Below are 288358 nucleotides of genomic sequence, written 5' to 3' on the forward strand. Positions count from 1 at the left end.
AGAATGAGTCTGGAAATTTTCCTTCGATTTCTATTTTTTTGAATAGCTTGAGAAGAATGGGTATTAATTCTGTTTTAAATGTCTGGTAGAATTCCCCAGGGAAGCCATCTGGCCCTGGGCTCTTATTTGTTGGGAGATTTTTGATAACTGATTCAATTTTTTCACTAGTTATGGGTCTGTTCAGATTTTCTATCTCTTCCCATGTGAATTTTGTTCCACCATACATACTTTGGCTTGTTTCTTGAGGTAGCCCTGGTATGGACAATAGACAGACAAACACACAGGGAACAAAGGCACGCAAACATACAGACAAATCCAACAAACAAGCAAACCAAAAGGGAAAAAGAAGAAGGGAAAAAAAAGACAAAGGACAGTCTAAAAGCATAAAACCAGAATTCCCAGCTACAAATAAAGACCAGGTGCATGCAGTGATGATAGAAGAGCATGTACAAAGAGAGAAATGACAGGGAGGGGAGAAAGTGATATTGGACAATGACCAGACAGAGAGACTAAGCGTCTTAATTCAGAGAGAAAGAGGAGAATATGGTATAAGGTGAGGAGAAAGAAATGAAGATAATGTTACTCAGAGAAACTATATAGTCTAATTACTCCAGAGAGAGAGAGATGGAAAGGTAGCAGTGGAGGTGTAGAATATACATCTAGAGAATGGATTAAATGTGACTGTTTAAGCAACCAATGACCAGAGTGCCCAGTCCAGCAGAAGAGAAGGATACGAATGAGACAAAGGAAAATATATCTGAATAGAAAGAATTGATTTAGAATTAATCACTGCACATCGCTGTTGGTCTTGCCCCGAGCTCTGGTAAAAAAAAAAAAAAAAAAAAAAAAAAAAAAAGCAGCTCCCTAGCTGGGATGTGCGCGGTTTGGTGTAGGCAGGTCTTAGCCTCCACTGAGGTCAGCAGGCCACTCCCTGAGGTCCCGCTTTGGTGGTTGTGGGGAGCAAAATGGCGGCACCACAGTCCCCTCTGTAACCAGCACAGCAAATCGCTTCCCTGGGTCCAATCTCCCCTGCCACAGGTGCAGCCAAGGTGTGCTGTGTTCTCTGTCCCAAGCCCTGCCTCATTTCCAGGTCCCATTCCGTGCGCTTTATTGATACAGCGGAAAATAATAATCCTGCAGGCCAGGACACTTCCCAGCCGAGAATCAAGCTGGGAGAGCAGAGGAGCACTTTCTCCTGGTGCCGCCTGGGACTGAGACACCCAGCACAAAGTCAGCACCACAGCTAGAAATAGGATCACTCTCCGTTCTGAGCTGAGGTTTTTCTCTTCTCCAGGGAGAGTTCTATGAGCAGCTTCAGCTACTCTTTCTCTTCCCCTCGACTCTCCACAGCTCCCCACGAGGGGGGATTCCCTCCCCTCCCTCTGTGTCTCCGGGTCCTGGCCCATTTTTATCTTCCCCAGTTTGCACTCACACACCTATGACATTGACTTCTTAGTGGACTCTGTCTCTTTTCCTCCCAGACTCCTGCGGTTCAGTGTCCTATGGCTTCAGTCTTTCTCTGAGAGATGTGGGCTAGCGAAATGTATGGAGCTCCCTACTTGCCTCCCCATAATGTTTTTTTAACAACTTTACTGGGAGGAAATTTACATACCTTAACATGTATGTGGAAATTTGTAAGATTTGCTCTTGTATTATCTTCTAAGTGTTTTATGTTTTAGCTCTTGCATTTTGTTCATTCATCCATCTTGAGCTTAAATTTCACAAATGGTGTGAGAACAGAGCTCAAATTCATTCTTCTTTATGTGGGTATCTATTTGTCCAGCACCATTTGTGGAAAAGAGTCTTCCCCCCTTGCCATTGAATTGTATTGGTACCTTGTTGAAAATCAATTGACTACTAAGGCAAGGGTTTATTCCTGAGGTCTCAATTATATTCTGATGATCTAGATGTTTATTTTATGGTACTACACTGTCTTGATTGTTGCAGCTCTGCAATATGTTTTGAAATCAGTAAAAGAAAGAAGATTTATACGATCTGAAGAAAAATCAGAAACTGTGAGTACTCCATATTTATTTTTTGTGAACATTTTTTGGCTATCTGGGGTTCCTTATATTTCTATATGAATTTTAGTATCAGTTTGCCAATTTCTGCAAAAAAACAGCATCAACTAGGATTTTGATAGGAATTTTATTGAATTGAATCTGTAAATCAACTTGAGAAATGTTGCTATTTTAACAATGTTAAGTCTTCCAATCTGTGACCATGATGCTTTACCATTTACTGAGATAGTCTTTAACTTTTTTCAGCTATATTTTATAGTTTTTAGTGTATTTCAAGTGTAGCCTTGAACTTTTTGTTGCTAAATTTATTCCCAAGTAGCTTTATTCTCTTTGACTCTATTGTAAGTGGAATTGCTTTCTTAATTTCATTTTCAGACTTTTCATCGATAATGTACAGAAATGCAATTGATTTTTATATACTGATCTTGCATCCTGCAATCTTGCTGAGTGCATTTATTAGGTCTAGCAGGTATTTAGTGGATGCATATTTTTAAAATTCCCCTTTTCACTTCCCAATCTATCAGTATGGATAGCTTTTCAAGTCAGTTAAAAATACCTCTTTAATTACCATTTTAAGAGTACTTGGCATTCCATTTTAACAAAATATGTTTATCCATCCCCCTACTGATAAGGATTTATATTGATTTGTCTATTTTGCTATCACAAAAAATGCCAAAATGAAAATTCTTGATATGTCTAACTACTCACACATGTTCATATTTTTATAGGTCAGAATGCTAAAAACAGAATTGACTAGTAATAACGTTTATTTATTTAAACTTTTAGCAAATATTGGAAAATTGTCCTTCAAAGGGAGTCCAAATTTTTCTATAATTAAAAGAAAAGATAGATTTATTAAGGATGACTATCAAAACAACTAAGAGTTACTGGTAATAGTCCTTTAACTTTGGTAGAAAGAAATCCTCTCCAATAAAGCTTCAAGATTCTTCCTGTGATAGTCAGTTTTAACCAGAAATAACAGAGAGGAACTAAGAGGATTTACTGTGGTTCAATCAATCAATCATATATGCTATGAAACTTTCTGACATTTTTGCTTACTGACTCCCAGAGGAAGGAACATGGTTCACTAGGTCTCAGAATAGGAAGCACATGTTTGGAATGCAGATACATGTGCACATCTGGTGTAGCTATATAGTCAACAAGCGTTTCTCCAAATCAATGATTCCTCAAGTTTGTATATACGTACACATTGATTCACACACACACACACACACACACACACACACACACACACGTATATATAGGCACAAAATGTTTAATCAGGAATCCCCTTGCTGCTGCTTAAGGGGCATATTATAATCATATTCCAAAGGAAGTGGGATGGTGGTTCTCCCTAACAGGAGGTCCTTCTTAGGTTACATCCCAACTTCTAACGAGAGTTTTTTGGGCGGTTTTATGTTTATTTATTTTATTTTAGATAAAGAGAGAGAGAGAATGAGCACATGAGTGAGGTAGGGGCAGAAAGAGAAGGAGACAGAGGATCTGAAGGGGGCTCTGCACTGACCGCAACAAGCCCAGTGTGGGGCTTTAAGTCATGAAGTGCAAGATCATGACCTGAGCCAATGTCAGGTGCTCAACCCTGAGCCACCCAAGAGCCCCTAAAGAGTGTGTTAAAGTGCAGGGGCCGTTGGCTGTACATGAAAAGATAAAGACCATAAACCAAATGCCCATACCTTGGAACATTCCAGCTTTATTCTCTTTATATTGCAAAACTCTCAACCAGCATTCTGCAGATAAAACAGAACAGAAGGAGAATCCTCACTAGAAGTGACTCAGCAAAAATGATTCTCTAAGTAAACATATCAGCAAAGACTAAAATCTTTCTACCTATTCTCAGAAGCAAGAAGTGCAGTGAATACATGAGCCCTGTGTAAGATGACCAACAGAACTTGCAAAATGAAAAAGGTGGGCTATCCTAGACCTTAAATTATAAGCTTAGCCACAAGATTAATGTTTATTAATGGTTTTTTTACAGAGAAAGAACCAGGGTATAGAATTTCTAGTTGATAGGTATGTGTTTGGAGCTAAGATAACACTAGAGTAAAATCTGAATTATTATTTGTCATGACTCCTTTGTTCTTAAATCAAAAAAAATTTTTTTTCAGTTTTGTCTCATCCCCAAAGCACATATCTATTAAGAAATTCCTATGTGAAAGCTCTGGGTAAAGTAGTGACAGTGGCTAATGCCTTAACGAAGAGAAATAGGCATCCATATACATAATCATAACTCAAAATCCTATAAAAGCCTACTGACAATGCTTTGCAGGAACTTTTTATACATTGTAAGTTTAGTAGTGTCAATATTCTACAAACAACATAAGGATGTAAGTAACCTTTTAAAGCTATTTGCCAAAGTAAGTTTAAGTAATTATATTGCTTTATTCTAATTTTTTAAATTTTATTTAAGTAATGTCAGCTCCCAATGTGGGGCTTGAACTCACAACACCGAGATTAAGAGTCACGTGCTCTATTGACTGAGCCAGCTGCAGCCCCCCTATTCTAATTTTTAAAATATTTATTTACTGTGAGAGAGAAAGAGAAAGTAGGGGAAGGGAAGAGAGACAGGGAAAGAGAGAGAATCCCAAGTAGGCTCTGTGCTTTCAAAGCAGAATTCAACATGGGGCTCAACCCCACAACTGTGAGATCATGACCTGAGCTAAAGTCAAGAGTCAGACACTTAACTGACTGAGCCACCCAGGCACCTCCCTGTTCTAATTTTTAAAGTGATAAAGAAAAACCCTCCAAAGGAAGAGGCTGTGTCTGTCTTGTGTACTGTATCCCTAGCATTTATCACAATTCTTGATAAATAGTAGACACTCAATAAAGATTAGTCGACATAATAAAGGAATTCAGTTTAATCCACAAAAACCTAAAAGGATGAAAAGAAAAACACAATCTGACCAATTTTATAAATACCACAGAAGTATATATTTTTGCTCAGTAATGTGACTGTCCTCTTAGAAAATTGCTATTAGTAGAATTGTGTTTAAAGGATGATCATGTTTTACATTGTAATGTACAATGACTTACCATCCTCCACGAAGCTTACATTATTTTATATTTCATAACTGGTATATGAGGTTCCCATTTCCCAAACACGCCTTAGCCCTTTGTCAATCCTTCCTCCTTGGTCAATCTGCTATGTGACAAATAATCTCCCAGTGCTATTTTCATTTGTATTGTTTCAATTACAGAAGAGAAAGGACATTTTTTGTTCATTTACCTTTAATTGTTCTTTAGGAATTGGTTTTGTTTCTTTCCCCAATGTTTTATGAAGTTGGAGGTTCTTTACATGACATTGTTATATAGTACTTTTATCTACCAAATATTGACATTTCCCCCCCTATTTTTATGTTTGTTTGTTAATGCCATCTACTCTAACCAAATCTACAAAAATTTCCCTTTAGTTTTCTGACTTTGGTGTCACACCAGAGGCCATTAGCAACCTAAGATCATGTAACTATTTAACTGTACTTCCTAGTTGCATTTTTTCATTTAAATTTCGATACATCAAGAAAGCGTTTTCATCTAAGCTGTGAGGTATAAACTTAAATTTGATTTTCCAATGAGCTAATCCTTCTAATATCATTTGACATGTAGACCAATAACCTTGAAATGCTACATTTGTAATACAAAATTTATTATGATTATCTCTCAATTTTTTTGGCTCCATGTCATTTATCTGTCTATTTTAATGGTGGTATTACCTTCTTAGAATTAAAATATCTTTATAATACCTTTTGTATTATAATACTTTTTGTATTTATATCTTATCAAGAAACTCCCCCTTTTTATGTAGATTATTCCAGTTCCTAGACCATTGTTTAATGTTATTTTTTTCTGATAAATTTAAAAATCCTTTAATCAGGCTTTTCTCCCAAAATATCATTGGAATTTGTTCTGGAATTCTCAGAGTATTGTTTGAAATTCTCCACAAGGTAGTTGTGTTGTATGTTTAACATAATTTCAAAAATGACAGAATCTTTTCAAGAAAACACTAATAAATGAAAAATAAATCTGATTGCTACCAGAATGGAGATGGGTGGGGGGTGGGTTAAATAGGTTATGGGAATTAAGGAGGGCACTTGTCATGAACACTGCAAGTTGTGTGGAAGTGTTGAATCACTATATTGTACACCTGAGCTAGCTGGAATTTAAATCAAAACTTTAAATAAATAAATAAGTCTTAATGAGAGAATTAAGAATGTCAAAAATCTCACTGTAAAGAAAAGACCCATGGGTCTTTCAGGGAACCTTGGGTAAACTGAAAATAAAAATGAAAATAATAGTAATACTAATGATACTCTACTTCAACCACCAGAGGGCAGTGCAATCTAAATAATGGACTTCAGTGGTCTTAAAGGAAAGCCCAGTTTCACTTGAAGATCAAATATATCTAAGAATAACAATGATTAGGGGTGCCTTTGTGGCTCAGTTGGTTACGTGGCCCACGTTGGCTGAGGTCATGATTATGCAGTTGGTGAGTTCAAGCCCCACGGTGGGCTCTGTGCTGACAGCTCAGAGGCTGGAGCCTGCTTTAGGTTCTGTGTCCCTCTTGCTCTCTGCCCCTCCCCCATACGTTCTGTCTCTGTCTCTCAAAAAATGAATACATATTTTAAAAAAAGAATACCAGTAGACTATAAATTTACTTTAACCTCTATAACAATTTAAAATTTTTTATTCTGATATTAGCAATAGGACACTTGTTTAGAATATTTATAGAAATAGAGTCATCACTAAATTATAAATATTACTATGTCAGTTGCTGCCTGCACAGCCCATTGCAGAAGACCTACATGAAAATAGATGGTACCCTCTATGAATGAGAACTCCCTGAGGGCAGGAACCGTGTCTTGTTCATCAGTTTTTTTCTTCAGTACATGTATGGGATCCAGTTTATACTAACAACTCAAATGTTTCATGAAGAAAAGAAATTAAATGATCTATAGTCTCAGCCCTGCCCAATTTCTGAATGAATTTACATGAAATCTGGTACCATTCTAGGAACTAGTACTGCCTTTAGGCAAGAGGTTCCCCTGTCCCAGGCCCTGCACTTCTGCAGGCTCCGCTTGCCCTCCTCAAGCTGCACCCCCTCTCCATTAGGCTAGAATACCAGCTCTTCTTTCGGTGGTCAACACAACATGGCCGCCTACCGTCTGTGATCACTCTTTTACATCACGTTTTGGATATCTCAGACACAGAATTAACTGGAATCCACATCCTGAGACTGTGTGAGCACATCTTAGCTGAGCAGATTGTGCTGTGAGTGTGGATACCATTAGACCCAAAGGCTAGCCAATGGGAAGCTGTTTCTTTGGAACATAGACAGAGTTTCATTGTGCAGGCTCAGATTTATGGACAAGAGAAATGGCAGGGGAATTTTCTCTTTTTATTCCTTATATTTCCAAGTTGCAACATTTTTAATAATAATGATGTATGAATTATATAATTTTTAAAATACATAGGAAAAGATACAGGGAGTAGAATCAATGTGTTTTGGTGACAGATTGGATGTAGAAGGTGACAGGGAATGAGTGGTCTGTCTCTACCTTGCAGGCTTGGGGACTAGTTGAATAACAGTATCAGCAAGTGAAATTAGAAATTCAAGAAGGGGAATAGGTTTGAGGATGTGGTAGAAGGATGATAAATTCTATGAAGAACGAGTTGTGTTGAGGACCTATATATTATTCATGTGTAAATATCTCAAAAACAGTCAGAAATCCCAAAAGAGCTCTCAGGAAGTAGGTTCAGACTAGACCATTCATTTAGAAGCATTTATGTATAGCTGAGAATATAAACAAAGAGGCCATCCAGGAAAGATATAGAGAGTACAAAGAGAATATGACCCGTCAGCACCTTGAGAAACAACAACATTTTAGCATAAGCAGAAAGAAAGTGACTGAACAAGAGTGACCACACAGGCAGGAGAAGAAAACAGGGCCCGAGACAGGAGAAACTTTCTCTACAGAGATGGCGTCTACATGTTCACACTTCACGGAGAAGATAAGGAGAGAAAGAGTGAAGTTACCTTAGGGCTGGATGGGAGAGGCTAATTCAAGGAAAAGCTATAGCTTCATAAGAGAAATCTGAAAATATATCCTCTGGAAGACTACCCCCATTGAAAACCCAAATGTGACCTCTACCTCTTGTCTTTTCCTGTTCCTTCTTGACTCCCAGCCAGCGAGATCCATCTTTGAGTGATGCCAGTTAGAAGCCAAACACTATACAAATGGACAATTTTCTGTCCATCAGTGTAGGTTCTCTCTAACATTAATACAAAGATTAATGTTAAAGTACCACTTTTACTTATCAGCGTTGATCATTTTCCTGGAATGCATATCCAGTAAATGAAGTCTCAATTTGGACAACTTCATGTTCTAAGCATGCGAATTTGGAAATGCCAAGTTGAAAGCTAATATAAGAATCCTTACAGAAGTCAAAAATGAATGTAGGCTGCACAAAGTTTCTTAATTCACTTGGCATGCTCATCTTGGCTTTAATCTCTATTCTTGATTAAAGAATATGATTAGGGGCACCTGGGTGGCTCAGTTGGTTGAGCGTCTGACTTTGGCTCAGGTCTTGATTTCACAGTTTCACAGTTCAGCCCTGGGTCAGGCTCTGTGCTGACAGCTCAGCACCTGAAACCTGCTTTGGATTCTGTGTCTCCTTCTCTCTCTCTGCCCCTCCCCCATTTGCACTCTGACTCTCTATCTCTCTCAAAAAATAAGTAAACATTAAAATTTTTTTAATTAAAAATAAAAGTTTAAAGAATATGATTAAAATAACAAATAATGAAGGCTGAGTGTGGATTTATGCCAATTTGGACTTTAACAGATTCATTATCGGTCTAATTCAAACATCATTTCCCTTCTCTTTGCAGAGTTACCTTCCATGGGCACCTACTGCAAACTCCCCCTGCCCTGCCCCTCATTGTTGTCTTCTTTCTCACACCCACCTCTAGCCATGAGCCACTGTTAGTTGAGCAGCTTACATCCTGGCACACTCCCTTAAGTAATCCTGCTATCTTTCTGTGGCCTCCAGGGAAACAAGACGTGAACTACATTCAGTTGTATGGATCAAGGGGAGAATTCTAAAAAATTAAGCCCTACTCTCTGTCTCATTTTTTTGTGCACTCTCCAAAACGACTCTCTCTTGGCTCCCCTATGAGACTCTCCAGCCTATTTTTTTTGAAACACCTAGTTTCCTGTTCACAATATCCAACCACTTTCCCTCCTCATTCGCAACCTACTAGCATGGCACCATACACCTGACTCATTCTACCTGTGTAATACTCAAAGAATGGCAGGGGCTTTCAGCAATATATTTGATAAGAGCATGGCCCTCCTTTCCCAAACATGGCTTTGTGTGAGTTGAAGACAAAAACCAGCTGGTGCCCCAAGTCCCATAAGGCTCTTATGATCTGGGCAGACTGGTGGACAAAGAACACTTCTCTCCAGGGCAAAGACAAATTACAAGACTTTTTTCAGATGGCTTGAATTCATAAAGTAGCACAGAAGTTTCCCAACTACCTTCTCCTGGCTGCTTTGTAATTTGGGTGGTACCTCTGCCTCCTCTGATACACTGAGTCACATCATTAAAAAGAGCAGAAACTGTACTTCTCAAGGGTGGATCCCTTAAAAAAAAAAAAAAAAAGGAGTTTGGAGATAATTATCTAATTCTGCAATAAACTTCTTGCCAAATACCCTTGTTCTCCATTTCCATCTGAGGGGAGAGGAAAAGGGTAGTTTATTCTCCAGCTTATTTCATTTTGGAAGAAGACTAAAAGCCATTGTAATACCAACTCCAGGATACCAACTGACCCATTCAATAGCCTCATGGACCTATTGATTTTTATAACCAAAATTGCCTCATCACAGCATCTCAAGATGAACAAGAAATGAGTTTTTAGAAGCTATTTCTGTGTATTTCTATAACATTGTGATTCAAAGTAGCCTAAAAGAATTAGCAACATTTATTCAGGTATTCATTCAGCAAAATTATTCTAGAGTGTCTTGCGGTAGATGCAAGCATTGTGATGGACATTGGGTATAGAAACATAAACATGAACCCCTCCGCTGAAGGAGCAGACAGACAGGTAAGTTGTTATCCCCAGTGTGATGTGACAAGTGCTGTAATCCATAGCATAAGTTGCTATGAGGGACAAGGGAACCCACTCCAGTCTGAGGAAATCACAGATTGCTTCCTGGAGGAATTATCACAAAAGCTGAGTCTTGAAGGATGAGTAGGAGTTACTGTGGCCCAGAAAAGACAGAAATATGTCCTGATAGAGGGAAGAACTGAGGAGAGTAAAAGTCTGAGCTAGCCCGGGACACAGAGAGAACTGAAAATGGTTTACCATGACTAGAACACAGTTTAGAGGAAGACATTTTAGTTGAGTTAATCAAAATGTATAGCAAAGAGGGGCACCTGGGTGGCTCAGTTAAGCGTCCGACTTCGGCTCAGGTCATGATTTCACGGTTCGTGGATTCGAGCCCTGTGTCGGGCTCTGTGCTGACAGCCAGCTCAGAGCCTGGAGCCTGTTTCAGATTCTGTGTCTCCCTCTCTCTCTGACCCTCCCTTGTTCACGCTGTCTCTCTCTCTCAGAAATAAATAAAACATTAAAATTTTTTTAAAAAATGTGTACCAAAGATATTAGTTTGTTCACATCTTTAATATAAATACATTTGTTATAATTAATGAACTGATATTGATACATTATTACGAACTAAAGTCTATGCTTTATTCACATTTCCTTAGTTTGTACCCAATGTCCTTTTTCTGTTCCAGGATCCCATCAAGGATATCGTTTTGCATTTATTTGTTATATCCCCTCAGACTCCTCTTGGCTCTGTCAGTTTCTCAGACTTCCCTTGTTTTTGATGACCTGTGATCGGCACAGTGATGGGTCACAGTTGTGAGGAATACTTCTTAGTTATTTTTAGAATGTCACTAAATTTGGGTTTGTCTGATGTTTTATCATGATTAGACCAAGTGTATGAAATTTTCGATAGAACATCTAATGGACATAAGGGCAAGGCTGACCTCAAATAAAATTCGCTGCTCCATCCACACATGTTTCCACCCCATGTCCCTAGGCCCAGTGCTCAGTGCTGTCTCTCATCCATTTCTCTGAGCCTCTCAGGTTCTTACTGATAGGAAGCTTCCTCTTCCTCTTTCTGTCTGCTCACTTTGCAATCCTAGTTCACGCCTCCATCACTCCTCAAAGCTACTGCACATACTATTCTCTCCCTGGAAATTTCTCCACACTTCCCTCAGCCCGTAATGCCCGCCTTACCTCATTCCACACTCCATCTACCCAATACCTCCCATCTGCACGTATGGGTCTCAGACAAATGACAGCTTCCACAGCAAGATCATCTGCTACCATTGGCCGGACTCTGCCTCTCAGAAGGTTAAATTCCTTCATGCTAAGAGAAGCTTGAGCTGTTCCTTCACAGCATATGTCCCCGACTGTGGTTGGATATTCGTGCGCATCTGTGATAAGTGCCTACTTCCTCCTATTATCTATAAGCTACATGAGGGCAGAAAATGCTTCTATTTTTCTCACCCAATATTGTCAGTGCATAGCACAAGGCCTGAAAGCCAGTGGATACAGAAGTTTCCAGAACAACATCCTCTCAAAATCTTAAGCTATTGCAAACACCATTAATTATCTAGCAGTGTTCATGGAAACCAAAATAGATGAAATATATTAAAGATGCCTATACACAAGTGTGTGGGGTCAAGGTGCAAAGGTATCTTTGAGGCAGATAATAGCTGCTGGAACCAGCATTAAAGCCTCCTTTAAAATCTAAAAGTATAGAAGTAAAAAATTAAATAATAGGAATTAAAATTCAGTTTTAATATTAAAATGTTAACAACCCATAGAATATAAACAAGCTTTCCCAGAAATGAATAGCATCCAAATGAATAGTGTATTCTAGGTGAAATGCTACAAGCATATATTCCATTATGGCTGCTATCAAGAATACATGCTAATCCAAAGACCACATCATTCTGTTTATATTTTCATATTTTTGGAACAAAATGCCTGAGCTGACCACCAAACCCACAGCCTCAAAAGCACCAACTTTTTCCTTACACGTGCACACCTCCCTAATTGCTGATTGACAAAGAGTATTTCCTGGAACTGAATCACTTAGCAATTCTTTGCTTGTTCACAACTGATACAAATTTGGAAAATGTGAGTGTTCTCCCAGAAGGGAAGCCCATTAATTAGCCATAAGGTACCAATTTAGGTCATTCCAGATATGTCATGAAAAATCTGGCAGTCAAGAGTCTTCTTTAAATTCATTTTTTAAAGTCCTATTTTCTCTCCCTTTTCCCCTCCCAACTTCAGCAGAATGTTAAATTGGCATCATTTTATCCTTCATTTTTCACTCAACAAACATTTGTTGAGAGCTTATTAGGTCCTGCTCATTATACTAGAACCAAAGAGAAAAATGAAGACATGTTTCCTGCTCTCAGGGAGCTTACACTTTTGAGGCATAAGATGGACAAAGAGAAAACAAATGTTCAAAAAGACACCACAAAAATTTCAAACAGGAAGGGCCCCTTTAAACTGGAAGTGATCTTCAATAATAATAGTATACAAAATCCAGCCTTGAAATAGTCTAAGGGAAACATATTCCAGGGGAGAAAATAGCAAGGACAAGAAGCCCTAAGTTTGCATGAAGCGAAGCTTGTTCAAGAAACAAGACAAAAGCCATGCAGCTTCCCTCCTGAGTAAAGGGAAGAATAGGAGATTATTAGGAGGAAGTCAGGACTCAGCTCTTACAGTGATTTTCAGACAGCAAAAAGGATATCCGATTTTATTCTAAGCGAGATAAGAAGCCATTGGAAATTTTTAAGTAAAAAAGTGGAACCAAGCTATGATTTACATTTTTAAAAATATCCTAGTACAATGTGGTGAATGGATTATAAGAGTAAAATTAGAATCAGAGGGATAATGGGGAAGCTGTTGCAGTAATCCAAATGAGAGGTGAAAATCACGTGAACTGGGATGTAAATAGTGGAAACAAAGAGAAATTGACAAATTTGAGATCTCACTGGGGAAGTCAGCTGGGGGTGGGAGGTGGGCATGGTGATGGGCCAGATAAGGAAGACAGGAATGAGTGCATGACACCTACTGCGCTTCCAGAGGATTGAAGGTGACACTGTTCACTAAGAGACAACAGCTGGGAGCACAGGGAAGAGAAGGGAGAAGGAATCGAATACTCCTAGTTCAGCATGTTAAGTTTGGAATGCCTAATCGAGTGAGAGTTTACACACAAGGAACCCAAAATCGATGTTTAGGTAACTTTCCCACGGTCATACACAGTGGGTATATGTTTTAGTATTTGAAATTCAGTCCTTCTTATTCCAAAGCGAATGCAAATTTGGAGGGGACTTCTGAAATTATGGTATTCATCTTGTACCCACAACTTAGAATCAGCCTACTTATTAGCCAAACACAGAGTCAATCTTTTCTGTATCATTCCAGACACTCACTGAGCAGTATTACAGACAGTAAAAACAAAAATAATGAAAGCCTTATCATAGGAAGTTCTTTCTCAAATTTGCTTAATGTTAAAAATCACTTGGCACTTAGTATGTTCATGAAGGACTTAGACAAGTGAAATTCGATTGCAAGAATTTGAAGAGCTTCAGAGAGAAATTCACTAACAAGGATAAATGGTCTAAATGTAACTTTGATTGGATCCTGGAACAGAAAAACAACATTAATGGAAAAACTGTTGAAATCCAAAAACAGTCTGTAATTTAGTTAATAGTACTGTACCAATGTTTATTTCTTAGTTCTGACAAATGCAGCATGATTTTGTGAGATGTTGATGTTAGGGAAAGAAGACTGAAGAGCATACGGGAACCCTCTGCAGTATCTTTGCAAGTTTTGTGCAAATATAAAATTATTCCAAAATAAAAGATTAAAACAAACAAAAGGATACTGATGTATCTCATGGGACCTAAGTGTTTGGAATGCCTCACAAGGAACTAGAATCATACAAACCTTAAACAGTGCTGATGATCATAAGCAAAATGTTCAACTTCACTAGCAGCTGAATAAAACACAAATCATCATGAGATATAATATGCTTCCTATGAAAGCAACCAATTTATAATGACAACCAATACTCAGTAGATTTGGGGAAAATTATCTCTTTTGATACTGTGAGGAATATGCATTGTATCCAGATACTTACATTTCAGCAAATAGCAAACTTACCTCACAGTGAGAAAGGAGGGAATTTTTCAGTTCAGGAAGCTAAAAATGTCCAAGTTAGGTCAAGCTTTGAGTGAGAACTAGCCCCAGTGTAGAAAAAATCCAGATTCTTTCTGCCTTGTCTTTGGTAGTGTTACCTTTGCCCTAAAGTTAACTCCAATACACAACAATTCCTAGAACTGTATCCTGTCTCCTTTCCATCAACGAGCCAAGAAATCATTTTCCCAATAGTCCTGAAAATGTATATATTTCTCACCTCAATGGCCAGAATTAAGTTTTATGTCCATTCCTGAGTCATTCACTATGGCCCAGAGAATGGCTTCAGAGATGAGGCCAACCCCTCCAATACCTTCAGCCTGAGAACATCAGAGGGAGGGTCCATCAAAGAAAATAGAAAATACTATTTCCGTGAAGGACGGTAGGAATCGATTTCTTATAGAAGCCTTTTTTTAAAATTTTTTTTATTTATTTCTGAGAGAGAGACAGTGTGAGCAGGGGAGGGTCAGAGGAGGGAGGCACAGAATCTGAAACAGGCTCCAGGCTCTGAGCTGTCAGCACAGAACCTGATGTGGGGCTCAAACTCACAAACCGTGAGATCATGACCTGACCCAAAGTCAGACGCTTACCTGACTGAGCCACCCAGGCGCCCCCATAGAAGCCTTTTTAAAAAGGAGAATTTCAAACAATTCTAGTTTTTTTAAATTTATTTCAAATAATCAAACTTGTACAATAAAAGGAATCATGAACAAAAGTTGTCCTGGAATTTTTTGCATCAAAAATTTGAAAGAATCTAAATTCCCAGCAATCATATGTTTACTACTTAAGTTATAATGCACTGTTATATAGCCATTAAATTTGATATATTCAAAAAGTACTTACTGATACATGAATAAAAGTCATACTTTACCAGTGAGCTCAACAAATAATTGTTGATCACTACTATGTGTCAGGCACTGGGATGTGTCAGTGAACAAGACAGACCAAGACACCCGGTCTCCTGTAATTGAGAAAAAATAATATTACAAAAAATATTAATCAATTTTTTAAATAGCAACACTCTCAAAGGCATGCACACAGAAATGTCTGCAAAGTATCAATGTTTTCATATGCTTTACACACAAATGTCTATAAAGTGATACATCACTATGTTAATAGTAATTCTCTCTGACTGGTAGTTTAAATGGGATATTTTTGTTCTTTCTTGGCCCCCTATTTGTCTGCCATACCATAAATATATGCTTCCTATTAAACCAGAAAATAAGCAACAAATTTGCTATTTTTAAAAGAGTGGATACTGGCTTCTGTTGATGTCTTGGCATTTGCAAAACACCTGTTAAGTGTTTAACGCATTTCCTTTAACGATGACATAGTTGAGGGCTGGGTCGTGAGAAAGAAAGAAAAAGGAGAATGTTGAACTTATTAGACATCTAATTCCATCTGATTTGCTAAACTTGAGCCCTTCTTGTATCAAATCTCTTTCATTTTAGTAAATGTTGATGCTGAATTTCTATCTCCCAAGATAGAATTATTATTTTTAGATCTGTGAAAATTCAAGATTGGATATTAGCAGTGGACATTACCTATTTTTATTATCTAAGATATGATTGCAGAGAGAATTATTACTTCACATTTCAGAATCCCCACAGCATGACATGTGTCATGTGTTAAAAATAATTCTAATACTGTCCAAGACATTCTGTATTAACTTTGGTGTGTGAATTCCAAAACCATTCCCAGAGCAGAGATGTTTTTAAAGAAGTTTCCTATGAGAAAATACAGCATCTGACTTTTGGTGATATGAACAAAATAAAATGTCCAAGCAACCAACGTTTCAGTTTTAACTACCTACAACCATATCATCAGTGGTAACAACCTCATTGGCAATTATGGGTTAAAGGTAAGTACTTTGAGGAAGTCTGTTCTATAGAACTAACTCCTATGGCATATGACATATGAAGCTGAATGTGCTCAACCTGGACATTTCAGGGTTGAACAATTGGTGAAACAAGACTATAAAGCTTTGTTGGAATTTGTTGAGTGAGAGATGAGTGAATTCAAATTGATTCTCAGAGGTGTCATAATTAAGTTACTAGTCATTCATGTATTGAACAAAAATCTCTGAAATCCCCATATAATTAGGAAAGTTTAAAGAGGTCTCATGCATGTGAGTTATTCTCTGAATGCTCACATCTTGGCCTGAAAAAGAAACGACTCCTTCCTAACTCCCCGAAGAGTCTCTGCAAAACTGATCGAAGATTTATCCCAGAAAGAAACAAGAACAATTTGCTCATTAGACCTTCGACATTTGTCCTTTCATCATTTTTTCAAATACCATTTAAAGCATCTTGATTCATCAGATATACTGTCTCAGATGTCAGTTAGTTTCATGACTAGGACCCCCAGTGAAGATATACAAGTATCAGATACTTTTCCTTTTAAAATGTCTTTGTCGATCTCTGGTAAAAAGATTTTTTGATATATAAAATATCTGTAACCAGCATGACTACAGGATGACTGCTCAAAATACATGGACTAAACCCATCATTTTCCAGAAAATTTATTCATTTATAACAAATAAAAGAAAGTCTGATTTTTCCATAAGACAATTAACTTCTTTTGGAGCGAGGAATTATTAAGTGACAGAAGCCAATGACAGGCCAATATCTGTTTGATATTTTCTGGAAAGAAAGAGATAAAAGAGGGAGGGAGGGAAGGAAAGAGAAAGGGAAGGGAAGGGAACAGAAGGGAAGGGAAGGAAAGAGTGTGGGAAAGAGGAAGGAAGCAATTAGAAATAATATCAGGCATTAACAGATTAAAATTATTCCTAGCCAGATTAATAGTTTATAAATTTTGTTAATATATTTTATGACTTCCTCCAAGATTTTAAACTTTTAATAAGCTATAGTCTCAATGAGATCTGAAAAACAAACTTAAAGACTCTTGAGCACTTTCCAAAATCAAAGTTCATAGAACAATAGCAGTAAAAGTCTTTTTTTTTAATTAAAAATTTTTAACATGTATTCATTTTTGAGAGACAGAGAGACAGTGTGCAAGTAGGAGTGGGGCAAAGAGAGAGGGATACACAGAATTCAAAGCACAATCCAGGCTCTGAGATGTCAGCACAGAGCCCAAAATGGGGCTCAAACTCAGGAACCATGAGATCATGACCAGAGAGAATCTGGACGCTCAACTGACCGAGCCACCCAAGCGCCCAGTAGTAAAAGTCTTAAATGTAGTTTTTAAATTATTCTGCAGAATATCTTAACAATACTGCTCAACTATCTACAGGCAAACATAGAAATATACAGTTGACATTCATGGCTCAGTACTAAGTAATTCATTCAGCAGAAAACCATGAAGAGTTTCTAATGCCTAATACAAATCACAATGCACAAACAAGAATTAAAACTGGAAAAAAATATGGGGCACCTGGGTGGCTCAGGTCATGATCTCTTATGAGTTTGAGCCCTGCAGTGGGCTCTGTGCTGACAGCTCAGAGCCTGGAGACTGCTTTAGATTCTGTGTCTCACTCTCTCTCTTTCTGCCCCTCCCCCACTCATGCTCTGTCTACTTCTGTCTCTCAAAAATAAATAAAAACACTAAAAAAATTTTTTATTGGAATAAAAGAGTCTACTCTGGAAGTCAAAAATCACAAATTCTCCTTTTGCTACTGTAATAGAGTATGCTACTTGACAACAAAATCTATAACTATTTGGCTTCAGGATCGAGAAACATAATAAAATAATTAAATTAATAATCTTAGGTAAATAATTGCTAAGTATCCACCAGAATGAGTATTGTACCTGTCACTGTGAAGGGCAGATTAAACCATCCTGGCCTTGATCTTCAGAAAATCACACTCTGGGGCAGTTCAAGTTAATCTGGATTTTTACTGGGAATTATCAAATTCTCCTATTTATAAAGTCTCCTACCCAAAAGTATATTTATTAGAACACTAGTAAAACTTGAACTTCAGGATCTTTAATGTGCATGGACCTCTTTCAAGGCCCCTGAAGAGACTCTAGCAATATATTCTCAGGCTATTTGTTGTAGATAATTTAACTGCAACCAGTTAAGGTCCCTGTTTCATTTTGCACAGACTCGTCTCCATCATATTTTTCCTCATACCAGGCAGTGTTGGAGTGGCCATTGGCATTTTGAGGGTCTGGCTAGGAGGATTTACCCGTGGAGATTCCTTTAGTTTTGGCTTGGTGGGCTATGTTTATGTAATTTGGAATTACTTGTTATTAACCATCTCAGTGTACAAATGATGTGTCTAGGAGCTACCTTCCTGCTCCAACTTACCCAACATCAAGGCACAAAGATATGAGACACAAAAGTAATGATAGAAAATGTCCTATGGCATCTGGCACTGGAAATATGCAAGTAAGGAAGGAGAAACAGAATTATTCCATATATCTGTGACCTGATAAATGGATTTCAGATAAATTTATGCATATCATCTAATCTAATAAAATGGTCACATGGTTTTAAATTATTCCTGCAAAAACAATCTTCAAAATATATAATCCTAATAATGCAAACCCAAGAGAAGAGGAAAGTTTATAGTTCTGTTCCTAGTATAAACTTATATTCGGCCACATGAAAAGGTAAAACAATGATGACCTAACAATATGTGCCAAGAAGCGATTGTAAGTTATTTTTACTATGCAAGACAATATTAAAATAAGGGTTTATAAATTCATCCTTAAGGGTATGTTGTACCTTCAGCTATTAAATACCATTAGTAAGGAGATATTCTCTTAAAAAAGCAATGCATTTAAAAGCAAACATGCAGAATAAGAAGATAAAACTCCTTTTCTAAAAGCACAAATGTTTTGATATCAGTAAATTTACAAATATTTTATAGTATCTGGAAATCTTACATTATATATTTACAAAGCACATAGTATGCTATTATTTGTAGCCAACATTTACATTATATCAGGCACTGTTCTAAGCACTTTTCATACATATATGAATTCTCAAAGCAAACCTATGGAGTAGTAATATTTTTATCTCATTTTATAGAAGAATCTGAGTAATTTACTTTCCCCAACATCACTTAACTATAGTACAATATGGAATTGAATTTGAAAACAACTCCTTTCTTGACTGGTATTCACCTTCCCCTTCCCTGTCCACCCTCCTCCCATTGCACTTCTCACTTTCCAGAATAAGAAATGAAAGAAATAAAGATAAGTCATGAAATCAGTAGAAAGTATTCTGACATTGAAAAGGATGGAGTTTTTTTAATGAATCAAATATATTTTATTTCTCAATGCCAATAATAATATAATCATAGAAACAGATTTAATGTAAAACATTTTAATTCCCCTTTTTATAAATTTTGGGATTTTTATTAAAAAAATTAGTATACATTATTGCAAAAAGAGAGTTTACATTTAAAAAATTAGATCACCTCAGGTCTACACTGATATAGACAAACTTCTTTGTCACCTTTGTCCCCCAGTGGGTCTAAGTCTTCTAGCTTTGCAAGGAACTTGGCTTACATTGAGATTTTAGTTTCAGCTCCACACTTGGCATGGCCGTGATCTCCTATTCCCATGCAGATATATGACTCAAATTAGGAAAAGCCAGAATGGCTGATAGGGAACATGAATTTGAGGAGAGAATAGTAAATAACCATAGATTTTAAAATGTTAAAATTGCATTCCTTGTGTTAGAGGCTGACTAGATGCTCTCTGATCTGTTGCTTCTTCCTAGGCGGTCAGGAAAATGACATTTCTGAGACATCCTTTGCATCAGGGTGAGACCCTATGAGTAGTTTCCAGTAAATGAGATGTGGAAAGGGGAGGACAAGTACACCCCAGGCCTGGCTCTTTAACGTCCAAGGACCTTTTTCATACACTCCCTCTCCTCTTTCTCAGAGGCTGGTGGCACTCAACGGAGGAAGGTTGGACTCCTGAACTACTGCATGAAGGAAACCAAGGAAAGTGCTGCTTGACCTTCATGAGATTAAATGTCAACAGGGAATAACTTTTGTTGTGTTAAGTTACCAAGTTTTGAGGGTTGCTGGCATTAATTATCCAGACAAATACATTCCCTTTATAGCTATTTGAAACAGAGTTTTAAGGAACATGCTCAAATATATAGTAAATCAAAAAAGTGAACTTCCTAGAGTAAAAATATGTTCATAATTAAGCTGAAAAATCATTTGTAGTTCTTATTTGCAAGTTTATATATCAATTTTTAATTACTGATTGTTTAAGACATCAAAATATTGATTATCATTATTCTGGAAGCTGTACATTTATTTGTGTAGTAGCCACCTGCAAAATATTCAAAATGTTCACTGATAAAAAATAATGACTTTTTTGAATCTGAAGTAAAAGTTGAAATCCTTGAGTCAATACCAGAGAATGCAGTGAAGTTGACTTGTCACCCATTTCCAACTGGATTTTTACACTGACCAAGTTTTGTGGAAATGTGGGCACTTCTCTTTATATTCTTTACAAAACAATTAATATAAATGCTGTCAAATGCCTACTATTATCTGACTAACATTTCTAACATTTATCATTGGGAATATACGTATATATGTATGTTTCTAACAAAAACAAAATGTTTAAAACTGAATGCCTCCTTCATTAGCACTTTTATACATTACAATATCTAGAATTTATAAACTCTGGAAATATTTATTTATTTATTTATTATTTATTTATGGAAACTTTATTTAAATCTGAATTCAAAATGAAAACTACAAATTTCTCATTTTGTTTTTCTCACATATCACTCTGATAGGGTAATTGTTTGAAAACTGCGTAACATTTTCACATTGTTGGCAATTATATTTTATTCTTTGGCAAGACTTTCTTAGGTTGTTTCATAATGGTACAGAATTTCCTAATTGGGAGAGTATTAAAAAATTACCATTTTAAGAATGCAGAAACAAAGGCAGAGCTAAATTAGTTGCCTTACTACAAGCATTAGAGACACCCAGTGACAAATCTGGGAAAAGAATCCAGAGTATCTTGCTTCCCCTCTTTTCTCTCCTGGTTGAAGTATCCTTATAGATAACTGCTTATTCTAAAAGGAATTTCAAAATAATTAAAATGATTTTGTATTTTTATTTGCTTTGAAACTTATATGTAATTGTCATGTTTGAGAGAGAAACTTTACAAGTTCAAAATGTTCTGCATATTTTCTTCTTTGGGGGATTTTTCTAAATAAAAATGCCTACTAAAAATTCCTTCAAGTGTATAATTGTAGAAAGCTAGGAGTATCGTTTCCTAATAGAATTCCAAAGTTATGAAATCTTTAATTTCAATGAAAGAGCTCCTAATTGTCCTTGCCCTCTTCACAGCAAAATTGTCATGATTTAATATTAGGATGAAATGTGAGTTTGCAAAAGCAATGCTCACTGTAACAAGAAACAAGCCAGATTTTGTAAGCCAAATCATGTGAAAGTTCTTTTACAAGAATTTCAAGTTAGAGTCCTCAAAGATCACTCATACTCAGAAGCTGTTTAATTGTCATCTGAATGTAATTTTTTCTACAGTTCAACGCACTGCATTTTTTTGGCTGCAGAATGAATGACTTCATCATTTTTATCATTAAATCAACATATGCTTAAACCACTTTCTAGTTTTTAGTGATGAGGTTACCCAAGAAATGTTAAAGAAAGAAAGGGGGGTTAAATTTATTATTTCATGGGCTAAACTAATTTGCAACTTCAAACAATAGTAGTTTAATAAATCAGTGGAACGATTTTTGTCAGGTAAGATGCACCTCATCTGTTTCCTGTCTCTTGGGATCACTGTCTTTTGTTGACTATTATCTAGGATCCTGAAAAGCTTGGTTTCATAGATTTTGTCTGTCTTATAGGAATAGTATCTGTCTTATTCCTTCAAAAAGAGGGTAAATATGGTCCCTATTACTTTTTCTACACTGGACACAAAGTGTTTGAGCTGATTTTAGCAAGAAAGGATTCATGAAAAGTCTTTGGAAGAGAGAAAGCACTGCTGAGGCAATTGTAGATGACAACAGTCCAGTCATTGTGGAATGGTGTGGAAAACGATGAATGAATATTTCATTGATTTACTGTTTAACCCAAGCACACGAAAATAATTTAGACTACTCCAAAAATTATGTGGAAATTGACCATCTTATTTTCAGTCAGCATAATTTTTCCTGCAGAAACAAAGATCTCCCTCAAAATGCTATGTATTGCTCCATCATAAGACCCAGGCTGGTGGAACAGCCTGCATCTGGAGTTTCTAGTTTGATAGGCAAGGTTAACCCAGAAAGTGCTGAAACTTCACAATGTTCTATTGCTTCTGCTCAGATACAGCACACATCACATTCATCCATATTTTATTGACAAAAGCTAGTCACATGCCTATTCTTTTCTGGATATAGGACCCTATAAGGAGGGGCTGTATATGTAAGGTCCCTGAATGTTTTCAACAGTAATAAAATCTACCAAGCTCAATAAAGATTATACATTAGTGGATGCTCAATAAAAATGAAAAATTAGTGGTTCTTAACCTCTTTTGAATTCTTAAATTCTTACAGAAAAATACAAATATGTAACAAATATGGATATTTTTCATACAGTAATATCCTAGGCCTTGTGAACTCCTGTAGTTTACCTAAGGACCAGAGGCCATAGACTCTAGGTTAAAAATCTATGGTTATATAGTTTTGATGTTTTACATGTTTGGGGCCAAGATAAATCTTAGGTTATTTTAAATATTACAGAATGGAGAGGTCAGATTTTGAGAAAACCAGAATGTACTCCAGTTTGATTGATTATAAATTCTAATCCATTTGTAAACGTATCAAAATAGCCTATGTGATAAATATAAATGAATATATTCAATATTTGTAATACATGTGAATTAAAAAGTCATCTAAATGGCCAACAGACACATGAAACGATGCTCAGCATCCCTCCTCATCAGGGAAATACAAATCAAAACCACACTGAGATACTACCTCACGCCAGTCAGAGTGGCTAAAATGAGCAAATCAGAAGACTCTAGACGCTGGCGAGGATGTGGAGAAACAGGCACCCGCCTACACTGTTGGTGGGAATGTAAACGGGTGAAGCTCCTCTGGAAAACAGTGTGGAGGTTCCTCAAAAAGTTAACAATAGAACTCCCCTATGACCCAGCAATAGCACTGCTAGGAATTTACCCAGGGGATACAGAAATGCTGAGGCATAGGAGCACATGGACCCCAATGTTCATAGCAGCACTCTCAACAATAGCAAAAACATGGAAAGAGCCTAAGTGACCATCAAAAGAAGAATGGATCAAGAAGATGTGGTTTATCTATACAATGGAATACTACATGGCAATGAGAAAAAATGAAATCTGGCCATGTGTAGCAACATGGATGGACCTTGAGGGTGTTATGCTGAGCAAAATAAGTCAGGCAGAGAAAGACAAATACCATATGTTTGCACGTATAGGAGGATTAGGAGGAACTTAATGGAGGACCATGGAGGAGAAGAAGGGGGGAAATAGTGGGGGGAAAGGGAGAGAGGCAAACCATGAAAGACACTTGAATACTGAGAACAAACTGAGGACTGATGGGTGTGGGGGGAGGGGGGAGATGGGCATGGAGGAGGGCACTTGTGGGGATGAGCACTGGGTGTTATATGGAAACCAACTTGACAATAAACAATTTGTAAAATAAATAAATAAATAAATAAAAATAAATTTTAAAAAAATAAATACAATAAAACATTCTAACAATTAAAAAAAGAAGAAGAAGAAGAAGAAGAAGAAGATCTGAAGTGGGATCTGCCCTGACAGCAGCAAGCCCATGGAGGGGCTCAAACTCACAAACTATGAGGTCGTGACCTGAGCCAATGTCGGAAAATATAAAAATAAAAAAAAAATAAAAAGTCATCTAAATACCAGGACTTATGCTTTATTTTCAGAAGTATTGGTCAAATCATCTTAACAAAAATATTCTTTAGGCTGAATAAAGTTTGCTAAACTACATTTGAACTTTTAACTCACTCGTTTGATTGGACCTGTGAGAATAACAAAACACCTGTTGGTCAAAGAGTGTTACTTCTGTTTCTTTTAAGAAATCTTGCCAGATTTGTCAGACTGTGAGACTACACATGCACCGTTAAAAGTCAGAGAATACTAACAACACTGAAATAAGAAATGAAAGAAGTATTGTTTCATTTCTGTTTTGAAGAATGGAAAAGAAACTAAATCAAGAACAAGAAATACCCCCCCAAAAAAAGACCAAAAAGCAAAATATTTCTGTTTAGAGCACAATTTTATCCATCTCATTTTGTATGTGAGATTTGTATGTTCATATTGTTATCCTTATAACATATCTGAAAATAGGTGAGAATAGACTTACTGGTCTAAGAAAATAGTATTATTATTATTTTCATTCTATTTAGATTTGGATTACTTGAAAATTATAATTTTGTATCTAAAAACAAACATGAACCACAAATAGTCTTAGGGTTTTTAAGAACAAAGTCAGAAAGCAAATTAATAAAGAAAACACAATAAGATGACTGAACACTGTAGTAATCAGAGTTCCAATACTCAAAAAGGAAAAATTCTAGGCACATTTATTTACAAAAGAACTATTTTCAAAGGCATAGGCAGAATGTCGGCTAAGCCACAGGAACACAGAAGCACTTAGAGTTAGTAACACTAAAGCTTATTATGTAGAAGCCCAAAAGACAGAGGTGAGAGCAGGTGGTGGAACCAAAAATCAGAGTCTTGCAGAAAAATGTGTCTAAGGAAGAGCAATGACTTTTGGTGGAAGGGCACCATCATCCCACGATGATCACCCAGGAAGGAAGGATACAATGCTGGGACTTCAGTGACCTTACTTTCCTGCCTTCTTGTGATCTGCTGGGGCTTCCCTTTGGTAAAATCCAGCTGGAAAAGCCCGAAATCAAGGAACTGGATTGTGAAGAGCAACTGGAAGGATTCTGGCCCAAATATTTAGGTAAATAGTTGGAGGATTTTATTTTATTCTGTTCTATCTTTATCTCTATTCTATTGTATTCTTTTAAATGTTTATTTATTTTTGAGAGAGAGAGAGCACAATTGGAGTAAGGGCAGAAAGAGGGATGCACAGAAGATGTGAAGCAGGCTCTGTGCTGACAGCAGCAATCTCGATGTGGGGCTAGAACTCACAAACTGTGAGTTCATGACCTGAGCTGAAGTCAGATGCTCAACTGACTGAGCCATCCAGGTGCCCCAAGAATTGGAGGATTTTGAAAATATGAAATAATATGATCATGAGTGAATTATGTTCCAGACACATCTTTTAATTGCAAAACAGCATGAAATTTTGCCTCCTCATTATTTTCCTCTACTCCTCCCATAGGGAAGAAGGAGGGGTGAAGAGGCAGAACAAGACTCCTTAGAGACTTCTAGTCTCAACATCTATAAATTCCTCGCAGCAGGATGCCACACTTATAAATCGTTTTATCCTAAATGCCTAGCATGTATTTAGCACACAATAAATACTTATTGAATTAATATAATGAATAAGTGAACGAATCATGTTTAAATGGGAAGGAACTGATGTAAGTAAATCCCAACAGTAAAAATGGAAATCTATATAACACAGATTGTTAATCCTAAATGTAACTCCAACTGTGGTTTCTCATAAATCTATGTGAAACCCAGATATTTTAATTCTCTAATACCTTGGCCTAGGTTTCAAAATTATTCCTTTAGGTAATCTCATACAAGTCTCTGTATATCTAAACATACAACAGACCCTATGTTTTCAATTTATTTTATGGTATGATGGTTCTTGAAATATATCATTACTAATTCCTCCAGTTTTCTCTGGGTGTTATATTATAACATATTAATCTCTAAATGAAAACAGGATGATTTGTTGGAATGAATCGGCACTCACTCAGGCCACCCCAGAGAAATAAATCTCAACGCTTTCAGGAGAAGCAGGGGAGCCTTGTTCTTTTGGCCTCAACTTGGCTCACCCAGAGAGTGATCATCTTTAAATAGCATAAGTAAAAATCAAAATCCCTTAGAGACCCAAAACGTGTAGCTAAATCTATTTCCAAGTCAGTTTTCACTTGACTGAAAACGCAGCCCCTATGTAATTTACACCCAGAAAGCCTATATCCTCAAGCTAATGATGAAGTCATTCTACTCTGTCCTTGACTTTTTCTTCTCTTTTCTTCTTCTATACCAGGTATAAAACATTCTCAAGTGACATAAACAATTATATGGAATAAGAAGTAGGGCCAAATTAAATGCATAATCTGTCAACTTCTGTATAGACTTTATGATAGAAACAGGTTTTTTGTTCAAATATTATGCATTCGTCCTTGAACATAGATATGACAAAAATGTCTCCTGTGTAATAAATGGTGAAGGAAAAAGGTAAGAAAAAGGAAAAGGGTAAAGGGAGGAAGGAAGGGAGGGAAAGAGAAAGAAAGAGAAGAAAAAATTTTCTTCTATTTACCTGTTTGTAATTCTTGAAACAGATGCTTCAGATAGAAGTAAGTAACAAAGAAAAAAAGGAAAAAAATGTTTAAGAGTAACAACACATGTCACCTCAAGTCTTCCAGAACCTTAAATAGATCATGGTCACAGTTTGATGGACTCTAAATTAGAAAGAAAATGTAGCTTTATAATGCAGAAAGATCTTATTGACTCAGATGAATTTTAGGACAAAGACAAAAGAATTCAGGGGAGATGTAAATTCCATGGAAAGAAAGACCATGGGCTTTTGAGTCAGAATAGGTGGGTTTCAGGGTAGCTATGACTTCAAATGTGTCTTTTGACAAAGAAAAAAAAAAGGATTCTGATCAGTAAGTGGCCACAATAACAGTAAAACAATTGCTAAGGAGTTTCTCTTGAAACCAAGAGAATTTCTGTGGTTGCTTGGTAAGAACACATTTTTTGATTCAGGAAACAAAAATAGTTAACACTAAATAAATAAGATTGGTGTACATAACCTATAAGGATCCTTCCAACTCTTCCACACTGTCCCAAGGACTCTGAGGTCTAGTTAAGCTACTTCTTTGAATCAAAACATTCATCTATGGAAAGCTGCGTTCAGCAATCAACCAGTGTACAGCTAACAGTCCCATAAAGCAATTCAGTACAGTTCATTATCAAAGGGTACATTTTGACAACTAGTTTATCTTAGTGGTCACAATATGAAATTATATTGTTTAAAGCTAAACATTCTTTGTATGATTGAGGTTTTAATGTTGGGAATTTAATGACATAATTTTTTAAGTTTTTTAAAAAATGTTTTCAAAGATATACATGTCCTAGGATTTGTCAGATGCTTAGATGGATAGAACATAGTAGAAAAGGGGAAGAAACACAAGATTAGAATGTCAAAGTAGTTGAGAACTAGATAATACAGGCCATACTGAGGACTGATAAGAAATTTTAGTCCCAGAGCAACATGAAGCAATTAAAAAGGTTTAAGGGGACGCCTGGGTGGCTTAGTCGGTTAAGCATCCGACTTTCGCTTAGGTCATGATCTCGCGGTTCGTGGGTTCGAGCCCCGCGTCGGGCTCTGTGCTGACTGCCAGCTCAGAGCCTGGAGCCTGTTTCAGAGTCTGTGACTCCCTCTCTCTCTGACCCTCCCCTGCTCACGCTGTCTCTCTCTCTCCTAGAAATAAATAAAACATTAAAAAAAATTAAAAAAAAAAAGGTTTAAGAAGAGGAATATATGGTCTGACCTATTACTTCTATATAATTTTGAGTCTATGGGCTAATGTGGTGGACTAGAAATTTTCTAAGGGCAATAGCAAAAATCTTGTCTTTTTTTTTTTTTTAACATAATACCTTATGTTAGATATATGGTACTTGCTGAACTAACTAAAATGTCTTTATGATTGAGTACTAGTGCTTATAGTAGGCATCACCCTTCAATGGTCCCTCCTAATATAATCCTCTTGTTATGAGTATAGACAGAACCTGTGACTTGTATCTAACCAACAAAATATGCCAAATGTAATGGAATATTATGTCCATGACTAAATTAGATAAGATTATAACTTCCATCTTGTTAGCAGACTCTCTGTGTTGCTTTCTTGACTTGCACACTGTGATGAAGCAAGATGCCATGTTGGAGACAGCCACATGGCAAATTGTAGCCAACAGCCAGCTAGAACTGAGAGTTTCAATCTAACAGCTCTTAAAAAAGTGAATTCTGTCAATTTTTCAATCTGGAAGTAAATCCTCATTCAGTCTCACGTTCAGATGAGACTTCAGCCCTGGCTGACATTTTGATTGCAGACTCATGAAAGACTTTAAAACAGAGAAGCCAGAGAAGCCATGCCCAGACTCTTAGGCCACAGAAGCTGTACAATAATAAATACGTTGCTTATGTCACTACATGTGTAGCTTTATTACATAGCAATAGATAAATAGTATTATGAAGAGGAAGTACTCAATTCATACTAACTCACTCTTTTCTGAGAATGATTTTTACACATATGTATAAGTGGTGTTAGGGCTAAGAGACCAGGTGCTCTGCCCACGCTATTAATTAATTAATGGGTAATTTCCTAACCTGAACTAGGCCACTTGGAATCTGTCTCCCAAGAATTTAACACTTGGAAAAGAGAGATAATGGGATGGAGGTAAGTCGTATTACTAGTGCCACTCTAGAAAAAAAGTTGAAGAACTTCTAACGCTGAGGATACACTTAGAAAAACCATATTTATGCCAATGGCAATGGCAAAGTAGGTGGCTTTCAAAAAAATCTCCTACAGATTTAAATTTAAAAACCAGAATTTATCTATACAGCTTTTAAGATCATAATATAAGTGTGAGAAAATAAGTTCAGAAATTTATAGTCCTATAGCCCTAGTCTTTCATTTTATATTAGGGGAAGAGTTGGGTTAAACTGTGGACAACAATTTTGTGTCAACTGTTTTCATTGTGGACGATGAGCTTTGGGAATACAGGACGTACATGCATGTACTAATCATGGTACTAGGATAAGAAAAGTAATCAGTGAAGGGCACATGGTGACACAGTCAGTTAAGTGTTCAACTCGTGATTTCAGCTCAGGTTGTGATCTCACTGTTCATGAGAATGAGCTCCACTTTGGGCTCTGCCCTGACACCCTAGAATTTAATTGGAATTCTCTCTCTCTCTCTCTCTCTCTCTCTCTCTCTCTCAATAAATTAATAAACTTTAAAAAAGCAGTCAGTGATAGGAATTTGAGCTGGAAGTAGAGAATAATTAAAATTATAATTTTGAGAGGATAGTATGCAAAATACAGAGGTACCTTTTTTTCTTTCAGAATATGGGAGATCTGGGAAGGATAAGATGTGATAAAAAGCCATCTCTCTATTCATAAAATAAATGCAGTAGACAGAATGTATCCTAACCTTCTTTGAAGTTATAACTTTTATAACCTACAAAGAACTTACTAGAAGGGGGGAGGGGAGGAAGGTGAGAAAATTCCCCTATCTATACTGCTGCCATTCCAACTTTTTCCAGAAGAGGGAAGCGCTAAGGAAGAGATGGAAGATGCAACACCTTACTTAAGCCTTTTTTTTTAACTCTTAGAAACTCAGTTACATTAAATATCGTAAATAAACCAATTTAAAAGAAATAGATGCTTTGATGAAAGAAAAACTCAGATAAGACATTTATAAATCTGGAGGGGGGTGGCGTACACACAGGTATAAGCTTGAATTATTATTTACTATGATTGATAAGTAATCCCACGTCATCCATCATCATATTTCCTAAAACACAAAAATTGCCAACAATCTAGTAGAGACAAATTAATATCACTTTCCTTTCTAAAAGAAGTGTTATTCTTGGTTCATATTTAGGCATAAAATGATAACTCAAAATGTCAACGCCAACTCAAGGCACCAAGAGGCAACAGTCATTCTGAATCTAGAAACTGTAATCTAATTAGCATGGCATTCCTCACTGGGTGGTGAGTCCATGGAAATTTGAATAGCTACCTTCCCTGTCTTAAATGTGTATACATGATCACAAGAGATGGAGAAACTGACTTGTAAAGTTTGAATAAGATGCAAGATTGTTTTTCTGTGTGGTCTCTCTTCTGGAAGTCTAATTTAAGCTATTCACAGAATCTACCAAAACATAGCAAGGGACAATGGTGGAACTCTGAATTATTCCAAACCCCTTCTTTTTTTCACCCCTCAAGCTGTACACAGACATAGCCACCAAGATCTAAATTGTGCCCTTAACTGCAGAGAGGGTGCATTACAGAAAGTCTCATGTGTGGATTTATGATAGAATTTGGTCCAATAAACTGTGTTAGACAGATCCAGTTTTTTTGTCACATTTATCTGGTTCAATAGCCACTTTCTGAACTGTCATTTGTTAGTGTGTCTACTAGCATACTCTGAAAAAGACTAAAGTTATGCAAAACATTTTGAAAAGAGGATATAATAAGAATTTATTCAGTTTGGGGATATTTTTCTATTGTGTATGAGTGTGTATGTACTTTAATCATCAGTATCTTCTGTTATGTAAATACATTTTACTGTGTGTAACTGTTTTAGGATATCCATGTATTTTAGGAATCCATTGCTAAAATGACCCAAGAAGAGGGAAAATAATTGAAGAACGAAAGAATGCAACTGTAATATAATTCAAATGTAAAAATTGTGAGACAGAATCTGAACTATACGACTACTACTTTATGACTACTCTTTATCAATAAATAGCTATGCCTTGGAAAAATGTGCATGGTTGGCTATATGGATATAACAAAAGTAGTTTGATTTATATAAAAAGTTCATTTGGGAGTGCCTGGGTGACTCAGTCAGTTAAGCATGCAACTTCTGATTTTGGCTCAGGTCATGATCTCATGGTTTGTGAGTTTGAGCCCTGCGGCAGGCTCTGTACTGACAGTGTGGGGCCTGCTTGGGATTCTCTCTCTCTCTGACTCTCTCTCTCTCTCTCTCTCTCTCCCTCTCTGACTCTCCCCAACTCATGCCCTCTTTCTCTTTCTCTTTCAAAATAAATAAAAAAACATTTTTAAAAAGTACATTTAGTCTACTCTAAAATAGAATAGCTAAATCATCTGTATAATAGCAAAAATTGCAGAGTGGTAAATATAAAGATACTGGACTAGAATTCAAGAGACAAGGCGTTAGACCAGGGCGGGCAAATAATTTCAACTCAGGCACCAGTTCCAAATTACATAACACCTACTTAAAACACTTTGGTGAGAATGAATTATGGACTACAGCTGGGTTCAGCGGGAAAAATAGTGCTTAGCAATTTTTATCATAGGTACATGTGGAAGGAAGTGTGTTTGGGGATGGAGGGAGTGGTGAAAGTGTGGAATCCCTCTCCTCAGCAAGATTGCTGAAATCAGGACTGCAATTTAAGCCCTGACTTACTTATAAAATGGGGGTTAGGGGAGAGATAGTTATTTTATCTATAGTTCTTTTATCTCTGAAAAGAGTGGAGTTTGTGGAAATAACCACATTTTTCTATTTAAAAACTGTTTTATTCAAAAATGGTTTTAATATCCAGAGGGATGACCACAAATATTGAAAGAGAAAATCTGTGCTGCCCAAACCATGCACAAACTAATTTGTAACACAGCTGGAATTCTGCTTCAGCAACCATGGCTTTTATTAAAGCATGGACAGGAACAAGGATTAGTTAGTTGGACAGAATAATAATTTAGACACACTGTTGCCGGGTAACCTTTCCCTACTTTGGAGACGATCTTCACAAGTTCTAACAAATACAAAGGAAATAATTTTCTCTTCACTTTCTGTTATGAGAAGACAAGTGAGAACATGTAATTGAAAGGTGAATTCAAAACCAAGCCAAACAAATAAGACCAAACAAAACCAAGCTGAACATCAGAGAAGGAGCTCTGCGCAGCAGATCCTCAAATTTACTTGGGGAGAGCTTCGGTCAATAATGGACAGATAATTTGGATTATCAGACAATAAGGGAGATCCAAGGAAAAGATAAAAATCATATGATCCTTTCGATAGATGAAGAAAAAGCATTTGACAAAATACAGCATCCCTTCTAAATAAAGACCTTCGAGAAAGTTAGGATAGAAGGAACTTACTTAAACTTACTAACATCATCCTCAATGTGGAAAAACTGAGAGCTTTCCCCCTGAGATCAGGAACATGACAGGGATGTCCACTCTCATCACTGTTGTTTAACATAGTGCTGGAAGTCCTAGCATCAGCCATCAAACAAAAGGAAATAAAAGGCATCAGAATTGGCAAAGAAGAAGTCAAACTTTCACTTTTCACATGATACTCTACATAGAAAACCCGACAGATTCCACCAGAAGCCTACTAGAACTGATCCATGAATTCAGCAGAGTTGCAGGGTACAAAATCAATGTATGGAAATCGGTTGCATTTTTATACACCAATAATGAAGCAACAGAAAGAGAAATCAAGAAACTGATCCCATTCACAATTGCACAAAAAGTCATTAAAAACCGAGGAAGAAACCTAACCAAAGATATAGGAGATCTGTATGATGAAAAATATACAAAACTTATGAAAGAAATTGAAGAAGACACATAGAAATGGAAAAACATTCCATGCTCATGGATCAGAAGAATTTTGTTAAAATGTCATAACTACCCAAAACAATTTACACATTCAATGCAATCCCAATCAAAATTGCACCAGTATTATTCTCAAAGCTAAAACAAACTATCCTAAAATTTGTATGGAACCACGAAAGACCCTGAACACCAAAGTAATATTGAAGAACAAAACCAAAATGGGAGGCATCACCATCCCAGACTTTAGCGTCTACTACAAAGTTGTAATCATCAAGATAGTATGGTACTGGCACAAAAACAGACACATAGAGCAATGGAATAGAATAGAGAAGTTGGAATAGGATCCACAAATGTATGGCCAGCTAATCTTTGACACAGTGGGAAAGAGTATCCAATGGAAAAAAGACAGTCTCTTTAACAGATGGTGCTGGGAGAACTGGACAGCAACATGCAGAAGATATATTATACACACATATAATAACACAGTGACCATCTCTGCACCCTTCACTCATGATAAATAAAACATTGTCAATATGATTATGATCTTGTGTGCTCTTTGCCCATCAAAATTCTATCTTTCCCCAACCTCTGAAGTAAATATCAAGTAATCTTGAATTTGATGCTTATTATTCCTCAACATGTTTTTATATTTTACTAAGTATGTATGCTTCTTAAACAATACCTGAATGTGTTATAACATTATATAAGTTTTATCTTTAGCAGCTGGGAATCTGAGTCACAAATACAAAAGAATCTACTTTGTTAGTTTAAACATAAAAGGGTTTTATTACAGAATATTAAATAATTCATAGAATCTCCAGGATTCGCAAAAGGCAGCCTGAAACTACACACTTCAACCACATCACAAATGTTTCTCTAATGAAAACTTCAAGGCTTCTAATCAGCAACTGTGAAGCTGTGGGATGTAAAGAAAATAGTTTTGTGTTTCTGTACTGTCTGGGCTTTCTGAATGAATTTTGCTAAAAACTTGGGATCCTGGGATAAGTAGTTAGAGAATTCCAGAGAGGTTTACCTAATTCTAGAGGTATGTGTGTACATTTCAAAAGAAAGTAAGGCCCAGGACCTTGGAGACATCTGTAGGTCATAAAAAGCCAGAGAGATACATGAGGCTTCTATGACTCCCAGAGACATATATGTATATTCCAAAAGGCACAAGTGAGAACCTAGAATCCTTTCCATCCCGTCTCCACAGAGCAAAGGTTTTTCTTCTTCCTTTCAGGAGAGGAAAGGGAAGGCAGCTCTCCTCTCTAAAAGGGAGGAATCCATTTTCCCCTGTCCCTCACCAATGGAATGTCCAGCTACATATGTAGGGAGTTTTTCTATCTGGCTGTCATCACATCACCTCAGGGGTAACACTTCAGATGAGGGGGAATCACATGCTTATTAATCATAAAGTAATAAATATGAAATCTGTTGATCAGATTACCTCATGTACACATTCAGAATAAAATTAATAAAGATTAATAGTAAATCCCAACAAATTCCTGGGACTAGGTACTAGAAATTCCAACACACCACATCCCCCCAAAACACTGTACATCACCGCTGTACTAACCAGATGTCTTGGTCAGGGTACTGGGGAAAAAGGCTCTGAGGCAGAGATTTCTGTGGAGCATATTTATTGGGGATTCTCTCAGGAACAGAGCTTATAAGAAAGTGAGGGAAGTAACATTAGACAGAGGGAGAAATTGAACTGTAATAAAATGGTAACAGAGGCCTCCATTCATGCCTTAGGGAACTCGACATTTAGAGTTGTCCTAAATTTAGATTGAGTTTATACCCCTAGAACTGACCAGTCATTGTTTACAAGCTGTCTCTGGAGAAGAGCTGCCCTCCAAGAACAATTCCTGGAGAAAGACTCAGCTGACATCTATCAGTAGCAACATTCTGGTAACTTCAAGATGGCTCCTTTATTCTTCAAGGGAAGGTCTGAGCAGTGTGCTCCTGCACCTAGCACTAGATCACTTCTTCCAAATGTAGCCATCTCTTAATCTCACTCACTTCTGAATCCAAGGCCTGCATGGATGTAGCTGATGGAAGGAAACTTTCAGACCTATGGTGGTTAGGAAAGACAAGCATGTGTTCCATTAAGGACAAAGTGCTTCCCTGTTCACGACAGAAGGTGTTCTTTCCACTCAGCCCGACATCAGTTGGCCGCTAGTCCATTATGGTATGCAATCTGCATTTAAAGGGCAGAGGTGGGGCGCAAGGAAGGGGTGGGGGCATTTATATTAGGGCCAGGCCCTGCTGCTAGAAACATAACCATTTAGCAGTAGCAATAGCCCGGTCACCTTTCATAAAGGGACATGCATGTTGAGTTATGAAATCACCATATTAGAAAATAGTCATTTCAGATAAAAGCTGACACAAGCATGGCAAAGGTATGTGAAATAAAATTGACTTTTCTAAGTAAGGTTTACTTCTCAGTATAGAAAGAACTCATTGCAATCAGAATACTGCAAATTAGAATGTAACAATCAGAATATTGCAACGATCAGCAACATTATTCATTCATAAATTTTCATATGAGTTACCACGTTCCCCAAAAAAGGGAAAAACTGCAGATGAAAAATCTTTTTGAGAGTTACGTCAATTCTCTGAAAGTTCAAATGCTCCTCCTCTATCCCAATGTCATATACTTAAACCTGGAAAAGTTCTTCAAACAGGCTCGTCTGGCTATATGCCAGAGACAACATCATACAAGGTGGGAGATATCATCAATCTAGGTACTATAAAATATAATAATAGAGTTTAGTTCAATCAGAGGGTCCATTACTAAGGGTTCATTTATCACCCCTGGCCTCCCTGGTTTAAGTGCTCTTCTGAAATGAGAGCTAAGAAATTGGAGCAATGAGAGGCGCTTGGGTGGCTCAGTCGGTTAAGCGTCTGACTTCGGCTAAAGTCATGATCTCACGGTTCATGGGTTCGAGCCCCACATCGGGCTCTGTGCTGACTGCCAGCTCAGAGCCTGAAGCCTGTTTCGGATTCTGTGTCTCCCTCTCTCTCTGACCCTCCTCTGGTCATGCTCTCTCTCTCTCTCTCTCTCTCTCCCGTTCTCTCTCTCTCTCTCTCTCAGAAATAAAAAATAAAAAGAAACTGGAGCAATGATTGTATCTGGGACTCATACTAACAGGTTCTATCCTTGTTGACCCTGAAGGTGCACTGACATCTCTCTGCATGGTAAAAGCCAACTCTTTAAGATACAATTATTGAAGTGAGGGGACAGGAGGTGTATTTTCCAGATCAATATCACCATATCAGGTACCAGTAAATTTGCTCTTTTAAAAAAAAACTACACCTTCAATGGAGGCATCACTTTATTAAGCTGACATTCATTAATAACCCTTATTCTCCAAAACCCAAGTACAACATGTGAAGTAAATGAGTCTGTAATAAAGATAATCACACCTGCATCTTTCAAGTTTTTGACAAAATTAATTTCTGATTTCTTAGGGATACAATACTTCTTTGACTTCTATTTTGGTAGAGAACTAATAGTCTGCTGTCCATCATTTGACTCTTCTTCCATGACAGTCTTCATACCATTTTGGAAACTGAGTGTGTCTAATTCAATGATACTTAGAAAATAGATCAAATAATGGGAATGCTGTGTTTTCACATCTCATAGGCCCACTGTGACATGTCTTGAACCAAAATTCCATATGTCACCTGACCTCAGCTCTCCTCAAGCCCACCATGACTAGTGAACCACAAAAATGTTCTGGGTGGCAGTATCAGTTTTTTCTTGGTGATATGACAAAATACCACATATTTAGAGGTTTAACAATGCCATTTATTATCTCACAATCAGTAGGTTAGAATTCTAAGGGTCTCACCAGGCTAAAATCAAGATGTTGCTTCAAGCATCAATCCAATTGCTGGCAGAATTTAGTTCCATGTACTTGTTGGACTGAGGTCCCCATTTCTTCACTGGCTTTCAATAAGGGGTCATTTTTATCTTGTAGAGGCTACCTGCACACTCTAGCTCATAACCTCCTTCACCTTAAAAGCCAGCAATGGCTGACGAATTCCTTATGTTTGAATCACTCTAATCGCCCCCTCTCCTTTCCGATACATCTCTCTCTGTCTTCCTTTTATGGTGGCATTGCAGTGTACTTTCTCAGGGATTCCCGATCTTTTTTCATTTAAGATGCTCTGGGTTTTTAAACAATAGGTTAGGAAATGGTAAGATGCCTTCTGTGGCCAAAAAGGAGTTCGACTATTGGAAAGTGGCTTCACATAAACTTGACTAAAGTTTAGAGCTAAAATAAATCTCTAATCCTAATGAAGTTTTCAAACACCAGTTTCTTGTAATAGAGTAACATCTCAAATAATGTTTATATTTGTAGTAATTTAATTGCACACTTCAATTGTCTTAAATAGACGTTACCTGATATTAAATAGAAATAAGACAATATATAGGCTATTCTACATTTTGATGCATATATGTGTGATAAGTCTATGATATGTATGTGTGAGAAAATATAGAAATAACAAGGCATAGGTATGATAGTGGACACAGAAAATGTGTTTAATGTCATATGCAAACTAAATAAAATAATGACCTATATTTAAAATATGCACATGATTTATTGCACTTCATGTAAAAAATAGTATAACACTAATGTTCTTTTAGTATAATTAGCACACTATATAAATAATTTTACTATAAATAATTACTATTATTTGTATATTGACAAAACAGAAACTTTGGTAGTTAATTTGATGTTACTAGATAGAATCTATTCTCAACTGAGTTAAAAATTTATTTCTATGTCTTCTAATAGTCTAGCCATGAATTGTCCAGACTTATAAAGAATTTGTTCCACCAAGTCATCTTATCTGACATCCCTAGCATATTGTCTTTCTCTACATGATCTAAAGACTTGTTACCATGTCCAGTTTCCAAGAGGCAAGATAGAGGAAGGAGACCAGAGAAGACAATTTTCCTCCTTTTACAACACAACCCATAAATACCCCCACCCACTTCTGACTGCATCTCTTGGGGCAGAACTTAGTCACATGGCCACATAGAGTTGCAAGACAGATGGAAAACATAATCAACACTGAGATAGATGGCATTTATTAAGCACCTACTTAGTTACTATACTAAGCCCTCAATGTAGTTTATTTTCACTTAATCTTGAAAACTAACAGCAGGCCTATATTACAAGTGACTTGTCTAAAGTCACAAATTTGGAAAATTAGGACCAGAACTCAAATTTTGCAATCCCTAGTTCTTTTCCCTTATCATTCTATCATGCGTTAGTGACAGCCTGATGACTTTGCAGCCTAGGGCAGAAGGGTTTATACTTGTAATATGATATAGTCTTAAGTACTTAAAGCCAAAAAGAAATTATGTCTTTTCCATCAAGCACTTTCAGTAGAACACCATGTTAGATACTTTTAGACTCTTCCTTGGAAAGGCTATCGAGAGGCCTTCCATAAACGATGCTCAGACAAAAAAATTTTGCAACTAAATTCCACCCAGAAGAATGAGCATCTCTAAATTTCATGACCCGATGTGGACATGGTGTCAACTGCAACTGTGCCTCTTCAGTCTCTGGTACTTCCTGTCCAGCACAAATCCCTGTGGTTCGTTCGTTCAGCAGGTTCCATTTATCCTGACAATTTCCCTCCTCAGTGCAAAACTAGCATCCATTTAAATTAGCTCCATTTCAATGGCTGGTTAGTGAAACATTTCACAACAACAACAACAACAAAATGCAAGTATATCATAATACAGAAAGATACATAATTTATGGGAAGAATAGTGTAGCTCAGGAGTTGAAACAAAGATGACAGTTTATAAAAATTATTGCAGATTCTAAATATCTAAACAAAACCGAAAAACAAACAGAAAACCCACCTTGAGCAACAGCACTTTGTCAAGTTTGTCTCTTTTATGATAAGAACAGAAAATTTAGCTAAACATCAAAAATTCACCAGGGAAAACTTGGCAAAATGGAACTGGAAAACTCATGGCTCTGTAGGAAAGCTGATGTTAGAAGTACATTAGAAAGTAAGTCCTCCTGGTAACAGAGCTATATCATCTTCGATGCCTTTGCTATAGAAATGATTCCAAGTTTCCTAGTGGCTCCTCCACTTGAAAAAAAGAAGACAGAAAGGAACAGGAAAGAGCTAAGAAGACAGAAAGGAACAGGAAAGAGCTATGCAAGCTGGGACATACTGAATCCAAATTATGTCCCACTTTGGTAGCCCTTAACTCTCATGACAGATGGGAACTTAACTCGAAGCAAAAACCAACTCTCTCCATCTGAAGCTATTCATAACTCCATTTCATAGGAGCAATTCCTTCTTTTACAACACCTTTACCCTCAAGTAGTAATTATCAAAAGTGGTGAATGGGGTTAAAAATTCATCCCAGGACACAAAGGGCTTGATCTGAGCATGAAAGCCTCCTAGGATGAAATGGAAGATGAAATATTTCATGTTCCTGGTTTCTCAGAGTGTATTGGCTTTTGTGTAAGAGGAAGAAATGGACTGAAGGGATTTTGGTCTCTAACACAAGCTCCAAAAGGATTTTTAAGAGATAAAGAAAAAAATGGATAATTTTGTCATGAGCAGAGCATGTTAGAAATCTTTAAATATGCGAAAGGCTACTCAAAAGTCTTGCATATTATAGCTTCACATTTTGAATTAAAATGTAAATTCAAAGTTCACCTTCAGAAGACTGACATAATTTTCATCCCATACATACTTCCATGCCAAATGCTCTTAAATGGAGAGCACTGCGTGGGCAAACGATGAAGTGGTAGAAATCAAGGAGCTGTGACATTATCATTATCTTATATCTGTACCTCCTGTCTTCTGAGGAAATAGGAGACCCTTTTGTCTCCATGAACCATTTCCTCTCTACAACAAACACAGAAGAAAAGGAGAGAGGGGTGGGGGAAAGGGGAGGGATGCCCCAGGGCAAACACACCAGTCTAGTCTCTGCAATTTTCCCCAGGTTGAGGTAGAGTGGCCAGTGGGCAGCTAGGGCCAGCCAGCCCCTCCTCTTGCCTTGAGGATTCTCTTGGCAACCTTATAGAGCTTAAGATCTTGGTTATTTTTGGAGGCAATGCTAATGAAGGCCGTAATGATGCCAATACTCACTTCAAATGAACCAGGTTGAGAGACCTCTGTGGTGGTTTGCAAACCTCTATCTTCCACTGCTGGAGGTCCTCTTGGCTCTGCCAGCCACACATGCACATCTGCACCTGTTTCTGCTTCCGTTCACACAAGCCAATTTGTTGCATTATCTCCTTGCACCCTATGAGCTGGTCATCTCCATATTCTATGTAATACGTGTAATGAGCAGGGTTAGCCTCTGAAAATCCATCCATGCGTTCATCCATCCGTCCATGCCTCCACCCTTCCTAACTTCTATCCTTCCTTCCTCTTCACCTTCCTTTCATTACTGTCTTGGCTGCACACTACATGAGGCTGGAGCATCTCCAATTAATCTGTGCTTTCGGGAGCACCAGGCTGTCTCAATCAGTGGAGCATGTGACTCTTGATCTCAGGGTCATGAGTTCAAGTTCCACATTGGGTATAGATTTTACTTATAAATAAAATCCCTTTTAAAAAGTTAACTTAAAAATAAAAATACTAATAATCCGTGCTCTCAGATTCTTTCTGGCAAACCTGAAACACATATATCTGCACTTAAACTCAAAGCTGTGGTTGCTGAAGCAGCTCCCAATGACCCCTTGTTGGCCGTGGTTGTTGCCAGAGAGAGAGGCTGGGATCACCCATAGGGCAAATCCTGCTGGTCATGCACCTGTCCCAGATGCCAAGCATGAACAAATTTCTATCTGTCCTATGTCGAAGTTGCTTCCATATGGGCCTCTATCATGGCTACTGATATTGCGGGTGGAAGAGGAGGCTATAGGACCACTCTAGGGACAGAAGCACCTCACGGTTTCTCTGTGCAGGTCACAGCCTAGAGGCCTCGCTGGGCCAATCAGGCTGACTTGGATTCCTGGTACAGGCGGACTGGGCCTGAGGGACTGTAGGTAAAACAGAAACCATGGAGACCTCAGATCCCGCACAGGTAGGTTCTCTTGCTGAGACTAAGAATGAGAAAGTTCTTGAAGTTTTAAGATTCTAAGGACATGTAAAATAGAATATGGCACTTTCTGTTCAGTACTGGCTCATGCAGCTTCTCACAATTTTGTTCATCAAAATAAATGGAATTGGGGGGTGCTTGGGTGGCTCAGTTAGTTGGGCATCCAACTTTGGCTCAGCTCATGATCTCCCAGTCTGTAAGTCTGAGCCCCATATGAGGCTCTGTGCTGACAGCTCAGAGCCTGGAGCCGGCTTCAGATTCTGTCTCCCTCTCTCTCTGCCCCTCCTTTGCTTGTGCTCTGACTCTCTCTCTCCTTCCCTCAAAAGTTAAAAAACATTAAAAAAAATTTTAACACAAGGAATTGTTAATCAGTGTAATATATGAACTCCCAAGCAACACATATTTACCAGGGCTACATCCTACTTTTGACTCTGGAAGAGTTCTGGGAAAGCACAGGAGGACTGCCACGGAAGGTGTTCAGCTTGTTGCCAACAGTGAATTTCTTGCTGAACACAAAGTCTGCAATCTTGATGTTAATGGAAGCATCCAAGAAAAGTTTTTTGGCTATTGAGTCTCTATAAACAATAAACTTCTGGTGACAGAACTGTACAGTAGTTGGTAGCTCATGGCATTTGGCTCACATCTCTTTCTTTGCTACTACCTGAGGCACCAGGTACTCAAATTCTCCTCCAATAGGACCCCCCATTGAAAAATAGAATATTTCTCAGTCTCTATCCATTCAAATAATTTCACTACATTGGGATGATTCAATGCTTTCACAATCTACTTCATGGAATCATGAAGGAATCTGTAGGCTGACTTCTATTGAGTTTAGTCAATGACCTTCACAGCTATCTCTTTCCCAGTCAAAATGTGCTGCGTCAATTTCACCTTGTCAAAGTTATGCTTGGTGAGGTTACCATTGACAATGTTCTTGAGAGACCAGTGGCTGCCAACATGGGCCTCCTGCTCAGCAGACAGAACTGGCTGAGAGGTGCTGCAATATGTTGGATTTACTGTTGGGGGTTGGAGTCAAGGTGTCCCAGAGGCAGCTTAAAATTTGGAAAAGCTGATTTGAGAAGCCTGATCCAAATCACCTTAGAAGAAAATCATTTCTCAAGCATACCTGAGGAGCTGATATTTATAACAGAATCAAAACCCAATTGCCAGACCAAAACAACAACAACAAAATAAACAAAAAACCCAGCAAGCTAAATTTTAAAAATAAGAAAATATTCTTATTGTCCATTTCCTTTCTGTAAAGTACCTGCTCAAGTTTTTGCCCATTTTTTTCTATTGGGTTGTCTGCCTTTTTTTTTTATTTTATTGGCTTAAAGGTATTCTAAAGGACAAAGGAAAATTGAGAAAAACAATAAAAGAAAAAACGAGACTAAAATTCAAGAGTAGAGAAAAAAAATAATAACTACCAAAAAGAGACAACAGACCCACAATGCCAAACAGCAAGCTATCTTTAATCAAAATCCCTTAGGTTACTGAAAAACAACTTCCTGAACTGGAAGGACCACAAACCTAGGCCTAACTAAGGATTTAAAAGCAGGCTTGGAATTCCATAACAATGAACTAACAATGAGCAAAGAATGAGGATTATCCATAGTGATTTTCTCAGGTTTGTCAAAAGGACCCTTTACTCTTTTGAAAAATTGTTGAGGACACCATGGGCACCTGACTGGCTCAGTAGTGAGAGCATGTGATTCTTGATCTCAGAGTTGGGAGTTCAAGCCCCAAGTTGAGCCTAGAGCTTACTTTAAAAATCAAAAAATTATTGAGGACCTCTAAGAGCTTTTTGTTTATGTGGGTTACAGCTATCAATATTTACTTGAGAATCAAAATTTTTAAAATGATCCTCTGGAATTTTTATGCCTAGTTTGAAAAGCTGTAATAATTTTTGACTTTCAAAGAGCTCATAACATCTACGCTTACATAGCAATTTCTTTTGTAAACTCTGAGTGATTGGTCTTAAAATGATGGCAATAGTTAACTGGCATCGTGATGCTATCCAAAATGTTCTGTTGCATAACACATAGTAAGATACATTATTATCATTCATAAAGTTGACAAGAAGATACCTCTCATCATACTTTCATTTCTTATTTACAGTTTTTCCCAGTTGCTTTGGAACAGATGTCTCCTTTACAAGAGCCAAAGAACTCACCATTTGTGTTTTAGTATCTTTGACTATAGAGGCTACAGCTGCAGGTTGAAAAAGCAAGCCTTGCACTCTCACTCTCTTTTTTCTTTTTAACCAACAAACCATCATGTTCTATCTCCTTTTTATTCAGCATAAATAGTGGTGTCTACATGGTGGATATGACAAGATGCTCCTACATGATTGAACTATTTATTGATATATTATCTAGACAAAGAAAAGTACACAAATCATCAGTGTACAACTTGGTGACTATATACAAACTGAACCCCCTATTAAACTAACATACAGACCAAGAAACAAAACATTACCAGCTCCCCACTGTTCGCCATCCTCCTTTGTAGGCACTTCCTCCTGAAGACTAGCCACTGTTCTAACAATATAGATTACTGTTGCTTGTTTGTGAACTTTACATAAATAGATTACTAAGTATTAAGTACTGTGTGTCCACATCTTGTGTTTAATACTTTTGTGGGGTTTATCTATACTGTTTACTTTGTTATTCTAAAAGTGATATAGTATACATTTTGTGATTGTACAGCAGTTTATCCACTTGTTGATGGGCATATGGGTAGTTCCGTTTTGGGATGTTAAGAATAGTGCTGCTCTAAGCATTTAGCTCTTTCAGTGAACGCATATATGATTTTTGTTGGAGATATACCTAGAAATAGAATTGCTAGCTTAAGACTCTCCCAAACATATCTATTATCTACCATGAATAATCATCAGTGTTCTTATAATTCATTTCATTTTATCCATAAGTATTTCAGCCTGCTCATCTTTAAATAAGCTCTCTTTTGAAAACATAGATGTATGGGCTCCTGGGTGGCTCAGCTGGTTAAGCATCTGACTTTGGCTGAGGTCATGATCTCACAGTTTGTGGGTTCGAGCCCTGTGTCTGGCTCTGTGCTGACAGCTAGCTCAGAGCCTGGAGTCTGTCTTTGGATTCTGTATCTCCCTCTTTCTCTGACCTTCCCCTGCTCATGCTGTCTGTCTGTCTGTCTCTCTCAAAAATAAATAAAACATTAAAAATTAAAAAAAACATAGAAGCCATACCATCATAAAAATTAACAAATTAACAATATTATATAATACCAATCCATATTCAAACTTCCTAGTTGCCTCAACGATATTTTGTTTCAGTTGATATGCTTGAACAAAGATCCAATGAAGGTCTGAAAAAGTAATAAATTATAATTGTTTTACCTCTTATTCTAGCTTTCAAGCTGTATTCATAATATCTTTTAATTTACTTAAAAATCCTATGAATTATAAGAATTTCAGAGCAGCTATGAATGCATGTGTTATGAAAGCAAAAGCTGGAGTAAAATTAGTTCCAAATATGATCTTCTTTCAATATCATGATTATTCAGACTATTTATTGGGATGCAGAACTACAGATAATGTGCCAACATTCTCATATCTTGGAATTCCAAGTAAAAAATATTTGTAATCCCCAGAGTGGAGAGCTTCACAGTTCATAACAATGTGCTTCATTATCAAAAATATACCAATAAAAATAAATATGCTCCAATCCTATTAAAAAAGAACAAAATAATGAAATCCAAAGTTGAGAAAGATGATTATTTTAATGAACTAACTTGCATACCAATCCATAAAAATAAATGATTAAATTCTTATTGTTCAAATCCAGTGTCTATAATATGTGATACAACCATTCAAAGGCTATTAAAACTAACCTGTTTATTGATACTTCTTTGGATTTCAATGTCCACATGGATTTAATATAAGCAGGATTTGTTGGTATTTTGCATGGGCACAAAGTGAGGCAGCAGAGTTGAAAAGAAAATATATTGTCCTGGAAATTAAGAGATAAATGTTCTATATTTTCCATTTTTGACTAGATACTTCAGATTAGAAAAGTCAATAATTATTTGCCTCAGTATCTTTCTCTAAAATGAGGTTAAAAAAAAATACTTGCTCTGCTTAATTCAGAGTGTTGTGAGCTTTCTTTGTAAACTGAGACTTCTCTGAAGGTACCAATAATATTTCCCTGCCAAACATACCATCCTTTTGACAGGCTGTTTTAAACAAATGTAGTTGTTTTACAACTTATTCCTCTCTTTTATTTTGCAAATATTATAGGCATACACATTTCATTTTGAATTTAAATAAAATGTATTCTGAAGCTCATATGGTCAAGTTTTCAATACATCATGAGTTTGGTGGCTATAAACATTGAGGGAACCATGGCCTTCTACAATGGACTAAGGTCATTCTTTCCAGTCACAACCACATCCAAGTGGATTTCACCACTCTCTCCACACACTGATTGAAATACAGTGGTGCAGCGCTTGCTGCTAATTTAGAGACACCCACTGTCCTCATTCCAAAGTTCAGCCAACTTCTCTGCTCCTTACCAAAGTCCACAAATAGGATGGTACTTGACTTTTGAAAGTACTTCCACATAAATGTTATTCCCTTCCCTTTTTCTTTCACAATCAACTCTTCTCTTCTCTTCTCTTCTCTTCTCTTCTCTTCTCTTCTCTTCTCTTCTCTTCTCTTCTCTCTCTTCTTATTTCTTCTCAAAATAACCATAAAAAACCAACAGGTGGCTCTTCTACAACTCTCTTAGAAGAGATCCTAAAGGACATTGTAAGATGAGAAGATAGTATCTGACAAATCCAGTTTCCCTTTACAAATCAATCTTTCTTTGAAATTTTGTTTTAAGAATCATCTGGGATAATAACTTTTGTAAATTTATAACCTGCCAAGTATGTGGTATTTCATTTGCCTTCATTCAGCTCAAAACCACCTCTTTTCAACATGATAAGATGAGATTTGCTAGAACTAAACATAGAGGCTATCAGAATGTAGCCAGGCTTTAATTTGGGGAAGCTGAACCAGAAGCTGGGCTAGAATAGGATGCAGATTCAAAGGAAGGCAGGCAGTTAAAAATTCAGCTTCCACACCTGGCTAATTTGGTGTGGGACTATAACCTGCTCATACAACTGCAGGGATCCTTTCAAAAGAAAATCTGAGAGCTTTCACATTGTTCAAAAAATCCGACTCAGTTGAGTCTCTCTGCTAGCTCCTTTGTATTCTTGACTTCGAGTTTACAAACATGATCACCAAAGAGTTTTACTGGGCTGGTTTCATGTTTCTCATTTTGATATGTATAGGTAAAGTTTTCATGATCCTTATGAAATCTCTTATCTAAGAGGATCTTCTTCCTCTTTCTTTAACTTAGGATAGCAACAGCCTTATGCTTTGTGGGCTTCTCTAGCTCATATTAATATAATCTGTTAGTCATTTCAACATTTTTCCATGGCTTTTTCTATGTTGCTTTGCTATGTATAAGATTTTATTTAAGATCAACTGTGTTTTCTAAATATTCAATAACATATTTTCAAATAGTCTATTAGCTTGCTGAAGGTTGGTTTTATTTTCTAATAGCTACTTTTTAAGTTTTCTAAAATCAAATAACTATAAAATAAATTCAGCCTTTTTTCTTACGTTATTTTTTAAATATTTTTATTTATTTTTGAGAGGGGGGAGGGGTAAGAAAGAAAAAGACACAGAATCTGAAGCAGGTTCCAGGCTCCGAGCTGTCAGCAAAGAACATAACATGGGGCTTGAACTCACAAACTGTGAGATCATGGCCAGAGCCAAAGTCAGATGCTTAACTGACTGAGGCATTTAGATGCCCCTTTTTTTATTTAAATAAGTCAAGAATATCAATTTTTTAAAAGAGGTAATGCATATACAGAACAAATACATTCCTTATGAAGTAAAGATGATATAGAACCTAGGCTCTTCTTTGGCTTAACAAAAGAGAACTAGAAATAAGCACATGTGCAAACCTTATAGGTAATACTACAATAATAAAGTATTTAATGAGTATAGCCAGTAACTCAATATTGAAGATACTATAGAACACCAAAATATACTAAATCCATTAGAAGATGAGAATAAAGAAAAATATAATAAAGAATAGATGGAAGAGAATGAAAGCAAATAGAAAATGGTAGCTATATACCCAACCAGATTAATAATTAAATGGTCAAAATCAGGGGTTAACAAACTAGGGCTTATGTGCCACATCCAGCCTGCCATCTCTTTTCATAAGCAAAGTTTTACTGGAACGCAGCCAGCCTCATGTGTTTATCCATTGTCTACGTATTCTTTTGCACTGCAATAATAAAGTTGACTAGATGAAAGGAGAGACCTGCAAAGTTTAAAATATTCACTATCTGGTTTGTTACAGCAAAAGTTTGCTGACCAGTAATCTAAACCTCTAACTGAAAATAGTCAGACTAGATACAAAGCAAAATCCAACTGTATGCTGCCTACAAGAGATCTTTACACTTTCGATGTAAAGATGTAGATGAAAGTCAAAGATGAAAAACATATTATTACGCAAATTGTTTTCCAAAGAATGCTGAGTGTCTATATTAATATCAAACTTATTTCATAATGGAGACTGTTACCATAGATAAAAAGGAGAATTTATAACCAAAAAAGAATCATCAAGAAAACATAACATCCCTAAATGTGTGTGCACTATGTAGGAGAGCTATAAAATACATAAAGCAAAAACTGACAGAATTACAAGGAAAGGAAACTCTGAAATTGTTGTTGGAAGTTTCCCTACTTCTCTTTTAACACTGAGAGAACAAAAGAAAGAAAATCATTAAGAATAGAGAAAACTTGAAAAATACTGTTAACTGATACCGTTTAATTTATGAAATACTCTATCTGAGGAGAGCAGAATACATATTATTTTCAGGATAGATGGCTTATTTCCAGAATAGACCATAGGTTCCTCTATAAAAGAAGTCTCATTACATTTAAAAGAATGAATAGTGTTTTTTCTGCCAATGAAATTAAGTTAGCAATCAGTAACAGAAAGAAATCTGAAAAATACCTAAATATGTGGAAAGTAAATAACACAGTTTTAAATAATCCATCTATCCGGGCGCCTGGGTGGCTTAGTCCGTTAAGCCTCCGACTTTCGCTTATGTCATGATCTCGCGGTTCGTGGGTTCAAGCCTAGCGTCGGGCTCTGTGCTGACTGCCAGCTCAGAACCTGGAGCCTGTTTCAGTCTTTGACTCCCTCTCTCTCTGACCCTCCCCTGCTCATGCTGTCTCTCTCTCTCTCTCTCCTAGAAATAAATAAAAAATATTAAAAAAAAATCCATCTATCGAAAAAGGAATCACAAGAGGAATTAGAAAATATTTTGAACTTAATGAAAATGAAAAAAAGCATATCAAAATTTTAGAATACAGCTAAAGCAATGCTTAGAGGAAAAACTGATAGCTTCAAATGTTTATATCAGAAAATAAGAAAGGTCTAAAATCAATTAAACAGTATCTACCTTAAGAAACTAGAAAACTTCGAGCAAAATGAGTCCAAAATAAGTCAGGGAAAGACACAATAAAGAGCTGAAATTAATGAAGCATAATGGAAAATATACATAAAATTTATGTAACCTACCTCTTTTTTTGAAAAAAATTTTGAAATGTACAAAAAAAATGAACAGTATTTATATAAACTATATTATCAAGGAACAAATAAAATTCAAGTTTAAAACAATGCATTACATTCACAAATTATGAATTACTTAAGGATAAATTTTTCTAAATAATGTGTACAAGTTCCTATATAATAAAAACTAGAGAATGTTTCTGAGAGAAAATAGAGAGGTAAATAAATGGAAATGGGATGCTCATGGATGGGAAGATGAAATATTTTTCAAATGTCAATTTTCCTTCAAATAATCAATAGATTCATTGTAATCCCAATAAAATATCCCAAAGAACTTCTGTTTTTTGTAGAAGTTGACAAATTGTTTCTAAAATATTATGGAAATGCAAAGGACTTAAAATAGCTATAACAACTTTGAAAAAGAAGAATAAAGTTGGAAGACTCACCCTACCTGATCTCAATCTCAAAAGTAATCAAGGTAGTGTGGTGTTGGCATAAAGAGAAAAGTATATATTGGTGGAACAGAAACATACCCAATATTTATAATCAATTAATTTTTGACAAAAGTGCCAAAGTAATTCATGGGGAAAATGACAGTCTTCAATAACCAGTGCTTCTAGCCCTTTTGGGGAAAATGTATATTGAATCTTACTTCCCACTTTATACAAAATTTAACTCAAAAGAGATTGTAGACCTGCCTGAACACCAAAGCTCAAACCATTAAACCTCTAGACCTGTGTTGCCCAGTATAGTAGCCACTAGAAACATGTGACTATTTAAATTTAAATAATTTCAAATTAAATAAAAAATTCAGTTCCTCAGCTGCACTTGGCACATTTCAAATGCTCAGTAGCCTTGTGTGGATAGTAGTGAGATACAGATATAGAAGTTTTCCAACAATGTAGAAATTTTTGTCAGACAGAACTATTCTAGCAGAAAACAAAGGAAAAAATCTTCATGATCTCAGGATACACAAAGATTTCTTAGATGAAGCACAAAAAGTATAAACTATCTAAGAAAAAAATTGTATGTCATAAAAATTTTAAAGTTCTACTCTTAAAAGGATTGTATTAAGAAAATAAAAATGCAAGCCATAGACTTGGAGAAAATACTTGCATTATAGAACAAAGGACTTGTATCCAGAAAATATAGTTGCTTACAAAGTTAAGATTATACTTACAATACAATTCAGTAACACTATTCCTAATACCAAAAGAAATGAAAATTATCTCCATATGGACTTGTAAATGAGTGTCCATTAAAGCGTTACTCACAACTGCCCCATACCAGAAATAACCCAACTTTCCATAAAGTAATCAAAATGAAATACAGTCACATGAAGGAATACTATGCAGCAACAAAAAGGACTAAATTATTGATAGACATAAAAGCAAAGATGAAACTCAAAAATATTATGCTGAATTAAAGAAGCCCCAAACCTAGGATTATATCATGTATGATACCATTTATTCAGAACTATAGAAAAGAAAATTCTAATCTTATATTGATAGAAAGCATATCAAGAGTTGCCTAGAACTGGAAGGGCATAAATTATCTGGGGAAAGGCACAAGAAAACTTTTCAGGGATGATAGAAATTCTATATCTTAACTATAGTGATAGTTTCATGGGCATATACATTTGTTGAAACCCATCAAAATACACACTTAAAAATGGATGCATTATATTATATGTAATTCACATTTGCTAGCCTATCTTTTGTGTAATCAGCAATACAAAACCATTCCAATTATTTTTGACCTCAGAATATTCTTTCCCTTGAGTAACATTATGTACAAATTTCATTTCACAGGCATTTATACAGATTTTCATGTAAATAACATTATTGAGAAAGAATGCTTTCTTGCCAATTTCCAATGCAGAAATTAGATAATTCTAGGCATAAAAAGTTAATGTGGTTGAATCCTTTTCTTTAATTTCCATGCCAAAAGACCAGAATCTCTAATATTCAACAAGCTCTTCTAATTTCATCGGCAGTTAGCCTTATGGAATGTAGAATCTGGCACCAGAAAACCACATTATTCCACTGACAATTGGACAATGTGGTCATGTCCTTAGAAAGCACCAATATTAAATTGGTGGAAAATCAGAAAAAAATGAAACTGAATTATGATTTTCCTTAGCAGCATATGTACTTTTTCCCATTGTCTGCTCCCCCATTTCTCCCCCAAACTGAACTAATTTTCTATCTTGTGTTCAATATTTTCAAGGCATTAGATTAGACTGAATGCTTAAAATTCTTCAAAGCCTCATTTTCCTATTGGTACAAAACAATATGGGATTTGGAGATGTTAAAAAAGACAACATAGTCCTTGTTTCCACATATTTTAAATGGAAAAAAATGTGCCTGAGTACATTGTTATTTAGATACAGTAAATTCCATTAAAATAATACAAAACAGTTTTTTCCAGAATCACAGAAGAAAGTAAATACTTTTATTTACTTCTAAGGAGTTATTTAATGATTGAATTAAATGAGTGAATAGATTAAATAGGAGAAAAAATTTACAAAATACATTTTAAAAAGTCCTGAAAATTCACAATTAGTTGTAATTCTCAGCAACAATTAGGCTTTATTCCACAGGATCTTAGTCAAGTCAGATGGATTTATTCAGGAAAAATGTCATCACATATTTCAGGAAGCAGAACTTTGTGACACAGCCTAATGGCACTGTCAATAGCCACCAGAGGGGCCACTATCTGGATGGCAGACTGCCAGTTTGGTTACTGTAAATAGAGAGCAGTTCTCTAGCTGAGCTAGGGACCTGGTGTTACTACCAGTGGTAATGAAGGAATTAAACCAGCAAGGGTGAAAAAATGAATTCTGTTTTACATATTCACAGTTAAGTGATCATAGGTATCCCACTGAAGAGGCTTCACTAATTCTGTTATATAGAAGATCAGAGAATTAGGATCAAGGTTCGAGGTAAGATCTGGTAAATGACTGCATAGGCTAAATTTGTCCTAATACTTGAGTGGTTAGCCACACATGGCAAGGTGGTAGCCAACCTGAGAAAATCAGCCCCACTGGTAATCATAGAAACTGCTCACCTCAAAGGGGTGCGTACTACATATCAGACATTTGTTCAATATTTTTAAATTAATGATCACATTTAAAAATAAAACTCTGATGGGGCACCTGGGTGACTCAGTTGAGTGTCTGAGTCTTGATTTCAGCTCAGGTCATGATCCCAGGGTCGTGGGATCAAGTCCCCAAGTTGGGCTCCATACTGAGCATAGGGCCTGCTAAAGATTCTCTCTCTCCCTCCCTTCCTTCCTCCCTCCCTCGCTTCCTCCCTCCTTCTCTCTCTCTCTCTCTCTCTCTCTCTGCCCTTCTCCCCCATTCCTGTGTGTGTGCATGCTCTCTCTCTCCCTCAAAAACAAAACAAAACAAAAATCCTGGAAAATGGCAATTCTGTCCAAAACCTGTGCTGCTAAAGAAATCCTTGGTTCCATTGGAATTTTCTTGTCATCATTGCAGAAGTTGACAAGAATAATCCTCAGAAAGTTGTAATAATGATAGCTAGTAGTTCTTGAGCACTAACTGTGTCCCAGATACTCTTCTAAGAATATTACTCAACTCACCAACATCCCAGGCTTCTGGCATTACCATTACCCCCTCTTATATGATCTTCATACTAACAAATATGGTTCAAAACAAATTTGAAACCATGCCTTGGCAAGAGGTGTACTTGAAAACATATTTGGAAACAGTTGGAGGAGGCTTGTCTTTAATGAGCTCACACACACATGGGGGAGGATAACAAAGAAAAGTAGAAAAACAGGGTTAAAAACAAAAATGCCAAGCCCAGGGAAATGCACAGAATGTTAGTGGAACTCTTGGGAGAGATCCCAAAATTGAACTGGGAGACTCACTCTGAAAGAAACCTGCAAATGACATTCCAAAGGACAAAATAAAAACAGTGCAGCATCCCCCAACTGAATGAGATAAATTGTAAGGCCGTGAAAAACTGTGCCAGACACAGTTGTAGAATGATTGGATGGCCTCCAGTCGCCAACTAAATATTGTATTGCAGCATGGGCTAGATAGAGAACACATTTTAGTGATACTCAGACTGAAAACATGAGCGTTGGAGCCTCGCAGGTCTGGATCGAATTTTGGATTCATCACTGTCTAGTCGTATGAAGCTCAGTGTTTTCATTTATAAAATGAAAATCATATTACCCAGTCCTAAGGAAGCTATAAATACTAAAGAAGGGACGTTTGAAGTCAATGAATCAATAATAGCTGTTGTTATTAATGTCTCTCTTCTGACTTCCTAATGTAACTGTCCTTGACAGAACCCAAGAACTCAGCAGATCTCTATTTCTTCCCCTTTTGGCTTTCAGGACCCTAAAACCTGCGCTGGGGCCATTAACATTTCATGGAGACAGACAGCAGCATTCATCTCCTACTCTCTGGGTGTTATTGGAGACAGTGATCGTTTCTTATGTGAGCTAATGCCTCTAAAATTTTAACTAGTTTGCCTTAAAATGAACAATGGAATCATGGTATGATGCGGCATAAAACTAATCAGAGCCAACTGTCTCCCCCTACCCCATGCAACTTTTTCCTATGTGGGTGCCTTATTCCTGAGCAGGCTTAAAAAGATCTTCCCCACTTCATATTTCTCCATAAGGTGTGAAGGAGTGTTTGTCAGTTAAAAGAAAGCCAGGACACATGCTGACACTTAAATTTAGGGAAGCTAAAAAGGAAAAGTTGTCATAAGTGGAGTTAAATATTTTAGTATGAAAGAGATCCCTGGGCAGGTAGATTTAAGAATCTTAGGTGTTTCTGAAATTTTAAGGAAAATAAATTTAGAAAATGTCTGCTTGGTGCTTAATAGTCTTTTCTTTTATCCTACAAACACCATCTTTAACCATAGTATTTATTTTTCTTCAGCATTACTCATTTGCATAAACAAGATGCTAATTAGCATTAACATTTTACATCTAAAAATGATAAGTTAACTCACACGATCTGTGATCAAAGCAGTCCTCCAGCATTATAGTCTGTTCCTTACCCTTCTCTATTTTCCCAGTCTTTTTTTTAACTAGACCTTTTGTGTCCCTGGACCCATACAGAAACACAACATGGGAGAATATTAGCTATATTTCAATATTTTCACTTAATGTGGAATAAGGAGGTTCATCCTTAGAATACATGTGCATCCACTGCTATGATGAAAGCCTATTCTCCATGGCAAGACCATCCCAGCCCCAATCACTAACAGTCTGTGTCCTCATTTTTCCTTTCTGAATATTTGAAGTGTACATTTCCCAACTATGGTTGATCTTTGCTCAAGTTACCCTTGAGATTGTGCTCTTTAAACTGAGCCATGTCCCACTCTTTCCATATTGCCTCTCAGTTGTAAAAGGAACGACCCTATTTTTCCAAAGCACTAAGCAATTCTCAAAGGCTCAACTGTCCAGTAAATTCATTCTAGTACAAAAGTTTAATGAGACTTGAGAAAAGGAAATACATTTCTGACAGTATTTTTGAATTACATTTAACATTCCTGAACTTCTTAGTTTCTCTCACTTCTTCATTTTTCATTGAGAATGAGTTATTAAATACATTTCTTAGTCTCTGGATCTGGAAATATTTGCTTGATTAAATTGCCAGAGAAAGAAATTTTCATTAAGAGCCTTACAGGGTAACCACTGTTAAATTAATTAAAGAGACCATTAGATTGATTCGGCTCTAATGCCTTTGTAGCCTGTATAAGCAAACCAAAACCAAAGACTAAAATGCCTCAAGATTAAGAAATTGAAATCTAGGAACAACCCATCACAAATAGCCAACTAGCCTTTCCCAAATAAGGCACCTATGTAAGCTATACCCAATCAAATATTTTTCTTGCTTTGCTTCCACCTCTTGTCTATAAGTCTTTCCTCAGCTCCCATCCAGTGGAATACCACTAACCACTTCCATTTTGGTGCTGCCTAATTACAATCTACTTTTGCTCAAGTCTTAAAATTTTTACCATGGCTCAGTTTATATTTCACACACCAGTAACTGACATGTGAATTAGACACTGTTGCCTGAGCTCCTCCTCTTTTTAATAATTCTTAAGGAAATTCAGAACTTATTTTTATTTTAAAGATTTCTGTTGGGGTGCCTGGGTGGCTCAGTTGGTTAAGCAGCCTGCTCTTGATTTTTGCTCAGGTCATTTCAGTTTGTGAGATGGAGCCCTGAGTCTGGCTCTCTGCTGACAGCTCTGAACGTGCTTGTGATTCTCTCTCCCTCTCCCTCTGCCCTAACCACACTCACATGCTTATATGCTCTCTCTCACACACAATAAACAAATAAAAACATTTTTAAAAAGATTTGTGTTATCAATAAATTCATCATGAGAGGAAATCAGTTAAAATAAACAGGGGAATAAAACACTTAAGACAACTTATTTAGCTTTTCTCATAGGAATGGACAACAGGATGGAGCATGGTCTCATCTTTGATGACAGATGGATTTAGGTTTCAATCCTTCCTGTTCCCCTAAATCCTCTATAGCTGTGAAAAATCTGCACCTGAGTTTAATATGTAAAATGTATAAAATTCATAGTTCATACAGTTAATTCTAAAGTTAATAATAGGTATTATTATTCAAGTTTACAGAATTTAAGTTTATTTCTGGAAAATCCCTAGGAGAGATCAAAAATGGAAAACACACACACACACAGTTTCAAATCAATTTTCCTGTAAATCCAACCCACATGCTTAGATACTCCTCTCTGTCTCCTCCCCAATTCCCTTAACCTCGCCACTTCAGCCGAAGACAAGGAAAATCACATCTAAATTAGATTTTGCTTTCCTCCAGGCAATCACAATTGCTGTGATTTGGCTCTAAAAACTTCCATTTCCCATTTCTGGTTTAAGGGCTTTTTCCTCTGGAAGGTGTTTCCTCCTAGAGTTTAGGCTGACTGCAGATGACCTGGGGAGATGGGAGTACATTCTTGAACATTTCCAGCCAAGATAACACCCGTAGACTTTCAGCTCCCCATCTAACAGTCTGCGTTACCTTAGCATCCACATGTTTCACTCTGGCATGGCAAATTCATGCTCAGAGTCTGAGTTTGTTTTTGCTAGCAATTTTTAAAACAGGTTCCCTGCAGAAATTTCACAACCTGTAGCATATAGTATAATATCATCTCAAAAGCCAATGAAGAAATAACCTACTTTATTGTGATTAACCAGTGATAGGTTAGTCACACTATTGTTGCAAGCAAGGGGAGGGGAAAATAATAAAGTTCACAGTTAGCTGAGGCGAACCTTTTTACTAGCTGGTGCTTGAGTCAGATGGCTTAGTCAACTCCTGAATACTTATCAACACATGAGCTGAGACATCCTGACATAGCTTAATTCACTCTCACATCAAAACTTTACTCCTAAAAACCACTTCATTTTGGGGTGCTTTGTCCTAAACAAGAGGATTTGAAATCATATCAAACCAATACATACCATGTCATATAAATAAAAAAGCTTACCCATCATTCTTTACACTCGTGCGATGACCAATGCCACAGCATTTATAGCATCAGATGTTCCTAATGGGCCCCAGCAGGAATAAAATAATATTCTCCTGCATCCTGAGGCATCAGAGACAAAAGAAAAGCAGATACAATTTACTGTTGTTATCCGTGAAAGGCTGGTGTAAGTAAGATCTAAGTGTGGAGACTTCTTGTCACAGTCAGGGCCAACATCAGAAACCAGCTGGCAAGCTTTGCCTCAGTGGAAGCCTGAAATGAATAGCTTTCCATTCACATTCCAGACCAGGGTTCTCATGCTGATCCTGCCAACATTTTCGGGAGAGGCCTCTAGAAGATGCAGCCTGAGCCCTTGAAACAAGCTCTTCCTAGGTCGACATCCAGGTGGAAGCCTAAAATGTTTGGTTCATGCCCTGTCTTGTGATACTCCAACAAGCCCTTACCTTCCTGATGTCACTGGGGTACATTCTGGAAGCTATCCATGATTTTAGTAGAATAAATTGATGGCTTTTTCTTTTCCAGTCCCTTCTGCTTCTGTCTTTTCCTCTTTTATCTACACCTCTATCCTCAGTGCCACTGTAATGAAATGTTTTTAACTATTTTTTAACTTTGAGAGAGAGAGAGAGAGAGAGAGAGAGCAGGGAGGTTAAAGAAAGGGAGGGAGACAGAGAAAATCCTAAGCAGGCTCTGCTCTGACAGCCTACATGCGGAGCTGGAACTCATGAACTGTGAGATCATGACCTGAGCCCAAATCAAGGGTCCGATGCTTAACAGACTTAGCCACTTAGGCACCCCTGTAATGAAATTTAATTAGCTTCTCCACCTCCAACTTGCCTGTTTACATCCACTGACACTGTAGTCAGAGTGATCTATCTGTCAGGCAAATGTCCTCAAAATCCTGGATGATTCTTTAATATCTTCGTCCCTCTCGATCCCTTTTCCTACTCCCAGTATCTCCACCCTTATCTTTTGCCACCTTCTACCACCAGCTTTCTAAAACCTAAAAATAGAGAATTACTTCCACTTCCACTGAGCTGTGTTCTCTGGCCCACGGCCTTTGTAATAGCTATTGCCTCTGCGTGGAAGGCAAATCCATTACACCAGAATCTCAGTAGAGCACAAGCAAGGGAATTTTTTTTAAAAGCCAGAGGCGGTTGTAACATTAACAGTCCAGCTTGAAAAATCACAGGGACTTAAACCCTTTGTTTCAGAGATAAAACAAATTCGAAGAAGTCAGCCAATTCATCCACTATCACATGTCACAGGACTCTACCTTTTTTTGCTGTTGTCAAAATGATTTCTTTTTTTAATGTTTATATTTGAGAGAGAGACAGAGCATGAATAGGGGAGGAGCAGAGAGAGAGACAGGCAGAAACCGAAGCAGGCTCTAGTCTCTGAGCTGTTAGCACAGAGCCTGATGTGGGGCTCAAACTTTATGAACTGTGAGATCATGACCTGAGCAGAAGTCAGACGCTTAACCGACTGAGCCACCCAGGTGCCCCAGAATGATTTATTTTAAAATGTCACTTGGGGAGAGGGAGCGAGGCAAACCATGAGAGACTCTTGAATGCTGAGAACAAACTGAGGACTGATGGGAGTGGGGTGGAGGGGAAGGGGATGATGGGCATGGGGGAGGGCACTTGTGGGATGAGCACTGGGTGTTATATGGAAACCAACTTGACAATAAAATATTAAAAAAAAATAAAATTTCACTTTGAATGTCATTCTATAAGAGCTATACATTTCCCAAATTATATTTTATTTTTAGAGACAGTGCATGCAAGTGTGTTGCACACAAGTAGGGGGTGGGCAGAGGGAGAGAATCTTAAACAGGCTCTACTCTCAACACAAAGCTGGACTTGGGGCTCAAACTCAAAACTGTGAGATCAACCTGAGCTGAAATCAAGGGTCAGATACTTAACCAACTGAGCCACCCAAGCACGCCTCCAATTAGATTTGTTAATGCTATTTTGAAATGGCAACTGAATTGGGGACATAATGGAAAAACACTGTCAGTGTGTCTCAGTTCTTCCTTATGCAGAATGATACTCCAGTCACCGATTTCAAAGGGTCATTTTCATCTAGGATACCAATGTGAGACTTTTAACATCTATCTATTTTAATATCTATCTATTTTAACATCTATCTATTCAAAGCAAAAACCTACATTTGGGAAGGCACAACCCAGAAATAATTTAGTGAGTAGAAACAGCAATGTTCCTTATTTCAAATGTGTTATTTGGAGCAAGATAAAAATTTTTATGTACCTTTTAAAGTAATGTTTTGTTAAGACATTCCAGAGAAGGCATTACAGCTCAATTTAACTGACTTGTGGGGTTATTTCTGGTCTTTTCTCTTAAAATTGCAGAGACTTTTAATCTGAGTTTCCCTCTGCGTTCGTCATGGTGCCCCACACGCCTCAGAGATTAGGCTGTCAATGCTTTCATCACAGAGCTGCTAATAATCTCTTGCGCTGACATTTTATACAATCTATTGTACCAGGATTATAGGACGTCTGGTTTACTCACTTGTAAACTTTAGATAATGACAAGGGCAGCTTTCTGCCTGCCCCGGGCATAACAAAACTAAAATACCAATCAACTGGTCAGAGCTGTAACTGAGGAATAGCAGGAGTGAGCTTCAAGCCTCTCCTTTGACCAAAGAGTTATCAGTCTGAAGATATAATGAAAGCTCCTAGACATAGCACTTTAATTAGATGAACTGAGTCCTACAAAGATAAAACAGTCAGGCAAGACATCAAAATATAAACAACCTCATTAGCTGTTCTTTAGGTGTTCAACTTACAAAAACCTTATGAGTTTTGTTTTTCTTTGGTATAATAAAGTTTTGAGGATACAAATCTAATCATGGTTGAAAAACTGAGAAAACGTTCACATTCAGTATATGTATAGTGATAGTTGATATAATTAATAACTACAATGAGAAAAAGATCACAGCTTGGTTCTGGATATGAGTGGATATATGTATTCTGCTGCCCTCTACTGGGGATCAAAGGATGATTTTCGGTTCCATCTCCATTAAAAATCTCTTCACAATGGAAATTAAATAATTACGTGGTGAAGTTCTAAGAGCCAAACATAAAATACAGCTAATAAAAAAAATACAGTTAATAAAATACAGAAAGAATATCTCTATAAACCCCAAGGGTTTGATGGTTTTTTCCGGTTAAATTGTTCCCACTTTACATTTTGGTCTAAGATGATCAAAAATCTGGCAGAGCTTTTATTGAGAATTATTTTTATCCTTTAAAATTTTTTTAATGTTTATTTATTTTTAAGAGACAAAGACAGAGACAGAGAAAGACAGAGAGAGTGAGAGAGCGCATGAGCAGGGTAGGGGGAGAGTGAGAGGGAGACCCAGGATCTGAAGCAGACTCCAGGCTCTGATCGGTCAACACAGAGTCCGATGTGGGATTTGAACCTACAAACCATGGGATCCCAAACCATGGGATCATGACCTGAGAAGTTGGATGCTTAACCAGCTGACCCACCCAGAGCCCCAGAATTATTTTTATCCTTAAGGACTGAGAGCTTCATTCTGAATTGAAATGAATCAGATTAATAAGTTTTATCAGTATAGTTACACAGATATAAAATGTTTTGAATAGTTAAGATTTCATCTCAAGATTTGCTAATCTCATACTGTATGGATCTGGTAAATTATCTGACTTTATTCCATGAAATATTTTTTTTGTTTCATCTAATCCTCATAATACTAGCTCTTGCTTTTAGGTAAGTACTATTAATATTTCCCATTTAATATACCAAGAAATCTAGGCACAAAGAAGTAAATACATTTTCTGAAGACTGATACTAGAAAAAACAAGTCGGGATTTGAACTCAGGCAAAACCACTACAGAAGCCATGATCCCGTGACTCTGTTAAAGGGTTTATATGTAAAATATCCTTGTAGGACAAAATCACTCATCTATTCATTTGTGAAAGTCCGTGTACCATGGTTAATCTCAAATTTGTCCAAGACAAAAATATGTTAGGACATAACATGTACCATGATACATTACAGAAACATATCATCTTGAGATATCAATTTTAAGAGTAGGGATACTAAAAGTCAATATGGTTTATATTCCACAGGTTTTGTTCTCAGAATTCTCCCTGCTTTTCTAGCCCCCCAGCTTTTGCTCATTTCCATTATCTTGACGTGACTTGGTTAGGTTAATGCCTCCTAGCCTTTCAAAAGTGCTTATAATCTTTGCTGTGGGGCAATTTTCACTACCCTCACATCTGTTTTATGAGCTTGGGCAGAAAACAACAAAATACTATTTTATATGGCAGTATAAGACCAGCTGGCTTATAATAGAAATTAATTTTCTCACAACACTACAGGCTGGAAATTCAGGATCAAGATGGGCTTCCTTCCTGGCTGTCGACAGTGGCCTGATCAGTACATCCTCACAGGACCTTTCCCGCATGCCTATAGAGAGAGAGACTGCCCTTTTCCTCTTCGCATAAGGCCACCAGTCCCACAGGATTAGTATCCTACCCTTATGACCTCATTTAACCTTCATTATCACCCATTACCTTCATTACCGCCCTGTCTCCAAATACTGTCATATGGGGGTTGGAGCTTCCACATATGAACTTGGGAGGGACCCAGCGTCATCCTGTACATTTCTATAGCACTTCTCCTTTCTGAGAATGAATGCATTGGAATCACCTGTTTACTTTACCTATGTCTTATTACACACAAGTTACCACAGGCTACATGATGCAGCTCTTCTGCCACTGTATCCTTGGCACAATACCTACCACTTACTGGCCACATGATCAGTGGTGGCTGAATGCACAGGTGACACTATCTATTCTGCTCCTTGAGCACGTCTTAACAGAAAATGCCACAATCACCTAGGAGTTAAGCCTGAACAGATACCTAGGGCTTGGCTGGAGATTGAAATCCAAACCAGCCTCATGCTGCGACTAGAATAAAAAAGACAAGAAAAAAAATGTGTTGGCAAAAATGTGGAAAACCGGGTGCCTTTGTGTACTGCTGGTAGCAGTGTATATTGGTGCGTCATTGTACAAAATAGTATGGAGGTTCCTCAAAAAATTAAAAACGGAAGTACCATATGACTCAGTAATTTCACTATTGGGCATTCACCCAAAGAAAACAACAACACTAATTCACAAAGATATACGCACCCCTATGCTTACTGCACCATTATTTACAATAGCCAAATTACGGAAGCAGCCCAAGTGTCCACTGATAGATGAATGGATAAAGAAAATATGGTATACATATATACAATGGCATATTGCCAAGGCATAAAAAAGAATGAAATCTTGCCATGTGCAGCAACATGGATGGACCTAGAGGATGTTGCACTGGGTGACATAAGTCCAAGAAAGACAAATAATACCATATGATTTCACTTATATGAGGAATCTAAAAAACAAAATGTTTCTATCTAGAAACACCCCGATAAATAAAGAGAATAAACTGATAGTTGCCAGAGGGGAGATGAATGGGAAGATGGGAAAAAGAAGTGAAAGGGAGTGGAAGATGTAGGCTTCCAGTTATGGAATGACGAAGTCACAGGGATCGAGGGCACAGCATAAAGAATACAGTCGATGGTACTGTAATAGCAATGTATGGTGACAGATGGTAGCTACGCCTGTGCTGAGCACAGCATAATGTACACACTTGTTGAATCAATATGTTGTACACCTGAAAGTAGTGTAACAGTATGTCAAGTATACTTGAATTAAAAAAACCAAAAATGACACAAAACAAGCCTTGTGCACTAACTCTGCTACTGAATGTTATGACTTCAGTCTCCCCCAACATTCTCTTCAAAGTGGTGGGATGACATGTCAGCTAAACTAAACACTGATCAACTGCCACTCCAGGGAGCAGGTGCTGCACCTATTTATGTGAGTAGTACACCAAATGAATTTCTAAGTTCTTACTTCCAATGAACAAGTTTTTCAAGAATAAGGTAAATAATTCCATAAAGTAAATCTACTGAAAAAATGATCATGTGATACGAATAGTATACTCAACAATCAGGTAAAATTATGTACTAAAAAAAACCACTGCAATCAGGCCTGTACAAAACTTTATTGTACTTTGAATAACAAGCATGTAACAAAATTGAGAGCATGATTAGGAAGAAATATCTCAAATACGTTCCTTACAAAGGCAGTAAGTACAGTACACAAAAATGGTTCATAATATTTTAAAGTCTGCTAAAAATATCAAGACATACTAGAATCTGTGGCGTTACCTTTCCTCTCAACTAGAGCATTTATTCCCATTAGCTTTGCTACAATGAAAGTTAACATATAGGAACATACACATATAATAAATGAAATGGAAAATGAAGGCATCCAACAAACATTCCAATTGGTAAGCAAGTATGAAGAATAGTCTTTTATTTCTGAACCAGCATTTCCTTTGAACATACCAGGTACAATGAAACTTTTTTCTAAATGTTTTTAATGTTACACAATTTGGACCATTCCCAATGGAAACAATACTCTTTCTTTGCATGCTCATTAATCAAATTTGAGAATTTGCAAATACACTTAAGAAACATACAGAGGTGACATTCAAAACACCGAACAACCAGCAGCCATTGTCCCTACCCACCAAGCACAGACATTGGAATAAATGACTGGTATGGCAGTATGGTCTGTCCTAGCTGAATATCAGCTCTGATGTTATTTCCAATGACCAGACACATGTTTTGGCTAATTTACAAGCATGTGGTATGAGATATGAAACATGAAATGCAAAAATGACATGAAATTGAACTCAAATATTCTGCTGCATGGAGGCTGAATGTGAAATATTTCACAGTGACTGAAATTGACTGGCTAACAGGAAATGGTGTTTTTTTTATTTATAATTCAACTTTGATTAAAATAAATGGACTCATAAGACACCCTTGAGTTTTAGTTAATACTACTAATCTAAAGGCTCTGATGTACTGAGGGACCTTTGAAATCAGTATATGTGATCCTTTATATATTTTTCCTTAAGAAAAAAATAATAATAAAAACACCGAGGTACTTTAGTTTCTTTTCAAGGGATTACTGTTATTATCTTCCTGAGATGCAAAAGACCATAAAAGAGAAGCACCACGCCTAGGTTGCTGAATGAGGCATCAGACATTAATAGTTTGGTCCTTTCCTAAATGGATCTCTTCCAACAATTACACTAAAACAAAGCGATGGATCGCAGATTCCGGGGGGGCCTGGTTGCCCTTGGGTTCCGGGTTTTCCATGATCTCCATCTTTGCCTGGGAGACCTGGGTCTCCTGGAGGACCTTCTTTGCTTATTCCAGGAGGGCCCTCTGGACCTAGGAAGGGACATGATCAATATATGAACAAAGGAGTTTGGCTTTTGACGATGAGATAGCTGATTCTGTAAGAAATGTAAATGGGAAAAAATCCTAAAAGTTTTACAGATTTGCACTACTGTGAAAAGAGGAGGTACTCTCTTGATAATTCTATATACCTTCCCGTTAGAAGAGAACTATCAAGAAATAATCAGTAATTTTTATAAAACCAGGCTAAGCTATATCAATATAGCAATCACCCTGCTAAGACACTGAGCTAATATTCTAATATTTTAATTGGTGGGTTGTCCAAACTTATTTTTTCCTTCCAGCCTATCTTCTGCCAATATTATTATAAATAAGCAAGAGATGAGAAAGCTAAAATTCTGCAACGTTATTGGAGTCACTTTTGTGCCATTTTTGCAGTAAAATAACTTTTCATTATACACATTTTTAGGTTTCCATATTTAAATACGATGCTATTACCGTGGCGTACTTGTGATCATTATACACACAAAGGTGTTACAGCATTAACTTGAGAACCACAGCTTAATTAGTTCAATTATCATGCTCAAAGGAAGGAGAGTTAACTTAGGATATTTGCCTACATTAACTTTGGATATTGTGTTAAAGGTGATGACTCAAAGTAACAAAAAGTACTCAGGTTGTGAAATGGAGCAGCGTGGGTTGAAGTACTTTCTACTACTAATAATTCCTGCTACTATCACTACACTAAGAAATGTTTATTCAGCATTTAACTACATCTGTAGATATTGTTCCAAGCATTTTACATGAAGACTGTTGAATCCTTTGATCCATGCAAAAGCCTCACGAAGTTGTAACATTTAAAATAATAGTAATAGCACCCATTTGCTGAAAACATGCTTGTTGCATACTGTTCCAAAATCACATGTATTAACTCATCATTTTCCAATAATTTCACAATATAGGCAACATATCGTTACCATTTCACCAATCAGGAAATGGAGGCATAACAAAGTTAAAATAACACAGCTAGGGGAGGTTGATTTAAGAGTCTACCATTGCAAGTATTCTGTGTCCCTGAGATAAGCTTGGGTGACTCAAACCATTCAAGGACCATTCCAAGGAGTAGCCTTCTAAGACACCCAAATGAAAACAGGAGAAAATCCGGAATGACTGATGAATACACTGGAGGAAGAAAATCTGGTAGTTAGAACTCAGTGTGTTTAATGTGAATCATTCAAAAAAGGAAACAACTGTCTTGATTTCAGTTTTTTGACATAGATTTATGCTGGTTTTCTTAAAGCCAAATGTGCAGCAACACATAGGAGCATGTAGCGATTCTTACCTGGGGGACCAGGAGGACCTTGCTCTCCAGGGTACCCAAACCCTTGATTTCCCTTTGCTCCATTTCTTCCTGGTAAGCCTGCAGAGTGTCAAAGATAGAAGTTAGCTTACTTTTCCTACGAAATCACTTCCTCCTAGATTATTTCTTTCAAAGCTGTTAATATATACATTGAAATAAAAGTAAATCTTGGGGCACCTGAGGGGCTCAGTCGGTTGAGAGCCCAACTCTTTATTTCAGCTCAGGTCATGATCATGAAGTCTGTGAGATCGAGCTCCACATCAGGCTCTGCACTGAGGCACAGAGCTGACTTGGGATTCTCTCTCTCTCAAAATCAATACAAACTTAAATTTTTTTAATAAAAAAATCTTTTTTTTAAAATGTTTTTTTATTTATTTCTAGGAGAGAGAGAGAGACAGTGTGAACAGGGGAAGGTCAGAGAGAGAGGGAGTCACAGACTGAAACAGGCTCCAGGCTCCGAGCTGACAGTCAGCACAGAGCCCGACGCAGGGCTCGAACCCACGAACTGGGAGATCATGACCTAAGCGAAAGTCGGACGCTTAACCGACTAAGCCACCCAGGCGCCCCTAAAAAAATCTTTTAAAAATAGCTTGCCACTTATTTATTATTACTAATGGGAAGCAGAATTTTAGAAGCAAAAATTTCTAAAATTATCAGTGATCTAGAAGGATTTATTGAGGATTAAATATTAAAAAGGAAAATGGTTTGGAATTATTAACCCTTTTTGTTAATCATAGTTGTTTATTAGTTTGATTAAACATCTAAATTATTCACATAATACTAAATAAAAAGGAAAGAATTATCAGCTGACATTTCACATAAACATTCAAAGACAAAGATAAGTAACTGTGGGCCCTTAGGAAGTTTGGTGGCAAAATATAATTTTTCCTATAATAGAAAAAACTTTTTCAATAAGGTAATAGAAGTTACTGAAGTCAAAATAAAGTGTCTGTGATTTTTCTATTTAAGACCTCATTATTAAAGACTCCAGCAAAATCTCCAAGTGCACTATCAACATTTTCTAATTTGTAATTTCACAATCTTCAAACTTTAACTTTTCTCTACTTTAGAATATTACTTTAAGAGAATTGCTTCTTAACTAGTTGAAAAACTTATTTTTTTTTTGTTTTTTAGAGATAGAGAACATGAGCAGGGGAGAGGCAGAGGGAGGAAGATGGAGGGAAGAGGGAAGAGACAGGGAGAGAGGGAGAAAGAAAAAAAGAGGAGGGGAGAGAGAATCTTCAGCAAGCTCCACATAAAGCATGCAGCCTGATGTGGGGCTCAATCCCACAACCCTGGGATCATGACCTGAGCCAAAATCAAGAGTCTGACGCTCAACAGACTGAGCCACACAGGCACCCTGACAAATTATTTAAAGACTTAGGGATACAAAAAGCTTTTTGGCATCATAAAACCAAAGATAAACCCTTGCCTACTAAATTAATACAGAGTTATGAACACAAAAATCACTCTTTTGTTGTTCATCTGCTTATGCACACAAGTTTAGTACCTTTTAGTCCTCTGGCCCCAGGACGTCCAGGAGCACCCACTACCCCGGGAGCACCATCTCTTCCTGGCAAACCAGGAAATCCTCGAGGGCCTTCTGGGCCTATAGGACCAGGTGGCCCAGGAATGCCAGGGGAACCACGTTGGGACTGGCAATGATCACAATTGTGAATTCTTCCACTCTGAAGTAAGACTGGTAGCTGAGCTTAAAAACAAAGAAACCCCACCCGTTAAATTTGAATGAGCATTAGTAACATCACTAATCATTTTGTTTCACAATTTATAGATGTCTCTCTCTTGACCAATAATCTCACTTCTAGGAACTTAACTGTGGAAGTACTTCTCTGTTCTAGACAATCATTTTATTGTTACAATTGCTTAAAATGGGGGGAGTGAAAGCACCCCCTCAAAAAGAAATTTTGTAAATTCTAGACTTCCATATTTATGAATTACATTATCAGAATTATGCCAGAAAAGAACATTTAATTCATGGTTAATAGTGATAAACTGCTTAATTAAAAAGATTACAAAAGAGTACATACGATGTTCATTTTTTAAATTATTTTTTTAAATGTTTTATTTATTTCTGAGAGAGAGAGAGAGAGAGAGCGTGAGCAGGGGAGGGTCAGAGAGAGGGAAACACAGAATCTGAAACAGGCTCCAGGCTCTGAGCTGGCAGTCAGCACAGAGCCCGACGCAGAGCTCGAACCCACACACTGTGTGATCATGATCTGAGCCGAAGTCAGACGCTTCACCGACTGAGCCACCCAGGAGCGCCCTATGTTCATTTTTTAAAAATTACTCATCTAGGGGGAAAAAACGGGAGTTTATAAATGTCCTTTATTTTCTTATCTTATTTATATCTTTTATAATTTCTACCAAGAATCAGTATTATTTTAGTAATTTGAAAAAGTTATTAAAATCTCTGTTTGAGACTTACCTCTTAATACATCAGTGCAAACTTGTCGAATAAACTGTTCTGAAAATTCTCTCCCCTGCATCAAATTATTAGGAGGTTGTAAGTGTACATATCAAGTAAAAAGCAATGAAAACAAAAGAACTAGGAAAGAAGCAGAATACATACAGGCTTCCCATCCAATCCTGGAGGTCCCTGAGGACCTGTTTCCCCCGGCTGCCCCTGGGGACCCATAGGCCCCATCAGGCCGTCCACCCCAGACTCTCCTTTCGGTCCGGTGGCACCTCTGATGCCAGGTTCTCCCTTTTCACCTCTCTAAAAACAGAAGAAATCTTCAGAAGTTCTGTTTCAATATTTCAGAAGGTGTAACTGCACCATAAAAGTCCTTAAGGATGTAGATATGAACATATGCATATGTATATATAATGTTCATTATGTAGAGAACAGCTGTGAAATGCTATTATTGATCAGAGAGGAAATTTCATATCATATTCAACTGTTATTTATCTATCCATCCACCCACCCATCCAACCCCACAAATCTCCTCTATTTTTTCAACATATTATATAGGCTATACTTATAGCATTAGAGAAACAACAAATGTGCCACAGTCTTGTTCCCAAAGAGTTTAAATTCTAGAGAGACAAATACAGAAACGCAATACTCTTTGTTAAATTTTTGCACAAAAAACTTAGCTCCTAATCTAGATGAAGGACCAATAATATTCACAAATATGCAACATTTCATACCTAATTCAACAAATCTACATATTCTGAAAATCATTATTTAATAACCACTGAAGAACATGAAAGGCATTTTCTGTCAATAGCTAGATTTATTCAGCATTGAAAATTCAGGCAATAAGGACTGTAAAGAGAGAGCGCATAATACATGAAGAAACATACCTCGCCTTTTGCACCATGATGGCCTTGAATTCCCTTGAAAATTAATAGGAGGAAAAAAAACATAATAAACGTGCAAGGTACAGTACTAGTAATGTGGCATGCACCTGTTACCACACATTTAATCAAACTTTAATTTTCAATTTGAAAAGTACTGACAGAATTAGTGAGAGAATTACACATGATACTCTCTCTGCCTTTTTAAAGGAGACTAATGACGAGGCCATATGCTAACTGGATAATGTAAAAATTTTAATTTATGGAACTGTTTCATTTTTAGATATTAATATTTTTATATGCCACAGGTCAAATATGTAGCTAAGAATGGGATTCTATTTGAATTCTATTTCAGTTCTATTCTGAATGTTAAATATGTTGCTATTTTAATGTAAATTAAACTCAGGTAATATAAGGTATGTTTATTATTTTATTTGGTGATTAAGGTAAGTATTGTATTGTCCCAATTTTATGTTCTTAGAATTAAATTTCAATTGAGTACTACTTATAAAAGATGGATTAAAGCAAAAGTGCCATTAAATGTGATTAATAGGGAAGAAAATACCTATTTGGCCTGTGCCTAAGCCACTCACTGCTGGTAACTCAGAGATTACAAAAGCAGTGTGATGCATAATATGGTATTCTTCCCAAGTGATATTATACACACTGAGGAGCTCACGCATGAAACTCATTCACCGTTAAAATCACTGAATATGTCTGGATGATGCTATTACATTATTTCCCACTCATCTCTCACATATTCATTACAATGACAAATTATAGATGATAAGAGCTTTCAGGAAAGGCATTGTAATTTCCCATTTTTGAAATTCATTATACCCTTGGGCTCTAAAATCACCCAATATCAGTTTTGTGAAAAGGGCAGAGCTTGCACGTACCCAGGTAGGATTTTATTATTTAACTTTCAGATTAAAAGTTGGAGTTCTGCAATTCTATATAAAGTTTAGTGTATAACATTTCACACAATGAACCTTGAATTTGAGTATTTATTTTGCTTTATTTCTAGGTCCCTTAAACATGGATACCCAGACTGGACAAAATGGAAGACAAATCAGGTAAAATCAGAGTATGTCACAGAGAAAGGTAGATTCCCAAATTTAAAAAAGAGCATAAAAATACTAGGTTTTCATATAAAAATATTTTAGTAAAACACTTTAAGATTGTTCTTTAAATATTCAAGTTTCTGCAGAAAGCTGGGGTTTCCCTCCCCGACATAACCTTACAACTGGAGCTCATTTAAGAGGAAAGATGGAATAGGAAGTTCTCAGGACTAGAACACTTAGAGCTGCAACTGAAAACACCCGTCATCTGAGAATCCACTGGGATGATTTCATGAGAGGAACCCAACACACAGGCTAAGAAATCACACACTTGCAGCCCATTGTGGGATGACATATAACTAATACTGTTTACTTAAAGAACTTGGGACAACTATTCAGCTGCTGAGAAGCAACAGTTACTCTGACCCCCAGGTACTCCATCAGGGCTCAGTTACCAGTGGTGAGAAACCCAGTGTCCAGCAAATCTTGGGCAGAAGCTTTCTAAGGAGCCCAAAACTGCCCTAAGGGAGCAGAGCACTATTCCTGTGAGAAGTGAGAAAAAAACAAAACAAAGCAAAACAAAACAAAACAAAACACATTAAGGGAAGTGAGAAGAGAGTGTTATCTGTAAGCCAGTGAGCTAGCTAAGTTGTGAGCTTAGATTCCACAAGAAATAGTCTTCTTCTCAGAGAGTTCCTGTAAAAATTTTTGGTGAAAGGCCTGGGTTGTGGAAGTTGAATGGATGAGGAAGTGAAGGTTGTCCTATGAGAAGAATGGTTTATAGACACTGTGTGGTTGGCTTAGGGAAACTTAGGGGTCATTCTGTGATGCCAGTGAGGAGAATGGGGTCATTGCTGGTCATGTCATCAAATGGATCTAGGTGGAGGAGCACTAAAATTTAAAAAAATGCATTTACTGAACATAGATGAATGTAGGCAAACTTAGTCTCTTTCTCCTCTTTTGCTCTTGTTGTTGGCTTCTAAATTCTCAACCCTTTTTAATATCTAGCACGCACCTTCCATCCTATATTACAGACAACCTTGTGACCATAGCTTTTAGCTCTTTCTCCCATGGTCTCTCAGAGATATCTCTAGGTGACAGACATAGAGACCCCTGTCCTTGAAGACATCACTCACTGTTTTATCCCCGTATCTCCAGAGCCAGTATAATTACTGAATCTGTCTTGAAGGTCACATTCAAAAAAGGTCTATCCCATGAGGGGATCATATGTACAGTTTGCCCTTTCAGCGTGGACCAAGTCGGATCCGAGCTTAACTGTCGGCAGTGAGGCAGCAAACAAACTACCTTTATATACAAATCACTTTTATGCTACTTTTAGTCAAATTTGGCTCTGACTGAACTTATGTGCCACATGACATTCTCACCGAAACACTACTTAATCAGGAGAGTCTAGTCAGGGAAAAAGCAAAACGATTTTTCTATGTCTCCATCCCATAACACAGTCCTTCAAGATGGCATTTTAAAAAATCTCTAGTGTAGTAAATTATATCTCTGAACACACAAAAGGGAAACAAGTATATTCCTCCACTACTTATAGGCTTCAACTACTCACATTTTAAGGGAAAAAAAAAAAAGAGTGAATAGTAAATATGGAGATACTGCCACTGTATGGCTGCCTTTGGCCATTAACTATTGCAGGAAAAAAGTGGAATTGTCTACCCTTAGCCATTTATTTGACCAGAAAAAAGCATGGAGAAGTAGGTTTCATGGTCAACAATTAGTATAGGAAAATGAAAATAGAAAATATATGATTATAGCAAATCATTATCACCACCACCATCTGGCATTTTCTTCCTCATATGCTTAGAATGAGCACTAGGTCTACACTTCTCCCCACTCGTTTCCATTTGCAAGTAATCTCCCAACACCATCCAGCTATGTGGTTCATTATTTCATATTCCATAAAAGAAAACAAAAATACCTGTGGCCCTGGAGTCCCTTGTCTTCCATTTTCTCCCTTTTGACCCTTTAAAATTGAATAAACACCATTGATTAGCTTGCACACATATAATACAATCACATATATGACACACACTATGTCTAATCCTGTCAAGAAGAAATGTCACAAAAGCAGTGATGCAAATGTGCAAAATGATGTAGGAGATAAGGAAGTTAGTCTCTTGGAGGAAGAAAAAAAATAAGAGAGTCACCCCTAACATTAACAACATGAAAATAATTTTTAAAAATCCAATGGCTGTGGATATTTTATTAATTTCAATGGCATGATTATGTTTAGTGTCAATTATACACACAAAAGGGCAAGAAGTCATCTTTAAAGGAATTTTTAAAAATTAAAAATACATTACAAAAGTGGAATACTACTCATACATTAAAGACTAAAAGGAATCTTTTTACAAATCTTGCCATTTGTAACAACATTGATGGAACTTGAGGACATTAAGCTAAGTTAAATAAGTCACAGAAAGACAAATACTGTATGATTTCACTTATATGTGGAGTCTAACAAAACAAAACAACCAAACCAAGCCAAAACAAAAAATTCAGTCTCACAGATATGCAGAACAGAACATGTTTGCCAGGAGGGAGGGGTGGGGTGAAGTAGGTGAAGGAGGTAAAAGATACAAAGTTCCTGCTACAAAATAAAGAACTCATGGGGATGAGTGCACAGCAAGGTTACTATAGTTAATAACACCATAATGTGTATGTGAAAGTTGCTAAGAGAGTAACTCTTTTCATTTATTTTCCATTCTGTCTGTAGCCATAGTTTCTTTGATGTCCCCTATGTTTTTTTCAAGCCCAGCTATTAATTTTACCATTATTATTCTAAAATCTTGTTCAGTGATGCTGCTGCTATCTGTTTTGAGCAGTTCATTAGCTGTCATTTCTTCTTGGAGTTTCTTTGGAGGAGAGATCTTTCATATAGTCATTTTAGTTAGCTTTCCGGCTCTTGTTGGTTTTAAAGACCTGTTATGCTCTCTGTTTCTATGAGCACTGCTATATCCAAGAAGGCTCTTTGACTTTCCAGGGCCTATCCTTTCAGAGAGTGTTTTTTGAATGGTATCCCCTGGTCTCTCTTGTTGGGACCTTGGTTATTTTATTTTCCTATTCGTAGTGATATTTGGGATTCTCCACCTTGTGTACTCTAGCTTGTTTCTTGAGGTAGCCGTTAGAAGGCTCTCTCAGTGGATTCTGTGTCTTTTTTCTCCCAATCTCTCAGGTTTTGTAAGGTTTCCAATGGCTTCAGATTTTTTCTGTGTGATGTATGGGCGCGAGTGCAAGTACGGAGCTCCTTACTTCTCCGCCATCTTGCCCTCTCTGCTAGAGAATTAAAAATTCTCGTCAAAAGAAGAAAATAAGTTGTCACTATGAATGGTGATAGAGGATAACTAGATGTATCATGATGATCATTTCACAGTATATACAAATCTTCAATCATGCTGAACACCTGCAATGCAGATGACCCTTGAACAATGGTTAGGTTACGGGTACCACCTCCCTCCAAGTCAAAAATCTGTGGATAACTTTGACTCCCCTCAAATTTAACTACCAATAGTCCACTGTAAACCAGAAGCCTTACTAATAATATAAATTAACATATTTTGCATATTATATGTATTGTATTATATTCTATATTCCTACAATTAAGCTAGAGAAAAGCGAATATTAAAAACACCATAAGGAAGAGAAATACATTTAGAATACTGTATTTACAGAAAAAAATTTGCATGTAAATGGAACTGAGGAGCTCAAACCTGCACTGTTTAAGGATCAACTATATAATGTTATATGTTGTTCAGACTTCAATTAAAAAAAATACTGTTAAAAAAATCTTGAATGAGGATCTTTAAATCAGGACAAAGAAGAAAGGAAAATTAACAAAGATATAAACACATTTGTCCATTTAAAAAACACTTGTGGAAGTCCATCATATACAATGCACAGTACCAGCCCCTAAAGTACTACTCCATCCTTATGTTGGCCAAGATAATCAGAAGTTTCTAGGAAAACATATACCTAGATACTAAAACAGTGAATGATCTAGTGACCAAAAGTTTAAATTACTCTTGTGTGTGATTTATTCATTTACCTAAGTGAATTTCCAGTATTTATTGAATGACACCTATTTGCTGGTTTGTAGGGACAGTGAAACAAAAGCAGTGTTATCAAGTTGCTTACTGTGTGGTGGGAAAGATGAGCCATTAAATCAAAAATGATGAAAATGCATAATTAAGCATCTGGGCTGGATACAGGAGAGGGACACAGGAGAGGTCATCTGACAGAGGTGCATTCTACAGGGTGGGGTAAATGACTCAACCTTTTCTTTTAACGCTTATTCATTTTTGAGAGACAGAGACAGAGCATGAGTAGGGGAGGGAGAGAGAGAGAGAGAGAGGGGGACACAGAATCTGAAGCAGGCTCCAGGCTCTGAGCTGCCAACACAGAGCCCGACACAGGGGTCAAACTCACAGACTGTGAGATCATGACCTGAGCTGAAGTCAGACACTTAACCAACTGAGCCACCCAGGCGCCCCGAAAATGATTCAATCTTAAGTGTAGGCTTCACGGATAAGTAAAAGAGAGCCAAAAAAGAGTCAGTCAAGTCAGGAAGCACTTAATGGAACAGACTTTATCTTGAAATGTGTGGGGCACCAGAGAAGAATTCCTAAGCACATGTGTAGCTTAGTTATTGCATGCTGGTAGGAGCATGAGAGGAAGCATGGAGGACACTGGTGATCCATGACAGGAAATGATTAGGGCAGTGTGGACAGGGAGAAGGGGTCAAGTTCAAGAGAGATTTAGATGTGAAACTACATGTGAAAAGAGACTGAGTTTTAGGATGACTTTCAAGCCTTTTCCCCTCAGATCATTTCATAGGTCTAACCAATTACCACGACAAAGAACAGAGTAGGAGACGGTTTATGAAGAAAGGTAACAAGCCCTGTCTTGGATATGTTGATGTGGGCATGTGAGACATTCAAACTCAGTACCAAGAGGGAAATTGGAATATGTGGTTCTAGAGCTCATAGTCACTTCCTTAAAATCTACCTCATTCCTAATTTCAAAATTAAAGAAGTCTTAATAGTACTTGAGTATCTTCAGTAAAAGATACTGAATCAACAGCTGAAAAACAATTATTGAGACTGACCTCAGCAGATTTTCACTCTATTACTTCAATTTGTAATCTCCTTTTATGCCTCTAGAAATTCTAGAACCCTTTGCTTTTGTGGTAACACACCAAATGAAATATCATTCTAATTCACCCTAGATTTCCTCAACCTATTTTTTTGGTATGATTCTACTTCCATTTATTAGTTCGAACATGTTTTATATTTGGTATTAAAGGTTTCTTATCACATTTACTTGTGCCATACGCCATTTAAATCATTTCTGGAAACATACATACTATAAATATGTAATATTTCTAATAAATATATTAGAGGTATGGAATAATATCTGTATCTGGTTCAACCATTTGGTTTCCAAGTTTTCTACAACAATGAAGTAGAGAAGAATCTTAAAAGGAGATTTGATGTTGTTTGAAAAGTTTAGAAGGAAAAGAAGAAAGCTGAGAGTTAACAATATGATACTGATGGTGAACCAGGAAGGAGCTGGAAAACTCATGTAACAACTAAAAAGAACAAAGCCCTGATTTTATTGCCAAACAAAAATAAAAAAGTCAGCAACATACCTGAATGCCTTTTTCACCTTCACTTCCTTTGTCCCCCTGCAAAAAGGCAGTTTAATGTCTATCATAATCTAGGATATTCTGTAATAAACATATTTTTCTGCAGGAAAGAAAAATACATGGTCTCCTACAAATTCCACAAGTGCCTTATACACAGAACCAGATTCCAACAGAAGAAAAAAAAGTCATATTATGTCAAAATGATGTTCTAAATAAATATTTTCTTGTGCTCTTACATTTGAAAGGAAAAATTACTACAATTTCTATTTTACCAGAAATAAGAAAACTTGTCTATATTGATCACAATCTTAGGTTTAGCAAACAAGCATGAGTAAACTCATTTTGACAAATGTTTTATGAAATCAAACTGAAAAATCTTCCATTGAGCTAGTGGTAGCCACAAACTTATAAACAGTGAAATCAAACATAATGCTGAAATGGTATTTTTGAAAACATATGCTTCAAAAATAACTTTTTGGGGGAAAATCCATATTCCATTATAAAAATGTTCCTGGGATTTTTCAGCTAACCATTCAAGACCAACTAGTTCAAGGCCCTTGTTCTGACAGATAATGAATCTGTAAATCAGGAAGGATAAGCACTTGTCCTCAGATGAACTTGGACACTGTTTACAAATTTCTTTTCTACCTCACCATGCTCTCTAAACATAGAGTTTTGTGTTAACAGCAAATAAAACACAGGTGTTCTTTTAAAGGGCAAGTTTTGAACAAGAAATTTCTCAAAATCTCAATATATTCCCAGTATGTTTACTTAATATTCGCTAAGGTTATAGCACTTAATTGCTGCCCTGAGGGTCATCCCTGTCTCAGCAAGTGTCGCCTACTGCTCACTGGAACAAAAAGGTCAAGGATCATACTGGTTATAATAACCTATGGGTCAAGTACATGATACATGAGAAATAGAAAAATGAAATGGTAGAAAACCTATAACAGGAAGGGATATCAAGATGAAGACATAAAAGTTTGTATCCTTTCCAGAATAAAAGACAATGAACTGTATATATTTGCAGTGGCATGAACTTCTTTGACTAATGGGCAGTCAGTTGTTGCTTAAAATCACCAAACAAATTTTATTTGTATAGAGACAGCTTCAGGATTCCTTTACTTGAGGAGAAAGAGAGAAAATGAATCTAAAATGTTGCTCTCTTATATCACCGAAACATTTTTTTATCAGAATATATGATTTGTATTTTCAACTCCTTAATTTCAAATGAAATTCTATGTAATATAATCTTTCATAAATAGGAACTTCATGGTCAAGTGTTCTGGGTGTAATTTTTATTATTTTAGACTTTTGCCCCAGTTTGATAAGAGTAATATTCACATTTCAGTAAGCATGCCAGACATTGAATACTTTTCCTTAAATATTCTTGCAAAACTGCAAAACAATCTGATTTATAGGCTACAACTGAATAGAATGCTTATATTTTCTGAGCTGCCCTCATCCAAGGCCTTTGTCTAGGAGACAACACCCATGCAGGAACATGGAAGATGGCACAGCTATGGGCATGCGGTTGATCTTATTATACATATACTAAATGCAAACGGCATTAAAAGTATAGTCAGTCCAATTATGTTACTTTCACAAAAGGAAGACTCACAAAAGGAAAAATAAAAGTTAATTTTATCTTGGGGCACCTGGGTGGCTCAGGCAGTTAAGCGACCCACTTTTGGTTTCTTCTCAGGTCATGATCCTGAGGTCTCACGGGTTCGAGCCCCTCATTGGGCTCCATGCTGGCAGAACAGAGCCTGCTTGGGATTCTCTCTCTCCCTCTATGCCTCTTCACCACTCATGCTGACTCTGTCTCTCTCAAAATAAATAAATAAACTTTAAAAAAAGGTAATTATATCTCTTAAAAACTGCATACCTTTTTTCCTTGAATTCCCGGTAAACCCAGGTATCCTGGTTCTCCTGGGGGACCTACTGCTCCTCGTTCTCCCTAAGTAACACAGAAATTACACAAAGATTGCAGACCTATTGCTTATGAAAGATATCACTGTTTTTATCTCTACACAGTCTCAAATTTATAATTGATGGTTACAAAGTTTGTTGACATTTAGAATTATTATTGCAGAAATAGTAAAGAATGAAAAGTTTATGGGAGTCCCAATAAACTTCCCGTATTTTTCCTATCTTTATAAGTTAAAATAATTCTGCTAGCATAGATTTTAAAATTTTATAAATATTTGTCATCTTTATTTTATAGCTTTAACAATAAATAATAAAGCAGTGATGAGAATAAACATAAGTGTCTTGTTTGGTTTACTAACACTTTATCTTCCTCCTTGACACTTCTATTCCTCATATTGCTACTTTAAAGAACCTATTTCATTGTTAAAAAATTGGTGAGTAAACAGAACTAAAATTGCTAAAAATCTCATTATTGTTTTTATTTTGTTATATAGTTTCTACATCTCATGAACACACAAGTTTAGTATCAAGAGTTGCTCACTACATAGGCCTAATTTATGTCTTTCACCACAACATATATGAATATTGTGATGGTCTTTATATGCCATTATGTTTTTAAAACATAATTTTAAATTACAGAATAGTACTTTAGTGATTTACCATCTTTAATAAAATGGTTATTGTTAAAATTAGTTTTCACAATTTTCATTTTTATAAACAGTATGGGGGAGAATGTCATTGTAGTTAAATCATATGCACACTTATGTTTGTTCTTCATACATAGGGAATACTATTTTCTTAGACGTAAATTCTTTAACTGTTTTGGTACAGGTAACATTCCATGACTTAACCCAATTTTTCTACTCTCCATCGTCCCACAGGGATTATTTCCTTCATCGAATAAAGATTCTTTAAAAGTCTTAAGTAAGGATATTTTCAGAAAGTATATAGTGATGAATTATCAATGACATTCAGGTAACGTCTGTAAGATAGGAGACACAATCCTGAATTTGCTTCATGGTTTTTGGTTTGCATTTTACCATTAGTCCCAAACTCTATCACATTAACTAAAGCCTAGTCTCTTTTGTGGAAACAGTTTTGCCCTCTTTACTTACTATGCCCACTCCTGAGCTACTGAGTATGACTCTAAATTGCTAACCGCTTGAAGAGAACTAAAAATCCTCTTAAAATAAACATGAACCATTTGATTTGGAGGAAAATGGTATAAGCAGGTGTGAGTCCCCACACTAAAGTCCCATCAAACAGTAAACGAAGGAATGGCATCACTTGTGAGAGTCATACACACTTTTTTTTTCAGTTACAGAAGACAGGGATCTTCTTTGGACCCTTAAAGAGTAGGTTCACATAAGCATATGGCTTTTACCATTCTAGGAAAATCAAGCCAAAATATATTTGTCTTTTTTACCTCAAGTATGATAAAGTGTCCCCAAAACAAATGAAATCCCCCACTGGCCATTTTCTTTCCTGTATGAGAACTCTGTGACAGAGGTAATCCTTAATTTCATGTAACTTTTCTTAAGGAATACATATGGTAATTTCATTAAATAATGAAGGGGAATTATAATAATTTGAATGTATTTCCAAATGTATCAAATGGTAATTACCTTTAGCCCAGAAGCCCCAGGCATCCCTTGAAGTCCAGGTTCACCTTTATTTCCCTGTCAATGCATCAAAGCATTTGAATTAAAAAAAAAAAAAGTCACAATATATCTGATAAAGACACTTAAGGGAATATATTTTAAACTTTTTTTTTTATTTCTAGGAGAGAGAGAGAGAGAGACAGCGTGAGCAGGGGAGGGTCAGAGAGAGAGGGAGATACAGACTCTGAAACAGGCTCCAGGCTCTGAGCTGGCAGTCAGCACAGAGCCCGACGCTGGGCTCGAACCCACGAACCGCGAGATCATGACCTAAGCGAAAGTCGGACGCTTAACCGACTAAGCCACCCAGGCGCCTATTTTAAATAAATGTACATTTCCAACTTTGCAACTGTTTGAAACACAGACTCTGTATGTTAAGCCTATTTATTAAGAAAAACTTTTGTAAGCAAGGAATGGGTCTGCACATTTATAAAGCTTTCCAAAACTATGTTTTAAAGCTAGAAGCTCCAAGTAAGGGAAGCAATTCAAATCCTCAGGGACCAGTGTTAATTAGCTAGTTCTTCACTCTGCACAGGCCAGAGCCCTGGATTTTGACATTCTATACACTGAGAATCTTCATCTCTCCCTTGTTTCACTTTCTCAGGATGACTCACCTTCAGTGTGCAATTGAAGGAAAGAAAATTGGATTCAAATGTACAGTGGCTTTATATATATATGTATGAAAAGAAAACTTTACTTTGTGTTCTTTTTCAGGATTCAAGTGTCATCCTTTCCAACAAAAGCTTGAAGGACAAGACCAACTTGACAGAGCAAAGACTATAAAACTATAAAAAGGGTGGGATATATAGAGAAAATATGTCTGCCGGCTAGTAGGAGAGGCTGTCGAAGGTAGTGCTGGTTTTCAAACACACTTTGATACCTAAAATCCCAGCCAAGTCTGTCCAAAGCTGGAACCAAACTGGGTACACTAATAATTAAGGTAACCAACTGCCTTTTCAGCTTTTGAAAAGTTTTCTAGGTTACTTATGTTGAGAACCATATGAACACAACCTTTAGACTTCATTAAAGCATTTAGAACATAACTACATTATTAAGCCACGGAACAATGGTTCCTTAAAATTTCTAACTTTACAAGTAATTCAGCACAAATTCAGAGGTGACAAGACTTGCTCCCAGTTACATGACTTGATTATGTTAACATATTCCAATGTCATTAGATAATAATTTTAAAAACTGGAATATAGTATAGTTCAGTAGCTAATTAAAAAAAAAGTATTATAAACCAAATTAGAAGTTTTCCAAAGATCTACCACAAAGTTTCAACCTCATCTTTGCTCTGTTTAATACAGCATTTTTTGGTCCCACAGAATTCATAGCAGCTGAGAAGGCTTAGTTCACAAACATAGTTGACAAAACAGGCAGGGATAAACTAACATTGAGGTAAGTAAACTATGGCTGATGGGCTAACTCCAGACTAATGCAGGCTTTTGTAAATACAATTTGGCCAGAAACAGGCAAATCCCACACTGTTTGTCCATGGCTGCTTTTGCATTACAGCAGTAGAGTTGAGTAGTTGTAACAGAAACTATATGGCCCTCAAAGATTCAAATATTTACTATCTGGCCATTTGCAGAACACCTGAGCTAACATACTACATGAGAAGAAGTTGAAGTGTTTCACTAAAAAGATTATATTTAAGAGGTAGAATTTTAACACTTGGAATCTATTTTTAACATAATAATTGCACAAGTTCAAGATGAGAGGAGACAAACTTCTTAGTAATTCATGTCAAAATAAACAAACTGATCCTGGAAACAGCCACTTGCCTTCCGGACCATATCTGCAGAATCTACTCAAGTGGCAGATGCCACAAAGTATTGTTCTAAAACCTTTTACGGAGATTCCAGTAGATTTAATTGACCTCTGGCTCAGTGAGCTAACAATGTGAAGTGGCTGATGAAATCTTAAGCTGAATTCTTAAGAATTAGAGCATCCAGAACACCCTGGGGGATCCACTGTGCCCCAGTTACTTAAGAAATATACAAGTACTCAGCATCTTCTTAGGAAATGACTTTGAGAAATTATGGAGAATCTCCATTTGGCAGGGCAGTCTCTCAAGGGTTTTATGCCAATTCTGTGCACACTTACTACTTCTAGGAGTCCACACAAAACTCCAAGGATTCACAAGGGTCCACCATTGGTGAAAGGACAGATGCTTTTCCCCAATCACTAGGCTCCCATGATGTCTTATCCTATTTCTTTCTCTAAGTAATTTAGAAATTAAAAGTAGAATAATTAGGTTGTCTACGTGTCTACTCATTTAGCATGTCAGGGTCTATTCCTGTGGGAAATGCTTCCAAAACAGCAATTCCATCATTTCCTTTTGGAAGGTTGTCCTACATTCTCTAACCATTAAATAGTGGAGAATAGTTTGAGTCTAGCCAGAATGTACTTGATTTGACCCTTTTCATAAACAAAGAAAAAATAAAAGTTCTCTTAGCACAGGATTCTATACACCTAAAAAAATGGTCAAACCAGGGTATTTGGAGTTTCAATTCAATCTTGAGAATAACCTAACCTGACATCCTAAATATATATGGCAGACTTGCCTGACATTTTTTAAAGATGAAAGTAAAGATAATACACTATCCTACCCACAGTCCTGAAGGAGAGAATGCCTAATAAAAACCCACTACAAAGCATTTTACAATAAAACTCCATATACATTCTACTAAATAAAAACATCAAGAAGAGGACATAAAAATTGGAAAAAGTCATCCACAATCATAATTATTAATCCTCTATATTGGTGGGGTTTGACACTAAACTCCATAGAACCCTCTCCATAGTCCTCAGTGCCCCTAATATGACAATAAAGGAGAAGAGGGTCAAGGAGTGAGAGATTCTGGACTTTTTCCAGCTTAAACAAGACCTGCTTTACATTAGCTTATTTTATATGCTTAGTTTTGTCTAAGATTTCATTCTTATAAATGACTGTTCATAGAATTGAAACCACATTTAAAACAAAATCAATATAATTAAAAGTTTTACTGAACCACATAAATGGTAATTTTTCACAGTGTTCTATCTTATTAATTTCATTTTATTTACCTTAGATCCTGGTGTTCCAGGCTGACCCGGTGAGCCATCACGTCCCATCATACCCTATATTTTTAAGTGGAAGTTTCAAGAGTTTTATTTCCTTCAATAAAAGATCATTAAAAAAAAAACCTAACTAGGCAAGATAAAACCAGCAAAGCCCTCCTGGTGTTGTTAATCAAATAAACTACAAACAGCAAAAATTCCTGGAGAGCTAGTAAAAGACAAGTGTATAGAAAAGTTCATTTTTTTTCCTACAATCTCACTTTCTTTTTTATGTCATGAAAACAAAGAATTAGGTTTCTTAGGATGCCTGGGTGGCTCATTTGGTTAAGTATTTAATTTCAACTCAGGTCATGATCTCATGGTTCCTGGGTTGGAGCCCCACGTTGGGATCTGTGCTGACAGCTCAGAGCCTGGAGCCTGTGTCCCTCTCTCTCTGCCCCTCCCCCCACTCATGCCGTCTCTCTCAAAAATAAATAAATGTAAAAGTAATTAAGAATTAGGTTTCTTTATAGATGCTGTCTTTGTCAACTTTACTTATAATTTCTATTTTCTTAAATGGCATTTTGAAGAGTGACAATCTAATAAATTCCCTGAATATAACAATCTCTCTTCAAGTTACAAAATGGTCATATTTTTAACTAACCATCTGATTCAAAATAAGACAATAACTTGCAACAAGGAACTGATTTAATTTGGAGTCTATTTGTTTAAATGTTTAAATGTTTATTTATTTATTTAGAGAGAAAACACAAGCAGCAGAGGGGCAGAGAGAGAAAGAGAGAGAGAATCCTAGGCAGGCTCCATGCTTAGTGCAGAGCCTGACACCAGGCTCGATCTCACAATCACCATGAGATCGTGACCCAAGCCAAAATTAATAGTTGGATGCTTAACCGGCTGAGTCACCCAGGTACCTCTGGATTCTACCTTAAATACCATTATGTACATTAAAACACTTGCTTTCTCTTAAACACAGCCAAGGAAATGTGATGAGCAAAAAATATTCAAGTAAGATCATCAGAAAATATGATCTCAATATGGTCATATTGAAAATACCATGTCACTACTATTATGCTTTGCTATCAATTTAGGATATTATTTCAACCATAAAATGTAAAACATACTAGTTCATAGCATAGTGTACAAAATATTAGAAATGATACTGTATTTCAAGCATCCTAATTATAATGATATTAACATACAGGAATCCCTGGAGCTCCTTTTTTTCCTAGTGGTCCTGGAGGCCCAATTTCTCCCTAAAAATCAAATAAAGATCAAATTTAAAATTGTAAATTATCAGTTCATTTCCATGAATTTCCTACCAAAGCATTATAGAATGAAAATTCAATACCAATCAGTCCAATTGGTCTGTTTCCCCTTTCGCTATTATAAAACAGAAGCAACATAGTGTAAAAAAAAAAAATTCAGGTATGTGGTATCTTAAAAGATTTGGGTCAAGGGTCTATAGAATCACTAAGTCAAATATTTTTATTAAAAACTCAGGAGTGATACTGTCATTGTGTGAAAGGAATACCAGGAAGTTCACCCAGAGTTGGTGGGGAGAGACCACAGGGGAAAAACATCACGTGAAAAGATTTCTTATTTATCATAGATTAAAATATATGACAGTAAATATAAATTAATAAAAAACAGAATAGAGAATAATAGCATTTTTACTTCAATTTCTTGGACTGTGGCTAACTAGGCACTCCAAGGGATCCGAATCCTGAACATAAAACAACCACCACCACCACCACCACCACTACCTCTGGAAAGAACATCTTCGGTGAGAGAGTTCTGGTCTTCTAAGAAATAGATAAGGTCTTCAAAGATCCCTTATTTTACTTAAATGTACTCTGGGTTGGGGCTATGATTATGAGGATTGGAACAATGCAGAAATCTTGCCAGAGGTCGAGATGCAGGGGTCAAGAAGGCTGGAGGTATCTAGAGGGTATGATCAGCAGTTGTGAGACTGAATGGTGGGCTAACCATGGGAAGAGGGCATGAATCTTTAATACCCATGATGACCCAGGACTCTTAAAGGGGGCTGACATGGTACCATGTCATGGTACCCATGACTACCAACAGGAGGCAGCTTTCCATGCCCCAATTAGGCTGACAGAACCTATACCAATTAACATGAAGCAATGAGCTCATATTCAACAAGAAAGAAAGAAGAAACAGCTACCCACAAGACTGAGAGTTAACAGAGAAAACAAAGTACAGATACTGGAATTGTTAGAAACAGAATTAAGAACAATACATGAGATCTTTACTAATTAAAGAATGGAATCATGAAAGACTGTAAATGAAACAAGAGGCTATCAAGAGTAAAAAGATGTCATTAAAATGTAAACTTCTAGAAAAGTATGATTTTTAAATCAATTGATGGTTTCAATAGATTAGACACAGTAAAGGAAGAGTAAGTAATTGGTAAATATATCCAAAAAATTTAACCAGAATGTAAGGGTCAACAATATAAAAATAAGAAACTCTTCAGAAACATGAGGGACAAAGTTAGAAGAAATAAAATTTATCTAACTGTAATTCCAGAAGGAGGGAATAAAGATTGGAAGAGTTGTAATTTGGAGGTAATGGAAATAATACCACAGAGCCAGGAACTGAATTTTCCCCAGGATGAATAAAGTGGAATGTGTATATAGATACATGTTAATGAGTTTTAGAACACATGCACTCCGGAGGACCATGGGGGAGAAGAAGGGGAAAAATAGTGGGGGAGAGGGAGGGAGGCAAACCACGAGACTCTTGAATGGTGAGAACAAACTGAGGGCTGATGGTGGTGGGGGGAGAAGGGGAATGATGGGCATGTAGGCACTTGTGGGGATGAGCACTGGGTGTTATATGGAAACCAACTTGGCAATAAACTAAAAATTTTTTTATAAAAAGAAGACACACTCACACACACAAATAAAATAAAATAAAATAAAATAAAATGCTGTAAAAGAATCCAAAAGAAAGGGACAGATCACTTACAAAAGAACAATAATTAGAATGAGAGCAGATGTTTCACAGTTAATAATGAAAGTCAGGAGACAATAGAAGGAAAGTCTCAACATGATAAGCAAAAAATAATCGTCAACTCTGAGGTGTATACCCTACAAAAGTATCTCTCAAAAGCAAGAGTAAAATAAAGATATTAAGAACTAGATAAATCTGAAACTTTGTTACCAAGATATCTGTACTCAAGAAATGCTAAATAAATAGTTCAGAAAATAGGAAAATTATCCCAAAAGGATGGTCTAAGAGCACAAGATAGAAAAGAAACCAAGTAAAACAGAAAACAATGTATAAACCCAAATTAATGTTATCCATATAAAACAACAAAACAAAAACTAATTATAAGGACAAATAATATTTTCTGAAATTATATCACATTGGAACAATTAACTGTTGCCATGAGTGTGGTAAAAACGTATTCTATGTGAAGATATCACCACTTAGCACTTTTAATAAACAGATCCAGGCCCAAATCTTTCAACTTTCATTAATACTCACTTTTTGTCCCATTAACCCTTGATTTCCAGGAAATCCTGGTATTCCCTAGAAAGTAATAAAGTAGAATCTTAATTTTCAAAATATGTATTATATACACACACATATCTATATATATGTAGACTGTATCATTCAAAAAGAGTAAGTCCTAATTGGATTTTTAACTTGTAAATAATGCATAATTTCAAATTTGTAACATCCAATTAGAGTATAACACTGCTACTGATAATAATAATAATAGTAATAATTTTAATACTATTTTAATAATCTAATTTCAGAAAAGAGAAAATTTATGAAATTCAGAATTATATGAACATACACTGATATTTAAAGTTTTAAATAAGGGCTTTCAAAAATAAAAGCTTATGAGGATATTAATTAACCTTGGTTCTTCTTTCAGACCAATGTAAGTGATAAAATAAGGATATTTCATTGACCATATTCCTTTATTATTTAAAATGAATAATGTAAGAAAAACTGTCAACACGTAGGGGTTCAGATTCAGTATAACAGTTCCAAAGGTGTCCACTGCCTCACAACCGTAATTAAAAACTAATAAGACTAACCAATATCCTCCAAATTGAGCCTTGAAACACACAGGAACCTAACTTCCCTGTATGAAATTTGGCAAGCTTTCTCCTAATGATTCCCTTACTGATACCATCATGAAGAAGATGCAGATCACAGTTGAAAAAGAAACATAGAGAGCTCTTTCACATGGCTCAATCCACATGTACAAGTTGTCTAGCAAGTTTCAGAGAATATTAATGGTCATTGTATACATTTGAGAGTAACATTAGCACATTCGTTAATGGGAAAGCAGTTTTACAGTCAGTCTTCACCAAAATAATCTTTTATCAGCCAAAGCAAACAGTGATGGTGCTAATCAATTTTCATTTTTATTCATTTTTCTCAGCTCCTTTCTCAATGACACTTCAGTTGAAATACATAACATTTCTATGTATGTATCTATATGGACAGACTCTGGCAGGAAAAAGAATTTGAAAGACAAGGAAATTGGGCCCCATTGGTATTTCTTTGAAAGTCCACTGTATCATCAGGGCTTTTGAAGAACAGCAGTACTTGTCAGAAAATCAAGGCAGGTGGTAGAGAGGCCACTGTCAATGAGATCAAGTTATCTTCTATTCCAGGGATAGTCGGCCACTAATTTGATTTTCACATCTTGCTTTTATTAGCACAACACTGGTCAATGTGTTAGCCACAGTTATAATTCAAGACACATGCATAAAGTTCTAGTTTTAAAATCTGAACTTGAATCATAAATTGGAAATCAGTTTGATTCTATTTAGTTCCATTCATTTTGCCATAGCACTATATCCTTGGCAGAGAACAAAAGATGTGAGCAATGACCATCAACAAAGGGCTTGCAGTCTAGGTTGAAAACACAAACCTTTATAGACATACTAACTAGAAAATAACATAAAACCATACAAATTTTACAGTGACCATATAAAGTATGAGCATGGTATACTCTAAAACATAAAGCAAAATTAAAATAATTGAGTTATATGTATAAAGAACATTAAATTATATGAATTATATCCTCCCAAGGTGGGAAATACATATTCCTGATGCAATCAGTTAAGATGAATATCGTTCCAAATAAAGGCCTCCATTTCAAAGGACCATAATTTGGCATGAAACCGTCTGTAATCAGCTCCCATTCAAATACACACTTACACAAACTCACTATAGGTGTAGACGAAGTTCTGAATTTAAGTAAATCTGTCTATAAACTCTTATCATGTACAAGATGGCCATACATTGCTCTATGATGAAACAGCTACAGCTAAGGCCATGCAGTGTCCTTTAGCATCAAGAATCCCTAAAGGGGTCGTACAATTGACAATGATACTGTTAGGCCTGAGAAGCTGAATTTCTTGCTGCTTGGTGTTCTTTATTGCTTAGTTTCATCACTATTCAAGTCTCTATGCCCTCACACAATGATATCAGTTATGAATCAGTTACAGATACCCTACCTCTACTTCTGAAGCCAATTCATGTCAGAAAGGCTTCATTCTCACTGTGGGGGGGAAATCGGAGTTAACGCACAGGCACCCTGGCCTCTGCCTCCAAGAAACCCTTGAGAGCCCCCACAGTTCATTCCCTGGATCTGATCTAACATCTTATTATCTAAATAATTATAATACTGAACTTGGTCTATATTTGGAGAAAGCCTCAAATGTTATTTCAGCATATCAAATATTGAGGGTATTCTGGGGGGATTCCAGATCTGAAAAAGAGAGTGAGAGACAGAGAGAGACAGAGAGAGAGAGATTCTTTTTCCTATTGTCTGCCTAACAGGTTAGTAAAACATTAAAATATATTTCAGAGATTTGAAGTCATATATTGTATGTCCAACTATGCCAAGAACTATTACTTACTTTACAAATATCAACCAAAAATATGTAAAACTACATAATATTGAAAAAGAAAATATAAAACTGATTTATAAAAGCAATTCTTGGCAGAACTAACATAATACTATGAGCATGCCTAAAATATAAGACTGTTGAGAGAGATTAACCAGAACTAAAACCAATCAGGGCTATATTAATAAAATTTTCCTATATTTTATTTTCCTGGGCTCCCACTTGTTGAAATTCACTATATTTTCCAAATTTAGCAGAAATATTATTCAAAACCATTTGAAATTTAGCAATTAGGCAGTCCAAAGTATTTAGTAACAATTACTTCATACACCAAATGTTTTCCAAACAAACTATTTTATATTTCACTTTGAGCCTGTGTGGTTTTTGATTCAGGCAACTGTGAAAATGTATAAATAAAGACAGGAACAAGCAATTTATTTGGTAAAGGGGCATATTTATCCCACTTTTGTGATTTCAGTTTAGGTTTGAGAAAGAGCAGAAAGTCAACTGGAAAATCCTGCATAATGTTGTGGTGAAAAAAATGTTGACATGAAACAATGTTCTAGAAGCTTCTCTGTAACCATTAAACCATTGATGTGTAACAAAAAAAGTTATTTAGAATGGAAATACATTATTTAGAATAAAAGGTTTGGCCCTGATTTCCTAAAGACTACTTTACAAAGAAGAAATGTGCCCATGATACATTACTTAGAAAAGATAAAATATCACTTGATACTTTCTCTCTCATGTATGATGAATGCATTTACCTTATCCCTGAAATCAGGCATCTTGGATCCAATCTGCTTGTAAGTAATGCAATATTTTCAGTGTAATAAAAACAAATCTAATATGTTAATGGTATTTTTTAGAAGTTTTTATTTATTTAGAGAGTGCATGTATATGCAAATAAGAGCAGGGGAGGGGCAGAGAGAGAGGGAGAGAGAGAATCCCAAGCAGGCTCTGTGCTGACAGCATATGCAGGGCTGGAACTCACAAACTGTGAGATCATGACCTGAGCTGAAATCAATAGTCAGACGCCTGACCAGCTGAGCCACCAAGGCACCCCTGTTTATGGTATTTTTCAACATTTTTACAGAGTGGTAGAGAAATTTAATATACAGTTATCAAAACATTAGACACATGTTATGTTTTCTCTTATATCTAGAAGTGATGTTTGTTCCTAAAGATTCATGAAGAAAAAGCATCTATGTTGAAAGTATTGTTCTTATTAGCTACAAAAATCACAATGATTATTACAATTATTAGTAAAAAGCATAGTGGAACCAGTTACAAGTTTTGACAATGAAGTATGCCAGCCCATTTTCCAGTGGCTGATGGACTCCAGGCCTGTTATTTAAACGGTGGAATCTCAGTATCGCCATTTTTTATGTGGTGAAAATAATGGGGAACTGCCTCATAGAGTTGGTACGTTATATTCATTAACTCTCACAAGTGCTCAGCTCAGTGCTGACACATTAATGAACACTTCTTCACGCCTGTCTTTTCACAGCTCCTCCCTGACCTTTCAAAGTTGTGAAATAGATGAAGTCAATTCTCTCCCATGTCTCAAACTTTGTCCTCCTCCATTGCAGGATGTCTTCTTTCTTTCTTCTTTTTTTTTTATTTTTCTTTCTCTACCCTTGTTTCCAAAATTTCCCACCAAACTCAAGATTGACTCCAGCAATCTAAGGCTTCCCACTAGGGGGTGCCAAGATGGTATTGCCTCTCATTCATTACCTTTGCCTTTTCCTGTTTGGCTCTTTGACTACAAGGATTTTTGCTTTTTAAACATTTATATGTATTTCATCACAATTCTTTCAGAAAAAAAATAACCAAACGTTTCAAATATATTTTCAGTTGATCCCCACGGTTTTCAGTTCTTTTATAAAATTCCACACTGATAGATCACTATGAAAATGTATAAAAGATTACTCTGCAGTAAGAGAACTCTAAAGAGAAGTAACTCACAAACATAGCTGCCAAAACTAAAAGAAACCAATACATAAGTACTTGCAATAAACCTTTAATAAGGAAATCACCAGCTTTACTACGCCCTTTAATACTTTAACAGTTTTAGGACTCCCTTTAATCATTAAGGGGAAAAAAAGTAATCTGAGTAACATTGGATGAATTTATTCTTCCCTAGCTTACAGATCAGGACCCACAGGGGACTGGACCCAAAGTACCCAAAGATAAGTAATTTCAACAGAAAATGCTTTGGTAAATATTTCTGGGATACTCATGCTTATGTACAACAGAAAATGTCACCAGTTTGACATAAAGTTACAGAAAGAGATGAGAGATATCATCAGAAGGAAAAAGCGATCTGGAAGCCCTTACAAAATTGCTTAATGTTACCAGCATTTCTCCTTGACATTTAAAAGCATTTCTACATTTTTAAAACTCAGTTGCTGAGTAGAATATATACACTTTTTAGAGAATTCTGATATTACTTTTTAAAAAACTTTTATATGATAGAAGTCAACAAAAATTTTTTTAAACCCCAGGAGTGCCTGGTGGCTCAGTCGGTTAAGCATCCGACTTTGGCTCAGGTCATGATCTCGCATTTCATGGGGTCGGGCTGTCTGTGCTGACAGCTGGCTGAGAGCCTGGAGCCTGCTTCAGATTCTGTGTCTCCCTCTCTCTCTGACCCTCCCCTGTTCACGCTATCTCTCTCTCTCTCTCAGAAATAAATAAAACATTAAAAAAATTTTTTTTAAGTTTTAAACCCCAAAGGTGAAACTAGTTTGATGAAGAAAACAAGTGAATTTTTTTAGTTAAAATTTACATAGTAAAAACCAAACAACCAATTATTTGAAAATTACATCTAATTAGTTGTCCATGTATCTTTTATTTATAACCTATATTTTAAACATGTATATATTTTTACACCTAAAGCACATTTATTGTGCAACCAAGCCCATTGTGAATTTTGCTCTGCTTATATAATATATATCCCCATTTTCCTATTGAAAAATGAGATAATACATTAATAAGCATTTACTAAAAGAAAAAAAATTATGTTTTCTATTGACCCATGACAAATAATACACAATTCATGCCTTAAAAGAACATCAATATATTCTCTTAGGGTTCTGCAGGTCAGAAGTAATCCATGGGTCTCACTGGGCTAACTTCAAGGACTTGGCAAGGCTGCACATCTTTCTGGAATGTGTAGTAAAGAAATCATTTCCTGTTCATTCAGGTTACTGGCAGAATTCAATTCCCTGCAGGAGGAAAAAGCAAAAACCAGAAAAAATCAAGGTGTCCTGTTTTCTTGCTAACTATTAGCTGAGGGCCGTTCCTAGCTTCTAGAAGCTACCTTAGTCCTTGGATCTTGGTCCCCTTCCTCTACCTGCAACAGCAGCAACTGGCTGGTCAGGTTCTGGAGTTGAATCTTTTTGACCCATTTCTCAACCATATTCTTCCACTTCTAATTATTTAGGATTAGATTGAGCCCACTCAGATAACACAGGATAATATCTACATCTCAAGGTCAGTGAACTTAATCATATCTGCAAAGTCCCTTTATAATGTAAATGTCCTGGAAACTAGGATGCAGATCTCTCTTGGGGTGGGGGCAGCCATTATTGTGCCTACCACAGAAATATTACCTAAAATACAAGGACCAGATAGTTTCTAATTTATTTAAACATCTCCAGGGCACTGAAGATGGAGATCATTGAAGTTCAAATCACGAGGCCACCATACCCTAATAAATCCAGTCAAGAGTAATACTTAAGGGGCGCCTGGGTGGCTCAGTCGGTTAAGCATCCAACTTCGGCTTAGGTCATGATCTCACAGTCCATGGGTTCAAGCCCCACATCAGGCTCTGTGCTGACAGCTCAGAACCTGGAGCCTGTTTCAGATTCTGTGTCTTCCTTTCTCTCTGCCCCTCTCCAGCTCATGCTCAGTCTCTGTCTCAAAAATAAATAAAAACATTAAAAATTTTTTTAAAAAAAGTAGTACCTAAAAAAAGAAACCTCCAAGCTCATCTAATTTGTTAATACAAATGCAAATGGATTTATTATAATGTTAGTAAATCAAATATAGTAGTGCATTAGAAAAGAAGAGCATGATTACCAGGGCTTGTTTCAGGATGCAATGATTGTTCAACATTAAGAAATATATACCCATATCATATGTTCACTTAAGTTATTAATAATTTAGAGGAGAAACCATACAAAATCATCTAAAAATAGAAGTGCATTTTGTACATTTTATCAGGCATTACTAAAAATCCTTAAGAATATAAGACTAGAACTTTGTAAACTGAATCTGAATCCATTGGAAGCCGATTGTAAATATTATACTTGGTGAAATGTTAGACATTTCCATTTAAAATCAGGAATAAAGGCATAAGCTATATTTAGAAGTAGTGATTCCACTTACAGGAATACATCCTTCCCCCAAAATGTTGCATAATATATAAGAATATATATAACATCAATAGGAGAAGTCAGGTGAAATACATCATCCATGCTATAAATGAGATAGATTTCATAGTCTCTCTTATAACCAGATATGGTAAAACATTTATAATACTGTAAAGTGAAATAAAATTTCAACAGATAAGACTTTTTGTTTTCTTTTAATGTTTTTATTTATTTCTGAGAGAGAGAGAGAGAGAGAAACCGTGTGTGCAGGGGAGGGTCAGAGACAGAGGGAGACAGAATCTGAAGCAGGCTCCAGGCTCTGAGCTAGCTGTCAGCATGGAGCCCGACTCGGATCTCGGACCCACGAACCATGAGATCATGACCTGAGCCGAAGTCGGATGCTTAACCAACTGAGCCACCCAGGCGCCCCTGACTTTTTGTTTTAAAAATGTGTATGCCGGGGCACCTGGGTGGCTCAGCGGTTAAGCGTCCGACTTTCGCTCAGGTCATGATCTCGCGGTTCGTGGGTTCGAGCCCCGCGTCGGGCTCTGTGCTGACTGCCAGCTCAGAGCCTGGAGCCTGTTTCAGTCTGTGACTCCCTCTCTCTCGGACCCTCCCCTGCTCACGCTGTCTCTCTCTCTCTCCTAGAAATAAATAAAACATTTAAAAAAATGTGTATGTGTTCTCTTTATGTATTTGTATACACAAGAATTTTGGAAAGAATCTTAGTAATTGAATAACCATCATTATGTCTGGGGATGGGATTTGGGTAAACGAAGGCAGATTTTATAATTTGTAATACAACTTCTATATTTTTTGCCTATTTCAGAGAAGTTAAATAAAATATATAATAAATAATACATAAATATAAATTAAATGTAAATTAAAATGTACAATAAATAGAGGCGCCTGGGTGGCTTAGTCAGTTAAGCGTCCAACTCTTGATTTCAGTTTAGGTCATGGTATCATGGTTCATGAGATTGAGCCCCACATTGGGCTCTGGGCTGATAGCTTGGAGCCTGCTTGGGGTTCTCCCTCTGCTCGCGCTGTCTCTCTCTCTCTCTCTCTGTCTCTTCCTCTCTCTCTGTCTCTCACGCGCGCACGCGCGCACACACACACACACACACACTTTTTAATGTACAATAATAAAGTTTGCCCAGAGTTCTACATTTCAAAACTTTCTCAGAAAAAAATTTAAGACTTCTCTCCCACATTTAAGTCATTCAAGAAACAACTGTTAAATATTTAATTTTCAAAATTAAAAAGTAAATATATTAATGATTATGGCTATTAGGAAAAAAAAAAAAAAAACAAAACAAACAAACAAAAACCAACCATAGGGGGTGCCTGCATAGCTCATGGTTCAGTCAGTTAGGGGTCTAACTCTTGATTTCAGCTCAGGCTCCATGCTCACGGCATGGACCCTGCTTGGGATTCTTTCTCCTCTCTGTCTCTGCCTCTACCCCATGCATGCTCTCTCTCTCTCTCCCCCCCTTTTCTCTCCCCCCACTTTCTCTCTCTCAATATAAATAATTTTTTTTTAAAAAAAACCTAATACAGTGCAATCTCAAAGATCGACTCATTGGTGTGACCTCAGAGGGTAACACATTAGTTTAGTTTTCACACCTTGGTAAGTTATTTTCATGGATAATTTTTCACACATTGCTAAGGAGGATACTGTTAGACAAAGGCATCAGTCTTCCCATCTAGGGAAGAACAATACTGTGTTTAAGAAGCAATTTTCTTGATAGAAAACCTAGGAATTTGTCATTTGACATGATTAGCCTCAACAATTCCCCTATTTCTTCATAAAAGAAGCAACCGAAATAACTTTTCTAAATAAAAATGGTAACACATCAGATCTAAAAATTGTTTTTTTTAAATACTATATACATCTTGAAAGTAAATTTCTAGGATAATAAATAACCTAAAAATTTCATTCAAGGTATAACAAAATAAATTTAAGTGACCCAATTACTGTCTTTGTGAGGATTTATTTATCTTCATATAAATAACTTTAGTCTTATTCAATTGCATGTAGATTCATCTCTGTTTTCCAAGAGAGATTTGCTTCTGAGGTTTTGTCAAAAGGTAATAAATGACTTTAAATACACCAAGAACACTTAATCCATTTGGAAATATAATTTCATATTATCATCCATGGCAATATTGAAATTTATTTAGCCAGAGAAAGATATTAAAAGCACATAGAACCTTAAATAATAGTGAAGTAGATAAAAAGATAATTCCATTTTCATTTACTAACGTCACTAAAATTAATGGTTCTCCTGGAGTAGGTAACTTTGTCTTTCTACTGCCTTCATATTTCTCTATTTTGATTAATGTGTATCCTAGCCTTTATATCACTAGTTTTCAAATTTTTTATCAGACACCCATAAGGCACCCATTAAAAATGCAGTTTCCTGGGCTTCGGTTCCTAATTCTGATACATTAGTACTGGGATGGGCCCAGAAACTGAATTTTAAGGTACTCTGGGTCAGAGCTGGAGAAATACTGCTCTACATATACTGAGGGGAAAAAAAGATTCTTAAATATTGAACATCATTTGCATTGGGGTGTTAAGCTAGAATAGTCATCAAAGATTTTTTATTTATGTTTATCTACCAATTAAATTTTCTCACTTTATGTCTCTCTGGTCAAAAACAACTATAGATAATTTTCCTACTAATTTTTAACCCTTCATCTAAAGTTTTTCTACTCAGCCTTTCATGATTATCTTCATTTGCCTTCAATGGCATTTGAGTCTTAACCTACCATAGGCTTTTTATATAAACCTTTGTACAATGTTTATTGAGTAAATTTTTTATTTCTAATTGGAGAATAATTGTTCCATCTAAAGCCACCAGATACAGTATTATATATTCTATGACTGCTAGCAAATATTAGCACCTGATTCTACATCTCAGTAAGAATCTGCAATAATTCTAAAGTTCTCTAATGCTGGCTTCCCATTTTATGTGATCAGTCATTCCATTCTTAAAACCCATTGTTCAGAAGTTCTCCATATCCCACCTAAATCTATCAATTAAGTGCACTCTTTTTATGTATATAGGAGAAATGAAGAAAATTAGTTTATCAAATTATTCTTTATTTTCCACCTGCAAGACTAGTCCCTATGTTCTAATAAAATTATTAAAAGAAATTCATATTCCAATCTTATTTGATAATTTTCATTGGATTAAATTCATTAAGCCATTAGGGTAGTATATGACTTCTAGAATATATTCATAATATTAGTCTACTCATGATTAATATACTCTTTTGTTAAAATATACCTTGGGCTTTTCCCCCTACGACCCCTGAATTATCTATCTATGTCAAAAGCATTTCAAAGCCACAATCTTTTAAAGAATCAAAATTAAAACAGCAAAGCAGCTACGACTTAACTAAGCATACATTTCCAACAATAGAACACTTCTATTCAGAATTATAAACCACCTAAGTACCTAGAACTATTGGCAATCAATTACCTAATTATGAGGAACTTACTTCATTATCAAAACTAAAAATGCATATTCGTATAAACAAGTATTTTTAAGTGCTCTTTCTCAGATAGTCCCCATCTGTATTTTAACAAACCCTAACATATTGAGAATATAAGTGATTTTCTAATGTTCTCAGGGCATCAATATTTGTCTAGTGCTCCATATGGTAACCACACTCAAGCATTTTGAAAATATTTCTTAAAATATAAAAACAAGAGCTGTTTAGAATGAAATTCTAGTTACCAGAGTGTGCACTCCAGATCATATCAAAAATGTATTAGTTTCCACACTTGTGAGAAATAGAACAAATGGAAAACATTCTCATTTCGTCTGCTAAAATAGCCACTTATATGGATCATGAATCCAGGATTAAAATAAATATGACTTGTCTTAACACTGTTAATTATGTATTTTCATGCTTTGAAAACAGAATGTATTTGGACTAATTCAAAAGTATCATATGATACCTTATAACATAGGTTAAAAGCATACAACACTACCCCAGCCTTCGCCCTTTATGACTAAAGAACATAATTTTAAAGTCAAAGTCTTGAAAGCTTTGAAATCTAGACTAAATATCCTGTACAAATGGTGATATAAGCTTCCTCTCACCCATTCTCTTCAAAACAGAGGTGGATGTAATCAATCCTCATGTCAGTGAGAATACTGAGCCTATGTAAGCAAAAAGAAGATTCTATACCCACTAGATATGTTACCCATTCCAAGAACTAGTCATGCATCATTTCATATGTTCAATTACATTCATTGCTCTTGTTGTTTCAGAATTCGATAAAGCCTTTTTGAATTATAAGGAAATGAATAAACAAGAGAATGGCTGAAACAAACACATTTTAATGCTCAATAATTTTACAATGAACATATTTAAAAGATTTCTTCAGAACAACCAGAAAAATGATCAGTGCCATAAACACAGAGCCCCCAAATTTAAAATGCACAAAGTCACTTTATTAAAGTTGTTTGATGGTGGTATGGTTTACTATGCTAATGAAATAATTTATAATGAAAAGAATTAAGTGAATCCTTTGTTAAATCTGGTGGGATTTAACTAACTAATTTATACAGATAATGGGCCATTTGCTTTTCATGTTTAAAGAAAAAGATACAATATTTTCATAGCCACTACAAAGCCAAAAGCCTTATTTTAGGAAACCAAAAAGTAGCAGATATTGCTTACAAAGTTAATCACTCCTGCAGACAAATCAGATTTGTCCATTATTTAATTTAGATAAGACTAACTTCAAATTTCATTCTGAGAGTTACTCTCAATCAGGTTTTAAAACATAACCAACCCTGGAATCATCAGGGGATTATTACAATAATAAATGCAATTCAATTTTTCAAATATCGTAAGTTGTTAAATGTGAGCTGCCTTCATACTAAGAAATGCCGTGTGAAATTCTCAGGAAACATTGGGTTAAGCTTGTTTCATTCAACATACAGCAAGGATGTGCCACTCCTGGTGCCTGAAAGAAGAGTGGGAAAAAAATGTTACAAATCTGTACAGAAGATCTGTGCAAATCAAATTGGAACAAAAACAGAACTTGGGTTTTTCCCTTAACCTTGTTTCTCAATATAAATAAAAAATACAGTCACGTAGGTAAATAAAGATACCTCCACATTGCTAATATAATAAAGTGAATCATTCCACATGGGAAATCACCATAGCCTTTCAACATTAACTTTCCCCCAAGAATTTTATGGATGTCTCTGGTTTATAACCAGAAAAATGACAAGTCAAATGACCACACCAGAAAAAAGGCAATTAATCAAAACACCTACTTGCCTCTTAAGTGCATGATGACGTGGACCAGTTCAGCAGGTAACACTACACCATACACACAAGCACAACATGGGATTTAGCAAATATTTGAAAGATATGAGAAAAGGAAACAAAAACCTCTATGAGCCAATGTCCTCAAATATAGTACAGTGAACGCCACATCTTCATTCCTAGAAAAATGATATACCGAACATTTCCAGAATAAAAAAGGCTGAACACATCCTTATTTTAGAAACGTGTGCTCACCTCCATAGCTCCAGAAAGTGTGTCATCCTTTCTCTCATGCTCATGAAGTTCCAGGGATCTTGGATCAAAGAGTAGAATCCAGGCCCTGCCTACATATCTTCACCATGAGCCACAAGGGGCTGGCTGATCAGGAGAGAACTAGTGAGCAAACGGCTCAGACCATCTGAGGAAAAATGTTACCCTAAACACAGCATGTCATCAGGATTGAGCACCAGGATAAGAATAGTGATAACCAAGAACCAGTAAAAATGTTGATGCCACAGATCATGTGGCCAGCAACAACTGGCCATGGCAAAGTAGCTGGTCAACACGATAATTTGGCCTAAAAGTTCATTTGGTCAAATATGAATGTTTCCAGTTTTTGTTTTTCAACTAAGTGAATTTGGTGTGCTGGTCCCCTGTCATCCAATCCACATAACTGCCCAAGATAAAATAAGAGGAATTTTTGAGAACGCATGAGGATTCCTTGAAACAATCTGATTGTTCTCTATTCCTTGGCACAAAAATGAAAATGTCATCTAACAACATTAACATATTAAAAAAAAAAAAAGGAAAAGAAACACTGTAAAACACTCAAAATCCAGGCCTTAATTTTTTTATAATGTGTTACAAAAACAATGGATGCTCTGGGGAGAAAATAAAATACAGATAAACAAAAATGTAACATAACAGACATCAAAAAGCAACCTGGGGAAAAATAAGCAAAGCAACCAAAACAGGATAAAATCATGTGTTTACATACACATTCATATAATATCACATTTTTAAAACTATGTTTAAATGCGTATACATTTTATACAGTTTATATACATAACGTATTAAGTATCAGACATTTAAACTGTTCCAACTGTGCAAAACCTATGGGCTAAAAGTTACCAAACTGAATGACGCAAAAATGTAGAAAAATGAGAAGTGGATGAATTAAGGTTTTAAAAACACTTGAAAACTCAGCAAAATTTCCGAGTCAGAAGACATCAGTGGCTGAGGAGCCTTGCTTTTCACCAAACTGTCACTGAAACTTGTTCACCTCCTTGCTTTAAACCCAAATGGTTTTGACCAATATACGTGCTACCAAGTGTGTGACAGGTATCAGCATGTGCTCATGTGCCTTTTGACATGGGTCCATTCCACAATGAATAGATGACAAGCCCCGTGTGCTACTTTGCTGTGGCTGCTGTAAAAAAAATCACCACAAACTTGGTCATTTGAAACAACAGAACTTTATTCTCTCACATTTCTGGAGGCCAGAGTCTGAAGTCCAGAGCTTGACAGGGTAGCGCTCCCCCCAGAGGCTCTAGGGGAGAATCCATCCCTCGTCTCTTCCAACTTCTGGGAGCCGCTAGCATTCCTTGACTTGCGGCTGCATTGCTCCAGCCTCAGCCATCACGTTCTCACCACTGCCTCTGAGAAACTTCAGTTCTGCTCTGAGGGCCTTTCAACTTGGATCAGCCACGCCTCAGCCAGTCCAAGATAATTTCCCCATCACCATATCCTAGTTTAATCACATATTCAAAGACCCTTTATTCAAGTAAGATAACAGTTACAGGTTTCAGGCATGAGAGGGTCTGATTATCTTGCGGGGGCATTTTTCAACCTACTACACCCTAGTATTGACAAAATTCGTCTATAATTTCCTTGAATCTGACCCACTATTCCTTATTGGAATTGTATTAGTCTCCATTTGTACATGTCTATTCTTTTCTCATTACCCAAAGCACAGGCCACCTATAATGTCTTTGTTATTATCCAGCTATGTCCCTTTTAAAAATATCATAGGATTATTTCCCCCAGCACAAAGTGATTCTTCTTGCTCTTTCCTGTTTATTGCTTGCTCTTCCTGTGCTATCACCCATGCAGTAGGACTTTGAGAGTCATCCTTTTTCATCATTAAGTGACACATCCAATTGATCCTCGAATCCCGCTGGTTCCCCTTTCAGTTCATGTCAAACCAGTCACACCCCACTGTTCCCCACTTTGAATGTTCCTGCCCTAGTTGTAACTGGGACAGAGCCCAGTTAGACTGCTTCCAGGCTCTGTCCTCTATGTCAGCTCACTTTTATCCATTCCCTTTTCTGCCGTCACAGTCATCTCTCTAAAACTTCTGAATTTGGGGCGCCTGGGTAGCTAAATCGGTGAAGCATCCCACGTCAGCTCAGGTCGTGACCTTACAGTTCGCAAGTTCAAGCCCAGCTTTGGGTTCTGTGCTGACAGCTCAGAGCCTGGAGCCTGCTTTGGATCCTGTGTGTCTCTCTCTCTCTCTACCTGTCTCCCACTCACAATCTCTCTCTCTCTCTCAAAAATACATATTAAAAATTTTTTAATTGAAAAAATTAACTTTTTAATTAATTAAAAAATAGGCCCTTGTCCTCAATTTGAATTCCAGGAGTTAGGATTCATATTTATCAATCTGCTGACATGAATGAATCATCCTCTGGCTGCTATAAGCTGTGTTTAATTAGCTTTAAAGCTTTTTTTTTAAGAGCTTCTGTCCTTCTAACTTAAGCTCCATTAATTTTTTTGGCTGCCACATTATTAAACAAATAAAGTGAACATATCCTTTTTAGTGGGGCCAAATCATTCATTATAAATACTTACAACCAGCATCCACATGCAATGGAGGACTATTCATTTCTTTACATTACTAAATATAAAAACTTCCATTTTCTCCAGTTTTCAAAGCTTTTTCCACAAATGGTAAAGATCAATCATCCCAGGATGTTACTTCTAACAACCAAGTTTTCACTAATGGCCAAAGGAAGGGAATAATTTGTAATTACGTTCTTTATTGTAAAATAATATGGATCAGGAGAATTCTATCTGGAAAATGTGGGCCAATTTTAGATGCTTACTCTATTGATTACTTTCCTCAAAGAATATGACTTCTGGCATGGGAAACCTGGCTTCCTCTCCAGCGGCTGGCAGGAAAGAGAAACAGAGGAAGAGAAGGGGCGAGGGACTGCCGTTCTTGCCTTCCCTGATCTGGTGGGACAGAAGTGGAGAGGGTCCGAAGAGTTTCTCCTGGTAACTCCCAGTCTTCTACGCGGATGGTTTAGAAGACATTACATTCCAAATACTTCCACTGTCCCACTACCATGATTACCTGTCCCCGCACCTTGCTGGCCTTTCTCAGAACTTTGTAATTGGCTTTTGTTTCTTTATCCCTTTACTGTCGATCTCTCCTGTGAGTTTGTACAGAGCCGTGGGCAGTCCACACGTTTGTCTCACTAAAACCAGTGCCTTACACATTCTGGGAACGCAGTGAATGTAGGAAGGGAGCAAGGAAAGAAAAGGTTTAAATCGAAAGGGCCATGCTGCCTAGGATGGAATTTTACCGTAGTGCAAAAGTTCTAGACAAAGGTAAATCTTTAACACAGTGGGAGCAGGCAGGGCAGAAGAAAATACAAGTGGGCGTCTGCTTCTGGCTGCTATATGGAACAGGCATCCTTGGGAGAGGAAAACAGCCCCTGAGGGCTCCTAACTTCCTACTTATTCTATCTGGTTCAATTAACAAGATCCCAATAGTATTATTTTTAAAGTAAATATATGCTGCTCACATTGCACTATAGTTCAGGTTTAGACTTGGTCAGTCTTCCCTTTCTAACATTGTTTCTGGGGGTAAAGAGTCACAAATTCCAAATAACTGACTCAAAGACTTAGAACACAATCAACTCCAATTATAACCTGGTTTTCATTTCAGTTGTCTCTTATTTCCCTCTTCTCTTCTGAACTTTCTCTCTCACCTGTCTTCCCTTCCCTGTCCCTGTGTTCATGTACATGCATGCATATGTGCACGCATGCAAGCGCGCACACACACACTTTATATTCTTTCTAAAATAAGAGCAAATAAACATACTCAGTCTCATATCCAGTTACCAAGTCTTAGAATTCTTCACTTCCATGGCAAGCGAAAACAGTTTACTTTCTGAACTGGAGTTGAGGATCTCCATATTATGGTTCTATCTAAATTCCCAACTTCACTTCCTACCACCCAGTAAGGACCTATCAGTGCAGCCTCAGGGCCTCATTAAGATCAAGTCATCATGGGGTACATGGGTGGCTCAGCCAGTTAAGCATCCACTCTTGGTTTCTGCTCAGGTCACTATCTCATAGTTCCTGAGATTGAGACCTGCATTGCTCCGCACTGACACCGTGGAGCCTGCTTGGGATTCTTTCTCTTTCTCTTTCTCTTTCTCTTTCTCTTTCTCTTTCTTTCTCTTTCTCTCTTTCTCTCTCTCTCTCTCTCTCTCTCTCTCTCTCTCTCTCCCCCCTTTGTTTATTTTTTCTCAACAAACAAACATTTATTTAAGAAAAACATTTCATAATTTCTTGGGTACACACTTAACCATTCTGCCTGTGTGTCTTCACTCATATTCTTTCTCCCTCTTGTCTTCCTTTCTTTCCCAGTCACCCTTTTAAGATCAAATCTAGCCCTACACCCTCAGTAAGTATTTCTCGATCACTTCATGATACAAAATTCCCTTACTGCTTTGGCGGCACTTGGGATAACTCCACGCATTTGTGCCATGTTTTCACAATTTTTTTCATGTTTTTTCATGTTTCCTATGTGTTCCCAACAACACACTGAAGTAGGTATTGTTAAGTATGTACACTTTAAAGGTAAGGAGAAAAGTTTTAGAGAGGCAAACTGATTTATTCAAGCTTCCACAGGTGGAGTGCGGCAGAAACTATCTTTAACCTGGCTTTCAGATTCCATGTTATATCCCTACTTGGGAATTACTAAAAACTGCTGCAGGTTGGCAATGATTTACATTTTTTTACTAGATTATAAGCTCCTTGAAGGCAGTAGTTGCATACAGAACTTGTCCCAATGCCTTATAATACACAAGATGAGAACTTAATCAATTTGTTCTCAGAATTTGACTGAGGGATCCTAAGAGGAGTTCAATCCATCCAGCTTTGGTGATTCCTCTCTCCCTCCTCTGTCCGGTATTAAGATTTGGAGAGCTCACCTGAACACACAGTGACAAACTGCAATATATCTTGGCAATTTTTAAAATTTCTTAACCTAGTTATTCCCCAAACAAACTGCAAATTCCCTAAGGATAAGTAACCTTGATGAATAAAATGAGACCTTCTGATATGTAAATGTTGGCCAATGGGCACTTGTGTAGCTCAGTCCATGAAGCATCTGACCTCGGCTCAGGTCATGATCTCACTGTGGGTTTGAGCACTGCGTTGTGCTCTGTGCTGACAACTCAAAGCCTGGAGTCTGCTTTGGATTCTGTGTCTCCCTCTCTCTCTGCCTGTCCCCCACTTGCGTTCTGTCTGTCTCTCTCAAAAAAAAAAAAAAAAAAAAACATTAAAATTTTTTTTGTTAAAAATTTTTTTCAATGTTGGCCAATGTTGGCTGGGAATTGTGGGAATAAAAGGTGGGGGAAATTGTAAGTGAAGTGGAGTCTTCTGGCACACTTGCTAACAACACATATATCCAGGATTCATATCCAATACTTTCTCCATCAGATGTTTTCTTACCCCAGTTCTTATTGAATGCATGATCCCAGAGAGCAGACTACAAAACAATGAACCAGTGACAAAGTGACATTGACTAAAGTCTCAGCAACAGACCCTGTTGTTCGTATCAACCATTTGTTTGTGTAAGCGCGAGTGCTCATGATCATAATTCATACAGCACATGAACGGTCTGCTGCCAACATTCTTCCTGTTTTGTAAAAAAGGATTAAATAGTTCAATAATTGACAACGTTCCATAAAGAGCTGTCACAACATCTCAGACTGAAAGTCACTGAACAAGAACAGGGCATCCGACAGGAGTACTTAGTCAAAGGGTTTCATGACAGGAAAAGAAACTCATCCTTTGGAACAGAGTTAAGAACGTACTTACAGGCTCTCCCCGCGATCCATCCTGACCCGGAGCGCCTGGAGGTCCTACTTCTCCCTTTTAAAAATAAAAAAAAAATAGAGAAATGCATTTTCAGGCATGCTTATAAAACAATAATACGTAACTGTGAATATTAAAGCACGTTAGAAACAAACATAAAAAACACTTCTAGATTATTAATAATGCTGTATGGTGACCGAAAGCAACTAAACTAATGGTGAGTATAGCCTAAAATACAGAGTTGTTGAATCACTATGTTGTACACCTGAAACTATCTATAACACTGTATGTCAATGATATTTCAATTAAAAACTAAGTTAAATAAATAATAACAAAACAGCAAACAAAACTTTGACTAAGAAAAATTCTAACAAGAATACAGGATTTCTTATATCTTATATCTTATATCTGTATTTCTTATATCTGTATAATGACAGATTTCTATTAACAGATTAGGTAAAAAGCCTAAATAAAAGGAGATATATATCCTCTTTGTGGATAGAAAAACTGATTCACAGTCTTGAAGCTATAAAGTCTTCATAGCATAAAGATGTTAGAGGTCTCCAAATTAATCAAAACTTAAAGGAATTTCAATAGAAATCCCAAGGAGATTTTTATTGTAATTTGGCAAAACAATTATAGGATTTTTTTAAATGCTTAACGTTTTATTTATTTCTGAGAGAGCGAGAGCGAGAGCGAGAGCGAGAGCGAGAGAAAGAGCGTGAGCAGGGGAGGGCCAGGGAGAGAGGGAGACACAGAATCTGAAGCAGGCTCCAGGCTCGGAGCTGTCAGCACAGAGCCCGACGTGGGGCTCGAACCCACAAAGTGTGAGATCATGACCTGAGCCGAAGTCAGACGCTTAACTGACTCAACCACCCAGGCACCCCAATATAGGATTTAAATAGAGGAATGGATTACCAAAATATAGACAATCTAGAAAGATACCAAGAGGGTGAAATGAATCTGTTCCTGAATGCTTATCCAGCTATGGGAGTTAAGAGTGTGCAGCCCTGACCCACAAAGAGAGAAAAAATTGGTAGAAAAAGCAGCCTCAAAACTGCCTTCAGTAAGTTCAGTATCTGGAACTGAATTGTAATTGCAGCAAATGGTACTTGGACTATTAAGTATCATTTAAAAAAAATAAAATTGAATAATCACATATGCACACACACACACACAGAAGAAATTAAGACAAAGATATGAAAAACAGAACTTTAAATATTTGAAAAGGAATTTTAAAAGAAATTAAGAAACCACATTTAAAATTTCAGGGCAGAGAAGAATTTTTAAACTAAAATGTAATAAAACAAATCATAATAAATTTGATTACTGGATTAATTTAAAATATAACTGGTGGCCAAAAGATATTTTAAAAGTCTAAAGATAGACTACAGATTAGAATAATATATTTGCATACAATGCATACAATAACAAAGGGTTAGCAAATTAGTATCCAGAATTTTAAAACCTTCTAATACTCAATAAGAAAAATAAAATTTAAAAAAGGGATTACATAAAATAGAAGTGCAATTTAAAAATCACTTCTAGATCATGGATTTTAACTCTTCGTGACATCAAATAACTTATTCTGAAATTCATAAAGTGACTATATAAATACCAAATATATATACGGCAGCAGATAATTGAGTTAATTTATAAAATACCTCTGGTACTATATAGAAGTATACTTCTTAGAAGAGTAGGACATTATTCTTATTACCAAAGTAAATGTGACCAAGGATTATATCAATCCTTCCATATTTGGTTTTATTTTCCCTTTTACTTTAAAATTGATCATTCTGTTGAATTGGACCCAGTGGATTGGAACATTCTCTTGGATCTATAAGAATTGATCATTCTAATTTGACCTTGCAAGCAACAGTTGCATTTTAAAACAAAAACAGAGCTTTCATTAAATGGAATTATTTATAGGTTATTATTTGAAATTATTTGCCACTTTCATTTATTATCTACCTATATAAAACATTTTTTTAATGTTTATTTATTTTTGAGAGATACAGAGAGTGAGCTGGGGAGGAGCAGAGAGAGGGGGAGACAAAAGCTGAAGTAGGTTCCAGGCTCTGAGCTGTCAGCACAGAGCCCAATGAGGGACTTGAACCCATGAACTATGAGATCATTACCTGGGCTGAAGTCGAACACTTAACCAACTGAGCCACCTAGCTGCCCAAGAATATCTACCCATTTAAATTAAACATTTTAGATGTTTAAAATGCTTATTTTTAGATAGCTATACAAACTATCCTAGTTTTCAATTATATACCTTTAAATTATAATGTTCAAATTATTTAAGGATCTTACTTTATATCCACCTTTTAGCATCCTCAAAGTTTTCCCCAAAATGCCAGTGTATACAAAAGAGTATGACACTCTGCTTATAAATAGTATCTACATTTATTCCTAAAATATATCATATTTACAGATGAACACAGCTATTATACGGATGAGAGACATATAAGGGGCAGTGGGAGAGAGGCCTCCTAAAATACACACACAGACACAGATGGACACACCCTCAAACATTTAGGCTTTCTGAAACCTTACAGCCATTAAGAGCCATGATTTTGTTTTCTGTTCAGCCAAGTGTTGCATCATAACAAGCCAAGTTCTCTGCAATTGTGCCACACTTTGCTTCATACCAGAGAAAACATTTCATTCTACATGAGAGCAGGAAAGTAAAACAAAAGCATTTTTCTTGTAAATACTTCAAATGCCTGAGTAGAAACAGGTCTAAGGGTGAGTCTCAGAAGACATGTACCGATGCATATGCCAACATTGTTTCCCAGAGTTTCATATTCTAATGAATTTCCCAAAACTGGAGGAAATGAACCACAGAAGGAAGAACCAATAAAACCTGGCTAACATAATCAGCACTTAAAAAAATAATTCAACCATCTCACATTATAAAAACAGCATTCTCCCACTTTTATGAATTCTTGCATTTCATAAGCACAGCGAAAGCCAAATATTTCATCTGTTCCAATTTTATTTACAAACACCAGCTGACAGCTGACAACAGAGAGAGCAAAGAATGATGTTTTCTGTAAAGTAACCACATTGGGAGGGGAAGCGCTGCTGACGTCGTGGTTCTACAGAAAAGCTTATGAAAATATCAGAGAAACAAAAATATATACAGGATCCACTGAGTTTAAAAGTCTGAAAAATTAAAGAAAAGGGCCTAATACAACAGGGAAATACAGCAATGACTATATCTAAACTCAACATTCGGATTAACAGGGCGATTCATCCCCCACATCAGCCAGCTCAGCCTCACTTCATGTGGGAACTTCGAAGTACAGAATTTCAGACCCAACAAATCAGAAACTCTAGATGGTGGAGCCCAGCATTCAGTGTTAACACGTCCAGCTGACTCTGAGGATGTGAGGGCCGAGGCATATCTTTAAGTCATTAAGCCACTTACCTTCCCATATCTCCAGGTACTGTCCTATGTGACTTGCTAAGCAAATCTGTAGTTTAGAGCTTCTATATAAAGGGAGGAGGGCAGTTGTCAAATAGTAGAAACAAGTAATCTGGAATTACATGACTACTTAGGCTGACAAAAATCTGTCTCCTTTTACTTCTCTGAAGACACAATCTTGTTATTTTATTCCAATTAGCAGAAGTGCTTTTAAACTAATCATCATCAAGTATTATCAATAATTAAGTCTCCAAATTATTTGAGGATTTATTTTATTTTTATTCCTACCTCTTAAACATAATGATACATCATCATATGAACAAAATAGCACTCTTCTTTATCATCTACAGCAGTGATTTTAATACTAGCTGCATCAGAATCTCCTGGAGAATTTGTTAGACTGCCAATTGTGGACTCCCCCCCCCCGAGTTTCTCATTCAATAGGTGTGGGGCAGATGTCAGGAACTGGCATTTACAACAAGTTCCCAGAAAGTAGTGGACGGTGGCCTTTGGGACCGCTGCTGTAGCCCAGATCTCAAAAGACTTACACATCCTTCCTGTTCTTACCAACACCTCTCTTTGTGAACTATAATGACACTGTACAGTTTTACACTTGGCACTGAGTTATATGATGGCTAAGCTGTTCAACAGGTATCTTGTTTATGTAGGCATTGTTTTCCTGAGCTGTAAATTCTTTGAAGGCAAAAAACGTACCTACATGAGTGTTTTATCACCTAGAATATTTAGAATTGTGCTGAACAGAACGTAAGACAATATATAAGGCTTTATGTCCCCTTCTTTGCAAACAACTAAAGCATATCAAGGACTGGATTATTTATTCTTAAAGACTTGATTCCAAGAAGTTAAAGGAAATGGGGAGAAACATTTATGGATAGCCCTATAGCACTGGCTGTTTTGAAATTACAGAGTTTGGTTATCACAAGACGGTGGCAAATAATCTTTACCTAGAAAGTATCCTCTCCATTCTCTGAATAATGTTTCATTGGGAGATGAAGGATGATTTCTTTGGGGTCATTTTCCATAAAATAATTAAATGCAGTACACAACTAACCTGTGAAGTGCAGTTTTGTAACATAACCTGATTATTTGATTGCTTTCATGACATGGACAACCTGGCACATGCTAATTTGTTTGGCTGGTGGAAAAAGGCATATAGCACACCCCTAGCTCTGTTCTATCATTTTGCTGTTCTATTATTAACTTCTTTCTTGATATGAAATAGCTGAAAAGACGTCGTGCTAAACATTATTCCTAAATCCAATTTCTACAGCAAATGTCAAAGATGATTTATTCCACAAAAAGCAGCTGTTTTTAAGAAGGAAACTTAACCAAAAGCAGATATGTAAAACATGCATTGCATGTGTATTTCCTTTCGTGCTGTGGTCACTGGTACTTACCCACAAAAAATTAAAAGAATGGAGTATAATTTAGTTTGTGGCCATAGCAACCCTCAAAATCAGGTGTGTGACCATGAAAATATAATTAAATATTGAAATAGTTGCTTACTTTGTTATTAAATACTTTGACTTTGATCTTACTACATGGTTTATTCTTAGTTTGTAAACAAATCCCTAGCATACCGAAGGATACACTAAAGATATAAAACCAGGGAAGCTTCTCCTGGCTTATTAAATAAATAGACAAGAAGTTTGGGACCCATCCTGCATAGACGGGAATCACACAAACTTGGCCTGGAATTCTAGTTCTTCCATGTAACTAACTGGACTTCTAGGTACATTAATTAATCTGTCTTAATCTGACCATACTGTCTAAGCGACATTAATACTCCCCAATTCCCAAGAATCCTTTTTTAAGAAAATAAGACAAGAGGCTTTGTGAAAGTACCTCGCCCATCTTGAGACACAGAAGGGAAGGTTCATCAAAGTTTGCTATTCCACTGTTACCAAAAAGTTGGGGATTCAACAGTCCTTTATCTTACAATTTGTTTTAGGCTCCATTTTTTCAAATAATATGGTATTTTCATATTTGTACTACTATGGTTTACCATTATCATTTAGAAAAATGAGAATTTTTAAAAAGATGGTCAATATTTTAATCTAGCTAAGTGCCACAAAAACAGTAGAGTCCTTAGTTCCATCATCATTTCCTATATTTGAGAAAGATTATTCAGCTATAATACGATTTTTCAGCAATTTGGTGATAGAAATTTTCAGTTGTTATTAAATTATGGCTACATGATCTTAGACAAGTTATTAATCTCCCCATTCTTTAGTTTCCTCATCTCTAGGAAGATATTTTTCTTTTTACTTACAGTTCAATGACTTATGAGATTAATGGGAGAATGCATGTAGACTGCTGGGACAAGAGCCAGGCATGTAGGAAGTATCCAATAAATTGTGTCTGTTATCATGTGTCCGGTCCTGTGTTCACTTCTCTCCATATCCAGTTTCGACACCATTTTTTCAGTATTTCAACTGCTAACTGATATTCTTAACCCTTTGCCTCACTGCTCATCCACTGCGCTTGCTTATGCAAACCTCAATATTGAGTAAATCAAACTGAAAGCCTCCTCAGACCTACTCTTGGGCTTCCAAGTATAGCAATGGGAGGGAAAAATAGTACCACCACCACACAGATGGTAACTTCCAGGTTCAACTACACTTCAGTGCAGCTTCTGTATTTTCTTCATCTCCTCTGTACCACATTTTCCACAGAGCTAAGTAAAAAGTTCTCCAATCAACAGAAACTACCTTTTCCCTGTCTCTCAACAGGTGAACAATTTACACTTCCTTAGAGGAAACAGAAGTCAAACATCTTGCCACCAAACCAACAAACTACCCTTAATTTACATCTACCCATTCTTTTTTTTTTCTCCTTCTCTTCTTCCCCCTCCTTCTTCCTTCCTCCATGTCTTTCTGTCTTCCTTCCTTCCTTTTTTTATAGTGAAAAGGTGTCTTTCCTACAACCTAAGTTAGTCCCTTCCAATTCTGTTCACTCTCCTATTCCTTCCCCTCTGCAAAAGAGACAGAGGTCCTTATCAGGATTTAACTACTTGCTGCACATCTACTCTTAAATATGCCATAGTAATCTTAAGTGAACACATATACTTCTCACTTCTCCACCTCTCCAACAGAGGGAATACTTAACCCATCCCAATAATTAATTCTATTGATTAAATGCACATGTAGGGGTCTCAGTCTGTTGAATGTCCAACTTCAGCTCAGTTCATGATTTCATGGTTTATGAGTTCGAGCTCCACATCAGGCTTGCTGCTGACAATGCAAAGCCTGCTTCAGATCCTCTGTCTCCCTCCCTCTCTCTCTCTGCCCCCCACCCCAAGGTCACACTCTCTCTATACCTCTAAAAATAAAAAAACATTTAAAAGGATCTTCTCTCTCTCTGTCCTTCTCCCCCACTCTAATAAATAATTATAAAATACATTAAAAAATTAAATAAAAATCTAACTTCACTATACATAAAAAGGAGATGCTCTAGAAATAAGAGGCCTACTAAGCCACTCAAACCTTTATATCCCTATTATTATAGGTATGCATATATAAAAAACATTTCAAATTGAGAAAATCTGCAGACAATATTCAAACAAAACTACTAAATGAATAACAGAAAATGAGAACCCCAACATTTCAGTAAATTTCCCTCACACATAAAAAACCTGCAACAAAATGCTATAACCTAGATTAATTTTATATGAGCATTTTCAGATGTAAAAAAAATTGACAAGACAAAATAATCTCAGATAGTACAATTAAGTTACCTGAAACCAAGGGAAAATAGATTTAATATTTTTAAACGTGCTGAGGGGACAAAAAAAAACTAAATGTAGCCAATAAAAATGAGTCTTTTAAAAAGATAATAAGGGTCATAAGGAGAGAAAAGAGTCACAGCAGATACACCACACCTAAAATTAGAGTCCTTAAGATATAAATCAAAATACTGTAACAGAACTTCTATGTAAAACTAAAATCCAAGAGGTGCATCTGGGTCTTTCAGTCGGTTAAGCATCTGACTTCGGCTCAGTCATGATCTCACGGTTTGTGTGTTCAAGCCCTGCATTGGGCTCTGCGCTGACAGCTCATTCTCTCACTGTTTCACTTTCCCGCTGTCTCAAAAAATGAATAAACATTAAAAAAATTTTTTAAAACTGTAATCCAAGAGAATACTCTAAAATGAAAAGAAGTCCTGAATCTACTTATTATAAGGATTCTGGGACAACTGGAATTCTTTTTTTTTCTTAATTTTTTAATGTTAATTATTTTTGAGAGAGAGAGAGACAGAGCACGAGCAAGGGAGGAGCAGAGAAAGAGGGAGACAGAGAATCTGAAGTAGGTTCCAGGCTCTGAGATGTCAGCACAGAGACGAACGCGGGACTTGAACTCACAAACTGTGAGATCACGACCTGAGCCAAAGTCGAAAACTTAAGGCACCCCTGGAATTCTTAATTCTGGGACATCCTATGCTATTAGACTTTATACATAAAGGAGTTTTGTCTTTAGGTTTTTGTTTTGTTGTTGTTGTTTTTTTAACCCTCTGGTTTGCCTTACCAACCCCCCCCCCCCCAAAAAAAACCAAAGCCGCTTACAAAAGAAAGACAATTAGGTGATGTCAGCAACATGCATGACAGCAGTGGAGCAACATCTCAAAGACATTCAAACACAAATAGTAAAAAGCAGTGAGACAAGAGTTTATAATGTCAGTGGCAAGACAGTGACAGCCAAACTGTCATTCAATTAACAAGAATATAGGAAACATGTTAAAACACAAGAATTCAGAGAATACTATATTCAGAAGCATTTCCTAAGGAATACATTATAGAAGCAGCTTCATAAACTGCTTCATAAAATGATGACTATAGAATACTGATAAATATGGCTGGTGATGAACACTGAATATATTTAATTGCAGATTTGAACAAAGGTGGGCAAAGAGCAGAAAATAGCTTAAAAATATTCAAACAGGGGAGGGGCAGTGGGAGAGGAAGAGAATCCCAAGGAGGCTTCAGGATCAGCGCAGAGCCTGACACGGGGTTTGATCTTATGACACTGAGATCATGACCTGACATGAAATCAAGTGTCAGAGTGGTAAGTGACTGATCCATCCAGGTGTCCCTCCAAAAAGCAGCATTTTTAAATTAATGAATATTAGTGAAAATATTGCACATTAATATCAAGGGAATACAGTTGAAGCAATAATCAAAAAACATGTATAATTTAAATACTGATAGCAAAAAATAAGAAAGGAATGAAAATAAATGAATTCAATTCCCAAGTGTAAAATTTAGAAAAATATAGGAAAAAAGAAGGAAGTAGTATAGATAAATGTAATAACAAAACAAAAACCAAGAATTAAAACAAAACAAACAAAAAACAAAAAACACACCAAAAGAGAGAAATGGAAAATCAATGACGTTAATAATTAAATTACAATGTTGGCTCTCTGAAAACAAACCCAACCAAAGTAAAAGAAACATCGGAATCTCATATAATCAAAACAAACAAACAAACAAAAAAAAGCAGTAGAAAGTGAAAGCACAAATATTCAAAGAAATAACAAAAGGATATTAATCACGGAAACCAAGAACTTTTTAATAACCATACAGAAATTTGCACAATTCTATTCAAGTGCTTTAAAAAATCTAGATGGAATGGCTAATTTCCTACAGGAATGAAGTTTACTATTATTGACCCTATGAGAGAGAGAATGCTCAACCTAACCAATTTCCATGTAAGAAGAAAGAGAAAGTTATCAAGAAACTATTCAACACAAAAAGGATCAAGCTAATATGACAAAGGAAGATATGAGGAAAAACCCTGTGGTGCATGAATTCAATTGTAACTGCAATAAGTTATTACAAAGTATCAAGAATGAAAGAACGTTAAAAGTCCTACATTAAAAGGACAAGAATATGCACCAATATAAACACAGAGAGCAATGGAATAGAACAGAAAACCCAGAAATAAACCCACATTTATATGGTCAACAGATTTTTGACAAAGCAGAAAAGAATACCCAATGGGAAAAAGAGTCTCTTCAGCAAATGGTGTTGAGAGAACTGGACAGCAACATGCAAAAGAATGAAACTGGACTGCTGGCTTACACCAAAAACAAAGATAAATTCAAAATGATGTAGCGCCTGGATGGCTCAATTGGTTAGGCCTCTGACTTTGGCACAGGTCATGATCTCACAGTTCATGGGTTCAAGCCCCAGTATAAGGCTCTCTACTGATTGTGTAAAGCCTGCTTGGGATTCTTTCCCTCTTGCTCTCTGCCCCTCCAGTGCTTGTGCACGCTCGCTCGCTCTCTCTCTGTCTCTCTCTCTCTGTCTCTCTCACAAAAAAATAAACTTAAAAAAAAAATTCAGAATGGATTTAAGTACCTAAATGTGAGACATGAATTTATAAAAATCCTAAAAGAGAACATAAGAAATAATTTCTCTGACATCAGCCATATAGCAACTTTTTTTCTAGATATGTCTCCTGAGTCAAGGAAAACAAAAGCAAAAATAAACTACTGGGAGTAAATCAAAATAAAAAAGCTTCTGTGCAGACCATCAACAAAACTAAAAGACAATCTCCTGAATGGGAGAAGATATTTGCAAATGACATCTCTGACAGAGAGTTAGTACTCAGAATATATAAAGAATTAATACAACCCAACAACCAAAAAACAAATAATCTAATTTAAAAATGGACAGAAGACATGAATAGACATTTCCTCGAAGATGACAGATATCAACACACTAAAAAATGCTGATCATCATTTATCACCAGAGAATGTAAATCAAAACTACAATAAGATATCACCTCACACCTATCAGAGAGTCTAAAATAAAAAACACAAGAAACAAGTGTTGGAGAGGATGTAGAGAAAAAAGAACCTCGGGGTTCCTGGGTGGCTCAGCAGTCTGAGCGTCCAACTTCAGATCGGTTCATGATCTCATGGCTTGTGAGTTTGAGCCTCACATCAGGCTCTGTGCTGTCAGCTCAGAGCCTAGAGCTTTCTTCAGATTCTGTGTCTTCCCCTCTTTCTGCCCCTCCCCAACTCATGTTCTTTCTCTCTCAAAAATAAACAAATATTAAAAAAATTTTTTAAAAGAAAAAGGAATCTTCATGCAATTTTGGTGGGACTGTCAAATGATATAGTCACTATGGAAAACAGTGAAGCGGTTCCTCAAAAAGTTAATAATGGAACTACGCTATGATCCATAATTGCACTATTGGGTATTTATCGAAAAAGTACAAAATCACTAATTCAAAAGTATACATGCTCCCCTATGTTTACTGTAGCATTATTTACAACAGCCAAATAATGAAAGCTGCCCCAGTGTCCATTTACAGACGAATGGATACAGAAGAGGTGGCATATACATACAACAGAATATTATTCAGCCAGAAAAAAAGAATGAAATCTCCCATTCACAACAACATGGGTGAGTATAATGCTACATGAAATGTCAGAGCAAAACAAATACCATATGATTTCATTCATATGTGGAATTTAAGAAACAAAACAAATGAGCAAAGGGAAAAAAGGGAGAAACAAACCAATAAACAGTCTTTTTTGTTTGTTTTTAAAGATGTGTGGTGTGCCTGGGGAGCGTCCAACTCCTGATTTCACCTAAGTTCATGATTCCAGGGTTATGGGATCAAGCCCTCTGTTGGGCTCTGGGCTGACTGTGGAGCTTAAGATATTTTCTCCTCTCTCTCTCTCTCTCTCTCTCTCTATCTCTCCCCCCTTCCTCCCCTCTCCTGCTCTCTAAAAAGAAAATATTTATTAAAAACTGTTTGTTTGTTTATTTATTTTGGAGGGGGGAAGAGAGAGAAAGAGAAAGGCACAAATTACCACAACTTATCCAAGAAGAAAAAAATACTAAGTATACCAATATTTAGTAAAAGAATTTAATTAGTAATTAAAATCTTTCTCACACTTAAAAAGCCCAAGTCCAGATGATTTCACTGGTAAATTCTACCAAATAAGGAAGAAATCATACCACTTCTAAATAATCTCTTTTAGAAAAGAAAAGCTAGTATTACCTTGATAACAAAGCCATACCAAAGAATCACGAGAAAACTACTGACCAATATCTTTCATCAACGTAGAACCAGAAGTCCTTAATAAAACACTTTCAACTTGACTCCAGCAATATATAAAAGGAGTAATATAAGATGACCAATTGGCCTTATCCCAATAATGCAAGGTTAGTGTAATATATAAAAATCAATATTATAGATCACATTAATGAACTAAAGGAAGAAAATAATATAAATCAACTCAATAAATGCAGAAAAAGTTTCTCACAAAATTCAATGCCTAATCATAATTAAAGAGAAAAACTCTCAAGAGACTACAAGTAAAAAGGAATTTCTTCAACCTGATGAAAAGTTTCTATATAAAACAACTAACATTTACTAGTGAAAGACTTCAAGCTTTCTAACTAAGATCATAAACAAGGCAAGAAATGTACAATCTCACTACTTCTATCAATATTGCATTGGAGGGCCTGTATAGTGCAATAAAATTATTAAAGTAAGTTTAAGTCATATGAAGTAGTATGGAAGAAAACTGTCTTTATTTCTAAATAATTTGATCATCTATGCAGAAAGATCTATGAAATTTACAAAGCAAGTTAGAGGAATTAATAAGTGAATTTGGCAATACACCAGGGTATATAATCAACATACCAAACTAATTCTATTTTCATATGCTCGCAAGAGAAAATAACTTTTTACAAGTCTTTCACAAAAGCATTTAAAAAATAAAATATTTGGGTATAAATTTAACAAAATCACATACAAGATCTGTACGCTGAAAACTACAAAACATTTCTGAGACAAATTAAAGAAAGACCATGTAGGTGGAATGATATACCACGTTCATGGACTGGAAGAACTCAATGATGTTACAACCACAATTCTCCTCTAATAAATGTAAAAATATGTACATACTCTCCCCTTTTTGAGCTGAAATTTTAATCTCAGTCCCTCTGTCTCATCATGAGTAGGAAGTGGGCATGGTAACTCAATTCCATAAAGCATATATAAGGAAAAAAGCAGCAACTTCACAGTGAAGAAATATGACAAATACTACCATAACCAAATGATCAAAGTTAATATAATCAAAGATCAGTCAAATGAATAGGTAGCAATGCTCTCTGATATGATGAGAAGGGTACTTCACCTTTGTGTTATTTTTCTCTCCCCCTCCAAAATAAATAATAAAAATAAAAAACTTATAATTACAGTTTAATCACGAAGAAACTATCAGAAGAACCCACACTGAGTGCAATTCTAACAAAATACCTAATCAAAGCTCTTCAAAATTCTCAGTCATAAAAAGCAAGAAAAGACTGATAAAATATCACTGACTAGAAGCGACTAAGGAGACATAACAAAACAATACAATGTGGTATATCCTCAATTAGATCATGGTACAGAAAAAAGACATATGAATAATAAAATCCAAATAAAGTATGGAGTTTAATTTATAGCAATGTGTCAGTATCAATTTTTTACTTTAGACAAATGTACCATAGCAATATGTTAACATCAGGAGAAAATGGGTAAAACGTCTAAGAGAACTATAAACTATTACCTGCAAGTTTCCTGTAAATCTAGAATTATTCCAAACTAAAAAGTATACTGAAGTTTAATAGTTTGATAGTTTCTTAAGAAGTTAAACACAAACTCATCAACCAATGAGTGAATAAGTAGGACACATTCATACAATGAAATATCATCAATAAAAACGAATAAAGTATGGGTAGGCCAAACCATAGAGAAACTTTGAAAATGTTCTGATAAGTGAAAGAGGTTATCCACAAAAGGCCACATACTGCATAATTCCATATGAAATATTTATAACAGGCAAATCCATAGAGATAGAAAATAGATTAGAGGTTGCATAGGGCTGAAAGTAGAGGGGTAGTGGCTGGGAGGAAACTGGAAGTGACCACTAATATGTATAGGGTTTCTTTTTAAGGTGATGAAAATATTCTAAAATTAGACTGAAGGGACAATTTAAGAACTCTGTAAATATACTAAAACCAAAGTTAACTTTTGTAACTTATGTTACAAAAACATAAGTTAAACAGGTAAACTGTATAATGTGTGGTTTATTTATAAATAAAGCTGTTAAAAACTGAACTAAAGTTGACACTTATGGATACATATGCAAACATGCTACCTAGATTAATATCTAAAAGGGCATTAAAAAAAAAAAAAAAAGAACTAAGCCTAAACAAAGTTAGCTGGAGAAAGGACATAATTAAGATTAGAGCAAAAATAAATAAAACAGAGAATACATAAATAGAAAAAAGATAAGTCTATAGTTGATTTTTTAAAAAGATATAAAATATGGACAAATCTTAGTTATCTAGACAAAGAAAAAAGAAAGAAGACTCAAAGTCAGAAACAAAAAAGGAGACATTAAAACTGATGCTATAGAAATGAAAAAGAGTACAAGGAACTATTATGAGTAATTATATGCCAACAAATTAAACAAACTAAAAGAAATGGATAACTTCCTAGAAACATAGAACCTGCTAAGATTGATATAAGATGAAAGAGAAAGATTGAACAGACCAGTAACAAATGAGGAGACTGAGTTAGTAATCAAAAATCTCATAATAAATAAAGTCCCAGGACCATAAAACTTCACAGGTAAATTCTACTAAACATTTAAATAACTAACATGAATCCTTCTTAAAATCTTCCAAGATATACAAGAGAGAACACTTCCAAATCATTTTATGAGGTCAGTATTGACCTGATACTAATACCAGACAGGACACCACAAGGAAAGAAAACCACAGGCCAATATCCTTGATGAAGATGCATGCAAAAGTCCTCAACAAATAATAGCAAACTGAATTCAAAAGCACATTGAAAGGGTTATACATCATAACCACGTGAGATTTATCCCTGGGATGCAAAGATAGTAGTATAAGTCAATGTGACACAGACACACCACATTACCAGAATAAAGATAAAAATCACATGATCATTTCAAGAAATGTAGAAAAAACGTTTGACAAAGTTCAACGTCATTTCATGATCAAAACTCTCAACAAACCAGGTACAGAAGGAATTTAATACACTAAATATCACATATATATGGAAAACCCACAGTGAACATCATACTTAATGACAAAAACTGAAAGCTTTTCCTTTAAGAGCAGGAACAAACAAAGATGCTTTTTCTTGACACTTCTTCTCAACATAGTACTGAAAGTATTAGCCAGAGAAATTAGGCAAGAAAAAAAAAGAACATCCAGTTTGGAAAGGAAGAAGTAAAACTGTCTCTGTTTGTAGATGACATAATCCCATATATAGGAAAACCTAAAGACTACCAAAAAACTGTTCAAACTAATAAATCCAGTAAGGTTGCAGGATACAAAATCAACATACAAACAAAACTCAATCGCATTTTTATACACTACCAGCAAACAATACAAAAAGGAAATTAAGAAATCAATCATATTAATAACAGCATAAAAATAATAAAATACTTTGAAATAAACCAAGAAGGAGAAAGACTTATACACTAAAAATTACAAAACATTAGTGAAAGAAAATTAAGAAGAAAAAAATAAATGAAAGTCATCTCTAGTTCATGGACTGGAACATTTTTTAATTTTAAAATATCCATTACCACAAATGACTTACAGATTCAATTCAATCCCAGTCAAAAATCCCAATGTCATTTTTTATATAAATAGAAAAAAGAATCCCAAAATATATGTTCGATACAGGAACCAAAAGCATAGGCAACAAAAGCAAAATTAGTCAAGTGGGATTACACCGAACCAAAAAACTTCCACACAAAAAAGAAAATCATCAACAAAATAAAAAGGCAACCCACAGAATGGGAAAAAATATTTGCAAACCATATATCTGATAAAGGGTTAATGTCCAAAATAGAGAACGAACCCCTATACCTCAACAGCAGTAATATTAACACTCTATATTTAAAAATGGGCAAAGGAACTGAATAGTCATTTCTGGTAAATAACACAAAAATGACCAGGTATATGAAAAAGTGCTCAACATCATGAATCAACGGGGAAATGCAAATCAAAACCACAGTGAAATATCACTTCAAATCTGTTAGGGGCTATTATCAAAAAACTAAAATTAAAGTAACAAGTGTTGGCAAGGATGTGGAGAAACTGGAAGCCTTGTATACTGTTAGTGGGAATGTAAATTGATGCAGCCACTATGGAAAAAAGTACAGAGGTTCCACAAAACAGTAACAAGGTAACTGTCATGTGGTAGGACAATCTCCCTTCTGGGTATGCATCCAAAGGAATGGAAATAAGGATCTCGAAGACATATTTGGAATGCCATGTCCACTGCAGCATTATTCACAATAGTCAAGACATAAAGCAACTTAAATGTCCACTAGCTGAATGAAGAAAACCTAGACACAGATAAGATATATAAACACAGACACAAAGATATGGTTCATCCTCAAAAAAGGAAAGAATTCGTACCATTTGTTACAATACAAATGAACCCAGAAGACGATGCTTAGTAAAATAAGCCAGATACACAATGACAAATACTGTATGATCCCACTTATATGTATAATCTAAAACAAACTCATAGAGGCAGAATATAGAATGGTGGTTGCCAGGGGATAGAGAGAGGAAGAGACAGAGAAGTACTGGTCAAAGGGTACAAAGTTTTGATTATGTAAAATGAATAAGTCCTAGAAATCTACTGTACACCTTAGTGCCCAGTTAAAAATGCTGTATTGAAAACTTTGAAATTAGCTAAGGGGGCAAACCTTATGTTAAGTGTTGTTTTCACAAAAATAATAGTAATCAAAAGAGAGGGAAGAAACTTTTGGAGGTGACATGTGTTTATGGCATTGACTGCAGTGATGTTTTTATGAGTATATACTCATCTACAAACTCACCAAGTTGTATACATGAAATATGTACAGTTTTTGCATCTCACTCATACCTCAATAAAGTGGTTTTTTTTAAGCTCCAAAAGGGATCTTAATGCAAAGCTCCAATCAAAAAATGTACAAGAGAAACAAATTCCTTATGGAATACATTCTGTGACAGGTCCTATGCTGGGTGCTCTTTCTGAGTCCCTACACCATACCAATCTATGGTAGGTAACACCTATTTTCGAAATGGAGAAAACTGAAGGTCAAAGAATTTGCCAAAAGATATACAGCTGATTAGAAAAAGTCACTGAGAGGTAGAAATCCAATTCAGTTCTATTATCTAAACTTAACTACCCCAAAAATCATAATCTCATTTCTTGGGCCACAGAAGACAAAGGGAAATTAAACAAGATGAATGCCAAATTTTCAGGTAAAGAAAAAATCTGTGATCTTTAAAAGAGACTGGATTATACGCTCCATAAAATTAAGGGCTTGAATAGTTTGTTCCCTTCCGTACATCTAGCACCTGATAAACATCAATAAATATGTTTAATTAACAAAGGAGAAATAAAATGCAGAATCAATGAAATATAATTAACAACACATGACTGAGCTCTTAAAAATAAGCCCCAATATTTTACAATCAGGAAGCACTATTTATAATCTTTAAGGAATCATGGATATTTAGGGAACTTTCATAATACTTAAGCAAATAGATGAACAATTTGTCCAAAAGAAAAGAAAACAATGGCAGACCAAGAAAATTTGGATAGGATTTCTGAGAGAGTTTGGCCTGATGATTAGGAAACTTGATGACGTCTCTAAATCCAATGCTTGATCAAGCAGCCTCATTGGTTGATGGATTACACAAATCCTCTTCTTAAGTACTCAAGAAACTTATAGCAGAAAAATTATTTGGGCTGTTGGCACATTCCAGATACATGGATTTAAATATATACGCATGACTGATATCTTTTTATTGAATAAGCTATAGCATAGAAAGCCCATTCCAATTTGATAATTAACCAATTAACCATTTATGTAAGAATAAGATGGTACTAAACATCATCGTGAGGGCACGTGTTTTGTGTTCTTCAGAGCCAATGAGTTTTTCAGGATTGATGAATGACTCATACTTCACAGTACCTCTTGCTTTATTTCTCTCATACTGATACCTCACAATTGATAAAGACGTTGTTAAGTTTAAGGATGAAGTCTTCCTACTTCCCACCCAAAACTTTAATCCTTTGGGAGCTAAGAGCTATGTACCTCTGCCGTTAAGTCACCAAAAAAATTCCGTTTCAATGGCTTATCAAAGTTCAGCCTTCAAATATCCAAGGATTTTATTTCTTCGAAATAAGAATTCACAATAGACTCAAAAGAAATTTACTATCATTTTTAAATTACAGTAAAACAACTTTTAGCTTATTATTTCATACCAATGTCATAGTGTAAAAAGTTAAATGTCAGTACATTTTTCAAATGTTCACTCACAAGTTACAGAAATCTTTTTTTTTTTTTAATGTAAATACCTTGTAACCAGGACTACCCATTAATCCATCCTTTCCATGTCTTCCTGGTTCTCCCTAAAAAATAAACACATGTATTTTAATACATATTTTTGCACTAATTTTTCTTTCTATACAAAGACCATATAAAATAATTTTTATTTAAAGTAAAATACTCAGTGGGGCTCCTGGTGGCTCAGTCAGTTAAGCTTCCGACTTCGGCTCAGGTCATGATCTCACGGTTCGTGGGTTCAGGACCCACATCAGGTTCTGTGCTGATAGCTCAGAGCCTGGAGCCTGCTTCAGATTCTGTCTCCCACTTTCTCTGCCCCTCCCCCACTCATACTTTGCTTCTTTTTCTCTCAAAAATAAACATACATACATACATACATACATACAGTAAAATACTCAAGAACTTTTTGTCAAACTCACAGCACGTCCAGGAAGGCCAGGAAAACCAGCATTTCCCTTTTCACCTTTTGCACCCTGTATTAAAAATAAACACTTAAAAAAAATCCATGCAATTTATTATTATTAAAAACAATCCATGCAAAATATTATTTTGTTTTTATTACTCCGAAGAGCTTCATTTTTTGTTTGTTTATTTAGCTTTCTGACTCTGTGCTTGTGCCTTCAATACTTCCTCAATGACTTTCTGCTCCTCAAGAAAGAAAGTATGCTTGACCTTGGCATGGGCACATTTAGCACACATGGAACCACCAAGGGCCCTGCTGACAGGCTTTTTCCATTTTAGGCAAATCATAAGAACTTTAGTTCTCACATCACAAATGTTCTGAAGTTGGCCTGGGCACACACATGCAGATCTTGGTGCTTTCCCAACTTCCTTGGTAGAAAAGTATATAATTCTATTACCAGGGGTTCTAGGCAGCCTGTTTTGCTAGAGACTGTACTGTAGAAAGCCTATGACAGCAGCAGGACCATTCTGAATGCCTCTAGATACCGTTCACTGAACAGGTACAACAATGATTTTTAAATTCCAACTCAAACTTAAGTTAAAAAGTGAACCTCTTTATGTAGTGACAGAATTTCATGGAACTATAGCTTGTGCTGGCTCTAAGAATTTTGGCAAAGCATTATTTTACCAGGCCAGGGCACACAACATAAAGACAAAAAATTATTGGCGAATGCAGGATTATGAAAACCTTCTAAACGCAGAAGCCACATCTCAGCAAAATTAGAAAGCAGTGTGTTTTAAATACAATATGAAGAGGATACAATCTTCCTTCAATGTGAAGAAATCAGAGGGCCCATAACATGGGTTCTCCATGGACATGCTGTTAAGCAGCCACCACTCTTCCCAAGGAATCTCTCTCTAAATCCTTGAAAAATTCAGAATGATCAATAACACAGTGTATTCTTATAAAATACCACAACCAGTTATTTTTCATTTTTTTAAAGTATTCTAAATAAGTCTCCTGAGAAAGGTGAACAAGGCTAATTGCTGTAATGGTGGCTGGGAATGAAATTCAAGTTTTCTATTCCATGACATTCAAAGTTCCATATGGATACTTTATTTTACCATCTGTACTTCCCTTTTTGCCATAAAATCCAGGTGATCCTTTATCTCCTTTGAGGCCCATTTCACCCTAAAAGGCAAAATATAAATATTGAGTTTTATTTTTTATTGTAATTCCAGCATTGGTTATGCCCCTTTTTATGTGATTTAGCCAAGACATTCCTCTGTGTGTACTTGAAGAAAATATGTATTCTATTTTTCTTGATTAGAAAATGGTTTTATAGATATCTTTTCAAGCCATGTAATTTGAAGTATGCTTCAAGTAAAAAATGTTCTTGTTTAAAGAAAAATTAACTGACGGTCCTCATTTAAAATAAATCACATCAGAGAGAAGTTGGGGGGCAATGGGTGAAATAAGTGAAGGGGATTAAGAGCACACTTATTATGATGAGCACTAAGTAATGTACTGAATCACTATATCATACACCAGAAACTAATATAACACTGTATGTCAACTAATTGGCATTAAAATATTGAATTTTTTTTTAAAAATATGAAAATGTCCCTTACAGATTAAAGAAAAAAAATACCAATTATAAACAATAAGGTTTAATATGTCAACATAATATAAAATAGAAATAATTTAAGGTTTATTTACAAAAGTCCTATGTTTAAGGCTTTATGAAGAAAAAAAAAAAAAAAACAAGGAAAAATAAGGACAGATGGTACCAAAATAGGGCCAACAATTCAGGGCTTAAAATTAAAAGAATTTCCATACAGAGGCACCAGGGTGGCTCAGTCAGTTAAGCATCTGATTCTTGCCTTTGGCTCAAGTCATGATCTCATGACTTGTGGGTTCAAGTCCCACATCTGGCTACGCATGGACCCTGCTTGGGATTTCCTCTTTCTTTTTCTTTCTCTTTCTTTCTCTCTCTCTCCCACTCCCTCTCCTCCACTCTCACACACGCTCTCTGTCTCTCTCTCTGAAAAACAAATAAGCTTTTAAAAATAAGAATTTCCATGGGGCGCCTGGGTGGCTTAGTCAGTTAAGCGTCCGACTTTCGCTTAGGTCAAGATCTCACGGTTCGTGGGTTCGAGCCCCGCGTCGGACTCTGTGCTGACTGCCAGCTCAGAGCCTGGAGCCTGTTTCAGTCTGTGACTCTCTCTCTCTCTGACCCTCCCCTGCTCAAGCTGTCTCTCGCTCTCTCCTAGAAATAAATAAAACATTAAAAAAAAATAAGAATTTCCATATAGTAAGCTTTACTCATTGATGTTTAAATACTATAAAATTTGTGGCCAGAAATTGTAAAGAAAATGTAAAAGCTTTTTGTAAACTGTGAGAGTAACCCATTTATTTTAATATACCTTCATTTACACATGAGTATTTATTTATAACACATTTGTAACATAAATAATTTTTAATTCAAAATAAAATACAATGTGGTGAATATGAAGACTAGAATTTTTAAACCTTTAATCCTGGTATTCCATGAAGCCCAGGAAAACCAGGAAGTCCACGGTCACCCTGAAAATAAAAGAAAAATTAATGAAAGAAAATACATCAGAAATATCATCATACATTCTTTAGCTTCACCCTGGTCTAAATCCACTGGAAAAAAATCTTCCATATACCTACATATGTTAAAACTCCTATCTCTATGAAAGATAAATTCTCCTTTATCAGAGTTTCCTTTATGATCAATAGGGAAAGTATTTTGAGTCTTGGTGAAACTTGCTCCAGTTCTGTGAAAAATGCTTTTGGTATTTTGACAGGGATTGCACTAAATCTGTAGACTGTTGTGGGCAGTGTGGATATCTGAACATGAATTCTTCTAATCCTCGAGTATAAAATATCTTTCCATTTGTGCCATTTTCAATTTTTTTCAAGTGTCTTATAGTTTTCAGAGTAAAGGTCTTTCACCTCCTTGGTAAATAAGAAAGCATGGAGACAAATGAAAATGAAAACATGATGGTCTAAAATTTGGGGGACACAGCCAAAATCCATTACAAGTAATACATGAATTCACTAAAGTTCCAGGGTACAAAATTAATACCCAGAAATCAGTAGTATTTCTACACACTATAATTAAACAGAAGAGAAAGTAAGAATCTCATTTGCAATTGCACCAAAAACAGTAAAATACCTAAATATAAACGTAACCAAGGAAGTAAACCTATACTCTGAAACTATAATTCAGTGTAATCCCTATCAAAATACGATCAGCATTTTTTATAGAACTAGAACAAATAATGCTAAACTTCATTTTTTTGTGTTTTTTTAATGTTTTTTTATTTATTTCTGAGAAAGAGATACAGTGTGAGCAGGGGAGGGTCATTAGAGCAGGGGAGACAAAGAATCTGAAATAGGCTCCAGGCTCTGAGCTGGTTGTCAGCACAGAGCCAATGCGGGGCATGAACCCACAGACAATGAGATCATGACCGGAGCCGAAGTCAGACACTTAACTGACTAAGCCACCCAGGCGCCGCTATAATGCCAAACTTTGTATGGAACCATAAAAGATCCCAAATAGCCAATCTTGACAAAGAACAAAACTGGAAGTATCATAACTCTAGATTTAAAGATACCCTACAAAGCTGTAGTAATCAAAACAGTATGGTATTGGCACAAAAATAAACACATAGATCAATAAAACAAAATAGAGAGCCCAGAACTAAACCCACACTTATATGGTCAACTAGTCTCTAACAAAGGACACAAGACTATACAACAGGGAAAAAGACAGTTTCTTCAATTAATGGTGAAAACTGGTCAGTTACTTGCAAAAGAATGAAACTGGAACACTTTCTAATACCATACACAAAAAAGACCTAAATGTGAGACCCAAAATCATAAAAATCCTAGAAGAGAACAGGCATTAATTTCTCTGATATTGGCCAACACAACATTTTTCTGGATATGTCTGCTAAAGCAAAGGAAGTGAAAGTAAAAATTAACCATTGGGACTACATCAAAATAAAAAGCTTTTGCACAGCAAAGGAGACTATCAATAAAACAAGGAGGCAATCTACTGAATGGGAGAAGATATTTGTAAATAATATATCCATTAAGGGGTTAATAGTTTTAAAATATAAAGAACTTTGGGCTGACTGGGTGGCTCAGTTGGTTAAGCATCTGACTTCGGGTCAGGTCATGATCTCACGGTTCATGAGTTTGAGCCCCACATCAGACTCTGTGCTGACAGCTCAGAACCTGGAGCCTGCTCTAGATTTTGTATCTCCCTCTCTCTCTCTACTTCTCCCCCACGCACGTTCAGTTTCTCTCTCAAAAATAAATTAACATTTAAAAATAAAATAAAGAACTTATACAACCCAACACCAAAAAAATTATAATCTGATTTTAAAATATGCAGAAGACATGAACAATTTTTCTAAAGAAGACATACAAGAGGGCCAACAGACACACAAAAAGATGATCAATGTCATTCATCATCTGAAAACTGCAAATCAAAACTACAATGAAGTATCACCTCACACCTGTCAAAATGGCTAAAATCAAAAAGAAGTAACAAGTATTGGCAAAGATGTGGAGAAAAAGAAAGCTGGTGCAGCCATTATGGAAAATAGTATAGAGTTTCCTCAAAAAAATTGAAAATAGAAACACCATATGATCCAAATTCCATTTCTAGGTATTTCCACAAAAATGCAAAAACACTAATATGGACCTGTATGTCTATTGCAGCATTATTTACAAAAGCCAAGATATGGAAATAGCCCAAGTGTCCACTGATAGATGAATCAAGAAAATATGATATGTATATATATTTGCATATATAATGTAATATTATGCAGCCATAAGAAAAATGATATTTTGACTTTTCAATAATATGAATATACCTAGAGGGTGTTTTGCTAAGTGAAATAAGTCAAACTGAGAAAGACAAATACCATATGTGGAATCTAAATCCAAAATGAATAAACAAACAAAAAAGCAGAATCAGATCTATAAATACAGAGAACAAACTGATAGTTGCCAGAAGGAAGAGTGATGGAGGGATGGTCAAAATGGGTGAAAGGGATTAGGACATACAGGTTTCCAGTTATATCATTAATAAGTCAAGAGAATAAAAGGCATAGCATAGGGAACATAGTCAATGAGATTGTAATAACATTGTAGAATGCGAGATGGTAGTTACACTTGTAGTGAGCACAGCACAACATTTAGAGACACTGAGTCACTATATCATACACAGGAAACTAATGCAATGTCAGGGGTGCCTGGGTGGCTCAGTCGGTTAAACGCTCGACTTTGGCTCAGGTCATGATCTCAGTTTGCGGGTTTGAGCCTCACGTCAGGCTCTGTGCTGGCGGCTAGTTCAGAGCCTAGAGCTTGCTTAAGATTCTGTGTCTCCCTCTCTCTCTGACCCTCCCCTGCTCACACTGTCTCTCTCTCTCTCTCTCAGAAATAAATAAAACATTAAAAAGAAAAAGAAACTAATGCAATGTTGTATGTCAGCTACACGTAAATAAAAAATTTTTTGAAACAACTTAAATCCTAATTTTTAAGAAACTTATTCACCTATTTTAAAGAGTAACCTAGTCATTGGAGGGTTTTAAAACCCTCCAAAGGCTGCTCTTTTTATTCTAAACTTCCATATCTCTATAAGCTCAAATCACATGGTTACATTGCTACCAGTTTCAGTTTCCAGGTTTATCTACTGACCTCCCTCTGTGAAAGAAGAGGATCGACTTCTCATACCACCCAACATCCTCTGCCCATCTTCACTCGTAAGAAGCACAAATCCCCTTTACGTTCAATTACAGCTTTGTTTAAATCAATAGTCAGTGTTTCTGATATTAAAGATTCACAACTGGGGCCTCTGGGTGGTTCAGTTGATTGAACGTCCACCTAGGCTCAGGTCATGATCTCACAGCTCATGGGTTCAAGCCCCCTATCGGGCTCTGTGCTGACAGCTCAGAGCCTGAAGCCTGCTTCAGATTCTGTTTCTCTCTCTCTCTCTCTCTGCCCCTCCCCCACTCATGCTCTGTCTCTCTCTCTCTCTCTCAAAAATAAACATTAAAAAAATATTTTAAAATTCACAACTAAGCCATAAATATGCTGACTGCCTGTCTTGTCCTGCCCAAATGTTTGTTTTACCTACAGTTAACAACTGCCTGTCTTGGTAAGGAGGGAGGGGTGGACTACTTAATTTCCTACAAATTTATTGTAATAATGAACTACAATCTATCTCCAGTTTCAAAATCACTTCAAAATAGACTCATATACATTGCAAATTTAATATCTTTGTCCTTGCTAGAGCCTTCTCATTTGTTTCAGTATATTTTTGCTGTTCTCTGTATCTGTGTTAATTCCCTTGCTAGGGGAATATATCATCCAATAGCTTCCTCAAAAGGAATTCATGGGAGACAACTTCCTGAAACTTTAAATTTCTGAAAATAACTTTATCCTATTCACTTAGGTAATTAATAATTCACATACAGAAATATGGTTTAGATTATTTTCCTTTCAGACCTCTGAAGGCCCTGCTCCATTCTCTTTGACTTCAATGTCACTAATGAGATGTTTGAGGCCTTTCTGATTCTGATCACTTGTATAGGGCATTTTTTGTGTGTGTGTGGTTGTAGTGTTTTCCCTCTTGGAATGCTTGAAAAATCTTCCTTTTGTTTAGGGTGTCTTACAACGTAAAACTTTACAATATTAAGCATAGATGTGGTCTATAATCATCTATTAGTATAAGCACCATAGACTTCTCATCTATAATGACCCCATGCTTATACACGTGGACTCAGATCACACATCCAAATTCCATCCACATTTCACAAAATTACACTTCCTCAGCTACCTCTAAGCAAAATGTGTTAGAAGGCCCTCAAGAAGGTAGAGACAAGAAAGTGGCCCATAGACCCTGGGAATGGGGCTGGGGAGGTCTGTACAAGGAATGCCGGGACCAAGGATCTGGAATGTGGTGTACAAGTGGGTCATGAGCTACAGGACTGTCTCTGTGTTGGCCCTGAAGACCCACGGTTTCCTACCAAGGAGCACAGCTGAAACAGGATCTATCAGGAGTTCTGTCCCTCTGAGGGCATTAATGACAATTTTTCCTAGTCTTCTTCACATGTCTTTTATCAGTTTCTTTTTAGACTTTTTGGTATCTTTAATTTTCCTAAGATGTTTTCTGGTTCCTGGTGGTCAGTTCACATGGAGATTGATGATAAGCTCTCAGTGAATACTGTTCACTGACTGAGATTCTCTATACATGGTGTGGTTGGTTCATTTTACTAAATAGCTCTAGTTTTTCAGTGGATTCCCCATAGAAAGATCTTCTTTGCCTATAGTTTTCATACATCTCCACCTTTTCTTTACAGTCTAGAGACGCTCAGTCTTATCATCCCCAGATAATAAACTTTCAAGTCCTGCCAGGGTAAAAGGGAGACTCACTTAACCACACAGAGGTGAGGAAGGGATAGTGGGATCTCACTGTTCTTTTTTTTTTTTTTTTAATATTTTTATTTATTTCTAGGAGAGAGAGAGACAGCGTGAACAGGGGAGGGTCAGAGAGAGAGGGAGACACAGAATATGAAATAGGCTCCAGGCTCTGAGCCAGCAGTCAGCACAGAGCCCGACACGGGGCCCGAACCCACAAACCGGGAGATCATGACCTAAGCGAAAGTCAGACGCTTAACCGACTAAGCCACCCAGGCCTCCCAGATCTCACTGTTCTTAAAGGGGTATTCAACCATGCTTCCATTTTTAGCTCTACCTTCAATCCACCTCTGTTTTCAGGAGTATTTTTATTACCATTTCCTAAGCTTTTGAGATATCTGCATGCATGTGTGCACGTGTGTGTGTATGCACACACAAACAGGATTCTCTCTCACATGAATCATATCACTTTGTTTTTAAAGATTGAGCTCCCTTGGGTCTTCATGGGAGTTTAAGAAATAGAGAAAGTTAATCTGTATGTTCTACCCTTCATCTTCATCAAGAAGCCCTAGTGACTTATTGATACTTCAGCAGTAATATCCAGAGCATCGTGCCCTGTAAGGAGGTAGGTTCCCAACAGTCAACTGTTACAGGTGACAGGACAGACACAAGAGAAGGAAGATACAAGTTGAAAAAGTACAGAGAATGGTGTAACTTCCAATTGTTCCCATGGACACTTTTCACTGGGAGGCTTTAAACCTCCTGGCTGGGGTTACTATGACCTCTTGTGTAGGGGCTCTAATATTCATTCAGACTTATTCTGTTTTATTCTGAAGCAATTTCATTCCTTATTCACTCTGGTTAATTGCAGGAAAATCTGGGAATGTACTTATCTGACTAGACCAATACAGCATTGGCCTTCTTAATTTAAAAAAAAAAACTTAATTTTAACAACCAATCTATTCCACAGAAAACATTCCTTGATTTTCCATTAGCAAAGGAATGGGAGCCATTATAAACCAATTTTTTTACAGAGACGGAACCAGGGCTGAAAGTCCAGGAATTCCCTTATCTTCTCCCATAATAACTGATGGAAAATAAGAAACAAAAGTTACATTATATTTCATATCTATCTGTATTACACTTGGATTCTTTTTTTTTTAATGTTTATTTATTTTAGATAGAGAGATATATAGAGAGAATGAGCAGTGGTGAGAGAGGGGCAGAGAGAGAGGGAGACACAGAATCCAAAGCAGGCTCCAGGCTCTGAGCTGTCAGCACAGAGCTCAATGTGGGGCTCAAATTCACCAGCTGTGAGATCATGACCTGAGTCAAAGTCAGAAGCTTAACTGACTGAGCCACCCAGGCGCCCCTACATTTGGATTCTTTACTTTACCTAGAAGTCTATCTGATATAAAAAGTATACTAGCTAATGGTTATATCCAAAAATCTATTTGCCTTTTCCCTCCAAGAGAAGATTTTTATCTGGGCACAAAGCTTCCTACCTAGTGACTATATTTCCCAGTCTTCTTTGCAGTTAAGCATGGCCATATAACTAAGTTCTTTCTAGAAGAATCTGTTTGTGTGGAACTTATGTAACTTCCACATAATTGATTAAAAAGAAAGTTATTGTTATGACTTCTCTTTCCCCCTTCCCATTATGCTAAGGTAAGATTACAATGCAGTTAAGGCAGTGACCAGTGATATAGCCTTGACTATGTAGAAGAGAACAACATTCTCAGGGAGACTAGACAAATAAGAAGAACTTGAGTCCTTGAAGGGGTACACAAACTGATTACATGAGAAAAATAAACTTCTTTCTCATTTACACCACTGCATTTCAGGGTCTCTCTGTTTCTGGTCTAAACAGGAATAGGATTTTTTGACTTGTAAAAAATATCTCCTCATGGGTAATAGCTTTCCCTTGACTACCTTAATTTTCCACTGAAGATTAAAAACAATCTGGGTGTGTGTGTGTGTGTGTGTGTGTGTGTGTGTGTGTGTGTGTGTGTGAGAGAGAGAGAGAGAGAGAGAGAGAAAGAGAGAGAGAGAGAGAGAGAAGAGCCACTAAAATGCCACAATTCTAAAGCTTATTAGTCCTAAAATCAAACAATTTAAACAAGGAATAAAAGAAAAAAATAAGATTTAGGAGGAGACCAAGAGGAATAACAAGAAAACTGAGTTATTTCTTTCCTCTACCATGTACATATAAACTTCTAATTCGAGAACCAAAACTATCTTTTGAAAAAAAAATTTTTTTTTCCTTTATGCTTGGGACAGGAAGGAATAGGAACAGTTTCTATAAGGAGAAAAGATTAAATAATACTATCTGAACTAACTCTTGACTGAGTTTAAATAACCCTTTGATAGTCAGGCTACACTAAGTTTTATCAAGTTATACTCTTGATAAAATGGAATTTAGGTGGACAATAAATACTTGATAAAAATACAGAAGAAGGGGGCAAACTCAGATTCCCTATTAAGACTGGACAAAGTCCCAACTGACTTCTGTTCTCTGGCTACAGGTTATAGAAGCCATAATCTTCAAACTTTGATTTACCAGAGATAACAAACAAATCTCAGATGAAATGAGCGTTTACCAACATTGGGACAGAAAAATGACTATTTAGACAAAGCTACTCTCATATGTATAAACTAGATTTTTTAAGTAAAATAAAAAGGCATAGCATATATGTTAATATATAACAGTTAAGAGGGGAGAGGAGAGACGGAGGAGAGAAATTTAGTGAGGAAATGGCTGAGGAATATTGAGACAGTATCTACAAAATACAGAACACATGAAACACACTAAACACACTACAGTTAACCTCTGAACAATGCAGATGCTGGAGGACCGACCACCATGCAGTTAAAAATCCACATACAATTTATGACTCTCCGAAAAGTTAACTAATTGACTACTGTTAATCAGGAGCTTTAAAAATAACATAAATAATTGATTAATGCATATTTAGTATGTTATGTGTTTTATGTACTGATTCTTAAAATGAAGTAAACTAGAAAAAAGAAAACATTATGAAAATAAGAGAAAATATGTTTACAGTATTATACTATATTTACCAAAAAAGAAATCTGTGTTTAAGTGCATATATGCAGTTCAAACCCATGTTGTTCACATAAGTTATGTCTACGGTTTAATGTAAGGGGTAGCAAAGAGATGGTAAAGTTAGGCCAAAATCTATCCACAATGGGCATGTAATGCGAAAGACAAATAAATGTTTGTTTGGTCATCTGCTACTGTAATACAGTTTAATCTAAGTTAATTATTACAAAAATTGGTATATTAGGAAAAGTAGTCTGCCAAAACAATAATACATGGCATTGGCTTTGAATACTGAGTACTGAAAAAAATTAGTAAACATTTGAAAATGGTGACTCATTTAATATAATGATAAATATTTGACAAAAACTTTGTGATGCTTGCAAAGGCAAATAATACATCAATTCAACTTAGAGCTAGAGGTAAAGAATTAAGAAAAGAGAATCTTAGTATCATCAAGTGATTGGTATTGACTGTATTTGAAAGGTACTGTAAAAGAAAGAAGCTCAAAAAAGAATCAGCTAATTTACAAGTAGTAATGAAAAGGAACAGACCCAGTCCAAAAACCCTGAGATTAGAAGACGCAACTTTGTTCTCATCTCTAATAGGTAAAAATTGAAATTGGGAAGGACTTTTAAAAGTTCAATTAAAATGGCCTCTGGGAAGAATCATATCAAGGGGGTGGCCATTAAACACTATTCTTAGATGCTCTGAATCAATCGAAGTGGGTCCAATAAATCCCTTCAGGCTGGACAGAATGGCATAAGAAAAAAAAAAAAAAAGCCTAAGAGTGTAATGGATGTCTGATAAATAGAAGTCACTTATCATTAATTATCAGTAGTTAATTAATTAATGTAAAAGGAGCCATGACTAAAGCAAGGACTGTGGATGCTGCTATTGGCTGAAATGAAAAACCAAAGATACAAAATTACAAATATTCATCTGCTGTTGAGAGAGTTGTACTATCAAAGAAGCCATAAACCTGTAATAAAAGACTCCACGACTTTTTGAAACTTAAAGAAAAAAGTCACCCAACATCACCATTTTTAATGCTTTTCTAGCCAGTTGTAACTAGCCACTGAATTTATACACAATATAGAAATAAGGGAGATTAAAAACTAGATGAAAACAAGTCATCATTATGTATGATTATACTACATAATATACCAATATACCTAATACCCTACATTACTAATTCAGTTAACTGCTGCTTTAAGAAGGTAATATACAAAAGTTTTTATATATAAGCAATAACCAATATGAAAATATATTAAAGAAAAGGTTCCATTATAATAGAAACAAAGGATATAAAAATTCCAAGATATAAACCTGGGTAATGTTTAGGATCAACATGAAAAAACAGAACTCTAATATTTTATTACATTTCAAAAATGAAATTAAAAGGTAAATAAATCATAATCTTAAGTAGGAAAAATCAGTATTGAAATTATGACAATGATTCTATAATTAATCCATAAATTCAAAAGAATCCTGATTAAAATATGAATAGGAATTTCTAAAACATTGAAGAAAAGATACTGAGCTTTATCTGGAAAAATAAGCATGCAAGTATAGCCAGGAAAATTTTGATTATAAAGAATAATGAGGAAGTACTAGGACTGCCAATATTAAATATTATGAAGTGACAACAATTAAGAACAGTGTGGTGTTGGAGAGGATATAGACAGATAAATGGAACAGAAAGGAAAGCCAAAAACACCAGACCCAAGTGAAAATGGAAATTTAGTAATGATGAGTTTTCAAATAAATGGAGAAAAAAGTGGTATACTATAAATGTTGTGGCAATTGGCTATCTGTTTAGGAAAAGAGAGCGAAAAACATGAATGTTCATCTAACTTTACTCAAAACATCAAAATTTTAAAGAGTAAAATATAAATTAACAAAGGTCTGTCGTTATTATGTTCAAAATGTTTTAATGTGGAATCATACTATGTAGACACAAACATAAGGAGAGAAAAAAATATCTATACCAACATAAATATTTAAATTTTATGTGTGCCTAAATTTCAAAAACCAAGTCAAAATACATAATATAAACCAGGAAAAATACTTTCATACGATTTATGAAATGTAAATAAAAATCACTTTTTAAAAAGATCAACAGCCCGGTAAAAAGAAAAAAAAAGGATATGACTAAAAAGCAAATTACAGAGAAGTAACAAAATGTCCAAAAATCACATGACAAAGTACTCTACCTTACTCACTAATACAAAAATGCAAATCAGACCAATACATTTATAACTTGTACTGGTGAAAATTAAAAACTCTGAAGAAAGATGGAGCACAGGGGTGGCTCAGTTCGTTAAGTGTCTGACTCTTGATTTCATATCAGGTCATGATCTCATGGTTCATGAGATTCAGCCCCTATATATAAGGGCTCTAAGCTGACAGCACAGAGCCTGCTTGGGATTCTCTCTCTCCCTCTCTCTTTCTGCCCTTCCCCCGTTCAAGTGTGGTCTCTAAATAAATAAATACCCCTTAAAAAAAAAAAAAAAGGAGGGGGTGAGGAAACATATTTTCACACACTTGTTAGGGGAGTACAAACTTACCGTAAGTTAAACAGGCAATTTGTGTAAAAGTTTAATTATGCATTTAACCCTTTAATCCTGTAATAAATTCCAGTTCCAAGATGTTTTCCTATTGGTATTCTCAGAAAAAATTACTGAAAAATGAGAATATATACAAAAATGTTCATTCCAGTCTTGTTAATATATACATACATACGTACACACACACATACACACACACAGAAACATATTAAGAATCAGAACATCTCTAATTTAGAGATTTCTTACACTGGATAAGTACAGCCCATCAAGTATATAGCTGTGATTAACCTTCTGCTTACAGGTTTTTTTCATTAATTGTCAACTCTCCTGTAACTCATAGATAGAAAATTTGAGAATGAAACTTTTTTTTTGAGAAAGCATAAGCACCAGTGGGGGAAGGGCAGAGGAATAGGCAAAGAGAGAATCCCAAGTAGGCTTCACGCTGTCAAAGCAGAGCTCTACCTGTCACTGTATCCTAAGCTGATGTTGTGCTACTGATTAATGATAATTTGCTGAATATGCAAAATATTTTCATATTCTAAAATACAATAAACACTTTTGAATCTTCCAAAAATATGCCAATAAAACAATTGTTTTGAAGAGTCACAATTCTGATTGTGCCCAAGCTTACAAGAGAGTAGAATCAAAGAGTATACCAAGATTTACAGTCAGATGGTTCCATTTCCACAGGTTGCCTCCAAAACTTTCCTGACCGATAAATATGACTTTGATGAGCTTATCCATCCAATAATCTGACCTAGAGTCATACTTTCTAAAGTGAAGTCAAGATTATTTATGTGCATTGTAAGAAAATATGAAAACTATTGTTAAAAACCTCATTCTTTAAAAACTTCTCAGTGTATGCATGTGTTTTAAATGCATATAATGCTTTGTTCAGTAGCACAGGCATATAATTCATAGATATGGAACTACATGCCCAAAAGTCTTTTACTGCAAAGGGTTTACAATTTAAAAGTCTGATGATCTATGATCTAGAGTGAATAATCTCCCTTCACTTGAGAGAGATGGAGAACATGAGTTGTCTCTTATGGCACAATCCATACAATGTGATCTCTTTCATCCAGTTCTCCCATCCACCTATATGTGTGGCTATTGACAGGCAGGCAGGGATTCTTCTCCTAGTGCAGGCAGTAAATAGGGGGAGAAATGAACAAGTCACATGGTTCAAAACCATTATGGACAATGCAAAACAAACAAACAAAAAAAACAAACAAACACACACAAAAAAAACAAGACAAAAAACCCAAAACAAACAAACAAAAAAACAGGCTGAAATCAAGACATTTTATTTCAACCCCCTGATTCTTGAGTAACTTCAGACAAACGATTTAAGTTCATTCTTCAGTCATCCCAGCTGTTGAGTAGAAATCATCTACTTCACAATTAATATAAAATAGGCATTGTATGCCTTTCTCTAGTAACTTCATAGGACTTTTTGTGAGGATTTCATGTGCTAAGAAATGCATATGGATGATACTGATACAAAACATATCTAAAAATGAAACAGAAAAATGTACACGCCACAGTAAAAGCCTTCAAGCACTCAATACATCAGAAGCCTTGCTTATCTCGGGTTGTTCTTTGTCTTCTCCCACAAAAACAAATGAGAAGCTCAGGCAATAATGATTTACTGGGAATTGTTTAAATCTACTAAATCGTTTCCTGTCTTCAATACAGCGATGGGCAAATCTCTTGGGTTTGGAGATCATCACTGAATCAGTCAGGCTCTTGGTTCCTGAGCTCTTACAACAGAGTCACTGCCATAACTTCTCAGTGACCACACAATATACCCGAAGTGAACATGAGAAATGGCATTTAGAAACAACAAAATATGAAGCACTCTGTAAAAATTAAATGAAAGTTTCAAGTTTCCCAGAGATGCCAGTAGAGGAAAAGAAAATGGGACAGAAAAAGGCATAGAAGCCAACAAATGAGGCGGGACCTGGAATTAATGATTCTTTGTAATAAACGGAGATGCTGAATCCATTACCAAGCCTTAAAAGAAAAGAAGCTGCAAGATTAGAAAACAACCAAGACATTGTAAAAGTATCCACAGAAGTAATAAACACGTGGGCACACACAGGTCAGCACCATCTATACACAAGAGACATTTAACAAAACCCGACTTCAGACAGTATTTGAGGAAGGCACAATTACTACTGCTTTTTGGAAGAAAAGCCTCTAAGAAAAAAATGTAGAAGGAAAATGTGGTACCACCCCATCCATAAAAAATACAAAAAGTTTTTCTGAAAACCCCTGGTTTTAACAACAATTCCAGTGTCTTCATATTCAGATGAACCAAAATATTTCATTAGAAAACAGAATGTTTGGGGCACCTGGGTAGCTCAGTCAGTTGAGCATTCGACTTCAGCTCAGGTCAGAATCTCACGGTTTATGAATTCAAGCCCTGCATCTGGCTCTGTGCTGACAGCTCAGAGTGTGGAGCCTGTTTCAGATTCTGTGTCACCTCTTACCCTCCCCTGCTCACACTTTCTCTCTCTTTCTCTAAAAATAAATAAAGATTTTTTTGATAAACGAAAAAAAGAAAAAGAAGACAATATGTATGTATGTATATGTATATATATTTTAACTATAACACTGATCACATTAATATATTGATATTCATATGTTTATCACCAATATTATATTTATATAATTAACATAAATATAAATTTATATATTTATGTAAATATATAAGATTTCTATTTAATAATATTCAATTAAATAGACTCTTTAAGGAAAGAGAGGAAGGGCATAGGACTGAACCTGGGAATACTCCAAAACGAGAAGACAAGTCAACAGTGAAAAGGTAACCATTGAAGGTAAGAGAAAATCTAGGAACATATGTTATCTTATAAGCCAAAAGAAGAACTTGTTCCAAGAAGAAGGGAAAAGTCTGTTGTGTCAAATGCTGCTGAGACATACAGCAAGATAAGCAGAGATCATTGGAAAACACTGACCACTGGATTTCAAAGATGGTAGATGCTAATCTAAATATGCAGAAGTTTGGGATGGAAGTTCTACTGGAGTGAACTAAAGGGAGAAAGGGAAGTGAGAAAGTGAAGAGAGTAAAAAGGCAAACTTTATTCTAAAGTATTTCTACTATAAAAGAAAGGAGAAATGGGTGGTAGCTAAATAAGACTACATGGTAGAGGAGGGGGTTCAGTTTGGTTGGTTTAAGATGGGTCACTCTTTGGGCTCTGGGCAAAAAAAAATGAACTAGAAAAGAAAAAAACTAATGACACAGCAAAGAAGGGCTAATTAATTACGCATTACACAAAGTAGTGGAGAAGGATGGGATCCAGAGCCTGGGAGGAGGACTGGACATTATATATGGACAGTTTATCCATATTAACAGGAGAGAGGGCAGAATTTAGACACATACACAAGTAAGAGGGAGAACACTAATCAATATCAACATTATCATCACTAAGGTATAGTGTTTGATTTTGGCCAACTACATGCATAGCCTAGTTAACCTTCACAACAAAACTATGAGGAAACACGAGACCACCCACTTTTCAGATTTTGAAAAACAGGTTTGAAGAGATTAAGAAGCATGGCTAGGTAGTTAAGCAGTCTTAATTCACAGCCCAGTCTATAAACTTGTAACTGCATTAAGCCTCCCACCCTCATCCCCCTCCAACCCCAGCCATGAGCACACCAGTGTTTGCACCTTGGTGTTATCAGAAAGCTACAGTTTGATTTCCCTCCTTTTCTGAGAAAGAAGAAAAAGGTGGCAACTTCACAAAGACAGTTCTATTTCTCCTCTCATGTCACTCTTGACTTTAATTTTTTTAACTTTTTTTTTCTTGTCTTCAGACACTGTAAGAATTGAAACCACTAATATACTAAGTTGGTCCTTTATTCCGTTTTTTCAACATGTATCTCAGTGTTCCCTAATTATAACTGACCATATGAATCACTGTAATACCACTTAATCTTTTGACTTGGGAAGTGCAATCACGATTTTAGGGATTTATTTGAAGTAAGGAAATCTTATTCATCATATCACACTCTTATATGCATACTAGGGACAATGGGAAAGTGAAATCCTGAAGGGACAATTTCAATGTTAAATGATCTAATGAGGAAATTAAACAAAATGTGTAATTAGCTCCATAATGAGACCTTAGATATAATTAACATACTTTATTTCTTAAATCCAGAAAAACGAAGTGATGAGTTTATACAAAGTTTGGATAGGTTAAAAAAATAAATTATTACTACCTCCCATGTGTCCAGAACTGAATTTTCCATGGAAAGTTTTATGCTCAATTCAAAAACCCATAAATACCTATCAGTTCATCAGTACAACCTAATATAAGTTTTAACAATATGTGTTTCTCCCCACAATTTAAATACATGGGTTTCTTTATAATTGTGGAAGTATTTTGAAGTACCTTTTTTTAAATTCCAAATAATAACTATAAAGCATATTGTAAAATGAGTTACCAGTTGAAGACCATTTGGTGAACTGGTGCTCCTTATTAATTTTATAAATTCAGGGAGGGAAAACCCCTGCAAAATCTATACACATTCTTTTGTCAGATATGTGAGCAACAAATGTTAAAGTCAGCAAGAAAGTGCATGTAGTTTTAATTATCTTAAGTGGAAACTCCTACTATGGGAGTTTTCAGAAGAAATCCACAAAATGGAAATGATTCTGGGAAAATATCCCAATGGAGAACAGTGCCGTGTGGAACAATCTCTCAGAGGCTGCTGCGTGATGCCTGGAAAAAATGTCCTGTACCGCCACAAGTCAAAGTCATCTCAGGGGTCTATTTTTCAACCTTCCTATTTCTGAAAGTTAAGGAACTATATTCTAGAGGAAGAACCAAGGAAAAGTCCTTAACTTATTCAATTACTGCAACTCTAGATAAAGGACACTCTAAAGCCACAAGGAATGTGAGGAGGAAGTTTAGATGGCACAGCACACAGTGATGTCAGACCCAGAACGACTATATCAGATCAGACTTTACCCCCAAACAACAAATTTCATAAAACAAGCAACTCTTGAGCGAAATTATTACTAGACTGAAAACAGAGACCTTCACATCAACATTCATCTTATTTTATTCAACATAATGTCTGACTTTGTAAAACTTATGCCCATCTATGTTGAAGACAGTATCATGACCCCATACAACAGAGCAGTTAAAGATGTGACTAATCAAATCATTGTTACTCTTCTATTTTCAAATAGGCACTCTACTCCAGTTCTTTTAAGATGAATTAAAAAACAAAACAAAACAAAACAAAAAAAAAACCCTCCTTTTTATATCTGGTCTCTAAAACCAAGTAGAGAGAAAAACAGATAAATGTATACATTCACTCATTCATAGATACATTCATTCATATATGCACACTTTTGTGACCCCCCTGCCACCTCCAAATCAGACCAATTGTGAGAATGTTAAAGACGCAGCAGTGATGCTGTAAACAGGAATAGAGGTGAGGTGTCTGGCACATGGTCTCGTCGGACAGGGATCTTCAAGTGTCCAGTGGAATCCCCCACTCACCTGGCAGAGGTCAGGCTACTCCTCTCAACTCTGCCACAGCATGAAATATAAGATGTCTGTCATTCCTGTGGGCGCTATCACCTCTTAATATGTACCTCCATCATTTACGATAGGCAGAGATTTCTCGGTGGCTGAAAAGATTCACAAAGGCCACATAGTAGACACAAGAATTTTATGCTACTTCTTCAGGAATTTTACCAACTGCTGCTGCTGCTCTATGTCCTTTGACTCTCCCCAAATTATAAAGCTGCCCTGACCTATTCCATCTTTTCTGGCCACTAAATCTCCTATCTGCCTTTGAGACTGCTTCAACCCATGTCATGCCCATGACCTATGCCAACCTACCGTATGCTACATCCCAACTGCAACCACGCTACTTGGATGAACAAAACAGAACAACACAAAACCAAGCATTTATTTAAGAAAGACCCTGTACCAGGACACCTGGGTGGCTCAGTTGGGTAAGTGTCTAACCCTTGATTTTGGTTCAGGTCATGAGATCACGTTATGAGATCAAGCACCACGTAGGGCTCCTTGGTGAGCGTGAAGCCCATCATCAGATGGTCATCCAGTTACAACCAATTTCTCTAGTGATAAAAGCCTTCTGTGAGCTTTATTAGCCAATGACCACTGACAACTTTCTGAGCCCACATATCTTGGAATTCACCAAGGTGAACGTGACTTAATGGGAATCATCATAGGTAACATCCTTGGTCTTCTTGGAATGACCAGAATGACTGGACACATTTTTGTTTGTGTGCATTTACCTTTTCACCATCTCTCCCTGGTTCTCCTTTGTAACCTGGTAGTCCCTGAACTCCCTAAATCAAGCACAAAATACAATTCTGTTAGTTACGTTTTTGGTTCAGTAGAAATAGTAATTCTACAATGTGTATCTATGAATCACATACTTGTATTCCTGGGGGTCCTGGGACACCTGGAGATCCTGCAATTCCTTGATATCCCTAAAGAAAAGTAAACAAAAAATAATTAATATTTCATCATACTCACAAAGAGCAGCCCTCCATTTCAGGATTCACTCTTGTCTGGAGTGTCTTACACCTAAGACTTCACTTGATGACTGTTTAAGAAACAAAAATCGCAAAGTTTCAAATGCTGAAAAAGGAATTAATATCCCCCAGTCTTTAGGGGAAAGGTCTCAAATATCTTTAGACGAATAAAAATAACCACAAATGCTTCAATTAAAAGGAAGGCTTTGAATTCACAGCTCCCCCTCAAAAACTGTTTTGCACACAGAAACATATTTATCATATTTGAGAGAAAAACACATAAGATTGGCGGATTATACAAATGTAATACATTTTGAAACTACCTGATTCAATGGCCATTTGAGTTAATCTTTGGAATAAATTAAAACTTGATAAATGTTATTCTTCAGAGTAAGTCATTAACAGCCTTTGGACTGCTCATTTTAGAAAGCTGCTGATGTTACCCATGAGCATGGCTGTGACACATTTCCCCCACCTCCCAAGGCTGCACTGTCCATTGAGGCAAGGGTCACTTTTGTTTCCACTACTTTTTTTTTTTTAATGTTTTATTTATTTCTAGGAGAGAGAGAGAGAGACAGCGTGAGCAGGGGAGGGTCAGAGAGAGAGGGAGTCACAGACTGAAACAGGCTCCAGGCTCTGAGCTGGCAGTCAGCACAGAGCCCGACGCGGGGCTCGAACCCATGAACCGCGAGATCATGACCTAAGCGAAAGTCGGACGCTCAACCGACTAAGCCACCCAGGCGCCCCATTGTCTCCGCTACTTCTTACTTCTCCCTCCAGAACTGGGCCTTTGGCAAAACAGCACAACTGTTTCAGACAAGGCCAACTATTCACCCTTCACTCAGCACATGGCAATTAAACTCCAAAACAAACTTGGCAGGCCCTCAACATTTGTCTAGGTTTCCCTAGGTCAATGTCACATTGACTTGGACCACCTGGCACCTCGCTCTCTTATTCAGACCCCCTCTTTTGTGGGTCTTACTGTTTCCATACAGCTTTCTGTTGTCAACAATGTTAAAACAGATGTCATTAATGTTTCCAATTATATCTTCATTGTTAAATCCAAAAGCCTCATTTCCATGTGGCTATTTATGACTGCTTTTTGTATTCACCCACTCACTCATTAGCACATTTTTAGATGTGATTTTAGAGATAGCAAAATTCCCTGCTTACCACTCCCATTTTTAAATATCCCTTTTACTATTCTTTTGATGCCTAACAATACCAGTAACAATAATAATTGCTGTCTCAGCAACATCAGTCTTACTGGTTTTCTCCCTTTACATACAGTCACATTTTTTATTCTGTAGAATGCTCTCCGTTATTCTCCCAATGACAGACTATATAATTTCTATCACCAAGCATGGTACTTTCCTTCATACTTGTCCAGTTCTTCCGAGTTTATCATCATGTTTCCTCCAGGATTTCTCAACAAATTCTTCTCCTGAGTCCCTGTGCCCAATCCTTAAACATATTGCTTCACCAGTGAATAAGACTCATAACAAACCTTTCTATACTCCATACAAAGCAACCTGCAGCTTTCAAGCCCAACATATGTTCCCTGGGTGGCCACTGTTTCTGTGTCATGGGATTATGTGCCCCTTGATATGAGAAACCCGGTCCAATTCATTTCTTTATTTCCAGCACTGAACAGAGCATTTGGCAATTCTGGGTTAATCAAACTTTGAAAGAAGTTACCTTTGAGTCATCCACACTGCACAAAGTGAAAAATCCCTTTCCCCAAGGATCCAGGTTATGTTTGTGCCACTACCACTAGCAAATTCAAGTTTTTAGTCTTACTATGTGGTTTATGTTCTCAAGATCAGTAGGAAGAAAGAAAAGAGTCAATCCAAACAGTTTGCTCAGCCTTTTACCTCTATCACTCTAGCTACTACTGAATCTCTTTCCTTCAACCACTTTGCATTCAGATAGGCCTGGAATTAAATTTCAACTCTGTCACTGCTAGCACATGCCCAAGGAGAGTTAGGTTACTTATAACTGCTGCTACTTAGGATGCCTCCAGATCCTTCAAAATCCTGTATGCACTTCTCTGGATAGTCTGATATAATTAATAACAGGCTGTTGTAATTGAGAGGAAACAATAGCAGCAATGATTTATACAGTATTTACCATAGTCCAGATTAAGTACATCACATATATTAATTCGTGTAACCCTCACAACCACCCTTTAATTAATGTAGGTTCTGTATTATCCTTATTTTTAGATGAGGAATCTGAGGCATGTAAGATTAAGTAACTTGCCCAAAGTTACTAGTAAGCTGATAGAGTCCATGGGAACACTCTCTATCAGAAAATGTTTTATGATAGACCAGATCTTATGATTCGAGGATAATTAATCAGATTCAAAAAAGGACATTTGCCGGGCTGCTTTTAAATTGTTTAGAATTCTGAGTGCCCAAAGAATACAAATGTTCCTAAAATTCCTCAAAAGAAAGTTACCATGGAGATTGGCTATTTATCAAAATGGCTGGTCATCTGCAAAGTTCACTGTAATAAATTATTTTTTTCACATTTTTTTCAAAAGTTAAGCCAAATGTCATATCTGCTTTATTACTTTTTTTTTTTACAACAAATCTTTTGTAGAAGATCAAAAATTGTCCTCTTCTTCAAAGAAGTAAATTAATATGATCCATTTGTTAGAGAGGACACATCGCATTTTAATGGATTAAAGCAACGTGGAGATGCCCCAGACTGTGTTCCCAGCTCACCTCTGACTCATAATGTGACCTCAGGCAGAGTGATCATATCCCCAAATCCTGGGAGGCAACTCACTAAAGTGGAAAGACAATGAATCTTGAAATTGGAAGACCTTGGGCTGAATTTTTGCTCCTCCCTTTACTTTCTACGGGATTTTGACTAAGTAACTCTGCCTAGCTAAGCCTCAGTTTCTTACCAAAACCAGGATAACAGTGCCCACTTCACTTCTGAAAAGAAACAAATGGAGCACAGGTGAAAATGCCTGGCAGGTGCTAGAAACTTAAATGTGAGTTTTCTTTTTTTTTTTTTTCCCTTCAGATTCAACGACGATTGTACAAAACCATAAGAACACTTCTGCAAACTGTTATTGTGTGGCCTTAATGAGCACTGTTAGCACATAAGGAATGGAAGATCCAGTCATCATCATGATTTAACCCTTTTTCAACACTTCATATGGATCTAATGGTGAACCTGTGAACAAGGTTTCAGTGTATTTTATAATAGACCTGTTTGCTTTGTCTTTGGAAGAATTAAAATACAAAAGATAATAAATGCTTCCCACAATATGAGAGCCAAGTTGATGTGGGTTTTTTTTTTCTTAACTTACAAAGAGAGGCATTCTTGAAAACTTAGTTATATAAAGAAACTCAAAGGTTATTTTAAAAGCTAGAGGAAGTATGATTAGTAACAAAATTAAGAAAAACCAAAACCACATCCATGCTGAGGGATCCCAGGGCAAACCACTAGAAGAAACTGGATGAAATTGAGAAAAACAAAATTTGGACTAAAAATCAGGAAAATAAAGGTTAACAGGGAGGAATATTACAACAGAGAACAATTTCCAAGAGGAGCAAGAACTAAACACTGTTGACTCATAACAGGGTACACTTGAACAAGAAAAATGCCCTGACAAGCTTTCCATACAGCTGAGTTATTATTTTTCTGAATACACAGCTTTCTGTGTTTTCCGGTATGAGTACAACTTTCACAAGATCTTTGATCAATACTGTTCGACACTAATTTTGCCATTTTGCAATTATTAGCAGGTCCAAATATCCACCATGTGCAACATTTCTGACAATAAAGTCTTTTCCATGTTCACAGAAAGTCTTTTCATAAATGAGTCATTTTTTAGGAAAAATATATTCTCACTGCCAAATTGTAGGGTTGAAGAATACAGAATCAATTTAATTTCCTTCCATGATTCATAGTTATAATGCTCCAGGAAAGATGTATAGCATTGAAATGGAAACTAAGGAAATAAAATCATCAAATGTGCAAGGGTCACAATCTCTTCTGAGCCCAATTCTAATTAGACCATAAAATATTCTGCCAATCTAAATATACAGTTCTCAAATAGTGATGAGGATAGAGTAATCGATTTCCTTTCAGTACTCTAAATACTAAAAATGAGAATAAAATCCATAGATAGCATTTGGGATGTCACTCTTCTTTCTGAAATGTAAGAATGTGATTCAAAGTTTATTCTATTACATAATTTTCTTCAAGGTTTTCCAAAATTCCAAGATCCTCTTAAGTATATAGCCAGGGTAACTAAGTAACCAAAATCAAGTGTATATTTTTAATGTCCTCTATGGATTCTTCTTGCCATGAGCACACGTTATAACTCTACACAACTAAATGCCAAAAGTATTCTTATATCTGTCTTTTCATGTATAGCTAATATAGAAACTCAACTCATTTGTTTGTCACCTAACAACAAACTATCAGTCAAGTAGTTTATATGCTTTAACTGATTGCTCAAATTACTTGACTAATAGATCCCATTAATATATGTAAAATTAAACCTGAGCTAAGTTCTAAAAAAGAACTGGAATGCTATGGGAGGTAAAGAGTAGAGAGGGAAGCTTTCTGAAGACACAAGCTCAAAGGAGCACCAAAGGAAGCACAGTGTGGAAGAGGAAGCCCTTCAAAATATGCCATGAAGCATGACAAGATGAGCCATATCCATGGAGACAGAAGAAGAGACAGCACATGGGAAAGCATGATGCAAACGAGACTGGATCAGCAACTTACCAGTGCTTACATGCACAGCTTGTGGGGAATTTTCTTTTAATGTTTATTTATTTTTGAGAGCACAAGTCGGGGAGGGTCAGAGAGAGAGGGAGACACAGAGTCCGAAGCAGGCTCCAGCCTCTGAGTTGTCAGCACAGAGCCCAATGTGGGGCTCAAGCCCACCAACCGTGAGATCATGACCAAACCCAAAGTCGGACACTTAACCAACTGAGCCACCCAGGTGCCCCATGAAGGATTTTGGTCTTTAACCAATCTACTACACCAGAGTATCACACAATCAGACTGAGAAGCTTGCTTGCTACACCATGGAGATAACAATTAAAAGGGGCAGGGAGAAGCAGAAAGACCATATGGGACGTTCCCACAGGGGAAAGATAATGGTAGGTAGAACCTGAGTCCATTCAGGGTGTATTTAATTCAACCTGATGATAAGCTACAGGATGGCAGGAATCTGAAGTTATAGTATGATGCCCAGGTTTCTGGCTTGTGCAGCGCATGGCAGATAACATATAACTAACTGAATGGGGGAATCTGGAGGAAAATACTGTTATTTGGTTGCAAAGTAATAGCACAGACTTTTTAAAAGTATTTTTATTGACTAAAATAAAGAATTTACATTTGGCCCTGGGAAGATATAAGCTTCTGTTGGGGGATAAAACAAAGTTTCTACTGAAAGCAAACTCCATTTACTATAAATGAAATTTAATCTATATCTGATTCTCCCTCCCTTAAGTAAAAGTGGATGAGTGATAAGCATGGAATGATATCACTTGCTTTCCTATAATAATTTGCCTTGAGCTGCACACATGAAAGAAAAACACTTCCTACCTTTGACAAATAATCTCTGCAGATGCAGCTTGGCTCTCGGGTTCACAGAATTTAATTAAACTTAGGTAAATTGCCTCGTTCCCTGCATATGACTCCACTTAACGTTATACTAAGCTTATTTCAAAAGAACAATGTACATACAGGGTGCCTGGATGGCTCAGTCGGTTAAGTGTCTGACTCTTGACTTTGGCTCAGGTCATGATCTCACAATCAGTGAGTTCAAGTCCCGCATCAGGCTTGGTGCTGACAGTGTGGGGTCTGCTTGGGATTATCTGTCTCTCTTCTTCCCTGCCCTTCCCCTGCAAGCTCACACGCTCTCTCTCTCTCAAATTAAGTAAATAAACACTAAAAAAAAAGAAAGCAAAAGGAGAATGTGTGACTTTTTAAGGTAACCAACAGCATCTTTAACAGTTCTTACTTCCTAACCTAAATTTCTAGTAATTATGCTTTCTATTCAAAGGGAAATGGCCAATAACCAGCTTCATTCCTTCTCTTTCTGTTCTATTTTTCCACGGTATTTACCACAATCTGATATCACTTATTTTTATTATTATTATTATTGTGTATTCATTACTATTGCCCCTCCCTAGTGGAATGTGAGCTTCAAAATGGTGGGTTTTTTCTCCTTTGGGTTTTTTTGTTTTTTTTGTTTTTAGTTTTATTTTTGAGAGAGAGATAGAGACAGTGAGAGTGGGGGGGAGGGAGGGATGGTCAGAGAGAGGCAGACACAGAATCTGAAGCAGGCTCCAGGCTCTGAGCTGTCAGCACAGAGCCCAACGCGGGGCGCGGGGCTCGAACCCACGAACGGTGAGATCATGACCTGAGCTGAAGTTGGACGCTTAACCAACTGAGCCACCCAGGCGCCCCTTATCTCCTTTGTTAATTGCATATTTCCTTAAATTAGAACAGTGCCAAGAACAAAGGAAATACCCAATCAATATCAGGTATATGAATGGTGAATGAAAGAAAGAATAAGTAAGAATAAAAACATATAAATATTTATGGAGCCCAACCAGTCACTGCTACTGAGGGCTCTAAAATAATAGCAGAAATAGCCCTGTACTCACACAGATTGCAAACAAAACAACACACAATGTAAGCATAAATTTATCTTTGAAATCACACATGCTAGTTGTGTCACCAAACAATTCCTTCAAGAATTTAATTACTTGGATCAAGAAGATGTGGTTTATCTATACCATGGAATACTACATGGCAATGAGAAACAATGAAATCTGGCCGTGTGTAGCAACATGGATGGACCTTGAGGGAGTTATGCTGAGAAAAATAAGTCAGGCAGAGAAGGACAAATATCATATGTTTGCACGTATAGGAGGATTAGGTGGAAATTGAAGGAGGAACAAGGGGGAGAAGAAGGGGGAAATGGTGGGGGAAAGGGAGAGAGGCAAACCATGAGAGACTCTTGAATGCTGACAAAAACTGAGGACTGATGGATGTGGGGGGGAGGAGGGATGGGCATGGAGGAGGGCACTTGTGGGGATGAGCACTGGGTGTTATGTGGAAACTAATTTGACAATAAACTATTTGTAAAAAAAAAAAAAAGAATTTAATTACACACACACATAACAGTACTATATAATATCTATACACACATCATTATTTTATATACTATCCATAATATTTAAAAAAATAAGCATATTTAAGAGGCCCATGAGGAACACATGAAGAGATCCATACATGAGATTTACATAAGGGGTATGCTGGAGAAACATTAATTAGCTAGTTGACCAAGCTTTGTCTAGGAAAGCTTTTTAAGAGAAAAATTTAAACCCAGATTTTATTACAGAAAAGGAAGATAAACTGCCCAAGTGTAAGATAGGTTATTTGAGGCAAATGGTCCAGATTTTAGTTTACTAGTAGGACTCTCATGCAGGGTTTGATTGCGTGTGTGCATGTATCTTATGGTATTGGGAGACATGGAGACGATAAACCCTTTTGTTAAAGGAATCCAAACTGAGGTGAAGTGAGAGCTCAGGTAGAAACTAAAATTCATCTCTAGACAAATGTTTCTTACACTTCATCAGTAAGCCACTTATAATTCTGTTTTCCAAGCTAAGTAACAGCCATTCCTTTGGCTTGTAACCTCATGTACCCCATTTTCCAGGCCTTAATCTTCATGGCACTCAGCTCTTAAATTCCAAATTCCCCACAGCTCTTAAACTGTTGAGTCCACAACTGGCACCATATTCAGTTAAGAGTCTGATGGAGGAAAACATAAAAACGTATCTCATGGGTCCTATTGTTCTACTACTAATTATTCACCTCTTGTCAAGCTTACTCTGCAAGTGGAATGGCTAGTTTTCTTCCCTTTCCTTCCATTCTCTACCATCATTCTTGACTCATTTTAAAACAGCACCTCTTGTTTGGATTACACCTGAGGTACAGTCAGTTCTCACCAACAGATATTCTTCTGAGTTTTTACTCTCTCCCCATTTCTCTCTTCTAAATCAAATCCAAATCCTACAAATTCCCATAGAATCCTAAACCAAATCTAACACTTCAAAACCAAGACTGTTATGGTTCTTAATACAGATGTTATATATTTACTAACAATGCCAAATATTGCATCACCCTTCCGGGAATCACCCTTCCAGGCAACCCCATTACAAATGCGGATCCCTCTTCACCAAGGTTAAATTTAAGTAACACATCCCAGACAAGTGAGAGCCATACATTTATTTGGGTTGAATTTCACTACATTAGAACAGCCATTCTCCAAGTTCACTAAATCTTTTTGGATTTCTGTCACCCCAAATGCCAAAATAAATTCCAAAAGTGAAATCAAGAATTAAAAATTCTTAAAAATTGTAACAAAGTAAATAGAGAAATGCTCAAGAAAAAGAACACTAGAAGAAATAACACAACATTTAAGTGTGAGAAAATTTTACACTGCTAAAAATTAAAAACAAAGCTATAAACCAAACAATTAAAAGAAACATTTACAACATATAATATCACTCATCACTCTTACAGAAAAGGACAAAAGGGAAATTACTCTGAATGTCAGACTTCTTTCTATATTCAACTACCACTTAAAATTTGTATTTGAACAGGGGCAGCTGGCTGGATCAATCAGTCTAGCATGCAACTCTTGACCTTGGGGTTATGGATGCAAGCCACTCAGGCACAGCAAAAATAATCTTTGAAAAGATTTCTACTTGACCATCTGACAAAATTTTAATATATCCAAAACCAAACTCTTGATTTACCTTGCCCAAGTTTCCCTATTCATTCTTCCACATTTCACTGGAGTCTCCTTTGACTTCTCTCCTTCACACGCAGGGAGTAAGTACATCATCAAATCCCATCAGCTCTAACTTCAAATTACCCCCCCCCCCCCAGAAAGCCAGCAGTTCTCTTTGTCTCACTGTTTACTGTCCAGATGCTAGCTGCCATCATCTTGCTCCTGGATTATCTTAAGAGCCTCCTAACTGATCCTGCTTATGCCATCAACTCCCTAAAATCTATTCTCAACTCAGAAGTTAGAGTAATTTTGTTTTTAAATAAGTTACGTCATATCAGTCCTTAACTCAAAGACACCTCAGTTTACTTCAAGTGAAAGCAAAGTCATCACAATGGCCTAAAGAACTCTACTCAGTCTCTTCTCCTTTCTCCCTCTTAACTACACAAATTCATCTCCTACTAGCCTGCCCCATCCCTATCTATGGGGGGTGGGAACAAAGAGGGGTGCTGCTTCATGGGGTGTGGCTCATCAACCAATCTATTCTTCTGTCTATCGGTAGCACTGTGCTATCAGTATTCCTGAATTATTTATGGCCAATAATACAGAAAATCATCTCAAGAATTTGACAGTTTAGTCTAGCTTACCTTTCTTTCTTAGCAAATATGATGGCCCTCATGGAATATTAGAAAATCAGCATTGGAGAGACAATGGGCCTCATCTGGTACCAACTTCTCATTTTCCAAATGAAGAAACTGAGGCCCATGAAACCAAAGCAACTTTTAAAAGCAAAACGGAGGGCAAAACAGCTTCTAATCTCTCCCACAACCAGCTAGGGCTTTGGTTTCCTAAAGTACTTTAGTTCATGAAGAGTACTTAATAATGACAGAAAACAAAACACTACATCTACAAAATCATAAACATTACTATTATATGTTTTCATATATGGCCTGCTTTTAAAAATAAATCTATGTCATAACAGTGTAATGTCTTTACTAATAGCACTACTCTGAACTACCTAGCAGGATATATAAATATTTCCCCTGCCTCTCTTTCCATAATGACAGAATAGTAAAATAGACTATGCTCAGAAATTGCTGACAGAAATCATTTAACTGATAGAGAAATGAGAAAGGAGGAGAAGAATGTGAAAAGAGCCCTTTAATTTTGTTTGAAGGCATTTTCCTGATGAAAATTAGTATTTCTCCAGAATGGAATAATTTCCTCTTTAAAGCTTCAGTTGACTTGGCCTGGTTATAACGTGAAAGAGATTCAAACTGCTTATTGAAGGGATTGCACAGAACCAAATCCAAACAAAGCAGAATTCCCTTCGAATTGTTCCATCCAAGTTTCCTTGGTCCAGATGGCTTCGATCGCCAGCCAGAGGCTCCACCCACACCTTCCCACTCCCTCTGTGCACTGGCCTTGGACACACACTAATGACCCTCAGCTGTTCTGGCTCCCAGACTCACTTTCTCTTCCTGCCTGGCCACCCAACCTCCTATCTCCTACAGATTTCCTGCAGGGAAAGGGAGAGATTTAGGAAAAAGTTGTGCCTTTGGGTAAATGGAATAACATTAGAGAATCCATTTCTTATTGTTGCCCCAAACTTAATGACTTAAACCAACACACACTTATATTTCTGGAGGTCAGAAGCCCAACATGGCTTTAGGGAGCTAAACTCATCATGTCAGCGGGGCTGCATTCCCTCTAAAGGCTCCTTCCCTTTACCATCTTCTGGATGCTGCCGACATTCCTTGGCTCAAGGCCACCTCACCTTGATCTCTGCTCTGTCATGACATCTCCTCCCCTGACTCTGACACCCTACCTCCATCCTACATGGATCCTTGAGATTATATCGGCTCCATAGATAAATTTCTGCAGGATAATCTTTGCATCTCAAGAGTTTTGATTTCATCACGTATGCAGAGTTCCTAATCAATACATTTACAAGTCTTAGAGATAAAGATGTGGACAGACACTACTCTGTTCTTTCTCTAACATCAGATATTCTCTAATACCTCCTAATATCTAATTTCAGGTACTACATAAATCCATATATACATACAAACACATACACATGTACTAAATGAGATGACATACTAAGTCCATTATAGCTTAAAGAAGAGTCATAGAGTAATGTCCATGATTATTATATCAGGCTTATTACAACTAGTTTCCAGTACTTCGTTCATGACAAAATATTTAAAAAGAAAAAAAAAATGCAAACTAGAGCTAATAGCCTGTCAAAGGCTTGCTCAGCACCTACCTTTGTATATTGCCTAGGACAATATAATGTCCTAGTAAATTAGTCCTACTATAAATTAGTATATAATTTATACTAAATTATTATTCATTATAATAATAATCATTATAATAATTCTATTAAGTATATATAATTATAATTAATTATTATAATTATAATTATATTAATTATATATAATTATAATATAATTATAGATTATATAATGATTAATAGTTTAGATCATACTAAATTATTATTACTAAATGATTTTGTAGTGCTCTCAGAGGAGCTCTGTGTCATTCTGAGATGCCAGCAGATGACATTTCAGCATGTCAAGTGTATTTGCTTTGGAGGGGGACAGCATCACAGCTGCCAGTACCAAGACAGAGTAGGACCCAGGTAAGGGTCTCCAATGCATCCCACCGAGTGTGATTAGGGAAGAGCTCACACAGGGCCTCAGGCTGCATCATTAATGGGACTGAGGAGTCCTAGTAAGGAATGCCACCAAGTCACATGACACTTTAAGTTATGAAGTGAGAAAAGATGGGATATAAGAAACTCCAAGGAGGGGCGCCTGGGTGGCTTAGTTGGTTAAGTGTCCGACTTTCGCTTAGGTCATGATCTCGCGGTTCGTGGGTTCGGGCCCCGTGTCAGGCTCTGTGCTGACTGCCAGCTCAGAGCCTGGAGCCTGTTTCAGTCTGTGACTCCCTCTCTCTCTGACCCTCCCCTGCTCATACTGTCTCTCTNAAAAAAAAAAAAAAAAAAAAAAGAAACTCCAAGGAAAATGTTGCCACGTAACAGGAGTTGAGGATAAAGGCAAAGAGGAGATGTTAGATTTAGAACCTATTAATTTCATTCAATTCAAACAGAAGCTGTCTGATGATAAATTTTTCATCTTCCTTCCCACAAATTTCTACCTAGCTACTTCTGTAATTACCAGCTTGTCTTACTGCTGCACATAAAGGTTCAAGTGCCCAGGCTACATACCAAAGTCCTCCTGCCTACCTAAGGGTTTTCCTCCTGCAAACATCCCTTATCTTCCAAATCATTGATATTTTCCCCTTCTGCCTCATTATCATCATAAAAACATGTTATAATGTCTCCCATCTTTTATTTTTTTATATATATTTTGCAAGAGAGAGAAATAGAGAAAGAGAATGCAAGCTCAGGGTATGAGTTGGGAGAGGGGCATAGAGAGAGGAAGGGAGAGAGAATCCCAAGAAGGCTCTGTGCTGTCAGCAGAGAGCTGATGCAGGGCTCAAACCAACAAACTATGAGATCATGACCTGAGCAGAAACCAAGAGTTGCAGGGCCCGACTAAGCCACCCAGACACCTTTCTCCCATCTTTTACAACACCCCCGTTTTATTCCACATCCTAACCATGCAACTGCTCCATTCATCTGTTTCTCATTCTAGCCCTCAGAAAAAGCATCTATAGTCACTGTCATCATTTTATCTCACATTCTCTCTTCAACCCATTTCAATCCAACTTTTGAACCCACCCTCCCTAAACCCCACTTATCAAGGGCCCCTATACCTCCATCTAGCAAATCCAATGGTCTAGGCATAGGGCTCATTTTTCTCAACCTCTTAGCAACAATGACACAATTGAGCACTCCCTTCTCAAAATGCTTCCCTCCCCCAGCTTCCAGGGATGCCACCCACTCCTGGTTCTCCTCTTACTTCACTGGTCTTTCTCAGTTTCCTTGGCTCCATCTCCCTTTTTTGCCTCTGAAAACAGCCCAAGGCTCAGTCCACTGCCCCCTTCTCTTCTCTTTACAGTAATCTGTGATTACTCTCCAAATGATCTCATCCATTCTGGTGACTTGAGATAGATACATCTACAAACTATAGAGTCCTAACTGTGTATTTTCATTCTCAAACATATTCCTGAACTCAAGATTCCTCTCTCTAACATCCTAGCAGGCACTGAGGGCATCTTGGAAGACAACAAGGCATTTTCTCCCAGGGCTGCCCAACTTAGTATGTTGTTCACTCAAAGACCTTCTGAGTCTTCCTTGATTCCTTCTCTCATGACTCACACCTAATTTGACAGCAGTTTTGGTCAGCTTTGCATTACAAAACAATCCAGAATATGACCACTTATCTTCTCTTTTCATGACGTTGCCCTGTCTAAGCCATTCTTACTTCTCCCTTAGAATCTTGAAATAACCTCCTACATGGTCTCATTTCCACTCTTGCCCTATATAATCTACTCTCTACATAATATTCATATTTATATTTCTAAAACATAAGCCAGGTCAAGTCACTTCCTATCTCAAAATTCCCAAATGCACTGCCATTACACCTAGAATGAATCCGGTGGGTCGGTTGAGCCGTGCCGCCCATCACCCAGAAGCTCCTCAGTTCTCCACAGCTTCAGTTCATCAGCATATTGTGACCTCTTCAGACACCCTTCTCCAACCATCTCTCTATAGAGGCTCATATGCATACTTAACCCCTTCCCACGCAACACTGGTGTAAGAGACCCCAGCATATCACCACTTCTTCACAAGTTGGCTGTATTTTTGCATTAGATTTGTCAGCAAAGCTCTCTCAGGAACTAACTAGCTCCTAGATCCAGACAGTTGGGATATGGGAGTTTAACATTAGGCTGTGGTTCTTCATTCCTTAAACATTACTGTCTCACAATACAAACCTTCCCATCCTTCATGCAAGAAGTTAATGTCTCATGATAAAGAGACATCTTGGGTGACAATTATTTAATATTTAAAAACAAATTCCTAATGTTTATTTACTTTTATAAACATGTTGACAGCTAACCTACCTGAAAATATTTGCCTATTTGCTTTAAAGTGTATTTGCGTTATGTTTCCTTAATTCAAAAATGTCCTTACAGTTTTCTTGATACTTAGAAGATATTATGTTTTTAGTCAGATTATAAGTCTATTCCAGTGCACGTTCTTAGGAAATGTTCCTAGGTTCTTAGGAAAATATCACTTTTAAAAAGGTTTTCAACTTGAAAACTGCGATAGAAATGAAGGGAAAAGACAAAAAAGATTTCTGAACCTAGCTATGCTTTGATACTCACTAGACAACTGTTTAAATGTAACAAAGATGCATGTAGTTTGGGGGTAAGCACCAAAAAAAGTGACTAGAATGCTGATCCTATTGACCCAGCCAGGCTTAATGTCCCCTCAGTTTAACTAAACTTAGACAGTCTTCTTCCTGACTCCAGGCCCCTGATCTCCATCTTAGTGCATTTACTATAGAAAATTTGTCAGTGTAAAGTCTTCTCTGACCTCTTTGAGTGGCAAACCTTTTTACAACTTCTTATCAGTTTTACAACTAGCAAGGAATGTCTTTCTCCAGGACCTAGGAGCCATCCCTTTGAAATATACTCAGCAAGAAAGGGAAGTACCCAGATCTTCCAGTCTCTGAGGGAGGATAGTACCCTGACTTTGATAAGTGCCAATTACCAGAGACAGTTGGCTTAATCACAGAGTAAAACAGCTGCCAAACACAGGATAGCTCAATTTGCTCCACCCCACTGATCACCTACATAAAGTCCTCCAGTGCTCTACCACTAGCTTATGCCAGCATTCAAGAACCTTTCCTTCCTGTTTCACTGAGTAGAGGTCAATCTCTCTCCCTATTACAATAGTCTTGAATAAAGTCTTCCTTGCCTGTTTAACATTGCCCAGTGCAGTTTTTACTTTGACACCATAATCCCAGTACTGGAGATGACTAAGCTTTCAGTACTCACAGGCTTACCATCTTGACCAGATTGTCCAGGGTAGCCAGGGTTCCCAGGCTGTCCAGGTTCACCCTAAAAAGGAAAAAAACCTCTCAGTACAAAACAACCAACGAACCACAATGATGCAGTCAGAGCCCTTCAAGGTTCAAGCCAATTCCATAATTTGTAGCTGTGTATTAAAACAAAGTCCCAAAATAGGGTTAGAAAAAAGCCGTATTTTGCCCACTTTACCAAATAAAACCTTTTTATGATGTAAAATCTTCAATGGTTTACTTCTGTGAGTACATCAGATAGAACCAGTAAAGTACTTTTCACTAATGTAAAATGTCAGTATTTATGCAAAAGTTAAACAAGCCTCATGAACTCATGCCTGAGAGTAATGAAAGAGACAAACACACACAAAAGTGGATGTGAAGACTGAAAATCTACCATCTAATCCTGTGCTTTCATGATGTGGGAGGGTAATGGTCATGGTCATCACATCAATGCAGAAATATCAATAAATAAGTATATAAAATGTACTCTCAAAATGCAATCACTTATTAGTACTTTTATTGTACTAATTTGTTGTATAATTTAATTTGTTGTACTAATTATTGTATAATTTAATTTTAATACTTCCAAATTAATATGTTAATCTATTGCTGAGTGCATGATATCCACAGGGGCACCTTGCTTAAAAACATATAGTCTCAGTATCAGTAAACTCCTGCATAGAGGTAAGACAACTGATTTCAGTTCAAAATTTATTTACTTTAGGAAATCATTCACACAGGACCCCAATACTAAACACCAGTACTAAGTGTACTTTCACAGAGCCAAATTTACTCATCTGAAATACTACTTCAGGCTACTGGCTAGGGAGATCTGTTCCTGAAAATGGAACAGGAAAAATGGAAAGAACTATGTGAGGTCTATCAAGTGACCAATGAAGAAGGGAAAAGCTTTTCACTTAGGAGCTGCCCACAAGGCATAGCATGAGGAAAGACTGAGAAGAATGAAAATGTCATTTTTAAAAGAGATAGATAAAGAAGAGCTGTAAATCCAGGGAGAAAAATAATGCTGAAACATGTAATGTCTTTCTGAAGAGACAGAATTTATCATTCTAACCCAAGGACTTCCATTAAAGAGTAACATTCTTGTTCTCTAGGTAGTTAGGGTTTTTCTCTTTTTTTATTAATTATTTTTATTTTAGAGAGAGAGAAAGAGAGTGAGTGGGGAAGAGGGGCAGATAAATAGAGAGAGAGGGAGAGAGAATCTTAAGCAGTCTCCATGCTTAGTGTGGAGTCCTATGGGCTCAGTCTCATGAGCATAAGATCATGACCTGAGCAGAAATCAAGAGTCAGACACTTAACTGACTGAGCCACCTCGGCACCCTGCGTTTTACTAATCTTATTCTGAGAGGATCCACCTTCAGCTCTAGGCTCCCTGCCATCCTTTATCCATGTTCAGATTGGACTTGTGGTCTTTAAACATATTCCTTTTTTTTTTTCTCTTGGCAAGAGGTTTTTCTTCCTTGTCCACCTAAGAATCAATTATTCCTCCCGTGCACACACTCTCTCTCTCTCTCTCTCAAAAATAAACAAACAATAATAAAATTTTGTTTAAGGGGCACCTGGGTGATTCAGTTGGTTAAGCAACCAACTTCAGTTCAGCTCATGATCTCACGGTTCATGGATTCAAGCCCTGCATCCAGCTCTGTGCTGACAGCTCAGAGCCTAAAGCCTGGTTCGGATTCTGTGTCTCCCTCTCTCTCTGCTCCTCCTTTGCACGTGTGTCTGCTTTCTGTCTCTTGTCTCTCCCCCAAAAATAAACATTAAAAAAAAAAAAAGAATCAATTATTCCTTTTTACTTGATGTCTTTTTCTATTGAAATGCTATAGCAGCTCCTATCACTGATCCCTTATTCATAAGTAGAGTTCTATCAGTTTTCCCAATTAGTCTTCATTTATCATTTGGATTGAGACTCCTTGCACACAGGGTCTTTATTTTCTTCCTTTTCTGGCAAAAGAGGCAGGCATTGAAAATACTAGGTATCACGTAGAGATTCAAAAACTATTTGCCAATTGATTTATTTTAAGTTTTTTAAAGGTTATTTATTTATTTTTGAGAGAGAGAGCACAAACAGAGGAGAGGTAAAAAGAGAAGGAAAGAGAGAGAATCCCAAGCAGGCTCTGCAATGTCAGCTCACAGCCAGATGCAGGGCTCAAAACCATGAACTATGAGATCATGACCTGAATCTAAGTCAGACACTTAACCAACTGAGCCACCTAGGTGCCTCTACAAATTGATTAATTTTAAATCAAATTTCCTGTTAATGACCCCTTTATTTGCGGCATATTAATTATCAGCAAAATCTAGGATATTAAAGGATCTTAAAGGGTTTATCCTCTACTATGACAAAACTGAAACATAGGTTTGGGACAAGGGGAAACGAGATTTGTAGTTAACCCTGCATAAAAGTACAAAACATACTTAACAACATTTTAAATAAAAACTAGGTTTCCAAGACAAGAAAAACAACATCACACACAAGATAAATCCAATGTGACATCATAAAGACCATAGTAACACTGGTAAACCACCCCAATGAGGGAAAATAATCTTTTTCTGGTAGGTTTTATTGACCTATTGATTTATTTGCAAAAACTCAGGAAGGGTTGGCATTGTTTCCATAAAATTGGGAGAATAAAGTAAAACACTAATTTTGGAGAGAAGACCAATCAGAATAAAAATTCAACTGCATTACTATAATAAAAGCTGACACTCAACCTTTATTATTATATGCTAGACACTGCTGTAAGAAATTTATATATGTTAAATTACTTAATTCTCTCAATAATCTCATGACATAAGTAATTTAATTATTCCCATTTTATGTATAGGACAACTGAGGCCCCAGAGGGTTAGGTCACTTCTTAAGGTCATACAGCGGTAGTGAAGATGGCACTTGAACTCAGCCAATGAAGTTCCAGAATCCATGGCCCTAAACACTACTGTCCCTGCCAACATCAAAATGCATACACTAATTAGAACCAGACCTGAGGACTGCCAGCAAACTTAACAGGAAAACAATTTCCAAATACATTAAATGAGACATAGGGCTTATTGTACAACTGTGACTAAAATCCCAATCCACTTTCTTCTAATTTAGTTGAAACATTTGCACATTCTGAATTTTAGAAACTATGTATTCAGCTGAAAAGCAATACTTACTTATGTTGAATTGAACTTGTGCCACAGGATTTTTGAGTTGTTGACAGGAGTGGAAATGTCATGGACTAAGCTAAAACATCTCTGCATCTGGCCTCTCGAGTCATGTAAATATGAATACTTAAAGTAAGAAACAGTTGTGCTTGCAAAAGCAAGCTAATATTTTACATTGCTCATCTGAAACAAAGGTCTTTGGAACTCTTTACCTCGATCCATATCCCAGGTGTTCAAGCCCTTTTCACCCAAAGCCTTGTGCCTTCCCGCTCCCCCCTGATGACATGCAGGAGTATCTGACCTGAGACCTATTCCCTCCTCCCAAACCAACCTCTTCCTCCCTCAAAACTCCCACACCCACTCACAGGCTAGAAGGAATCCACTTAGTCTGGGGAAATTAACATAAAAATGTGAATGCCCAATGGCCCCTGAAATCTTCCAAAGGCCTTTGTATTTTAAACAGAGGATACTTTGATAGCCCAAGTGAATCCCTAATCAGAGGACTCCTGAGGGTGAAACAAAGCACGTCAACAGAGACACAGTTGTAGAGAGAGGGCAGTAATTTCAGCGGAAAAAGTAAATTTAGTAAGAAATCGCTCCTTCCTAAAAACAGGAAAAAATGCCTTCTTTCCACTTCTGAACTAATAGCTCTAATATCAAGGTTAGATCAAATGCAGGAGTTTGCCCCCACAAATGTTCCCAGGACTACTCAAGTAGAGAAGGAAGCTGCCATTCGCAAAGGTCTTCTGAAAGGGGGTGTTTATAAGTTGGGGATTGCCTAGATCTCTCATATCACAACAAAGGCATCCCATCCCACAGAGGTTACTTCGGAAGAAAGGTGAACCTTATTTGTTCAATGATTTCATAATTCATTAAATTAGAAAACTACTACCATTAAGCACTGTGTCAGACACTGGAATTCTTAAGGGGAATTTAGTATGTATTAACCTTCAATGCGAAGTGCTTACATATAAAATTATTCTAACAGATTTATAAATTTGATCATTCGTTACATTTGACATTAAGGATACAAAATGAATTAGCTATTCTTCAAGGAACTCACAATCCAGTAACAGACATGTGTGTCTATGCTTTTTATAAAGTTACAATGCCATGATAAGTCTAAGTACAGGATATCACAGGTCATTCATTTGACCTGGTTTTTCAAAAGGGTTGTCCTGTCTTTGGAAACTCGGAGAATTTACCCTAAAATAAGTATTTACCCACCTATCCACACATGAATTTCACCTCTGTTTCAGTCTCAGGACTCAACTGTGGGCTCCCAGAAATCTATTTCTGGTTAATAGGAATACTAGATCTGTTCTTCACAAGTAACTCTATTTGATGGGTATCTACAAAACTTTCCAGAGAGCATCTAACAAAAATGCCCAGTAAGTCTCAGTTGGATCTATAAGTAAAATCACTTCATCTGTTTTAGTTCCAGTTCTGCTGATCTAATTAAAACCCTATTAATTCCCCAAGCCAGAAATTCTCCAAAGGAAATACAGAGTGTTGCTAGGGATTCTGTTTTTCACATGCAGGTCCCTGATGTGGGCTAGGAACCACCTCCAGGGGAAAGAGCCCTAAAAGGATGGAAGAGTGTGTGTGTGTGTTCCTATCCTTCTGCCAGATTTTCTGAAGAAAATGGAAAGCAGACCGAGAAGGCACGCCAACTTGAAGATTGGTGGAAAACTGCAATTTCACTTAAAGTAGTAGGTGGCAATAGTGTGATATTATGATTAAAAAATGAATATGACAAACACATGAAATTTGGAAACACTGGATATCAGAGGCTTTACCAGATAAGACAAAGGGTGTGCTAAAACCTTGCTGTAGAAATATATGCGAATAAAAATTGGCCTCACTTCAAGACACCTAGCAGATCACTAATAAAGATTCAGAAAGCATCAGAGGCATTGATGTCTCCCCAAAAGAAGACAATTCTTTAGAGACCCTAGGGGTGGCTGGAACCTCCCTGGGAGTCAGGACAGCACTCTGGGCTTTGAGAGGTCAGACATAATGGGACTCAGATTTCCAGATTATACCTCTTACAGATCAAATAATTTCTATGTATAATATTCCAAGTTGAATTTATTTTTTTAACATTTATTTATTTTTGAGACAGAGAGAGACAGAGCACAAGCTGGGAAGGGGCAGAGAGAGAAGGAGACACAGAATCTAAAACAGGCTCCAGGCTCTGAGCTGTCAGCACAGAGCTGGATGTGAGGCTCAAACCCACAAACCATGAGATCATGACCTGAGCCAAAGTCGGACGTTTAACCAACTGAGCCACCCAGGTGCCACCCAAGTTGAATTTATAGTTGAATTTAAAAGAGGTCTGCTAGGGGCGCCTGGGTGGCTTAGTCGGTTAAGCGTCCGACTTTCGCTTAGGTCATGATCTTGCGGTTCGTAGGTTCGAGCCCCGCGTCGGGCTCTGTGCTGACTGCCAGCTCAGAGCCTGGAGCCTATTTCAGAGTCTGTATCTCCCTCTCTCTCTGACCCTCCCCTGCTAACGCTGTCTCTCTCTCTCTCCTAGAAATAAATAATAAAATATATATATATAAAAGAGGTCTGCTAGCAGATCACACCAAGTTGTCTTACAAGGTATGTTATCCTAGGAGTATCTTACCCTTTATGTCAAGGCACCCTAAATAACATGCAGTTACTTTAACTAAAGAACACTTGGATTAACTTTCCTAAATACAATCTTAAAATAGTTTTAAAAATAAATTGTTTATAATATGCTGAAGTAAAATTCCAAACCAAATAAATTTTCTTTAAATGAATTAGTGAATGTGTACTTTTATTTCTTAAATTACGTTTGTTTCTTGATTTTAATGCTAGGCCTGAAGTGTGTCACAAGCTATCACATAAAAATGGACAGGAGAAACATGCATAAAAGATAGGAAGAATTAAATTAGATCAGCAGTTTAAAAGCTAAAATTTTCAGTGATGGTGACTAAAACACTAAGGAAATTCCATCGAAATGAACATTATGAGCCATATTTAGTGCTTGGTCACCTCAGGCAATAAGTGATCACACAAATCATTCCTTTTGGCTAGGGAATCATACCTGCTTCCAAGTTTGACATTATTTTTAGTTAAGTGATATTGTAAAATAATACTAAATGAATAAGATTCACATAAAGTAGACAAACCACTTAACATCTCAGTATCAGGCTGGGTCTAAGTGATGCCACAATTAAGTATCAACTTAAACTTAATCATTCATATTTAATAGCATAGAAACATACTCAGGATATTTAATTATATGAAAAGCAACTAGTTATGAAATGATATGCACATCATGGCTCCAATCAAGTGAAAATGTATAATATGCAAATACATATATAAATGTTTATATAGACATACACACAATTAACATACATACACACATAAATCAATATATGCGACTGGAACATGTGCATATATGAATGTCACTAATAGATATACTCTCCCAAAGTAATTATCACTTAATTAAGTAAAATTAATAAATCTCTATATGCCTGTTTTTTAGAAATAGATCTCAAACATAATGTTGAAGTCAATTTTAATATTTCTACTTCATTTTTCTTTCTGAAAGTCATTTTTATTAAAAAAAATTTTTAATGTTTATTTACTTTTGAGACAGAGAGACGTACAGTGCAAGCAAGGGAGGGGAAAAGAGAGAGGGAGACACAGAATCTGAAACAGGCTCCAGGCTCTGAGCTGTCAGCACAGAACCCCACGCGGGGCTAGAGCCCACAAACTGAGAGATCATGACCTGAGCCAAAGTCGGACACTTAACCAACTGACCCACCCAGGTGCACCCCCAAAAAATTTTTTAATATTTATTTTTGAGAGAGAGAGAGAGAGAAAAAGAGTGTGAGTGGGGGAGGGGCAGAGAGGGCAGAGAGAGGGAGACACAGAATCCAAAGCAGGCTCCAGGCTCTGAGCTGTCAGCACAGAACCAGACACAGGGATCAAACTCACAAAACGTGAGATCTTGACCTGAGCCGAAGCCGGACACTTAACCAACTGAGCCACTCAGGTGCCTCCTATCTGAAAATCATTTTGACAAACTGAGAATTGAAAACACATCCCAACAAATGCCCTTTCTTCATTTTTTATTAGGTTATAAGGAGGTACGGTTCTTGCAGTCTTTGAGGAAAAAAAAAACAAACAGGTAAACCAGCAAACAAACTAATATACTCTCTCTCACTGTGGGCTACGGGTATCAGTTCTAGGTTCAAAGGCAATTATAGATTAGAATATGCTTTTTAAAAAAAATCATTAAAAGTCAGGTTTAACTGCTCAAAGACATTAGGTAGAAATTTCAATAAAGAGTCAGTGGTGCCTAGGAATTTTGTGCATTTGCTCAGCTCTTCAGTTTGTGGGTTTTAACAAGAAAAGCAGGTTAGGCAGTACTCACTTTGGGGCCTTGCACTCCTGGTTTTCCCGGAGGACAAACACAGGGAGCTGGAGTAGAGCCTACATCACTGGGACCGTTGAGGCACTACAAAGACAAAAATGGAAATAAACAACAAACGTGGGAAAACACACACATATGCATGTGTACACAGGTATGTGTACGTGTCTGCATGTCTGTGCAAAAAGGTACAGGTATCTCACATGGACTTTCCCATGTTATTCAGCCCAATCCAGTAAGAAATTCTGAATCACAAAAAGATGTGAAAACAAGATACACTCAAACAACATAAAAATGAGTTCTATTTGTCTAAAATACTTACAGTTGATGGAAGGAAGCTAAACAGTCCCACAGTACAAACACTACCTTAAGGAGAATAACAGTTTCCAGGCCTACCTCGCCATTCTAGAAGGAAAAAAAAAAAAAAGAAAGGAAAAATAAGTGGGTTTTAAAAGACACTTTTAAATTTCTAAATTGTCTTCCTAATTTACAGATATTTCATTGTCCAGGTTCCAGAAACATGAACTGTCCAAACAGGCAAGAGCTAAAACATTTGCTTGCAACTCTCCTTAAAAAAATTACTTATTTATACATGTTATGACAACATTTACAGTAGGATAAAGTAAGGAAATGAACAACAATGACAAGTGAAAGGAATAAATGAAAATGCCACAATTGCTTGGTATAATGGCCACTCAGGAGCAAAGGTACCTCAGAGTGAGATTTATATGGCCCCTTGAACTTTCTGGAAATCATTTAAGCACCAGAGGAAAAAGCCAAAACACATTTGAGTAAGTAACAAATTCCATGCATTAAATTTTATGCATTTTACTTTAGAAGACCTTCTGACTCAACAGTATGTTTCTTACTGAATAACACATGATTTTAAATAGGTTAATAATCTTTCCAAGCAATAATAAATTCCATCAGAAAATGAGAAAGTGGGAATAAAGATGTAAAAGTTAAACAAGCCTCATGAACTCATGCCTGAGAGTAATGAAAGAGACAAACACACACAAAAGTGGATGTGAAGACTGAAAATCTGCCATCTAATCTTGTGTTTTCATGATGTGGGAGGGTAATGGTAATGGTCATCACATCAATGCAGAAATATCAATAAATAAGTATATAAAATGTACTCTCAAAATGCAATCGCTTATTAGTACTTTTAGGAGAGATTAGAGATTCATATTCTAAGTTATAAGTTTCTAAAATAAAAGTTACAGTGTTTAAACTACCTCTCTAAAAAATCAAGAATGAATTATTTCTAAAACGTTCCATGTTTGATTTTATTACAGATCCTTTACAGATACTGCTCCACGGCCTCAAGTTTTCAGAACATGTGGATTTGTAGATTATTCAGTTTGATAGGAAAAAAGGAGATAATGACAGTCTGACTTTACAAACTGAAAGAACTATAGCATGAGCTCAAATGTCTCTGGGAATCTACACTGCAAATTTTCACAATATTCTGCCTTAATTGCATTACAAAAATGTCTTTTTTTTTTTTTCTTGGCCCAAGGAGAGGGATTGATTACACACACACACACACCAGGAGCATGCATACTTCGGTAACAACAAAAAGAAACATGTATCTTCCTTATGGTTTGAGAAAATTTGCTGATGAACAAGAAAATGAATCACTTCCTATGTGTAGGGTACTCTGTCCTTACACTTAATGAAGGATAGAAATCTATTTTAGATTCCAGATTTTCAGACAAAGAATCCTATGTCTTTCTAGAGCAGGCCCAGCCCTGCTTCACTTGAGTACTGAAAATATCACACGCTGAGATGTGAAAAAAGTATTTCCTGTGCTCTTATCCATATGTGCACAGAGATACATTATAATTTTATTTCAACTATGAATCTCAAAATGTTTTAATTGATGTAACTTTATTTGCACTGACAATTAACAAATTAACTCCATACATTAAATTAAGGCTTAGAGATTATCTGCCATTTATTTATTGCTCTGAAAGTACTGAAGCAACACTTGGGGGGAAATAATCCATCCTACTCACAAATCCAGGAATCTCGCATGCTGTCTCTCTGTTGTTCTGTTCTGGGTCACAGTAGATTCGCAGCTTCTGGACATCAAACTAGGAACAAAACCCAATCAAGTTAAAGTTAAGGCACAAACTAATGGCTTAATAAGAGCAACCCAAATACATTAGCTGTTATACAAGGCTTAAATCACAGCACTTAGCTAAAACATAAAAGCACTACATCTGAATACTTAACATACAGTTTAAAGATGTGATGCAATATAATTCATAAGGAAAACTCTAACACTGAAAACAAATCTCTGATGTCCTTCAAAAACCCAATGGAGCTTTTTTATTATCTCTGTATTAAGAGCTAGAGAGCATTTTCTAGGACACTTAAAAGCTTTCCCAGACTTTCTGTGTTTATCCTAAATCTCTCCAACATTTCTGATTACAAGAGAGTGAGCTTAAGAAGTCATCTTTAGTTTCAGAGATTTAGTTGATGGCATGGAGTGTTATGTGACGAGTAGGCCAAACACCTGTTCCTATTTAAATATTTACTGCAATTTGACATGTAGCATTAATATAGAGAGACCATGTGTGTAACTTGGATGTGAAAGTCTTCCCTTAATAGAAACACAGTGGGAAAGATATACATTTTGAAATAAAACATTTTTCAAAAAATGGGTATCTTTTATACACACACTTCTCAAACCACAGATAGATACTCCAGCTTCAAAAATATCAAAAACTAGTTTTAAGAAGAAAGAACACCAAGATGCATTCATCATATTGTATCCTCAGAGCTGAAAAGAAATTTTATAACCCCCATGCACAGCTCTAATCTTGCATTCTCCTTTCCAAATTCATTATTTAATCTATGCATCTCCTGGGAAATATGAAAATATTTCATAAGAATGTAGACTTCTACCCTGAACCCAGAGGAACGCTTTTCTAAGAATTCCTATGAAACCTATTAAGTCTAATTTTGCATTTTCATACACACACTCAAACACAAAATTTCACTAATAAACCGCATACATTTTAAGTGTCTTAAAGGAATTAATAACTAAGTGAAATACAGTTAAATGTAATGAATACTATCATAAAGGACAGCAAAAGTTCCCCTTTATACAATGAAAAAAGCATATCATTGTTTACCCACCTGAACAGTTTCTTCTTTTCCAGTGTACTTTCCAATTTGAGTTTGCCCACTGATGAAAATCCCTAAAACTGGATGTAAGGGCTTGTTTTCAATTTCTTGATCATCGATATACAGAGTTACATCTTGTTCTGTTACTAAGAGACGGATTTGATGCCAGCCTTCATCAAATAATGTCTACAGGAAGAAAGTATGGAAGAGTCATGAATAAAATCCTAACAATCTTTCATTTCCCTTGGTCCCATTCCTTTGCTGCCAGACACAAATCCATACCACACAGAATGGCTGTACTATATACTCATTCACGTTGACCCAAGCTGGACCTCAAATGCTACCCACCAATTAATTTATTAATCCCCATTTTCCATTATATATAAGATGTATCAATTTCCTGAAGCAACTCCCTCAAGCTCACAAATAAGATCCTATTCTCTGAATCCAAATGGCTTCTCCCATTCCTCATCCTATTTGCTTCATTGTAACTTTGTAGCCTTAACTACTCCATCTTCCTTGATATCCTCATTCAACTTCGATGATTCAAACCATGTTGATCACCATCATTTCTTCTTCTCCATTTGCTCATTCTGTTTCTTCGAAGGCTCCTCTTCCTCACCTGCCTTTGGATGAGGTCATTCCCCACATACCTGTCATTGACCCTTTTTATTCTCCACTTTGATTATCTTATCCACTTCTGGAAGACAATTAATTACTTCTATGGAATAAGTTCCATATCTACATCAACAGCCTGGACCTCTTTCCTACATATGGGACCTATAATTCTAATACTGACTAGTATAATTTAACCAGGATATTTCACAATCAGCCTGAGAGAATGTGTAAGCAAAATGAACTTGAACTATCCCCAAAACCTTCTTCCTTTCAGTTAATACTATCCTCAGTTTCTAAACTGCAACAAGTGTCTCTACCTCTTGCCCTCCCCTCAGTTGCAATAATAACCAGATGCAAAGTTCTACCAAATATTTCTCTTAAATATGACTCTAATTCACTTCTCCATTTCCACTCTCATTGCCATCATTTAGGTTCATGGATACCTTGCTTTATCTGAATAATTTTCAAACACATCTCTAATTCTTCCCACTCTAAGCCATTCTTCATACCTCTACTACAAATAATCTCTCTCACTAGAATTTCATCAGAGAATTCATTTCTCATTAATTTCTGGATACCCAGGACCTACACCAATTCCAGAAAAGAAATGGAGGTATTCTTTATGAAAGAAAAAGGAGACAAGAGAGCTGCTTTGACCATGGCATACCAATGATCAAAACTTTTAGATGAAATCCTGTCATCCACTGAATGAAGTCCAAAACCCCTTGTATGGTTTCCAGGTCCCCACAAATTGAGTTCACACTTGTTAGCTTTTTCTTTCAAGTATCTTATACTGCAAACATAGGGGACACCACTTTCTACTCTTTAAATAAAAACCCTGCATTTTACTATAACTGAGCCCACTGACTTATATATCCTTAGCTCTCTTCATCAAAATCCTATTAATTCTTCAAGGTCCAATCCAAAAAGCATCTCATTAAGAAGACTTGTCCACATTTTGTATTAAAATCTACTTTTCCCTCAACACTCCACTAATACCTAGTACTCCTAACAGAGGCCTTCAATCTTCCATTATAAATAAGTTCCTTCGAGTTGTGAAATATGCCTTATTCATTTGTGATTTCTCACAGAACTTAGCATATTGTCTTTAATAAAAATAGACAAAGTTTTTAAAAATGTAATCTGCTTACCAAACGAAATTGCACAGTTGCATAATTTCATATACAACCTTATACATTTCCTAAATTATATAATATACTATTAGACTATCATAATAATGACCAAAACATAACTGTTTATCATTGCATCTAGATTCTGAACACATTTGACTTGGAAAATACTATTTTTAGCTTATCAATTGTATTAAGTATAAAAATTTCCTTTTGGGGAAACAAATTTTCCTCCCAATAAACATGAATTCTGCATCCATTATCTACCTGCATTTGATGTTCTAACAAATGTCTTTATCTCAGCATTTTGTAGGACATGGCAGTGTTAGACCAACCAACCAGACTTTGAAACTGAGAAGACTTAACTTCAATTCCTGATGTCACCACTCACTAGCTGTTTTATTTTGTTATTTTGAGGTGGGACTTAATATCCCTGAAACTTTTTTTTTCTTTTTTTGGTCTGTAAAATGAGAGCAATACCTTCTTCCTTGGGCAGAGATTATAATTAAATGTTCAGGGCATCTAGTAGCAGGCACTCAAAAAATGTGAGTTACCCCCGCCCCTTAGGTCCATTTAAGAAATAATTTTCCTTTGGGGCACCTGGGTGTCTTAGTCGGTTGAGGCTTCAGTGTCTGACCTCAGCTCAGATCATGATCTCACTCCTGGTGAGTTTGAGCCCCACGTCTCACAGCTCAGAGCCCTAGAGCCTGCTTCGGATTCTGTCTCCATTTCTCTGCTCCTCCCCCACTTGCACTCTCTCTCCCTCTCTCTCTCAAATAAAAATAAACATTAAAAATTTTTAATAAAAAAGGAAACATGTTTCCTTCATTTGTTGCGTTTACAACATTAAATTATAAAGTCAATATCTTTTCAGCCATGTTAAAATTGTGGCTCTCTTCCTCCAACACAAACTGGCTGATGATTCCCCCATGAATACCACCAAAATCATACCCAGGCATCTTTACCTTAACTTGGGGGTCAGCGAAGGTCACCACCTGTGAGCCATTAATTATGCTGGTTGTTGTGAACAGTAATGTTTTATCCACACCATTTAAGGTAACTGCTATTTGTGGCCTTCCGTCAATGGTTAAAATTCTCCACAAATCCCACATTTTCTTGACCTTAAATCTCTGAGTAGAAACAAATACATATGATGGAGGAAGACCTTCTGGAAAAACATTGCTAGAAAAAGAAGAAAATGAATAAGCTTAAAGAACTCTCAACATATCTACAGACATACAAAAAAAAAAAAAGTCAGATCAACACATAACGTTTACCTTGTGAATTCTGATAAGTCAACTTTTGATGTTACTTCATATCCTTTTATCTTTGTTGGTGAAAGCGGGATTCTTTTCTTAACCTTTTTCTTTACTCCCAAGCCTAAGAGAATATCAAACCCTTTCTCATCACGAGCTGCTACTGGAATTCGTGTTGGACAAACAGATTCTAAAAATCCAAAGCAAAAGCAATAAATGTTGATTAGTCATGGATTACTTCGACAAAGAAAATATATCAAAGGAGAAATATTAGAAAAAATAATAAAATCTACATATGCACACAAATGTATGTAAATGCGTTTTCTGAGAAGACATGCAGGAGTGTTTTTGGCATTTGAAGTCTCAAATGTCTTTTTCCCCCTAAAGGGGATAAATGTAGAACAGAAATACGAGAGAAACATTTGCCAATGTACCATTTTAAGAACAACAATATGCTGATACTTTTAATTCACTATTTTGAACATGAGGCAACCTGATACCAGTGGGGTAGGAGAAGACCGGAAAGAAATTCACGGGCCTCAATCCAGTATTTGCCGTTAACTTGTCACATGACCTTGCATAACTTAAAATTCTTGCAGCTAGAAGATGAACTAGGATTCCGTTCTTGCATTCCCAGCATTTCATGGGTAAAAAATTATGTGTCATTCATAATATTCTTTCCAATTTAAGCAGTTGATAATTCCACAGTTCAAAGAGCATTGCTTCTATTCCTCTGGAAAAAACTGTGGGTCTTTTCAGTTCATGGAAGTACTCAAAATGGGCCTATACCTCACCTATTATTAATTATACTATTAACCATTATTTGTAACTAAAAACTATTTCCTTAAGAAAAATCATTAAGATTTGTAGTATACAATCCTCTATATAAATTATAAAAATATAGCATTTTTTTGCTGGGAAAATAGTATCTAAAATTATGTGGAAATTTTTACATTGTTGAAATGCAATTACACTGTTCTACTGTAGATATGTTGCAATATTTTCAGATTCTTCCAAAGTCCTCATATAACATACATATTGAGCATGATTGCTCACATTTTATAGAGCAGCTAACAAAATAAAACAAGAACTCCACTAAACATACTTTAGGATAATCACTTTTACACAACATTAAGCAGAGGGGAAAAGTATCCTATTTATAATACAATAAAAAGTAATGAGATGGATTTTATGAGCCTAACACATACAATCATAACTTATACCACAGAATATTGGAAATAAAACAAAGGGTTCATATAAATAAACTTAAAAGTATTCCTGGAAAAGGAGGGACATTTTTTCTCTTCAGGCTTTGAGTTTTGAAGTGACCCAATGAATTACATCCTTCTTTCTCTGGTAAGCTTGGAGCTAACTTATGGGGAGATAAAGAAATGAGACAAACAAATGTGGTTAGAGGTGTGATCCAGTGAGCTTCACGAGACTGCACACCATGATTAACCCCCCACCCCGTACCAGCAGGGCTGACTTACTCCCTACCCCACCTCAGCAGCAGGGTCTGCCCACCAAGCTCACACATGGGCTAGAGAGGAAACCAGAACTCACTAGCTCCCCAGGCTCACTGATTCAAGGAGAAGAAAACTGAAGGTCAACCATGACAGGTACTTTTAACAAACTCACTAATCTGAAAACTGATTTTCTCATTCACCAGTAAGGAGCTAAAAAAGGATGAAGGGGAGGTCAGAAGAGTTAGTCTAGCTGAAGTCCCTCTACAGGAAAACATGAGCAGCAGGTAATGTATTCCTAATAACACCATATTCTAGAGTTTAAATCATAAAACAATTAATCAAATTAAATAATCCCTGTCATGATCCAGGGATTCTCTTTTGGCAGGTAGTGGGCGGAGGTGTACAGAACAATATATGAAGCCTCACTTCAGATGCATTTGATTTAAAACTATGAAAGAAAGAAGTTCCACTGGAATGAAAATGTGTGAAACATTACATCATGAGAATATTCAGATCTGAATTGCTCCTTTGATTTGCTTTACAAATGAGAAATTCTAAGATATTAGATAAAGATCTCAGACTTCAGACAAGAACCTTGGGTTTAGACTTTAGCCTCTCTCTTAACTTCTCCTGAACCTCTGTATTATCATCTGTGAAGTGGGAATAATGATCTCCTTCACAGGGTTTACCTGAGGAGCAAATGTGATGCATGTGAAAGTGCTTTGTAACTCCAAAATGGCCTGCAAGGGCAGGGGATAAAACAAGTATTGTGTTCATCCTTTTGCTATAACAGTCCTTTACACTGTATTGTGCTCCCCAAAATTTTATGGGGAACAGTGTGACATGGCTTGTGAAATCAAGAATGTACAATATAGTCATGTTGTCATTACTACCTAGCACATCTCCTTGGGAAAAATTTATTTAATTATATTTTCTTGAAGGTAATTTTCTTCCCAATTTGTTCATCTGTAAGGAGAACAGTAAGATATCCTTTCAGTTTATGGGAACTGAAAAAAGATAGTTAAGATGCTCCAATACCGGCTTTATGTTTATATATACCTAGTGATAGGAAACTGTTAAAGGAAGCTTCTATACATAAAATGCGACATTTTATATATGGAGTAATCATTTTATGTATGGAACAACCAACAATTTCTGCACAAACTTCAGGGAAAATATAGGGAAATAATTTCCCCCACTGTGTAGAAAAAAGGAATGTATGCATAAGTATATAAACCACATCCAGAGAGCTGTACGAACACTGGAAATAACTAAAACTTGGAACGTATATTTCTAAATATGAGGAAAATCAAATGCTAAGAGAGACTCGGTTGGGAGGTTGCTATAACACCTACAATAAGTAATAAGAACAATCTAGACATACCAAGTTATTTTAAAGGACTGCATTCAGGAACAAGGGTAAACAAAACAGAAGACCTAACTTCACAAATCATTTCCTACACCAGCTACACAGTTTTAATTTCATTTCTAAAATTTTTTTAGTGTTTTATTTATTTCTGAGAGAGAGAGAGACAGCGTAAGCAGGGGAGAGTCAGAGAGAGGGGGACATACAGAATCTGAAGCAGGCTCCAGGCTCTGAGCTAGCTGTCAGAGCCTGACGCAGGGCTTGAACCCATGAACTGCGAGATCTGAGTTGTCGGACCTGAGCCGAAGTCAGACGCTTACCCAACTGGGACACCCAGGCGCCCCAAATTTCATTTGACACTTAAATATTCAGAGTATTCAGAAAAGGAATGCTTTCTGGGATGAGCAAGTATTATTTATTTTAAACACTTGGGTGTGGCAATGTCTGCTTTTCAGTTTAGATGGCTTCATTTTTGCTTTTGATTCCCTTGCCTTTGGAGATAATTATCTAGAAAAATGTTGCCATCACTGATATAAGAGACACCACTGATTGTACTCTCTGCTGGCAATTTTATGGGTTCAAATCTCATATTTAAATCTTTAATCCACTTTGGGTTTATTTTAGATTGGGAGAAGATATTTGCAAATGATATATACAATAAAAGGGGTTAATATCCAAAATTTATACAGAACTTATAAAACTCAACACCAAAGAAACCAATTAAAAAACAGACAAAGGACATAAATGAACATTTTTTCTAAAGAAGGCATACAGACACATGAAAAGATGCTCAGTACCACTAGTCATCAAGGAAAGACAAATCAAAACCTCAATGAGGTATCATCTTACACCTGTCAGAATGACTAAAATAAAAAACACAGGAAATAACAAGTGTTGGTAAGGAACAATGTAGAGTACAAGGTAAATTGGTACAGCCATTATGCAAAAACAGTATGAAGATTACTTTAAAAATTAAAAATAAAAATGCCATATGATCCAATAATTCTTCCAATGGGTAGTTAGCCAAAAAACCCAAAATATGAATTCAAAAAGATCAGATGCAGCCCTATTTTGGTGCAGCACTGTTTACAATAGCCAAGATATTAAAGCAACCTAAATGTCCACTGATAGATGAATGGATAATGAAAATGTCATACACACACACACACACACACACACACACACACACAGGAACATTACACAGCCATAAAAAAGGACGAAATCATACCATTTGTAACAACATAAATGGACCTAAAGGGTAGTATGCTAAGGGAACTAAGTCAAAGAAAAGTACAGTATTATTTCACACGTGGAATCTAAAACAAACAAACAACGAATATAGAAACAAACAAAAGGCAGAATCAGACCTGTGTTTACAGAGGACAAATTAATGACTGCCAGAGGAGAGGGAGGTGGGGAGATGGTCAATACAGGTAAAAGGGGTGGGAGACATAGTTAATCATATTTTAATAGTGTCATATGATGGCAAAGGATAGATAGGCTTGTGGTGAGCATAATATAATGTATCAACTTTTCCTATCACTATGCTGTACACCTGACACTAATGTAACATATGTCAACTATACTCAAACCAAAAAAAAATTGTAAAATGACCCATGGGACACAGAAAAAATATTTACTTTTCTATTAAATCTCAGGGCTTCGTAATATAAGTAATACAGGGTTACTAAGGTCATAAAAATATGTTTTATTTAAAAGTCTGCCATAGACAAGGACACACAACCTATATATATCTTGAGTCTCAAGAGAGCAACCAAATTCCAACTACACTTTTCCAGCTCTAAGTCAGTATCACAGGAACACTGATGAACATTATTCCAGAACATATCTGGCCTACTTTCTAAGTGTCTATCTAATGACAATGTTTATATGTTGCCCCTCTCCAGAAGTCAAATATTTTATTCAGAGCAAAGGAATTCTATTAAGATCTGTGGTCAGGAACCAAAAGTAATTTTATTGATCCACACTTGATAGTCCAACAAAACAGAGTTGCCTACGGGGCCTCTGGTCCAGATTTGTACAAGCCAACTTTTCAGACTTCTTGGACTGAACTTGGTTTTAATGATAAGACAAACATGAATGTATGTCCAATTGATACACACTCCTCCCTCAGTGGTATTCAGTGGCAATTTAATACATTTGCCTTTCTGAACGTCTATTATACCATCATGTACTCTAATATCACGCACAGGTTCATCAAAGGGAAGTACAGTCATCATTGTTTCAATTTAGTACCAAGGTAGTGATAACTTAGACTTCACCACATCATATTAAAAATATAATGAAATAGCAAAATCGAAATAAATTATAGAAGCACAGATCCTCTTACTAAAGATTAGTTAAGTGGGAAAGAAGATAGCCCCATCATCATGCAATTTCTTTTCTCATTACAGATTGAATAATTTTATTCTCATTAACAGGAAGTAATCCCACTGTCTTGAAATCTAGGTTGATTTAGAGTCAACAGTTCTTCATCTAAGGAGGTTGTCTGTCAGATGCATGGCTGGCAGGCAATGGGACACAGTAAGTACAGACTTCAGTGGGAAGTCAATGGGAACAAGAGACTCCTATTACTCCTTAGTGTAACTTGTGAACAAATCAGGCAAGTCAGAATCTTTTGCACCATTAAGGAGCCTCATTGATCACAGAATATATTGTTTTTAACAATAGGAAAAATACAAAAAATAAAAATCAGCTTTTACTTAAGAGAGAGTTAAGGGAAGTATAACTTGAAAGTCTTACAAACTCACACAAATAACTCATCTGGTTTTGCCATTTTTCACTGTAAAAGCACTGATTATGTAATGTAAGGAAATTTTTTTGTTGTCCCTGCTTGAATACTATAGATGGAGAAAAGGTAATGTGTTTTATCTTTACACATACCCAGACAATAGTATGTGTATAATTCCTTTACCTCATTCTTTAACCCTTTTCTTTTTCATTTTAATTTGGCAGAGCTTTCTTAAGATACTACAGTTATGTATCATTTTAACATACACACAGTTTTTTCTTTAAACAGACATCCAGGCATCTTAACATGTCCCTGATGTTTCTCCTTTATACTGATATTAGTGTTCATAAAATGTAGCCTGTATCACCAAACTTGGAGCTGTCATTTAACTCAAAAGCACACTTCAAGAAAGTGATGGTGACAAAGTCAGGAATCAAACCTAGATCTGAGTCTAGCTCCAGAGACTGGGCTGGACCACAATATAATCATATAGACTCAGGTTCATTAAAAAAAAAAAAAATCAGGAGATAGTGTTTTACTTCAACAGACATTGTGCAGAGTTTTGTTTTGTTTTTTAAGTGTTCTTATTAAGGTACAATCTGCATTCAATAAAATGCCCTAATTTCAACTGTACATCAACTGGCATGTGCTTACATGCTTATATAGCTAGTACCCAGGCAAGACAAAGAACACATCTAACACCTTAGAAAGTTACCTCACATTCATTCACAGACAATAACCGCCACTACCAGAGGCCACCACTGATAGGATTTCTATCATCATTGGTGAGCTTTGTCTATTCTTGAACTTAATATAAATAAGCCATAAATATATTCTTTTACTTGACTTTTCATGCTCAGCAAATATCTGTGGGGTTATCCATGTTGTTGCACCTAATGGTGGCTTGTTCTTTTTTGTTGCTGTGTAGTATGCCACTACATGAACTATAGTGTATTATGATGTATTTATCCATTTTTGTGAGGGCAATCATTTGAGTTGTTTACAATTCTTGACTATTTTAATAAAGCTGCTATGGACATTCTTGTAGATGTATTTTGGTAAACATATGAACTTATTTCTTGTAGTCAAATATCTGGGAGTAGAACTGTTGTTTCATAGGGGATCCTCATGCTTTACTCTAGTAGATGGTACCACAAGCTTTTCCCCCAAGTTGTTATACTAATTTTTTACCTCTACTAGCATGTCTACTGCTACTTTAAAAGGATGGAGTTGTTATGAAAATGAAATATGTAATTAGGTGACAGAGATTATACATGATATTTCAGAGAAAAAGACAAGAGAGTAGAATTGGCTATCCATACAAGCTTTAAACATTCCTAATGAAAATTATTCTGAATATTTCACTCATTCCTTTCCTAGTCAAAATTAACTCATACAACTGCATCTAGATCTAATCATAAACACTAACAGCAAGATCTATATGCTATAATTTGTGTATTTTCTAAATCATTCCATAATCATTCTACTTTTCCAATGAATAATCAAACATCATTTCTCACATGAACTATATACTTATTGTGTTTATTTGTAGCAAACATAGCTCTTGCCTAATTAAATGGAAAATTCTTATTTTTGGATATACCCTAAGTCCCTTGCAATATAAGTTCCCTTCAACTGAGATTAGGTTCAAATCCTTGTAATCTACATGTAGAATAAAAAGTGATTACCCTGAATGTTTGTTGAGAGTTTATGGAATATTGTACTCAATCCTTTCCTATCCACCAAACTTTATCCCAGCTCCTATCCCCCATGCCCCCTGCCACACCTCAGTGACTGGAAATGCATACTATATGTGTACCAAAAGTAAAGAGGAAGAATGGAAGTGAATCAGTTTTATAGGAGAACAGAAAAGTTAACCACATATATGTTATGAAATCATAAAACTAAAATACTGGTCACCTCCAAAAACATCTCAGTTGTTCTGGCCATGATTGTTGTTGATATGTGTACCCTTAACCTCTGTGACTTCTAATGAAATACAGGTAGAATTATAGGAGTAGGATAAAGTAATGTATTGGGCCACTATTACAAAGCACTGTAAGGTTTGAATTAGATAATTAAATTGTCCAACAATCTCTAAGTAAAGAGCAATTATATAAAGTATGAGTAGCTTTTGATGGGAGGAAAAGAAATTCAGATGTCCTAAACATCATTCCAAGTTAAAGTGCATTATGGTTGAAAGCACTGGCAGGAAAAGAGCCTCTAAGTTTTATGCCATGAAAGATACCAAAGTTCCACTCAACCAGGCACTCTCTTTCCGTCTGTCTGTCTCTCTCTCTCTCTCTCTCTCTCTCTCTCTCACTCAAAGAAGATAGCCTGAAGATGTATAGTTAATTATCTCCTGACCTCTGGCCTTTGGCACAATTTGAGCAAGCCAACATCATATACTGTTATAAAAAATAGATAAATTTCCTTCAGCATCCAAAAGACAAGACAGCAGGAAATAGAACTGTAAGAATACACAAGTAGTTTTTGAGAGACCGTTCTTTACCTGAACCTGTGCATAGTCAAGCTCAACATACCTAAATTAAAATATGGCTTCTAAAACCCAGTAATTCAAGCTACAGGCTGCTGGATGCCTTTAAAGACACCTAAGGAACCTGATTTACTCAAAAAAGAAACAGAAGAGTGATGTCACCAAGATGGAGGAATAGCAAGTCCCAGCCCACATCCCCCCATGACACGCTGATTTAACAATAACAAACAGACAAAAACTGTTTTTGAAACTCCAGATTTCGGTTGGGAAGTTGAAATACTCCAGGTGAACACAAAGCTAAGAACAGACTCACTGAAACAAGTAATATGAGTAATTACACTGTATCTACAACATTCCTTCCCCCAAGCCTGTACAAGTAAGTGTCAGGAGAGAAAGCCCTAGGTTGTGATATTGTCCTTGGGTGGAAAAAAGAAGACTGAAGCATGCTTCCAGGGGGCTTCCCAAGAGACAGGTTTCAGTCTCACCTCATTTGGAGCACTGAAGGAACCAGAATCATTTAGATGCCTGGAAAATGCTGAAAATAAAGAGTTAGTTGCAGGTTGGAAAAGGGAGCTTTTTAAGGCTAGCATGGCTCAGCATAATCAAGAGAAAACATACCGCTGGAATCTTCTACCCCTGGAGAAAGAGAAAAGAGTGCAGCATATATTCAGCACTCTAGCTTTTCCAAGGGCTGCCTGAGGAAATGATATTTGTCTTGCCTAAGGATGATGACAGGGAACCAAAATACTTTGGATGCTTAATGCCCACTGAGAACAAGGTGGGGAAGCTTATGGTTACAGAGCTAGGAAACTTAAAGAGGTATAAGCAGATACCAAAGTAAGTGAGAGATTATGAGCTCTTGGGGAAAAAATATCAAGCCTCTCTAATTAAGAAACTGCTCCCTCAGGCCCAAAGAAATTGCATCCCTCCATAAAAACACTTCAGATATCCCCTCAAATCTCTAGACAAACTAATGAGGGACTTCCCTGTACAAAGCCAATTGGTAAAGACTGAGAGGGATGACTATTTTTTTTTCAAATGTGTGGATCCTAAAACAAAGCTATAAGATACACAAAGAAACAGGGAAACACGATCCTATCAAAAGAACAGAGTAACTGTCCAGAAGCAACCCTAAAGAAAGGAAGGTGTATTATCTGACAAAGAATTCAAAACAATCATCATAAAAATGCACTATGAGTTCAATAAAACGATGGCATAAACAAAATGAGAATATCAATAGATATATAAAATATAAAGGAGAATCAAAAAGAAGTTTTAGAGCTGAAGAATGTAATAATTGAACTGTGAAAAAAAAAAAAAAAAGAATTGGAGAGGCTCCAAATCAGACTTGACCAAGCAGGAGAAAGAATCAGAAAACGTAAGGATAGATCATTTGAAAATATCGGGACAGAGGAACAAAAATTTAAAAGACTGAGAAAGACTGAAGAAAGCCTGAATGACATGTATACCAAATACATGATATGGGAGTTTGAGGAGAAAAGTTAAAGAAGTTAAAGAATTTAAGTTAAAGAATACTATTAGTTAAAGAAGTAATAACCAAAAACTTCTCAAATCTAGGAAATGAAATGTACCTCCAAATTTAAGAACTCAAAGAAATCCACATCAAGACATATTATAACCAAATTATCAAGAGAGAGAGTGAATTTAAAAAGCAGCATGAGAGAAGTAACTTGTTATATACAAGGGTTGCCCCTCCCCCATGAATACTGGCAGATTTGTCAGTAGAAATCTTTCAGGCCACAAAGGAATGGAATGATATACTCAAAGTGTTGCTTAAAGAAAAATACTGCCCACTGAAAACACTGTATCTAACAAAAATGTTCTTCAAAAATGAAAGAGAAATAAACAACTTCCCAGATTAAAAAAAGCCTAAGGGAGTTCATCAACAATAGACCTGCATTATAAGAAATATTAAGAAAGTCCTTTAAGGTGAAATTAAAAAACATTAAACAACACAAAAGCATTGAAAAACATAAAGCTCATTCATTAAAATAAATATATAGACAAATTCAGAATACATTAATACCGTAACAGTGGTATGTAAGTCTCTTTTAATTCTGATATAAAAGTTTTAAAAAAGTGTAAACAATAACTATAACTATAAAAATATGCTAATAAATACACAATATAAGATGATGTAATTTATAACACCAATGACAAAGTGTGAGGGCGCAGGGAGAAGCAAAAATGTAGAATGCATGTGAATGAAATTAAGTTAATTAAATTATCAGCTTAAAATAGATTGCTATAACTATATGATTTTATGTAACCCCATGGTAATCATAAAGGAAATACCTATAAAAGATACATAAAAAATAAGAAAAAAATAAAAATATGTCACTACCAAAAAAAAAAAAAAAAAGTCAATGAAACCCAAAGGAAGACAGCAAGAAAGAGGGGACCAAAAAAGATATACCACTGAAAACAATTAACAAAATGTTAAATATTAATACAAATCTTTCCCTCTTGCTATTTCAGATGCAAATGAATTAAATTCCCAAAGAAAACAAGACACAGAATGGCTGAATGGAATAAAACAAGATCCAACTATATACTGTCTATAAGACATATATTTTAGGATTATGGACATACACAGGCTAAAAGTAAAAGGATGGAAAAAGATACTCTGTGCAAATAGTAACCAAAATACAGCAAAGGTAGCCATACTTAGACAAAACAGACTTTAAGTCAAAAATTCAAATGACACAAAGAAGGACATGATATAATGATAAAAGGATCAATTCACCAGCAAGACTTAACAATTACAAATATATATGCACCCAATAACATAACACCCAAATATAGGAAGCAAACACTGGCAGAATTTAAGAGAGAAAAAATCGACACAGAAAACACAGTAATAGTAAGGATTTCAATATGCCACTTCTAGTAATAAACACAACATCCAGACAGAAAATCGATAGGGGAACACAGGACTTGAATGATACTATAGACCAAATGGAGCTAAGAGACACGTAATAGAACATTCTACCACATATCAGCAGAATACACATTCTTCTTAAGTGCAAATAAACCATTCTCCAGGAGAGATCACATGTTAGGTCAAAAAATAAGTCTTAACAAATTTAAGAAGACTGAAATCATACCAAATACATCCTCCAATCAGAAAGGAATAAAACTAGAAATTAATGATAGGAGGAAAGCTAGAATATTCACAAACATGTGGAAATTAAACAACATGCTCTTGAGTCAAAAAACAAATCAGAAAAGAAATTGGAAAATATCTTAAGACAAACAATAACTAAAACACAACATACCAAAAACTTATGGGATGTGGCAAAATCAGTACTAAGAAGGAAATTTATAGTGATAAAAATCTACATTAGTAAGGAAAAAAGATCTCAATAAACAACCTAAATTTATTCATCAAAAACTGGAATAACTAAGCCCAAGATTAAGAGGAGGAAGGAAATAATCTATTTTAATAATCCTTAAAATAATTAAGATTAGAGCAGAAACAGAGCTATAACTAGTAAGGATACTGAATCAGTACTCAAAAACTTCCCCCCCCCAAAAAAAGCCCAGGATCAGGTATCGTCACTGGTAAATTCAAACAAACATTTAAGGAAATAATTCTAATCCTTCCCAAACTCTTAAAAAAACATAAGAGGAGAAAATACTTACAAACTTATTTTAATGAGGCCAGCATTGCCCTGATACAAAAGCCAGAAAAAGACACTACAAGAAAAGAAAGCTAAAGGCCCATATTCCTGATGAATAAAGCTGCAAAATTCCTACACATAATACTAACGAAATGAATTCAACAGTATCCTTGAGATGCAAAGATGGTTTAACTTACAAAATTAATCAATATGATACCCCACATTAATAGAATAAAGCATAAAAGTTACATGATCATCTCAGTATATGCAGAAAAAACATTCGACAAAATTTGCCATTCTTTCATGATAAAAACGTTCCCCAAATTAAGAAGTAATTTACCAGGGCACCTGGGGGGCTCAGTCAGTAAGCATCTGATTCCTGATTAACCGTCAGGTCATGATCTCACAGTTTGGGGAAATCGAGCCCTGGGTCAGTCTCTGTGCTGACACAGCAGAGTCTGCTTGGGATTCTCTCTCTCCCTCTCTCTCTGTCCCTCCCATGCTCACCCTGTCTCTCTCTCAAAAAATAAATAAATAAATAAAAGAAAGAAAAAAAGGAATTTACCTCAACATAATAAAAGTTATCTATGAAAAGCCCACTGTTAATGTCATAATCAATGGTGAAAAACTAACAGTTCTTCCTTTAAGATCAGGAATAAGACAAGGATGCCCACTCTTGCCATTTCTATTCAGCATAATATTCGAAGTACTAGGAGAGCAGCAAAAGTAATAAAATACTAAGGAATAAACTTAACCAAGCAGGTGAAAGATTTGAATGCTGAAAATGACAAAGCATTGCTATAAGAAACTGAAGGAATCACCAATAGAAACATCCCATGTTCATGGATTGGAAAACTTAATATTGTAAAAATTTCCGTATCACCCAAAGTGATGCATCTCTGTCAAAACCCCAAAAGCCAGTCACAGGACAAATACTGCCTAATTCCACCCTAACTGAATATCTAAAGTAGTCAAACTTTTTACAACAGAAAGTATAATGGTGGCTGCCACAGTGGGAGGAAGAAGAAAATGGGGAGTTGCTGTTCAACAGGCACAAAGTTTCAGTCATATAACATAAAAAAGTTCTAGATATCTATAGTACAACACTGTGCTTGTAGTTAACAATATTGTGCTATACACTTAAAATGTTTAAGAGGTTAGATCTTGTTTTTTACAACAAAAAAATTGGAAAAAAAATTAGACTCAGACAGATAAAGAAATCAATCATAGCCCATTATAAAAGATCATCCTGAAATAAGGAATGTATTGCAAAATGCACCTTCAGGGAAACGGTGTGTCTATGAAGATGAAATAATCCATGTGAGAACAAAGAGGTGAAAAATATTTTGTTCAACGTGGATCAAATCATAGCAAGAATAGAAAAGTAAATAATATTAGGAAATGGTAATCCTGTATGATAAGCACCTCAAGGTAAAATTTAACCATTTTCAAAAAAAGGAAATTTATCAAATGATTCAAGTACAAATTACATGATTTGAGGCTTCTGCAATACAGCAATGCATTAATCATACTCTAATACAGTTATTAAAAAGTGCAAAAAGCCCATATATTCCTCTAACTACAGTTTCAAAAACTACATTTGAAAAGATGGCTATTGTACAGAATGTTTGTGAACTGAATAGACACAGACATTACTTACATTCTTTCTTTGAGTGTGCATGAAGAAATATTTGGCAAGATTTCCAATTTCATTTTTTTTTACAGACTGGACATTTTTGCTAAAAGAGTATTTTACCCCTTTTAAGCACAGCTACTCTTTTGTGTGTAATTAGAATTTTTTAAATAGAATACATTTACCATAATACCTATTACAGAAAACCTCTGAAGCAGTACTACAAAGACATATTTAATCAAATTTATATTTTAGGATATAAAAGAATAGTAAATAAAATGTCACCATGAAAAGCCTATTTTAAAAATAAAATATACCTAGCATCAAAACCAAAGAATTCTAATTCTAATCTGACAATGTATTAAACATCTATGTATGTCAATTTATTTCTCAATACAACTGTGAAATAAATCTATACTCCTCTGTTCTGCTCAAGATGAAAAAACTCAACACAGTTTTACTGTTAGAGACATAAAAAGAAAAATTATGATGACCTTTTCTACTTGATATAGTACCATTTTAAAGGTTTGATTAAAGAAAATGCTTTATTTCTATACCTTCTTAAATAATCAAAAAAATGATTAAATGATTTTTCTGTACTATATCCCCAAAACAAATCTAAAAAATAATTTTTTTCTAAGCCACAACCCTTTAGAAATATTTCTATCAAATGTGAACCAACCTATTTTGAAGCTTTTGTAGGTAAACTGGAAAAAAAAAGCCTTTCCATTTTACATAAATATTATTTTTAGGTATATTGTATGTTAAATGACTATAATATTAAAAATTAAAGATATAAACAAATTACTTCCCCCCAAAGTAATATGAACATAAGCATGTGTATATCCTAATAGCATTAATGTTTACTAAAAATTGAAACTTTTCCACTTCCATGGAGTTATCATAAACACAAAGTCAGATTTCATGGAATGATATAAAAATAAAATTGACTGGTAGGTACTATATTTTCAAATGTTCTCTCACTGACTGTAGAAATTAAAATCTCTCTCAAGTGCAATTTTTAACATTTTTCCAGAGCTTTAACAATGCTAGTAATTTGACCTCTGTTTTTAGAAGAAATGAGAGATCTCATTCAGAATTCTGTACAAGAAAATTCACTGTTATTTACAGTAGAAAAACTTAGGTATGAACTAACCAAAATCAAGTGATGAATGGATTCATCAACAGACGAATACAGGAGGAAGAAAAGAGAGAGGCAAACCAAGAAATAGACTCTTAACTATACAGAACAAACTGATGGTTACCAGAGGGGAGGATGGTGGGGAGATGGGCTAAATGGGTGGGCACTTGTTGGGATGAGACTAGGTATTGTATGTAGTGGTGAATCACTAAATTTTACACCTGGAACTAATATTACACTATATGTTAGCTAACTAAAATTTAAACAAAAACTGTAAAAAAAAAAAAAAAACCTAAACATACAAAAACAAGATTATTAAATAAATTATCTTATTAATTATCACATTAATAGAGGATAAAAATTATACACACAGTAACAGAATATAAAATAATATGCAGATAGAGTATGAAATTATACATACAATATTATCCTCATTTAGGCACATGAATAAACTCTCAGACACACTGAAATAACAAAAGAGAAAGACTGGAATGAAAAAGACAAAACACTCATTAACAGGAGTAATAATGATCATGTGTGATTTATATATATTCTTGATCTTTTTTTTTTTTTTTTTTTAGATTTATTTACTTTGAGAGAGAGAGAGCTGGGGAGGAACAGAGAAAGAAAGGGAGAGACTCCCAAGCAGGCTCCACAGTGTCAGTGCAGAGCCAGATGCAGGTTCCATCTCATGAACCATGAGATCATGACGTGAGCTAAAATCAAGAGTTGGATGCTTAACCAACTGATCCACCCTGACACTCCACACAGATTCATATTTTTTTAGGTTTATTTATTTTGAGAGAGAGAGAGAAAAAAAACATGAGGTGGGGAAAAGACAGAGAGACAGGGAGAATCCCAGGCAGGCTCTACACTGTCAGTGCAGAGCCTCACATGGGGCTTGAGCCCACAAACCATGAGTCATGACCTGAACGGAAATCAGCTGAGCAACTGAGCAACCCAGGCAGCTCTCTTTGTATTCTTTATGTGTCTTTATTTCTACCATTTCCACAACAGAAATGTTGTAATTGAAAAGAAAAAGCAACAAATGTAACAAAGTATGATATTTTCCAACTGCAGCTTTTGTTAAAAGTAATTACATCTAAAAACAAAATTTATCCAGAATAAATGAAACACAAAACAAAGTGTTCACCTCAACCTCAATTCTAACATAATAGATAATTTGACATTAAATATAACTACCCTGGGGGCGCCTGGGTGGCTTAGTAGGTTAAGCGTCCGACTTTCGCTTAGGTCATGATCTCGAGGTTCATGGGTTCGAGCCCCACGTCAGACTCTGTGATGACTGCCAGCTCAGAGCCTGGAGCCTGTTTCAGTCTGTGACTCCCTCTCTCTCTGACCCTCCCCTGCTCACGCTGTCTCTATCTCTCCTAGAAATAAATAAAAAAACATTTAAAAATAAATAAATAAATATAACTACCCTGGTGTAAATAAGCAGGTTATACCAAAGTGTTAGAAAATGCAATTAATTGTTTCCAAATTCTATTGAGGCTTACCTTCACAAAGTTTCTGCTTCATCACTTCCCTTATTTTGGATATTGCAATATAGTCTTCCACATAAAACACGTACGTAGATGAAGGCTTATTCGCAATAGCTCTAAGTTCTGCATCTTCTGTTTCTGAGCCAACGCCAATAGCAAATAATGTTATTTTACTGTCTCTTGCTGCTTCTGCTGCATCCTTAACTTCATCTTGAGATTTACCATCCGTAAGTACTACTGCTATCTTAGTCAAAAACCGTGAGGACTTGGCAAAAAGGTAATCAAGAGCAAACTGGATGGCCTTTCCGGTCCTTGTGTTTCCACCCAGGTAGTGTATGGATTCCACTGCCGCCATCAAGTTCCCTCCTGAATTGTGGCTTCCAAGGGGAATCTCCAGTACAGGGTAGTCACTATACTGGACCACTCCAACCTGAATAAACTTCGGTCCTATGTCAAAGTTTTTTGTGATATTGACAAGCCACTTTTTCACTATTTCAAAGTTTTCTGGGCCAACACTGTAAGAGCCATCTAAGATGAAAACTAAATCAGTTGGAGCAGTACGGCAACCTAAATGAAGAAGAAAACCATCAGAGCACATTTGTTGTATACAAAGCAAAGCATGCATAGTTTTTACTGCATGATTTTTAAGTAACCAGATTGGAGGGGGAGGGGAATCCTTTCACAACATACATGTATAGCAAATCACCATGACGTATATTTTAAATATCTTACAAATTCCTATGTCCATTATACCTCAATAAAGCTAATTTTTTTAAAAAAGTAAAGAGTTCATTGGAGCTATGTGAAGATTAAATAAAATATACCACCACGTTCATGAAAATCCCTTCTAAATGAGGGCTATTCTTTTGGTTGACATTTTAATTCTTTTGTCTTAATTTAAGGACTAATGACTAAGCTTTAAGAGTAAGGAATAAAAAAGACATGCTATATATGACACGATCTCTAGGTATCTCTTTGTAGGGACAGGTATTACCATAAAGCACCATTTTATTCTATTTCCCCACTCAAAAAATGAAAACACAGATATAAGCAAATAAATTATTTTCAGCTATACACTAGTAGCATTCTTTTAAGTTATCAATGAAATATGGTTCATTTAATGCCAACCTGAATTATTTACAAAAATGCAATAAACTAAAGAATAAGGGAAAGGAATTAAAAACTTTCTGCCAACTTCAGGATTCAACTAGTCAATAAAGAGCCATATTCTCTGATATAGTTGATAAAAGCTTAATGAACTGAGAATCACCAATGCAGGTCTGATATCTCACCATCAGCCAATAATACACTTGTGCTAAATTAATCTATGTTCAAGAGTATAAAGCTATTTATTTCTCCAGAGATAAGGATTCTTATTTCAAGATGCCAGGAAACACATGTGATCAGCACATCCAACATTTCTATCGAGGAAAATAAAAAAACTATCTTTGGTAGAAGTTACACCTAGACAAGTTCTAGCACTTGTGGGGAAAAAATCTCATTAATTGTATTTTCCATGCTGCACAATACACCTCCACCCCTATTTCATTCTTTCAGTCTATGTATATTGAATATCTACTCTGTGCTTGATATCATGCTTCAAAGATACATAAGGTATCTCGAATAGATATTGAAGTCTAGTAAGACAGACAACTGGCTGGTTAGGGAAAGTACAAAGTATTCCGAGAACATTTGGGAGGGGGTAGCAACCTAAATGTGGAAAATCAGGGTAGATTTTGTGTGAAAGCTGACTGGGAGCCTGAGATCTGAAAAGAGAGCTTCAGCCAGGTGAAGAAGAAGACCTTCTCATCAGAGGGAACAGCAATTGCGGAGGCCCAGAGATAAGAGTCAAACAAAGCCCAAAAGACAAACTGGTTCATTTGAGTAATTCCAGTAGTTTCAAAGGGCAACAGAGTATGCTGAAAGGAATAGCAATACTTGCTTTCTCTTTCTCTCACTTCTGCACTCAAAGTAGAATAAACACTACTGTTTATGGCCCATATGATAAAGATCACATGCCCTTGGCAATCATAAGTTGGAAGAGAATGAGATGAATCAAGGTATTATGACAACAAATTTTGTCACAAGTTGTGTTTTTACTCAAATTAATGGCCTCCTTTAAGTAGTGATCAGATGCCCAATTTAAAGTTATAATGGTTTATTTTCCATAGACATTGAAAATGAGATACCACAATTGCAAAGGAAGGCCCTGAAGGGGAAAAAAAATGTTTACTGACAATTAGTTTTTGTATTTTTGCATCTCCTTAGGAGTAAAAATCAATCAATCAACGCTTTCTGTGTGTGTGTCTCTCTCTGTCTCCCTCTCTGTGTCTCTCTGCTTTCCTTTCCATTCTTTTCCTCATCTTTGTCTTCTTCCAGATCTGGAATAACAAGGCCCACAGGAAGATGTTTCAATTTTAAAATGAACTCACCCATCATAGTAACCCACAAAAACAAACACTACTGTCAGGTGAACATGCAATGAAGAAGTCACCTCCCCCCCCAAAAAACTTTTTTAAATGCCAAAACACAGATTTATCTCAAAAGTGTAACCATGACGATGATGCCACTCTTAAGGTGGTGGGGAAGTCCAAAAGAGCCTGAGGGACACTATCCCAACATCCTCTGCCATGGTGACCACAGCCAGGGTTCAGGCCAGGGAAAGCAGAAATGGAATTCTGCCCCAGAAGTGAATTTTCTAACCCAAGGGAATGCAGTTCTTCCAGGGCTTTTTGGAGCTGGTCTGGGATTACAGACATCTGCTTTTGTTGGAGACACAAAAGGACAGGCAAGTTATGTTTGCAGAGTTCTTTAGAGTTGTCCTTGCTCAGTACTATGAGTCTCATTGTCGAGACCTGCTAGTGTTTGTGTGCCACTTGACTCAGTGTTTATAAACTCTTACCGGGTTGTTCTTGGCCCTTCCTACCCCTTTACAGAGCCATGGAGCATACATTTCACAACTGCAAGGTGAGCCAAGAGCATGAGTACAAAAGCAAGTATTGCCATTTATACAAGCTAGACAAAATACCACTCCCAGAGACCTCTTCCTTAGAGAGATGAATTACCACTCTCAAAGAAAAAAAAAAAAAAGGACTGAAGATCAAAGGCATAGTTCACATTCTAGTTATGACACTAATCAGCTGTGTGACATTAGGTAAGCACCTTAAATTTTGTTGAATCTCTTTTCTCACCCAAAAAACCAAAGCATATCTACCTTGTATAGTGCTTGGGTGGATTAAACTATAAAACTGTTATACAAACATTAAATTTATTATTATTTTAATAAATTTTTAGCAAGTTGAATTAAGTTATCAAACCATAATTACTTTATAGTAGGGTATTTATGTTTATGAGTTTCAAAATATGATAGAGTCAAACTTTTTTTTTTCTAAAAAATATAAAGCATTATATCTATAGATAATGGCCTGGGTAGCAGACCAGCAATTAATATAACCCTCCTTCTCTAATGCAAGCTTTCCTACAGCCAATCAGAATAATAGTCACCGATTACTCAGATGTCACTGTGCTAAGCCATTAACATGCATTATCCTGTTTCCATGGATTATCTCATTATCTTTATAAGATAACTTCATAGGATGATCCGGATAACCATCCCATGAGACAGATATTTTATCTTCACATCACTAACCTCATAAATGGCTGATAACGAACTCAATATGAGATCATTTATTCCAAAGCCTGATGGGTAAAATAAATAATTACCACAGAGTTTTTTCAAAATTACCTCTTATAGAAGCTTTTCCTCTCAGTTAATATGTAACACAGCAATTCATTTTATTTTAGGGCATTATAGCATCAAAAACAATAAGAATAAGGCCTAAAAGGAATTGCCTGAGTTCCCCTAATTTGATTTCTACAGTCAATTTGTTGGTAACAAAAATGCTGACAGTTCTTACTTGATCTTATTTCCCCATCTTCAGCTAATACACAATTCTGAAGAAGAAGCACCAAAACTATCCAAAGACATGTAATATGGTGAGCCATGTTTCTGCTTTTGGTCTAATCTTTTGGCTTTAGGATTCCTAAAAAGAAAAGAGAAAAAATAAGAAAGTTAAATATATTAGAAAAATAAAGACAAATAGCTAGTCATTTTTATAAGTTTAAATTTTTTCATTGTAATAGACAGTTGCAGTACAGTTTTTACTAACCTTAGAATAATTTACATGTCCAAAATAGTCATATTTTTAATGTATATTTATTTTTGAGAGAGAGAGATACAGAGCATGAGCAGGATAGAGAGAGGGAGACACAGAATCTGAAGGAGGTTCTGGGCTCCCAGCTGTCAGCACAGAACATGATGTGGGGCTTGATCTCGTGAACTGCGAGATCATGACCTAAGCAGAAGTCAGATGGCACCACTGAGCCACCCAGGCGCTCCCCAAAATAGCCATATTTAAACTATGTTAATGCAAGAGGACAATGAATAAGAGCTGAGGAAACCATAAGTCTTTTAATTCATAACTATCTTCGAAAAGTATAAACTTTCTAAAACGTTGGGCTTTGCTCAAAATATTTACTAGAATTCCTCATTCCAACATAGCCTGTAGAGCCTTATCACATTCTTTGTGTTATCTCAATGGGAGCAAACATTTTTCTCTTAAAAATGGATTTGCATTTAAGAAACACTTAAAGGACGTCTGGTAAAAATATTTATATAATAAAGTGAGCGACAGGATTTTAATTTTTTTGAGCATTAAGAGCTATTTTATTTGATTCATAAACACTCAGTTATACACTTTAATATGTCTTCTAAGTTAGTCCAAGGACTTCACTTCAGGTTAGAATGTGGAAAGTTGCAAGACACTGTCATTCCCACCAATGCCAGATAAACTACAAAACTATAGTCTTTTAAACCCAGTGGGAAAGACAGGATTTAAAGAAACCTAAATGAGTAAAATTCCAAAAGTTAGCAATCCTTTATAACATAGAAGAGATTCTGGGCTGATTCCGTCCCTAGCAGAAAGGGAATCCTCTTCAAGAGGGTCCCAGCTACAGAGCGAGTATGCCCCTACCCAGCAATCTTTTTTTTTTTTTTAATGTTTTTTATTTATTTCTGAGAGAGAGAGAGAGAGAGAGAGCATGAGCAGGGGATGGCCAGAGAGAGAGACACACACAGAATCTGAAACAAGCTCCAGGCTCTGAGCTGTCAGCACAGAGCCCGATGAGGGGCCCGAACCCACGAACTGTGAGATCATGACCTGAGCCGAAGCCGGACGCTTAACGGACTGAGCCACTCAGGCGCCCCAGCCCCTACCCAGCAATCTTAACAGAGTACATGGAGCAGACAAGTAACACAGAGAAAGTTGAGAACAACACAGAACAGCAAGAGAGATCTCCCCTCCTCTCCTTTCAGGTATCCAGCGAATTCCTCAAATACAAATCTTTGGCATGCTGAAGGCTGGGGGAGAAGCAAGAGAACCCAAGAGCAATCTCTCCAAGGCACTCCAGTCCTTCACTACAGTGGAGAGAGAGAATTCAAAAAGCAGAAAGCTGGGGCACCTGCGTGGCTCAGTCAGTTAAGTGTCTAACTTCTGCTCAGCTCATGATCTCACAGTTCATGGGTTCCAGCCTCACATGGAGCTCTGTGCTGACAGTGTGGAGTCTGTTTGGATTTCTCTTGCTCTCCTGCTCTCTCTCTCTCTCAAAATAAATAAATAAGCTTAAAAAAAATCATACTGACAAGCTCAAAGAAATTTCCCAAGGGCCACCCAAGGTGTGAGAAAAAGCAAGAAAAATCTTATTTCTGATCAGGATTAAAATATTTAGTATAAGCACATTCAGAGATGAGGTAAAATGGCTATCATAAATATATTAACGGGTCTAATGATGAAGGATGGCAATAGGCAAAAATATGGGAAATTTCAGAAGAGGGATGGAAACTTTAAAAAAAAGATACAAACTGAAATGCTTGCATGAAAAATATATCAAAAAATAATTCAGAGGCACCTGGTGGCTCAGTCAGTTAAACAGCCACCTTCAGCTCAGGTCACGATCTCACAGGTTGTGAGCTAGAGGCCTGCACCCGGCTCTGTGCTTACAGCTCAGAGCCTGAAGCCTGCTTTGGATTCTGTGTCTCCCTCTCTTTGCCCCTCCCCTGCTCATGCTCTGTGTGTCTCTCTCTCTCAAAAATAAATAAACATTATTTTTTTTTAGTAATTCATACAATGGACTTACCCGTATATATCAGAGGAAATAGTAACCCTAAAGGTAAATCAATAGAAATTACCCAAAATGAAACCCAAGAGGGGGTTGAATGAGAGTGATAAAAAGAAAAGAGCATCTATGGAACAATATCAAGTGACCTTGATACAGCATACAAGTAATTAGCTTTTCAGATGGAAAGGAGAAAGTGAATATTTGAACTATTTGAAAATACAACAGCCCAAAATTTTCCAAATTGACAAAAGCCACCAACAATCAGATCAAAGAAGTTCAACAAACCCCAAGCAAGATAAGAAGTCATACCTAGGTATATCCTACTCAAATAGCATCAAAATGAAAGAGAAAATTCTTAAAACTAGCCAGAGAAAAAAGACATTGCAAAAGGACAACAATTAGAATTTGTATGGAAATTTCATAGCAATAGAATTCACAGATCAGAGAGATATAAAAATTCTAAATGTGTAGACACCTAATAATAAAGCTCCAGAATACATGGAACAAAATTGGGGGGAAAACAAAAACAAAGAAATTCAAAGAAAAATGTGACATTTTAATGTCCATATTTCAGTGATCATTGAATTAGACAAAAAAGTAATCATTTTGCAGAAGGTTTCAAAAATATCAAACTTCACCTAGTTGACATTTATAAAACACCTAACAGCAGCAGAATATACATTCTTTTCACTTCTATTCAAAATGTGAATACATTTCTATTCAAAAATGTACAGGGAGTTCTAGCCACTGCCATATTCAAAATAAAAAATAAAAGATATAAAGCCTATGCAGAAAGAAATAAAACTGTACTTATAGACATGCTTTTTACATAGAAAACTTTTTGAAATCCACCAAAACATTACTAGAATATGTCCATTTACCCAAGGGTAAGAGGGATTTTTAAAGTTTATCTATATACTAGCAGTAAAACTGGTGGGGGTGGGGGGGAACATAACATTCTATTTAATAACATCAAAAGCATCCTAAACCTAATGAAAAATGTGAAAGACCTCTCTACTAAAAACGTAGAAAACATTGTTGAGAGTAATTAAAGAAAGCAAATAAAGATCTATATCCATCATCAGTATTAGTTAAATACATGTCCATCCTTCTTAAACTGACCTATAAATTCAACACAACCCCAGTCAAAATTCCAGTATATTTTTAAAAGAAAGTGATGAACTTATTCTAAAAATTATATAAAATGCAAATGATCTTGAATTAGAAAAACCATCTTAAATGAAGGACAAACTTCAATAAAGAACAATCTTGATTAAGAAGAACAAAATGGGAGGGGCGCCTGGGTGGCTCAGTCGGTTGAGTGTCCAACTTCGGCTCAGGTCATGATCTCACACTTCGTGGGATCAAGCCCCGCATCAGGCTCTGTGCTGACAGCTTAGAGCCTGGAGCCTGCTTCCGATTCTGTGTCTCCTTCTCTCTCTGACCCTCCCCTGCTCATGCTGTCTCTCTCTCTCTCTCTCTCTCTCTCTCTCTCTCAGAAACAAATAAAACATTAAAAAAAAATTTTTTAAAAAAAGAACAAAATTGGAGAATTTATACTACCTGATTCTGACTTACTATAAAGCTTCAATAATCAAGAAAGTGTGCTGTTGGTGTAAGGATAACCATACATAATGGAACCCAGTAGAGTTCAGAAACAGACCCACACTTATATGGTCAATGCATTTTCAATAAAAGTATCAAGATAATTGAGTAAGAAAATCTTTTCAATAAATGTCGCTGGATTAACTGTATAAACACAATAAAATAAACCTTGATGCCATCTCAATCCATATACAAAAATTAGATAAAGCATAGACCTAAATGTAAAAGCTAAAACTATAAAGCTTCTAAAAGAAACTTTCTTAATGACCACAGGATAAGGCAAATTTTCTTAGGACACAAAATCCAATAGCAATTTTAAAAATGAATACATTAGATTTCACCAAAATAAACATTTCCATTCCTCAGAAAACCACCATTAAGAATACAAGCCAATATTCACAATAAAATACTCAAGAAAAGTGACCCATATCCAGAATATATACATTTTTAAAACTCCTACAGTATTACTCAGTCATAAATAATAAAATAAAATCTTGCCATCTGTGATGACTTGGATGGACCCATAAGGTATTATGCTAAGTGAAATAAGTCAATCAGAAAAAGACAAATACCATATGATTTCTTTCATATGTGGAATATAAGAAACAAAACAAATAAACAAAGAAAACAGAAACAAACTCAGAGAGACAGGAAACAAGCTGCTGACAACCAGACAGGGGCGGGTTGAAGGGTAGGTAAAACAGGAGAAGAGGATTAAGAGATACAAACTTCCAGTTACAAAATGAATAAGTCTTGGGGCGCCTGGGTGGCTCAGTTGGTTAAGCGCCCAACTTCAGCTCAGGTCATGATCTCATGGTTCGTGGGTTCAAGCCCCGCGTCAGGCTCTGTGCTGACAGCTAGCTCAGAGCCTGGAGCCTGTTTCAGATTCTGTGTCTCCCTCTCTCTCCGACCCTCCCCGGCTCACACTGTCTCTCTCTTTCTCAGAAACAAATAAAACAGTAAATTTTTTTTAAATGAATAACTCATGAGGATGTAACAGTATAGGGAATATAGTCAATAATTCAGTAATAACTGTGTATAGTGACAGATGGTAACTACACTTATTGTGAGGATCATTTTATAATGTACAAAAATATTGAATCACTGTTATATGTACCTAAACCTAATAAGATATTTATGTCAATCATAGTTCAACAAAATAAGAATAAAAATATTTTTTATATAAAATAATTTATTGTCAAAAAAAAGTCCTAAAAATCAAAAATCATAAAAGGGAAAACCATCCAGGGTGCCTGGGTGACTCAGCTAATTAAGTATCTGATTTCAGTTCAGGTCATGATCTCACAATTCTGAGTTCGAGCTCCTGTACTGACAGCACTGATCCTGTTTTAGGTCCTTTGTCTCCCTCAGTTTCTGTCCCTCCCCTGAACTCTGTCTCTCAAAAATAAACATTTTAAAAAAATTAAAAAGGAAAACAATCCAATTTTTTTTAATGGGTAAAAGTCTTGAACATATTACATAGAGGGATACAGAAATGGCCAATAAAGACATTAAATAGCACTCATCATTAGTCATCAGAGAAATCAATGTTAAAACCACAATAAGGTAACATTTCACACCCACTAAAATGGCTAAAATTTAAAAACTGACAGTATCAAATGTTTTTTGAGACTGCAGAAAAATAGGAATTCATACATTGTTGGTGAGAATGGGAAATGAAATAACCACTTAGAGAACTGTTAGGTTCAGTCTCTTAGAAAAATTAAACTATGGGGCGCCTGGGTGGCTTAGTCGGTTAAGCGTCCGACTTTCGCTTAGGTCATGATCTCGCAGTTCGTGGGTTCGAGCCCCGCGTCGGGCTCTGTGCTGACTGCCAGCTCAGAGCCTGGAGCCTGCTTCAGTCTATGACTCCCTCTCTCTCTGACCCTGTCCTGCTCACGCTGTCTCTCTCTCTCTCTCTCTCTCCTAGAAATAAATAAAACATTAAAAAATTAAAAAAAAAAAAAGAAAAATTAAACTATGACCAGCAATTCCTGTGCTAGGGATATAACCTAAAGAAATGAGAACATGTGCCTATATAAAGACCTTAATGATGTTTATAGTAGTTTTATTCATAACAGTCCCAAACTAAAAGTAACTCAAATACTACCAACATGAGAATAAACAAGTTGTACGGTATATTCACATAATAATACAAAGCAACACCAAAATTGTGAACTATTGTTATACGCAGCACATGAATAAATTTTAGATTTATTCTATTTAATGAAAGAAGCCAAACACAAAAGAATACATAAAGCATGATTCCAGTTATGTGAAGTCCTAAATCACAAAACCAATCTATGGTGCTAGAAATCAGGAAACATTTGCTTAGATGAAAAGAATCCAACTGGAGGGGTTCCTGGTCGGCTTAGTCGGTTAAGTGTCTGACTCTTTATCTTAGTTCAAGTCATGATCTCACAGTTCATAAGATCGAGACTCGCACTGGGCTCTGAGCAGTCTTGGAATTCTCTTCGTCTCTCCCCTCCTCCATGCTTTCTCTCTCTCTCAAAAGTAAATAAGTAAAATCACTTAAAAAAAAAAAAAAAGAATTGAAAACTGGCATAAGTAAACTAGCTGGATCATAGAAACATCTACACTTGCAGTGATGATATTCAGGTGTATAAATTTGTCTAAGCCCATTAAACTTCTGGCTTGATAATTATATAACTTGTTTTATGAGAATATAACTCAATGACAAACAATCCAACATCATTGTTGTCATTTTTCAAATTAGGCTGGCCGCTCTGGACGAGGAGCTATAAAGGTCAAAAAATGTCAATGAGAGGCATTTTTGGTGAGTCATCACCAGGATGTACTGTTTTATGGTAATAAGGCTTGCTAATAAATATTGACTGGCTTGTTTCCCAAAAGCCTCAACATTGAATTATTCTGCTCCTCTACCAAAATCATCCTCACTATTTTTATGTATTATCTAATTCCTTCAGAATTCTTGGGCTAAAGTTAATTATCTAATTTTATTAAATACTAGATAGACAGCTATTAAAGTAGATGATATTATAAGGGCATTAATACATGTTACGGTCATTTTATTTAGCCTTTGAAACATAACAAACGTAGCCTGAATGTTTTATAAATATGCTTTATAACTATTTCATTGTATATATGTCTAAGCGCAATGCATATAAACTGAGGCATATCCCATTTTAGCATTTACTTCAATCACCTGGGGAGTTTGTTAAGCATATGGATAGCCTAACCCTACCCAGTGGCTTCAGATTGGAGAGCAAGGGAACAAACACAAAAAAATAAAAAGTTTCCCATATCCATATGCTACTGTATACCAAAGTTCTAGAAATTCTGATGTAAGGTAATGCCAAAATGATAAATAAGGAAAAAAAATTTTAAACTCCTCCGGTTCCTCTTCTGGTAGAGAAGATAGCAACCCCAAATTGGAAAGCATTACTCAGAGAATCTCTACAAGCAAAGATGTCTCAAAATTTGCAACCCAAAGAGCATTCCATATGCCACCCTTAAACATGGAAAATCCTGTCTTGGAAAAATTTAACCTTTTAATGCTATATGAATGATTCTTAATTGATAATGGAAAAAGACAGAATTACTTTCAGCAGAAAGTAGGAATTTAAACTGAGCTCATCTGTTAATGTGGGTATACATTAGGCTAAATGCATACCAGGCAATCCAGAGTATAGATTTAACACTGCCACTAACTTTAACTTAGCATCTTTCCTATAATGTTAAAAAAAAGAAAAAGAAAAAGAAAATTGATCACCAATAATCTTCCTTTGAACTACAGAAATAATGATCCATATTCTCTGACCTCACATTATTGTGATAATGAAAATATATAGCTTTACAATGGTTGAGGCTACAGCACTTCACTTAATCTTGGGAGGTGTTGAAGAAAATAAGGCTTCCTCATGTACCATGGCTTTGCCTGTCACATGAGCTCTAATAAACAGCAGACCCAACACTTAAACTCAGGCTCACCCAGAACTCTCTTGAGTAGTTTCATTCAACAACAAATATTTATCAAGAGCCTATCATGTGACAGATACTCTTTAAGGTTCTGAGAATTCAGAAGTGACCAAACTAGATAAGGAATCTGCTTTCATGCAGTTCCTGTTCCAGAGACTAAGTAAATGAGTGAGATAATTTCACATAATGGTAAGCGCTATGAAGAAATACAAATAGTAACGTATAAACTGGGGCCAGGGAAGAAGGACTCTTGTAGATGTAAATGTCAAAGCAGGCCTCTAAAAAGAAACCATTTGAGCTGACAGCTGAGTAATGTTAAGGAGCTATCCTTGCCTGGGACTGAGGATAAATCTTCCCTTTTGTGGATGGAGAAGTTTGGTTTGTTCTATGAACAGAACAAAGGTGAGTGAAGCACGAGCGTAAGAGCGAGAGAAAAAATAGCAGCAGCTAAAATGAAGTACCAAGGACTACATGCAGTATCTCAAATTTAGGACTGTCTTCCCTAAATGCCGAGTGAACCCAAAGGAGGGTTTTAAGGACAGGAACATAATGATCAGGTTTTTTTACATTAGATCATCTCACTTCCCAAATCAAAGAGCTCTTAAAGTTTTTTGGTTTTTGGTTTTTGTTTTGTTTTGTTTTTTCTTTGAGAAAGAGAGAGAGAGAAAGAAAGAGAGAGAACGTGTGTGCGCACAACTGGGGGAGAGGGGCAGAGAGAGAGGGAGAAACAGAGAATCCCAAGCAGGGTCTACTGTCGGCATAGACCCCAACACAGGGCTTGAACTCAGGAATCTTGAGAGCATGACTTGAGAGAAAATCAAGAGTTGGATGCTTAACAGACTGAGCCACCCAGGCACCCTAAGAGCTCTGTAAGTTTTAACACCTAATTCTCAGAGAAAGCAAGACAGATATCAACTGATCAATAATTATCCTTTCTGACTTTTCATTTCTCTTCCATTTCTTTACCCTTTGTGTTGTATCACATTTCACTATCACAGTCTCTAATATTTTATTAAAATCAAAATAGCTACTTGTGAGTAAATTTGTGAGAACAGTGGATACAAATGAAGGCAAATTCCGTATCTCTTGTCTCCTTGCAGTTAAGGTCTCTTTCAGCGGGTCAGTGGTAAAGGCATGGGAATCAGCAGGAGGCGACATCGGGAATGTAATAATACAAGCTTTCAAAATAAGGGACTGTCAGGAAAAATGCCATCTCAAAATCTGGTTGCTGTGCTTGGCTATAAAACCTTCACATAAAACTGAAGACTAAAAATAGTCCCCTCCTGAGGCACTAACACTCATGCTTATTTATAGGCTCTGCCTTTAAACTACGTTGTAAAACAGGAAAAGGTGGAGAAACAAATGGCAGTCCTCAAACTTTTGTGCACACATACACACACACACCTACTGTGTTCTAGATTGCTGACATTATGATAGAAGGAAGCATTAAGTGGGACAGATAGAATTTAAAAGGGCAAAATCCTGGCAAACCAGGAAATGAATTGAGAAATAATTCACTTACATATGTATACATGTATGTAGAGTTTGGTCTGTTTGAGTTATCATTAAAACAACAGAATGATGGCTAAACTATTTGCCATTTCATAGATCTAAGCAAGCCCTCCAACGTATATAATTAATCAATGCCACCTTGATTGTGTGTAACAATTTGTGGATACCTAAACAAATGACATTGGTTATATTTCTCTAACCAACAATCTAGTGTGGTAGGGCAGATGGGTAATTATAAATCCCCGTTTCAGAGATAGACTAACAGATTCAAAGATATTATTAGGTTATACCTTGCAGAGTTTACTTTCCGGCTGCAGAGTGGGTGACTAGTTCCTTCATTCGTTTGTACATTATGCAGCATCCATTAAACCCACACAAGATAAAGTGAAATGAATTAACTTGATTGTCTGTAATTTGGTGGAGTGGTTTAAAATTCCATCTGGCCATAGGAGCTTCTGAATACTCAAGCAACAAAACATACATATCTGTGCAGTCATTCAAATTGAGACCAGTAAAAGATAGCCAAGGAACACGGAGCACAGTGTATTTTAGTTGCCTACGCAGCAAATCCACTGAAATCAGGTCATGGGATTCTGTTCGTCATTTAAGCTATGCTTAAAATGTAGCCCTTTTTTCTATCTCTAAATATAATCCCTCTTACATTAACATATATTAGCCTAATTTTTATTTTTTTCTTAATTCACCTCTAGTTTTTAAAACAAAGTATTAGAAAAGTCAAGACATCAATTTCCAAAGAAATAGGTAAGAAATTTTTTCAACATCTAACTCAGGTCAAATTGTTCTCCAGCAACTTAATCTTCCAATTCATCCATCTTACACCAAAAAGAATGCTGGATAACGAGTCATGAGGTAGAGTTCTAGTCATGCATGTCTTCTGTCTGCCTACTTAGAAAAGAAAATGTAACCATATGCAAAGTTAAAAAGCAATATGGGATAATAAATGCAAAATAAATGGTATAAACAAAAAAGGAATTAGGGTAAAGGAAATAGGTGGAAAAGAACATTTTAGATTCATCCCAATTGTGGTTTTTAAATACCATTTTCCATTAAAAGGAACCAGCGATCTTTGGGAAAACAGTATATTCTAGATCTGTAAAGACGGAAATCTTGTGATTAAAACAAAGAAGTCTCAAAAATTATTGGGATTAGATCAAAAGGACCAAAGAACTAAATTGAGGGGCTCCTATTGGGTAACAATAAAAGCATCTGATTGTTAAAAATAATAATAATCACAATGGACTGAAGCATAACACTTTGCTAAATTTATGAGTTCATAATGATATATATATATAAAAAAAAAAAAAACCATGGGTCACATTCAGAGGTTGCTAGTATACAAGTAAAGAAAGAGAATCATGCATTTTCTTACTTTTCCTACCAGTGTGATACTTCAGGGTAATAAAACAGTTGATGAAGCAAGAGTTAATAAACCCCAGAAGAATAACAGAATTAGAAAATCACACTTTGCAAGGCACCTGGGTGGCTCATCAGTTGAGTGGCCAACTCTTAATTTTGGCTCAAGTTGTGATCCCAGGGGTGTGGCATCAAGCCCCACATGAGGCTTTGCACTGAGCACGGAACCTGCTTGGGATTCTCTCTCTCCCTCTTTTTCTGACCCTCTCCCATCTCTCTCTCTCTCTCTCTCTCTCTCTCTCTCTCTCTCCCCCCTTTCTTTCTCTCTCTCTCTCAAAATAAGTACACTTTCTAAAAAGGATGATTTGCTTAAAAAAAAAACAATTCACAGTCACTTAATAAACAAATTTAAGAGCCAAGATATTTTATTTCACTGGATAAAAAACAAACACATAGTGTTGGTGAGATTTACAGTATAGAAGTTCACCATGTAGTATGTAATACTTTCATTTATATTATTGATTATTCTCATCTACATAACCTTTCCTTGTCTAAACTCCTCACAACCAATCACATCTACACTACCTTACTAACAGATTTATGTGTAAAACTGTCTCCCTAGCTAGTAAGTGCATTTGTCCATGCAAGACATGGTCACTAATCACTACCCTGAGCAAGTTCTCAAATCTTGCTGAGCCATAGTTTTCTCATCTGAAAAATCAGTATAATATCACCGCCTTTCAGGACTATTATAAAGATTAAATGAGATAGCAAAGGTCTGGCTTATGTGAGGTTAAATAGCAATAAGCTCTTACATTTCATCCTTTACCCTCAACAGATGCCCAATCACAAACAGGAAGAGTATCTGATATATGTCTTTTGAATTCCACAAAGCCCTTAACGATTCTAAGCCCACAGAAGGCAATGAAATATTTGTGGCATCACTGACTCAATACACATTTATTGAGAACCAGTTTGTTCCAGGCTTTGGAGTAGGCATGGGGAGAAAATAAAAATGAACAAGAATGTCACAGCTCTTTCACTGAAGATTTTTAAATCAGCTAGACACTCAATAACAGGGACATTAGAAGTATGAAGTAATTTTAACATAACTTGGAATAATTGTAACTGGAGGTTGGCCAAAGTATTTAAAAATACAAAACAAAAATAACAAAAACACATAGTCATCGTCATAACTAAATAGGAAAGATTGTAGTCTATGGCCATTGTTTATCTCCCTAAATGAAAATGTCCCTTTGGGTTAAACATTAAGGGGCAAATGCGAATATTTGTCTAATAGGAGACCTGTTTTCTTTTTCTTGGAGAGAGAATCACAGGAAAAACATTGTAGAGATTCAAGTTCCATGATAAAGAAGAAAAAACAAAATGGGTATTCATAGATGGGATGAAATCATGTTTCCATGGAAACCCTGAACTGGTTTGTTGCAGCAGAACTTAAGTTGGCAATTTTGGCTAATTTCAACTATAAAAATAAGTTTGGCAACTTGAAAAATGTATTCAAACTATCATAAAGTAATTTTCAAATGATAGCTAAATACCTGGAAAGGATCTCATTAGATTAAACACATATTTTTTAATTTCTTTAATCGTTGCCAACTTTACCTGGCAAAGATATCATTTTAATTGGAAACAAATCCAATGAACTAAGTTGTGCCAGAATAAACAGAATCTAGAATATGGTTGTCTTTTGATTCTAATGTTGGAGCAAGAACAGGGACAAGAACTTCCTCTGTTACAGACTAGCAGAGTCTGTGAGTTTAATAGCTTTTACTGAATCATGATAACCAAAATAGACCCAACATCCGATCCCAAACAGGCAAGGCCACTTTTTATTTAGATTATCTTTTTCCAAATTAGAGATCCAGGTGATTATTGGCACATGGCTGTTAAGCCAAATAAGATATCAAAGTGTTTATGTTTTACAGTAATATATTTTAAATATTTTTGAATATTTTAAACATTCAAAAATGCTTTACATTTACTAAAAGTTTTACCCTCCTTTAAGGACCTTAGTGTTATACAAGGATTGGCTCTAGCCTTTGAATTTGTTTCATATGAATTTCTTTGGTGTGATCTTGAGCCTTTAGACACAGCAAATAAGAGCAAAAAGGCAAGCAAACATATATATACGATCGACTCGGAATTCAAACTATCCAGTCATGCAAACTTGATCAGCATCTCCCAGGATACAGTAACTATCCCACGATCACATTCAACTGAAGCTTAACTTCCTGTGCTTTATTCATAGGACAATTTCAAACCAGGGAATCTTACAACTAATTCTTAACGGAGTATTCTTCCCTTGATTGTTTTACTTGCATGTTCCTTTCTCTCCTTCGCTTCATTGCCAAGCTTCATGAGAGAGAGAGGTCTTCATGACTTTCCTTCCAATCCCTCACTTCCTGCTAAAGCTTGATCCCACTGCTATCCAGTGTCTGACGCAAGCACTCCTGTTGAAGGCACCAGTGATTTTCTAATTGCCAAATTAAGTCAGCTCTTTCTAACCATCTCTCTTAACCTCCCTGCATTTTTTTTTTTTTTTTTAATGTTCTTATTTATTTCTGAGAGAGAGAGTCAGCGTGAACAGGGGAGGGTCAGAAAGAGAGGGAGACACACAGAATCTGAAGCAGGCTCCAGGCTCTGGGCTGTCAGCACAGAGCCCGACACAGGGCTCAAACCCACGAACCGTGAGATCATGACCTAAGCCAAAGTCGGACACTCAACAGACTAAGCCACCCAGGCACCCCAACCTCCCTGCATTTGGCTCATCTAGATGGCTTTTCCCCTAACTCTTTCTTGACACTGCATTCTCTAGGAGGGACTTGTTTTCAGACTTCTCTGAGAGTCCCTCCTATATTATCCTTTATGTGTTTAGGTCCCTGGGGGTTAGCCAGAGCCTCTACTTTTCTAATTTTTCAAACTCTCACTGCAGAACTTCATCCTCCCTCTACAGCATTAGCTTCCACTTTGATGTTGCCAAATCAGAAATTTTTATCTCCAGGGCATACTTAACTCTTGCATTCAAGAATCCATTTCTTTTTTTTTTTTTAATTTATTTATTTTTGAGATGGTGGGGGCAGAGACAGAGGTAGACAGAGGATCCAAAATTGGCTCTACACTGACAGCAGAGCCTAATCAGCAGAGAGCCTGATGTGGGGCTAGAACCCACAAACCACAAGATCGTGAGCTGAGCCAAAGTCATACGCTTAAATGACTGAGCCACCCCGGTGCCCCAAAAGTCCATTTGTAAATAATTATGTGCAAAAGTCTGCAGAACATCAACTTTTAAACAACCAACATACATCTCCATTTCAACAAATCTTAAAGTGAACTCAAAATCTGCTCCTTAAAAATGACTATTTTCTTCCTATTGCCCATTCAAGAAATGACCCACGGTGTCTGTGTGACTCAGTCAGCTGAGACCTTTGGCTCAGGTCATGATCTCACACTCATGGGTTTGAGCCCTGCATCCAGCTCTGTGCCGACAGCTCAGAGCCTAAAGCCTGCTTCGGATTTTCTCTCTCTCTCTCTGTCTCTGCCCCTCCCCAACTCGCACTCTGTCTCTGTCTCTGTCTCTCTCTCTCTCTCAAAAAACATAATAATAAAAAAAATTTAAAGAAAAAAAGAAGTGACTCTACCATTTACCCAGCTATCCTAAATTAATCACACCTGTCTTGAAAAAGCTGTTTTCTGTCCATCCCCTCTCACAACGAATAACAAAATCCTCATGATTCTATCTATTTGCTCTATACCCACTGCCATAGTCAGAGGCCGGAGCTTTATGATTTCATACCCATCCAAACTACTGAAATAGATGCAGAAGAAACATTTGGTCATTTCAACACCATTCATTACCTTGAAATACAAAATACTATTTACTATATCAAAGTAAAAAGACAAGATTTTTAGTATGATAAAACCAAAAACCTTTATAAACATAATAATTAATGGTGAAATGTTAGAAAAATTCTCCTTGAATAAAGCCAGAAATAATACAAGGATGCTGAAATCACCCCTTCTGGTCAGCACTGTAATAGAGATCTAAGAAGATGACAAAAATAAGATCTAAGATTGAGAAAGGAATAAAATTATCAATATTCTTAGGGAAAATATCTAAATTTTAAAATCTACATTAAAATAATTAACAGTAGCAGGTTTTAACAAAGATGTTGCATATAAAAGTATATTTTTAAAAATCAAATACCATTCCCTTTAGCAGCAAAAAATTTAAAAAGTGAGTTTCTTGTGATAACATTCACAATGGCAGTTAAAATAATGGCATGTCTAGGGTAACTACAAAACTATAATTGAAGGACAAAAAGTTCTAAGTAGAGGGAAAGTAAATGTGTTCATAATGACAGGACTTAATTATCACAAAGGTAACAGATTTTCCCTTCAATTAATCTATACATTTAATGCAATTCTTATCAAAACTCAAGTATTTTGTGTTTGAATGTGGGTGTAAAAGTTGACAAGCTGATTAAAAAAAATCAAATGAGGAAGAAAAAGGCCAAAAGTAGACAATTCGAGAAAGAGAAATAAGGAGGAATAGATTTATAGTACCAGATATCAAAGTTTATTTTAAAACTACAGTATTTATAAAGACTTGGCATTGACAAAAGTTTAGTCCAAAACAATGGGTGTCCATAAAGGCCCTAGAAACAAATTCACCGACATATAAGAAATTGTTATAAAGAGAAGTAGCATTACAAATGAATTCTGAAAAGATGGACTATTGAATAAATGTTCTATCACTGATAATCATATGGGCGTGGGGAATTACAGATAAAATTGTACCCCTATTCACACCATATACCAAAGCCAAGTATAGATGGATTAAAGACCTAAATGTATAAAACAAAACTTCAAAACTCTTAGAAGAATATATAGGATATCCTTTTAACAACAGATAAAGAGGAAATTTGTATTTTTGTAACAAATGACATCATAAAGTTAAAAGACAAACCTAACCTGGAATAAAATGTCTGCATGTGCACTTCTAACCGAAGATCGATGCCTTCGATATATAAAGCCTACATTCAGTAAGAAAAAATAGAAATAATCCAATAAGACAATAGGTAAAGACTGTTAACAAAAAATTCAAAAGGAATCCTAGATGTCTATAATGAAAACATGAGCAATCTTCATAAGTGAAAAATACAAAATAGAACAAAATACTATTCACGCCCACAAAAAAATGTTAAAAAGAGTTAAAGAGCATATAAGAAAATAGGAATTCGTACTCTTAAAAATGAGAATACCCTAGTACAGCCATTCTGCAGAGCAATTTACAATGCTTAGTAAAGTTGAAAAAAGCATATGCTATAATCTCATGATTCTATTTAAGGAGTACCCTCTGAAAAATATACTATGTACAAAAGTATACTTATCAAGGAGACATATATATCACTGCTGCATTGTATGTAACCAGAAAAAATGGAAACGGCCTAATTGTCCATCATTAAGAAGGTAAACACTTATTCCAAGACAGTAAAAATGGATGTTCTAAGGCTGTATGTACCAATATAAATGAAAACAGTAAGTTCCAAGAAGAAATAAGCAGTATGATGCCATCTACATAAATGTTAAACGTTACAAAATAACAATAATTGTTGTTTGGGAGTACATAAGTATAGAGTAAAAGTACAAATGTATACCTTGGAATAACACACAGCAACCTTCAAACAGCAATTATTTCTGGGTTTTAAGAGATGAAAGGCATGAAGATAGATCTCTAGCAGTTTATCTGCAAATTTATTACTTTAAAAAATACAGAACTGAGGCACCTGGGTGGCTTGGCAGCTAAGCATCTAGCTTCGCCTCAGATCATGATCTCACAGTTTGTGGGTTCAAGTCCAGCATCAAGCTTTGTGCTAACAGCTCAGAACCTGGAGCCTGCTTCAGATTCTGTATCTCCCTCCCTCTCTCTGCTTCTCCCCCACTTGCACTCTGTGTCTCTCTCTCTCTCAAAAATAAACAAATATTTTTTTTAATTCTTTTAGGGGCACCTGGGTAGCTCAGTTGGTTAAGCAGCCAACTTCAGCTCAGGTCATGATCTCGCAGTTTGTGAGTTCAAGCTCTGTGTCGGAATCTGCACTGACAGCTCGGAGCCTGGAGCCTGCTTTGGATTCTGTGTGTCTCCCTCTCTCTCTGTCCCTGCCCTGCTCATGCTCTCTCTGTCCCTCAAAAAAAAATAAACATGTTTAAAATTTTTTTTAATTCTTTTAAATACAGATCTGAAGCAAATAAACATAAGTGATGGGCTCATTGGTGTTTGTATTATCTATCTTTAAAATATTCTCCAATTTTTTAATTTTTTAATTTAATTAATAATATTAATATTCCTTAATGGCTTCTTATTGCCTTCGTGACACAGCTATCATCCTCCTCAAATAAGCCCTTTCATGATTTGGTCCCCACCTAACATTCAAGAATTATCCACTCCTGCTAAACATCACAATCTGTGTGCTACCTTCCATAATGACATCTTTCCCACTCTCAGAGGGACTTAGGATTCGGTCTCACACCAGAACTTCAGAGAACCTTTGATGTAACAACTGCTTACACACATGTCCATCTTCCTCCACCAAAATATGTTTCATAGTGCAACATATATTAGAAACTCAATAAATGGGGGATAGATGGATACCTATACACAGATATCCATGGCTGAATGTCAGCCTTGTTTCCTACCAGCTTTCAGTTCTTAGGGAGGTGTTCTTTGCCAGTACAGAACTGGGCATAAACACTGTCCAACATTAAGTGATTCCAGAAGTTTGGGTGGCCACTATCCCCTCTCCTACATGTTCACTTAGCCCAGATTTCTCGTTTTCAAAGAGTGCTGCTGCTGCTTACACTACAGCTGTACTCCCTTTGGGTCCCCCACTCCTGTTCCACAACCCTTATGTGCAGAAGTGCCCATATGTAGCACTTCTGTATTTTCCTGAACAGACGTACCATCCAAAGATCATAGGCTTCCAGTTAAACAGATTTAAATCCTTAATCTACCACTTGCTTACTTACACTTACTGTGTGACTTAAAATAAGTTTCTATCTCTAGGAATCTTACTTTCGTCTTCTTTTAAAATGAGGAATAAATCTACCCTATCTACCTTGAAGGGTTATTGTGAATGTTAAATGAAATGGCATAAATGCAGCTTGTAAAGTCTCTCACTAATAACAACTAATACTAATACTAATAAGTGCTCAGTAATTTTTTCATTCCTTCTCCTTAAATTTGCTATATATATATATACACACACACATACACATATATATAAACAAATGATTGCTCTAGTTGAAAAGAACCCCCCTTTCTGTCCTGACTACTATAGTGGATTACATGCAAATTTTAAGTGGGCATCCATCACTTTCCTATAAGGTAATATATATTCATGTGCAAGCGTGTTTCTCCTAGTTGCCTGATTAGTGAGTTCCAAGAGGCAGTTCAAAACCACTAATTCCCCCAAGCTACACTATGCTTTCCATGATATAGACAATCAATTAACTGTATTGATGGTTCACTCACCACTGGTAAGACATTTAATTTTATTTTTTTTCACAATGAGGATATGCTAATTCATCTGCATTTTCTGAGATGACTGCTTTTGGGGTCACACAGCAGTGGAACAATTGGCTAGGACTAGTGGACAGAAAGCCGTGGAACACTAAAAGTCAACTGGCACACACAACCTCCTGATACCTTAGTGGCCATGTTCAACCAACCAAACAACCAACCAACCAACAAACCAACCAACCATCCAACCCCACACAGAACACCAGCATTATTATTTTTGGAGAAGAACTTATTTTTAGAAAATTCATAGTTTAGCTTTGAAATTGTGAACCAAGTAGAGCCAAAAGGTGATAGAACCAAATATAAAAACACCAAAAAGATATCCATCCCCTATCCACACACACATAAATTTCTTTTTGGCCAATGATGTCATTTAAAGCCCAATCCACACTAGGATGACTCAAAGAGATGCTGAGAATCCCGTCCTCTCCCCTACTCTATTCTGTTATCCAAGTAATACCCATTGGAATCATCAACAGACCTCTTGATTACAGTCAGCCTCACACAGATGTGGGAGGCTCAATAGTTGTATATAGCCAATGCTATGTCAGCATTATTCAATGCCTCTGACCATGGCAAGATTCCAGTTCAATTCCTGTCCCTAACCACCTGTAGAGTCTTAGAGCTATATTTTCTTAACATGTGTCTATTTACTCAGGCCAAAATTTAACACATGAGCTGCTGCATTTTTCCATACATTTACCTTTTTTAAATAAACAGTGAAAACATTCGAGATCCTCTGACTCAACATCTTTCATATTTTTGAAATAACAAGATAATTAGTCATTTCTTTCTGAAAATCAAGTACATGAGAAAATAAATTTGTATATTTATAAGGTATGTCCTAATTACATTTTCCAAGCAACTTCAGTGGTACACATATTCTTCAAATGTGTGAATTCTTATAAAAAGTGTGGCCAGTTCATATTTTAAGAAACTTTTTAAGGTGTAGAGTTTAGCGCTAATTATAAAATATAATTAGTTTCAAAATAAGAAATAGTGGTTCAGAGTAATACTCTCAAATGTGATAGAAGTATGATGTTACCTTTTTAATTAAAATAAAATTTCTATGAAGGACATGTTATGAGTTTCATTGAATGAGATGCTCTGTCTGAATAATTGGGCTAGTAAATGGAGAGGACATAATTTGGTCGAGACCCACTATTTGGTCATCAGAAGCTAAACTACCAATTAAGTCAAGCCTTTATCTCAGTTAACTCAACCACCAGATTAGAACAGAAATCCAGCCCAACTGTGGGCTCCATAGCAGTGACAAAAAAGGATTGACTTTTCTCTGAGACTCAGAATAGCATGCATTAAGTGCATTTAACAAATAAGAAACTTCCTACTAAAAGAAAAATAAAGAGAATGGCTCTTAAGGAAAACAGACTGATTGAAAGGTACCAGAAAGTCCTTCCACCCCTAACTTCATCGTCTGTTCTTATCAACAGTTAAGAAGCTGGAGCTCAGTGGGGCTCCTGGGTGGCTCAGTGGGTTTTAAGGGTCCAACTTCAGCTTGGGTCATGATTTCATGGCTCATGAGTTCAAGCCCTGCTTCAGGCTCTGTGCTGACAGCTCGGAGCCTGGGGCCTGCTTCAGATTCTGTGTCTCCCTCTCTCTTTTTGCCCCTCCTCCATTTACGCTCTTTCTCTCTCTCTCCTTCAAAAATGAATGAACATTAAAAAATAAAAAAATTTTTTAAAATAAAATAAAAAGAAGCTGGAGTTCAGTGAGCTTAAATATTCTAACCAATTTCAAATGCAGTGACAGAGCCAATATCAGCACCAAGGTCCAGTGGTTCCTAAAACAGTGTTCTCCCCAATCTACCATACTGCCTCCTTTACCTGGGAGAAGGTTTAATGTCACTGCTGTAGAAGCAACCTACAGGTGTCAGCCCATGGCTTAAGCACAAAGAAAGCTTCTATCCATAGAGAGTATCCCAGGAATCTCAAAACAGTAAGACACAATCCCACTCCAGCCCTGGCTCTGCAAAGCTGCAGATGCATGATTCTCCTAGTCACTGGGCCCCTCTGAGAGTTACAGGCTATAGTAAGTTTACAGAGATGGGGAGCCAATTAATTAAATCTCAGTGTCATGAGGACTAAATGGGATCATGAAGGCTTAAGCATTTCACATACTGTGACATGCAAAACAAGCTATTAAAGATTCCATGTACCCAAATGAAAGATGACCCATTGCTTGATGTACTAAAAAACTGTCTGAACACAACTTACCAGCTTTTTCTTCAAAGAGGAATGCATTAAAACATTTATACAACATTAGCTTGACACAAAATATCAGGAAGGTCCTCAAACTTTTCTAAAGTGCTTTGCTTTCGAAGTAGAGAAAATATACTTGATGATTATGAACATTCAGTGGTCTTCTACTCCTAACTGGTCTCTAACATTACTCCTAGGCATAAAAGCAGTTCACCTTGTAAAAAAAAAAGTGTAAGAAAACCATCATGAGTAACTTCATGGAAGTTGTTAATCATATCATCATTTTGTTCTTAGTATACTTCCCAACACTTCTTAAAATCAAAGGCTTTTCATTAACTGCATAATAAGACCGCCACATGGGTTGTCACCGCAGTAGAACTACAAGCAAAAGCTCCCTCTTAGGTGGAAATAAAACACATCCCTCATTCATTTCTATTATGGAGAAAATATCCATTATGGAGAAAGTACATGAGCACCACTTTAAAATAGTTCCTAATTCCTGGTGTGGAATGAGGACCTAATGTATAAATTCTTGAAATGCCTTTTAATTCTTGGAGTAGGTTTTATGTCTCCTCTTTTTATGTGGAATATATTATAAAATATTGAACACATCTGTCTGAGGTTTCTGAACTGGAATTTACTACTTCACACTTTTTAAATCTTGGATTCCTTTTATATTCAGAAGTAAAACTAAAGGGTGCTGTCTTTATCTCAGACACAATCTTACTACTTCTCCCCACCCACAGAAAGCAGGAAGGAAAACCATTTCAACTGATTAGTATGTACATTAAGTACTCTGAATGACGGAAACAGTAAATAGGTTCATGGAGAAAAATTGTTCCAGAGGAAGGAGGCTGTCCCCATTATAATTTTGCACTGAAAAACCAATTTATGTGGGGTGAGTAATGCAAAACCGAAATGGTGAAGCCTTTTACAAATTCAAATGATTTAAAATTTAAAAACCTGATTTGGTTTACAGAAATGTAATTAGCAAAAATGACATCTATTATATCTATTACTTTAGTGAGCCAGATCAATCCTTTGTGGTATCATCAAGATAAATTCCATTTAGTTACACAGTTAAAATAGTATTTGTCAAACAGCTAACTTCTGTTGCAATGAATATTTTGCTTCTCTATCCACTGAATGTGATCCACTGAAAGTGATTTTTAATCATTTAAGTACCTGATTTATTGAATGCCTGATAAACACTGAGGTATTATGTAGATGTAGTCATCAAAACACTTATCTGTATAGAAGTTTATGATAAATGCATCTTTTTTCCTTCAACAAAACTAAGAGCTTTTATGGGGTAAACATTTGTTTTTAATAATAACAGTATTACTGCATAATACGTAGTAGATGCTCAAATAATATTGCTTTTAAGGTTATTTATATGTTCATTTATTCATTCAATGATTATTACATGCCTGTTGAATGATATAATACATACACAACACATTTCATGGCACCTGACATACAGGAGGTGCTCAATAAATGTCACGTTAGATGGAGAGATAAATAGCGAGCCAGCCATGGCTTCTATTAGGCAAAGGGCACACAATATATGTACAAAGAATTTCAATGTTACAGAAACTCAGAAAATAGCCTAGGGAAATCCAAGCAATTAACTAATACTGGTTAGCAGAGGGAACTAAGGGAACATTATGCAAAAAAAGTTAAGAGTCAGTGCCTCAGTATCAAAACACAAAGCAAGTTTAATATCACTGAACGATATCAGTGCTACCTATGCCTACCTGAAGCTAACCTTACCTATTTCTTACTTACTAAAGACTCAAGGAAAACTATCAGTCATTTTATGTTTTATTTAGGAATGGTTTGTTTATAATTAAGAAAGAGAATGCCATTTGAACACATTATAGAGTCAGAAGAAACCCAAAATGTTGTCCACACACTGCGTGAACTCACCCAAAAACAGGAAATTTGCTACCTCTTAAATGCTACAAGTTTCTTCCTGATAGTATCCTGAATAACAACTAACTTTTATTGAGATCCTATACAAACCAGACAATAGATTCAACAAACACATAATTTCATTTAATTCTGTAAGCCCTTGAAGTAGTAACCATACTAGTAGCTCTCCTTGACAATAGCGCACTGAGGCTTAGAGAGACTTAAAGAAAAGTAGTCACGACAAAGGCAGAGCCAGAACTCTTAAGGACCCTCTGAGGTATATGACCTCTGCTTTCTATTACAATTCAATGCTAGTCTTGAGGCAAAAACCTTTTTTGTTAAGTGGTATTCTGTAGGTCTAGTTCTTCTTTCTGCATTAAATACACTACTGTGTACTTAGTCCAGGGCATCTCAACTTAGGTTGACATTTGGGACCAGATAACTATCATTGGGTCTATCCTGTGCATTTTAGGATGTCTGCAGCATCCCAGACCTCTACCCCACTAGATGACAGTTCTACTCCTTCCAGTTGTAACAATCAAAAATATTCCCAGACATGACCAGAGAATAAAATCAATGCCATTGAAAATCACCAATTTAGTCAAAACAGGCTTGCCTCAACAATTGGTAGTTAGAAGACTTACAAAAACTGCTTTTGAACTTTGGTAAGTCTTAGATTTCATATTAGAACTCAACCACCTTGTTTATAGTTCTTCACCCAAAGAATAAGGCATTAAGATAAAAAAGCATCAGTTTGTTTAAAATGTTAAAAAGATTTGAGCTTATTGGATAGCCTTTCAGTTTCAGATTTGACATAAGGTCTACTCTTTTATGATCAGTTTTCTGGGATTTTGCTTCTATTTCAGAACCAAATGTTCTTATAATAGAAGATCAGATATTTTTGCCCCCCAAAAATGATCGGGCAAATAAACAAACTCACCACACGCAATTCATGGCTTGTTTGTATTTGCTTTTCACTTTTTCATTTTTAAGTAACCTCTACCCCCCAACATGGGGCTCAAACTTACAACGTCACGATCGAAACTCATGCTCTCTCAACTGAGTCAGGCACCCCTGCTTTTTACTCTTTGGTCATGAAGAGAATTCTTTTAAAATTGGAAGCATTTTTGTATTATTTTATTCTGGGTTCACAGACAACTAATTGTAAAACACTATAATAATGTTGTCTATTAGGATTTTTATTATATTCCACTCACATGATAATGGTGGTTATATTTTTCATATTTCTCAATCCATACATCTGCAAAGCTCTAAAATCTCATACCGATAAGGAAATTGTTATATAATCTTGAGTCTTTAGTTCATTCAAAGACAGAGAAGTACTGCATCTCTAGAGAGTAAAATTTAAGGCATGTAATCCATCTCTATGATGAAACGCAGATTTCCTACTAGAAGACAAATCATTCATTTAAATCACTTGAGTAGGTTAGTACAAAAAGAAAATTCATCTGGTTACATTTAAGGCTCAGAAAATATCATGTACAAAAAGATTCTTTGGCTTTCAGCCTAGAGGATTTTCATGTAATTGTCAACTGGATATATTTTCATTCAGTTTAAGCTTATATTCTTCAAAATCAGGGGCTCCCCTGGAGGTGTAAGGAGAATTTCAAAGTGAATCACACAGATCAAAACACCCAGATCCCAAAAAACTAAGCCTCCTGATGACTTTGGCAACTGTAGCCAAGTGGATTAATTCTGTGTCCTTTACATTTTTGCTCTCACACCAAAGAAATCATATGTGAGTGGTTCATATATTCATAATCTGTTGAATGCTGAGAAAATACATATTGGGAACAGGGAAGAGATATCCTTGGCCTATTCAGAATAAAAAGCTTTTGCAATCCCTGGACAAACTACAGCAAGGCCACTCACTTCTGAGACACACAGTAGTCCAATCAATATCACTTCCCATGTATTAGCTGCGTTCATTTGAAGAAAGGCTGATACTGACTGACAGTAATATCAACAGAATGGAGGACATGTGTTTTTTTCCTATATTCTTTGCTTCTTTAATTATTGTCTAGATCTTATCTTTTCCTTTCCACTGAGGAGTAAAAAGTGTCCTCCATGAAGACAATATGAAGGAAAAGGTCTGTCCTCTCTTATCTCACATTTCTACTCATGCTTTATTTGGATGCCTAAGCAATATTCTTCACTCTATAACATGTCTTGCAGAAATTCTGATTTATCTGCTTTTTCAGGTAAGCAAATCATTACATTTAAAAAATTTTTTAAATATAGGAAATTCTTCTAAAAATATAGGTATTAGATTTATGTCATTTTCTAAATATGGTGACAAATAAAGTACATTAAAATTTCCTGGAGGCCAACAGTAAATGGCTTCTGGTGATAAGGAAAGTTATTACATTGGTCTTTCACCAATGAAGGAATAATTCTAAGTTCAAAAACTATATAAAATTTTAAGCAGTGTAAAACTATTTGCACAATGCATTCATGGTAAACTGCCCTTAAATCAAAAATGTCAGAAATGTGTCATCATTAGCTGTTGCCAGAGTAACAAAATGCACCATAGCTCCTCTTGATTAGCTGATATGCAAAAAAATAAAATAAAATAATAAATACATTGATTAAAATTTTGCATTTCAATTGATTTTTGTATTGTAAAGTGTTAGAAGACAATTCTGCATGATATTTCTGCACCCTCGTCAATCAGCTTTTGTTCTGGACTATTTCCAAAGATGGTGGGAGAGACCCCAAACAGCCTTGGGAGATGGTTAGCATCTCCCTCCTGGGATGAGGTCAGACTTGTTTCCTGACTCAGTAAAGATGATTTCTCCCTCCAGCACAAATGTTGGACAAGTCTGATAGCACCCTTTTTATAACAGGGATTTCTTAAGTTCAGAATTCCTCAGCTGTGACTTAAACTGCTGTGTATGCCAGTATCCACCTGCATCCCTCCACACTGCTCTCATGGGACTTTCATGGGCAAGAAGAACCCATACAGATATGAAGTTCGTGCTGTCTGCAGTGTTGTAAGTAATAAAGTCCTTTATCTCTGACCCAAGAGTCTCCACTCTGCCTAAAACTATGTCAGGCTAACTTGTTAGCTTGCAAATAGGGTAAAATCTAAGAATCTTCACAGTTCTTGACATAAATAAACATAGTAGATGCACAGGAATTGTAAATGTTAAGTGAAGAGGTCAAATCACTATATATAACTGGACTGCATGATTTATCACGTATATTTACAATTTTCCTTAGCCAAGTTACACGTTACAGTCTATACTTCATGTTAGACACAATTAAAACAAAACGTACTGATTACTTTAATATTTGATACTTAGACCTTCTTCATTTCAATAGGCGACTGCTATTAACAAGTCCCAATCGTGGGGTGTCTTGGTGGGCCAAGGTTTAAGTGTCCAAATCTTGATCTCAGCTCAGGTCATGATCTCACAGTTTGTGAGGTCAAGTCTGTATAGAGCTCTGTGCTGACAACACAGAGCCTGTGTGGGATTCTCTCTCTCCCTGCCCATCTCCCAAAATAAATAAACTTTAAAAAAAAAAAAAAAAGTATAACAGTCACACTATGGGGCTTTGTTTTCCTGACATTACTCTATTTAACCCTTACTGCAAAAAAAAAAAAAAAATACAAAACACACATCAGTATGAGTCATTTGATGAAAATAATGGTATTAGATTTCACTTGGACAACCATGCTGAAATATTACTGTTGGATAGTATCCCATTCTGTGTAACTACATTATTTAAATATAGTTAACAAAAAGTACTGCTTTAACTATCACAACCAGTGAACCAAATCACAGCAACCACTTTTCCTAGCTTTCTCAAAACTGATGATGATGGAGAACAGCAAGGCTCTTGAGTAAGATAACATGCAATGTAAATTGTAACATTTAAAAAAAAAAATCATTTAAGACAATAAACAGGAAAAGAAAGACAAAATCCCCAAACCTCAAGGGAAAAAAATATTCAGGAAGAGATTTCCCTTTTCTCAAAATTCTAAAAATATAATCACTCTAACCACTAAATTAGTCTAAACACCACTGACTCCTTTAAAACCACAAGTTAAATTTTCCCCCCACAAAACCTTTAAAGTGTTCCATTTTCCTTAAACATTATGCAAGTTACAATACAGCTTCTATTAAAGCAAACAACATCCTTTGTATGAAATGGCCATTTCTTTAATCGTTGTGAGAGCCTGAGCCACCAAGAAACTAAGCACTAGACCAACTGATCTTCCTTGATTCAGAACACCTGCCGCTGAGTGAGACAATGACTCAACAATTCTGAAACTCTTCTCAGTTTCACTTTTAGTGGTTGCCACTGGTTCATAGTAAGGAAACGAAATTTTTAAAAGCTAAGTTCTCTTCTCAAGTGCAGAGGGAACCTACATTAATTTTGGTGGAATGACAGCAACCAAGACCTATTCCGACAGCAGTGACCTGGCATTTGGCTGCATAAAGGGTGCCACTTGAGTAAATTTTCAGCTTGTACCTGGCCAAAGGAGGTACTGTTTTTAGAGACTCAATGAAAAGACAATAACCTACATCATAAAAGAATCTGGTCAGGATCTTGGCATGAAAAGATCATTTTAAAGAAAAGGACTTCAAACGGCAAGGATGTGTCACTGATATGACTCACAGGCAAAATTTTGAAATTTCTAAATATTATAGCCTTTACTTTTTTTTTATTCTCAAGTGAGTTAATGTACAGTATAGTCTTGGCTTTAGGCATAGAACCCATCTCACATAGGATACCCAGCGCTCATCCCTCCCCCCCCAAAATGCCCTCCTCAATGCCCATCACCCATTTAACCCACCTCTCCACTCACCCACTCTAGTTCTTTCTAGGAACTAGAGAAGGCAACTTCTTACAAAATGCCCCCTTATCATTTAATTTACATGGATCTACCCATGATTTCAAACAATATAAACTAGTTCTTCAGTTATATTAATGTTATCTGGATTTTCAGGACAGAATTCACTGGGGATGTTGACCATATAAACACACCAAAATGTCAGACTTCCAGTCTCAGTAGCGAACTTGCTAACTAGCTGGTCTGGTTTTAGTCACGCTGTATTCAGGAAACCCCATTTTCCTAACTTAATTTAACCTGAATTGTTTTTGTGACCGTGTTCTTTGGTTTGCTTTGCTTTTATGGGACAATGTACTACTTAGGAAGTCCAGTATTGCAGTTTATATGAAAATCAGATGCTCCTCACTTCAACAAAGAACAGAACAAGGTGACAAAACTAAATTAGGCAAGATTTAAATTAGTTTGAGAATGAAACTTTTGATGAGACTTACCAGACATGAAAATGGGTCATTGAGAAAATACTGTGGAGTTGTTTTTTTTTTTTTCTAACTAGGGAGAGGCCACCAACAGTTGAATGGACTTGGAATCACCAAAGTGCTTTTCCAAGCCTATAATGGTGACATGGAGGCTTGTCAGAGAAATTAAGAGAGCAACTCTTTCTCAAGAACTAATTGCAGAATGCAGTTCCAGACCACCAAAACTCTGAGATGCTGGTTTGTGACCTTGACTCAGAGTCAGTAGGATGCGCTAGGAAACCACAATCCTTGGCAGATGCACATTTTATGTGCAAAGGTTAACCAGATGTGAAGTTCATATGATCTATGCTGTGTAACAGAAACAAAAATGATTTTTCTGTGTAATCTGACATGTCAGTTCATTCTGTGAACCAGCAGGGAATAGGCCTGGTCTAAAGCAAAGCTATGAGATTTGAATTTGAGCAGAGAAAACTTCTTCAACTCCACTCTACCTCCAATTAAAAACAATCTCATATGCTTGTTAAACCTGAAATCCCACCAAGATTTATTTTTTTAAGTTAAAAATTCCTGGGGTGCCTCAGTGGCTCAGTTTGTTAAGCTTCCAACTCTTGATACCAGCTCAAGTCATGATCTCACAGTTGGCGAAATCGAGCCCCATGTTGGGCTTCTTACTGCCCATGAAGAAACTGCTTGGCATTCTCTCTCTCTCCTTCTCTCTCTGCCCCTCTCCTGCTTGTATGCGCACGTGCTCTCTTTCCCTCTCTCTCTCAAAATAAACTTTAAAAAAATTTAAAACTAAGAAAAAAGAATTCCACCCTTGTTAAAATGGAAATTCTCTTGGGAGACATAAACTCTTATCAGTTGTTTATACTTCAGTGTAAATGAATTTCAAATCCTGTCTTGATAGATGGTTTTGATAAAAAGAACACATGAAGCTTGGTTGTTTAGATTGTAAAAGAGAGGAAAAAATCTTCAAAAGATAAAAGTTAATAAATGAATAACTACTGTTGTTATTTGTCTATTCATTCAACAATATTTACAAGCACCTACTATTTTTCAGGCAATGTGCTAAGCATTGAGGATACAAAGATGAAAAAGCATAGGTTAAGGCCTCAAAAAATGTAGGGTTTGGTGGAAAGACATCAAACATGCAGTTACCATAGAGAGGCAAAGATGTTAATGAAGGTGTGGGCAAGGTGCAAGAGGAGCTCAGAAAAACACATAAATCCGCCTGGCAGAGAGGAGATAGGGAAGTTTTCCAAAAAGAGGTAGAGTTTGACTTGTACCCTAAGCAGAATCAGAGATTTTATCTTCTTGGGAAGATAAGAAGATAGTACCTGATCATGCCTAGAAACATCAAGGAGCAAAATGTGCTCAATGAAACATTATTCCTGAAGAAAAAGTGTCTAGAGTGAAGTACCTATGGGGTATGGGAGGCAGTATCTTAGTCAGGTTGGGCTGCCATAACAAAACACCATAGCCCAGGTGGTTGAAACAACAGGCATTTATTTTCTCACAGTTTTGGAAACTGGAAGTCTGAGATCAGGATGCCAGTATACTCAGATTCTGATGAGACCTCACTATAGGTGGGCGCCATTTTGCTGACTGTCTTCACTAGGCCTGGTCTGTGGGGAGCAGGGTGGGGTGGGGAAGGAGGAGGGTGAGTTCTCTAATGTCTCTTCTTATAAGAACACTATTCCTCTCATATCAGAGCCCCACCCTTAAGACACAATTCATTTTATAGCAGGTGGGAAGGGATATGAATGACAAGGGTGGGGTGGGTACTTAGGAAAGAAATCATGAAAGGCCTTTCAAACCCAATAAAGAAGGATCCATTTTGTCTGTAAAGCTCATTCTAGGATTCCAGAGCAATTTTAGCACAGGGAGTGACATATTCTGGTTCACATTTTAGAGAGCTCACCATGGCTGCAAAAGGGAGAATGATGCGTGTCAAATCAGATGGGCCACCCAGAGCCAGTGAGGGCCTGATGCAGAACAGAGAAAGTAAGAATACAAGTGAGAGTTACTCAGGAGTAAAAACGGGCCCAGTTTGATTGATTCTATCAGTGCGAAGAGAAGAAATGAGAACGACCCCAGACTCTGGCTTATCCATCTAGTAGATTGCAATGTTTTTTTCCTGAAAGACAGAACTCAAGAAGAAAAACCTAATTTGTTTGCTAAGGGATATTGGAGAGAAAATTAAAAGCTTATCAGTTTTCGGAAAAAATTAAGTACAAGTTTCATGCATGGTCTACTTGGCAGCAGGTTATACGAACTCACCATGTCCCAGGAGTAGAGTAATGAAAGATAAAACTAATGCTAAGCAAAGTGAATGGATATGGATTCCACTCTGGCTTAATATTTGCTTTTGAGTGACAAAGGCCAAGATTTTTGTCCATTAAAATTCTTCGTACTGAACTAAACTTAAACATGTAACAGTACAAGAGGAACTAAATAAATTCTGGTTCATCTATATGATGGAGCAATACAAAGGCATGATATTCATGTGTTCCAAGAATATGTAAGCATATTAAAAAAAACAGTAAGAGATGAAGCAAAATACAAAACTATATAGTAAGCTAATTCTGTAAAAATATTTTTCACATAGAACTGTCAAAAATTACCTCCAGATAGTAGCATTACAAATATGTAATTGTTGCATTGTTTTCCCATGTTTTCCAAATTTTTTACAAAGAACATATTGTTTTAAAATCAGAAATACACTTGTTTTTAAACCTGTATATGTTTTTAGGCAAAGTTAGTCTTTTAAAAAAAGGCTCTCTCCCACCACTAGCAGAAATAGAATTATCCTCTAACAATCAGGAGATATTAGGCTATGCTAAAAATCAAATATTTCCAAAACTTGCAGTGCCTTATAACAACAAAAGTTTATTTTTTGCTCATATGATATGTCTACTATGGGCTGGCTAGGGGCTCTGTTCCACATCCTTATTTTAGGACCCATTCTGAGGAATATGGTCACTTGCCATGGCAGAAGTAAAGAGCTCTAAAAGGTCTCAAAACCAGCAATTATAGGTGCCAGTCCAGAAACACTAGTCAATTTCCATCAAACTCACTGGCCAGAATGAACATGGGGCCAGGAGATGTAAACCTACCATACACCTGAAATCTATTTATTAACAGAGCTAATTACAACCAAACATATATAACTACAAATTCATCAGCCCCCCAAAAAAACTATGGAGGGATTTTTTTTTTTTTTTGAGAGAGAGAGAGAGAGAGAGAGAGAGAGAGAGAGAATGCATTCCCAGATATGTCACAATGTAAAACACCTTCCTGTGGGTAATGTGAAAAAATTTTGAAAGCCATCATTCTGTGAGTGCCCCTAACTCAGCCACATAGATAGAAACAGAACAATTTCCATACCGGGCTCTTCTAATCCTATATTCTTGGACTACCTTGAATGATTGGGAAAACTTGGTCTTCCTCCATCCTTAGATCTCAAAGAACTAAGTCCAATTTTTACCTTTTCTTTAGTATAATGCTCTCTCAGTAAGAAATCAATTAAGAAACGGCAAAAAGTAACTTATGTTGTTAGCCCCTTCTGAGAGTATTAGTTTCATTATTTTTTATTTCTCCTAAAATAAAAAATTTCAAGCTTCCAAACATTTCCCTTAATTATATAGATCCTCACCTTATTGGTTTATTAGGAATATACACAATTCATATATTAATTTAAATGGCATCCTTGACCAAAGGATGGTAATAAAAATTTTTACTTTGTATGACTATTAACCTCTAAATCATCATCATGAATGAGTATCAGGCTTACTTATGTTTTGATGTTTAAGGCAATCCACATTTCAAAATCGCAAAATACCTATTGTACATAACTCTTGTCACAGACTTAATATTCCCAATTTTCAATATTCTACTTTTTATCTTCAACTAAGAAAATACACATTTGATATATGCATACTCCATATGTTTGTTTACGGGGAAAGTACAATGCTAATCAATTTAATTTCAAATTTCTCATTTCCAAAATGAATGCTTCTTACCCTTACTTTCTGCCATCCATGGGAAAGGTTTATAAATGTTATATAAATGCAAGAGATTCAACCAATTTCAGTATTTCCAACCCTTCCCCCAAATACCCTGCCGTTCTTTCCCCTACCTACCCTTCATAGCACTACCAGTTCCAAAGCCATTCTTTTGTTTCTACAGAGAAAATACTGGTTAAGCCGCCAAGAATAACAAAATGCTTCATGTAGTACAATCTTCTTTGACCTCCCAGATGGCTCCACTGCCACTTACGAGATATGCCAGAGATGCTTCCTGAGGAAAAAAAGAGTCAGTGGGCACTAATACAATCTACCATCCTGACATTCAAGAGAACCAAATAAAACATGACTCAGTGCGCTTAAAAGAACGGAAAATGAAAAGGCCATCCTCAAAAATAAACTAGTGTGCAATTTTTTACCATATAAAAGGAAGCTTTGGTATGGAAACAACATGAACATCCTGCATTTGTTAATTGAGGAAGCATTATATTCAGTTTAGTAACAGCAACTTGTTTAAAAGTGATGAGTCACAACATTCTGTTCCTTCCTGGCCTTATGCATCTAGGTGTGGGGAAAAGAGGGTTGTCCTGGCAGCTGGACCCTCTGCATCGCAGCAAGGGCTCTAAGACACCACAAGAATCTGAGCAAGAAAGCAAGTGCGGCAGGATTTCAGTAGCTCCTCTAGAACACCAGGGGTGAGGAGATGAGCGAGTTGTGTCAGATTCTGTGTCTTCCTGTCTCTCTGACCCTCTCCTGCTCATGCTGTCTCTCTCTCAATCAAAGATAAATAAAACATTAAAAAAAAAAGTCATCTCTTGCCATCATTCCAAACTGGATCTACTATTATGAATTTTCTATAAATTAACATATTGTAATCAAAATCATCATATCTATAATATTTCTACTATATTCAGAGAGCCCCAAAGACATGCATAGTATCATTCTGATCATTGTCTTTTCATGATAGTTTCTCTTTTTATGGCTATCAGACAAAAAGCAGTTCCTTAAAAATCCTCCTTCTTTTAAACAAATGAAAAGCACTATACAAATCCAACTAAATGCTTACAGTTTCATTTTGAATCCTAAAATGTGTAATTTCTTCAACTATTTTACATTCTTCTCCCCAATACACACACACACACACACACAATGACAGCAAATACACAGCAGTCAAATTTGGATCAAATCTGGATTATCTGTCAACTAGGTGGAAAGAAACTAGTACAGATATTCTTAAATGGTGGATAGTTTGGAGAAAATATACAATTGGGCACTGGAATGTGTTTTTAATAAAACAATGCCTGGCATTCTAGAAATTGGCAATAATGTACTTCAAACTGAGTAAATAATGAAACTATCCGGGGCGCCTGGGTGGCTTAGTCGGTTAAGCGTCCGGCTTTCGCTTGGGTCATGATCTCGTGGTTCGTGGGTTCGAGCCCCGCGTCGGGCTCTCTGCTGACTGCCAGCTCAGAGCCTGGAGCCTGTTTCAGTGTCTGTGACTCCCTCTCTCTCTGGCCCTCCCCTGCTCACACTGTCTCTCTCTCTCTCTCCTAGAAATAAATAAAACATTAAAAATTTAAAAAAAAAAAAATAATGAAACTATCCTAGAAAAAAAACCCAAGAGGACTAGAAAACAGTCTAGTTTGTAAATATTTTGGTTCATACCTTGGAAATAAGAACAATATGCTTTGTTTAAAACAGTATTTTTAAATCCCTGCTATATAACACTAGTATGGAAAAGAGAATGAATTATAGGAGGTGACACTGTCATTAAATATTTATATAAATTCTCATGGGGCGCTTGGGTGGCTTAGTCAGTTAAGCGTCCGACTTTCGCTTAGGTCATGATCTCGCGGTTCGTGGGTTCGAGCCCCGCATCGGGCTCTCTGCTGACTGCCAGCTCAGAGCCTGGAGCCTGTTTCAGTGTCTGTGACTCCCTCTCTCTCTGGCCCTCCCCTGCTCACACTGTCTCTCTCTCTCTCTCCTAGAAATAAATAAAACATTAAAAAAAAAATCTTGCAGAAAGGGGCCCTACAAGGGATTACAATACACAAACTCAAGTTAATATTATTATTATAATATTTCCCCCTACAATGTAAGATACTCACTCATGAGATGGAAAACTCTCATAACTCATTGCTCACTCCAAAGTTGGTTGGTTACATTCTCTTACAGAGATTTTTAAATTCAATGGTCTAAAGCAGAAACAGCTGCACTGGACTTCGTTCATGCTGGAAAACTGACATTTCTGTAGCAAGTGCCAAAATGCAGTCTCAGAATTACAATATGTCAGACTTTATCCAAAAGGAGATGCTCTTATTTTCCTACATCATCCAAATGTTGTTCAGAAGAAATTGCAAACAAGATCCCTAAAGCCATATTAACCAGCGTCCCAAAGGAACAATTATGGCTGTCCACATATTGCTTGGTCCAAAATATTCATTTCATAGCAGAAGTAATAAAGCAGGTACTAAAATGACTTCTTCTCCTTTCAACAATTACAGGTGCTTTAGAATTTTGTCAGATTAACACTGAATATGATGCCTTCACAACTCCATGTCCTATATTGCTGGGAAGGTCAGAGGAAATATATTACTCAGAGCTAAAAGAAAAAGTATTCTCAGAGCAGGAGGAGGAAAAGTTCCCAGAAAGAGGTAGAATAGGAAGTGGTTTGAATGAATGAGGAAGAACAAATGGCCTGTTGGACATTATGCAACTCTTTTCTATTTGTATCTACAGGAAGCCATGAGTATGAGCACCTAGATTGGATTGGCAAAGCATATTCAGGTAAGTTCCCCACTAACAAAACATGAGAGAAACAGGAAAAAGCTATGTCCAGAAGACAAGATATTAGTACAATGCCCAACTCCACAATCATGGGAAACCGGGAAAAAATCCATATAGCAGTAAACACCAAACTGCAAACATAAAGATGTGAAAAAATATTCAATAAAAACTATCATCATAGAAGAAGACACAAAAATAGCAAATATAGTAACTAACACCCATAGAAATAGAGTTAATACAGTAAAATGACAACTGGCTTAAATATACTTATTATATTCAAAGGTGTATGTGAGAATGTTTGACTATGGATATTAATATATTGAGAGATACCTGAGAATAACTGGAAAGGAAAGTAGTGAGATGGAAAATCAAATGAAAGAATTCTACCAGGTTACAATGCAAAAGGACACCAATTTTATAAAATATTAAAAAAAAAGAATTTTCAGAAGGAAAAGAATTAAAATAAATATGAAGAAATAATGGAAGAAAAGCTCTCAGAGCTAAATAAAGATCTTAATCTTCACACTGAAAGTGTGTCACAAGTTACAAACTGCTTGAATGTGGGGGGAGAAAAGATCTCTTTTAAACACATATTGGTGAAATATCATATTTCAAAGGATAAAGCAAAAAATTATAAATGTTTCTATGGAGTAGGGGAGAGAGGAAATAGGATACTTATTTCTTTTCTCCAAAAAATTACTAGAAGATAAACAAAACTAAGAGCTAGTTGTAAATATAATTTTCAATTAACAGAATTTGCCACCTACCCCTAACATTCCTCCAAAATAAACTTCTGTCTAAAATTGTTACTGGAAAAAAGTTAATAATGTGCTACAAATAAATCCAAGCTCTCAAACTGGTAGCTGGTGGGAAATGGAGATGGAGGGTGGTTAAGATGACAGAAATCATGTAAATGGGATACATTATCTGAGGGAGAGAAAAGATACCAACTAGCTATTAGTAGGAAAATGTGTTTTAATCTATACGTAGGAATATAATTACTTTTATTATGTAAACAGGAATATAATTTCCAGAGATAACTGGTAGGTGAAGAAAAGGAAACAAATTTAATTCCAAAGACAGAAAAAATAACAGTAATAATTATAATAAAGAACAAGAAATCATGATAAAAACCAAACAAAGTAAAATTCAAAGAAAGAGTCCAAACATTTTAGCAACCATAAAAACTTTAATGGGTTAAACTTGGCATTTAGAGTTTAAGAATTTCAAATTGTAGATTTTTTTAAGTCCAGCCTTATGCAGCTTACAAGAAACCCAGCCACAACACTTGTTAAGCACCAAGAATGCATCATACCAAACTCACCTATACTTCTTTGATGGGAGTACTAAGGTGACATCAGAAGAATACTGTGCTCAGGAGATTTCAAAACTGAAAACAGATTAAACGTAAGCTTAATTATAAAACTAAATGGCTCCCCAGTGGAGAGTAACACCTGATGACAACATGGTAGAAGGATTCTAGTGATGGTTTTTAGAATTCTGTCACTTCCAGTTAAATCGTTACTGTAATTTGGGTGAGAGCATTGATGATCTGCAAATGATAATTCCAAACAAAGTAAAGCTAAGAAAGATCTCTGACTGAATGAATAAAAGACTTTGGATTTTTAAAGATCTCACCTGAATAAATAATGGGCCAACTGCCACAAGGCACAATTCAAAAGAAACACACGAAAAGGCCTGGGATCCAAAATCTGGACTGTAGAATGGTCTGAAGGAATCCTTAGTTTCACAGCAGGAGGTCTGAATAGACTAAAAGGGCTTAGCTAATGGTAAACTGAAGTCATTACTGAAAACTGGCTGCCAACAGTTAGTTTGCAGGGGCTACACCCTTTCTATTCAGCAACCAATGGTCAGATAGAATCAAGCTTCAAATGTGTCTAGAGAAGGCTGACCAGACTACAGACATAACTGCAAACAACCGCAAAAAAAGAAACAGTATCAGAAATATGCTGTTCCACCTTGTTAAAAATAAGGCCATCAACCCAATTAAAGGAAGAATGCAGAGACTTGAAGCATAGTGAAGCCGAGGCTTTAATCAACATTGTCGCAAGAGTGGATGTCTGAAGAACAGGACAGGCACGCTCCGGGGCAGTTACAGCAGACAACTTATCTCTGAGAGTGCAAGTCTCTCCCCGATTCCTCATTGGCTGAATGCTACAGAGGTTACAGCCTCACCCAGACATGGCCTATGCCCAGGTCAGGCCAAAAGTAGTCTGACTGGAACAAGTGTACATTCCCTGAGGTGACACAGAGACTTCAGTTCTTTGGCACATGCTCATTGCAAAGCCCGTGAAAATAAGCCGGCAAAAAGGAGAGGGGAAGAAGAACCAGGAAGGGAAGGGAAGTACCCAGGGGCTTGGGACTCCACGGGAGGTGGGGGGTAGGGAGAGGGCAGTCCATACAGATTTCCAACAGGTTGTAAACCGTTAACTAGACAGCACAGCTTTTATTTGTTTTCTGAAAATGAATCATCTCCCTTATGTCTCACAACTTGTCTTCAAATACTGGCAAGACTGCCACGTGGAAAAGAAACTAAGATTCTCCCTGTCACTCCTAGAGCACGGAATTAGGACCAGTGCCTGGAAACTCCAAGAAGGAAGTTTTCAGTTTAGTTTAACTTTTAAAAGTTTTTAATAAATGGAGATACCCCTCAAACTGAAAATTTACCATCACTAGATAATGTCTGGAATTGGACAGTATGCTCAATAAGTATGCTACAGAGATAAGCATTATTGGTATCAACAATAATTATGCTGTAAACAATTATTTTTAAGATAATTTCCAACCCTATGATATATGTTGACTGGAGTCTGTGTCTAAATAGAATCATTAACCAAACTGCACATGCTTCAAGAAGCAGGTTCTAGCCCCACCTCTTAGAGGCAGCACATCATGCCAAAAACAGACAACACCTACCACACTGCCTACCACCAGTATTAGAGTTCCATTACGGTTTTATTTTACCTCCTAAAAAGTATACTGGAAATAGTCCATGTCCAAATGGTATCATAAGCAAACCTGGGGTCGTGATCAACCTCAACCTATTAGGTGCCCTGGTAGCCACTGAAATTAAACTTGCTGACTCATCACTTCTCTTGTTTCGGGTTGTTGGGTTGTTTGTTTTTTTCTCCTCTTCATATAGCACATAGTCAATGTTTTTATAATCAGCAACATGTCCATGTTGTGAAAATAATGAAATACATAGTAATGGTTTCCTTGGGAGTTTCTGTATCTCCCTTCCCCCTTGATATAACAAAATTCCTGCATTTGTCCATGTAAAACTTCCCAACTCCCTAGTGAGAATCATTATTACAGAAACTGAAGCCCATTCCTGTGGATTTTGCAGGTAATAAAATATGCCTTGTTCCTTTCCCCTTTTACCTTAGAACACACCGATAGATGGCTCTGAGGAAACAGAAAGCCCAGATTTTTAAGGAAAAAAAATCAAAACATGTAATCCGTTAGAGTCTAGAGTAATAAAGATCAGCAAAGTCTTGCACTCAAGAGAAGCAAGGCTACAATGTCCTCTTCATTGAAGTTTGGAAACAGTACATCTCTGTATAAGTGGATTCCTTAGGGCATGGCTTGGGCAAAACAGTCCAGCCTTTCTAAGAACTGGAAATACAAAAACAATGAAAGAAAGTAACAGTGAAAACTTTCTTCTGCAGCTCACCTGATGATAAATGCTCACCTATGAAGATAAACTAGAAGAGGGGATCAAGTAGCGAGTGTACCCACATTTATTTTTAATTCTAAGTCATTAGTATTTAAATAAAGTTTGAAAATGTAAAATTATCTTTGCTTCTCTAGTCTTACTTATGCTGCTTTAGGCTCAAAGTTCAGAAACATGACAGGTTACTAGAAAGGAAATTTCAGATTCAGCTTGGCAGCCATATCCAAAATGATGTAGAAACATTTAAAATGCACAAACTCATTGCATTACTCAAACTTAGCATTTAATAATGTAGTCTGGCCAAAAATTGTCCAATATGAAATTACACTACCCAGCTAAAAATTAAATATTTAGAATTAAATATCTGTGTTAAGGAAGCACAGGTGCACAAAATGGCTCTAACCATCCTATATCAGTAACTAGCCATTTATTTAATTGATTTAAAATGAATTAAAGATAAAAAATATTGACATTTTTCCCAGAGTTCTGACATGTGTAGCCTAAACATAATTGATTCTGATCTCCAAGTGCCTCCATAATTTCCCTCTGTCAGGCCTCAGTCAACTGAATTCAATTAATCATATTTTTTTGTTTGGGAGGCTTTTTTTTTGGGGGGGGGGGCTATTTAATAGACTATTTACTAAGTCCAAATAATTTGTAGAAGCTTATGTATATTATATATGTGGAACTCACCACAGTTCTGAGAACATAGATCCTACTACGGATGCTACTAATAAATATGCAGACTACTGGGTGTGGGGGCAACTAATACATGAGTGCAAACACAGAAGCCTCCTTAAAAGGACCCTACTGTAAGCAGCAATAACATAGGGTGAGGAGCTTTGTGATGTGATGGGGAAATTTGCTAAGAGATTATGAGTCTTTGAAGAGAAGAATCCTGTCTTATTTACCACCAAGATCTAGTTTAAACTATAGAAGGAACTAAAAAATATATTTGCTGAGTGGATGGATTAATGCATATCCTATACAAATGCACCGAAATCCAGATTGCAGCAGTACAAAGGCACCTGGCTGACAAAGCAAATGGATACTCCAACCCAGGGCTATGCCTGCCCGTTGAAATGGCTATCTCCTAATTTTCGCAAAGATAATGCGCCTCATCTTGGCAATTGCTAAATCCAGGAGCTCATCACAAACCACCTTTAGCTGCAAACAAGACTTGAGGATACCCTCAATCCCATGAAACCATCACAGTGACCTTCCGGGACTCTACCACCTGGCAAAGGACAGTCTTACAGACTCCAGATCAACACTCACAGTCACAAGGTGTTGCTCTCAAAGGCCTCTGTTACTGCTGCTAGTGCACTGCCAGCTTCAGGAGGCTCCATTTCCTGCATCCACACTTTCCTCTCTTCAGCCCAACATGGACAATGGCCAAAATCTGGATGTGCCTCTTCATGACCCAGGCTGTACAGAGGATATTCTCATCGAAAGTAGTAACACGTTTCCCAAAAGATAGAGATCTAAGTCACAAGTGTGATAAAGCTTACCACCAGGGAGAATATTATACCCATGATAAAAAAAATTTGAGCTAACTTGAGCACTTTTATCTGCCAGGCACTATAGTGAGGTGTTTACTTGAATTATTCCATTTAACCTTCATGACCACACTAGGAAGTAGGTCCTATGCCACTCACTTGACAGACGGGCCAATTAAGCTTTACAAAGTTAAATACCAAGTACAAGGTCACATAGGTGCTAGGTGTCAGGGACACGACTATACAACACCCAAGGTCTTAGCTATTATCTTATATGCCCTCAATGCCTTCCAGTACAGAATATTCTTTTGGCCTTCACAAAGTGTAATAAACTGATTTTTCTGCTTTTAAAAAATATTTTGTCATTTTAGCCATATTTTACTATCTGTAATTAGTGTGTCCTATAATTAAAAGATGATGTAGCACAATATGTACTTGATGAATTACAAGAACATAAATTAACCACACTGTAATATCATTATCTCTCATTTGTATGGGAATTCAAAATTTCAATTTCAAGCATTTCCATCTACAAAGCATTAGTTAGGCATTCATTTTTGCATTATAAAAGTAATACATGTATATTAGAAAATAGACAAAACACGGAAAAGCAGAAAGAAAATATCTGTCATTCTACCAACAAAACACAACTGTTAACGTTTTGAGAAACATGCAATTCAGAGCTCAAAAATATAATTTCATTACTCACATAAACCTGATTACCCCCAGAAAACCCATAATTCAGAATTAGAAAACAAATGTTTTCAAGTGTTGAAATGTCCAATTTTTTAAATATAATTTCCACATGGAGGCCAAAGAAAATTTTGTTTAGCCATTTATGAAAAGGCATTTACATTTTTCTTGAAATAAAAAGATTCTGTTTATTCTATTATTTCATTATTCCTCATTCACTGCTGTCCATCTTCAGTGAACCTTCAAAAAGCATGTTCAAAGGAATTTTAAAATGCATTCTACACTTCTCAGTAGACTAATTTCCTGAAGAATTCTATCCCACATTGACTTAAGCTCTACATACAGATGTTCTATACTGCAATTCTTTACATGTCCCATGATGCCCTCAAAAGGCACTTTGGTATGTAAAAGCATACAAAAAGAAAAATAAAAGACTTTACAATCATACCTGCCCAGCTGTCACTTACTGTAGGGTTTTCCAAGCTACTAGATTTCAGGAAGCTGGTGCAGGCTAGATTGAGAATCCAGGTTTCCCATTTCCTAGTCTAGAGCCTTCTTGGGAATAATAAGAGTGTCTACTGATTTAGTATTTGACAGAGAAATATTATTATTACTACTACTTAAATGGCAGTATAGAAATGACACATAACTTAAGACAATAGGTACCTACTTGGTCACACTACATACTACTCACCTGCTTGCTGCCATTAAATACATACAGACTTTGAATTAGTTCCCTGGTACCTCCACTTCCCTGGAAGAATATGAACCCCAACTTCTCTTTTCACCCCTGCTTCCTCCTCCTTCCAAAGAAACCCAAGTAGGAACTCTGCCTATATCATTCTAGTGAAGACAGGGACGTGTCATCCCTGCTCCCCCCAGTTTTTATTTTACTCTTTCTCATTTCAAACCTCAGTCCAGAGGTGCTAGCTTACAAGTGATTTGAACAGCAGGACAACGGTCAAAGGAGCTATAAAATGGTGAAAAGGCAGACTGCCCAAAGCAAAGGGAAGTTTCTCCAGAAAGTGGTAGAATTGCATACATTCTCAGGACCTTAGGTGTTTACCTTCTCCACAATGCTTGTCTCCTGGATTAACTCTCCCTTCTTTCCAAGATACCCTTCAAGTCATATTCAATCCTTTCTAAAGACTGATAAATGGTAGCAATGTCAAGTGTTAGTCAAAAATGGTTGGAGAAGAAACTAAGAGGCACAACAGGCTCTGACTCTTCCAAATTTAAACCAGAGCTATTTTTTTTTCCTTTGGGTAGTATGGACATTTTATTTTTATTTATTTATTTTTTTTTACAAATAGTTTATTGTCAAATTAGTTTCCACATAACACCCAGTGCTCATCCCCACAAGTGACCTCCTCCATGCCCATCCCACCTCCACCCCACATCCATCAGTCCTCAGTTTTTGTCAGCATTCAAGAGTCTCGCATGGTTTGCCTCTCTCCCTTTCCCCCACCATTTCCCCCCTTCTTCTCCCCCATGGTCCTCCATTAAGTCCCTCCTAATCCTCCTATACGTGCAAACATACGGTATTTGTCCTTCTCTGCCTGACTTATTTCGCTCAGCATAACACCCTCAAGGTCCATCCATGTTGCTACACGTGGCCAGATTTCATTGTTTCTCATTGCCATGTAGTATTCCATGGTATAGATAAACCACATCTTGATCCATTCGTCCGTTGATGGACACTTAGGCAAATCAGAGCTATTTTTGAGGACTGATGGGTATGGGGGGAAGAAAAGGGGGGAGATGGGCATGGAGGAGGGCACTTGTGGGGATGAGCACTGGGTGTTATATGGAAACCCACTTGGCAATAAACTATTTATAAATAAAATAAAATAAAATCAATCAGAGCTATTTTTGTATTATGCATTTTTTTCATTTAAAGAAATTTTACAGAATGTTATTTTTACATAATTGAAGGGAATTTTCCACTAAAAAAAGGAAAACTACCAATTGATTACTTATAGACTTACTAAACTGAACTTAGCAACTTCTAAGAATCCCTCTAGGCTAGCCAAGCACATGGTGGGCACTTGATCATTATTTGATGACTCACTGCACACTTACAAAGAATGTTCCTGTCTTAATAGTCTATCTAATTCTGGATACTACTAGTAAACACAGGCCTAGACATACCCCCACCAAGTAGAATCAAATTCTCTCCCCCTAATAAAGTAGCAAAATACATATATAACAGGATTTAGAAGTTTTGAAAATATTTCAAAAGTTGTTTCAATCATTGAATCATCTTTGGATTTGAAAGTTATAATAAAAATATGACACCTATATTCTGGTGTTTGTATTTGCCCCTATAGTATAATAAAACATTTAAAAACTAAACTTCCAAAGAATAATTTTAGAAGAACAACTTCCTAAAAGCTCAAACTTCACTAGAACTTCTTTTAATTTGCATTTTTTTAAAAAAAAATGTTGGGCCTTTATCTTTTCTTCTTGCCACCAATAACCATAAGAACAAACAGTTAACAAATAGCATAACTTTGCAATCATGGTTGAATTGACCTAGATCAAAACAACACAAATCAAAACAAAAACTAAACACTGAATCAAACACAAGCAACTGGCAGGATTCCCAGAAGGTCACTAAACTTGGACTTGAGAAAATTGTCAACGTTTCCTGAAAGTTTCAAAGATATCTCTGAGTTTTTTTGTAAAAACAAAATGCCAAAGAAACAACAAAGACAAAAAGCTATACTGAATCATTAGGAAAGACAAACCTAGTAGGAAAAAAAAATCCTTTTCATAATTGACAGCTATCAATGTATTATCCTGGCATTGTGGACATATTGTTTTCAGTGGTTTTCATTAAGAAAATCTTTTGAATAAATAACTCTGAAAGCAAACTGGTTAAGTGGGATGCGTAGATCTGTAGCATTCCAAAAGCATTCTCTATCTTGGATTACGTGCCTTTGTCACACTATCTGATTTTTCAGAAGGCAAAGTAGTTGAATGAAAAATGTACTGAGTAGAACACAGGAAATCTGATTTGTTATCCGGTGCCATAACTAATTATACATGAGCCTTTCGCCAAGAATGATGCCTCCAAGCCTCTGTTTTTTCATTTATATTTCAAAAATTATAATATCCCTGAGCATTCTAAAAATTCTATGAGTAACCTGGGAATCCCATAGATATTAATGTGTGATGCTACAGAACACGCTAAGAATATGATTACTCCTTTTCACAATATATTAACCAAACTGATTATTTTTTTTAATCAGCTTGGGCATCGACATTCTAAAAAACTGTCCTCAGGTGATACCAATGTACAGTCAAGTTTGGGAACCAGTGGGTTAAAGCAGGGATTCTCAAAGTGTGGTCTTTGGCCAGCAGCAAAAGCATCTGGGAAGATTTAGAAATGGTATTCAAAATGTTGTATTATTTTCTGAGAAACTTGAAGTACTTCACTTATTATGAAACAAACTCTCCCACTATCTAACACAGAAAAGCCGTCAAATGAATATAACCTATACTACTACTTTTTTCTTCGGATCCAATTTTCAGAGGTAAAAACAGAAAATAGCGATTCCACTTAAACCATTCATTAATGCCAAGATAAAATAACAGTAAATTCTCATTAAGCATTTACTATGAGTCAGATACTATTTTAAAAACCTGATATATGCTAGCTCATTTACCCTCAACCCTACTGAGGTAGATACTGTTTCCCAAATTTTACTAATGAGGAAACAGAACCCAGAACCAAAAGAAAAAAAAGTATATAACTTATCCAAGTTCAAACAACTAGTAAGTGGAAGAGTCAGGATACAACTACTAAGCGGCCAGGCAGTCTGGCAGAAGAGTGTCCTCAACCATAAGATGGAGAAGAACGTTGGGGAACTTGGTGTTGATGGCTGATTCTCTTTGAGTGAGACTGAACTACGTGCCAGAAATAAACATGTCTACTTTGTTTCTCACAAGAATGATCATGAATCTAGCTAAAGAATTTCTACTGCAGGCTAAGAAATATAATCCAAAGATAATAAATACAAAATAAAACATGTATCCATTCCAGTGATGTGTTTTACTCCCAAGATGTTCAAGATTGGCCTTAATAGTAAAACCAACCACCCTGGAACAAAATGGGCCTTAAAAACAAACTAAATGAATGCCAGGTAACTCTCATCAAAACCTTTCTCTTACTGAGCCAGGTTGTGTAAGTCAAACGCAATTAAGCTAGCCTCTCAAAAACTATCTCTGCTCCAGTCCTTATGCCTAAAAGTAGAGAATCATAAAATCACAGTGGGGCATTGCAGCATTGATCATTCCTAATTGGCCACAAGCACTGCTGCCACATCCTGTCACTGCAAATTGCGATATCACAGGCTCTCTTAGTTCTTCAGATAAATTATCCAGAACACACAATTTGATTACTGGAAGTTTAAATTTTCTTCCACATGCCCTTCGTTTTCCCCATTGAAAGATCCACTTCTGATCTCTCCTTTCCTCCCCTACAACTACTTCCCATCTCACAGTGAGGTAAACACAACACACTACTTACATGAAATTGTAATGAAATTTACCAACATTAAATTCTAATTATATTCAATTTGATAACAATCCACTGTAATTTCAAAAGTATCCTAATAAAGACCTGATTTCTCAAATGAAGCAGTTACTGAGACGCTTATCTGCTGGAATCGGCATTACAATTTAGTCTTCCAGGAGAAACAAGATTAGGAACAGGCAGGTATTGTTAGACCTGAGAAAGGGAGGAGCGATAAAGCAGATGCTGGCCACGCCCCCTGAGCCACCCCAAGGGATCATCTACACCTTCGGAGTCACTCTCAGGGCTAAAAGAACAGGAGCCACAGAGCTGGCTCAAAGGCCACAAGAGGACGTCTAAGAGCTGAGCATGTGCACTAAAGGTGCAACTTGCCCATGAGTACCTTTAAGGCCACAAAGAAAGCTCATTAGACACAGTAATAGTAAAATCTCTTGCATTCAAAGATGCAAGATAAAGGCACTTTACGTTAAAAATCTAATATTCACTTTATCTTTGAAATCAAAGGATAATCGAGATTAATTTCAAAGTACAGAATAATATGGCATGCTTTTTGGAAATGATACCTTACTTTTTCATGAGAACTATTTGGTCCAGATCAGTTCCAATCAAATACCGTGCAAAGAATTGCTTTTTGTGTATGTGGTTTGAAGTATTTTGAAGTTACTGCAGTTCAGGAGGAAAAGGTTTCTTAAATTACCTCACCTCCCCTTTTTGCCAGTTCAGGCCTGTCCTGGCTATGTCCTCATTTTGCTTTCTGTGATATGGTCTTGAACAAACCTTGATGTAACTGGATAAGGTTTCGTTCTTTTCTCACCCACAAGAACTTAAACACCAGGGGCTTCCGGGTGGCTCAGTTGGTTGAGCGTCCAACTTCGGCTCAGGTCATGATCTCACCTTTAAGGAGTTTGTGCCCCACGTTGGGCTCTGTGCTGACAGCCTGGAACCTGCTTTGGATTCTGTCTTCCTTTCTCTCTGCCCCTCCCCCACTCACGCTCTGTCTCTATCAAAAAAATAAATAAACATTAAAAAAATATTTTTAACTTAAGAAACACCAGATGGTACTTCTCAACTGGTTCTCTTGGGTGCCACAGGATGCCGCTTTGAGACGCTCTCTTACCATTTGAATTTTGTTTTATAAGGAATGATACTGTGGAGGGCCAGAGTCTAAGACTATTTAAATGTGAATGTTAATAGATTATAAAATCCACCAGGTGTTTAAATCCTTCACCACAGATAATGAATAAAGACTAGTTGATTTGAAGCTAATCAAGTAAAAAAAATTCTAGAAAGTTCCATGAAAAACATGCAATAATATTCAAAGATAATTTGAAAATATTCCTATGTTCACATTCTAGTAAAAAGCAAATATTGTAAATTCTAAGGGTTAGTTAGGTTGGCACGTGAATGCAAAATCTAACTACGTTATCAACATATTTTTCATTTCAATGTATTTGGGGATTAGGTTTTTTTGTCCTTAGTTTGAGTGTGGTGTGTGTATTTCAAGCTAACAGACATTTACTATTTTAAACACTTTAGTAGAAGTATTATTTCATTTAACTTTGGCAACAATGTAAGAATTAAAAGTATCATTGTATTAACACAGTCCCCATTTTACAGATGAGGAAAGTGAGGCTCGGAGAAGTTATGCAACCCTCTCAGAGCATAGGGAAGCAGAAGAGCACATTTTGAACCTGAGACTTGAGCCTTAAAGGCTCCTGTTCCTAACCACTGCCTGTATTTCCCCCAGTTCTCTAAACAACAAGCTCAGTACCTGTGCCTTAACAAGCTTATATACCACAATCACAAACTGGCACAGCAAATACCAGCATGGAAAATAAACGTTCTCTGTACAGAAAGTCTTAACTACAGTTAGCACTGTGTTCACCACACCACACGTGCTGGGGCTGGAGTCACGCCTATTCTCGCTTTTTATCCAACCTCAGATTTTCTAAACCATTTAAGCCTATTTGCAAAGTCATTCTATTTCTGTACTAATGACTTAGAAACAGCTGGATTTTTTTTTAGCCAAAATTTTGAAATCTCAGATCTCTATTAAAAGGGGGGGGGGGGGGAAAGGAACCACTTCAAATAATCCAGAGACCTGCAATGCTGAATTCCCTTTCACTCTGGAGAATTGGCATAAATTCCTTAAACCTCCAACTCCTTTAAAAGAAAAAAAAAAAAGTCCTATAATGTACACTGATGACAGGGATGATCTGGAACCATGTCGTTGGGAGCCAAAGATTCATGTTATTACCACTAGAAGACTCCTATGTACATTTCTTCTTTGGCTTCATTTCAGCTCTAAAAAATACAATTTCTATTCTCCCCTCAAGTATGCAAATTCTACTATGTCAAACCTGCTCAAGCTGATGGCTAAGTTTCTACCCTTTATAGATGGATCCTCCAAAGAGCCCGGTAGGTATTTTTTTTTTCATATGGGTAAAACCCTACCAATGCATACCTCGGATTTTCTGAAAAATACGGTTTCCTCCTCCTTCTGTGCAGGGGAATCTGCAGGTATTTGCCCATTACCTTAACGGAGATCCACCCCAATAGTTCTCAAAAGTGAGCAAACATTAGCATCACCTGGAGGACTCATTAAAACACAGAAAGCTAGGCCCTACTCTGAAAGTTTCAGCCCCAAACCCTAGCGTGTTCCCTTCAAGTTCCCAGGTGATGCTCAGGTTGCTGGCCAGAGACTATACTTTGAGAACCACTGCTTTAACTCACTGGTTCGCAAACTATTCCACGTGGAAGTTACCTGAAAAGAGCTGGGGTGTTTTTTGTTTTTTTTTATGTGGATGCCCAAGCCTCACTCCTAGAGACTCTGATTTAATTGACACGGCGTCCTGCTCAAGCAACAAGTTTTTGAAGCTCCCCAGGCGCGCGTACAGCGCAGGAACCTTAAAGAGCTTCTGGGCAGCGTCCAGCGCGCTCACCCTCGCTCCCAGCGCGCCACGTGTGGACGCCATCCGCCCCCCCGCCCCTTCCAAGGGACGATGGGCATAGGTGGTACCTCACCGCACAGCATTCGTTCTCAGGATCAAACACCTCGAGGCAGAAATCAGCACCCAACGAACCTCCCGTGATTCATTAACACTCAGTAACTTTGCAAGAAAAACCCTGACATCCCAGTCTCCACCCTGGGTGCGGGATTTATCTGTCGGTTCACCAACGGCTTCAGCGCAAGGAGAAACTCCCCTCAGGACAACGTAAACGTCACACTGCTGCCCTCCCACCCCCCACCCGGGAGGGTCACCAGGTAGAAGGGAGCAGGCTGTGTCACCTTACCTGGCGCAGCGTCCAAGGTGGCGGGCGCAGCCAGCTGCGTGCTGCACCAAGGGTTCGGGGGAGTCCCAGGCAGTGACCAGCCCCAACCGGGGCAGAATCTGGGCTGAAGCGGGCTTGCTGCCCTCCGCCCCGAGCCCGTCTCCCCGCAGCCACCAGTGCGGAGCGGAGCGGCACTGAAGCCTGCTCTCAGCCCCCAGGAGGCGGAGCCCGCGAGATAAGGTTCGCGCTCCCCACCCGCCCCCTTTCCGGTGGGCAAGGCCAGAGGGTGGGTTTTGGATCGCGATCTGCAAGGGCGAACTGCTAGTGGAGAACCGTGGTGGAAACACGCTCAGTTCCAATCCTGCCCGGACCAGAAAGTGCACTACTGGAGGGGCGGACTGAGGGGCTACCCGGGAAGCGGGAAGGAGAAAGGCAACGCAGAGGGTGAGAGGGCACGCACCAAGGGGGCGAGGACCTGGGGAGCGTCGCCTGCGCAGATCAGAGGTGGTCTGCCACCCTTTGCCCTTGAGAACGGCCCCCAGGGGGCGCCAGCATTAGTCACCCTGCTCGGTCCAGCAGCTGACCATTGTACCTGCCTTTGACCTAAGGTAACCGCTACCAGAACACTTGAGAGGAGTTCACTTTCACATAGGAGGCAGTTACCCTTGCGGACCTTGAAGTTACAGGAAGTCCTGGAATAAGGTGACTACCTTTATGACAGTAAAGGAATATTCAGCTGCTCTGTCCATTACTCACAGAGCACGAGAAACTTCTTTCACAGCCCTGTGTTTAGAACTCCAATGTGCCTTGGCTCCCTTTACCCCCTCACCTGTCACTCTCTCCACTTCTCACTCCGCTTCCCCACCCCATATGGCCTGCTTGCTCTTCCTTATACACACCAGTCTGTTTTTCTCTCCCTACTTCATCTGTCTCCAAAGCTCTATGCCAGACCTTATCAATACTTGCCTGCTTCTCTTCATTCAGGTCTCAAATGCCTCTTCCAGACAGGCCTTCCTGCACACTCCAGACAAATGGAATTCCCACAACCATTCACATTCCCCAACCCCACTTTATCTTCAGTGGATTACTCATCTCTCTTTGAAATTGTATTATTTGCTTCTTTGTTTTGCATCCATCTCAAGGTAAGCTCTATGAGAGAGAATTGGTCTTGTGCCTCACTTTACCTTCTGCATCTAGAATAATATTTGGAACATAGCAGGTGCTCAGTAAATATCAGCTAAATCAATGTGTGAACTAATTTCTCCCCAGGGGAGAAAGTCCACAAAGAAATACCTTCCTCCAATAACTGAATCCTCCTAAATTCAGGTCAGATACAAACATCTTGGGAGGATCACCATTTTCTGCATTTCCTCACTTATTCATTTATACATTCATGTTTGTTATAGTCCATTGGTATGCAAATATGTTTCTTCCTGGGTCGTATCAATGGAAATATAATAATAACTTCCCAATATGGAGACATACATATATACATACATATAGATATGTATATAGACATAAATATATGTCATAGACATATCTATGTCTCCCAATATGGAATCACAGATAGCAGATAGATATAGATATAGAAAATTAACATATATACATAAATATATATATAAATTATCTAGGGACATGTTCAATGACTTAGAGTCTCAAAGCATGACCCTCTGCTTTTCATGTATTAAATGTTTAAGAGCCTTCCATGTATTCCTGTGTCTACAGCTCCAACCCAGGTCTCTTTCTCCAACTTTTAGCCAGACATCTTCACTTGTATGAATGACAAGCACTCTAAATAAAATGTGGTAAAGCCTGAGTTTATTACCTTTCTGTTCTCCTCTTTAGAAACCTACTCCTCCTCTCTGCATTCCTTGCCTTACTCAAAGTCACCACCAGTCATGCAATTGCTCAAGCTAGGACTTTGCCTCAGTCTTCACTCTAAAGTAAATATGAACCTCTCCTGATAAAAACACTAATGTGGTTTTGCATTGCTCTTAAGTTCTGAATTCCTTAACGTGTCCCCACAACTTTTCTCCACACTTAGGATTTGCCACTTCCTCTCCACCTCCTCACCCCCTTATCTTCTAAACACTAGCCATACTTAAATTCCTCAGCCTCAAACCCGCTGCCCAGACTTCTGACCTTCAGAAACTCTGAAATAATTCATTTGTGTCATTTTAAGCTGCTAAGTTTTGGAGAATCTCTTACACAACAATAGAAAACTAAGACAGTGACCATAAGCCCAGATATTCTAGCAAAGTCTGAATTCCCTGAACTATTTTCTCTAATATATTTTTAATATCTAATTAATATTACTTAAGTATTATATTCCTCAATAAATATTTTATTTCTTGGTGCCCCTGGGTGGGTCAGTCAGTTAAGCATCCAGCTTCGGCTCAGGTCATGATCTGGCAGTTGGTGAGTTCAAGCTTAGCATACTGACAGCACAGAGCCTGCTTCAGACCCTCAGATTCCCTCTCTTTCTGCCCCTCCCCAGCTCATTCTCTCTCTCCCAATAAATAAATAAATAAATGTATGAAAATATTTTCTTTATTAATTATCTAATGTTTATTTAATAAACTTATTTAATATTTATTAAACACTTTATTTAAGACTTGCCCATAAACATTTAAATTTAAAAATTAGAAGAGGGGTGCCTAGGCTCAGTTAGTTGAGTGTCCAACTTCAGCTCGAGTCAAGACCTCATGGTTTGTGGGTTCAAGCCCAACATCAGGCTCTATTCTGACAGCTAACTCAGAGGCTGGAGGCTATTTCAGATTCTATGTCTCCCTCTCTCTCTCTGACCCTTCCCTGCTCATGCTGCCTCTCTCTCAGAAATAAATAAAATATTTTTAAAAATTAGAAAAGAAAACATGCTGGCCAAGTAAAATTTCCCAATTTTTGTTGTAAGACATTATTGTATCAAATCTATAATATAGCCTCTTCCTCCTTAGTAACAGACAGCTTAGTCATAGGCCCCAAAATCAGAACAGAAGAGACCAAAAGAATCCTTCATTTCCTTTACAGTCCCCTTTGCCTCATCTTGGCCCCATTCAAACCCAGAATTTGGGTATAGAAGGAATTGTGTTGCAAAAAGATTGTCTATAATTGACATCTTGCTCTCTTAGAAATGCCTTCTGCCCTGACTATTAAGGGCTTTCTCCTGCTCAAGCTAATAATTGGTCTTGTTCTCCAGAAGAATAGCCCTATATTATTGCATTTTAAATATCAAATTTGCAATAACACTAAATGTAAATTGACTAAATGCCCCCATTCAAAAGACATAGGGTGGCAGAATGGATAAAAAAAAAAAAAATCCCCCATCTATTTCCTGTCTATAAGAAACTCATTTTAGACTGGAGGACAAATTCAGATTGAAAGTAAGGGGATGGAGAAATATCTATCATGCTCCTGGAAGTCAAAAGAAAGATGGAGTAGCTACACTTCTATCAGACAACCTGGACTTTAAAGTAAAGACAGTAACAAGTCATGAAGAAAGGCATTATATAATAATTACAGGGTCTATACATCAGGAAGAGATAACAATTATAAAGGTCTATGCACCAAATATGGGAGCACTTAATATATAAAACAATTAATAACAAACAGAAACACTCTTCTGGATAAGAATGTGCTAATAGTAGGGGACTTGAATACTCCACTTACAGCAATGGATAGATCAACTAGAGAGAAAATCACTAAACACACAATGAACTTGAATGACACATTGGACCAGATGGATTTGACAGATATATTTAGAACTCTACATCCTGAGGCCATGGAATTCACTTTCTTCTCAAGTGCAGATGGCACATTCTCCAAGATACATCACATACTGAGACATAAAGCAGCCCTCAATAAATATAAAAGAATTGAGATCATAGCATGCACACTTTCAGATTACAATGCTATGAAACTTGAAATCAATCACAGGAAAAAGTCTGGAAAACCTCCAAAAACATGGAGGTTAAAGAACACCCTACTAAAGAATGAATAGGCCAATCAGGCAATTAGAGAGGTAATTTAAAAATATATGGAAACAAATGAAACTAGGAACACAACATCCAAACTATATGGGATGTGGCAAAGCAGTCCTAAGAGGGAAGTACATTGCACTCCAGGCCTATTTCAAGAAATTAGAAAAAGTGCAAGTGGAAAATCTAACAGCGCACCCAAAGGAACTAGAGAGAGAGCAACAGGAGCACCCCAAACCCAGTAGGAGAAGAGAAATAATAAAAATCAGGGCAGAATAAACAATATAGAAACCAAAGAAACAGTTGAACAGACCAATGAAACCAAGAGTTGGTTTTTTGAAAAAATAAACAAAACTGACAAACCTCTAGCCAGGCTTCTCAAAAAGAAAAGAGAGAGCACGCAAATAGACAAAATCATGAATGAAAATGGACGATTACAACCAACCCCTCAGAAATACGAGCAATTATCAGGAATACAATGAAAAACTATATGCCAAGAAACTGGACAACTTAAAAAAATGGACAAATTCCTAAACACTCACTCACTACCAAAATTCACACCGGAAGAGAGAGAAAAACCTGAACAGACCCATAACTAGTGAGAAAATCAAATCAGTTACCAAAAATCTCCCAATGAATAAGAGCCCTGGGCCAGATAGCTTCCCTGGGGAAATCTAACAGACATGTAAAACAGAATTAATACCCATTCTTCTCAAACTATTCCAAAAAAAAGAAATCGAAGGAAAACTTCTGGACTCATTTTAAGAATCTGGCATCACTTTGATTCCCAAGCCAGACAGGGACCCAGCAAAAAAAAAAAAAAAAAGAGAGAGAGAGAGAGCTATCGGCCAATATCCGTGATGAATACAGATGCAAAAGTCCTCAACAAGATACTTGCAAATCGAATCCAACAGCACATGAAAAGAATTATCCACTATGGTCAAGTGGGATTCATTCCTGGGTTACAGGGCTGGTTCAATATTCAGAAATCAATCAAGGTGATACATCACATTAACAAAAGGAAAAGATAAAAACCATATTATCCTGTCGATACATGCAGAAAAAGCATTTGACAAGATACAGCATCCCTTCTTAATAAAGACCCTCGAGAAAATCGGGATAGAAGGAACTTACTTAAACATCATCAAAGCCATCTATGAGAAGCCCTCAGCTAACATCATCCTCAATGGGGAAAAACTGAGAGCTTTCCCCCTGAGATCAGGAACACGACAGGGATGTCCACTCTCACCACTGTTGTTTAATACAGTGCTGGAAGTCCTAGCACCAGCAATCAGACAACAAAAGGAAATAAAATGCATCAGAATTGGCAAAGAAGAAGCCAAACTTCACTTTTCACAGACAACATGATACTCTACATAGAAAACCCGACAGACTCCACCAGAAGCCTACTAGAACTGATCCATGAATTCAGCAAAGTTGCAGGGTACAAAATCAACGTACAGAAATAGGTTGCATTTTTATACACCAACAATAAAGCCACAGAAAGAGAAATCAAGAAACTGATCCCATTCACAATTATACAAAAAAAACATAAAATACCTAGGAATAAACCTAACCAAAGATTTAAGAGATCTGTCTGATGAAAACTATAGAAAACTTATGAAGGAAATTGAAGAAGACACAAAGAAATGGAAAAACATTCCATGCTCGTGGTTCAGAAGAATAAATATTGTTAAAATGTCATTACTACCCAAAGCAATCTACACATTCAATGCAATCCCAATCAAAATTGCACAAGAATTCTTCTCAAAGCTAGACAAACTATCCTAAAATGTGTATGGAACCACAAAAGACCCCGAATAGCCAAAGTAATATTGAAGAAGAAAACCAAAACAGGAGGCATCACCATCCCAGACTTTAGCCTCTGCTACAAAGCTGTCATCATCAAGATAGTATGGTATTGGCACAAAAACAGACACAGACCAATGGAATATAATAGAGAACTCAGAATTGGACCCAAAAATGTACAGCCAACTAATCTTTGACAAAGCAGAAAAGAGTATCCAAGGGAAAAAAGACAGCCTCTTTAACAGATGGTGCTGGGAGAACTGGACAGCAACATGCAGAAGAATGAAACTAGATCACTATCTCACACCATACACAAAAATAAACTCAAAATGGATAAAGGACCTGAAAGTGAGACAGGAAACCATCAAAACCCTAGAGGAGAAAGCTGGAAGCATCCTCTTTGACCTCACCCGCAGAAATTTCTTACTTGACACATCTCCAAAGGCAAAGGAATCAAGAGCAAAAATGAATATTGGGACCTCATCAAGATTAAAGGCTTCTGCACGGCAAAGAAAACAATCCATAAAACTGATAGGCAACCGATGGAAAGAGAAAAGATAGTTGCAAATGACATATCAGATAAAGGGCTTGTATCCAAAATCTATAAGGAACTCATCAAACTCCACACTCAAAAAACAATCCAGTGAAGAAATGGGCAGAAGATATGAACAGACACTTCTCCAAAGAGGACAACCAGATGGCCAACAGACATATGAAATGATGCTCAGCATATTTCCTCATCAGGGAAATACAAATCAAAACCACACTGAGATACCACCTCATACCGGTCAGAGTGGCTAAAATGAATAAATCAGGAGACTCTAGAGGCTGGCGAGGATGTGGAGAAACAGGCACCCTCCTACACTGTTGGTGGGAATGTAAACTGGTACAGCCCCTCTGGAAAACAGTGTGGGGGTTCCTCAAAAAACCAGCAATAGAACTCCCCTATGACCCAGCAGTAGCACTGCTAGGAATTTACACAAGGGATACAGGAGTGCTGATGCATAGGGGCACATGTACCCCAATGTTCATAGCAGCACTCTCAACAATCGCCAAATCATGGGAAGAGCCTAAGTGTCCATCAACGGACGAATGGATCAAGAAAATGTGGTTTATCTATACAATGGAATACTATATGGCAATGAGAAAGAATGAAATCTGGCCATGTGTAGCAACATGGATGGAACTTGAGGGTGTTATGCTGAGCGAAGTAAGTCAGGCAGAGAAGGACAGATACCATATATTTGTATGTATAGGAGGATTAGGAGGAACTTAATGGAGGACCATGGGGAAGAAGGGGAAAAATAATGGGGAGAGGGAAGGAGGCAAACCATGAGAGACTCTTGAATGCTGAGAACAAACTGAGGGCTGATGGGGTTGGGGGGGAGTGGAAGGGGGGTCATGGGCATGGAAGGTGATGTGAGGATGAGCTCTGGGTGTTATATGTAAATCAACTTGACAATAAACTATTTTAAAAAAACAAATGCAAAATAAATAAAATCCATTCATGTCAAAAATAAATAAATCTCAAATTTGCAACAGCTAAAACATATTTAACCAATCTACCACAACTGAGCCCCACAGCTACAACTAAAAGTCAGTAGCATTGAGAAGCCACTGTCATATCTGTATTGCTCACCATTATATTCCCATGTGAACAATAAATAAATATTTATTGAATGAACAAATTGGCTGATGTGACAAGACCTAGGCAGAATAACATCAGTGAATATAAACTGCATGCACTGATGTTGTTCCAGGCATCAGGTTAGACTTTGGAGACAGAGTTGTGAACAAAACAAGCCCCTGTCTTCCCTCAGAAGTAGTTAAAGTCACCCTCAGCTAGTGCGCCATTAACAAAGGCAGCAGATCTCAAATGCTCTTTCTGGAACTGCAGTCAGGATCATCCCAAGCCAATCTTACCCTTTCAATCAAAGGCAGGCGTGAAAGGAATGAGAAGTACAATAGGCAGCTGGAAAAGGAAAGTGAGAATTACCTGATGGTCTTCGGGATGGACATCACAGAAACCAACTCAGGATGAGTTCAACAGCAAAGGAATGTATTAGAAAGAAAGTGGCCACAGAAATTATAGGAAGCCTGGAGAATCAGGCACGGACAAAGACAGACTGGGTCAGACCAGGGTTTGTGCAGCAATTACTGCCCAACAGTCCTGTAAGGGTAACACAGCTTAAGAAAACAGACTGAATCTATTCTTCCTACTCATGCAGCACTCTGCCCCAAGACCCAAAGTCCAGAGAGAGAGTCTGGATAGCCTGGCTTGGGTTGCATGACCACTCCCTCATCTAGGGATCTGAAAGGCCCAAAGCCAGTGGTGGGGAAATGTCTGACCCTAGTACACCAGGTGACAAACCAGGAACTAAGCACTATCTGATCAAACTGACTGTAAAATCAACTCTACCCAGTAGCTACTCAGTGCCCTCAATTACAGTGAGGACTTAAGTAGTCCCCAAAGTCATGAGGAAATTGATTGACCAGGTGGCCAACCTTGATGCAGTTCCCATGTGAGGAATATCCAGGGTGCTGACTGGAGAGGCTTGGGTCAAATGCTCCATCCTTAGAGCCAAGAGCCAAGTCCCACCCACAGCCCATAGACTGGAAGAGGGAGACGGCATTTCTTCAGATAGAATTAGGGCTCTGTTAACTGAAAAAGAGGGAAAAAACCTGAGAGATGGGGATATTAAAAAGCAACAAATATTCACCATATTTACACCTTTTGCTGTTCACCCTCCAAATACAGTTTTTTTTCCCAAGTGAAGAGAACCCAAAACCTCATCAGACTACTACATGCAGCTCCAAATCCAAGATGTGCATTTTTCTTGATCTGGTTTAGATGGTCCAGCAACCATGACTAAATGATCAAATTAACCAATATCAATATTGGAGAGAGAACAGGTAAATTTAGTAAAGACCCCTTATTTGGTAAAGAGAGAGAGAGAGAGAAATATATCACCACCATTGTCAATATATCCTGCTAATATCCTGCTAATAGCCAAGACTGTTCCATGGAAGAGAAGTAGGTGTCCTGGTCAGTGCACTAGTAGCTACTAATTCTCTTCCAAGAGCATCTCTTTTGACCACTGATCAAAGGACATTGTTGCCAAGGTTAAGGTCTATCTGAGAAGACAAGTTCCTTTGAGGTTTCTTTCAACTCCAGAGGCTAGAAACTAAAGGTCAGTAACTTGTTTAGTCATGTCCTTGAATCTAAACATCTACTGAGGATTCCACTTTCCAGGAAGTAGTTTCAGTGTTCTGACCATCTCCCTAGCCTCCATCTAAAGCAATTATCAACAGGGATGTGGGGTGGAGAGTCTTGCCCAGTCTGACCTTTGACTCCAAACAAGAGCCAACTACATTTTTGCAGTAAATGTCATTATCCTCTCTGCCAATAAGACCCTTGATAACAAGACATACATGCAAGGGTCCTGGAGAGTCAGACTCTTATTTCTTGTGGTTCCTACCTTCCTACTGTTGATGCTACTAGCTTTATTATTAGCCAGAGAACTTGGCTTTTCCAACTATCCAAGGCCCTAGAGCACCAGGCTTTATGCCATTTCATTTTACAGGCTGTATTCAGTGACTATAAAAAGGCTTTCTTTCCCCCCAACTTTCCCTGTTTTTGAAATGAGTTTTAGCTTAAGTATCAATTTCTTCTAGTGTGCTACTAAAATGTATCCCAATTACATCAATACCCTCACGTTTACCTTCTGTGTTTCTGAGTCCCAAGTTACTACAGACTACAGCTTAACAACCTTTCCTCCTATTGCATAATAATGGTGGCCAACTTCCTAGCTCTGGATAGCATCTTTTCTACCCTCCATCCTCTCTTGCCTAGATAATTTTACATGTTAAGCATTGTGACTTGTAGCACCTTACTTCTGGCCCTGATTTCTGTATCAATTAGGGCTTCCTGGTTACAAGCACAGAAACTGTTTCCAATCTACACAGAAAATGAATACTTTGGAAATATATGAGCAACTCACAGAAGGGCTGCAAAACTACATTTAGGAAAAGAATAACCAGATGAAACTGAAGAGATAACAGGAACTATTTAGCATATTTAAAAGGATACCACTGGTGGTAGAAGTGAGCTACATTTTTTCCCTTTCATATATTAATCTACTCAATGTAAAAGGATAGTGAATTTTATTGGCCTAGCTTGGGCCATCAACCAACCCCTTAGATTAGGAAAAAAACAAGGCATCTAATTGTACTGGCCTACTAAAACTGACTGCCATGAGGAAGAAGAAATCCACAAAGGAAATCAGGATGTCTGGTACCATAAAAAGAAGGAATGAGGGCTGAGTGGGCAAGACAAAATAAGTAGCTACTCTGGAGAAAGGAAAGCTATGCCATTTCCTTAGGACTTCTTCAAAACCAACTATAGAGGCCACTTTCTAATCCTTTCAACACCTACATTCTTGTGTCATACACACACTTAGACGGTTAAATCCAAAGGACTAATATATACTGGTTGTACTCTAAGAAGTTATGGCGAATAATAGCCCTCCCTTGGAAATAACTGGAAAATACTTCACAGCCCAAAGATCCATGATTTTTCAGTAGTGATTCTAATAGCCTCTTGTTTTGGCCCCCATGATAACATTACTGGAACACTCAATCCACAGAAGGAATCAACTACACAGATTGGTTTGAGGATGGACAAACGACCCAAATTAAGACAGTCAGAGATCTCTCTGAAACTTTGGAAGGGAGGGAGAGAGGAGTTTTTGTTGTTGTTGTTTTTCTAGGATTTTGAACCCTAGGGACCATGTAAGTCTCAATCTTCCTAGAAGAATCTAACTGAGAATGGAAACAACACAGTCATCAACAGAACCACAAGAAGACAGAGTACAATCAACAGATATCAGCTGAATATCTACATCCAGCCATTACTGAACCTAAGCCTGCTTCTAGATTTTGCCATTAAATCAATAAACCCTCTTTTGTTTAAACCAATTCGAATTGGGTTTCTGTTACTCTCAGTGAGAAGAGTCCTAAACTGAATACCGGAAGCTGAAAGAGTCTTAAGAAAACAGAATGTGAATATAAAATCATTTTGTGTCCATTACTGGGTATCTATCCAAAGGATACAAAAATGCTAACTAGAAGGGTCCATGCATCCGAATGTTCACAGCAGCACTATCAATAATAGCCGAACTATTTTAAGAGCCTGAAAGTCATCAACTGATGAATGGATAAAGTAGATGTATGTATGTATGTATATATATAAGGGAATATTACTAGGCAAACAGAAGGAATGAAATCTTGTCATTTGCAACCACATGGATGGAACTAGAGTGAATCATGCTAAGTGAAATAAGTCAGTCAGAAAAAGACAAATATCATATGACTTCACTCATATGTGGAATTTAAGAAAGACAACAGATGAACATAGGGGAAGGGAAGGAAAAATAAGATAAAAACAGAGAGGGAAGCAAACCATAAGAGACCCTTAAGTACAGAGAATAAACTGAGGGTTGGTGGAGGCAAGGTAGGTGGGGAGGTGGGCTAAATGAGTGAGGGGCATAAAGCGGGTCATTTGTTGGTATGAGCTCTGAATGTTGTATGTAAGTGATGAATCAAGATATTCTACTCCTGAAACTAGTACTTACTATATGTTAACTAAATTGCATTTAAATTAAAAACAAATAGGGGCGCCTGGGTGGCTCAGTCAGTTAAGCGTCCAACTTAGGCTTAGGTCATGATCTCATGGTTCGTGGGTTCGAGCCCCACGTCGTACTTTGTGCTGACAGCTAGCTCAGAGCCTGGAGCCTGCTTCGGATTCTGTGTCTCCCTCTCTCTCTGCCCCTCCCCTGCTCACGCTGTCTCTATCTCTCTCTCTCAAAAATAAATAAAACATTAAAAAATTAAATTAAAAAAATAAATTAGTTAATAAAGACCATGTTTTATTATACATGAAAAAATCATTTTGTGTTTTAAATTCTTCTTAAATTTATAGCTTGAGATGCTAAATATGACTGTTTAGTATTAGAACTTGACTTCAATAATGAATATTGTTATAAGTCTCTTTAAATCTCCAAGATCCCAGGGCACATGGCTGGCTCAGCAGTTAAGTATCCGACTCCTGATTTCTGCTCAGGTCAAGATCTCAGGATTGGTGAGACTGAACCCTGCACTGGGCTCTGAGCTGACAGCCTGGAGTCTGCATGGGATTCTCTGGCTCTCTCTCTCCTTGCCCCCTCCCACTCTGTCTCTCAAAATAAATAAATAAGCATGTTTGTTTTCACAATAATAAAAATACATAAAAGTCCAAAAGCCCAAGATAATTTGACTCATGTTCTAATTTGGTTGGATGACCTACAGTTATTATTTCTGAGGGCAGGTTTCAGATTGAAATGTGAGACACCTAAATTAGCAGGTAAAGTTGCACACACACAAAAAAGTACAAATACACCAAAAGTGCAGTCAGAAAGAGTTAATTCTTCCATTTCATGGCTTCTCCTTTCTTCATTTCAGAGTCCCAAGTTCTTCTAGCTAAGAGAGCACTGAATGAATTCACATTCCCCAAGGTTTGGGTCACATTTCTTACATTTTTATCTTAGGGCTAAAAGGCAAATTCAACTTTCCTAGATTTAAACCATAACAGAAATGAGTAACTACACTATTTCTAGCCAGCTGTGACAATGATTTCTTATTAGACCCTTTTCTACAAAACTCTTCAAAAGATGCTTCATTATGGTTGTTATTGTGAAGAAGGAAGAGACAATTGGCCTTTAAGTTGAAGTTATCTATACATAGGCATCGTCAAAAGGAAAAGGAAGATAAATTCTTTGTTGTTAATTTATGATTGAAATGTTGTGTATAAAGTGAAAGCACATATTTAGTACTGGTGTTTCTTTGAGTTACAGTTTCTTTGAGTTAGAAACTGGAAATAGAAGGGCGCCTGGGTGGCTCAGTCAGTTTAGCATCTGACTTTGGCTCAGATCATGAACACATGGTTCATGAGTTGGAGCCCTGCGCATAGAGCCTGCTTTGAATTCTCTGTCTCCCTCTCTCTCTGCCCCCTCCTGATGGTTCTCTCCCCCTCCACTTCTCCCCCCTACACACACACACCTCTCTCAAAAATAAATAATTAAATTTTTTTTAAATTGGAAACAGAGCCTTGTCCACAAGTCCCTGAATTCCTTATAGACATGGTTAGTAATGGGCTGGGATAGACTTTAAAAAAAGAGAGCTCAATTCCCAATAACTTTGAAGTAGACAATGATATATATCAAACTAATGTTTCAAGTTCCAAAGGATGTGTGTGTGCATGCATGTGCACATGTGTATGTAGGGAGAAGGGAGAATGAGAAATATTTGAAGATATTGAAGTTATTTAATATATTTTTCTAAAAATTTTGTATTTTCTAACAATCTCAGTTCCTTAACTTTTCTTAAAGGTCCCAGTTCATTCCTCTGAGAGCTTGCTTTGCATCAGTCTGAGATTGCTTCGAGAGTTGCATAGGTCCCTGAGTAATAAAAAGTTCATACAGGGAATTATCAGTGATGACCACTTGGAGGAGACATTCCACAGTGTGCTACTTGCTTTAAAAAGGAAAGACAACCCAGGACACCTGGGTGTCTCAGTCCAGTTAGTTAAGCATCTGACTCTTGATTGCAGCTCAGGTCATGATCTCACGGTTCATGAGTTGGAGCCCCACTGCAGGCTCTGAGCTGACAGTGTGGGACATGCTTGGGATTCTCTCTCTCTCTCTCTCTCAATCTCTATCTTTCTGCCCCTACCTTACTCATGCTCTCTCCCTATCTTAAAATAAATAAATATGTTATACATAAATACATAAAAAGGAGAGATAATCCTGCTCTGTTTAACTTCCCAATTCATGTTAATAATCCTAGATTTTTTTCTGTCATAAAAAGTCATTTTTTATCCAACTTGCATTTCTCCCCAGGTAAATGACTCAGCACTTATTCCTTTATAGTTCAATTCTGTTTAACTTCCAATACTCTGTTTTTATAGAAGTCACTTTGACCAGATTTAAGAGATACTTACTTCATCATATGCCTTATGAAAAATTAGGATGGTGGGTGAAATGATATTTGTGGTCCCTTCCAAGATGTAAAGTGCTTGAACCTCTGTGGAACAGGCAAGCCATAGTCATAATCAGACATTATAACCTGCATTTTGTTTTCTTCTCATGTTCTGTAAATCAGAGCTAATTGAACCAACTATCCTCTAGATTCATTAAAATCTCTTTTTCAATTCTGTGTATAAAATCTTTCTTTTCTAACTTTCCAGATGGATTCTTGTTCTTAAAAGGGAGAATGTGTGTGTACTTAGTGTCTAGATTTTGCCCCAGTCTAACTGCACAGAGCCCTGTAAAACTAATCTTTGCTTCAAGATATACATGCCTCTTTTTATTAGGCACTATCTCTAGAACTTGCCATCACAAATTAGGCCACCTGCCTGCATGACATCTTGTTGTAAAGGAACAGGGAGAGAAATATCTCCCTCTCGCTCTGCCAAGGTTTTTCCTTGGCCAAAAACATAGTTGGGAAGCCTCAGTGAAGCAGCAAAGGGCGGGGACGAATGCCTTGGCTTGGCTGTATGCCCACCTTGAAGAAATGCCAAGTTGTTCAAAAGAGCAGTCCTTCTTCTGTAGCAGAGTCATCTGCTAGAGTCTGTGTACAGGAGGGATCTGACTTTCTCCTCAGCCCTTTCAGGAGCTCAACTTTGGTAAAGCCTTTGAACCTGAATCTGAGAAAGCCACAATGGACCTGATTAAAAAAAAAAAAAGGAAAGCAATAAAGGTTTAAAGAGAATCCCAGCCCACCTCTCACCACAGCTGGGCTCTGAGAGACATGATACACAGGATAATCATAATCGCTATACACTTTCTGCCAATGTGAACTGTGACAATTCTAAAAGGTCTGCTTGGCTCAGCTAAAAGATCCTCACCCAAGGTTCTCATCTAGTGATTTTTAAAATTTTTTTTACATTTATTTATTTTTGAGAGACAGAGTGAGACAGAATGCGAGTGAGGGAGAGGCAGAGAGAAGAGGAGACACAGAATCTGAAACAGGCTCCAGGCTCTGAGCTGGCTGTCAGCACAGAGCCCAATGCGGGGCTCGAACCCATGAACTGCGAGATCATGACCTGAGCCAAAGTCAGAAGCTTAACCGACTGAGCCACCCAGGTGCCCCTCTCATCTAGTGATTTTAAGGATTGTAAGGATGTTAGGATTATAGAGTCTTCCTATCAGTTTTTCTGATTATTTTTCCTAAGGAAAAGCTAAAGGACTCTGGAGTATTTTTAGGAGGGACTTTAATCCATTAAATAGTTGCTGAATAAACACATGAAGTTCTCTCGATGCCAAGCAGCCTAAGACCAGGCTAAAATTAAAGCTAATTCAATGGTCTCATATCGCTTTTCCACCCTAGTCACTCTTGCCCTGTTCGTCTTTAAGGATCTGGAAAGCTTAGTCTGAGGATGACACACAGGGCTTCAGATCTATCCCCTTTATCTCTAGTGGATATAGGAATGTGGACAGAGATGGGAAATATTCATCTCATAAGCATCCATTTTGTTTTCCGTTCAAATCCTAATAGAATGAATCTTACTTCCTGCACTTTCATGCTTAGTGTCAGTAAAACTTTCTTCCTTAAAAGAAATATATCTTCCCCATGAATAGAAAAAAATGAAAAGTTTTAGTGTTACATTAGACCTTTGAAAACTTAACAAGCAAATAGTCAGAATCAGAATCAAGACATCACTTTTATGTAGTGCCAGAAGTAAAGCTTCAAAGAGGAAGAGATTCAAAACTATATTCTCCATGACATAAATTAGCTTTTCATACTAAGGAGGGGCAAAATGTTGACTTAAGATTTTGAAGCCTAAATATCTATTTTCCCACTTCACCAACCAAATAACATTAAAATGAGGGTTTCATGGCCCTTTTCAAGGGCAAAGCTGTATGCTTTTTAGTCTCACATGGGAATGAAACTAACAGCGTTTCACCATTCAGGAGGTAAATACATTGATCAATTGATGGAGAAATAAGTGTGAGCAGGTTCAGTTAGAATTTGTAATGTTGAATCTAAAATCAGTCATTCAAAACACAACTAAATTTGTGTAGACAGGCAAAGAAGCCCTAATCTCAGATTTATACAGAATCAGGTACAAATTTTGATGAATCTTACGTTTCCCATACTATAGGGAGGTGTTTCTCCATTACATACTTCTATTTACAGTGACTGAGGAGTAAGTAGGTGCAATGAGGTCTCACAACAGGATGTATCAAGAACAGAAGCTGCAAGATTCAGGGCTATATTGAAAGGAGAGGTAAAAATTATAAAGCATATGAAACTTACCCCCCAGAAAATCCTCATTAAGGGCAAGGTTGGACGTGATTAACACTATTTTATTATTGAACTGAAAATAATTTAAGGTGGGGGAGGACAGAGATTATATTGCCAAAAAAAATCTTTGTAGCTCTCTTATGCTTCTGGTGGGAAAAGAACTTAGTTTGAGCTTCTGGAAAGAAATTTGGCAATACACATCAGAGGCCTTAAAATATTCATACCCTTTGACACAGTAATTTTGTTTTTAGGAAAATACCCAAATAGAATAATCAGAAAAGCAGGCAAAGATCTGTGCCCAAATATATCAGTTAAAGCATCATTTATAATGGGAAAAAATAAAAAACAAAAATACCCCCAAATTGTGGATTGGTTAAATGAGAGGTCAGCAAACATTTTCTATAAGAGCCCAAATAGGAAATATTTTAAGCTTTGTAGACCATGCTGTCTCTGAAAACTACTACTCTACATCGTTGATATGAAAGCAGCACAGACACTAGTAAGTAAGTGGGTGTGGCTGGTTTCCAATAAAACTTTGTTAATGGACACTGAAATCTGAATTCATATAATTTTGAATTATCATGAAATAGTATTGTTTTGATTCTTTTAAATATAAATATTTAAAAATATAAAAACCATCCTTAGCTCATGGATTTTATGATATATTTTCCAGCCCCTTGATTAAATTATAGTATCCTCAATAAAATTGTATGTTCATGTTTCCTATCAGCCAAAACTATACCGTTTGGGAGGGAGACGGTGAAAAATGGGGGGAAAAGGAGAGGCTAGAAGATAATATGCTAAAATATTTATCGTAGCTATTTCTAGATTGAGAGATTATGGGTGATATGGATAATTTTTCTTTCGTTCTTTACTTTGCATTTTTTTGGATTTCCCACAATAAGTATATGTAATTCCATCATTAAAATGATATTTTAAGAACAACTTTTTTGGCTAAAAGGATTCATTTCTTTCTCATTCTTCAAACATTACACAGAAACTTTGGACTTTCTGAAATTCTTGACAAAACTCCCACTGTTTTTAAGCAATAACATTTAAACAACACCGTTTGTGGGGCGCCTGGTGGCTTAGTCGGTTAAGCGTCCGACTTTCGCTTAGGTCATGATCTCGCGGTTCGTGCGTTCGAGCCCCGCGTCGGGCTCTGTGCTGACTGCCAGCTCGGAGCCTGGAGCCTGTTTCAGTCTGTGACTCCCTCTCTCTCTGACCCTCCCCTGCTCATGCTGTCTCTCTCTCTCTCTCCTAGAAATAAATTAAAAAAAAAAAGTTAAAAAATAAAAAATAAAAAAAATTAAACAACACCGTTTGTTTAAATGGAAGCTCTAGATTCATTTATATTTAAGGGCATATCATTTTGAACTACATTAAATTTTTAAATTATTTTAAATTATATTAAATCTTAGCCTCAAAGTCAGGGCGTCTTCCTTATTTTTTCACTCCTCTCCCATCCCTATGCGCCCTTCACCTCTCCCTAGGTACTCAGCAAGTGCGTGCCGCCCCAGCTCCCCTGCAGGCATTGCAAACCCTCCAACTACTTCCCTCTATCTTCATCTCCAATATACCTCCTCTAACCTCAGAGGCTTGCCATTCAAAGTCCAGCTGTGTGCACCCCATTCCTTCATCTCTTGCTCACCGGCTATTGGCTCCTGGTCGGTTAACAAATAACCTGTCACCTGCTGTGTCAGTGCCGTGGGGTACATGCTAGATAATGGCTCACTCTGCAGGACCTCCAGAAATATCCTTATATTTATTTTATTTTTTTAAGTTTATTTAATTTGAGAGACAGAGACAGCACGAGTGTGGGAGGGGCAGAGACGAAGGGGGAGAGAGGAGAGAGAGAGAGAGAGAGAGAGAGAGAGAGAGAGAGAGAGAGAATCCCAAGCAGGCTCCACACAGTCAGCATAGAACCAGACGAGGGGCTTGAGCCCACGAACTGTGAGATCGTGACCAGAGCCGAAATCAAGAGCCAAACTCTTAACCAACTGAGCCACACAGGCACCCCTGTATTTATTTTTAAAAGGGATTTGGAATCTTAATATCTTAACTCAATTGAATAATTAGCTGATGGATAAATTTCAGGCATCCAAGCCAGCATTTTCCAAGTGTATATCACAAACACTTGTCTTGTGAGATATTGCAGGGGAAAAATTAGATTTGCGTTCAGATCATTTTGAGAGATGCTGCTTACAGTATCCCATTTTTGAGACTCATGATTCATAATATATATATTCATAAATATAAAGGCTTTTAAGGGCTGTGCAAAGTCCAAAAGTAAAGGTAACCCATTTAAGTTGTTTAATTCACTGTATCCCAAACTTATTTGTAGCTTCCCTCTGTATCACCCCCTCCCTGCCTCTGCACTTTGTTTTAGTAGAAACACATAAATATCAAAAACATCCAGCAGGAGCAGTGTTCCCAAGGAACACTCTTGGGGATGCCCTGACCTGGCTAATAGAAGAACTGATTGGGAAAGTGGAGGCTTGGAGACTAATACGCTTAGCATCCCTCAAATCATTCTGCATTGGCTGGTGATGGTCTCAGACTCTGAATCAGCCCCTTCCTGGCCCAGGTTCCACCATAGCATCCTGGCTGCTCTAGCACTGCCGCCATTTGCATTTCTATGTAGACTACTGTGTGCCTTCAACACCCTCCTTCTTCACTTGATGCTCCTCTTTCTATCAATCTCTCTGACTCCTTGCCACATGCACTATCTCTCTAGTGCATTCCCATCATTACTGAGTGCTCACTCACCAACTGTGTATTTAAATTTAAATTAAAAGCACCATAGCTTTCCTTGGCTTTTGCCAAAATTTACCATATGTTTTCAGTATCCACGAGACACACACAGCTGACATTTTTAGAAAATAACATTCCATTTGCAAAAACATACGTCTCCAACTGTGATGAGATTAGATGTTCCCACATTTATTTTTCTAAGAATTGAGCACATCCAATATACAGTCTTCTCTGAATACATCTCATTGTTTCTCTTTTGGCAATATCTTTCAAATATCCAATCACCAGGGAGTTATGCGTTAACCTTTAATTCAATTAATAGTTTCTTAGAAAAACATGTATTTTTTCCAAAAACAAATTTCTACATCCAGTCTGCAAAGGATATAGAATAAAATATCGCTGCAGGTTACAACAGCCTTCATGAAGCCTATTATTTCAGATTGTAAATAGGTGCCCTATATAACTAGAGCTTAAAGAAATACACGGTCAGTTCAGCATTTATTGGTTTCCAAGCCACATTATGGTATTCTGGATTTGTTCTGGGCATTTCCAGGTAAGTCTGTTTATCAAGGGGGAAAAGCATGACATTCTTTCTCACGTTAACATTTGGATTCTAACCCAGCAGGAGTGACCCACTGCCACTCCATCGGGCATATACATAGCATGTTGCAAATTCAACAACAATGAAAAGGCAGAGAGTTTTAACCAAATAATGAGTCTGGCTTAACAGGAGAATATCATTTAGGAACCTCAGCATAAGCTGAATTATTTTTTATCTTCCCTCAAGAAATGACTCTAAACCTGATAAAGTGATTCTTCTATAACCACAATTTAACTCAAAAGAAAGCCTCAGGTAGAAATAGTTCAATGAAAGTTGTGAGACTCTGTTCAACATTATTACAGGCAATGTGGAACTTCAGTGCAGATTGTTTAGAAAGTGGAAATGGAAGATAACTTTCATCCCAAAGAAGCTTGTTTTGGGAGTACAATTTTGCCTTAAATAATGAAAGCAATTTTTGTAATAGTTCCTTGTCAACTTGGTTTCCATAGAAAGCAAATTTTCATTGTCTAAATGAACTCCTTTATCTTTTGATTTTCTTGAAATTTCATTGCCTTATTTTATAGAAAATAAAGAGTTAACCATAATTCCACTACAGAGAGTATCTCTCTTCTTGCAATATAGAATGCTGCCTGATTCATGAATCATTTAATAAAGCCAATTAGATCTTTTAAAAAAATAACCATAATTCCACTACAAATCCAAAAATCTTCCAATGATTTTTGAAGTTACAGCCTCTCAGACCTCCTTTCCCATACTTTCCATTCCACTTCCTCTGTTTTGGTCATAATGTCACCCAGTTGCATAAACCTGAAAGTGAGTGCCTCCTTCAATTTTGTCCCACGCGCATCTCTCTTGCCTCACCCTAGACATGGCTCTAATCCAGAAGCTAACATTGCAGTCGGGAAGATTAGTCATTGTATTAGTCAGGTTAAACGGAGTTATACTGCAGTAACAAACCAGTTCCAAATTCTGGTGGGCTTAACTCAACAAAGAGTTATTTCTTGTTCTCACCACAGGCAGGCCAGCAGGAACCTCTGCTTTACCTGGGGAATTACTCAGGAAACTGAGTGATAGCAGCTTTATCACGTTGTATCCCATCTCTCTGGAATATGTAGTCTCTGGTCACTATAGAGGAGGAAAAATGTAGACTTTACCCTGTCTCCACCCAAGAGTGACTCATGTCATTTCCTTCACATTTCTTTATCCAGAACTGCAAAAAGAATGGGAAAGATAGGGAAGACATTAGAAAATTTGATAAACTTTACTGTCTCTGCTAAACGCACATGTATAAATAACTACAAGTGAATACAACAGATATGAATTTTAGTTATTAATGTATCTGGTGCCTCAAATCTAGGCTCTCTCTTACCCCCAGGCTTTGAAACATAAGGCTCCTTCCACCTGGCATATTCACCACAAATGCACCCCACCGTCAAATCCTACACTTGGCTGCTCAACCTTCAGGTCTTGGCTTAAACAGCATTTCTTCTGAGAATCTTTAAATAACCTTCCTTCTCTCAACCTAGACCCTCTTCTGTGTTCTCATTTGCTTTTGTCACAATAATAATAGCTAACATTTATTCTCTACTGTCTACAGGGACTGTTCTGAGCACTTTCCATTTAATCTTCCCAATAAGCCAATGACGTGGTATTGCACCCCAAGCTCCCTAGAAAACAGGGCCTCAGATGAAAATGCACATGCTAGTCCTCTATTCAGTGGGAAATCCCAGAGGGCAAAGGGGCAGGAAAGAAGGAGAAGATGTTCAAGGAACTGGCACACAGAGCTGGCCACAGGTTGTGACATGCTAGGTGCTCACAGGAAATCAAGAGATACTCAGAGAGGCAGAAAAGTACTAATCTCCGAAGTGTTCACCCCATCTCCAATTAGACTGGAAGCAGCCATTTTGCAGGCACTAGATGTATTGTAGTAGCTGCAGCCTGACTTCCTGCCCAAGAGAAGATGACATGCTGTTATAAGGGCTGCTGCAACTGGAAAACAAGGTGAAGACGTGGGTCTGGGATGGTGCACGAACCTACGCCAGAAAAAATTTGGTTACGGCAGTTATGATTTATTTCAGCTTTCAGCTGAAGCAGCTAATACACAGAAACATAACAATTAAGCAAGATTAACACAGCTAGAAAGTAACGTAACCAGGATACAAACCCAAGAAAAGTAGTCCCAGAACATGTGGTCTCAACCCTTACACTGCTACCAGAACCCAAACTCCATGAAAGCAAGACATGCTTTATCCCAGCACCCATCACAAATATAGAGTCTGACACATAGTAAACCCTCAATAAATATTTATTGAATGAATGAATGAGCTTAATTTTAAATAAGTGGCATTTCAGGAAAAGCTAAAGAGATAAGTAGGGAAGGGAGATTTTGTTTTATTGGGGTGCTGTGCAAGGTTCCATGGCAGAAGTGGCATCGGCATTACATTTCTTAAAGACCTAGAAAAAAGTTTGATCCAGTAGCACAAAACCCATATTCGGAGACTGTAGTTTTACTGAAATGGAGGGTTGAAATAAGGGAATGGTAGGAAATTAGGCTTAAAAAGTACATTGGTATCAAATTGTGGAAGAGCCTGGCCGTGTTCAATCACAAGATGCTTAAGTCAGAGAGAAACTTAAAACTTTACATTCCAAAAGATATTACCACTTGTAACAATGCCCACAGCCAGGGAAGCCAAGAGCATGCCCCAGAATATCTCCAAATCATGGTTCATTTAAGCCTTGTTTTAGTTTGTATTCCAGAAACCCACCATTGTTCATTCTGTTCCAGGCACAAGTTCCATTTTGTTGTTACCCACATCTCTATGGCTAAAGATGAAGCTGTGTTCTTGTTTCTATCAGGAGGAATGGAAAGCAGCTGTTTAACATTCTCTCTATAATATGTTTCATACAATTCATGCAGTTATTTAAACATTTTCCTGATACTTGAGCATTCACCCAGCATAGAGTTAAGAGATACTATAAGAAATCTTAGAAGAAAGAGGCACCTGAACGCAAATCCAAGAAAAGTGGCCCTAGAACATGTGGTCTCAACCCCTACACTACTACAAGAATGCAAACTCCATGAAAGCAAGAAATGCTTTATCTGCGATGCTTGATTTCAGTGAAGAGTCCAACTCTTAGCTTTAGCTCAGGACATGATCTCACAGTTTGTGAGTTTGAGCTCCACATCAGGCTCTGCACTGGCAAGCCATAGAGTCTGCTTGAGATTCTCTCTCCTTCTCTCTCTGCCCCTTCCTCTCTCGTTCTCTCTCTCTCTCTCTCTCTCTCTCTCTCTCTCTCAAATAAATAAATAAATAAATAATAAATTTTTTTTAAAAAAGAAATATGCTAATGTTGGCTTTAGAAAGAGAAACACTTGCACACACACACACACGTACACACACTTTTTAAAAAATCTATAAAGGATGAAATTATATTCCTTTATAGGAAACTCTTTAGTTTTTAATGTTTTCCTTGTGACATATAAAGCATTGTCTTTATGATAAATGAAGTCTCTCTGGAACTGATTATAACACACATGGGAAGTAAATTGCTGAAATAAACTTTTATTTAGCAACATGAAGATTCCAAATAAATCCACAAAAGTTTCATAATGCTTCCATTTGCATTTGCATTATGGTTATTTTGCATTTGGTTTTTTTTCCATTTGGTTAATGTCTTCATGCATCAGTAGGAGCAACATAATTAGAATAATCCACCAGTCACCCTTCTGCCATTGACTCCCAACCCCACCACTAGCCTTCCACTTAAGCATCTTGTGCACCACTAGCCTTCGACTTAAGCATCTGGTGCACCTTCGACAGAAGCCATCTCCTGGTTTTCCTTCTACTTCTATGGCTGCTTCTTCACAGTTGCCTTAGAATGCTTATTACTACCCATCCAATCATTAAATATCAGAATCCCTCAAGGATCAATCCTAGACACTTTCTTCTTTTTCATCCTATACCATTTACCTAGAAGGTTTTATTCATAAGACTCACAAAGTTATATCTGCCTCAAGACATGGCTGCTGACCTTTGAACTCAGTGGGGGTTCAGGATGCCAACACCCACACACTTAAAAATCTGTTCATGGGGCGCCTGGGTGGCTTAGTCGGTTAAGCGTCCGACTTTCGCTTAGGTCATGATCTCGTGGTTCGTGGGTTCGAGCCCCGCGTCGGGCTCTGTGCTGACTGCCAGCTCAGAGCCTGGAGCCTGTTTCGGAGTCTGTGTCTCCCTCTCTCTCTGACCCTCCCCTACTCACGCTGTTTCTCTCTCTCTCTCTCCTAGAAATAAATAAAACATTAAAAAAATTTAAAAAAAGAAAAAAAAAGAAAAATCTGTTCATAACTTTTGACTCCTCCCAAACTTCTTATTGGCCAGAATCCTTACCAGTAATATAAATAGTCAATTAGATTACAATTGTGTATGTTATATGCATCATATATATTATATATGTATCATATATTCTTATGATAAAGTAAGCCAAAAGAAAGAAAATGTTAAGAAAATCATAAGGAAGAGAAAATACATTACAGTACTTTACTGTATTTATTGAAAAAATATAATATAAGTGAAAAATATACTATAAAAATATGTGGACCCACACAGTTCAAATCCATGTTATTCAAAGGTCCCCTGTACATGTAACTAATTGCCCATGTGACACTGACATCTGAATGCTTACCTAGAAGTCAACTTCTCAAACACTGAATTTGTAATACATGAACTCTCAATCCAATCCTACTCTAATACTTTTCTTTCTCATCCCCTTCTCCTTTAACCCCTATGTCTAATCGAATACAATATAATCACCAAGTTCTGTAAATGTTATCTCCTCAATATTTCTAACCTATCTACTTTTATCCTGCACAGTCACCATTTGCCTGGCACAAGATACTGAAGCGGGAGGTTGAGTGGAGCTTTCTTGATGCCCAGGACCCGTAAGTAGTTCTTAATGAGGGTTTTCCCCTTCTCTACCCATAGAGAAGGAAAGGTACCTCGTGCAATCCAGTGAGGGAGAAACTATAAAAGAATCAGTCAGAGAACTGAGATGGAAGACTGGTGTCTCAGTCCACAGTGGATAGCTGCTTACACAGAGATCTTGCGGATTTGACCATTGTGCTTATTTGAGCAAGAGTGAGATGGCAGGGCTGAGACAGGGCTGGCACTGAAGCAGTTCACAAGCAACTTGGAAATGGGTCCAGTGGATGTTCCCCAACTCTCGAGGGGGATCCCAGACAAAAGAGGCTCTGGAGTGGACTGCCAGGGCAGATGCTAAGTGGGGAGTTGGAAGAGCTAATAGAATGCATGAAAGTTCTTCATGAAGAGCCAGAATTGGGATGCCTTTTGCATATGCATCATCAAAGGATAGTCTGTGTTAGTCCAAAAGAAAAAAAAAGAAAAAAACAAAAAACATAACAAAAAAAACCAGGAACTAGCAGCTCAAGGACTATAACAGAGCCAACCAAGAAAGAGACACTGTCCCTTTCCATTCTCCCCTCCCTACTCCACCTACCAGAACAGCCTGATCCAAGGACAAACAATTGTACTCCCCACCCCCAGTGCAAAGTGTGTCTAAACTCTACTTCAAAAACACATGTTACATAAACCAGTGTGGGAGATATCAGAATTCCAGATCCCTGTACTTAAAGAAGACTCTATATCTCATAGCTCCCATATGTGACAGATCATGTCGTCATAATTCAGTGAACAGGGGGCCTGCTCCCATCTGTGTCATTTAATTAGGCCTCTTTATGTGCTTCTGCCAGGTGCACAGGGTTGCTTTTTACATTTTCACTCTACTTGCTGATGACATTTTAGGAAATAATCCTCTCCTAGATAGTTTGAAACATTAAATGAAATGATTTATGCTAGTTGGAGTCTTGTAGTGCAAAGTTTTTGAGGTATAAAAATTAAATGGCATCTACCAATGAGAAGAAAAATTAAGCAAATACACACCAACTAAACTTTAATGAAAGATGAAAGCCTTATGAATTCTTTTTTAGCAGTTACTGAGGTCTTTCTCCAAGTGTGTTTAATAAAGCAATTTTATTCTGGGTAACCAACAGCTTTTATAGGCCTGTTATCTAACAAAATGTGCCAACATGATTATGATTTATAGCTTCATTAATGCTGATGACAAAGGACAGTGAATTTAGTCAATGCTATCTTAGGTCATGGTTATTCTTCCCATCAAAAGTCAAACTGAAAGCAAAATATTCAACTCTGTAGAGAGAATGCAGCTTCATAAATATCATAAGCATCTAATATAAAATTAGAAAATGCACCCTTTTTAGAAAGTACTGAACATTCTAGACCAGGAGTCAGAAATATGCAGCCCATGGACCAAATCCAGGCTGCTGCCCATGTTTGTCAATAAAATTTAATCAAAGACAACTCTAGCCATTTGTTCACATATTGTCCACAGGGGCTTTCACACAAAAACAACACAGTTGAGTAGTTGTGACAAAGACTGTACGGCATACGAAGGCTAAAATATTTACTACCTGGCATCTTACAGAGAACTTGCTAACTCCTGCTCTAGCCGCAATGCATTATCTCTAGATATGCTAGAATGGCTGTTCTCCTTTGAAAGAAAAGTATCTGAGTACCTAAATCTTTTCTAGTAGGATTCATTTAGATAGATAGGTAGATAGACAGGTAGAGAGAGAGAGAGAGAGAGAGAGAGAGAGAGAGAGATAATAGAATGATAGATAATAGAATGATAGATAGAATGGTAGATAGATAATAGAATGATAGATAATAGATAGAAGGGTAGATAGATGATGATAGATGATAGATAGATAGATAGATAGATAGATGATAGATAGGTAGATAGGTAGATAGGTAGATAGATAGATGATAGATAGATAAATAGATAGATAGATAATAAGTGATAGATGGATAGGGAAGTTTCTACTTACATGTAATATTTTCATTCCTAGCCTATAAAGGAAAAGGCAAACAAAGGACATTTGTAAGTGCTTTACTAATCTCATTTTAGGAATCATTTTCTTCTTTAGATAATGGGTTTGACAAAGATTATCTACCTCTAACTGTACTCAAGAAAAAGAAACAATTTTACCATTCTTTTCCTTTGTTCAGTTAACAATTAACAGCATCTCTTGGCTCTGTTGCATCAATATATTTTCCACAGCATACAGCTCAGGCTGAATGTATATAATTAACTTTAAAATCCAGTTAATTTAAGCTTGACTTTAGTCTGAGGAACAGATTATAAACATCCTCTTCAACTCCCCTTCCAAATAGGGATCTAATTTACTAATCTTGAGTCTCAATACAGCACATAGTCATACACACACACACACACACACACACACACACATGCACACACACTTTATCTTTCATATCACCTAAAATAAAAAGGGTTATAAGAGCTGTACACTGACATTCAGTATAATAATATTAACAGCCAATGGTCATTGAGGGCTAACAATGTGCAAGTGCAGCAGTGACTATCTAGCTCTTCATCAAGCCTGCTTCCTCCTCTTCTAGGGACACAGCCTGAGGTCCAACTAATTGATTGTTCCTGGTCCATAGAAGTCTCTGGTGCATGAGCCTCCATGCTCTTTCCCTTCTCACTGATTCAAAGGAGATGATCCCAGCAACCTGAAAAACCACTGGTCATGAGGGGAGAGCCCCATGATGGAAGAAACCTGGGTCTCCAATCACAGTTTGGAGGAGAGCCCTCTGTCAATCAAGACTCCCTGTTTTGCACTTTATGTGAGTGAGAAATTAACCTCTGTAACTCTGGCCCCATCATACATTTGCTGACTTGTTTGTAACCACAGGTAGCATAACTCTAACAGGTATTCTCATTTAATGGAAAGATACTTTTATTGTTACTACCGTGTATTTATAATGTTTACCATATACACTAGTAATTTTATTAAAATTAGCACACTAATTTATAAAAATATGCCAACCCATGTAGATGTTTTACAAATGTGTAGCAGATTCTTAAAATGTCCTAAAACGCCTTGATCCTAGAAACCTACATACCAGTTTTTAATCATTTGTTGGGTAAGTCGTTTCAGATATTTAACATCTTTGTTAAAATCAGAGAATACTGAATAAACTACAGATAAGCATATGAACTATAAAATGCCAATATCAGTTTGTGAATTCAGATGAGATGTGAAGCAGTAATAAGGCAGGGACATTTATACTCCTTACAAATAAGTGATATTTGTGCTAATTATACAAAGGCAACAGAGATCTGACTCAAATTATGATTCGTTAATTTCCATAAGTTTTTTTTAAAATTCTGGTCGAAATTAAAGAGCTCAGAGCATCTTTTATTTGTTGGAGCATGAAATAATAACATTGTTCAAAGTGGCAAATTATGTCCTTCAAACCTGGATTTATTTCAAATCAATTCTGGACACTTTGTGCCACTTACATTGAAATGTTCTTTTGTATATTTTCTATTTGACAAGCACAGAATTAAACAAGCACCAGAAACTTTCATCTTCCTTTCCCCATAAGATTCCCTACCACCACTCTCCTCTCCTTTGAGCATTAGACCCATCTTATTCAGCTTATGTGAGTAGGCCAAAATAACCCTGGGATGTTTGAAAAACTATGAAATAACTGCCTAGGGGTTACACTTAATGGTCTCAAAAAGCATTCCAGCTGACACATCCCTACGTAAAAGCCAAAAGGGAGCAGGAGGTATAACAGTAGGAGGTGGAGATGGAAAGGAAAAGAAGTTCATTTTTATAAGAATGTCATTTTTTTTGTCCTCTCGTTCTCTCACATGTTGCCTATTGAGGAGTCTATAAACATTGCACCCCCAACATTCCCTACAAGGAGCCAAGCTCCTGATAATAGCCTGAGAGGCTTCCCTCTCCCCATTCCCTTTCCCCCTTCTCCAGATGTGCACAATATAAACTACACACTTGTGCATGTATACAGCATGGTGCATTTTACAAAGGCTGTTCAAATCTGTTTTCACTAATCTTGAGGACAAGAAGGTCTTATTCTCTGTGGCTGAAGAGGAGCACAGTCGTAATTCAAAGGAAGAAACTGAGGCTCAGGAATGGCAGCGGCTTCCCCACATCACACCAATGCCTGGTGAAGAACAGAACCTGCGCTAGAACCCCTCGCAGACGTCCTTACACACCTTCCTAAACACCTAAATACTTCCACCCCACTGAACACCCTCTCTCTTGAAATAGAATAAGGTACCCTAATCTCCTAGTCCTTACATAAATTATGGTCATGCATGAGAATGACGTTGTCTAGACCCGAGCTAAGAATCAGTGGCCGCGGGGGGCGCCTGGGTGCCTTAGTCAGTTAAGCGTCCGACTTTCACTTAGGTTATGATCTCTCGGTTCGTGGGTTCGGGCCCCGCGTCGGGCTCTGTGCTGACTGCCAGCTCAGAGCCTGGAGCCTGTTTCAGTCTGTGACTCCCTCTCTCTCTGACCTTCCCCTGCTCACGCTCTCTCTCTCTCTCTCTCTCTCCTAGAAATAAATAAAAAACATTAAAAAAAAAATACTTCTAAAATGTTCAGTTCAGGGGCACGTGGGTGGCTCAGTTGGTTGAGCGTCCGGCTTCTGCTCAGGTCATGATCTCGCAGTTCGTGGGTTCGGGCCCCGCGTCGGGCTCTGTGCTGACTGCCAGCTCAGAGCCTGGAGGCTATTTCGGAGTCTGTGTCTCCCTCTCTCTCTGACCCCCTGCTCACGCTGTCTCTCTCTCTCTCTCTCTCTCTCTCCTCTCTCTCTCTCTTTCTCCTAGAAATAAATAAAAAATAAAATAAATAAAATAAAAAAAGGAATCAGTGGCCGCGGAAGGAGGCTGCCATGGACTGGGGACTTGTGTGTAGCAGGCCTGGCTGCCACATCTTTGCCTGGGCCCCTTGCAGTTCCTGGAATCTCTGACAGAAGCAGCAGGGACCGGGAGTGCCTTTCTCCTGGCAGCCAAGCAGCAGCCACTCCTTCCTGAGGCTGCCCTCGTGAGAACCATCCTGTTCTACTGCCAGATTTGATAACTCCAGGGTCGTGCAGGAAAAATACTGGGAATACTTAAGGGTGATTAACAAACCTCAGATGCAGAATAAAAGCTATGCTCCTTTAATTGCTTTAAAATATCAAAGGAAGTTCTTTTATAACCTCAGGTCATGCCTATGAACAATACTGTCTGTGAGCAAGAGATGACAGCAAAAGGTGTTAGTAAGAGCATGGAGATGCCTTCTGTCCACCAAGGTCAGATTGCTTTATATTTTGGCTGTAGGAGTCAGAGGAGAATCTCTCCTCTGACTCTAAGACCACCAGCCTCCCCCAGTAATTAAATTAGAGTTTAATAGCAATGAAAGGAAACTAGGCCTGATAAATCACTCAATCTCTCAGACATTCATTTAAACACTCCCTCGCCCCTCCACTTCCCTCCCATTCTTCTTCTCAGTGTTTGCCTTTCTCCCTCCCTCTTTTGTCATACATGAATACAAACACACACAGATAATGTGGGTACCACCTTCCATTATATCCATTACCTTCCAAATAATCTGTTTCATTTAACTACTATCCATGAGTTACCATCCATGTATGTCTCCTATTTGTGTAATCACTTTTTCATTGACTCGGTGAATATTTATTCAGTGTCTGGTATGTACCAGGTATTTGGCTAGGTCAGCTAATCTCGATTCCACATACCTTTCCTGTGGGGCTCATTTACACATGTTCTTATTAATATCATTCACTCAACAGGTATTGACTAAGCCCCAAACCATCAAGAGATAAGTTTGAATAGGTGGCACAGAACCAGGCTATTATTTCCTTATTCTACTTCCTTCCAAGTGTCTCAACTCTTCTCCAAATTCCAGATATTACTGTGGATTCTTTTGCACAGCTGGACACAGCTTGGTGTGTCATGGAGCCTCCAGTCTCCAACGCAATGAACCAGTCACTGGAGAGGAAAAGCGAACAAGAGACTATCCCTGCCCTTGAAAGGCTCACCAGCAGGTCACTATACTGGGCTGCGTGGAGTGCAGTCACAGAAGCCCAATCAAAGGCTGCAGGCATAGAAGAAAGCAGTGCGGTAGCTTGCACATTGTGTGACCAGGCCAGGAACTTAATACACAGGATCTTGCATATGAAAATATTTTCTGATCGCCATTCTATGTGTGAGGAAACCGAGGCTCAGAAGGGTGAAATAACTTACCTAAGTCTTTCTGATCGTAAGGCAGGAATGTTCATTCCTTTATACTGGACTTTCCTCAGTCCTCATAGCTCAACATCCCTGCCTTCCATATTCCCTGCAGCTTTTCTATCCCAGATGCTCCCAGCTGGGGAGACTTCAGACACAGGACCACAATCTGGCAGAAAGAAATGGGAGCTTTTATATGTCTTTGAAGATAATTACCTTTTAAAGGATAGTCACAGTATCAAGTAACAGTGACAATGTTACAGTTTACAAAGTCATTTATCATTTAACGCACACATGGTAAATGCTATGGGAGTATACTAAAAAAGATTTGTTTTATACAGCATGATATGGAAAAAATGAGAAAGAAACTTCACCCCCCACCACCATCAACATTATCAACCTAAACAAGCATTTATTATGTGAGCTCTAGACTTCAAGAATACTTTCAGAATTTTATAAAAATAAACTGTCCAGGGGAGCCTGGATGGCTTAGTCGGTTAAGCCTCCGACTTTCGCTTAGGTCATGATCTCGCGGTTCGTGAGTTCGAGCCCCGCATCGGGCTCTGTGCTGACTGCCAGCTCGGAGCCTGGAGCCAATTTCAGAGTCTGTATCTCCCTCTCTCTCTGACCCTCCCCTGCTCACGCTGTCTCTCTCTCTCTCTCTCTTAGAAATAAATTTTAAAAATTTTAAAAAAATAAAAATAAAAAAAAAAATAAACTGTCCAGTCTGTTGCTATTCTTCCTCATCATGGGCCAAGAGAATGCTTCACCAGTGCCCTATTAACTTAGTTGCCTGCTTTATCCCTGTTAACTTCCTGCTGCTGATCTGGAGTGGCACTTTCAGGGCCTCTGAGTTGTGTGCTTGCCTCCAGATCTCAAATGGAAAAATTAAGAAATAAAAGAAGCACCCAATCCTTGTATCAATTGGTCATGAACATGAGGGAGGCTGAGCACAGGTGTGAATCAGATGGCACTTAGACTTGGCAGATAATGCCTATAATTAAATAACTCCAATACTTCAGGGAAAGGTCAAGTCTCATAGATTGGTATGGGTGGGGGAAAATCTGGGAGTTCAAAAAGGAGAACTATTGAATTCTAGAAACTCTTAGAAAATCTTTAAAACTGAATAATTTCACTGTTGTTTTGGAAGATGACGTGAGTGGGTTTTCAGAATTGCTGTTTTCTAAGTGGTAAGTTTCCATTCTAAGTATTTTTGGAGGAATTGAAAAAGCCCTGGTGCCTTCAAATTACAGTTCCAAGCATGCCAAATAAGCAACTGTTGATTGGGGTCACACACAAAAAGTCTGTGTTCCCAGATTGGAGAAGCACTTCAGAAAGACTTAGTGTTGGTTACCATCAAAATTGTATTACAATGATAGGTAGCAATGAAGATTTTGATGGAACCCTGAAAGAAGGAAAAAACTGGAAAATTTTAAGCTGAAAAGGGTAAACAAGACATTAGTTCCTATTGGGGGTTGGTCCTAAATTTCATTTTAAAATGAGATTTTATCGTCGCTTACACACGTGGTTTTTCCATAATAAGAGAAAATAATTTTAGAACAAATATTCCCAGAGAAGAAAAGAAACTTACAAAGGTACAAAGAATAGAGCCATATTTCTATTGTTCTATTGTTATGAAACATGAGAAGAGCCCTGGATGCCAGATACATATAAATGGTTCAAAGTGTGTCCAGCTTACGATGGGAAAAGCTCCTCTGTGGTTAGACCAGAATGCAGAGCCTTGTGCAGCATGTAGACTTCTTCCAGATGCATTGATTATGTGCTGAATTAAGTAAACCAGATCCAGACACTTGTTTAGCTCACACAATTTTCAATAGAGGAGGGTTTCCCCAGAAATGTGTAGATTGATTTTAATCATCTTGCAGAGAAGGCCGTCATCAGCACACAAGTTACCTGGATGATGGATCATGTTCCTCCAACAAAATGATCCGTGCTTATATGGTAAATAAGATTCCTTGCCATCCCAAACCATGTTGCAAACCTACCACATGGCCACTGAGTTAATGAACTCCAGTGCTTAAAAATTATTTGTGTCAATAATCCTCTTCTTTACTATAAAAAATTAAGAACATGCTGTATCCACTTACCAGACAACATACTAGCCTACTCGTGTGAACTTTCTTCCCATGGCTTTCTCAGCAAAGATGTTGTTTTATGGATTAACCTTTCTTAGATTTTCCATGTAGGTCAGGAGAAGCTTCTATTTCAATCAATTATAAAGTTGAACAATGTATTCTAACATTCATTGAATATGCTCGAAATTTTTGAAAAATAATCTAGCAATCTGTATAAAAGATCTTCAGGGATCAAAGACTTGAGCCCAATAAAGTCCTCCTTTTAAGTATCTGTCCCAGGGAATTCAGAACGTGCCTAAAGATTTACGTGCAAGGTCCTCAGTGTCATATTATTTACAAAAGTGAAACAACCAAAGTCTAACAAAGGACCATAGTCAAAAACTCATTATGAACCCATTTGTTGGCACAATATACAGTCATTAAAAATGTTTTTTAACAAACATTTAATCATGTGGAGAAATTCTCATAAACCAAAGTTACAAGGAAAAGAAAGAAAGAGGGAGAATAAGTACTCAGTGGGAAGCCATCTGCAACTTCACAAATAAGTATAGGCATGAACCAAATGCATGCTTGGAATATACCAAGATTCTAACAGTATTAGAGAGCTCTTTTATGAATAATTCTTATTCAACTTTCCTACATTTTACAAGTATTTACAATGAATATGTACTATTTTTTTAAAGGAAGACATAAGCCGAAATAATTTCTGTCAATGTTGCTCAGTGATAGAAAAATAGGTATGATTGATGGTACTATGTGCAAGGTCCACAAATAAGGAAAACCCAGTCTCCAAAAGATGATTGAAAGACATAGAAAAAGGTGAATATCCATCTGTAGCAGGAACCAATGTTTTAAATAAAGAAGGCTTGCTGAGGAGTGTGCCTTAACTCAAAAATTCCAATAAAAGAGATTTAGTCTCAGCAAAGAAGAGCAGGGACACACACACACACACACACGCACTCACACACGCACTCACACACGCACACAAAACCTCCTCAGCTAGAGAAAGAGAGAAAGAAACAAAGAGAGACAGAGGCAGAGACAGAGACAGAGAGACCTCCATAAAAAAAACAAGAGTGGCCATAATTCTTTAGCTCTCAATGGCAACCCCGGTGTTTCGGGAATTGAACTTTACCAACCTGTTTATATTTTGTCCAGAAGTTCCATCTTCTGGCTAAAATCTGTCTACTCTACACTTTACCTACTCCAAAACACTCATCCTTCTCCACGATATGCTGTGTTCTTCCAAGCTTCTGGGTCTATATTCTCATTTTCCCCTCCTCCCTCCTCCCCTTCTCTTTGCCTTCAAACCAAGCCAGACTCACTTCGAGTGGCATCTGGTCATTAGAATTTTTAAAGTTCCCAAGTGATTTGAATGTGCAGCCAAATGTGGGGAACCACTTACCTGGTCTCTGTTCATTTCTATGGTTGTGTCTGTCCCCCTAGCACTACCCTAACCCTCTCCCACAAATTGAATCAATAAATAGGGACTTCTCCATTCATTCATTCCTTCATCCAATGAATATTTACTATGTGCCTTTATGGGGCAGGCATTCTTAATTTTTATATCTGATCTCCTTTGTCTCCTTCTTCCTGCCCATTCAGCGTCTAGCATATAGCCTGGCACAGAATAAAAACTCAATAAAATTGTGTTCTAGTCCACTGAACTCGTCACTAGGGATTTCCGGTTCTTAATCATGATCTTAAATCTCTCTTCTTCAAGAGTGTCAATTAGTGTAGCTGCCAAGCTCTTAACTTCTTTTTAACATTATACTGAGTTCTTGTATTTTAGATCTGGAAAGGGTCTTAAAATCCAATTGTCTCTAGAATCCAACTCTAAGGATAGTGTTTATTCTGAGCGGTCTACCTCATATGACACAAGGAATTCATGCCTTTAAAATGTAAATACAATTCCTTCACAAAGGAATATACATATATATGGGAAGTAGAATCTTCTCATTTCTTTTTGGTTAGGACGACAAAAAGGGAACACTTGCCAAAAAAGTGACATCTATTAAATTAGTGTAAAGTCTTCTCAAGTACTCACATGATGTGGTATTTAACTGAAAACTCCTGAGGCTCCCTGTTCTCTTTTGAGTAAATCCAAGTGCTGTTCCCACTCTTCAAACTCTTCCTCCAGGGCTGTGCTCACTCGCCTCACAACTCCACTCTCCTCCTCAACCCGCTTTCTCCTAAAGGCACTATTTGCAATAAAGTTTTCTAATCTCTCAAACATGGTTTGCTTACTCTTTTCTTCCTGTCGTACACATTCTTCCCTTCTTGACTCTCACATGAAAAAGGAACAGCAATACTAATTTCTTTTTGCCTTTCCCTAAGGCTTTCATACTGGCAGTTAATTAAATGTGGTTTTCCACTAGCTCAGTCCGTTTCAGGAAACAGAAAAGTCAAAAAGAGCAAAGGACTTAAAGTCTCCTTTGATAAGTTCTAATTGACTGGCCAATCAGAAATCATCCTACTGTTTAGGCTAATAACTATGCCAAGGTATGATTTCATACAAAGTTCACACAGGACATACTCAAAACAAGTTAGAGAAGTAGATATTCATAAAAGATGAATTGAGGAGAAGCCACTTTGATTCAGAGGTGCGTGCATTTGAGCACTCTGCCACCACTGAAGTTCAGTTACACATACACAGGCACACACACTAACAGCACACACAAACACATGTGCACACATACATGCACATGCCCATACATGTGGAGGTACACAAACACATACTTGCACCCATCTGTGTACACATACATGCAGCTACATATTTACATACTTGAAAAAACACACGCATAATACTTATGCATAGCTGCACATACCATATACACACATATGCACCTGTACACAAATGCACATGTAGGCACACTAACATTTCGCCTCCCAAACAAAACTCTAAGTTTCATGAGGCTGGTACCACATCCTCTACTTGTAAATCTCCACAGCACTTGGCCTTGAGCTGAGCCCATATGAAGTACTCAACAAGTACAAGTTAACTCAAAATGTTTGCATAATTTTCTACACTGGTATGCCTAAATTTACTACTCATTTGACCTTCTTTATATAACTTCATACCTTTTTTTTTCCAACTGAAAATTGTGTATAACCCCTACTTTTCTCATAAAATTATAGGGATACTCAAAGCTCATGATCCTTGAGCATGTGCACTTTTGTAAAGGGGAAGGCAAGTTTGATAAGGGTTCATAATCTCATAAAGTTCTATATAAAATAAGACTGGAGATGAAAGGAATGTCCAGAGAGACATGGAACAATCTTATGAACAGCAAGGTTTGATTTTCTTTTCTGAAAAGAGTAGCCTTGTTTCATTTGCTTTTTCATGTTTATGTGCTGATTTGACTTCAGTGTTCCATGTTACAGTGTCATACCACTGTTTCTCAGGGAAAGACTAAATAGAAAGTGGCAGAATTATTGAGGACATTTCAGGCCTGTGAATGGATTTGCATGTTAACAGAAACCAAACACTATCCTCAGATTGAGGCTCAAATACATGTGAGACATGACATTAAACCTGATCTACCACTACATCTAAGTGCTGTAAGACTACTTGATAGGGCAGATGGGGGTGGGGGGGAGGGGAAGGGGGGTGATGGGCATGGAGGAGGGCACTTGTGGGGATGAGCACTGGGTGTTATATGGAAACCAACTTGACAATAAACTATTTAAAAAATAATAATAATCTTAATAAAATAAAATAAAATATAAAAAATAAATAAAATAAAAATTTTGCAAACACTAAAAAAAAAGACTACTTGATATACTTGAAGCAGAATGTTTTATCATAAAGCTGCATTTTTAAAACTCTTTTACATTGTGGCTGGGTGGTGGGAAGAATAATGCCCCCCTACAACGTCTACATTCTAATATTCAGACCTTGAGGCTAAATTCAGGACCTAAAATAAGTGACAAAGTATGCATCTTTACCCAACAAGCACCTTATAGGACTATCTTTTCTCTCCTAAGATTATCTGAAAATATGTGGCTCACAAATCTTTTACTAGTCTCTGACACCTAGATAAGCCCACAGTAGATGCTCAGTAAATATACCTGGATGAGCAAATGGATGAGCAAACAGATGAAGAGATGAACTTGGTTGACCTTGGCACATATTTTAGATCAGGATTTTTCAACCTCGGCACCATTGATATCTTGGGTGAAATAATCCTTTGTTGTAGGGGACTGTCTGTGCATTACAGCATGCTTAGTAGCATTCCTGGCCTCTCCCCACCAGATGCCAGTAGCATCCTCCACCAATTGTGAGAATCAAAAAGGTCTCCCAATGGGAGTGCAAAATTGCTCCTGGCTAAGAACCACCGCTTTTGAACAAAGGTCCTCAACTATGGTTTCACATTAGAATAATTTAGAAAGACTTTCAAACACCCAAGCTTAGACCACACTTCAAGTTAATCAAGTCAGACTCATTCAGGGTGGTATGTAGTCATTAGGAGTTTCCAAAAGCTCTCAAGTGATTTGCATATGCAGCCAAATGTTGAGAATCCCTTCTCTACCTGCTCGCTATTTAAACTGTGTGGTCTGTGGACTGGGAGCTGGGCACTACCTTGAAGCTTGGCAGAAATGCAGAATCTCAGGCTCTACTTGAGACTCAGACTCAGGTCAGAGGGCAGGCAAGAGACAGAAACCACACCAGTTATTTAAACAGAGACAATTTCATATAAAGAATTGTTAACTAGACACAAGATGAGGAAGGCAGAGTGGGAAGACCCTGAGCTCACCTCCTCCCACAGACAAACCAGAACTACAACTACAAGCAGAACAAGTATCTCTAAAAACTGGAGACTAACAGAAAAGATTTCACACACAACTAAGGACATAAAGGAAATTCACACTGAGATGGGCAGGAGAGGCAGAGACACAGTCTAATCAGGACCCACATTCCCAGAGCAGCAACCTACAAATGAGAGGGCTATCACAATCACAGAGGCCCTCCCTGACAAATGAGGAGTCTGAGCCCAACATTGGGTTCTCCAGCCCTGGGGATCTGCACCAGGAAGATGAGATCTCACAGTGTCTAGTTTTAAAAAAAATGAGCAGACTGGGGCGCCTGGGTGGCTGTCAGTTGGGTGACCGACTTTGGCTCAGGTCATGATCTCACAGTTCGTGGGTTCGAGCCCCACATCAGGCTCTGTGCTGACAGCTAGCTCAGAGCCTGGAGCCTGCTTCTGATTCTGTGTCTCCCTCTCTCTCTGACGCTTCCCTGTTCACACTGCCTCTTTCTCTCTCTCTCTCAGAAGTAAATTTTTAAAAAATGAGTAGATCTTCTGTCCAGGAGAGCCAGGGAACAGCAGGAAACCAAGATGTTGCTCTTCAAGGGCACATGTACGATGTCACTCACTCTAAGTCCCAGTGCAGAGGCAGAAGTTTGAAAAGAGTACCTTGGTTACACACTACAGTGAATCATTGACAAATTTTAGGGTATATGCCAAAGGGGCAGGAATCTGTTAGAACAGGTTCTTCTGGACTGATGGGCATTTTTTTTTTATTCCCTTTCTACCTACCTGGCCTGACACTGGTGGGAGCCATTTCTGACAGTCTCCATGCAGTGTGCTAGCATTCTGGGCTCTGCCCAGAGTTCCCCCTGCACTCTCACCCTGCCCAACCTGCCTAATCCAGTGAGACCCCTTCTCAAGCCATTCCCTGCCCCATCACACCCAGGAAAATAAATTAAATAAAGCCTAAATAAATAAATAAAAAGATCAAGGAAACTAACAGCTAGTTCTTTGAAAGGATAAGCAAAATTGATAAAACTTCAGGCAGATTTGTTAAGAAAAAAAGGGGGGGGTGGGCCTGGGTGACTTAGTCAGTTAAGTATCCAACTCTTGATAATAGCTCAGGTAACGATCCCACAGTTCATGAGTTGGAGTCCCACATTGGGCTCAGTGTAGAGCCTGCTTGGGATTCTCTCTCTCTCTCTCTCTCTCTCTCTCTCCCCCTCACCCACTCATGCCTTTTTGTCTCTCTCTCAAATATTGAAGAGCCAAAAATTAAGTCCTCCATTAAGAGAAACCTCGGGCTGCACGTAGCCCCAGTCCCAGTCCCAGGAAAAGCCTCAGACTGTTCAAGGCTAAAGCCATCCTCAGATCGCCCTCAGTTCAGCTAATCAAAAAGAAAAAAAATAGAAACATTCCTATGGTCTGAGTCAAGGCTGGAAACTGCAGATACAAACTAGCCAATTTCTCACTGCTTGTCTGAACCCCATGTGGGCCCTTTGAACTCACCTCACATTGGTCATTTTCAAAGGATTCTCAAAAGTCATGATTGGGTCCCACCAAAAGTAATGAACACCTCACAGACACTGAATGGTCGAAGCTGTAATTGTAATTGGTTCTTATGTGATGATGCTACATGTACTGTAACACCCCCATCCCTTACTCCTTAAAAACCCTGTTCGCTATTGTTCTTGGCTTCACCTTGCTGCCATGACACCAGCAGGCTGGGTGAGCCCCTGATCAAGCTTGTAATAAAGACCCTTTTGTACTTGCATCGGTGCCGGCTCCTTGGAGTGAGGGGCCTAGACAAGCTAAACCAAAAACTCAACCAGCTTTTCTGCTTCTGTACAAGTGCTTGCACTACGGGAAACTAAAACCTAACTAGCTCCTTCCGCTTCTGTACCATTGCTTAAGGCTTGAGTTTCAGCCTCCCCGGAACTATCAGGCAGCTGCACACTGCCCAAGGCCGAAGAAACTGGCCACCACATCACTCCACCACACTACCCTGGCAACACTCAATCAGGAAAGGCCAGCAGCCACCCTCCGCCTTACTGAAGGAGGGGCCTAGGGAGAGAGAAGTTAACCTGTTAGTCGCCGAACAAGACCCTAGACTCGCTCTATGATTGGCTGAATTCAAAGGTATCCTAAATGTTGTAATTGGATCCCGCCAAAAACCTGATGGCGGGAACCAATCAAATATGGTATATGTTCATATTTAAATATCAACCAATGACAAACCTGTAACCATAGAGATCCCCTGTCCCTCCCCACGACTTGTTTACTCCTGTCTATAAAAAGGCTGCAAAGGCTTTGTTCAGGGCCTCTCAGCGTCACCGGTGACGAGTGCGCGGAGGTGTGGGTTCGAACCTGCAAATAAGCAACCCTTGCCGATTGGCTTTGACTCTGGTCTCTGGTGGTCTGTTTTTGGGGTCTCTCGAACTCTGGGCGTTTCAATATAAATAAGTAAACTTAGAAAAAAAAGAAAAAAGAGAGAGGGCCCAAATAAACAAAATCAGAAATGAAAGAGAAATTACAGGCCAATATCCCTATAATTACAATCGATCATATAGAAATGCAAAGGGTCATAAGAGGCCACTACAAATAATTGTATGCCAACAAATAAGACAACCCAAAAGAAATGTATAAATTCCCAGAGACATGCAATCTACTAAGACTGAATCGGAAATAGAAAATCTGAATGGATTGTTCACTATTAATAAAAGTGGATCAGTATTCAGAAATTCCCAACAAACAGAAGTTCAGAACTAGATGGATTCACAGGTAAATTCTACCAAACATTTAAAGAGTTAATACCTATCCTTCTCAAACCATTTCAAAATGGATAAAGGAAGGAAGGCTCCCAAACTCATGCTATAAGGTCGGCATTACCTGATACCAAAACCAGACAGAAGCACCACAAAAAAAGAAAATTAAAGGCCAATATCTTCAGCAAAATATTAGCAAACTGAATTCAACAACACCTTAAGAAAGGAACATACACCACAGTCAAGTGGGGCTCATTCCAGGGATGCAAGAATGGTTTAATATCTGCAAATCAATCAACATGATCCACCGCATTTACAAAAAGAACGAAGAAAATCATAAATCATATGATCATCTCAATAGATGCAGAAAAGCATTTGATAAAATTCAATATTTGTGATAAAAACTCATAAATGTCAGATATGACAAACCCACAGCTAACACCATATTCAACAGTGAAAAGCTAAACACTTTTCCTCTAAATCATGAACAAAACAAAGATTCACACTCTCACCATTTTTATTCAACACAGTGCTGGAAATCCAAGCCATCAGCAAGCAGATAAGAAAAAGAAATATAGGCATCCAAATTGAAAAAGAAGTAAAACTGTCACTGTTTGCAGATTACATGATACCGTATATAGAAAAACCCCCACCAAAAAACTACTTGAACTAATAAATGAATTCAGTAAAATTACATGATACAAAATTAATATATAGATTATATATAATCTAACATATAAATTTGCATTTCTATGTACTAGTAATGAACTACTAGAAAGAGAAGTTAAGAAGACAATACCATTTACAATTTATCAAAGAATACAATATCTAAGAATCAATTTAACCAAGGAAGTGAAGGATCTATGCTCTGAAAACTAGGAGATATTAATGAAAGAAATTGAAGATGACACAAATAAATGAAAAGATATGCCATGCTCATGGTTTGGAAGAATTAATATTGTTAAAATGTCCATATTACCCAGAGAAATCTACAGAATCAATACAATCCTTACTGAAATATCAATGGCATTTTTCACAGAACTAGAACAAAAACTTTGTAGGGACCCACAAAAAACGTGAGTAGCCAAAGCGATCTTGTAAAGGAAGGACAAAAGCTGGAAGTATGATACTCGCTGATTTCAAGCTATGCTACAAAACTACAGTAATCAAAACAGTATAGTACTGGCACAAAATCAGACACATGGATCAATAGGATGGAATAGAGAGGCCAGAGAGAAACTCATGCTTACATGGGTCAACTAATTTTTTTTAAAATATTTTATTTATTTTTGAGAGAGAGATAGAGACAGCATGAGCAGGGGAGGATCAGAGAGAGAGGGAGGCACAGAATCCAAAACAGGCTCCAGGCTCCAAGCTGTCAGCACAGAGCCCTATGCGGGGCTTGAACCCACGAACCATGAGACCAGGAGCTGAGCCAAAGTCAGATGCTCAACCAACTGAGCCACCCAGGCGCCCCTGGGTCAACTAATTTTTAACAAAGGAGGCAAGAATACACAATGAGGAAAAGAAAATCTCTTTAGTAAATAATGCTGGGAAATCTGAGCAACTACATGTAAGACAATGAAATTGAACTACTTTTACACCAAAATGATTTTTGAGTTTATTTTTGTATATGGTATAAGAACAAAAAGGAAACGCTAATTTGAAAAGATATTTGCACCCCTGTTTTCATTGCAGCATTATTTACAATAGCCAAGATATGGAAGTACCTACCAATAGATGAGTGGATGGAAAAACTGTGGTATACACACACAGACACACACGTGCATGTGCACACACACACGCACACACACACAGACAACGGAATATCACTCAGCCATAAAAAAGAATGAAATCTTGCCATTTGCAACAATATGGATGGATCTAGGGGATATTATGCTAAGTGAAATAAATCAGAAAAATACCATATGATTTCACTCAAATGCAAAATCTAAAAAACACAACAAATGAACAAACAAAACAAAACAGAAACAGACTTATAGATACAGAGAACAATCTGGAGACTACCAGAGGGTAGGGGAGTGTGGGAACGGGCAAAACAAGGGAAGATGAAAAGGAAGAAAGTTCCAGTTGTAAAATAATTAAGTCATAGGATGTAATGTAAAGCATAGGAAATATAGTTAGTACTGTGGCAACTTTGTATGTGGCAACTTTGTTTGATTTAGTGGTGATCACTTCATAATGTATATAAACGTTGAAGCACTGTGTTGTATACCTGCAACTAATATAATAGTGGGTGTCAACTACACTTGAATTAAATTTTTAATTGTTCGCTAAGTTAGGTTATTACAGTTATTAACTAGATGATTGAAAGAGTAAACCTAAAGTTCAGCTATACTAGGCAGTTTACAACCGCAGGAAGCAGCGACTGCCTTTAGGGTTAGGGAAATACAGGGAAGAGGTTGAAATCCCTGACGGGGGAGTTGCATGGCCTGTACCGGGGTCACTGAAGGGCATAATGAAGTTCATCTTGAGAGCGCTGCGAAAACTGAAAACTGCCACAGGAAGGACGTGCTGCTCCCAGACCAGAGAAGCATTGCTGAGGCGATGTTCACAGGGGCAGCAAGAAGACAGATCCCTTCTCCCTCCTCCAGCCCTGCAGTCTCCCTCTAGCGCCCCAACTGGAAAAGTCTAGCGTGGAGCGCCAGCTGGCAAAGCACAAATGTGGTTTGCAGAGACCAGCCCCTGCAATGCCAAGAGGAGCTTGAAAGCATAGGTTTGGAGTCAGAAGACAGTAGTTTAACAATAGGTATGGCACATCCACTGATGCAGAGCCTGCATTTTAGCAAGATCCCCAGGGGGTTCCCATGGACATCAAGGTGTAGGAAATCCTGCTTCAGAGTCTGTCTCTTCTTTATCAATTCTGACCTAAACAAGTTACCTCAAGTTAGTCAGTAGCTTGGCAGTAACCCCTACTTTGAAATAATCACAATTCCCTCCCTAATGCCAATGGTATAACCCACTAATTTATTGTGGTTTATCATCTTATATGTCAAGGGAGAAAGAAATGAATTCAGGCTCTGTGTTCTCTTAAAAATTCAATATTTCCCTGACTGCTTTTCCCCTTCTAGTTCAAAGTATTACAAACAAAAGCAAATTGGCATTCTTTTGTTTCTTAACACTTCCTTAAATGGCTAAGTAAAATCCAAAAACTTCAACTGTGCAATTAATATCAATACAACAAGAACCCTCAAGGAGATTCTGGGTCCTTTAACTCACCAGGGGACCAGTAAGTCTGAGAACTGAGTATTTCTTTCCCACACAGCTGCCTCAGCTTGTCTCAGAGAAAGCCCTATTAGCCAAGGGCTGGAGTGTCTCACTCCACCAGGCATCTGGCATATGTGTCTTGTTCACCACAAGAGGTACCAGGTGGGAAAGCATAGCGGCTTGGTGCCAACACATGGACACAGCTGAAGAACGTAACTGGTCAGCAAACGTCCTCTTTCAGAGCAACAGCATGTTCTCCTTCATAGCATCACCTTGGCACAGCCAGCAGTTCCCGGAAAGGGGGGGGGGGGGGCGCGCGCGCTCCATTTGTGAACATTCCTTGTACGCTTCTGCCACCCAGTGGACATCTCTAACTTTTCTGCTTGGACTTCAATTGTAAAGTCTAGCATTTTCAATTTATTTAAATCTTAAGTATAATCATTCCTAAAACCTGCCAATCCTTTTAATAAATGCATTAGAAAGTTATTTCAAATGGAATATATTCACACATATTAGTAAGTGTAAACTAATATGCATACATATTCAATTTTACATAAATGGAAATTTATAGTATGCTTTTATAATGAGAACACAGCTCATATGAAAGTGTGAATGAAAACAAAATGACCTTGTTTTCAAATGTGGGAAGATTCTTCATAGTTTCAAAATACACTAAAAGGATCAGAGTTCCATATATATGCACATGTACAGTTTTTATTTTCAAACATTGTAAATTCTCGTTCAGCTTTTGTAAAAGTTGCAAAAAAAATAAGTAAAACAAAAATTGTCAAAGTTTCACATTTGTCACAGGCTTGCCAAACTAATTTTTATGAGACTGTTTTGTTTGTGTATAGGGTTATTTTTCTCACAAGTTTCATCCACCATATATTCTGAGATTTTTAAATTCTTTAAGACAATCTATGACGTGACATTTAGGGATTATTCTGAATGTGGATGAGTAAATTGATGAGAAATATGCTGATAAAATATTATATGACATTCTTCAAAGAACAACAAAAAATTATAATTCCTAATAAACATATATTTACTGTGTAGAAACTAGAAGGCCAGTGGTCCTACGTTAGAAAGAGGGTAAAATCCCTGTTTGAAATCATCTTGTGAATTTATTAATGATTTTAATAATTAATGAAATAAAATATGAGATTATAGATAAACACTCTTCTGAAACTTTCATATCCTTAGGCAACTCTGACTCCATTGCCAGCAAACATATTATAGAAATTCTGCTCTTGATTTAAAAAAAAAAAACTATCACAGAAATTTAAGAATCACAAAGAAAAGTTTACGAAGATAGAGAAAACACATGAAAGCTATTTGATTTTTAAATCTCATTAAAATAAATAAAAAGTTATATGACATTTTCCAAACAGCTAATTATACAAAAATGCATCCAGGCATTTGAAACTGTTATGAAAAGGGAAAAAGGTTTTTATCGTGTTACGTTTCAACTGAACTTGAACTATAACAGCTGAGATGCACCAGCTCCTTTTGGAATTTATCCTGGTTCATTGCAAAGTGCATATGGCAAAAACTGCATGTGGTGAGTCAAACTCAATTAAAATAAGACCAGAAAATTGATTTGAAATGGCAATTTAGTTGAACCAGAACTGGACCCAAACTATTTTGTTACTCTACCAACCAAAATCATTCCAAACTCCTATCTTCACTTTACTAAACTAAATAAGGCTATCATTCCAATTGCATTTTGATGCAATGCAAGATTCAATAAAGTAGCAATTCTCTACTTCCTTTAAGAGTTCACTGTAGTGTGTGAGGGCTTAACATTTTTTTTGCCCTTTCAGTCAAAATGAAAAATCAATGAATCATTCACAGAACAAGAGTTTGTAAAGAGTTAAGAAACAATGCATATCAGATATATGGTTTGTAAATCTTTTTTCCCATTTCATAGGTGGCATTTGTTTTGTTTCATTTTTGCTATGGACTTGTAGGAGTTCCTTATATATTTTAGACATTAAAGGGGATGTTGTTCAATGATATAAAGCTTCAGTTACACTAAATGAATGTCCTTGTTCTGTCTCCATAGCTTTCCTTTTCCAGAATGTCATATGGTTGTAATCACATACTATGCAATATTTTAGATTAGTTTCTTTTTCTTAGCAATATGCATTTCTATGTCTTTTTTGTAGTTTAATAGTTCATTTCTTCCTACTGCTAAATAATATTGTATTGTCTGGATATATCACAGTTTAATATACATTCATCTACTAAAGGATTTCTTAAAAAATATGCAGCCAAGAATCCTTTATCCAGCAAGCCTGTCATTCAAAATAGAAGGAGAGATAAAAACCTTTCCAAATAAACAGAAATTGAAAGAATTTGTCACCACTAAGACAGCCCTACAAGAAATACTGAGGGGGAAACTCAGAAGGAAAGGTTGCAAGGAACAAAGATACCAGAGACACCACCACAAACATGAACCCTACAAAAGACACAAAGACTCTAAACCCACATATTTCAATAATAACACTGAATGTAAATGGGCTGAATGCTCCAATCAAAAGACATAGGGTAGCAGAATGGATTAAAAAACAAAATCCATCAATATGCTGTCTACAAGAAACTCATTTTAGACGGGAAGATACCTTCAGATTAAAAGTAAGGGGATGGAGAAATATATATCATGCTACAGGAAATCAAAAGAAAGCCGGAGTAGCGATACTTATATCAGACAAACTGGACTTTAAATTAAAGACAATCACAAGAGATGAAGAAGGGCACTACATAATAATTACAGGGTCCATCCATCAGGAAGAACTAACAATCATAAATGTCTACGCACCGAATATGGGAGCACCTAAATATCTAAAACAATTAATCACAAACAGAAACAAGCTTATAGATAAGAATGTGCTAATAGCAGGGGACTTTAATACTCCGCTTACAGCAATGGATAGGTCAACCAGACAGAAAATCACTAAAGAAATAATGGACTTGAAAGACACATTGGACCAGATGGATCTGACGGATATATTTAGAACTTTACATCCTGAGGCCAGGGAATTTACTTTCTTCTCAAGTGCGCATGGCACATTCTCCAAGATAGATCACATACTGGGACATAAAGCAGCCCTCAATAAATATAAAAGAATAGAGATCATACCATGCACACTGTCAGATCACAATGCTTTGAAACTTGAAATCAATTACAGGAAGAAGTCTGGAAAACCGCCAAAAACATGGAGGTTAAAGAACACCCTTCTAAAGAATGAATGGGCCAATCAGGCAATTAGAGAGGAAATTAAAAAATATATGGAAACAAATGAAAATGAAAACACAACAATTCAAAATCTATGGGATGCGGCCAAGGCAGTCCTAAGAGGAAAGTACATTGCTCTCCAGGCCTATTTCAAGAGATTAGAAAAAGCACAAGTCCAAAATCTAACAGCTCACCTAAAGGAGCTAGAGGCAGAGCAACAAGAACGCCCTAAACCCAGTAGAAGAAGAGAAATAGTAAAAATTAGAGCAGAAATAAACAACATAGAGACCAAAGAAACAATTGAACAGATCAATGAAACCAAGAGTTGGTTTTTTGAAAAAGTAAACAAAATTGACAAACCTCTAGCCAGGCTTATCAAAAAGAAAAGAGAGAGCACCCAAATAGACAAAATTATGAATGAAAATGGACTTATTACAACCAACCCCTCAGAAATACAAGCAATTATCAGGGAATACTATGAAAAATTATATGCCAACAAATTGGACAACTTAGAAGAAATGGACAAATTCCTAAACACACACTCACTACCAAAATTCACACGGGAAGAAATAGAAAACCTGAACAGACCCATAACGAGTGAAGAAATCGAATCAGTGATCAAAAATCTCCCAACAAATAAGAGCCCTGGACCTGATGGTTTCCCTGGGGAATTCTACCAGACATTTAAAACAGAATTAATCCCAATTCTTCTCAAGCTATTCCAAAAAATAGAAGTCGAAGGAAAACTCCCGGACTCATTTTATGAAGCCAGCATCACTCTGATTCCCAAGCCAGACAGAGATCCAGCAAAAAAAGAGAACTATAGGCCAATATCCTTGATGAATACGGATGCAAAAATTCTCAACAAGATCCTTGCAAATCGAATCCAGCAGCATATCAAAAGAATCATCCACCAAGATCAAGTGGGATTCATTCCTGGGTTACAGGGCTGGTTCAACATTCGCAAATCAATCAATGTGATCCATCATATCAATAAAAGAAAAGATAAAAACCATATGATCCTGTCAATAGATGCAGAAAAAGCATTTGACAAAATACAGCATCCCTTCTTAATAAAGACTCTCGAGAAAGTTGGGATAGAAGGAACCTACTTAAACATCATCAAAGCCATCTATGAGAAGCCTTCAGCTAACATCATCCTCAACGGGGAAAAACTGAGAGCTTTCCCCCTGAGATCAGGAACACGACAGGGATGTCCACTCTCACCACTGTTGTTTAACATAGTGCTGGAAGTCCTAGCATCAGCCATCAGACAACAAAAGGAAATCAAAGGCATCAGAATTGGCAAAGAGGAAGTCAAACTTTCACTCTTCGCAGATGACATGATACTCTACATAGAAAACCCGACAGACTCCACCAGAAGCCTACTAGAACTGATCCAAGAATTCAGCCAAGTTGCAGGGTACAAAATCAACGTACAGAAATCGGTTGCATTTTTATACACCAATAATGAAGCAACAGAAAGAGAAATCAAGAAACTGATCCCATTCACAATTGCACAAAAAACCATAAAATACCTCGGAATAAACCTAACCAAGGATACAAGAGATCTGTATGATGAAAACTATAGAAAACTTATGAAGGAAATTGAAGAAGACACAAAGAAATGGAAAAACATTCCATGCTCATGGATAGGAAGAATAAATATAGTTAAGATGTCATTACTACCTAAAGCACTCTACACATTCAATGCAATTCCAATCAAAATTGCACCAGCATACTTCTCAAAACTAGAACAAACTATCCAAAAATTTGTATGGAACCACAAAAGACCCCGAATAGCCAAAGTAATACTGAAAAATAAAACCAAAACGGGAGGTATCACCATCCCAGACTTCAGCCTCTACTACAAAGCTGTCATCCTCAAGACAGTATGGTATTGGCACAAAAACAGACACATAGACCAATGGAACAGAATTGAGAACTCAGAAGTGGACCCAAAAGTATACAGCCAACTGATCTTTGACAAAGCAGGAAAGAATATCCAATGGAAAAAAGACAGCCTTTTTAACAGATGGTGTTGGGAGAACTGGACAGCAACATGCAGAAGAATGAAACTAGATCATTTTCTCACACCATGCACAAAAATCAACTCAAAATGGATAAAGGACCTGAACGTGAGACAGGAAACTATCAACACCCTAGAGGAGAAAGCAGGAAACAACCTCCTTGACCTCCACCGCAGCAACTTCTTACTTGACACATCCCCAAAAGCAAGGGAATCAAGAGCAAAAATAAACTGTTGGGACCTCATCAAGATTAAAAGCTTCTGCACAGCCAAGGAAACAACCCAGAAAATTAATAGGCAACCAACGGAATGGGAAAAGATAGTTGCAAATGACATATCAGATAAAGGGTTAATATCCAGAATCTATAAGGAACTCACCAAACTACACGCCCGAAAAACAAACAACCCAGTGAAGAAATGGGCAGAAGACATGAACAGACACTTCTCCAAAGAGGACATCCAGATGGCCAACAGACACATGAAACGATGCTCAGCATCCCTCCTCATCAGGGAAATACAAATCAAAACCACACTGAGATACCACCTCACGCCAGTCAGAGTGGCTAAAATGAGCAAATCAGAGAACTCTAGATGCTGGCGAGGATGTGGAGAAACGGGCACCCTCCTACACTGTTGGTGGGAATGTAAACTGGTACAGCCCCTCTGGAAAACAGTGTGGAGGTTCCTCAGGAAACTAACAATAGAACTCCCTTATGACCCAGCAATAGCACTGCTAGGAATTTACCCAAGGGATACAGAAATGCTGAGGCATAGGAGCACATGTACCCCAATGTTCATAGCAGCACTCTCCACAATAGCTAAAACATGGAAAGAGCCTAAGTGTCCATCAACAGATGAATGGATCAAGAAGATGTGGTTTATCTATACCATGGAATACTACATGGCAATGAGAAACAATGAAATCTGGCCATGTGTAGCAACATGGATGGACCTTGAGGGTGTTATGCTGAGCGAAATAAGTCAGGCAGAGAAGGACAAATATCATATGTTTGCACGTATAGGAGGATTAGGAGGAACTTGACGGAGGAACAAGGGGGAGAAGAAGGGGGGAAATGGTGGGGGAAAGGGAGAGAGGCAAACCATGAGAGACTCTTGAATGCTGACAAAAACTGAGGACTGATGGATGTGGGGGGGAGGAGGGATGGGCATGGAGGAGGGCACTTGTGGGGATGAGCACTGAGTGTTATGTGGAAACTAATTTGACAATAAACTATTTGCAAAAAAATAAAAATAAAAAATAAAGGATTTCTTAGTGCTTCTAAGTTTTGGTAATTATGAAGAAAGCTGCTGTACATATTCATGTGCAGGTTTATATGTAGACATAAATCTTCAACTCATTTGTGTAAATACTGAAGAGCACAATCGGTGAATCATATAATGGCATGTTTAGTTTTCTAAGGAACTGACAAACATCTGCCATGGAGTCTGTATTGTTTTTGCATTCCTTTCACCTGTTGCTTTCCATCCTCACTAGCATTTGGTGTTATGTGTTTTGGAGTTTACCCATTCTGATAGGAATATAGTGGTATCGCATTGTTTTAATTTGCAATATCCCAAATGACAAATGATATGGTCATCTCCTTGTTTATCTTCTTTGGTATGGTGTCTGTTCATATCTTCTCGTCATTTTAAAAATTGGATTGTTTGTTTTTTTACTGTTGAGTTTTAAGAGTTCTTTTTAAAGAAAACCAAAGTGGGAAGCATCACAATCCCAAACTTTACCCCTAATACAAAGCTGTAATCATCAAGACCGTATGGTATTGGCACAAAAACAGGCACATAGACCAATGGAATAGAATAAGGAACCCAGAATTGGACCCACAAATGTATGGCCATTATCTTCTGGAAGTTTTATACCTTCTCATTTTACCTCTAGATCCATTTTTAGTTAATTTTTATGAAGCTGTGTGTCTAGAGTCTTTATTTTTTCCACATGTGGACATCCAATTGTTCCAGCACCATTTGTGG

The 288358-nt window shown here is 37.0% G+C and overlaps 1 protein-coding gene across 4 annotated transcripts; it reads right to left on the reverse strand.

The window, feature by feature from the left end:
* Window positions 1-62092: 62092 nt before the first annotated feature.
* On the reverse strand, window positions 62093-237819 carry COL21A1 (collagen type XXI alpha 1 chain). Of its 4 annotated transcripts, XM_039244316.1 has the most exons (30): window positions 237678-237819; window positions 189407-189532; window positions 185505-186056; window positions 169510-169678; window positions 169198-169414; window positions 166497-166670; window positions 165368-165445; window positions 163743-163751; window positions 163350-163433; window positions 155742-155804; window positions 140885-140938; window positions 140741-140794; window positions 123868-123921; window positions 122473-122526; window positions 121352-121405; window positions 120944-120997; window positions 103082-103135; window positions 84901-84945; window positions 82587-82640; window positions 81394-81447; window positions 78289-78342; window positions 76620-76691; window positions 74735-74770; window positions 71006-71050; window positions 68009-68041; window positions 67272-67418; window positions 67128-67182; window positions 66192-66392; window positions 64664-64741; window positions 62093-63354 (listed from the first exon to the last, which is right to left on the reverse strand). In XM_039244316.1, the coding sequence occupies exons 2-30, from the start codon at window positions 189492-189494 to the stop codon at window positions 63167-63169; spliced, it is 2874 nt and encodes a 957-aa protein (XP_039100247.1). In that variant the 5' UTR covers window positions 189495-189532; window positions 237678-237819; the 3' UTR covers window positions 62093-63166. The 4 variants fall into 4 exon arrangements, with proteins under 4 accessions (XP_039100247.1, XP_039100248.1, XP_039100249.1 ...); XM_039244317.1 differs by lacking the exon at window positions 67272-67418; XM_039244318.1 differs by lacking the exon at window positions 66192-66392.
* Between the last annotated feature and the right edge of the window lie 50539 nt (window positions 237820-288358).

The sequence above is a fragment of the Hyaena hyaena genome, unplaced genomic scaffold (assembly GCF_003009895.1).
Source record: "Hyaena hyaena isolate Hyena2069 unplaced genomic scaffold, ASM300989v1 scaffold_242, whole genome shotgun sequence".
In the NCBI taxonomy this organism is placed as follows: domain Eukaryota; kingdom Metazoa; phylum Chordata; class Mammalia; order Carnivora; family Hyaenidae; genus Hyaena; species Hyaena hyaena.

Excerpts from the sequence above, each read along its gene's own strand:
- COL21A1 (XM_039244316.1), bottom strand. The coding sequence starts at position 189,494 with ATGGCTCACCATATTACATGTCTTTGGATAGTTTTGGTGCTTCTTCTT. Across the intron at positions 103,136-120,943 it reads TGGGTAGTCCTGGTTACAAG|GGAGAAGTAGGACCTCCAGG; the intron begins GTATTTACATTA and ends TATTTTTAAAAG. Across the intron at positions 71,051-74,734 it reads AAGGTGAAAAAGGCATTCAG|GGTCAAAAGGGAGAAAATGG; the intron begins GTATGTTGCTGA and ends TCAATTTTAAAG.